We start from the raw sequence: 288358 nt of genomic DNA, 5'->3' as shown, positions 1-288358 counted from the left end.
CTAATGAAAAAATACTACAGTAGTCCAAAGATACCGGAAAGCTCCTTCATTAATGATCATTATATTTCCATTATATTTTGATTTGTGCAAATATGACAAAATACATGGAAAAAGATTGTAACGAATAAAAAGGTAATAAAAGTATCTTGAAGTAGGATTTCTAATCAATTTGTTAAAACCTCATAATACATCTTAACATACTATGTCACAGTACTTATTTTATTACATAGATATTGTACATTATATGGATATAATCTCAATCATTTTTGCATCCCTCTCTACAACCATTGTATTAACTAAGCTAGAAGTTTGTGTTATTTATTGTTTATTTATTTAATATTGGGTATTTAAAAGTTTAGAATTCAAATTTACTTTTTAAATATTGCCAATGGTTAATATATGAATATATTCAGGGTATTTATGCCATTCCAAAATTCCTGGTGATATGATTTTTTTTTTAGTTCAAGAATACTGTACTGCAACAAAATAAATATTAAAGTTTTATTTAGTATATCAGTTTTAAACATTCAGTAGAAAGAAAAAAAAACTTTTTTATATATATTTTGTAAACAACAGAATTAAGTTACACTTATGAAGTAACCAAGATTTTGTAACAAAAAAAAGTAAAAAATGTATAAAAATAACCTAATGTACCAGAATATCAACCACAATTTTAAAGTTTTACCATAAGCAAACATAAACACTTATAAAGCTTCACAGCAAATAGCTAAACAAAAATTAAATCGACTGCTTCCAACCGTTATCATTAGTAAATGGAATTTATTTTCATCATTAAAAAATTATAACAATATTATCAAGTATAATAAGATATGTCTCACCCCTACTGTAAATTCATTATAATGGTATTGCATTATTATTATATTAATGGCATTAAAAAATCTTATAATATCCTTTATAATATAATGTATCTGGAAGAAAACATTGGCTATTTTAATAATCCTATGTCTTGATTTTATATCTTCAGACATTCCTTGTAATAAAGTGAATCAAACACACCCCTGGCTTTTAAACTGGACCAAACCAGATTTAAAGCAGGAACCCCCATGCCCTGTTTCGGCCACACCAACAGAATGGCAATCACAGAGTGTCATAAATACCTCCAGGTCTGCAAACCATGAAAATAGTATGTGGTATGAGGGACAGTAAGGTCAGCAGCAGCCACCTTACAGAGAGTTTTCCACGGCTGATGAAGCCTGGGCCCCTCCCTAAACTCGACAGGGTTGCGTAATGCGCCAGCTCATAAGAACTATATCAACACAGGACCAGAACAGTGAAGCTTTGTGATCACAGGTGCAGTATGAGAACCTCATAAACACTCCATTAAATGAAGTGCGATAATGTTTGCTTAATAGCGGCTGTGCTCTGAGACTCGACTTTAATCTGTGCTTTGTGCATCTAAAAACTCTTTGGACGTGAAACAGCAACCTTGAATCTGTCTTGTAGATTCCTTGATGTCCTGTTTTTGCTGCCAATAATAAAGCAACTTACTACTGTATCTCAAAAAATTAGAATACCATTGAAAAGTTACTTTTTTCAGTCATTCAAAGTTTGAAATGTGAAACTTATATATTATATTGATGTGTTACACTAAGAGTGATCTATTTTAAGTGTTTATTCCTTGTAATATTGATAATTATGGTTTACAGCCAATAAAAACGCAGAGAATCAGTGTCTCAGAAAATTTGAATATTATATAAGAACAATAGGTACTTTTGGCAGTGTGGGTAGTGAATGAAAGAAAATAAAAATCCACATCAGTAAATTTTGCATTTTATTTGTAAATCAAGGGACCAGATTCTGGAGGAAGAGTGGAGAGACGCACAGTCTAAGCTGCTTGAGGTCTAGTGTGAAAATCTTACAGCACTTCATGCTTCTCTCTGCTGACAACTTTTATGAAGATGTGGATTTCATTTTCCAGCAGGACTTGGCACACTGCCCACACTGCCACAAGTACCAATTGGTCTTATATAATATTCAAATTTTCTGAGACACTGATTTTTTTGGGGTTTTCACTGGCTGTAAGACATAATCATCAACAACAAAATTAATAAACAATTAAAATAGATCAATCTGTGTGTAACACATCTATATGATATATGATTTTCACATTTTGAACTTTGAATTACTGAAACGAAGTAACTTTCTAATGATATTCTAATTTTTTTGAGATGCATTAGTACACCTAATGTGTTTACATACAGTTAAAATCAAATGATAATCAGATTTCTGTAGTTATTAATATCTGACTATTTAAATAGTCATGTTCACAGCAAACTTCGATTTCTTAGATCAGAGTAAGGACTGAAAATTTGATTAAGAAATCTAGAGCTGGATTTTAGTTCGGTAATCTTCTTTAACAGTGCTTGTTATTATAAATTATCAGTTAGCCTGCATTGCATTTGGTGATGTGAGGCATGGATGAAGCTGCTCAGCCATAGAAACACCTTCCATGAATGAATGAATGAATTAATCAATCAATTAATTATCTATCCACACATGCAATATATATATATATATATATATATATATATATATATATATATATATATATATATATATATATATATATATATTTTTTTTCAGGACTGTTACTCCCAGTATAGACAACTGATTAAGAGCTTTTTTAAGAATATTTGTGTCAGTCATTATATGAGCAGAAATATATCTGTTAAAGCCAGATCGTTAATGATCTGTTAATCGTTAATTGTAATAATTAAAAAAAGAAATAATAAATAATGTTTTTGGTAATGATTACTAAAATATATTTGTCCGTTTAACGATTCTGTTTTCTGTGTAAACAGATCTTTTTTTTCTTATCACAGTTAAGTGCTGCTGTTTAATCTAGCATCCAAAAACAATGATTGTGGTTGATGAGTGGGTTGGTTGCCTTCCAAGTAAAGATGTCGCATATGGAGCCCCAGCTGTTCAGAAACTGTTCAGAAATGTCCTAATTTAGGCATCAGATCATTCTTTACCACAGTTTTATGTCACAGTGGTTCACAGAACACGACGTCTTGGGACCTCCCATACGCTCTGCATTGTAGCTCTGTTCCACAGTTCTCTAAATCCAGCGCTGCAGAACAGGTTTCAAGCTCGGCTTAGTGATCTCCCTTTTCAAACAAACCTGACAGAGCTCAAGTTTCAACACACTGTGTCTGATACTTCGAAGACCAGATTGAAAGATTCCTGTTCTATTCCATACTTAATGTTGTCACAATGTTCTCTACTTTCTTACAACATTGTAATAGGGTTGTGCTTATTTTTCCATTCTATAACACTGTCTCAACCCCACCTTTAATTACTATTCTCTTATGGTCATAAGACCTTCTGTGCATGTTAATCTTGTGACAGTGTTGTGCACACCAAAGCAATAGCTTGTCACAATGCTGTCACAATCATAGACTGTGTTTAGCTGGACAGAGCGTTGTCTCTCAAAAGTGAAGCCACCACAGGTCTGCGCCCCCTGCTGTTCGGTTGCAGAAAGCTGTGTAACCCCACCCATCCCCATAGGTTTCAATGGCAAAACAGACTTTCATCTTTCAATCACGTTTTTTTCCAATATACTGTAATTTTACCTCCATTATTTAAAGCAGCACTAGGTAGGATTTCCTTGATTAGCGGTGCTCTTGTGTCTGTGCCGGAGCTCCTCTGAGCTCAAACCAGACTCTGTAAGTTTTCTGAGGCGGCCGCGACCAACACTCACGAGAACTGCAACCTGCTTTCCGACCTTTAGTTCTAACAGTTCTACAAGGTCTACTGGTTCATTCTTTACAAACTAACATACAGACACTCTGGCAAAAGCTGGAAAGAGACCGAATATGTCTGTTAAAGCCAGAAAACGAGAAAGAGAAACTAATCAGCCTGAAACATTTATTACACTCTACAACTGCAGGGGAAGCCCACGAGCACAAAATCTTAATCCTACCTAATGGAGCTTTAAATGCAACAGCTAGTGTAACCTCTACTTATACTGTCACATTATTATATCTCCACAGAATTCGCTTTTTTTTTAATGTTATTCAGCTCTATTCAAAAAGGTGTGGTTATTGTAAAAGGGCTGGGTTACACCTATCCGGGGTGAGACCAATGAGATTCTGGCTTTATTTTCATTGAATGAATGGGAACGGCGACACGGCGTCCATCTTTCTTTACAGCCTTTGGTCACAATCTAACAGTGTTTTTTGGGAATGTGGACTGCCTGGGAGGTCCTGAGGTTTGGTTGAGAAAGAATTGTGAACCACTGGCAATAAATCCTTAAAGAAAACACACTTTTTTAAGTCCTTATTTGCATTTGTAATAAAGGCAATCTCCTTCATAATTATTGTTAACATTACATTGTCTGTTTCTGTATTACTCAAATAAATAGTATGCAATGCTTACATATTTTTACAGTAATTAAACATATGGTGACCATACGTCCTCTTTCTCCCAGACATGTCCTCTTTTTGGAATGTGAAAAATCTGTCCAGCTGGGATTTCTTAATTGGGGAAAATCTTCAGGATTTTATATTTATTTTAAGTTATACACTCACCTCACTCTCAGTGTGCAGATTTTACAGCTTTAAACATCACACTACTTTAGAAGTCCCACGCTCTCACTGCCACTATTGTTCATGTATTGTAGTTGTAGGTGTACCTGCAACTACATTAACGGCCAGCTGACCACATCCTGTAAATAAACACCTATCCGTTTGATGTTACAAGATGTTTTGTTTATGTATTTATATTTTATACATTGGTATTTGAATAAAAAAATTCTTATAAAAAGTGATAAAAGTAAAACTTATTTTATTTTAATTGTTTCTAATTTAGTTTAGCTTTCTCGCTTTTTAACATACAGTATTTGAGCTGAAATGAAATAGACTATTTGGTCAAATAAATGATTTATTACTTTTGATAAATGAGTGTATGTTTTAATGTTCATCAACATAATTGCATGATTTTATGATTTTAAATATATTTATTAATATATAACTCCTTCCTACCCACACGCACGCTCCAACTGCTGTGGTCCTTTAGCTTAGGCCTACTGGAAGCTCCCCTGCCACAAGATCCTAACCACAACAGACGCCTGTTCCTCTTTTTTGAAAACCAAAATATAGTCACTCTATTGTGCATATATATATTTCAAAATGTGAAACTCATATATAATATAGATGTATTACACACAGAGTGATACATTTTAAGTGTTTATTTATTGTATTGTTGATGATTATGGTTTACAGCCAATGAAAACCCAAAAATCAGTGTCTCAGAAAATTAAAATATTATCTAAGACCAATTGGTACTTTTAGCAGTGTGGGCAGTGTGCTAAGTCCTGCTGGAAAATGAAATCTGCATCTCTATAAAGGTTCTCAGCAGAGGGAGGCATGAAGTGCTGTAAGATTTTCTGGGAAAACAAAACTGCACTTGATACATTATAACACAGTGGATCAACACCAGCAGATGACATGTATCTCCAAACCATCACTGATCATCAGTAAATTTTGCCTATCATTACAGCTATCATCCTATATCAATTTATCTAATCAATGCTGATAAACTGCTGAACTGCACTGAACTGAACACACTTAGGCAAGTAATCAGAGAAGACGAAAAACAAATCTGTTCTTCAGTGAGCTACACATAGTGTCTCCCATTCTCCTTTATTATATCTATTATCTGTACTTGCTGTAAAATTGGGAAGGAGAGTAACGTAATTTCAATTCTCTGTATGTCCTGTACATATGCAGTATTGACAATAAAACTACTTGACTTGACTGACTTGACTTTTTTTAAACCAGCCTAAAAATACTTTCTTCTGAATAAAATGAGTAGTTTTAAATAGCACATTTTTGGGAAACGTAGAACTATGTTTAGTTAAAAAAAAAAAAACAGGATGGTCTAAAACTGTGCAAAACTAATGTAACAGTAACTTATATCCAGGGTTTCCGCAGATCCTTAAAAAGTCTTAAAACATCTTAATAATGTCAATGACATTAATTTCAGTTTTGGTTGGATTTTTCAAAGTTCATATTCAATAAGTTAGCTGACTTATTTAACAGCATTTTTATGTGTACAATTATTAAAAACTAAATGCATAAACTCAATTTTACACTGGACCATATTTCCATTTTTGTTTGTGCAAAACTGTTAATCAATGTATGTTTAAAATATTGATTTAATTAGGAATCACAAGTTGAATTAAATTATCTTGAAACTGCTTTTTTAAGTTGCTTCTTGCCAGTATTGTGCTTAATGATGTCCATATACAGCTCTGGAAATTTAGAGCATTTATTTGAAGAAAATGAGAAATGTTTGAAACAACAAAAAAAAATGCAGAGCTTTAAATAATGTAAATAAAAAAAGTTTATATTCATAAAGTTTTAAGAGTTCAGAAATTAATATTTGGTTGAATAACCCTGGTGTTTTTTAATTACAGTTTTCATGCCTCTTGGCATGATCTCCTCCACCAGTCTTACACACTGCTTTTGGATAACCGTATGCCACTCCTGGTGCAAAAACTCAAGCAGTTCAGTTTGGTTTGATGGCTTGTGATCATCCATCTTCCTCTTGATTATATTCTAGAGGTTTTCAATAAGGTAAAATCAAAGAAACTATCATTATTTTTTTCCCGAGCTGTATATGTTTCCACAATAATATTATTAACCTTTTCCAAAATAATAAGAGGTGTTTCGTAGCTCATGTGAAATACGCAGTTTCATAACTCTCACGTGCAAGAAACACCTTTAATTCAACCACATCTACAGGCCTGCTGAAGGTGTGGCTCAGAATATCGATTTCTTCACTTGTTTACGCTGTGTGTACAGCCTCACCTGTGGTTTGGCCAGGCTGCGGGGTGTGTGAAGAGCCATACCTTTAGGCAAACTACTTTACATGCTTGGGGATAAACAGGTGAATGGGCACACAGTGTGCTTATGTTTAATGTATTTATACTGTATGCTAACTTCTGCCCTCAGTCTTTCCATAGCGGCTGCTTCCCTGTACTGATAATCTCCTGTTGTTTACTCAATATGTGCAGATAGCTCCTCCATTGCTTCTTCTTTTTTTCATTTTTTCGTACCATCCTCCTCCAGGACAACCCAAATTCCTCTTCAGAATTCACACGGCCGGCCTGCTGCGGTTAAACTTTGGTGTTCGGTGAGTAACATTGTGACAACCAACAGGCTCATAAAATACGGGGCATCCCAGTTTAAGCACATAGTAAACTGGGAACAAAAGCATTCGCTGTGGACCTAGACTTTCCAAGAATCAACACCTGTTTCAGCTGACCCTGCCTGTGTGTGTATGTGTGTGTGTGTGTGTTTATACACTTGGGGGGGAGGGGGTTGGGCTAAGTTTGGCACATTCTCATCATACTCAAATTGAGCATTCAGAAAATGTCAAATGCTTAGACTAGAGCACAGGTTTGTATGAGGCCCATTCCAGAACTGCAAGTACATTTTGAGTATGGAAAGATTTAACTTCATTACCATTCAACTCGATTACTGTAAAACTGTTTGAACCATTTAAAACAAAAACAGAATTGACATTTTCCATCATTTTGTGCCTTAAATACACATTCTAACATCTACAAATTAGTTCTTCAGATTTAAATCATTATCATTTATTCAAACGGCAAATAAGTTTGAATTGAGATCACTGTAAAAGAGACTTGATAATAAAACACAGTGGATCAACACCAGCAGATGACATGTCTCTCCAAACCGTCGCTAATCATCAGTAAATTTTGCCTGTCATTACAGCTATCATCCTTTACCAATTTATCTAATCAACTGCTGAACTGCACTGAACTGAACACATTGAGTGAAGTGCAGAGAGAAGACTAAAAACAAATCTGTTCTTCAGTGAGCTTTTAACTTTTTTAAACCAACCTAAAAATATACTTTCTTCTAAATACCATGAGTAGTTTTAAATAGCACATTTTTGGAAAACCTAGAACTATGCACTATGTTTAGTAAAAATACAGGAAGGTATAAATCTGTGCAAAACTTACTGTTAAACTGTTCTAACATCTAAAAATTTGTTCTACAGATTTAAAACATTATCATTTATTGAAACGGTACATAAGTTTGAATTGATATCACTGTAAAAGATTTAACCAATAAAAAAAGTTACTGCTGGTGTATCCTTAACTTTTTACATACAATAACAAGATTAGATGTTTTTTTACATATTGCAGATCACATTTTAGCACTGCAGATTTTATGTGAGCTGCTACAATCATGTGAATAGACAGATTATATATGTTGTAATTACTGAAATCACATTGTATAGAAACTATATAGTCTATGCAACTGATATAACTATAAGTAAGTAAGTACTGAAAACAAAATACATTTAAGGTAAAATTTTAAATTATGTAAAAATCAATAGGTGGATACACTAAATGGTGTCCAGGATATTTTCTAGATTTATTATCTAGTATCATTCCTAATGCAAAAACTATTGGAATTTATTAGGGGACGGTTTAACATACCAAACGGTCTCCCACAGGGTTCTATGAAACTGGCTTGTTAATTAAAACAGTAAGGTAGTTAATGTGCGAGTCTTTGGGGTTAAATGTCATGTAACACACATCAAGCATGATTTATTAGTAATTAATATAATTAGTATTATTTTAAAATAAATGATCTAAAATCAAAAAGTTTATTGGGAAGATACTTCAATTCTATAAGCTGTAATAAACTCAAAAGAGGAGCATATGAAATTAATTACAGCCTTTTACTTTTCTCTATAAAAAAAAAAAAAAAAAAAGAATCTCTTTAAACAGCTTTCAGAACATGGCATTGAAACAGGAATGGCCTGTTCTGAGTTTTAATCATGTTTACCTCAGTGTTTTGCATCCTAGTTCTCATGACCATTCCCCAAGGGCAACTTTCACCTATCAAATTTAAGCAGCAAGCTTTTATTATATGCATTTTATGCTTGTTAGTTACCCTTCATGATAAATAAGCCAAAACATCACCAACCAACTTTATCAAGGGAAACTGAGAACTGACAGCTGGCTCATAAAATATTACAGAAGATGCAACTGGCCTGAAGGAAGATTTACTTTATATCAGCACGGGTTACTACACTACACTATACTACTGAATCTGCATTATGATGGAGTTGAATTAAGCAAACTGTAGCATGTTATTAGGGAGAGTACTGCTCACAATCCATTTCATGATCATACCACAGCAGCATTACTTTTTGGAGCTAGGCTCCATTTTAGGAAAAGCAGAGCAGAAAAGCTGCTATAGGTAGTGTTGACTGCCCTCTAGTGGACACCAGCATCAAATTCACTTTATGTAAAAGACTTCAAGTGGAATTACATAAAAAGCCCCAAATTAAATGAGCTAAGCAACCATTTTGTCCCAAAAGAATAAGAAACCACCTCCAGCTTGAGGGAACTGATAAACACAGTCTAAATGCTGGCCTACTGAAAACTGGATCACACTGGAATAAAGACTTGTGGCCCCCTAAGGAGCATTTCTGGGAACAGCACAGAGTATTAATTGTAAGCTTTTGCAATAAGTCAGCAGATGTTTCTAAATATTACTAAGGACCATCATGAAGAAGCTGGCGACTTAACCACAGTCACATACGATGAGATCCTTCCCTCAACTCAAGGGTTATAAACTCAACTTTTTTTATTATTATTATTTATTGATTTCCAACATCTACTTTACTGATTTCCACGCAAATTGAACGTGACAACATAATTCTTGGGAGGACAGCCTAAAACTTACACAACTTAAACCCAAAATAAACACCACAACCAAAAGAGAGCAGGCTATTACAGCACATGAAAAGAAATGAACAAACCCAAGTGGGACTGTGAAAAACATTTTTTTATTTATTTCATCAACTCAAAACCTCTTCATACCATTTTAGCACACAATCCCTTCCAACTTGGGTTTTAAGTTCCTTTTTCACACAAAGTGGTCGCATGTCCTTGTATTTAGATGTTGATAGTTGTTGGTAAGTGCCGTTGATGCTCACTTGAAGATCTTGCCCTGGTTAAAAGGTTTGCCTACGTGCTTGAATTCACCCTCCCATGCAAAGTACTCCTTCACCATAGTCTTGCATTCCTCGCTTTCCACATCCAGTTTGCGCCAGTTATAGGACTCGTAGTCGATCTGCCAGTCCTCAGAGAGCTGAAATGGGGATGGGGGATGCAAAAGAATTCAAAGTTAGCCATATTTCTCACAGAAACAGTCTAAAAAGACCACCACTTAAAATGTACACAAGTGGATCCATCAAAACATGCAAAAACAGCTAGGAATTCGAGGGTGACAGGTCAGAAATAAAGAAATCTAGAAACTCAAAGCTGAAGTGACTTACAGGGAAAGCTAGCTCCTGGCCTCTGAAGACCCAGATGCCAGAGATGGAACTTGCGTTGTTTGTGCCAAAGAGGATTACGCTAGCGAAAGCATTCTTGCGCAGTTTGTCGAGTCGCTGGAACATTCCTGAAACAGAAAAGTATCATGTGTGAGGGCACAATCATGAGTCTTCACCCATCAATAAAATAATCAATTCCCCCCCTCATTCTCATTCCATTTTATGATATGCAACACTTAAATACAATTTTACAATGTTTTAATTTTGGTTATCAGCTCATTTTCAGGAGGTGACGGCAGGGCATAAATCGAGTAGCCACTCCCATATCTGTCACGTATGTTGAAATATACTTTGTAGATACCTTGTAGTAGGATTACATTACTCCAGCACTAAGTAAGTAAAACTTATCCTGTCCAAATAGGACTGGACAGAGTTAAATTCAAGCTTCAACTTTTGGACTCAAAACAAGAATGAAATTATAGTCAGGATGACCTGCTCTTACCTGTGATAAGATTACAGCTCATGAAGGTCATGGCCAGTTCATCAGGGAAGCGGTACTCGCCATACCAAATAGAGTAGCCTTCGCGGTCCAGGTTTTCCCAGAAGTAAGGGAGCGCCACAGACAGTGTGTCCTCGTTAGAGTACTTTCTCTTGAACTCGTCCAAAATAAAGGAACTAGCGGTACACAAAAAAAAAAAACCAACAAAAAAAAAAAAAAAACCAACAACTGCATTATACATACATGTTAAAAAAAAAACTAAAAAGCACAAAGCTTAATTAGGGAAAACTTGACTTAAACCCAATCCCATTTATCATTTGTTCCCCCTAGCCCTTGCTTTCAAGGGACACCCATTCCGTTGAAATTGAGTTATAGGGGCCTTTACTTAAATTTAGGGTGAATTTATGTGATTTTCTCTTATTGTCCACCCCTAATTCCTCAATGACTGGGATTTGGACATCTTGTTTTTCCTTTTCCTGTTTCACCTTCAATTTAGCAGCATCCATAACTGTTGCTGCACCATTTAAGGTGGAACAGAAAATGTATTTAGCAACATTGCAATCTTGCCATAATTCTGATAAGCCACTATTTAGAATGTGCCTCCAGAAACCTCAGTCTGGAGGACCATGCAGCTCTAACACTTCACACTCCACCCCTCTATTTCACCAAGAATTGAGTCACCCTACCACTAGGTGTGAACAAACAACAGAGGGGTAGGGTTAGATGGAAGGGGCAAATGAAACTGGGCCTTACTCTTAAGTATAAAGAATACTCATTACAAACCTCTTTGGAAGGTGAGCAAACGGGTCCTTGGTTTTGGGCTCAGAAGCCAGAGCAGCCTCACACTCATCCATCTCCTCGGCAGCAGGAGCGGGTTTCTTCTCCTCCTTTTTCTTCTCTTTTTTCTCCTGCTGTTGCTGTGGCTTACCAGCATCCTTGCCACCTTTCTCCTTCTTGGCAGGTGCCTCCTTCTTGGGCTGGCTCTCAGCAAACTTCTTGGCTGCAAAAAGAGCAGTGAGACCTCATGTCAAAACAAGACCACTAACTGATACAAATTATCTTCTGGGAAACACCATTCCTGTATGTCTACACAAGCTGAACAAAGACAAATCCAATCAAAAAGCCCTTAAAAAAGGCCAGAAGAATGAGTCTTAATGTTCAAGAATGAAAAAGACTTTAGTTTATTAACCACCATGCTAAATGAAGGTTTGTGCATCTAATGTAAACCAAGAAAATGTTAGCATCTTTATTTCTACATACTAAAATCAAAAGGGTAACAAACAAATGCCTGCTAAAGCGGAAAGCAGTCATGTGGCTTACAAAAGGTCAACCGTGACAAACAGACCAATTTAAACGGCACCCAGACACCAATAAACCAAGAAATCTTATAAACTATTGTAACTGAGCGCATTAAATCTGGATTTCAATCACAACAGTTTACATAGATATGTATGCAAGTAAAGCATACAGCAGCTAGATGAATTCCATGGCTGCTTTACTTTTGAGGACAGTCTACACAGGCAGCATTGAGTCTTACTGCAAAAGTTTGGGGGTCCCTGGTCATCTGAAATTTAGACAACCATACATTAGAAGACTTTGAAGACCATTTTTTATTATTATGTAAAAACTGAAAATTATGGAGTGTAACCATTTGTAAGTAGTTTCTAGATTATTTCCAGTATGCTCTTGGTGGACATTTACAGGACGGTAAGTAAAGTAAAATAGGGCTGCAACGATTAGTCAATATAATCAACAATGTCCATTATTTAAATTTGTTGACTACTAATTTTATTGTCAACTAATCGTTCATTTGTAACAGTTACGCATCTCATTTATCTGAGACCTTCACATAAGATTGTAAATTCTGTCAGATAAGGCAGGGTTCATATACGACTAATTCGTCAGATTGTTTTAGCCCTCAAACACAATTTGACTTCTAATAGTGAATAGTGAACTGTGGTTCAAACACTGAAAGACCAATCAGCAACAGAGGGTCACAAAGATCATACATGACTAAGCTGGCTCTAAATGAACAGATGTTTGCCTTAAATTAGAATCTTAAACAGTGGGCATCAGAGGGTGGGGAAAAAAAAAGGCTTAAAATAGTGTGCAGTGAACGGTCAAAAGAAGCAAATATGTTATGAAACAACTAATTAAATGCAAAAAAAAATGTTTCGTTTAATTGAACTAGCCACAGTCCAGTTAGTCGTGATAACGTTGTGGGGGGAAAAAAAGTAAGAAGCAATATTATACCATCAAGGTCAATGTATGCCACAGATTAAATGATGACTACCTAATTTCAAAAAGGAATGAACCTTTAAATTATTAGATTGAGAGATGGGTGGTTAGGTATTTTTAGCAACTGATACTGCCTTTAAAACAATTGCAGTTTATTTTAGACCAAGTGACTGACCAAATATCACCTTTATGTAAACAAAACACAGTAAACAACGAAGATGGTCGCCTAAAAAGATTGGACATTAATGTAATTGTCAGACATCAGCACAGGCCTGCATGAGCAAGAACGGCTGATGTAAGGACACTCCCCTCTTACCATCAAACTGAGCCATCTTCTCACACAGCTTGACCTCCCCAAGAATAGCCTTGAACTGAGGTTGGTTGATGCAGGTCACAAACCAGCGATTGACGTTGGGGTAGGGCTGGCGGAAAGCAGGCTCCAGAACCTAAAAGAAACAAGCAAGGTCATTATCATAACTGTGGCACTACAGAACAGGAACTCTATTCAGCTTTATTACTATATGTATTTATATCACAGCATGGAAAAACATGGAACGTGATATGCATCAGCAAGGCTGTGGAGGAGCAAGCCATCCAGACATAGCTTTCAAACACACAATCTTAATTACATTAACACATTTAACACTCAGGTCTTGAGCCTATATTAACTATACAAAATCACATTCATACTTGTCTTCTTTTTGGTGAAATCAAGGGATTTTAAAGTTGGATACAAATTATGCATACATACTCCTTTTACAGATGTAGCAATGACTGCACTCATACTTATTAGAATGTAAGCTTTAATGAAAATATAGCTTATCTAAACCAAGAGCCTGAACTTCATAAAACTGTACTTAGTCCATAAAGAAGCAATTTCTATCTAAACATACGCATTTTAGTTCATTTAAAGCACACATTTAACAAATTGTTCTGGTTGATTGAAAGTCTAAGATTCTGTAGTTTGTTTCTTTTATTTAAAAATATATCTTACTCAAATAACTGTTGCACAATTATTCTTACAAGCCTGTACTTTGGTTGGGAATAAAAAAATAAATAAATAAATCTTCAAACCTACCCCCAACCAGCCTATACATGTTCTACTCACAAAAACATTTTTATAGCCAACACAGCCAGACTCTACTTGCTTTACAGAACCATGACAAAGCACATTTAAAATTGCTTTCCTACAAAGGGTTCTTTTAAGCGATGCTAAAGAAGATCCACTTATCTATAAAGAACAATGTTTGTAAAAATGAAGTGTAAAGAAGCTCTGAAAAGGTGTAACACCTTTCACTTGATGTAGTTTCTACTCACATTGCCATGTTATAAAATACTTCATACTGAAATCAAACCATATTATGAATTTGCTCAAAATAACCTTTTGTTGCTTCTACAGATCAAAATAAATTTAGACCAATATTTAAAAACAATATTGATTTTGTATGATTGCAAAACACCACACCAGGGGTGGGCGATATGGACCTAAAATAATCACAATATTTCATGGTATCCGAAACGCCACGATACAAATCATGCACTCCTAATATCTCCATATATCCAGGATTAAAGTAAAATAAGTGATACTGGACAGATATAATCCGTCTCTAGTAGATATAGTAGATGGGAATAAATGAGAACAGTGTGAATTTTTCTTTTGCTAAAAACAAAAAAGTAGTACCCTGATGTGTTAATTAGGGGTTGGTGATATGGTACGATATTTCAGGGCATAATATTCACAATATTCAAAAATGTTGGTGCTATTGTGTATGATACGATATGGCACACCTCTACACCATGCTATGTCCCACAGCATGTAAATCACAAATAAAAAGCCATCTGTGTGTTTTACGTAAACATGTCGAAATAACAAAATAATGCAATTTCTGATTCACATTTTTCCAAACCAACAAAGTGCCCAAATCTGATCTTTTAGGTCTATGGGACATTTAGTCTGACACATTCAGTGTAAATATCCAGATCAGAAGACATTCAACTTTTACCGTACGGTGTTCTAGTACGTAGGAAATAAGAAAAAAAAAAAAAAAAAAAAAAAGAAGTGAGCGAGGTTTTGGTGTTTGGATATATAGTTTGGAGTGATTCCTCTGTTCAACCTAACTTAAACTAAAAATGTATATATATGGCAATCAGTTTTTAAAAGTAATGTCTAAATACAGCCACAGGACAGATAAATATATAATTAAGATGCCCAAGATGCAAATAAAAATGGCCAATAGTTGGTACAGTTCAATGACCTCTTTTACACACAAAAGCTTGGCATATTCCCTTTTTTTCTGAATTAGAAGGTTCTGCATCCTGTTACTTTCAATGATTAATAGACAGATAGAAAATGTTCCAAAATTATCTACATGCGTTTTCACTGAAAGTTATGAAGCCTTTTCCTTCTCCTGTAAAGATTTTGGAAAAGACATTTGTGCATCAAAAGGTTCACAGATGGTTCTGAAAGGGAGCTCTACTTTTAATTTAGATTAAGTAATCATTAAACTCACCTGCTTGTAGAGCCACAGCAGAGAGCAGGCCACAGCGATATCAGCCAGGCTGACTCTCTCGCCAACCAAGAAAGTACGAGTATTTAAGTGCTGATTCAGGACAGTGAGCACACGCTTCACCTCCTCCTTGGCCTGCTCTGTGGCCTGGAGAGACAAAAGAAAAAATGTAATATAAAACAAACTCAAAAGAAAAGATAGTACCGCAACATGGGACTGTCAAACCTACTGACCTGTTTGTTGAACTGCATGATGCCCAAGGTTGGGAAGACCCAAGCGCTAGCTGGAGGGATGATTTCAGAATCAGCAAAGCTGACCCACTGCAGAACCTGGGCACTGGCTTGAGGAGTGCTGCCACGGAGGGCATCATTGCTCACTGCAAGTAAACACAAAAATAAAAAAAGCATATTCAGTCACAGCAAGTTTGCAGTACCAAAGTATTTTCACACCTGAAAATCCAGACCAGAGTCTTTACAAAGCTTTGCGAATTTCTGTTTCCCTGCCAAAATTCTGTTTGCAGGCATGTGTCATGCAGAAGAATGAGCAGAACAGAATATCCTCAGATAACATATTTATATTTATTTGTGTACAAATAAGAGTTAAATCTACAGTTGCAGCAGATATAACAATCCCCAGTTTATACGTTTACATCCATACGGCAGTGTATCGTGCCTGCAAGTAAAAAAAAAAAAAAAAAGTCTGATTTCAGTTTTTTTTTTTTTTTTTTAACTCGGATTTGTTTTAAGGCTAAGGACAACTTGCATCAACATCCTGCAATTGTGCCAAAAATGTGTACCGCCTAAAAAAAAAATTCACACTGCAGATAAACTGGACCATGGCTCAGTAGATCCAGACAGAATTTTGCAGCCCCTATTGCATCTGCTTTTTTGGTTTGAACCAAACTAAAGAGCCCATTCCAAACAAGGCAAGTGTAAAAGCACCACTGCACTAGTGAAATACTCATAACTGTCCACAAAAGAGATGCTTACAGTAGTGAGCAATGGCGTTGCTCTCGAACAGACAGAAGCCATCATCACCCTGGTAAGCTGGAACCTAAAAAGGAGACAAGAACGAACATCAGTGAAGAAAATGAGAACTCATTTGCACAGAGGATGAGCCAATGAAATGTAAAGAGTATTTACCAACCTTGCCCAAGGGAAAATTGTTGAGGAAGGCAGGGGAGCGGTTCGTCTGCCCAAAGGTGAAGGCAGGGGGGGAACTCGCCACCTTCAGACGAGCCCCGCTGTACTGGGCTGCAATTTGAGCCTTGTAGGCCCTCCAGTTCTCTGCGTATGTGTAGAGAGTCTATGGAGAGATAAAAAAATAAATAAAAAAAAAAGGATTTTAGTTTAGTAAAATTAGTGTCTGTTTCTTAAAAAAAAAAACACTTGATATAAATCCTGCTTGCAATCCTCATCTGCGATGCAATAATAATGCTAATCTATCTAAAAGAGCGGTTACAGAAAAATAACTATTCTACTCCATCAAGGCCTCAATCGTGCAAATCATGATGCAGCATTTTCCAGTAAGGTCAATACAATATACAGCTCTGGTAAAAAATAAGATACCACTTCAGTTTTTGGATCAGTGTTTGCTATTTATAGGAATATGTTTGAGTACATTGTTGCTTTATTCTATAAACTACGAACAACATTTCTTCCAAATTCAAAAAAATATATACTGTCATTTAGAGCACTTATTTGCAGAAAAAGAGAAATGTCTGAAATATCAAAAAAGATGCAGAGCTTTCAGACCTCAAATAATGCATAGAAAACAAGCTCATACACATACAGTTGTAAGAGTGAAATACAGTTGTAAGAGTGAAATAACACTGTTTTTTAATTCACATTTTTAATCTTGGCATGGTCTCCTCCACTAGTCTTGCACACTGCTTTTGGTTAAAAATTCAGTTTTGCTTGGTTTGATGGCTTGTGATCATCCATCTTCCTCTTGATTATATTCCAGAGCTTTTCAATTTGTTAAAATCAACGAAACGCATCATGTTTAAGTGGTCCCTTATTTATTACCAGAGCTGTATTAGAACTGTTAGTTGCTGAGAATTATCAGTTTCAGACATTTAGCTTATGCCAACAATGGCAAAGACTAGTCAATTTGTGCCACAAAAAGAACCACATAAATGAGAAATTAGTTTAATAATGAATAATGTAATACAATGAAACAGCACAGCTACACAGCATCCTGATAGCACATACATAACATGTTTATTCAGAATTGATTCAACCATGGTTTAAAACAATAATTTATAATTTGATCAACTATTTAAGGTGTGAAAATGCTAAATAAAGGGGACCTATAGCTTAGCTAGCTTAGTATATATGGGGGAGATGAGCTAGTGGATGATGACTGGGTGAACCCCCTGTTTTAACCAGCCTAACTTACCGGTACCTACATAACGCTAGTCAGCCTCCGAACAGCTGCCTCTACTGAAACACAGACACTTCACCTACAAATTATCAGCATAAACAGTTTTTATTAGACCTAAACGGCTCTGAAACGGTGTTATGCCGCTAAACGCAGCCGGCACGCGGCTCCGCTGCACCGGAACATAAAACGTGGCACAGCTGAGCGGCTCATTGCTGCTCCCACTTTCTCCCAGCTGCTCATTCAAAATACAGGCTGAAGCTGCGGGAGAAATAACGCTTTATAACGTAAATAAACAGCCTTGAGGCTCCAATACAGCCCAGAGAAGCTGACCGGTTACGAATCAACAGGCTAGCGCCGAGGATGGCTAAGATTCAAGCAGGATTGCAGGCAGAGACGCGGCGTGACGCTAAAAACAGCTTTCCTTCCATCTTACTCACCCCTGCCGCCATCTTTAGGACGAGAGAAAGAAGGAGCGGAGGCGCGCGCTGCTGTCGTATACCGGGGGCACGTCGCAGAAATACTGCGACACGCAGCTCGAGCGGAGGGGTGTGTTCAGGTACAGCCACTGCACCAGCCTTTAGCTAGCCTGTATTTATTCTTTATTTACTAATAAGAGAAATAATAGATGCATATATTAGATATATAACTCAAAATGTTTATTTAGCCTGTGTTCAGTCTTTATTTATTAATAAAAGAGAAACAGTAGGTGCATATACAGCTCCGGAAAAAAAATAAGAGACAACTTCAGTTTCTGAATCCGTTTCTCTGATTTTGCTATTTATAGGTTTATGTTTAAGTTAAATCAACATTTTTTGTTTTATTCTAAAAATTAAAGACAACATTTTCCCCAAATTCCAAATAAAATATTGTCATTTAGAGCCTATATTTGCAGAAAATGAGAAATGGCTTCAATAAAAAAGATGCAGAGCTTTCAGACCTTAAATAATGCAAAGAAAACAAGTTCATATTCATAAAGTTCATATTTATAGAGTTCAGAAATCTATATTTGTTGTAAATTTAATTACAGTTTTCAGGCATATTGGCATGTTCTCCTCCTCCAGTCTTACACACTGCTTTTGGATAACCTTATGCCACTCCTGGTGCAAAAATTCAAGCAGTTCAGTTTGGTTTGATGGCTTGTGGTGATTCATCTTCCTCTTAATTATATTCCACATGTTTTCAATTTGGTAAAATCAAAGAAAATCATAATTTCAAGTGGTCCCTTATTTTTTTCCCAGAGCTGTATTAGATATAAATGCAAAAAGATTATTTAGCCTTGGTTAAGTTTATTTATTAATAAAGAGGAAACAATCGGTGCATATATTAGATATATAAATACACGTTTATTTAGCTTGTGCTCAGTCTTACTAATAAAAAAGAAACAACAGGTACATATATAAGATATATTACTAACTATAAACTTTAGTGGACGTCAATGTAAAATCATTTATTTCAGGTCATTTTGGAGAATCTATTTAATAGTTAGACACACACTGTAAGGGACAATGTGTGTCAATTATGTTAGTAAACTAAAATTGCCAAAAAAGGAGTTGACGTTATGGTATCATCAATATAATGAAAGAACGGCATTAACAAAAAGCAATTATACTTCATTAATAAGGATGTGCAATAATCATATGATACGCGTTTACTTTTTCTGACATCATAGTATTGACTGTATGAAACAGTCATATTTTTTTTTTTTTACAAACAGTATTGTGTGTTGAATTACATGCTGAGAATTCCCACTTACAGCCAGTGAGTTAGCATGAGCACAGACTTTCAATGTCCCAAAAAGAACCAAATAAATAAGAATTAAGTTTAATAATGATGAAACTACATGTTTTACAATATTATACAGTATATGATTCAATCCCAATATATTTATGCACTGCTCCACATGACCCCCACCTCCTTCTGCCTTATCATAAAAAATGCCAATAGCTGATGGCTGCAAATCCCTTAAAACCACATAAATCAACTCAATACATAATTGTTCTCTTTCCCACATTTGCTTTAGCCTGGTTGTTACAGCTTTGCTACTGCCATGTGTGTACACAATGTTTCTGTTGATGCAGATTCATGATTGGCCACATTGGCACTTAAGTATGAAAGAGGAAGAGGACACACACACACACACACAGTGAAATACACAAAAAAATACCAAACACATTACTTTTTCTTGAGATTTTCTTTTTATAAAAAAAAAATATATACAGTTTTCCCTGGTAATTCTGAGTAAAGCTGGCTGGATCAAACTGGTTTAATGTCTTTGGCTGGGACACAAAGTTCTTAATCTGGTTTGATCAGATTTTTTTTTTGTGTGACATTATATAGACACTACCAATGATTAAAAAACGCACATAAATTGAACATTCATTTCTGTGTAACATTGGAGATACCAATTGTGTAAAATATGGCCAAAGCAAATACACAGGGAAGGAATACTCTTATAACTCTCATGAGCAAATTAATAAACAAAAAAGTACAATTTAGCATAGACTACTGTGGGGAAAAAATAAATCACAGGAACATTTGTATTCTAGATTCTACACTGTATATTGAACTATGTACAAAAAAATGTCCGAGAATGTAAAAGTCCTCTGGATTATTTCAGAGATCATTCAGCTCACAAGACCTGTAAAGAAAACAACAAAACGTTTCAGAAACAAAAACAAAACAATTTGTTATTTTTTAGTAGATGATGTTCTGTCTTCAAATAATGCAACGTAATAGTATCACTACAGTTTCTTCTATTTTTATTGTATTATAATTTAAACAGAAAGAACTTATAGTTGTTCTGTATAAGCCCCTCTGGTGTAGTTACAGAACACTTACCCAGGTAATCATCCATGAGGGAGCCAATGGCAAACTAGGAAAAAATGGTAATACAGTAAAAATATGATAATTGGACACATCATAAGAAAGCAGAGTTTTTGCTGTGTTTTAATACAACTATGGTGTGCCATGAAATGCATATGTTACACAACAATCCACACGTAACCATACACTTACAATATCGTTCTTGTCCACTCGAGTACCCACAATCTTCAATCGGATTTCATCATCTTGTTGGATAACAATATCCTAAGGAGGCAAAGACATAAATAATTCAACTGTTGTAACAAAATCATTGATTACAGTGTATTAAAACAAACAAAAAATCACCTATCACCTTACCTCATCCACTGTCTTGTAGCAGGGGGGATTAGAGTTTGGGTCAAATTCCATTTCTGAGGGTATAGACTAAACAACAAAGGATCAAAAGTGTGTTAGCTTTTTATGTAAGCTGTACTCAGCAATGAAATCCACACCGCTTTCAAAATTAGATGCAGATATACTTTACTAAAAAAAGTATCTATATAACTATCTAAATAAACAACATCTAGTCTTTATACTGAGTATAATGTCTGTGTGACAAATTATATTGATGGTAATATGGATCAACTTACATGGCGTGAAATAAAACAAGACATTGGCCCGATTTCTGTAAACAATCCAACCTGTAAAGAGAAGGCAAATAATTCTAAACAATTAAAACACTTACGAAACTATACAATATAGCACAAAATGAAAAGAAAACAAACTCACACAAGTGTAAACACTTAGTGAGAAAAAAAATCATGACTGGGAGACATGCTGAATCCGTACCTTGTTAACCTGAGTGACAACAGCATCCACCACTTCCCCTTTGAAGGGCCGGAATACGATGGCCTTGTATTTGACAGGGTACAGCACAAACCCTCGTCCTGGCTGTATAACACCTGCCCCTATGTTATCAATTGTGGTCACTGCGATGACAAACCCATACCTTAGAGAAACAAGAAACAAACCGAAGAATGTCAGCTTAATAGCGTAGACATTTTAAATATTATATTAAATGTGGTGCAAAGCTCTGCAGTGGGACTTACTTTCCTGTACATGTGCCTTCCACCTCTGTGAAGAGCTTCTGTTTGACTGTGTTCAAGAGGTTTGGACCGAAGTATCGAGGATGAAGAAGGATTTCATGTTCCAGAGAAATCTACAATAAAATAAAATATATAATATATACAGATATGGTCAGAAATGAAGAAACCACTTCAAAATTATCAGTCATGATTCTCTGATTTTACTATTTAGGCTATAGGTATGTTTGAGTAAAATTAACAGTTGCTTTAAACTACTTACAAAATTTTTCCCAATTTTCAAATGAAAATATTGTCAAGATGTGTGAAAGCTGTGATGAAAATCAAGATTATTCGGCCAAATATTGATTTCTGAAATCGTCCCAAGTTAAAACATTAGTATTGTTGTTTCAAAATGAACATGTACTTGTTTACTTTGCATTATTTGAGTTCTAAAAGCACTTTTGTATCTTGACCATTTCTCATTTTCTGCAAATAAATGCTCTAAATGACGATTTTATTTGGAATTCGGAAGTAGTGTTGTCACTAGTTTACAGAATAAAAAAAAAACACATGTTAACTGTACGTAAGCATATACCTATAAATAGTTAAAAGAGAGAAACTGATCATTATGTAGCTACCTGTAGGGTGGGTATTATTTTGCACATAAAACAATATTCTAGCTAGCTACCAAAGCTGAATACCATCTTACACACTCAGGTAATTCTCAGCCATTAAAAAGACTAGGTAATTTGCCCTTTACTATTAAAGTGGCCTTTACTACTCTGTGGCTAACTTGTTGAATTCTTAAAACTACCAGATCATAAGTGACTTGCTAAGCTATTTAGCAAGGTATGTAAATGATAATTTACATAGGTAACGCTAGCTAGTAAGGTGGAAATGGCCACACAAATGTACAGTAAATTAAGTATTCTTATACACAGTCTTCCCCTTAACTGGATGTCAAAAAAAAAAACACAACAGAACACTTTAACTTACTTAGCTAGCTACTACCTGGCTACCCTACTGCCTAGCTTTAGCTAGCCAACTACATTCATGCAGCACACACTCATAAACACTGTCCAACAGCTATTAATCTAATTCATGGTCTAGCGGTTTATTTGAATTCTATATCAAAGTCCTAATAAACCCATCAGTAACTTACATGGTAAAACATCTCTGATCTGGATGTATTTAGTCTTGTATTATTAATAAACCGCGCTGAATGACTGGAACACGTCCTGCGCTTAAAGCGTTAGCGCCGCCGAACAAAGCTAACATCTGCCTCACATCCGGGTACCCCGATTTCAAAATAAGAGTCTGTGCTCAGAGTAAACAGCTATTTATAAACTCTAAACAGTATTTATATTATAGGTTATGTGAAAAAAAGGTAAATGGACACTAAATCATGGATGATATAATACACAAATTGTATACTTCATTTGTTCATTTATCTATAAAATAGCCTGCCCACATCCTACATAGGTTACTTTCCCCATTATACCTGAAAATGATTGCGCACCGCTAGAGGGAGACTCTTTAAAATACTGTTTAACTAATTGCTCTAGATATTTATTTAATTTACGAAAAAAGAAGCATTATAAAGTGTTTTTAATGCGCAAAGCCCATGCTCTTTTTACCACTGTATATTGTATACTCCAATCAATGAATGTTTCTCGTAATCAATGTTTTCGCTGTTATCCATTAAATCCATCTCGTTGATTTTTTTTTATTAAATATGCAACACATCCAGTTGTCTAAATTTGACTTTAAAAAAATGCTATTATTTATTTTTACATAAAATGTCCACAAGAGGTCAGCACATTTTAAAGAATTGATTAGGTCAAAACATCAAGAAAAACCTTCGACATTACTACCATAAAATATCCACCAGAGGTCAGTATAATTCAATACATTGATTCATTAAATAGAGCAAAAAAGGGAAAAGTCATAGTTTACGTTTGAGATCTAACGTTTGGGTTTTACATTATTCTTTTTTAAAGTTTATTTGTGTTTATGTTTTTTATTATTATTTATTTATTACAACTTAAGTACAGCGTCGACTTTTAATTTCATTTGCTATTCGTTTAAATTACAATGTAAAATACTATTACCCATCAAGCTGCCGGCGTCAGAGGGAGCACAATTGGCCCTGCTCCCTCTGGGTGGGTAGATGGCGCTCTCTCCCCACATCACTCCTAGGGTAATGTGTGCTGCACAGGGCGTCTGTGAGCTGATGTACCGGAGCCGAGCAGCTGTGCTTTCCTCCAAGCGCGCTGGCTGCTCGGCAATACTGCATCAGCAGCAGCTCGAAAAGAAGCGGTGGCTGGCTTCACATGTATCGGAGGAAGCATGTGTTAGTCTTCACCCTCCTGGAGTGTTGTGGCATTACTAGTGATAGGGGGAGTCCTAATGAGTGGGTTGGGTAATTGGCAGTGTAAATTGGGGAGAAAAATGGGAAAAATTAGAATTAAAATTAAAAAAACAAAAATACTATTACAATCTTTTTATTACTATTATCACTATTTTTTGTATTATTTTATGCGTACATTTTTTATTCTGCTAATATTTGAGCCCTTATTGCAGTGTTAGACCAGTAGGGGGCGGTGGAGATCGACACGAGTTTCATTTAAAGGGCCAGTACATGATAAACATGTAAGCATTGAGGTTTTATAAATGTATTTTTTCTTTATTTAGACCATATACATCATTTTATTGATTTTCCACACATAGGAATAAAACATTTCATTATTCAATTATGATCTAACCATCTAATTGTTTTTTTTTATATGATCTTTCCTTTATAGTTCACTATTTTATTTAGATGTATAATAAGATACTATGGTTGAGGTAGGTTTAATATATAAAATACTATAAACATGTTGAGTTATGGAAACACTGTAACACAGTAATTTGATGAAGAAGATCATCCCTTTATACTATATGTAAAATTATAAAGTGGAATTAAACAATTGAATACATACAGCAGTAACTATTGTAAAAATATGAAATGTGCAAACACATGCATATCAGTTGTAGTACTGTATAGGCCAGTCACAATCACTGTTTTATTAAGAATATTTGAATGTAACCCCAATATTTTTGCTGACCTCAGTAATGCCCATTATGTGTAAGATAATATTTTTTTTATTTTTCATTCAATATAAAATCAATAATTTTAATAATATTTTTTAACTATCAAAAAAAATGTTGGTCCATAATAGAGTGTAGCTGCATTCTTATGCTATGTTTATTTATTTATTTATAATTAACCAATATCAGTGGCATAACATGATTAAAATGACAATAATATTGTTTATCACAATTCTTCCTGGAAAAATATATCATTCAGCCTAGTTCTACCTAGTTCTACAACTTAGTTCAACCTAGTTCTACAACTTTACTGAGGTTTCCATATTTATCTGGCTTGTTATTGATACACATATGAACACTTTTTTCGGCTATTCATGATTTTCCAGGCCTTTCTTTAGTCCACAAGTTCATATGTATTTCAGAGCAGCAGACTCTTCTGAAAGAGTGTTTAAGCAGAGCTTCTCAGCAGCCTTGCTCTGCCCTTTACCCCAGACACTGCTCTATCTATACTGGGAGGTGCAGAAAGGCAATGACAAAGAGAAATTGCATGTGGCAGAGCACGAAAGAGGCCAAGAAAGAAGGAAAAGAAGGAGGAAGCATGTTTAATTTCTGCAGCCCCTCTGAAACGGCTCATCTCGATTCTGTAGCAGTTTCTGTAGCTTTAAAGGCCGATTTTTAAAAGCTCTTCTTTGACGAGGGTATAAAGGCAGAAGCAGCGGTGTGCCATAGATCAGACTGCCTGGCCATTGTTGCTCGGGCAGGTCAGATACCCCCAAACTGAGGCCATGCATGCTGATTAGCCTGGGCAGATGTCCACACATATCCAAGCACGGCGCATGGTGTTTGCATCAAAAAGAGTTGTCCAAACTGACGAAGGTCCTTGGGGACATCCTCGTTCTCTCCGCAGCCGCATTCTCCTGGAGCTGCTGGCACTCATATCATTAACCTTGATATCAGAACAGGCTGAGCGAGAGAATGCATGCAGATGTCTCCACAGCCACAAGTTCATGGCCCTTGTGTACTGCAGACACCACCCTGCATTTAACATAATACAAAACTCAGATAAAAACCTTTTAATTCAAAGCTTTTAATGATGCAGTTATTGTTGCTTTCCTGCAAAATACAAATTCTATATCTACTTTTTGACATAATGTGAATCTGGAAGTTGTTCTTTACATTGTATTAAAATGTCCTGATGAATGGAATAATATAAATGTTTTACAATGACCCAGAATGAATGAATCTTTCACATTACAATTCTATTGAAAGTTAAAAAGGTTTTCTCCTTCTTTAGAAAAGATGCATTTTGGAGATTCAATGTTTTTCAATAACAGTGAAAATGTCTGATTGTTGTGCTCTAATTTTAATCCAGTCCAATTAAACTTTAATGATTCCCAACAAAAAAATAAGGCAGTACTAAAATAACAAAAATTATGACATTTAATGTTAACCACAACTGTTGTTTGTGAAATTCATTGTTAATAAAATCCATTGTTCATGAAATTCAACACAATATAAAAGAAAGGTGGCATTTCAAATTCTGTAAACAAAATAAACAACTACCTAAATGGAATTCTTTGACTTAAATGATCTTTTTTAATTCAATTCCTCTCTTAAACTCAGCTATACACTTACAATACAGTTGACTAAATGGGCTATTATTAACATAGCCATCTAAACAGCATCATGTTCAAACTTGGAATTATATATTCTACTTCTTTCTGAAGCCTGTAATACTGGCATGTAGGCTTTACACGTGTAGACTTGGGGTCTAGGGTTTTTTATACTTCTGTGATAGTTGAAGAAAATGGACCATATAAGATTATATATTTTTCCTACTGTAATGGAACTAAGGATTTTGGTCAGTATTAGACTGATGCTAATACTGATTATTGGGGCAACACCCCCCTAGGTCCAGCCTAAAAAACAGTAACAAGGGTATTTTATTGTGCACTTTCAGGTGTTTTTGCATCTGAAAGTCTGAACTGGAGTTACACTGTATATATTCGGTTCGGTTCATTTTTAGTTTCACACTGTGAAAGTGTTTGCACCCAGTGGAATTTCAGCACATCGCCAAGTCTTTTTCTGCTTCTATTGTTTAGTGGGTGACGATAAACTAGCAAGTGGACTATGGTTCATGTTGTCTGAATCATGATTACCTCATTTGATCTGAACAACTCTTATTACTACAGTACGGATCATGGTGAGTCACAGCTTTTACACCGGCTAGATTGTTTTGAGCCAAACGGAAATGTTTGAAACTTTGTAACAAACAAGGTCAGTGTTACAGCACCCTCAAAGTTCTTCGAATTGTTAGTTGAGTGATACCATTAACAATATTTGTTTGGTTTAAGACAGAACCTTGTTTGCAAAGATTTATATTTTATTAATATACATATTCTTCACATTCACTTATCTCTCTGAGTTCCTAATTAGCTACAGATACTTTCCACCACCAACACAAAATTTCCATCCCAGTCAAATATAACACTGCTTTGAGATATCATAAACATTCAATTGAACATCAGGATGTGGATAAAATAAAAAGGACCATGGAAAGCCTTTACAGCACTCCAATCCATTCCACCATTGCTACACCATTCTACTGCGGTGGAAGTGAGCGTATCCTCTTCACTCCTGTTTTCACACCAGTTCTAAAAGACATTGTATATGCTGGGTGACTATTACCATTCCAGTGCAGCGGCAGTATGCCCACTGACTCGGGGGGGAGACACTACAGCTATTGTTGTGGCATAATTGCACTTGTATAGTTTGCCAGTGCTCTTTCATTACATGGTGGTCTAAGTTCTCTACTAGCGACACCTAATGCAGAAGTGCTGCCATTGTTTCCAAGCCCCTCATTGTCCAGCCGCATTCTTTCAAGTGGTTCTTGTTTCGCTGAAGGATTGGTTCGCTCTATGTTTGGTGGATGTTGTTATTCTTTAAAGAATAATGCATGTTGTGATCTGTTGAGGAGGCTGCTGAGGGCAAACTTGCAGACACAAACAATGTCTAGAATAGTGATAAAAGAACTTGCATAATGACAACCATCAGCAGCGGCAGCAGCAAAAATTTATTTGGCTATTCTGCTTCACTGGATGCTATTATTTGACCATACTGGGTTTGTTTCAGTCTTTCTCCTAAATATTTGACCAAAGAAAGCAAACTATTTTATTTTAAGTCTTTATCACAGTTTAACTATAACAGAGCCTATGGAAGCCTATGGAATATACAGTCATGTACAAAAATTACACATAAAAACCACTTATTTTGGCAAAGAGTGTGTTTTTGCTTGCAAACTCAACTCCAGTAAGCAACCATAAATACTGAGTATCTTTTTATTTTGAACAAAGTATTTAAGATCTTGTGAGCTCAGATAAAAACAAAATTCTAGATTTTTTTCTGCTGTATCCAGCCACTGCTAATATGTGGGCAATTTCATCACCAACTCAACTAATTTAGCCTCATTAAGCTCTAATTTACGAAAACAGGTGTTATAAGACAGAAAACTATTAGGCTCCCATGAGGAGCATTTTCTCATAAAAGCACTACTTTCTGTATTAATGTAATTTGTAATCATGCTAATATTAGTATTTTACTAACAAATACATATTTACTGCCTAAATAAGGTTTTCTTTATTGTCTAAAACCTTCGCACAGCATTATATGGAAATAGTTATTTGGGATCTTTCGCTCTTTATAATAAATACCCCAAGAATTAGTTACCAGAAATATCTGCCTCATTGTCTTTAGTTTTAGTAACTTCTCCAAAAACTAAAAATGAAATCCAGTTCTGTTTAGTTTGTTTTGCTCGAACACCAATAGAAAGAGAAATCCTGCTCCAGTGCCTCAATTCACTACTTTCCTTCCCCTTCACCCCCCCTCGTCTCCACCCGCAGCTTTCAGATGCAAAATAAGCAGACATATGGAGAGGAGGTCTTTCTCCGGCCCTCCTAAAGATTCAGATTGTATGACAAATCACGTCCACCACCATCCTCCCAGCCCCACACAGAATCTCCAGACAACAGCTTCATTAGAGTGAAAGAGGGAGTTTTTGCAGCTTTGCCGAGTCAAGCTCAGACCTCTTCCCCTTCTCAATTACTCCATTGTTGGCTGCAGCTTCAAGTTATCGCACTCCAAACCATATGGCTTGTTTGAGCACCTACAAGTGATGCCACCACCCAACCCTGCGACTGGGGAAGACCTTAAAGTGGGCACCAAATTTTACCAAAAAAAGATGTGTGAGAAACTATTTGTGTTTAAACTTGTGTATAAACAAAATCAGAAATGTTTAATCCCATCAAGAACAAGATGGGACTTTTCATTTCTGATGATGGGGCATTGAGTATACAGTATATTACAATTATGGAATTAAAAGAGTCACATTTTAATTAAATTATACAAAAATAAGATTGTGGAATCTTGCCCAAGAAATCTGTATTGGTGTAGTGTGTGATGCAGTTACCGACCCAGTGAATCTGCACTGTTATCCACTACACTACACCACCCACTTAATACATTACAGAGAAAACGTAACTAACAATAGTAAAGTTATTTTTTAGACATTGCATACAGTTATTGAGATACATACATATAAATAAGCTAATTAACAAACAAACAATACATTGTGTTATCCATTTCCAAATCTATTCTCAAGACAGAACAGCATTTACAGTTGCCACTATTATTATGCATAATTTGAAAGCATACATTTTCTGTGCCTTGTTCAATAATTTTTTTCTGTGATGGAAAATCGGGAACCATGACAATTAAACAATTAAACATCTAACAGTATATTTTATGTGCAGAATATGTTCACTAAATAACTAACTTATAAACCAAACTGTTTTATTGTTGTAAGGATAGATGGTCTCTTGTTATATTTTTAAATCTTTTTTGTTTTTTGACAAAGAGTCAAACAAATCATTCATCTTTTCCAGCTTTAGTTTGGGTGTGACATCGTCTGACAGAAAACATTACCACTTACTTTTGTCTATAAATGTTATTCGACTTATAACAGTAGTTTGAATGCTATGCAGTGTTTTTTAAATGTGTTATGTAGAACGATGTACAGAAGGTTTTATACCAAAAAAGAATCATTCAGGCAGACAAAACACTGTTAAACCTTTTTAACTTTAAGCACCCAAAGAGTTCTATAAGAGCTCTAAAAATTACAATTTATAAAACCTATTTTATATAATTGATTAAATCTTACAACAGCACTCAATTGTTTGTAGTCTTTGTCTCAATAATGCACAAAAAACATGATTTGTTGCTTGTTCTGGCTTCTGCACTTGCACATATCTCCACTTAGACTACAGCTAGCATGTTGATCCTCCTCTGCTCATGGTGTAACTAGCAAACTGACTGCCTGTTTTGTTGAAATGCGGGACTTTAACCGTAACCATTAGCAACAGCTGCTAAAAGTTTAAGCCAAATGTTCTGGTTAAGCCAAATGTTTAGTTGTGTTCGGGCAAATCAGCTTCTTCCATACTACATTGTGTAAAAGACTTTGGTCTGGATTTGAGCGGTCTTACTGTCTCACAAGTCTAAACAAAACATTAGCTTCAATTAAAATTAAATAGATAATTCCTGGTTCTGCTCTCAATAGAAATTAGTCCAAGCAACATAAAGAGTGCTGCTTTTACAACCCAAAATCCAAAATAGTTGGCACGCTGTGTAAAATTTATATAGATCTAAATAATTGACTATTTAAAATGTAAATGTTGATAAATCTGTTACAGAACAGCTTTAATTTGCATTTGCGGATTGTGCAGTAAAGTATGTCCACATAAATTAAGAAAGTGTTTATAAGCTCATATAGTGATTTACAGTACAGAACCATGGTTTTAATGCTGTCCATATGCAATGGTTTTCTTTGACTCTTTTTTCTAGCCATTTGTTGCCCCTTCTCAATTTTTGAGATACATTGTTGCCTTCAAGTTCTAAATGAGTTAATGTTTTAACCTCCTAGCTTATTGTGATTAGTAGGATCTAACAAGTAAAAAAATAAACTTTGTCTTTGTACAGGAAGTCGTTTTTGCAAAAAACAATGTCCTCATATGGGGACAGAACATTTAAAAATGATCCTTGTTGTTTGGGATCAGAAGTTCCAATTTAGTTCAAAAACAAAATATTAGCTTTCTATAAAAAGTAAATAAACTTGTTTCAAACTAAAATTTAAGGAGAATTTTTACCTTTTTTACCCATGTTTTGTCTGGATTGGATGTAGAAACTTTTCACTTGTATTCTCGCCAACTTGTTTTCAATCAATTAAGTGAAATGTTGTCATGTGATCACTAGATGGTAAGGGCAATGTCTCCATATGACGTAGGGTTTTTCAATGTCTCACTTTTATGTGGTCTCTTTAATATCTTACTTTCGGTATTTGATTTGAACTAGATGTTCTATTGTGAATAAAACGTGGTGTCCTACTTTTTTTTTTTAATTGAGGTTGCACTTACTGACAGCTGTTTTTTTAATCAAGAGCATGTATTTCTCGAAGTTACATAATCTTAACTAAAAAATAGCACCAGTTTCAGCTCTTACTTTTACAGTAAATCAAGAAACCAAATAATAAATATGCTTAATTTCTTGATTTTTTTGTTTTACCTTGAACGCAAACAGCAGTGAGGAGTAATGAGATGAGCATGTAAACAGCGCAGCCTCCAGAGCAAAGAGGAGAATAAAAGAGGGTGAAAACAGGAAGTAAAGAACGTGCCGCTGGACACAAAGCTACACTCCACAAAGCTTCTGACAGACAACTGTAATGCATGTGCTCGTCCTGCAAGGTCAGGTGTGTGTAGCGTTAATCACAGGAGCCGCTGGGCATTTGTCCCATTTTAACGGCAGTATGGCGTAGGCAAAGCTTCTTCACATTTTGCCAAGTAGTTGCCCGGGTTACTGTGAATGATAAAGTCTTTAGGGACACAGGTCTCATTGTGAGCACTAATGTAGGGTAAACTAGAGGTAAATTATGCACTTGCACAAATACACAGAGACAAGTGAATGCCTCGCTGCATGGGCTTCGTATTTAAGCTCCTGGCATCTGATTGATAGTGCAAGGTTCACGAACTGGTACATTTTGTTTGCGGTTCACAATGCAGGCCTGGAATTTGCATTTAGATAGCCTGTAATGAGATTTCAAAACATTGTAATAATAGCACCTGTTCTGTAATCCTGTACATGCAATGTTTTAATGATAAAAAAGTATTTAGATGCATTTAGAATGTTTAGATAAGCAATAAAACAACTTTCTTCATTGTGATAATAATTTATGTCTCCCGGATAATCAGAGAAGAGCTCTTCAGCACAAGACCAACATTTGTTATGACTGCAAAGTTGTATAGACTTACTGCGTACTGAAAAAAGTAAAGTAAATTAAGTTAACTTGATTTAAATGTGTAGACTATGCATTAAACATGTTACATTAACACAGCCATATGCAGTAGGTCAGTCTGTGTGATGTACAATGTACAATGTTTTATTGTAAAGATAATATACACTTCACAACACATTGAGTGTTGTTTATAGAACCCCATAAAACACTGTGACAGTATTAAGTTTTTGTAACATTTATTTTGCTTTTGTATTTAATTAAAGACAGTAAGAACCCAAACTATTTCACACTTTAATAACATTGTAATATTGTAATATTGAAGACTATATTAAAGGTATACAGGAACACATGTGGAATTATTTAATGTAAAAGACAGTGTTAAACAAATGTGTTTTATACTTTAGATTATTCTAAATAGCACATTTGAAGACAGATCTGAACACTCTTGTTTTTTTATGCTCAGTGTCTTCATGAGGGAGAGTCACCTGGAATAGTTTTCTCAGCATCTTGAAGGAGTTCTATTCTATAATTCTATTTTCTATTTTCTATTCTATAATTCAATTTCTGCAAATTGTGTCCAAACGTTTTATTGGTACTGTATATACTTCGGGAGGTGAGCGCATTAGTTAATTAGTTATAATTTATGAGCAAAAGTATTGGGACATCTGCTCATTCATTGTTTCTTCCAAAATCAAGAATTTAAAAACATCCTGCTTTCATTGTAGTAACTTTCTGTTTATTGGGATGTTTTCTTCAAGATTATATTGCATGTATAGACAAGAGCAACATCATCACAAAAGTATTAGTGAGGTCAGAATGTTGGATGAACACTTTCACACTTTATCTCTAACTCCCCAATTCATCACAAAAGTATTGGATAGAGCACCATCATTACAGAGAACAGAGCGTTCTAATCTATTGGCAGTACTTCTGTACAAGGATAGGGCATGCAGTATATTTATGTGTGTGTGCATTTACACATCTGTGACAGCAATGTGTGCAGCCAGTGACTGTATATGTACAGTCATTGTGTGCAATATAAAGTTGAATACATTCATGAGAAATATATCCACAAACATATTTCTGTTTGTTGTTTTAGTGTCTGATTGTATTTAATTTTAATGTGATGAACTTTTTTTACTGAAATTTAAAGTCTGCGATAAAAATAAAACTGGGCAGATGTTTATAACATTTTTGTTATGTGTAGTGATAGAAAACATATATGAAAATTTGTTCAGCTAAATTAGAGTTAAATGCTTGTTACCACAAATAATTAATTACATTTGTTTTGTGAATAGCTACCTAAACATAAAAACAGGGTACTAAACACAAATTAACACAAGTAAATAAGTACTAACAAACACAATCAAGTAAACAAATGCATAAATAAATGAATGAATACATGCTGAACAAACATATATTTAAAGAGTGATGTAACATAATGAGTAAAGAACAAACTGGCAGAGTTGTTGCGTTTTATTCCTGTAGTTGCCAAATACGTTTTTTTTTTTTAGTTTTCTCATTCTCATTTTAATACATCTGCAAACATGTGTGTGTGTGTGTGTGTGTGTGTGTGTGTGTGCGCGCGCGTGTGGGTGTGTGTGTGTGTGCGTGCGTGTGTGTGTCGGGGCTGGGGTGTTGCTTTTCTGATGTGGGGAGTGCCATCTCTCTACAATTGAGGCACTGGAGTAAGGAATTAATTATCATTGAAAAGTAATGGCCCCCATTCTGGCCCTGGCCGCGTCCTGCAGGAGGAGAAAAGGCCTGCTGGCCCCGGAGCTGCAGGGGGAAGGGATTATTCCGGGGATTACCATCTCAAAACTTCTATCAGACTTTCTGACTCAAAGATCTTTTGCGCGCGGTAATCGCGTTAATACCCGCGGATTAATGCTGCGCCAGAGAGGCAAAATTGCATTTTAATTCGGGGGTTGTGAGCGCGCGCGTTGATATGAAATAAATTGAGCTGCATTCTCCTGCAGAATAAAGAAACGCGCACACGCACTCACGCCCCGAAGACGCGCTTCTGCAGCGGGAGCGTTGGAGGGGGCGTGTAAAACCCACAATCCCTCCCCCCTCACACACACACACACACACACACATTGTGCATGCGCACTGCAAAGTTAGAGAGGTGATTCCTAATTCACCCCCGTGCTCTCACTGTGTGTGTGCGCGCGCGTGTGTGTGTGTTTGAGAGATCAGCCTCGTGTGTGAGCAGTGTGCATCCTCGCGAGGCTGGGTGTGAAGTTTGCTCTTGGAGAAGCAGCTCTGCTCTGAGCCTCTTTCACTAATGCGCTTGTTTCATTTTCTCACGTGCTCCTGCTATTGAAATGCAATCAGATCCCGTGCACTTGGGCCTAATCCTGTCAAAATCTCCTTGGCAACCCTTCTCAACTGTGGGGCAAGAAAGCCCACCCCTTCCACCCCCAGCCCACCGCCCCCTTCTTCCAGCAGAACTCTCTTTCCATCCATCATTTCCATGGAAATCAGTCATATTGTAAAACCGTTACTTTTTATCACTTTATAAGAGCACTAAGGGCGCGCGCGCATCTCCCTAATGCTTAGACCAAACGTGGAATGGGCGACCAAGCTGTTTCTGTGCTTTGAAGTTATTGCTGACAGGTTGGTGCTGTGATAATAAAATCCATCTCTGCCCCACTAAAACTACTCAAACCCCTCGCCATAAAACAAAACGCATGCAAAACTGCGCTCTGCTGCGCGCACTGTAGCCCGGAGCGCATAGCCAGGATGCAAGAGAAAGCCGTTCACTCTTTAGAAAACATGCTTTCATGCGCTTTTCTAGGGTGAGATGAAAGTAAAATTTATATAAGAAAATCATTGTCAATAACTCCTTCAGGCTCGTATAGCTGTGCCACATCTTCAAGTTTTAGCTGTGGATGTGGTTCACTTCAGGCCACAAACGTGCGCTTTTGTTCACGCTGCGACTATTTGAATGAGAATAATGCTATTGGAGTGTTGCAGGCCGAGAAAGAAGGAGAGAGAGAGAGTGAGTGAGAGAGAAAAAAATGAGTGACAAAAGGCGCAGAGGCGCAGAATTTGGACAGGGGACAAGGCCGATGGAGAGCTGAAAAGGAGAGAGGGGAGAAGAGCACAATGGAACAATTCACCTTCTAATCGCTTTGATATATTATACATGCCTGAAGACTCTAAACATTGTGTAATTATTTATAAATGACTGTCTCTCTCTCCTCATAATGGCGCAAGGAGAAAGGCCCTGCAGGTCTCTCCTCAAACTGGCCCTCACCACTGCCCCCTTCCACCGCTCTCCAAAGGGCTGCGAGATGCTGGCAATGGAATAAATGGAATAATTAATGGTCAATTGTACGGCTGTCTCATAAAGATGTCTTTAAATAAACCTGAAGAGACGCAGCGGCGGTGATTTAACGGTGCGCTTCATCTGCCCCGGTCTGAGATGAGGAATGAGTTCAGAGCAACAGTTGTGCACGAGCTCATTATGGAGTGTTTGCCTGCTCGTGTATTCTGTCACTGCTCATAAAGAAACTAGTGAACAGATGAACATTAATGCAATGCAAAAGCAAAACCGCAAGTTCATTCATAGAAAAGGGATTTCTGTTCAGAAATAAAGCTATATAGTGTTATTTCTGTTCACATACATTGGTGGTCTACAATTTAATTCAACTAAAAATTCATTGATCTTTATTAAACAGTCTAACATGATTAAGGCCAGCAGCAAACATGACATATCAGAAAGTATTTTTTTGTTTATTTGTTTACTGTGTACTGTATACACTGCCAGTCAAAAGTTTGGAAACACATTCTCATTAATACTTCTTCTTTTGTTGTATTATTTATTACATTGTAGATTCATATAAAAGACTTTAAAAAACTATGAAGGAACACATATGTAATTTGATAGTAGACAACAAAATGTGTTTGGAATTCACAAACACCTGACATGGAAACTCAGGTGGTCTAGGACAGTTGGAGCGAAGAGGGGAGGAAAAGCAGTTAACAAGAGCTCAGCACAGCTAGAACTCCTTTAAGACAGTTGGAGATCCAATCCAGATTCTACCTCATGAAGCGAACTGAAAGAATCTGCCAGGAGTGGTCAAAGTTGGCATCAAATTAAAAGGTGCTACTTTTACTCTAACGTATAAAATATATGTTTGCTTGTTTAAGAACGTTTGTGTTTACTCCATAATTGCATATGTGTTTCTTTATAGTGTTGATGTCTTTAAAATTAATCTACAATGTATTGAATAATACAAATCAAGAAAAAAAAACATTAAATGAGAAGTGGTGCGTCAAAAACCTTTGACTATACTGTATGTAGACTAATTTACGCATACATATTTATGACTTGTTGATCGGTTAGCAATATATACATATAATAAACAATAAACAAATAATGAAAAACAAACAGATATTTTTTAAAGAAAAAAAGATCTGCTGTTTGTTTGTTTGTTTTTTATTATTTGTTCAATGTTTAGTATAGGAACGCACTGCTAGCCTACTGTTTGTTTTTTTCCTTATCTGCTAATTGTTAAGCACATGAATTTAAAAATTGTTGACTTGAACTTTTTAAGGAAGCAAATCTATGTAACACATTAAATGCTCTGAAGACTTTATGATTGACACATTGATTTTCGCAAGTTTTTGTATGAACATCGCAGCAAATAAACTGTAAATAAAATATACAGACGTAAGAAGTGTCTGCTTTAAGTGTGTGTGCCAGGGGTGTCCAAATATATATGTATTTTCAATTTGTGAATCTGGCAGTTTTTATATTGTCTAAAATGTATTATAAATGGGCGAAGAGAAATACTGCAAAACTATTTGGAATTAAATATTTTCATGGAATACACGGAAATTAACATTGACTTTTTTGTCTTCTGTATAGTTATATTATTTTTCCAATATATTATTTTTGTTTACATTGACTTTTACTTTGAATGTTAATGTTTTATTGCTGGACCTGTTATCCTTGTATGGTTATACATGTTAATATATAGTTAATTGTTCACATTTCTGTAACGGAAATAAGTTTTTTTTGTGAGACAGCGCTTGATTGCGTAAGTAGCTCTTTATTTCTTTATGCAAAAATATACTAATTATTAATGATCAGTGACAGCAGTAGTTGTACTGAGACTTTAGGTTTGGTGCAGACTAAAGAGAACTATAGAATGAAGGGAGAGATTGAGGCAGAGTGTGCCTGTCCTGGGGCGCTGTGCTTCTCTTTTCTTGTTCTTGTTCTTTCTCTTTTTTTTCTTTTTCTTCTTCAACTCAAAGCTCTCCGGTATCTGCGCGTGGCTCCGGGAATGCCCGAGCGCTCCGATTGGCTGGCTGTGATTAGAGGCACGCTCCGGAGTGAGAGCAAACAACGGGCATAAATTATGCTAATGAGATAGTCGCGCGGCACGGGGCAGACCTGCTGCGGCCCATTCATTCATCCTGCAAGAAAATGCCACAAGAGTGGGGGGCAGGGGGGTGCGCGTGCATTGTCTTATCGGGGTATATAAGGTAAGTGAGGCCAGTCGTGTGCCAAGCTCACCGGCTCACGCGAGCTGATTGAGGAACAAGAACGAGACGGGCGCGTGCCAGCAAGTTTGAAACGCAAAGACAACTCTTATCTGCGGGACTTAGACTCCTAGAGAGACTCTCCCTCCTCTCATCTTCTTCTCCGCGTGTCTACAACTCTCAACAGGTACGCACGCGCTTATGCTTATGCACCCTACTGCTGCTGCACGAGCCATTTCATCCACTGTTGTTCTTTAGACCTATCTCTGACAGTTTGCTTCAGTTGCTTACCGTTTGCCTTTCCTACCTGTGCCCGCAGGTATTGCAACCATGTGCACCGCAATGGATAGCGTGTTCTCTGACGTTGACTCCTCGAGCTGTGACTACTCATTCACCGGCACGGATGACGAGGACTCCCGCGACGCCTCCCCAGCACACGAGCATGCGCTCCTGCACCAGAAACCACAAGACCAAGAGCAGCAGGAGCCCCTGCAGAAGAAGAGGCGCCGCGGTCCTCGCGCACGCACTGATCCCACCGTGCATGTGGCCAAAAAGAGCCGGCGCCTGAAGGCGAACGACCGCGAGCGCAACCGCATGCACAACCTGAACGGCGCGCTGGACGCGCTGCGGAGCGTGCTGCCCGCGCTCCCCGACGACACCAAGCTGACCAAGATCGAGACGCTGCGGTTCGCTCACAACTACATCTGGGCGCTCTCCGAAACCATCCGAATCCACGACAGGGCACGCACCGCCCCGCCGCCCAGCCCGGGAAGCGACGCGTGTTCCTGGGCGTCCAGCGCTTGCTCATCCGCTTCGTCGCCGTCCTACTCCACGTCGGAACCCGGCAGCCCTGCCACCCCCGAGGACTACGGCTTCGTGCAGGCGGACGTGGTTTACAGCTACCGCCCCACCTTCCTCCCCTACGACTCCTACTAGCGCGAGCAGCAGCTAAAACCCAGCGTAGAGATTCACTGTTTGCCTTACGACTCCCACCAGAGACTCCTTCCGTATTTTTCTACGTTTTCGTCGACATTGCTGTTCCCACACGAGGTTTTGCACTTTTTTGTTTTAGTTTACTCCTCCTTTATTTTTTAGCGCGACACACTTTTACAGACCCCACTCCAGCCTGCTCTGTTTGGAGGGGAGAAAATTGACACTCACGAGGAACAAGACAAGACCCTCTTCAAGCCTCCTGCACGAGGTGAAAAGTCAATTTTACAATTAGCCGCGCGCCAGAGCAGAAAAGCGAGCGTGAAAACGCCGTTTCATCGCAGTGACAATAGAGGAGCTAGAAAGAGGGGCTTCAAGACGAGCAGGACCCCCGAAATATGGCCCACCAAGAGCCCAGTGCATCTGAGGGAACTGTTACTACTCTTACTGCATTGCATTGCTTCTTTATTTCCTTTTATTTATTCAACCAGTGGATTTTTTCATATGATATTGTATTTTTATTGTATATAAAGAGATTTATTCTATTATGTATTTACCTCAAAGTATAATTCTGTTCAAAACCCTTTTGTACGAATAAATATAATGTTTTTTTTAAAATGAAAAACGCACGTGTCTGTGTGGTGATGAAAATGATGATGATGATGATGATGATTATAATGATGGCAGGTGACCTCTCTAGTCTAGTTCATTCATATCAATCCACCAAACACACTGACCTCACCTCATCTCAACATCCATAGCTGGGAGGGGAGGGGGCAGATTATAATGGACCACAGATAATTATTCAAACAAATCAAAAATGGTCTGACGCTGTTCTGACTGAGCAGAAGCGTCCCTCCATCCATCACACAACAACCTCAAATCCTGTTCAACAAATAGCTGAAGAACATTTCAAAAAGAGGAAGCAGATGAACTAATGAAGAAAGTGTTACTCAGTTCAAAGAAAAATAAATAAGGGCACAAATTGATAGCATTCATTATTAATTTACGAATGAATTGGAAACGAAACATATGTAAAAAAGGAAATAAAAAAGTGTAAATGGAACTGTTACCTTACTGTTCTTAAATTTGGCAAACTAAGGATTGCAATAAACCATATACACTTGCACATTATACATTTTTTATAGAGAACACACTACTCTAAATATTACATTTAAGTGTTAATTATTGTTTATTTGCATAATTTAAACATTAAATAGGGTTTGTGCACAGTAAATGCACATTAAATGTTCAGAAGTTGTATACAAAATATGCAGAACTTGTACTTAAGTTCTAGATAGATAGATAGATAGATAGATAGATAGATAGATAGATAGATAGATAGATAGATAGATAGATAGATAAATAGATAGATATGTATAATAAACATAATTTCTGATATATCAACATCTCAATGCCCTAAAGTTCTGAGATATAATTTTTGCGTCATTCTGCATGGACAACGTTTATTTCTATTCACATTATAAATAAAATGATGCGTAGGTCTGTATAAAAAGATTTTTAATGTATTTAGAGATATATAGAGATTTGTAGACAAATATTATTATTAACATAAATATGTAACAGTTGTATTTGTTTGTGCCTTTATTTCTTAAGCCTATGTTTATTTTAAGTAAAGAACTCAGCAAAAATAAATTAATATATATTTTTTATTTATAAGACAGCTGTAAGAAATGTGTGTAATACTTTATAAACAAAGTCTTCAGTCTGACCCACAGTTTGTGTGTGTGTGTGTGTGTGTGTGTCTGTTTCTCCTGTAAGCTCGGTGTGAGGAGGTGTGTGTTGTTGAGTGAGGGTCTCCGGGTTAAATCCTCTGTGAGCTCCAGCCAGGGCTCTTGTAAGCGCACGTGTCTGGGACAGGCCAGTCCAGCAGCACGCGCTCAGAGCCTCGGGCAGCGGCCCAGAGCAGCGCGAGAAGAGGGGCAGGGGAGAGGGGGCACTGCTGAACCTGCAGCCAACCGAACCCACTCTGACACAGTCGGCAGAGCTGCACGCGGAACACAATGGCAGCGCTGCAGTCGTGCCACCTGTTGTTATGGGGTTTTATTCCGTGTTTAAATAATGATTTTCTCTGCACGGCAGAAGCGAGCGCTGATAGAAGCGCGCGCTTAATGAATAGCACTGTGCGCCTTTGTTCTGCAGCGCAGCGCCGTGAGCGGTTGGCACTAGCTGAGTTTACTGCACCTGCAATCACATTACTGCCAGTTCAGTAGCCTCTGCTCATTAGAGGAACACCACACTATGCTCTGATGGTCAACACTGACCCTCGTAAACCTTCAGCCAACGTTTTAAAACTCGTTAAAATAACTGACTTGGATTGAAACATCATGAAGCCAATGAAATAACACTCTAAAAAGTCCAACGTTTTAATAGTCCAAAGTCCAAAGTTTTAATAACCATCTTTTAAATCAATTTAATTAAGCAAAAAGTCCCATCAACAACAAATCTTGTTGAGTCAACATGGGTAATTTTGGGGAAATGCAGTACCAGTATTTTTTATCACCAGTACACAAGAACCAAATTAGATTAAAAAAATAAGTTTCTTTGATGTTTATTGTTCTTCGTGTTTGTATGAGGGATGTGTGAGTGTGTGAAGACCTATTTTGAAGGTTTTTATAGTGCATACAATATAATGCATCAGAATTGTCTACACCTATAACTTACACCAATGATTTCCAATCCAAGTGATCACACAAATCACTCAACAATGAAACCATTTGAGTTTTCTACTATAAAACAGTTTATAGTTTATAGAACAACTTACAGAATCAACCTGGCAGAAAACACTGCTTGGTCTTCTTTTTAATGGGGATAAAATATTTTCAATTCTTGTTGTTGGAATAATCCTCTGTACGCCTCTTTGGAAAAGGCTTCTAGTTGTAAAATATTCTTGGATCGTCTTGCATGTACTGTTTACACAATTTATATGCTGTTTGGTTTAGTGGACTATAAAAGCTTCAGTTTGTGTCTATTCAGGCAGTCCAATATTGTCTATTAATATTTTGTTGTAGAAGTCTTCCCTGTTCAATTTCATCCTTTAACCACACAGCTTGAGATTTGCATCCCGGATGTTTTTTTTTTTTTTTTTTTTTTTTTTTTGTGGAACATATTCTTTCCTCCATTGCCAAATGCCATTGCCACTGGAAGCAATACAACCCCAAAGCATGATAGATCCACTCCCATGCTTCACAGTTGGCAGGGTATTTATTTTTATTTTTTTTTATTCTGATGAGGTCTTTTTTTTATTTACCTCATCAGTGCTTGCTTCAAAACATACCTGTCTCGTCTGCATATTCTGTAGCATAACACTGATTTAGTGATGAACTCACACTTAAAGTATTTTTAAGACTTTTTCATGAAGACTATTGCAATGCTGCACAGTGGAATAGTGCAACCCCTTTCTTGACATACCTAAACTTTCAAGCTGTTTCTTGGTCATAATTGTGGGTGTTTGATTTGATATCAACATTTCTCGACAAATATATCTCGACAGTAACTTTTTTGTTCTTCTGGATTTCATCTTTTCAACATTTCTTAATAGTGTTAAACCCTGTAGAAACTGCAAACAGAAAACACTTGGGAAACTTTTCTTTTTTTTCTTCTTCTGCATTGTAGACATTGAATAATTTTCTTTGTAAATTCCTAGATAGTTCCTAAGAGGATCCAGGGGTTTGTGAGTGTTAGTTTAATGTTTGGAGATTCAGATCATTTACAAAGCATGTAAATAAAAAATGATGATATATGATTAAATCTGCACACAAGTGATTGTTTAAGCAAATTGCAGAGCTTGTATGAGAGCTTGTATTTAAATTCCATCCTCATTTCTGCAAGCCAAACACAATAGCTTCTTTTAAATTAAGAATAATAATTGAAAATGAATAAAATAAATGTTCTGAGACTGATTTTTGAGTCATAAGCCAGATGTTCAAGGGTTTCACTTGAACACTCAGTTTATAATATCAGTCACAGAGTAATGTAATGCCAACAATTGTGGCTCATAACCACATCCCTGCCCCCCTGTCCCCTCAGGGCTGAAAGCCAGTATCAGTGCAGCGGGACTCACAGAGGTCAGAGGTCACTCAGGGGCAGGAGACCCCTCACCTCCCAGGGAGATGGCCTTCCATGTCAACGGGCATAAAAACATCAAAACACCCTTCATGTTTGTACAGCCATGAGCACACAGCTACACCTCCCACTCCCTCGTAGACAAGGCTCTGGGTGGGCATTAGGCCAAAGGATCCGCATAGACTTGACCTCCTTCTGTTGAAAGTATCACCAGTGTTCAGTAAATAACCTCATTGATTGAAAGACTGTAGATGTTTGAAGCTGGTCTTTGAGTCATCTGAACAAGGGTGGCCTAACTGCAGAGACAAGAAGCCTTAGTCATTCAATGTTTTGGAATTTTGGGGGGAAAAAAGACCATTCATTAGTAAATGTACATTGGATGAAAATCCAAAGATTTACTTACAGTAGGTTAAATATGTCAACTGTTTGTTGATGCATAGAATATGTAACATCAACACAGTTTTTACCTAGACATAGCATATGTGTTTCTTGGCCCAATTTTTATAATAAGTGTCTCTAATAACTGTGTAGTCACATGTGAATAATCCATGTTATAACTATGGAACTACTAATAAAGTACACACGGACACAGATTAATTACAGTTGTACAGGTAATCTTACTGCGGATGTGTCATCATCCATTTTAAACTTTAAGATTTGACTTTAACAGGGTGAGAGTACTTCTTTCATAAGTGTCATAGTGCGTGTGTGTGTGTGTGTGTGTGTGTGTGTGTGTGTGTGTGTGTGTGTGTGTGTGTGTGAATTCCCACATGTAATAACGTGTTTATATGTAATTATTTGTGTAAAACCCTTGTCTGGTTTATAATTAGGGCTGTCATTGTTCTTGATTACTAAAAATATTTTTTCATATTTTATCATGGGAAGATGGACAGAATATTCTGATATGTCCAACTGACTCTGATGTGTAATTCCATACTTTGCATGACTGTATTTAATCTGTAACAGTGTGTATTTCTCCAATAGTTACACTGTTAAAATTTATTGATGAATGGACCCATAGAAATTCTCCCAAATTACCTGCAATAAGCTCTTTTTACATTGAATTCAGCTGAAAGTTAGGAAATTATCTCTTCATTTATCTCTTCATTGAACAGCAAAACTGTTGACTACATTGAGGTTTAAATAAATGAAAGGAACGGAGATCTCCAGTAATGTGAATGTTTATACATTGTTTGAATAATTTGGAAAGTTAAACTAAATTTGATAAAACATATTTTTTATTACATTTTCACATAATAAAATTACATACTTTTTAGTATGCAAAATATGGATGTCCCAGTCAAGCTTTTTTGCCCCACCCAATTTAATCTAAATCTGCTGATCCACTCTTTGTTTTTATATAAATGATGTGCTGCTGATTAATGTTGAAGTAAAACTTAAATTTTGGTAACAGTTCATATAATGAGAAAATCTGGGCTGATTTATTAAATTTAGTTTTTTTTTTATTATTACATTAGGTTTGTTCATTACCATTCTGTTCTCCCATCACTAAAACACAACAGCAGTTTTGTATACTTTTAGATATGATGTTATGTTTCTTGTTCTGCTGTAATATAGTTTAGCAAACCCTTTTATTTACCTTTTAAGAACTGAGTTACATATGCAAGTAATGGATCTGGACAGAAACTCCGTTTATTGACACCTGTGCACATTAATGTCTATTTTTCTCTTCCGATGTGAACAGATCAAGATGTCCAGGAGGCCAAGACAGCAGTGTGCCCTTCATCTATTCACTGTGGTGCTTGAGAAGGAGAGAATGGCACTCTGGGAGAGCAAGGAGTCTCAGCTTGTGGGAGAAGAAGGAGAATGGACAGAAGATGAATGAGCCTTCTGAGTCAAGACACCCAGAGAGTCACAAGGAAGCTCCAAGAGCTCAATACAGAGACCAATTAAACAATAACTGCAAGTTAATGACCAACAGAAGGTGGGATGCTGGGGGAGTAAGGGATGAGGAAGATGAGTCAGTGAGTGGATCTGAGAGTCTGACAGAAGAGCACATTGCCATTGCAAGAGTCCTTTGTCATTCAGGAATAAAGTAAGTAAAATGCATACTTACATGAAAGACAATACATATATATTATTAAAAATAAATTTAGCTTTTGGTTAATTCTATGGATCTCCAGAAGTCACATGGTCAGTGACCATGTAAAGTAAAGAGGTAAAGGAACGTGTTTTTTTTGTTTGTTTTTTTTTAGGGAAAAAGGTTGGTGGGCACCAGACACTATTAATTAAAAAAAATCTTGTTCAGAGGGCCACACTATAAGCCTGGTGGATTACTTAAATAATTTTTGGCTTAAAGGTTTTAAGTAATGTCTGAGTTAAGTAAATTAAAAACTGTACTTTAATGCACAATTATACATTATACAAATAGCCTGGGGAAATGACTACACACTGACAGTGAGTGTCTGAAACTGAGGGACACACCTATTATGCAAATAGATGGTGACAGGAGCCAATGGAAAAAAAATGCCAATGACAAAAAACTAATCCAAATTATTATATGTTGATTCAACTCAAAGATACCATTTGGATGTATCCAAATGTAAACCATTTGAGCTCTTTGAGCTTCCAGTACAGCTCGGCTCGAACCTCCATCCCTCAAGACCCACAGAAAACAAACATCCAGACTCTTCTCTGTGCTAGCACCAAGGTGGTGATATGAACTTCCACTGGTTGTCAGAACAGCAGATTCACTCGCAATCTTCAAACGTTGACTGAAGACTCATCTTTTCAAAGAGTTTCTAAACATGATCAAGCTCTGTGTATCACTTGATCCTAGTCTACAAACAATGGATATGTGAAGTAACATCGAAGCACTGTTGTATGTCGCTCTGGATAAGGGCGTCTGCTAAATACCTTAAATGTAAATGTAAATGTATGTGTAGCCACAAATATTTATCTTTCTCAAAGTAGTTGAAAAATGTTTGAAAATAACCAATTTTAAATAAAACAGAGTTCATCTAAGTGTATAGTATCTGGTGCTTACAATGTAATATCAGGGAAGTATAATTTTTTTACCTGACCCTTTCTCCAAAAACCATGACCTTTCAGGGGCACCATATTCTTTTAAAAGGATTAAATCTTTTAAAAAAATATTTAATACACTGTCACAGTTTGCTGCATGAGCCTAACTCATGCAGACAGATGTTTCTGAGTTCTGGAGGGCAACAGTAACATCAGTCTGCCATCGATGCTCCTTTTGGGTGGTGGGCGTCTTTGCTGAGCCCTGGAGTTGTGAGCCTAATTCTCTGGCCTTATCCCAAACAGGGATTAGCAGATGAGTGCTGACAACTGCCTGGATCTGCCCTCTGCCCAAAATCCCACCTTCAGATCAGTGCAATCCTTCCCCGTAGCACTCAAACAGAAGGCTTCACACCTTGACTCCTGAGGAGACCTGAAAGAGGTGCTGACAGCAGTGCAGGGTGATTAAGGTAACTAATGACCTGTTGGGGAAATAGAGGCTTATTCCCAATGCATTTGGGGATAGAGGTAACACACACTAATCAGCACAGCCCCAGCAATTAAGCACTCTGAGCTTAAAATGACTTGTTTTCCACAATTATTGCACAAATTAAACTAAAAGTTTGCCAATGACTATAATTTCTATTGCTATATATTATTGACAGATTGAATGCGACAACAAGACAATGCTATGTCTCTTGTCAAGTGAATGACTAGATAGATAGATAGATAGATAGATAGATAGATAGATAGATAGATAGATAGATAGATAGATAGATAGATAGATAGATAGATAGATAGATAGATAGATAGATAGAATTTATTCATAACAATAAAAGGTCCACCTTAAATAAACATGCAACTTAATTAAGCTTAACTAGTTATTGATACTGTTGTCCACTGGTGATTAATTAATAAAAGTCCACCTTAAATAAAATGTAACCTAGCTAGATAGCGTTAGGTTAATACAGGCTGACTAAGTAGATAGATAGATAGATAGATAGATAGATAGATAGATAGATAGATAGATAGATAGATAGATAGATAGATAGATAGATAGATAGATAGATAGATAGATAGATAGATAGATGAATACAGAGTTCTCAAAAGTCTCCACTTTGCTCAGTTTTCAGTTACCAAAGATGTTGTTATTTAGTGTACATAGAAAGCCAAAACACAGACATAATTTTTTATATATTTAACCCAGACACTGTGTATCACTCATTGGTAAACCAACAACCAAAATGTACTGCTTATCAGTACGCTGAGTTATGGTGGCAGTAAATATTTCCAGCAATGTTCCGTAACACTTGAGCTACAAACTGTAACGTTACAGGGGGTTTTAATCTGTGCTTTGAGGAGACACAATGGAACAGTACTGATCTCATTGTAAATTCCTTAACATTGTTCTCAATTTGTAAACCCACTTTAAATTCTTTGTCTGATGGAACTAAAGCCCTCCTCATCTCGAGCCCCTCCTGCACAACCCTCCTACAGTCAGCTTTACGATACAGCAAGCTTTTTGTGTGCTCTCTTGTCCATGCAGTGGAACCACAGTGTGCCAGGAATGTCAGTAGAAAAGACCCTCTTCGACCTCTTCAGTGTGTTTCAAGGGCTTCCTCCTCCAAAACTTGCCTTGTGCCATGAGCCACTACCAATCGGCTTTCTTCAGTACAGCCCAGTCAAGTGCTCTTTGTCTTCCCTTGCTGTGTGTATGAAGGTGGAAATGAGTCAATTAGTGTTTTACACCTTGCTCCGAGCTGTAGGTGTTTTCTCATGGATATACTACAACTGTGAGTTTGGCCTAAAGCACACCACCTTCTCTCCAGGTCAGTGTGAGTGTTTGGCATGCTAATATAAGTATACCCTCACTGTAATTTGCAAATGAATAAGAAAACCAATATTGCAGGAACACAGTACTTTTATCACTGGAAAGACTGAGGACATTTTCTTTATCATTTGTGGATTTAAATAGAGTGATTCCAAAATTCACTCAAGTCACTGCAATTACCAACAACTGTGTTTTAACAAAGTTTTTTTTAATACAATTAAAGCAATTGTACTTTTCCAATCATTGTACTAATGCTAAGTCTCAGACTTACAATATACCCCAGTTATCGTGCCTTAAGGCATATTACACAGTAACTACAATTGAGTTCTGTAGCATTATATAATAGAAGAAACACTTTTGTTCCCCTCAAAACCTTTTTAGTGTGTTACCAGAATTTATATAAGCTTCTATATAAAACCAGCTACAAGACATTTTCCTTGTATTGGAAGTATTGAAACACTTTACCCAAATGTATTGAAATGGCTGTTTGAGTTGTTTTGTCTCTATATACAACCTAAAATCAAAGAAAAATGTGACAGTTTGGAAAATGCAAATAAAAATATGAATTTGTATGAACTTAATATATTTCATGTTCTGTTTGGTGAACTTCTTTTAATTTTTTTTATAAATCTGTTCCTGCATTTCAGGTCTAGCAACAAATGTACCAGTGTTCCAGGTGTTATATTGATTCATTCATCCTGAATAAATGAAATAAATGAAATGAAACATGAAATATCAGTCAAAAAAAATAAACATTTAAAAAACATTGCATTTTTTTAATCTTATTTACTGTCCCAACTTTTAAGATGACTTTTACTGGGGCTACATTAAATCATTAAATCATGCATCCAAGTCTAAAACAATTTAGAAACATATACTTTGTACATAACCTTCATCATTAGGATTTGCCTAATAAAATAAAATAAAATAAAAATAATATACTTGTTTACCAAAATGGCAAATTATTGGTGTTTCTTTTGTTTTATTGAAAAATATGAAGTTGCTTACTTGGTTTATTCATTTGTATTGTATCATTACTGGACAGGAACACCCTATTGAGGCTTACATGTCCTAAGAGTCAGGCTTTCCTTTAAAGTTTAAAAGGAAAAAGTCCCTCCTGTAGCACTTGACTGAACACAGTGATTCGATTATGTGTCTCTGGTGCTTTGGTGCCGTTGTAATGCATTGCTCCGCCGGCCGCATCACTGACTCGGTCATTCGAGAAGCTCCTACACCTGTACTGAAAGAGAGACAGTGAGTGCAGATGTTCCTGTGTGGCAGATTAGGCATATGTCGCCTATAACCTGAGGAAGAGGCCGACCCTCCGGTCGGAGGTTTAAAGAGTCCACTTTAGAGCGAGAGGCAGACAAAGACACAGAGGGCACTTGCCCGAGGGCTGCCTGTTCCAAGTGGCTGCCCGCAGTATGTAAAGATACCTTGTCTTCATTTGTAATGGAAAGCCACCGACACACACCTACAGCCAGCCTCCGCCTCCTAATACACACACACACACCCACACATTCCAATTGTTTGGCATTTTCTTTGTATAACTGCCCACTCTCCATGTATTTCCTATTTATGTCTACAAGCCACTTTAGAGTAGGTGGACACCAGGAGAAAGATCCTGTTTAGTTGTTTTTTCAAGAGTAAGATGTTCCTGCAACAAACTGATCAGTAAAGCCACTTCAACTTCTTAAAAACTGGTCCAAAATATTTTTTTTATTCTTATAATTATGTATATGTATGTATATATATATATATATATATATATATATATATATATATATATATATATATATATATATATACATTTAGTTTCTTTACTTTTCCCTGAGACAAAATTGATAGCATTGTATATTGTCCTCACAAGAATGCTATATACTATGTTTTTTTATTAAAATACCTATACATTTTTATACACAGAAATCACTGTACAGGCCGCTTTGGATAATTTCAGAGAACATAAGTTAGTATAAACTCTTAGCAATGTCATACACTGATTAAAAAAATACAACTTACAAAAGTTAAATGAGTATTTTGTGAAGTTTATTGAGCAAAAAGTCTTGACAAAAGTTAAGTCGACAACAATTCCCTTTTTTTGAAACATTTGGCACCAAGCTTTTGAAAGATTAATAAAAAAAATACAGTTTAGATTCCAAAAATAGTTGTGATTCATGTTTGTGTTATAAATGTGTGAATGTGAAGATCCCTTTATAAAGTGAAAAGCTAACTTATAACGTGCTGTAAAAGTTATTTTCCAGTTTAAAGGTTTTTTTCCACACTTTTTCACAACAATTTTCATTTCTTTAACCGAAATTTAAATTCTTTATGTAACTAAAAGTGGGATCGCTCAAATGATTTAAAACATCTTTTCTTTTAAAAGTTTAACTTTAAAAAATAGTAAAACAGCAGCAGCATTTGTTGACTGGAGAATTTCCAATTTATTAGAGATAGCAAAAATAACCGACGCGTTTTGGCACTCAGGCCTTCACTAGTGTTAGAAGACAAAATCAGAGTGTAACTTCTGAAATGTCACCATGCTGCCTATGTAATTCACTAGTTATGTCATGAAATTCTATGAAATCTAAAAAAAATATAGCACATATTTGTTTCAGTTATAGAGTATACAGCATCACTGTTAAGATCGTAGTCATGCTGTGAACATTAGAACAAAAATCACATAGCCCCTTATTGTTATCCTCTTTTTTATTACAAGGCCTCAACATATAAAGAAAATTACAATAAATAACCACTTTGTACTATTCAGGTTGTGTGGGCGTGGGAGACAAAAATGTGTTCTTAAAATAATTTTCTTAATATTCTTATTTGACATGGCTTCAAAACATTTCAGGATCAATAACTAAATAAAAGCTTATAGTATTGGGAATTAAATGATGAAATTAAAAACAAGGACCATCCGTACACATAGACCATCCATTGCGCTTTGTTCCAAAGAATCATTTGGCCATCATACAAACCAAACGATAGCAGTCACTCCATAATGAGTCAAAGGATTGATGACTAACAAATAGTAAGCCTAAGGTTTAATAGGTTAAATAACTGGAGCAGCACATGTGGACGCTTGGCTCAGCTATCGATTGCTTTAATTGCTCGGGTTAATCTTATTGCAATTTGCCCTTTCCCCTGCATTCTGTTTCGTGTAACATCCTTGAAACGGATGCTTCTTGAAAGTGGCTTTAAAGTGGCTGGCAGCGGGTTACAAGTGCCGTGGAGCATGTTAAGTGGCGTCTCATTAGGCCCTGAGTGGCTGCAAGAGCAGGGTGGCTGACAGAGGTGGAGCAGCCTCTACCTGGAGCGCTACGCACTGTCGCCTCCACCCCGCACCGCCCCCTAAAAGGCCTCTTACCTTTCTCCAGGGCTAAGAGGAACAAGCAGATGCCCCAGCGATCGCAGTGGCAGGAAAGTGTCAATCAAGAGGGAAGCCATGCAGTTGCCCATAAGCACGCTGTGTGGACTTTGATTTCCCCGGTAAATAGATGGCTTTTTTTCACTCCCCACTCCCCACTCTGGAGGCAGCTCCTCAGAGACCACTGATAAAAATCAGGGAAATTCAATCCAAGCCAGGGGCTTCGGATAAACAGATGTGATTTTTCTCCTCTCTATGCCATCCAAGATAACCTTTTCCCCCTCTCTTCCCATATCCCACTGACTCTGCACCTGTAGCGACACCGCTGGCAGCAAGACTGATGGCGGTGCTTCCCTCTGCACTGCTCTCTGGTGACCTATAATTACAGCCAGATAAATATCCACATGATTGATTCCAAGCTGAAAAAAAAAGTTTTTTCGATTAGGCTGCTTATCTACTCTTGTAAAGAGTCTAGGAGGAAAAAAACACTGAGTACCACTCTTAGCATTCTCATCATGAAGTATTTAAATAATTTAAATAATTGATGAAATCATTATCAGTGACTTAAGAAGGCTAAAGCCTGAACCATGCTGAGATACTAGGAGACAGTGATGACGTTCATTTGCATATGAATAATCTTATCAGTGTCAAAATCAAAACAATGAGCCACAGATCCTTTCTACAACTGAGCCAGAGAGCTATTTGTATCACATCATTAAAAGTTGGAAAATGCTTTTTGCAGTAATTGCAATTTACTAATGTTTACTAATGTTAATATGCAATTAGTTAATGAATGATACATAAGGAGAATTTCCTTGATTTAAAAGTGTGCTTCCCTTTCACATGAACAAAGTATGTTATCATTACAGTTGCACTCAGACTTACTATCATTTTCTAAATATTTTTTTCACTTTTTTCACCAAATATATAATGATATTTCTATGTCATGTGGTCTAAGTATAAATGGTAGCATCATGTTATTTATCATATTTCTTTATACACTTACATGTAAATGCCATCAGTACATTTTACACACAGTATTGTCATGCATTTTAATACAAATTAATTACAACTGATTCAGACACTTTAAAGTATTATATTCGGCCAAAATATCCAGCAGCTTTTTCTCTATTACAAGCACCGGTGTTAAAATATAGAAAGGAACTCCACTCCACCTTACACCAAAATGAACATCTGAACTTTTTAATAGAAGTGGCACAACTCCTTCATGACACTGAGAAAACTATTCCAGGTGACTTTACCTCATGGAGACACTAAGAAAATACCAAAAGTGTGTAAATCTGTCATGAAAGCTAAATGTGGCTACATTTCGAATAAAACATATAAAATATTTTGTTCGTTTACAAAATAATTCCACATGTGCTCTTGTATAGCTTTAATGTATTTATATTATATATTAAATGTACAATGTAAAGAATTCCTAAAAAAGTGTTTTAGCAAGTTTAACATTGATTTTGTATTTTGTTCACAATCCGATCAAATAAGGACTTGTATAATAGACAAATGCAACTTAAATAACAACAATATTTCTTTCTAATATACCAACAGATGTCCTTTTTTGTGATTTCCTCATTGACCCCTTAAAGATGACCACTTTTAAGGACAGAAGTTTCAATCATGTGTTTTTAGGCATTGAAAGCACCTGTAGATGTAAACAGAACCATAATGAGCAGCAATTAAGCAGATTTAAATGGACTAAGATACTCAGCTCCTTCTAGACAGGTAATGGTGTCTTTGCAACATGGTGAAATCCAGGTGATGTTTAAAGAAGTCTAGAGAGGAAGTAATTGCTCTTCATAAGTAAGGATATGGATATAAAAAGATAGCAAAGACATTAAACATTTGAAGAGACACAAATAGAATAATGGAAGCATTATTCTTAAGTTTAAAGCTAAATGCACGTTGGAAACACTTCCTGAGTGTGGCAGAAAGAGAATGCTGTCAGCGACTGCTGTCTAGTACCTAAATCGAGAGGTGGAGGAAGATTCCCAGCCAACAACTAAGAAACTGCGACAGAACTTGTCAGAGCGAGGTACTTTTGAGCTTTATGAATTGATAAGATTACTTCTATTCAGCTACTTTTTTATTATGTAATTATTTATTCATGTTTCATGTATCAAATATATTATGTACTTTTTCCACTGTTGCCATCAACATTTGTTTGTTTTGTTTTTTTGGGGGTATGATTTGATTTTGTTCTGTTCTGAATTACTTTTTACCTTTTTCTTACGATTTTGACTTAAAAGCGCAAAGACTAAACAATTCACAAAGGACATGAACAGCACTAAATCCACAGCAATACAAACTCAGAGAAACTCAAAGTTTCTTATTTGATACTTTTTATCCCACCCAAGATTATGTTTTTTTTTTTTTAAGTTAATTAAATATCTTTCATTAGAGTACAGTTTACAGTACTCTACCTCTCATCTATTACAACCTGTTCCTGCCTCCTATCCATCCTCAGAGGAGTCATCTCTCTTTTACTGTCTGGGTCATCGCTGGGGCCAGGCCATGGCTTTTTTATGAGAACTTAATCAGGGCAGTAGAGGTCAAGCCCTCCTCCTTGTCTTCAACAATTACCATGAAATTCTAAATGTCCACATAGCCGAGGGTTCCCTGAATTTCGGGGTGTCATCCAGAGGGCGACGGCTCCGGCTGTGCGCCTCTCTCTCTCTCTCTCTTTCTGTTCTCCTGTCCCTCTCTGTCTCTCTTGCCCCCTCATGCCTCCACCCACCACGCTTAGTCTGGAGTGGAGGGTGCATTCAGTCAGGCTGAGGCTGAACCCCTGACCCCTGCAGACTACAGCGCTCAGGAGCAATTTCCAGGGCAGTAAAAAACACCATGGCAACAGAGATGCTGCCCGTGGCTCTGAATAATCGGCCCTGCGAGGATTGAAGTTACCCGAGCCCCAAAAGTTTTCCTAAAAGAGTTTCGATAAACCACAGAATGCAATCTGTCAAATATTTCATTCATAGTTTGATTCACATACTGAGTCAAAATGATTGTGTAAAGGTTTCTATCTGTGTATTAACAGATATAATTAGCTCATTATAAAACAGATGATGAGACATTAGGTACACAGAAATAATCTATTATCAATATTTTTTTTTACTTCTTCATTTATTATTATTATATATTTATTATTATTATTATTTTTTTTTTTTATTATTATTATTATTATTATTATTATTATTATTATTATTATTATTATTATTATTATTATTATTATTATTATATTATTTTTATCCTAAGCCCAACTATAGCAGCGATCAGCACAATAATGAATTCTGTTCAATGCCTCCCATTCATTTCTCTTTAAGTTTTTGAAAGGTTTTTTTTTTTTGCTGTTGTTTAAATTCACCATGAAGAAAAGTATAAATCAGACATTTAAGTTGGCCTGCTGCACAGCCAAACAATGCCGTGTGGAGAGGAGAAGAAGAGGGTAACGCCATAATGTAAAATAGTTAAAAGCTTATTAGAGCCATTGAAAGGCAGCGTGATTTCCACTTTGTTTCGGAACACCCTGAGCTCAGCCTTTCAAGTGATTGTGAAGGGGGCAATTCAAATCTCTTTGGGTCCATATGAATGAGGGCCTCTTAAAGCTCTTTTATAAGCCAGCAAATTCCCCACAGGCGTATGCCCTTTAGCTCCATTACTGATTTACCAAAAGCATTCATCTCTAGCCTTCTGCTTCTCCTCTCCCCATTGTTCTGCCCGGTTAGCCCAGCACCTGACAACTCTAGCACCAGGCTTTGGGAGCCTCTCAAAAAAGTGCAGGCCCAAAAAACAACACAGAATTTTTGTTATTTCTATTTTTACTTATATATACAATCTTGCATTATTGTGCTTTTTAAGGTGAAACGTGCTTCAGGCTAAAGTAATGTGATTGATTCTCTTCACCCACAGGGTGTAACGCTGCGTAATGTTAACATAAATAGTGGAATGAGGCGGACCTTTCTCCAGACAAAAAGGGGAGGCCTGATCCTTTTCTTTCTTTTCGGCCACAGAAAGAAGTGAAAAAATTCCAAGTGGGCCCATCGCCTCTATACTTAGATTAATTAGGCCCCCTTTAAGAGCCATTCAGGCCAGTCCTAAAATGGGGGTCCAAGTTACATTATGTAAAGTTTTGGGAGTGATTTGCATTTGTTTGTGTGGCAGAGGGCAGTGTTGAGAAGCACTCAGACAGAGAGAAATAAAAACAAAGAGAGGGAAAAATTTTCTTTTAATGGCTTTTACAATGTTCGCCTCTGTTTTTCTTACTCATTGAAGTTAACAGCTCTCCAAAAAATTCTGAATGCTCTGAAAGAAATGAAAAGCATCACAATGCACTGAAAATACAGCCATGCCTTGGTGTCAGACACAGGTTTCAGACAGATAGAAGAATACGTTCAGCGTGCATCCAACAAATTAGCACACTTTCAGAGTAGATGTACAACGATCATGTAAACAAAATAATGGTAAATGGAAAAAAACAGCAAACCAGGCATTACCTGGACAACTGATAGGGCACTTTTATAAAACAACAAAGAATGTATTACAGAAATAATAACATCTTCACTGAGACTTATTTAACGCAAATAAATAAATGTAAAAATTACACACTACATCTTTTAGTAGTAAACGCACTGTTTTCAAAGTAAGCATACAACTCAATATGCTTATTTTTATGTAACAAAATAAATATTGTCATTTCAATGTAGATTGACACAATATTATGAATACAGAATAAGTTCAACTGCAAATATTATGCAAGGAAAATAAAAAGAACATAAAACTGCTCTAATAAAATGTAAATGCTAAAATATTGATCAACATATTAAGCATTACATCCAAAAATAAGTCTTAAAAAGTCTTTACATTGAATTCTCAGACAGTTTTTTTCCCAATTTGTTCTCAAATAAACTTGACAATAATAAACTTGATAAAAAATAAACTTTTTCAAACTTTATCATACCTTTTAATTTCATAACAACATACTGAAAATATGTTTCTTTAAACAATGGTCTGATCAATGCTGTTAATGTTTTGAAACTCTCCAAAGAACATGTTTAGCCAAATACTGCAATGCATTTCAAAAGGTTACAAGGTTTGTACTTGCAATGTTGTAAATTCAAGCTGGATTTTAATAGAAATATCAACTTAAATAAGTTTCTGCTCTTAAGCAGCAAGATGTGCAGAACACTCAACACTTATTGTCTGCTACCAAGAAGTTTTTTAAAAGGTATTTTAAATTATATATATTTGCTGATGGTCATTCATGTGTGCTTATTCTGAGAGAAACAGCACAGTGGAGCAGTCCAGCAGATTTGGCCCAGTGGCAGGTCCCCTTTCGGGTGCGTGCTGGTACACGCCTGGCACGTGAAGCGACATGGGCTGAACCGTGCAGGCTGAAGAAGGGCCTCTTGCACAGGAGAAAGACAACAGAGGGTCAGTGTGCAGCCCCAGTGTTGGGGGCTGATGGAGGGAGGCTGGCCTGCCCCTAACAAAGCGCCATGGCGGAGTGTTAGTAAGGGGATTGGGCTGCCAAGGCTGCTTAATACCAAGGAACGATTAAGGACACAAAGGATCGGGATGAAGCGGTGTGAATGGAAGCCGTGTGCCCCAGATCACATAAGGGTCTTAGAGCTGAGGGTCCGGATTAAGCCCGCAAGTGAAAGTGTCTGGGACGGCGTAAGAGAAGGCAGCCTCTTTTAATTGCATTTTGTATTCAGCCACGGCTGTGCCCAGGGATGAACCGCACACTGGCCAGCATGTGAAAGCAAAGGTTAAATCAAAGCCAAGAGACGGGACGCAACTTTTCTCTCGTCACCTCACTCATGAAAGAGCTGGGCAGCGTTTGGATTTAAATTCAGAGTTCAGATTAAGAACTTTCCTTCTGTCGCACACTCGCAACTTTGTGTCTTAGTGGGGTCTGAGATTGAGTGGTAATTTGCATGGGTGCATAATGGGAAGTGTGTAACACCTGCCTCTGCCACCGTCCTCTCCTAACACCCTGGTCCTGATTCGTTTTAAATAGAGCAGGATTAACATAAGCCTGACTAGAGAATATCATTCTGAATGTATTGCAGGCATTTTACATCTACACTTGGAATTACATCTATTCAGTTTGTGCTTTGATCTCCACATAGATCCAAGCATTATTCACTGTTAAAACTGTAGCTGTTCTTCTGCTGGATATATTTTGCCAGAGAAAAAACCAAACTGATTGCAGTTAGAGGAGGAGGAGGAGCTTAGTTTGCATTATGGAGAAATGAAACCTGTAGCACTAGAAGGGAAATTGAAAAGCTTCAAATGCACAGCAACATTCCTACACTAAAAATGTTCCTGATTTCTTTTGTTCGTTTGTTTGTTCTCTTTTGTTTGGTTAGTTTTTTTTTGCTGGTTTGTTTTTGGCCATAAAAGAACATATTTGTTCTCCAAAAGATGTTTTCAGCAGATGGTTCTTTAGAAAAGACAGAGTAAATAACCTGGCCTGCATTTTGCATTTTCTCTGTCAGTGTTCTGTGGTGAAACCAGCTTCAGAAAAATGTAAACAAGAAACGAAACCTTTAGCAACAGCAGAAAAAATGTTTTTGGATCATTTATATATAAGTTGTCTAGTCTAGAAGTCTAAAAGTATTTATATTTTTTTGTTTTGTTTTGGGGCTTTTTGTTTGATTTTTAGACTATAAAATAGCCACCTTTGTCTTCATGATACATTTTCAGCTGTTTCATGTTTTTAGGACATCAAAAAGAAACAAAACACTTTTGGCACCCTGGTTAAAGATGCATCACGTTAAATATTAAACATTATTGTATTATTTTTAATTAGTTGAAATTTCTAGGAAATTCCAGGTGCACACTCTAAATGAAGAATTTATTGATTCTGAGTAAGTTAGGAACTTAGCTAAGCACACACACTCATATAATATTACGTGTGTTAAATACATTTTATGTCCAAATGTTTGCAGACACTGTCTAATCAATGCATTCAGGTACTTTAAGCTGTTTACAGATACGTAAACACATACAGCTTGTCTAGTCACTGTAGAGAAGTATTGCCAGGCAAGCATGTATCTAAAGGAACCATGCTTAATGCCATGCTTGAGCTATGTACTGTATAAAGTACTGTTAATTACTGTACTGTCACCATTCCCACTTTATAATACGTGTCTCTAATAACTGTGTGGTAACACATTAACAATTTATGTAATAACTATGTAACTACTGGTGAATTACACATTGATGCAGATTTATTACAGTTGTACAGGTTATGTAATTGGCCACGTTTTTCAACATCAATTTTGACTTGTGTGTAAAAAAGTGAGTGCTTCTCCGACAGCTCTTGTGTAATTAGGGATGTGATTTTTTTTTAATGCTATACATCATTTTGATTTTATCATAGGAATATTAACAAAATATTCTGCTATATCTAACTGACTTTTATACACATGCGTAATTACATAACCTGTACAACTGTAATACATCTGTAACAATGTGTCATTCACCATTAGTTACACTGTTATTATATGGTTTGTTAATGTGTAACTACACAGTTATTAGAGACACTTATTATAAAGTAGGACAGTGTTACCAATTAACTGTTATTATCTTGATCGTAGCTAGGAATATTTATTGACTGACCGACTGACTGAATGGAGCTTAAGGGCACAAGTGTTTTCACACTGGGATCACTTGAGACACATTTACGGCACTGTGTTATTTCAATCAACTACTAGCCCTAACTGCCTAGGCTTCTGCACTCTCTGTCACTTTAAGAGAGTGAATATTAATACATTCAGGTGTAACACGTGTAATTCTTTTTTAAGCAAAAAGAGTTTTATACTTCAGATTCTTCTTAGTAATCACATTTAGCTTTGAGGACAGATCTGTAAACTCTTGGTATTTTGATCTCAGTGTCTTCATGAGGGAGAGTCACTTGGAATAGTTTTCTCAGTGTCTTCAAGGAGTTTCTGGAGGTGCTGAACAATAGTTGCTGCTTTTCCTTCACGCTGTGAAGCTCCAGCTCATCCAAAAATCACCATCTCAGTTGATCAGAACCAATTTTTTTATTTACCACATAATTTCATATGTGTCTCTTAATTGTCTTTTTAAAAATGTCTTTATATTAATCTACAACGTAGAAGAAATAAGGAAAAACATTGAATGAAAAACATTGAATGAGAAACCTGACTGGTATTGTATATAGGCACTGTAGGTTTTAGATAAAGACTATACCTGTTTTGTATGTCCAGTCCCATAGAACCAATGTGGGACAGTGGAGCTGTGCATAGAGCCATGAGAAAATAATAAAAAGTATACTTGAAAAAATTCGCTTTTCAGGTATACAGTGATAAAATTCTTGCATACGTACTGCAATTGAAAAAACAGTGAGTTTTTAAGCTTTCTTGGTAACATGACATCGCGTTCAGTAGCTCCTCCATTCCACGCTGTTGTGTTTACGTGGATCTCTGTAGAAACATGCACCTAAAGTGTAATTACAGAATGTGGCCGTGGACAAATAGCTATTTTATCCAAAGTTAATTTAGACGGAACTAAAATTACCGGAGGACCATGGTGTTTAGTGAAAAACAGTAGGCAATTAAGCCTGTAATTTTCTCAGAGGACACCTAAGAAAAACACATACATGGTCGTTCCGGATGGGAATAAAATCACAGAGGACCCACCCCCCCATAAAAGCATCCCCTGTGAAACTGATCCTGTCTGGATAAAGGCTTTATCATTTTGAGTATTTTATGTTGATTTCAATTTAATGCCCTTAATGAATGGTTCAATATTGGAGTAATGCAAATAAAAGAAAACAAAGCAATTCATTTTTCTCCAAATATGCACTGGGCATGAAAGTGCAGGTGCAGCTCTCCTCTCTACTTTGTTGTTGTTTGGAACGAATGCAATGGAAGGCCAGATTTGGAGCTAAAGGAAAAGCAGGACAAAGACAAAGAGAGAATAGGCACTGTGTATTACAGCCTCCCAAAACAAGGAGGTCGTCTGTGGGCATTAAATCTCTCCACATCTCTGCTTCTCTCGTGTGTCCAATGACGAATCCTCTGGTTCACCTTTGTGCTGGGTCTTCACCCTTACCGCTCCTTGGGGAATGGTGGTCATGTGCGTTTGAACCCTGCTTCCCCTGCACTACAATACAGCACGCCCGAGACCCCTCTCCATTTCCTTGAAGGGCTAAGCGCGTCCACTCTGAGGTCAGAAGGGGCAAGCCAAAGTGGATAACAAAGCTTTGAAAAGCTTCGCCACTTCAGGATTGCCTGACAGAACCGTGCCCCTCACCCCCCCAACCACCCATCCCCAAAGAAAAAAGTGTGCTGTCAAATTTGCCCACCCTCAAATCAAGCCCTGAAGCTCTCTCTTTCTCTCTGTCTTTCTTTCTCTTTCTGTTGTAGCTGTTCACAACACAAAGGAGCCCCTCTCTGCAGTGTATGCACTCATTTGTCAGTGTACAGTACATATTGTAACAGAGATGGCAGCGAAGACGGGCCAACAAGTGTCCCCTCCTGACGCAGCAAGGAGCAATCAGTGACGAGGCTGGCTTTTAGGAGTGCAAATCCCTGAGCTTACAGCAATTCCATTAGATTATTGATTTAGTGAATCATTCAATTTTATCAAGACTGGAAATGACTTCAATTAAAAATGCTTATAAATACAGTGAATGTTACTGTAAATGTTAAGAGCCATACCTATAAATACAATACACCAACATTTTAAATGTTTTATTTTTTTTATATATATATATAAAGACTTGAACAAAGTTTAAAGTCAACTTTACAGGATATAAAAACTTAACTTTTTGTAAAATCAATGTAAAAAACATTTTATTCCAAGTCATTTTGGAGCATTTCTATTTGTTTATAAAATGGTCTAAATGGTCTATTAATATTAAATTCAACATTATTCAACTTCCAGATTTCCAGACGACTGTTCACTTTTCACTTTCTAATTTTTTTCAAAAAGTAAAAAAGTTAAACAGAAAGCTTTGAAGTTTTTATCAGTTTCTAAAAAATGTGTTCTTGCCTTTACCAGTTTTTTACATAAATACTTGCACACAAAATACAAAACAGAACATACTAGATATGGACCGATCATACTGTAAAAACATTCTTGTTAATTTCTTAAAAAGTTCAACATAACTGAAACCCCGAGAGAAAGTAACCCTGGTATGCAAGAATCCTCACTGATGGTGAATTAGGGGTGGGGGGACACTCCCCTTATGCAAATAAATGATGTTTTGTGTAACATAATAAGAATTGTTAGATTTTTTTTAAGTGAGTCACAGTTCTTCAAGTTATATGGAGTAAACTCTACCCAAACAAAGCAAGTGCACATTATTGCTTCAAATGTACTGAGTAGGCTTTATGTGTAACCATTTACAGTCTATTATTTGGAAAAACTTAGATAGCTTCTGCATGTGTTAGATTTTATGTGTTTTTGCCTGGTGTTTAGTCACTATAAAACAGTAAATTTCTTGGGAAACATGTTTAATCCCAAGATGCATTGTGTTTTACAGTTTTACTGCATGCTTTTACTGTTAAAACACAGGAATTGGTTACAGTGCAGTTTTTTAGATCAATCAGCCCAATTGCAGACACTGATTAGGGCAGGGTCAGATGCCACATTAACCTTTTGAGGTAAAGCTGGTAATTTTGCCCATATAAGCTACACTGAAGTGTTTTATTCACCCAAATTAATGGTTTTCAAAAGAGATATATGTGTAGATTTTTTCCAGCTAAAATAGGCTTTATTAATAAATAAGATTTTGTTTACTTAAGCACGAACACTGTAATACTGCTTGTCCAGGGTCAAAAACGTATTATTTTGAGCATAACTGGTTAAATGTTGGTTCAACTGTTTGCTGCTTTGTGTGATTGTAGTTTAGCTGTGTTAGTTAATTCTGATACTCACTGTTTGGCCTGAAAGATGAACTGTTGAAAGCAATATAATCCAGTTAGTAGAGCAATAATAATTTATCTTTCATCCAAGAGGCACATTTATCTAGCACATTCTATACATCTGAACGGCAGAAACTGCAGAAAAAATGAACTCTATATGGCAGAGTGGAGCCTGGAGCCCTATGCTCCAGCAATGAGTGGCTGTAGCTATGCTCCAGCTCTGTAGTTCCATCTAGCAGTTGAACAAGAAACTGCAGCTTCCTGTGACCGAGCAGCCCAACAGTGCGACACAGCACTGCTGTAATCCCTAACTCCCCAGTATAATCTGATCGACTCTCAGGATCGAGATTGTGGTTCTGTTAGCTATTATTGAATGACGGATCTTTATGAAGTGCTGGCTGAGAGATAAGAGATCACAGGTGTTCAGCTTTGGTTCAGTGGCCTTGCCCTTTACACACTGTAGAAATGGGTAAACTGGAACATATCTATCTAATATAAATAATCAGTATCAACTTAATCAAACATTTTCTCATTTTCACATTTGATGGAGATTCTCTGCCATTTTTTATTCCCCAAAGAATCCACCTTTTGTGAAAACTGCTTTTGCACTAAATTATAATTTCAATCACCTGTTGATATCACATCAGTGTAGTGTCTGAGCCTTAGTGCTAGTCTTATCTTGCACCTGTCCCAATTAGATGTTTACGCAAAAAAAAGCTTTGTGTCTTTATATGCAAAAATTAAGTTAAATGAATCTATTCTTTAATATTATCACATCCTTGCCCTGTTCCCTGTCGTCTCCCTTCTGCGCTCGTGTTTCTCTGTTTTTGTTTACATTTTTCATCCACGCCTGTGTCATGCCCCACGTGGTCCTGTGTTCCTCCTGTGTCTCCGCCTTTAGTGTTTTCTCCTGTGTTTCATTTGTTGCTCCGCCCCCTTTTTACCTTTGTTGAGGTGTTTCCTTTCTTTGTCCATGTGTATTTATAGTCTGTGTGTTTCCGTTCTCCTGGTCAGTTCTTGTACATTTATCGTCTGTTTAGGTTGCGTGTTCTTTGTTTTCTGTTTCATGAGTTCTGAAAGAGATGCAAGGTTATTGCTACATTGATTAATCTTGATGCATAACTTTGCTGTTTCATTAGACGAAAGTATAAACAGTTTTTTTATCTATATTGGACCATTTCTATTCCATTCATAATGAGATTTTGAGACATTGTAAAGAATTACATCCAGAATTAAACAGAGTACTGTTGAATATAATTGAGCACTGTTGAATTATCCATGATCATTGTTGTATAATAACTATTCATGGGTAAGACTGGTGGTATTTTTGAAGAGTATTTGTGGTCTGTGAGCAGAGCAGCCACACAGCAGAATGACTCCCCTCACTGCATTTCCCCAGCAGTTCAAACCATGATTTTAATGACACTCCCCTTGTCTGTAAATGTCACCTGTAGCGGTGACTTCAGAAAGCCTCTGTGTGTGTGGAAGGCTCTCTGTGTGTATCCAGGGAAGCTGGGGGGCCGAAGTGTGCCGCTCGGCTGCAAAAGGGCTCCGCTGAATGGGCATGCAGGAGATCAATGCAAGCCCCTGAAAATCCCATTAGCTCCCAAAGGCACTTGTTGCCTTGGCTCAGACCTTTGCCGACCATCCTGCCCAGGGCTACATCTCTCTCTTTGTGCACCTTGTCTTTTTTCTTCAATTTCATCACATTAGTTCCAGAGGAAAGCTGGAAATCTGAAATAATTGCGAGCCCTGTGATGCCGGCGGGGCAGGGAGCGGGGCAGGGGGGAGCGGGGCAAAAGGCCATGCGAAGAAGGGGGCAAATGGTGTACGCTCAAATCGGAAAGGCATCTCTGTTCTCTGCAGTTGTGAAAAAGAAAATGAATTTGGACTGGGCACAACTGCACTGAGGGGTCCTCTTTGTGTGGTGAGAAGAACTTGACATATCAGACTTTTGAGTGAAGGATTGTCTCAGACTGAACTCACAACCCAGACAGCTCCCTTTAGTAGGGGCAACACTTTTAACTAGGGGTTATAAGGGGTAGTAGGCCTTCCAGGAGAAACTCCAAAAACACTCACAAAACACATTATGAATAATTGTTTTAAAATAAAAAAAAATACTTAATTTTAATATAACTACTTTATAATTTAATATTTTTAGGGACATTGTGTCATAGCAGCATGTTTGTATTAGGTTCTCATTTTATGGTACCACTTTAAAATAAGGCACCTTTATACATTTTTATAAATAGTTTTATAGGGTTTATTAATGTTATTAATTAGGTTATAAATCAATAATAAGCAGTAAATAAAAACACATAAACAGGAAGGGCAACAGTGGCCTGTCATTTACCAAATAGTGATTTCACATTCATTTATTCTGTTAAACCTCAGATCTTTCTAGATGCTTATCTTACTTTGTCTTTTCCATCAGTCATCATTACCATTTCTGTTAATAACTTCTGTTAGTAACATATTAAATGACTAAACTGACTATATATTATTTTACTAGATATTTTGAAAAAGTAATTGTCACTGTTGTTCTTTCTATTTATGTGTTGTAAGTGCTTATTAATGGTTTAAAAAAGTATTTACAACTACATATATAACCATTTATACACTCCTGTATAAACAATTTATAAACCCTTTATAAAGGAGCATTATTAAAAATGGTATTGATATTATATGTCTAAACTGCTAATTCACTAACAAGAGTTACATATCAAGCTAACACACAAGCAATGGTACAATAACTTTAATACAATTCTCAAATAATAAGAATATAAATCAGTATATGCAAATGTAAATTTGTTGTGATGTTCTATTCCTGGTTAATAAACTGGATGAGGGAATTTTTAGGTCAGTGTGAAATCTGACTGGAGAAAAAAATATTTCTGTTCTTTTTTTACCCTCACAATAACTGAGAGCTCTCTAAACTGAACCAAACAAAAAATCTTTTAAACTCTTGAGCACTATATTCAGTATATCTTACGATTAACAGACTGAAGCAGGTGATCTTATAGTCTCTTATCTTAAAGTATTTTGCCACAACCATCCTTCAAGTGCAGAGACGATGAGGTGTTTAATACATTTACTTTGGCTTTTATTTAATCAAAGACAGGAAATATCTAAAATATTTTATGTTTTGTTAATATACACCAATTCCCTTATTTAAAGCCTGCAACACATTACACAAAAGTTGCCCTATTAGCCCTATTATTTTATTTAATATTAGTAGTAATCAAGTTAAATTACAGGCTTACAGGTGGATTTTTTTCCTTAATGTGGCTCAGATCATTTTATGGCTGTGTAAACGTGCCAAATCAGATATTTTTCTAATCAGATATGAGCCACTTCCATATGTGGTCCTAAGTCGGATACATATCCAATCTATGGACATTTAACTTGAATGTGAGCGGTCAAATCGTAATTCATGCGTCTTTTTGACTTTACGCATGTGCTACGTGCTTCTCTCTCGTACCCACACATCTCTTGGTGCAGCTGTGCAGTTATAGCTGTAAAAAAACAGCAAAAGCAAACTGCCTGGCCTTTATTCCCCTCCTTGACCTGAGAATGTTCTTTACATCAGCTGTTTTCTCTCCACTCCAGCAAAAGATGCTGCACATATGAGCTGCTAACGCATCCATTTCCCTTTATAAAGCTACGAGTCGTCTCTCAAATATGATGTTTTTTGTTGTTGGTGAATAAGGTGACGTTTATACACGTATCAGTGTGCACATGTGAGCCGTTTCAGGAACAGATTTGTTCATATTACACACAGATACAGCTCACTTACATTTGTGAATGTAAACGTTTATAATGTAGTTAATGTTTTATAACCCCATTTTTGTATTTGTTGCAGGTCTGAAATGTAGGAAATCATTAACAAATTTGACCAATTTGACAAAGTTGACCAGACTTTTTGTCTGCAATCGAATAAAAGTCAAAGTAAATGTAAGAATTATTTTGATTTGGGGTTGCTGTAAACACAGACTTTTTACTTTACTTTTTTGTATATCCAATACATGTTAAACTTTAATTAAACTTTAATTAAAGTTTAATTAAACTTTAGTTAAACTTTAATTCATTGTATGAGCCCTTTATTATAAATGCCTTTCAAGTTATCAGTTATAAATAATCATACTTTTTCTCCTCACATCAAACGTAGTCAATAAATAAAAAAGGTTAGTTTCTTTAGTTTTAACCTGCAGCTACAATCAGAAAAATCAGATAAACCCATAACAATCCCACAATCTTCTGAGCACACACAGCTCCTGGTGATCCAGCAGCACTTGCTGATGTTGTATCAGCCCCTGCATGATAAAGAGGGTCTTAAATGCTGCTGTCGGGGGCATAATGCAGAGAGTGGCGTGTACCTGGGGAGTGACGCGTGTGAAGCGCCTCAGCTGCCCCTTCGACATCTCCAGGGTGGTGAAGCAGTGGGAGCGGGTGATCAATAACTCTGCTGATCAATCCTGCCCTCTGTCTTTCTTATTCATGGCTGAGGAGCCCACTTCACTCTCCACGTAGCGCTTCTGTTGCAGATTGGGCTTCCTGTGCTCATTATTGTTGGTCCAGTGGAGATCGTTGATCACTCTCCTGGAGGTTTGGAGTGGGACGAGCGTCCATCATTAGGCCTGAGGAGGTGTCAGTGAGTGCTTTTAGATGGGCTCTTTCCATGCCTCTGTCAGGAGAATCATTAACACACTGACGGATGCCCCCCAACCTAAGTAGACCCGCCACCTCTCTTTCACAGGCTAATGTGGCCTGAGCCACCACTGAAGATCTCAGCAACACCTACACTAGATCTTCAGATACTGCTGAATGTAATGCAGAGGCTTTCTTTGAAAGACTCACAATCGTGAGCATGATGCCACATAGTGTTAAGGCTGTGTATCTGTGATAACTTACATATGACATTTATCACGATATAGGTGTTACAAATTTATATATAGAGATGTGTTGTGATATAGTAAGCAATTTTTAGAAAAAAATGTCAGTACACTTCATCATGTTTATAAAATCTTAGGAAATGTTTACTTTATTTGCAATCAGAACAACATCATCTAAGGACTCTCTAGTGGGTGGGAGATTTAAACACAACCCTTAATAAACCACTTTCCGACACAAATGTTTATAATGCGTTTTTAAAAATCAGTACAGTATTGCAAATGCATATGATATCTATACTATATGACATGATGCGATATGATACCATACAACATGATGTGATATTAAACAATATATTATCAATATTATTATCAATATTTTCTTACACCCCTACATAGAGTCTGGTGTAACTGTCAAATATGCCACCAGCTTTACAGCTATACACCTCTGAAAAAAAAAAAACACTTCAGTTTCTGAATCAGTTTCTCTGATTTTGCTATTTATAGATATATGTCATAGGTATATGAGTAAAATTAACATTGTTGTTTTATTCTATAAATTACAGACAACTACAAAAACTACAATTTCTCCCCAATTACAAATGAAAATATTGTCATTTAGAGGTTTTTATTTGCAGAAAATGCGAAATGGCTAAAATAACAAAAAAGATGCAGAGCTTTCAGACCTCAAATAATAAAAAAAAAAAAGTTAATATTCATAAATCTTTAAGAGTTCAGAAATCAATATTTGGTGGAATAACCCTGGTTTTTAATTACAGTTGTCATACATCTTGGCATGTTCTCTTCCACCAGTCTTACACACTGCTTTTGGATAACTTTATGCCTTTACTCCTGGTGCAAAAATTCAAGCTGTTCAGCTTGGTTTGATGGCTTGTGATCATCCATCTTTCTCTTGATTATATTCCAGAGGTTTTCAATTTGGTAAAATCAAAGAAACTCATCATTTTTAAGTGGTCTCTTATTTTTTTCCAGAGCTGTATTAATGCATGCAAACAGACATTTTATAATATTTTACATTTACATGAAGCTATGTCTGTGGTAGACATAGCTAATTAAATTACTTTATAAGATAATACACATTTGACCTGAAAAAGTAGTTTTAGTTTTAGTTTTAGCGAGTAATTATACAAATTCCAATATCCCTTGTTTCTACTATTTTCCCCATATTAGAAAAACAGTGAGATCAGCTTTAGTTTATTCTACAAAAAATGTATGTCATTTCAATATAAACTCCTTTGTTATGCGCATTACTAATATTAATGCTATTTGGATTATATGTATATGTTTTACATGTAAAACATTATACATATATAGAGATTTTTAATTGTTATTTTATTGTTTATGCTGTGGTCCAGAGGAGGATGGGTTCCTCTTACTGAGTTTCTCCCAAGGCTTCTTTCTTTGCTCCCAAGTTTTTTCCTTGGCACTGTTGCCACTACTTACTTGTAAGAGGCTCGGACCCGTATCTCTGTAAAGCTGCTTTGTAACATTTGTTGTAAACAGTAATATATAAATAAATTAGAATAAATATCTTTCAACCTTTGCAGAATCACGCTACAGTATTTATTTATGCAGATTAATGTCATACTGTACATGTAGGATTTACAGTATATTTTATACCTTTTACATGTACTGAGCTGCACTGACAGTAGATAACAGCTTCACTCTTATTTAATTAATTGTTGTTGCGTTAAATAAGTAAATTGATTAGAAAATTAAGTGATTGTTTGCCATTTTTATGGTCTCTTCTGTAATGATTTAGTCCTTTAGATGGAAGGATTATTTAGTCCAAGTAATGACATCCACGACATTCCATCACCTATAAATCATTAAATTATCCGTCCCCTTACTTAAGATATCAAATGCATCCCCTCACTTGAAGAACACGCCATAAACATTTATTCAGGAGGTCACAGCAGAGTGCAGAGGACAAAGCCAGAGTCAGACTAATGAGCCCTTTTCTCTCAGTGAAACAATCGTCAGCTTCTTCCACAGGCCAGTTTTACTGCATGAACTTCTGAACCCATTATTTTGACCACTGTGTAAATACAAACTAGGCGCAATTCCGATTCCATGGAGACAGTTAGCTTGGTTATATAAAGTCCAAACAAAAGACATTTCCCCTTTTAGCCTGAAATTGAGTGATGTCTAGCATATGCTGAAGCTCCAGTGACCTTAATTGACATGCAGCTGAAAAACTGCGGTGGGGTACATTATGCTAATTTTACTCTAACCTGCATTGTCTACTTTAATTAAACTTTAACACTTTAAAACTTCACTTTAGATGCCTTTATATAATTTGAACATATATATTTATTGTAATTTATTTTGGTGTAAAAAAATATTTCTAGTCATTTTAAATTTTCCAGTTTCTATTGGTTCACTTATCTTTAAATAAAATGTATACAAACAATGCTAAATAATTTTTTTGTGAAATATGAAAAGTGAATTAAAAGAGCAAAACTGGATATACAAAAGTTTTCAATGTACAATAAAGCACTTTTTTCACATTTATTGATTTTATAATACAATTATTGATTTAACAATCCAACTGTTGATTTAACAACAAAATGGTTAATTTAACAGAACAGTTATTGATTTAACACAATTATTGATTAAACAGAATAATTACTGATTTTACAGCACACTTTTGAACTTGAATTATAAATCCATTTTATTGTAGTCGGTTCTTACAGCTGCTTGCCACACATCCTGGTTTTAGAAAAGATATTTTGTGAGGTTCTAGCTAAAAGGACAATTGTTATCTGGAATTGGATCTTGTGTGACTGATCTAAAAATAATATCATATAATGGTGGATGCTTTGGTATAATGTCTAGTTAGGTACTGTCAACAGTAACAAGTATACAAGTATAAGAGTATACAAGTAAGTGCATTATGTAAACAGATTATAATATAATTATAATAATTATAAAAACTAAAAAATAGCACTTTACAGAATATTTAAACACTAAATGAATTAACACACTTTCATAGTCTAAGACTTGTATCCATTGTTGTATCCAATGCAATGGTGCATGGTGATGACAGGCTTATATGTGTGATATGTGGTGATTAATTTCTGTTTCAGCAACTGAATTTGCTAATTAGAACAGGTGTCCAGATTCTTTGTAACATGCGGTGCATTTTATTTGAAATATTACCCATAAAAATGTATTGTGTCTATATTGAAACTAAACCTTTAGCTTTTTTATACTTTTAGATCAACAACACCTCATTCTTCAGAAAACTTAAAAGTAAGTAATAAACATACATAATTATTACATCTGTTGTTAGTACAGAGTAGCAAAAAATACAATTATGCATACATTATATGCACACAGCAATGGTTTAAAAAGAAATGAGGGATGACAAATGGAAGGAGAAAATGAGAAAAGCTGATTTCTCCTGTGAAACTCTATCTGTGTGCATTGGTCCAGAATGCTCAGCCTTGTTAGGAGAAGGCCGCAGAGGTGCCACCTTCCAACCACTCCATTGTCTGTTTGGCGAAGGAAAGTATTATGTGTTGGTGTTTAAAAAAGCCGGTGCACCAGCCCCCCCTTTTTTTACTAGAATACATCAATGGCTGCCATACAACTGGATCTTGCTTTTTTCTTCCTGCACAGGGGAGCGGTGGGCTTCACCCATCAGGTTGCTCTAGTCACCTGGAGTCTATGCCACCCAGCAGGACACGCTTTCATCTTTTGTTGTGGAGCAGGGAATGGGCGGCGTTTTTGCCATGCAGCTGGTTTAGGCGGTCCGTTCCCAAACCTTGCCTCCACCCCATGCAGCCTCACCAACCCCCAAATTCAACCAGCGCACACTAACTCGCCACACGGCCCTTCTGAAGTTAGCACGCTTCAGGTCAGTGAATTCTAAACACACAGACAATGTATCTCCTCAGCACGTGTGCACACATATGAAGCCATGTAGTCGACATGCTAAAATGCTACAATGCTACTCTTGAAAACAGGATCTCAATAAGAAGTCTTTGAAGCCATTGAAGAAACTACGTCTTTCAATAAGTGCTATAAAGGGAACTTTTTTTTTTGGATGAAGAAGAAGAACATGAGGTGAAGTTATACCTAAACTAAGGCCAAGAAAAATTAACCATAAGAATACAACATTTTTATCTCTCAAGCTCCTTTACTCCATACGTATACTTAAATACAAATTAAAGAATAACTCAAATTGTGTTGTTTTCTATGTAATTACTAAACAGTAAAACTTGGGATGTTATAAATAGATTATTGTAATAATATATGCTAACATAATAAAATACAGCCATTCATCCACATATAGTATAGAGTAGTCTAGTAAAATGCTTCTTCCTGTAGTAACTGTGTATCCTAAATATACTAAAATGCTACCCTGTTATCTTACTTTTTGTCTACAAATACCTAGTAATAAACTGTGGTAATGTAAATAAAGTGGTTAATTAAATTTGGTTTAATAAATTTGAAGATGTTACAGTTTTAATAATTTAGGCAATTATTTATTTAGCTGTTTTTAATGAAAATATCAAGTTATTTAAACCACATTATTTAACCCTGTCTCTTTAGGAATGTAATCTTTGGCATTACTGACATCATAATCTTCATACTTCATAATGTTACTCAATTAATAAAGTAATTTCTTAATATTTCTCATATTAAAATATTTTTATTGATCTAACTGTATCTGTGAAACAACAATTTAACATGTTTTAACCAAAGGTCAATTTTTGCTAATATTGGTGTACCTTGCTATGACAGGGTGGAAATATGCATGCATGACCGGGAATTAAAAGTGAAAATGAAAAGTGAATAAAATGGGGAAATGTATGTGCAGTCGGAAGTCTAATAAATATGATGCACAGTTAAAATATAAATAGTTGTAATATGTCTTTAATATGTATTTTCATGATGACTCTGAAAAGTTATGATATTCCAAAATGCACAGGATTCTGAAAATGACTTTGCTGACTTCAGTATCTGTGTGTAATTAATATGGTAAAATGCTAAAAACAGCCATATATATTTACAAATGACTACAAGTAATCAACTAGTGACGGCGAAGTCAATTTGTTAAATACTAACAATCATACATATATTTACACATAAGTAGTAGTGTGCAAGTAATTTGCTACTGTCTCCTGTAAAAACATATAGTATACATGTAGTAAACATGTAGTAAACATTTATCGACACAAAAGTTGTATAGAAGTAACATGCTAGTGACTGCAGTAAATAATAGCAGTAGTTATTTAGCTAAAACGCTAGCATGTAAACAGAAGGTGAAGTATAAGGATGCGACTGGAATCCTCAGAACAAAACTGCAGTCAGTTCTCCTCACACGCCGCTCTTTCTAGGGGCAAGCAGCATCGGGTGCAGCGTGGTGGACTCTTTTTATTGGATAAGTGGAGTGCCTTTGTGCTTTTGAACTGGAGATAGCCTGTCGGGCTCTTAATCACTGCCTCTCCGAGGTAACCAGTGTTCTGAGGCTGGGGATAAAGAAGCCGCGGCCTATTCAAGAAGCTGTTGATCTAGACCTCATTGTGCTCACCACTATGGCTTGGGCAAGCAAGGTAAACAAATGGCAAACAAAAGGCGGTGCTTCACAGCAAAGCAGGCTCCGTGGGGGGTTCACATCCTGAGACCAGGCCGGGCTCCAAGACCCCCACGCCAATTGTGCCAGTGTCTCACCTATGCAGAGTGTGTATGTCACCTGCCAGACTGCCACAAACTCCAGCAGAGGGCTTGGCACAATTAGCACCCTGGTCACATGATTCCCAGTGGACTCCAACTGATAAACAGCTCCTCTAAACAGTAGAATGGTCTGTTTTGATGGCTTTGCATCAGCTGTTGGTTTATTTAACACACACATCTCAAAGCTGTGATTACAGCATTATTACATCATGAAAATAAGACCATGACCATATAAAGAAATTGCATTTTACATATATACACAGTAATACTAGTCAAATGTCTGGAGGCTTTTAACATTATACATCCTACATTATAAATGAATACTAAAATCATCAAGACTATAAATAAGTAATAAGGAACATTTAATTAATTATACCGACCCTGCAATGTGATTGGCTGAGAAGCGTTTTTATGAGTGACATTATCAGCCGGTAATGCACTGTAACCAAAGCTCTCCATGCATTATTTCACCAAATACAGGTAACCCAGCAACAATGCAGACTTACGAACCAAATACAAACCAAAAGCACTCTCATTAAACACCACTGGGAGCCGCTGTGCAGAAATGCCATGTCTCCAATAGGTGGTGCAGGCAAAGACGTGGTCCCACAAATAAGCCCAGTGTTTCGAAAATAGGCATTATTACACACGTTATCAGCCACCAATTAGGTTAAGAGTTGTTATTATTAAAATAAAAGCTTAAGTGTATATATTTTCCAGTTAATATAGGATATTTTAAGATACATGTAAGGTGGCCGAAATTAGGAGGTTTAGGAGGGCGCTGAAGTAAATGAAACTTTAAATAAAAAAAATAAAAAAACTTTTCTTACAAATTCAAACTAGCCCTGGACTTTAATCTACACAGATTTCTCTCTTAAAACACGTTTTTGGGTGAGTAAAGCTCTTACGTTTATTTACTGTAAGCTTAGATTTTCACGATTTTTACTAAAATTGGCCTGTGGCCCCCTGTCTACAACCGCAGCACAGCAGTACCAATATTACACGTTATAGCTCTTCCTCTTGTGTATTATTGCTTAAATATAATAATAATAATATAACATAATATAGTTTAAGGATTCATGTAGTAAACTTATAAGTGTTAAACAAACCTAAATGATCATTAAAGCATGTTAATGCAGTTTCTGAGGCTGGTAACTCTGACAAACTTATCCTGTACAACAGTAGAAACTCTTGATCTTCATTTTCTGGGGTGATCCTGATGAGAGCCAGTTTCATAATAATATTGATGCTTTTTGTGGCTGCACTTGTGAATATCTACAAAGTTCTTTAAATTTTGACTGACCCTCATTTCTTAAGTTATATATTGCATATTTGAATGCCAAAATGTACCAGTTGTCAGTCTGTATATAGTTATACATCACTAAACTAATACACACTTACCTCAAACTGTACATACACTGACATGCCAAAAGTCACGGGAGAATAGTATTTAAATTTAGCATGAAGTGTTACCTTAGGGGACGGCTTGTGAAAGCCCACACCTGTATAGGTTGTGAGGTACAATCTGGTGAATGAGGCTAAACACTGGTCAGTGTACTCATGGTAAGATGTCATGAATTAGACAGAATTAGACGGGACGGTACAAATCTGACAGACATGTTGCTAAAAACACTAATGGTCTGAATTAATTTGCTTGCTAATATCTACCCTTCTTCTAAAGTTATTTCGTCCAGTAGGCAAACAGTATGCCAGTCTATGTAACAGTGTTATACAAGCTGTGCACTGATTACTTTTGTATGCTTACTTTTGTAAGAAACTGTCCAGGCTCTAAATGAGAGAGAATGTGGAGATTTCCAATTCCGGCAATAATGATGCATTTCTTACATTTAGCTATAGAAATTTCAGAAAGGTCATTAAGCAAGGAGGTAGTTATGGGTGCAGGTATCTCCAACAATATAAGATTTGACAGCCTAGAAAGAATTTTTATTCCAGAAAATGGTTTCCAGAAGGCATTCCTAATACATGTGAAGAAATATTCAAAAAACGAGACTTAGTTAAACACAGCCTGCACATAACAATAGTTTCTCTGAACTAGGTTCTGTGCTCAGGGGTCAGGATTTCGAGATGCCTTTTGAATATTAGACATATTAGCTCAATTATAATATACATACATAATTTTGCTTAGAATTTGTAAAAATATTGTAAGTACCGGATGTGGCAATGATAAACCATTTACATTATTTTTATCATGAAACAAGTGATTTAGGCTTCAGTTTAAATTGCATATAAGGATGATGAAGCTAACTTGCTAGTTATATTAACCTTCCATTAACCTGCGATTTCTTTAACTAAGTGACGATTTATCTAACAATGGGCCAGCAGTCCACGATCCCCAAGGAAATTTCTCGAATGTCATAAGTTTAGCCAAAAAGAGAACTTAAAAAGACAGGCAAGGGGAAAAGAGGCGAAACATCGGTATTATGGTGCGGATGCCATCTTTTATACCCATGAAAGCCCTCCCCAGATGGCAGCGAAGAATTTTGCAAAAAAGGCATTCACCTTTTTACAAAGCAATCTAATTGAGAACAAACTGTCATTGAATTAGAAGGGAGCATGACGATGGGCCGCGGTGGGCTGCCCTCCAGTTCCTGTGGGTGCTGCAGGGGGGCCGGGTAACGAGGCGGGCCGTCGCGCTCTGGGCCCCTGACTCTCTGTGCCTCTGCGCTCTTCAGGGCCGCTGACTGACAAGAGAGGCTGCCACAGATAACACGCGAAACAGCTCTCCACAATACCCTTTCACTGCCTTTAGCACACACGGTTCACACTCAATGGACTGTTAAGCCTAAAGCAGACAGGGAGGCAAATTCGCAGTTTAATGTCTAAGTCTGGGGACTGTTTTTGTAGCATGTGATTTTGCATAGCTATGTGAAATCTGTTTTATTACATCAGTGAATTCAGACTGAGAAGAGGACGTGAACTAGACAGTGGGAGCTGTGCAACAGAGGGCGATGCTACAGGTGCTAAAGTGTTGATTTTGGGTTAATATCAATATAACGTGCCTTTTAAATTTTAACAAACACTAGGTTAATACTGAAATAAAACATCATTATCACTTCAAATAACATTCACTTCTTGTACATTTTACACAGTTTTCATTGATGGGGGAGAGCTATTTTAATAAAAATATGATATTAAACTTTTTAACATTCTCACCAAGAATAAAGCAAGGGGAAAATTTTCTTTTTATATTTTTATTTGTATTGGACAATAATATGAACAGTTTTTTTAAGACCCCATTTTTTTTTTAATATACACATATTAAATATAAATTTAAGATGACACTTGGTTAATCAGGTTAATCAGATCATAAACCATCAACATTTTTTAAATTATAATAGTGAAATATTATAATGTTTAGCTTTAAAAAAAAATCCACCAAAATGAAATGAGGAGTGACTGACCGTCACAGTGACCTCTATTGAATGTTTTAGTCTAACATACATCTGCCGATTGGTAGAGATGGTGAAATTAGGTGTTACGTGTTACGTTCCACTCTTTGTTTAATAATGTAGAGTGACTCAAAATGTGCTCTACCAAAACAGAGTTAAAGAGTTAAACGTGTGCCAAAATTCCTTGTGCACCCTATCATCTCGAGATAACTGCACCTTTAAAAAAATTTACCTTGAAAACAGTAATATCACAACTTTTATTCTGTTTTCTTTTTAAGGGACTAAAGACACTTGTTGTGTGTTCAGCAATTAATAATAATAATTTGAGTCAGTATTTCGCATATTGTTTGCAAAAAAGTTTTAATGTAGTAAGGTAGGTAGAAACAATTTTATCCCAGAATATGCATACCAGAGAGCATTCCCAATACATATGAAGAAATATACAACAGACAAGGCTCTGTTGAATACAGCATGCACAAAGGGTTATTATAGACAAAATACAAAATACAATAGAGTAGTGCAGATTCTGTGTATATAATTCAAATGAAGTACATTGTGGTCAGGATTTCGAGATGCTTAATAATAAACATATTAGCTTAATCATTAGTCATACTTTTGCTCAGAATTTCTGTAAATATTGTAAATCAAGTGGATAGATAATGGATGTGGCAATGATAAACCACATTCATTCTTTAATAAACTTTCATTCTATTTTCTTTTTAAGGGGTTAAAGACACTTGCTGTGTGTTCAGCAATTAATAAAAATAATTTAAGTTAGTATTTCTCATATTGTTTCCACGCTAGCTAGGTGTAAGACTTAAGTTGTCCATCCTCTAAGTAAAATACCTCAATAATTAAATAGTTAATAATTAAATCATTTAGGAAAAAAAATCCAAAACCATCATTCAACACATCATTGTCCATACTGTCAAGCAGCTTGCTATGACAGGGAGGATGCATAAATGATATGAAATAAAATGTGAAAACAAAGAGTGAATAAGCTGGGAAAATAGAAGATGTGTGTATTCTAAAGTTTTTTCAAGGTTTGAGAGTCAAAAGGCACAGTATTCTGGGTTATAATGTTATAAGGTTATTTTAAGGTTATTTTAATAAAATGTTCCATCTTTATATAGAAGGTTTAGATTTATATGACGGGCAAACTTTTGTGTAAGTTTTTTTCTTAAACATTTAACTTTACAGGGTACATAGAAAACACTGAAGCACTAAGAGAAAGAGAGAAAGTTGTGGATAAGTACACACATGAATTGGCATGAATGCTCATTGAGTCCCCCACAATGCAGGCTGGAGCCCGTGTCACGGGCCTTACTCATCTCACTGCCTTATTTTGGCCAGGAGACAAAAGCTGAAACATAGAAAGAAGTAAGATGCAGAGAACAAAAGTTGCCCCTAAAATTATGAAAATGAGCCAAAAATGGGTGTTCCTTCTCTTCCAATGCACCATCAATCATTCACCAGTCTCCAGTCACCAACCCAAAGCAATCTAAAGGTATTTAAACGCTTGAGCCATCACTCAGAATGCCCACCCTGTTCATCTGTCACTTTAAGAGTAATTGCTGCATCAGTCATTTTTTAGACTGTGTCACTGAGTGTGTTTTATTTATTTATATATATATATATAAATATATATATATATATATATATATATATATATATATATATATATATATATATATATATATATATATATATATATATATATATGCACAAGATAATCAGAATCAGCTGCTCTGATTTTGCTATTTATAGGTATGTATAGGTACATTGTTGTTTTATTCTATCAGCTATGGACAACATTTCTCCCAAATTTCAAATGAAAATGCCATTTAGAGCATTAATTTACAGAAAATGAGAAATGGCTGAAATAATAAAAAAGATTCAGAACTTTTAGACTTCAAACAATACAAAGAAAACACGTTTATATTCATAAAGTTTTAAGAGTTCAGAAATTAATATATTTGGTTGAATAACCCTGGTTTTTAATCACAGTTTTTATGCATCTTGGCATGATCTCCTCCACCAGTCTTACACAGTGCTTTTGAATAACGTTATGTCACTCCTGGTGCAAAAAGTCAAGCAGTTCAGCTTGGTTTGATGGCTTGTGATTATCCAATTTACACTTAATTATATTTCAGAGGTTTTCAATTTGGTAAAAATCAAAGAAACTCATAATTTTTAAGTGGTCTCTTATTTATTTCCTGAGCTGTATATATGTGTGTGTTTTGTGTGAGTGTGTGCGTGTAGGTTCCCTGTGTTCGAGGAAAGAGATTGAGATTATTATTTATTGTGATGACCAATTTTTTTACATGTTCTTCAAATACTTTATATTCATGTTACATTTGATTAAAAGGAATAGAACTCTAAGAGCTGCATGCAATGCATTTGGATAGTTTAATATGTTCTTTTACAAAGTGTGAACAGACAGGCCCTGCAGGAGGGGAGGCCGCCTTTGGCCGAGTGTCACCCGGCCCATTGACGAGATTCATGTTTGTGTATTTTATTTTGTTTTGTATAAACAACGGCACTACGCGCTACCTTTATCGGTCGTGCTGCGTCCTGATTATTCCTCCCTAAAGTCCTCCCATCTGTCCCTCGATTCTGTGGCCTGAGCCTCTTTCAGAGTCCTGACAGGGAGTAGCGGCGAAAAGAGTAAACTGGTAGGGGGCCTTCATTTCGCAGCAATCCTCGATTGTGCCCTTCCAAACCAAAGCACTCTTCTATAGCTTTTTGATAGGCTTTCAATCCCAGCCCCACTGACAAGGTTTTCTTTAGGAGGAGTAGGAGTTGTGGCTTTTTTGGTGTTGGGGCGGGGGGCTTACCACAGAGATTTAAGGGAGTGCTGAGGTAATTTTTTTTTTTTTTTTTTGGGTGGAGGGGGTGGTGGTGGAAAGTAAAAACTGCAGCAGATGGGGCTGATTGTGCTCTCTACGCAAATTAAGGAGCGAGACATCTGCAGCCGCAACATACTGGTGGTCTGAGGCAATTAAGGCAGGGGAATGGGTAAGCTGGAGGGGAGGGGGTAAAAGGGGAGAGAAGCGCAGGACAGAGGAAAAGACAGTCCTGCCTGTCGGTGCATAGAGATGGAGTCAGGCTCACATTACAATGAGGCAGGCTACAATAGAGCGAGCCAGCCAGGAGGAGATGGGGGGCGCGGTGGCTGGGGGGGGTGTGTGAGGGGGTTCTGAAGATTAATGTACGAAGAAGCCAGCAACAACACGCACCGTGCAGCCAAAATATGAGGAGGGGTCTTAGGAGCCCTGCATCAGGTCTGAAGTCTGAGTTATAAAGTGTGTCCTTTTCTCCCCGTCTTCCCCATCTGAACCCTGGGGTCATTTACGGAGGTGACAGCTTAGGCGCTCACTGTTGTGGATTTAATGTGGAGTGTTTCTCCTTCTTATTCTTTTTCTTTTTTTTGGTTTTGTCCTCGCCTCGGCCCGTCCCCCCTCAGCTCCGGTGAGGTGACGTGACAAAGCGGGGTCATCGCCGGGATTAGACCCCTTTAACATAGCTTTTATTTATGGACTGGGTGCTGTGGGGGATATTTGGGACAGGAGAAGAATGCCTCCATGGTATTTACAGGCCCCGCTCTCCTGGGATATGTGTGCAACAATGCAGGGCTGATGCAGATTTGCATAACTCAATCCCATCTAAACAGGCCCAAGTTGTTTTAAATAATTGGGGCAACTAACAGGATGCAATTGTTGTCTAAGTGGGCAAGTGTTTGGACAACTAACTACAGACAAATCATATTCTCATTAACACGTGCATAGGACAAAGTAATGACAACACGCCTGTGCTTTGAATGTAACTTTTTACACATTTATTCCAAAGAGGTTTAGACTAGCTCTATTGGGCCTGTTGTATTTTTTTATGTTCAAACAAACAGAGTAAAACAGAGTTTTTTTATAGAAAATGACAAAATATGATGCAAGGTTTTGTTATGAAATTTGAGTTTTAGAGTTTAAAAACTCCAGACATGCAATGCTAAATATTACATAGTAACAGCATACAACAAGATACTAAAGCATCACTTTTTTTGTTAAATCATATAGACGGACAAAATTTCGCCTTTGTGCTCCCAGTTTTACATTCATCTTAAAACCAATCAAGCACCCAGTCTTGGGTCAGATTAAGAGGGTTTGGTTTGTGGCCATCCAATTCGGCTCCTAATTGCCAAGCCAAAGGACAGCTATAATGGAGGTTATCTGAGAGGCTCCCTTGTCTTTGAAGAAATGCTACTCAGACAAAAGTCCCAATTACTCCCAATTGTCATGGGGCTTGGAAAGAGGCAGTGCCTCCTCGAGATTGAAACGAGATCCTGTTTGGTGCTAATCCTGCGGTTTCATCACCTTTTCTTGTAGCTCCCATCTCCCCATTGGACAAGGCACCCCAAGTGTGAGGCTTGCTGCCGAAATACAGTCGAATGGGTGTGGAGTCCTCTTCCAATTCCCACTGAAGGAGTCCGCTTTCAAAGAGACACCAGCGGATCCTTTTGAAGGGCGCACAGGCAGTTCAGAGAGTGCCGAGCTTACTCATCCATGGACTCAATGAAGCCTTTCAGAGCAGGCCTGCTCATACACCGACAGACTTAACAAGTGTTTGCTCACAAGAGGGTGCCTAGTATGAGAATGCCAGGCCTTGTGTGTCATCTCTTGACAACTGTCCATCATCTCAACATGGGTCTTTGTGAAGTAATTCTGAAGAGACTCAAAGACAGAACTAGAAACACTTGGAAAAAATGAGACTCAAAATACAAATGCTTTTGACTTTTCTGTCTTCTTTAACCTCTGTTGTGGACATATGGGCTCTTCACACTCTTACAAAGAAAGGATCCTAAATGGTTCTTGGCTTGGATGTAAAAGTCATTTTGTAATTTGACACATCTGAATGACAAAAATCATGATATAGCAAATGTATTCTTCTGTGGTCTCGCTTAAAATAATGTATTTAATTCACTTTCATTTTTGCTTCATGACAAAATATTATTAGCGCTTAATGTTTGCCTTTTTTGTAGTTTTGTTACAGGCTATGATTCTATGATTCAGGATTCCAATCAAATGTACATAACAAAATTTTGAATTTATTTTGTCAGATTAGATTGTCAAAAGCAATCTTTTAAAGCTTTCATTTCCAGCCATTGGCCACCCATGCTAACTGATCAGAAAATCACCATTGATTTATACAAGCTGGACACTTATACAGCATATATAGTCTTTAGGGTAGTATAGAGAGTATATGAGCAATAGAGTAGTATATGTTAATATATGGAGTATAGAGAGAAAAGTGTAGTGTATAGTTATAAAATGATTGTAAAGGGTAGTATATGTGTGGTGTTGGGAATATAGGACAGTGTTAGATGTATTGGGTCAAGAAAACAAATGAAATTGTATGTTGTATTTCCAGACGCTCTGGAGGTGCTCACAGCTTGATATGTCATCACAATTTGACTTTAGACTTTTATTTTGCCCTTTTCCATTCAGTATTATGTGCATTTTCATTTTTGCAAATATTTTACACCACAGAAACTTGAAGTAGAAATTAAGTAATCAGTGTATAGCTTGTATAACAGTATAGATTTACTATATGCTGAAAATAATTCACTATACAACCGCTAATGTCTAAATAGCTGGCAGCATATGAGTACACATCATACTGAATATGTCCAATTTGTGCCCAAATGTGTCATTGTCCCTTCTTGGTGTCATGTGACTTGTTAGAATTATAGGGTCACAGGTGTGATGGGGAGCAGGACTGTTAAATCTGGTGTTTTTAGTACAGTTCTTTCATACTGGCCACTAGATATTCAACCTGGCACCTCATGGCAAAGAGTGCTGCCAGCATTGCTGCAGAGGTTAGTGTTTAGACCATATGCAGCATACTGTAACAACTTGGTCTAAATGGCAGTCATCTCTTCTAAAGCTGACACACAAAAGCCAGCAATCTGTAGGTTGATGACAAGCAGTCCAGGATGGTTGGATTACTGGAACCATATTCTGTGGTTGGATGAGACCAGGATAAACTTGTTTGGCTCAGATGGTTTCCAGCTTCTGTTATGTCAACTGTCCCTTGCTTACAGTCAAACATGGTGGTGGTAGCATCATGGTCTGAGAAGTAAGCTATGCACTACTCTACTCTAAATTATATCCAACTTTTATATCTATAATGCTGTCCCAAGAAACTTTTGGAAAATATTGCACATTTTATAGTCAATAACACAGCAGCTAGATGATTTCCAACCTGTACAGTGGTGTTTGATGGGGTCTGCAGCTAGCTAGAGAACCTTAGCTAATGCTAGCTTAGCCAGCAGCTAAGGATTAAAACACCTGTAGCACCAGTCACACTGCTGTAGACCCATAAATTAATGTTAATAAAAATGGTTAACAAATACATTTAAAACTGTTAGGACAAAGTATAGCAAAGGAAAGGTTTAAGGTAAACATTTTTCACACAGATTTTACATTTTTACATTGATTTTAGACCTTTTCTGGTGTTTTGGAACACATATGTAGCATAATAACATGCAGTGATTGAACAGCATTGCTGTTAGAATCATTAACAAAAATTGCACATTATTATTTGACATTTTGCTGTTGATTACCTTCTTTGTGATGTTGGAATAGCATTGGGTTAAGTCACAACTCGGCCACTTCATGGTTCATGACAAAAGTTGATGTGTTCAATTTTAACTTCCAGTGTTCATGTGAGAATTTAAAAACAATGTTATCATTATCTTATATTATTTACTCATGCCAGTGGTACTTTAGTTAGCTAATATTTCATCAGTACTGCAGAGAGTGGAGCTATTAGCTTTACTGCTACCAGCTCCCAGTTACCCAGTTACCATATAGCAGTTCCATGATAGATTGCACTGATCTGCATATTTGGTAAAATTGCAAGTGAACTGAAATAAGTGATACAAAAGTGAAGTTAATGTACCACTAAATCAATGAGTAGCTTCATCATTAAGCCAGCCTGCCTTATCATTTATTTGGCTTTTAGCATGGTTAGCTAGCTGTACTGAGAATACCATGCTGATGCCTTTAACCACACCTCAAAAGATTGTAATTACAACTTTATAGCATATAAGTACAACATGTTCAAGTGGTTTACAGTGAAAAAGCTTTTCTGTTTTTTTATTTTTTTGCTTTTATTGATGTTCATCATGCATTTTCTTTCCTTTCTTTCTCAATTACTCTAGTACTACTACTCTAGTTGAGTGTAACAGTGTCCAACAGTGGAGAATATCACTGTCCACCTGAATTTAAAGAAACATTTGAAGGTAAGGAAATCACCACTGAATTCATGTAGGCAAGTGAGAAGGGCTGTTTGATTGGCTGACTGATTCATGATCAATTGACTGCTGGATACACTGTTGTCATTCATTCTTGCCTTTTTTAGTTTCTGTGTAATAATTTTTTACTAATATTATTAATCAAAGCTCAAACTCTGTTTCTCACATACATGGTTATACACAGTAAACCTGCAGTGAAATGCTTTGACTAAATAAAAAAATATGTGCACAATAGAAATAAATGAAATATAGGGATATCAATCTGTCCAGTTAGGAACCATAATCCATTATGAATGAGGCTCACCTCCTTTTATGAAAAAGAAAAACTGACTGACTCTGTTCTCTAGTTTTGCATTTTGCCAATGTCTTTGTCATTACTGGATGCAGCCCTTTCAGGTTGCACGGGTAGATCAGCTCTTCCAAAAAGTCACATCCATACCTGCTGTCACAAGATCGTTTGCTGTCTCTCCCAGCACAGACAGTGTCCAGCCCTCCATACATTGATGATTTTAGTTTCCACTGACTGTTATGTTGTTATTTTGTTCTGAACTACTTTATATCAGTATATATTTTCCACTTAAGATCCAATGAGTGATTTAAGAATTCCCTTAATTTTTTAGTAGTGTCTTTGGAAAATAATCAATTAACATTTTACAATCTTTATGCATTTGGTATAATTTAGTAGACAATTCAATATACTTACATTTACTGTTGTTATGCTAGCACAGGTTTGTACATACAGCAAAACACTGTTATGCTAAATCTATAGGTAAGATAGGTAAGAGGTAAATAAATTGATTAATTCAATCATTTATTAAACAATGAAGTAAATCTCACAACTCTGTTCAAAGGACCACACTGTACAGGTAGAAAAGTACAGTTATTCAAGCGCAGCGCATTACCAACCACAGTGCAATCAGTACTTAACAGTAAAAGGCTTGTCTTAAAATTGATTCACCATTTAAAATGAATCTTACTCTTCATTTTCAAAGGTTCTGTAGTAAAGGAAATGACCCTGTCTAAAACCATGACAAATTAAACAGCAATTTGAATGCATAAATGTTTATTTGTCTGGCTCAATTGTCTCTTGACATAGAAGGAACAATTATTGTAATTCTTTAAACAAAACCTTTAATATGTTTTTTGCACCAACAAGATTTCCAATTATTACAAATCAGGGGGAAATATATTTATTCACTACTATATAGAACCCCTTTGGCTTTAAATACCTGCTTGAGTTCTAGTGCAAAACTAAGCAGGCCAGCTCTAGACACCAGACACAGCCTGAGCGTTCAAGTACGTATTACAAATGAAGCAACATGTTGACATGCCACACAAAAGAGGCTGTGAGTTTAAAAGTTCAGCACAGGCCAGAGTAGTTTCAGATTTGCAGAGACAAGCGGTCACTATAGTTTTCTTGGACCCTGTGTTCGTCAGAAGCCGAGCGACGTGCACGCTGCCTGATGATTTAGAGCTTTTTCGCCCTTGTTCTCAGTAAGCGAGTACCACCCTGAGGATATTTTTCCTGCTGCCTTTGGAGGAGCTGATGGTTCTTATAATTGTTCACTGGCGTGAATCAGCCATCACAAAACACTGGAGCACATTGAGAGCCCTGGCAGAGGGCAGCAAGGAGGTGATGAAGTGGCAGTGAGAATGAACTTAATCCCCTAAGCTCTTGTTGGGGCTTGTCTTTGCTCTCCCTCCTTCCCCCAGAAAGACCCCAACCTCACAAAGCGACTCGAACAAGAGCCCCCAGTCTGAATCTGCTGCAACCTCGCAGGACAAAAAAAAAACTCCCCATGCGCATTCGAGCCACCTGGATAGGGAGTTTGAGATGGCTGTTTCATTCATATTGCAATTGTGTCAGGAATGGACTGCATAGGGGATGAAATATGACATCTACGGTAAAAATAATGACACTATTGAAAAATGATTATGAAATCAATGAGATGTGGCTGAGCTTATATATAGTGTTTAACCTATACATCCACCCATGTATGAATAAATAACTGCAGTGCCACATAAAACACAATATACAAAAAGCAATATTAATTAATGTAAGTATAACCTCAAATCAGAAAATGACAAATTGAGACAAATTACGGAAAATGCGGAACAAAGGATATCTGGCATTTTGACCGATCAACTAAATTTAATTTAGTAATATAGAGTGTATTGCTTCTCAGATTTATTACATTTACCACTTTTAACAATACCATTCCTCCTCCTCATCAAGCAATAAAGAATTTTAGGTGTTGCTTTGTTCCAATTGTCCTGCAAACATGTATTAAGATAGTACAAAAGTACAGGTTTGCTGTTGCCACATTTTTCATTTTTAAATTCTCCACACATTCTCTATTGGGTACAGATCATTACCCATACCCTCTACTTTTTCCAGCCAAGCCATGAATGTGTGCAACATGTGGTTTTGCCTTCTCTTGTTGAAATATGCATGGATATCCCTGGAAAAGGCAGCATATGTTGCTCGGTGATCTCAATGTGCTTTTGTGCATTAATGCTGCATCACAGAAGGGCACTTGTTGCTGGTAACAGTCTGGATGGTCCTATTTCTCTTTGCAGAGCACACAGCATCATACTATCCTAGAGGCATCTGAGCCCAGAGAATTCAAAGACACTTCTGGACATTGTTAACATAAGGATTCTGTTTTGTAAAATAAAATTTTAGGTAGTGTTTGTGAATGTGTGAATGTATTCTAGTGCTTGACAAAGGTTTGCCAAACTGATTCCTTGCCCATGTGGTTCTATCAGCTATTGTTGAATGATCATCATCTGATTCTTTGAATGGTTTAATGCTGTTATATTGTGTAGATGGATAAATATGCAGGTTCATTTCAATCTTTCTTTGAGGAACATTATTTTTAAACAGGAGATCCAGGAGGTTCAACCTTTTTCCTCAATGGCAACCTTTTGTGGATACTGCTTTTGTAACAAATTATGATTTGCAATTCCCTGTTGGCATAATCTGTTTGAAATCGCATCAGTATTTAGATTTTTACTTAATTATAAGCCCTAAATTACCTCTGTCCCAACTTTTTTGGATTGCAATTCAGCCCCGAAACGCAGAAATGGATGTATATTGATAAACTAACTGAAGTTTACCAGACAAAACATGAAATATAGTGGGTTCATACTGTCTGCAATCGAATTAAAGACAAATAAAAAATAATAAACGTTTTTTATTTGTTTGTTTCTTTGTTGCATTTTCCATATTAGTGTCAGCTTTTTCTGATTTGAGGTTGTAGCTTTAAATGTACGTTTGATTGTTGAAGACCAAATGCATCTATTTACTGCTAAAGTTATAGCAAAGTTATATTATTCAATGACTTGGATCAATAAGAACATATTAAAAGTAATTAATCATTCTAAATGTAATACAAGATTTAATAGTTAAAAATACTTCACATTAAATTGGGGAAAAGCCTTACATTATACAGGAAGTCACTGAAGCATGACCACAATAACTCAACATGAAATCAAATATCAAATAAACCTGGATTTCAGTGTTTATCCTGATTTAGTCAGTCTCTAAAGATTTGCGCTAAACTGATACCAAACACATTAGTGAGCTCTTTTACCCAAAGGGAGCACTTCACTCTGGACAGGAGTTGCTCCGGTGTGAAGCTACTTTGAAGGTGTCCGGTTAAAAGCTAGGATAATGAGATTACGCTTGAAGTTAAACCTCCCCAGAAGACACCTTTGACTGACGGATCCTCTGTTTTTTTTGTCAAAATCCTGGTCTTATCTTAAGTAATAACCTCCTTTTCTCAAGATACTGAAAGTTATCTCTAGGAATGCTCAGTTCCATCATATCCTCTGTTTCTATAGTTATAGTTAACCTATTATTAGGTTTAGCTAATATAACGGTTTCTTAAAAATAAAAAATGCAAACATATTTATCTATCAATTTTTTCTACTAACTCATTATTGATCACTGTGATGCTGTAGGTAAACATAAGATGAGAAAAAAAATCAATCTGGCTTAGTCTAAGATCAATGTCTTTAAACCAGAAGTAACTTAAAGGATGATGATAATCATCAGTATGTGCAGTGTGCTGATCTGTTTGTAAATTACAGAAGCACATTTTTTGGCAAATCTTAACAAAATCTGACACTATAGTTAACAATAAAAACATTAAACACATAGTAGAGTTGGCTACAGCTGCCATGTGTGGGTTATAATTTGAGTTTATAACAAGTAATTTAACAAGAAATTAAGCAGTTATGATAAAATAAGTAAAATAAAGGTACTTAAATATGAAATTACTTAAATATATATGTTCTTAATACTGTATATTTTAAATATATATTTTAAAGTAAGAATGCAATGTAAAGAAAGAAATGTTTTCTGCCTTATTTTTATTGCTTACTGTATTCATACTGAAGCTTTAAGGCCTATATTGTTATAGCAAGTAATATAAGCTCATAATTCCAAGTAGCATCATGCAAATAGCATATGCCGCATGTTAACAGATTTGTTTTTATGGTTTCTGAGAATCTATCTTATGTAATCTCATTTAATGTTTTTTTGTTTGTTTTTAATGTTTTCTACATTGTAGATTAATCAGGGTTCATACACGTTTTAACCAATACATTTCCAGGATTTTTTGATCACTTTTCCATGCCTTCAAGGCAAGTTTTCATGACCATAGGATTTTTAAAACATCAATTCAGACATGGACAACAAACCCAAAACTCAACTAAAACTATCATTAAAATAGATTATAGTAGGTATAAAATGAATCAGAATTTTTTTTTTTACACACAATCAAATAAAATGTTGAATTAACTCTGAGCTGATGTATTTGTTAGCTTAAAATAGATTTTCTTCATTGATCAACTGAAACACAGGTTTGTAGACCAAATTTCCATGACTTTTCCAAAACTTTCTGGGTGTTTTTTATTTTTCCAAAAACTTATCCAGGCCTGGAAATTGCTATTTTCAAATTCCATGATTTTTCCAGGTTTTTCATGACCGTACGGACCCTGTTAATATTGAAGACATCAACACTATGAAGGAACGCATATGCAATTATAAAGTAAACAAACAAATAAATAATTAAACAGGCCAAAATGTGTTATTCTTTGGTTATCCTTTCAGTCGGCTTCATAAGATAGAACCTTAGAAGGTCTTCATGGAGTTCTAGATGTACTGATCTCTTATTAACTGTTTTTCCTTCACTCTAAATAATACACATACAGAACAAATATTAATGATATATTAATATTAATATTAATGTGTGTTCAAAGTTTTAAATGGTACTGTTTTAAATAGTACTGTATATCTATGTATATGGACAAAAGTACATAAAAATAAGTAAAAAATCAAACTTCTGCATTTCCTTACGGCATTACATTTAGTAATGTACAGACTTTATCAGAAAAAGTCTTTATTTTTGCCTTTAGTTGGACATTTAGGCTAAAAAGTCATAATGATTCCAGTGTGTTAAGTAAACTAGTATCTTTAAAATGACAACAGGAAAAAGAAAATAATATTCTTACCAGTCTTCATGGAAGTAAAGTTAAAGCCCAAAGTCTAAGTCACTGTATTGGTCTAATTTTGGTAACACTTTAACACTTTACAATAAGGGTACATTAATTAACAGTACTTACTACAGAAAGTCTCAACTAATTATTAATAGACACTAGTTAAGACACTATTAACCATGAAATGTTATTTAACTAATGTCTCCATATATTACAGTATTTACAACATACTGAAGCAATACAAGTTAGTGATGTTTAATAATGGCTTAACTAGTGTCAATTAATATTTGTTGAGACATTACAATGATATATAACAATGTTAATTACTGTTGTGAGTACTGTTGTTTGTGACCCTTATTGTAAAGTGTTACCATTTTTTTTATGTAAATGACAGTTGCCAGAAATGATTTTGTCAAAAAGTTAAAAACAGCTAATGTTATACAAGGTTTTTGCACAGCAGCATCAAATTATTGTTACTATGAAGCTTTTAGAATGTGTTTGCAGCTGTACCTTTTTAAGACTTTTAAGACTCTTTTTAAAGCAGCTTAAATTTTGTTCAACTGTTTTGTTCAACATTTTTATTGTCATAATTGTTTGCAGATATTTTAAAATGTGTATTTTTTCCTTCCTTTTACTTTTTACATTATAGTGTGCCAAAGAGCATTAGCAACCATATACGTTCTTTTGGGATTACTAAACAACTAATCAATGTGGTTAGCATTTTAAGAGCTACATATATACAGTAAAAGATGCACATTCTCTGTATAATAAAGCATCATCTATAGCACTGACTCTTTGTTTCCTGGTAAACACATGGAGTCCATTTCAAAAGTAGACATATATATTTCAATATACTTTTCCAGTTTCAGTAACACATTTGGCAAAACCAAAATATTCTGCAGTTATAACTAGAAGATCCTTAACCTTTACAGTGTACAATGACATTTCAATCCTACCACAAGCTTTAGAACACTGAACAAATACTGCCATATACAACATTATTACAACATTAGCCTAACCAACAAGCATACTGATATGCTATCAGAGCAAAAAGTGAATATAACAGTAAAACAAAAGCATTTGCATTCCAGGCAAGAGAACAAAAAGGGGGTGGCACGAACAATAACTCAACATATATATAAAAAAAAAACATCAGCAGAAAATAGGTCAAATTCATTAATATTATACAGTAGCAGAGCATACATAAGGTACTATACAAGATCTGTAGATGTCTGTAGAGAAGAGTTAAGTGGAACAAACAAGATTGTCGAGCATTTATGTGCTGAATCTACACTGCCCTCTACTGATCAAAGTCGAGCTGAAAAAAGCTCCAGTCTGCTTGCATACGACAATGTGTCTGAATGAATGACTGTATATAAACATATATACAGAGTCATTGGTCTGAATCCTGAAGAATGTTGGCGAATATATAAATAAATTAATAAATACAACAAATTGTACAGGCAAAAATAAGGCGAAAGTTCTAGAACTGACCATGTTCCTGGTAAAGATGTATGTAATACAGATTGTTTTATTTTATTTGCTGTACAAGAACAATACTGTGTTAATGCCCAGTTTTTGCATGCAGACTGGGCTTATTGTGGTTTATGGCACCGTTTATATTAAAAAATAAACAATAAATGAATTTGGAGAAGTAATACTTAAAAACCAATATAAAAACCAAGGATGTGAAACAGTAATTCAAGCTGGAAATATATTTTCAAAGATGAGAAGTGTGAGATGGCACTTATTTTTGTTTAGTTTGGCCCAAAAACATGTACTAAAACAGATCACTAAAAGACACACAACTGGATCTGGATCTGTTTTGTTAACTAGGGCAATATATATATATATATACACAGTACAGTAGTATAGTTCAATTACATACAAACAAAGACTTTCATACAAATACATACAATACATCTATTAAAAATTGTTAGTGCTTTGGTACAAGTTTACACGTTTCATTGAAGTAAGTTATATAAATTTTATAACACTGAAAATTCAATGTACTTTAGAAACAACAAGTTCAACAAGTGTGCTCAACTCATCATGAGCAGGAAAACATAAAAAAAAACTGCTCGACTACGACAGACAATACATTCACTCAGACCAGTCAGATTTCAGACATTTCAGTCACTTCACTTCAGGCTCTCAGGACTATGCTGTTCCTCAGCCAGTGGCTTTTTGAAGACTGTGGATAGCTCCTGCAGCAGCAGCTCTCGTGAGGGGCTCTGCAGTCTGCCCTGGCTGCGCCTGCTGTGGTGCTCCTCCTGCACCAGAGTGTCCAGAGAGCCCCCGGGGTTTCGCAGACCCTCGGCACAGAGAGAGCGCACTGGGTTTGGGCCGATCACGCGGTCCAGGGAGCCGGTCGTCCTCTGGCCGAGGCTGGTGGGCCGGGGCGGGACCTCCAGGGTCTCGGCGTGCGCACTGGTCCGGAAGCTGGTCTCTAAAGACTTCAGAACCTGCAGACTGAAATCACCCACCTCCTCGTAGAGCGGCTCAGGGCTCTCATCCCGCTCCTCCACAGAGTCTTGCTGCACCTTCATGGGCTAAAGAACATCATTATATACACATCATTATATTTCACAATATTTTTTGGGAGTACATATGTAAGAATAGAAGTAATGTGTTTATCATCCCAGATATTATTGCAATAAACGATATTATTGTCATTTTAAAACCATTTACATTCCACTGACAGAATGATAACAGTATAGCATAACAAAGCAATTATACTCTTTTAAACACAACATTTTAAATAATCATAGTTTGGAAAAATATATATATTTTTTCTTCACATACTGCAGTCCACACTGTTTGTATGGAGTTACAGTTATAGAAGCATTGGTTATTTAGCATGACTGAAAAATAATAAAATAACGTTCACTGTTAGATATGTGAACAAACATTCAAATAAACACAATAGACGATATCATGATTATCAAATATCTTTGAGGTCATGTCCACTTATTGTACGATAAATCGATAATGTAATTATTGTGACAGGCCTAGGTACCACACACACACACACACACACACACTCACACTTAGGGGCAACTTAGCATAGCCAATTTACCTACCATCTGTGTTTTAAGCAAACAGGAAACCCATGCCGACATGGTGATAATGCACCAAACTTCTTATAGACATTGACCAGAGCTGGTATTGAACCCAAAACCCCAACAGCTGTGCGACACACACCACTACCAGCAAGTGTCATTGTGCCACCCCTCATGAATTCTAATAACAGCCAAAAATGTGCACTCCTAGCTGATATTTTACACACCATGCACACAAGCAGGCAAGAGTGCAACAACTAACCAGTCACTTCCTATAAGAAGATACCATTTGTAGCCACAATTTGGCAACAAACAGCAAGCAACATGGTGACATGGTGACAGAGCAACAAGCAACAAACCAAAAAGAAATCTGACAAAGCACAGACAAAGGGGAACAAAACGATGTTCATATTTTCAACAGTGTGGCTCTAAACATGAAAGAGAGGCTCATACACAACGCTTTCTTCTCGTCCTATTTTATATGATGCATATTTGCATGAATACAGGGTTAATCTGAAGAATAAAAAGAAGGGTTGAAGAAAGGAATTAATAGTTTGATAAGGAGTGTGCTAAATTAGCCAGAGTGCTAACCACCTCAAGTGCATCAAACACAACCACAACAGACAAACTGACAAACAACTTGTCTGTCAGATTGACGCAAAGTTAGGAATGGCAGCTACTACTAATATCCAGTTTATAAAATGCATCCTTTCCCTTATTTAAGTCTATTGTTATCCAATGTAAATTTAAAGTATTCTACTTTGCTAATAGCCAGTTACTTATTTTACACTTTATTATTGCAGTTTAAGGTACATTTAAGTTTTAGACCCTACCCACTTTAAAAATATTTTTGGTAAATTTCAATAACAATTGTATATCTACGAGATCTACAGTCTACAGTTACCACATTCAAGAGGTTTCTTTCTCCCAGTTTAATCCATTGTTTTAGTATCACAGTAACAACTAGGAGATGATTGCAGAATACACTGGGAACAAAAGAAAAAAGCCAGCAAGCAATTTGCTTGCAAATGCTTTAGGCTCAGGCCCCACCAGAGGCTACACGATTTTCCCGGCCAAAACACAAGCGCTGAGCTGAGGCCCCAGCCTGCCCTCAAGGCTATAGTCACAGAACAATACAGTGGAACAATTCTTCCACCCTGCACATCCTGTTGTCTTCACTTTAGACATTCAGCTCAACATCCTGATGGGGTCCTATCAGGAAATCTCAGCTCCCAACAGGAACGGGAGGGCCGAGGAAATCTGATGGAATTCCTCAATTAGAGAAACTGTACTGCAAAGGTCCTGCTAACGCATCACCAACAACTTATTAACTCTTAATCTTCTTAAACTAACACTATGAAATACTACATTTAATAACATTCAGATTTGAAATATATATAGCAACACAGTTTCAAATGTTCTTTAATAGTAATATACATTAATGTACTGTTTTGAAAACATACGGTTTACTGGTTTAGAACCTGTATATCATGTAGCAGCTCTTAAAAATCTTCTTTACCCTTACACATCTCACTCAAAAAAACATTTCTTTAAATAACCAAGACTGGCACTGATATTGAAATCCTGAGTATTGCCAGAGGTGGATGAACACCTAAAAATAGTCCACCATATTTGAACACTGCATAACCCTACAGGAAGTAAATTACTGTTATATCAATATTAGACAAAATAGCAAGCTTAGACAAAATATCTATTTAAAGTTCTGTGGAAATTGTGTGTCTTATATTCAAGATTTTATATATCTGTTATATCTTTTTTCTTACATAAATAATATGTAATAGGTCAAAAAAAGGAATATCCAGTACTATTATTTAATTTAAATAGTCATCAATGTTTACACAGAACAAACAAGGTTATAACCTCCATTTAGTTTAGAAGTGTGCATGTATTTGTGCATGTATATATATGTAACATCAGTACTTGGAAGGCTTAAAGCTGTGTTATTCCCGTATATTGAAATATATATATGACAGAAAGAGAGAGAGGGAGAGAGAACAAAGGGCATTCATTATACTCATTTTCTAATTCTTTGCTTAATACTTTTATTTAACTTGTTTTTTTTTTTACATTTTTATATCCATTGTACAGTTTTCATGGCTAATTTGAAAAGTGTCTATATATACAATTAATTATTCTGATTCTCATTATTATTACTGTCATTTACATTGCTTAAAGACATGTCTTCATTTCTTAAGACATGCCTCAATATGTCTTGCAACATCTCAATACATGGTTGTGGCTGGGAATGTACTGATGCTAATAGATACTGATATGATGTCTGTGCAATTACTTGGGGGAAACAAAAGCAGTTATATTACAGCATTGCACCAAAGAACACTGCTAGCATCTTTATTTTTAACAATGTAATATACACCAATTATCAAACAAGCATCCAACCAGCTGATCAGAATAAAAGGCATACTTACAAAGTACATTGAAAGTGTCCTCCTATCATGAAGCTTCCTCTGTAAACACAACGCAAATAAAACTCATGAGACCTCAAATTTCCACAATCTTAATGAGTCAATGAGCACTGCACACATTGAGGCACTAGAGGGCGCCAAAACAGTATAAAATCAGTTTGCATTACCAGGGTCTGGTTAGCTGATAGCATGGTGGAGTTGGTGTTGCTCTCCTCTCCTCTGATGGGCACTAAAGGCATGGTGCCAAACTTCTGCTTGGAGATATCAGAGGAGGAGTGGCGTCTCATCACAGGTGGCCGCAAGTCATCGTTCTGAGAAACCAATCAAACAATCAGAGCGCAGTCACGACAGAGTTTCCAGTGATCACCTGATATCCAAAATGATATCCAAACAAAGAGTGATGTCACATGCCTGGGCTTTCAGCAGACTGGTCATCCAATCCCAAAGCTCCGTTTCACTGGAGCAACTGAGGTACCTGCCAAGATGAGCAAAGTGATCTCAACCCATTACGCAAACATAACAACTTAATCCGTAATGTAGCCGTTATAAAAGAATGATCATTTGACCAGTTCAGCTCTGTCAGAAGGAAACACTTACATCTGATGTTTGTCTATCATCACAGTGAAACCCCATCTGCAGGAAGGTGAATGATTAATTCAGAGGAAAGTCAAGGACCGGCTAATTATGTATAAACAACTGGAAAATTCGTTTTATAGTGAAGCAGAAAAAAGAAAATACTGTCTTACTTGGTGGGCGGTTTTAACTTCCTTCTTATACCAACGTAAATCTTCACAGTTTTTAGAGGCCACTCCTTTTCTGGTTTGTTGCTCTGAAATTATATAAAAAAAAATAAAAAAAACAGTACATTAATACATTCATTCACATTGATACAATACTGTCAAAAAGTTTCAATACACCTATTCATTTTAGAACTAAAAGAAAGTTTTACTATTGTTTGGCCAGTAAAAACTAATATTAGACTACCGTATTTTATGGTCTATTAGGCACACCGTATTATAAAACACACTACCAATGAATGTCTATTTTCTGGTTTATTGTCATACATAAGGCGCACCGGATTCTAAGGTGCATTTTAAGTGACAACAGTAAGGAACAAGGATGTGGGGGTGCCTTATTAAATAAAACTGTAAATCTTAAAAAAAAACTGTTTATTTGGGTGAGTAAAGCGCTTCCATTTATTTACATTAAGCTTAGATTTCCATTATTTTAGCGTGGTTAGCAGAAGTACTAGCACTGTTAGCAGTGCTTAGCGCTATTAAATGCCCCACGTAGCTTGTTTTAACACAGTAACATGCAGACTACAGTCCAATGTACTCGCCTCTGAACAAGGAAAGAGCTAGCGCTGCGGTTAATACTGCTCCAGCTTTATAACGCTGTACTTCAGCGGAGAGGCTTTACTGCTACTTACAACCTGACTAATAGAATTCATCAGTGTTGTGCCAGTTCACAGATTTTCTGAACTAATTCAAGTTCAGTTCATACATGCTCAAAGTGAACAGTTCACGTTCAAAAATCACAATTTTAATTCTGAACTAGTTCAAAGTTCAGTTCATTTTACTTTTTTTCGTGAGATATTCAAATAAATACTTTTTTTCAGACTACAAGCTAGAAATCACTATACGTTCTTTGAAACTGCTCATTGTAGACATTTGCTCATGACACTGCAATTGTGGGTTTCTTACCAGGTGATGAAAATGTTCATAAGGAGAATCTGTGTCTGTCTCCGTACCATCACTTCCACTAGCCATTTTTTTTTTAATTGCAGCGCTTTCTCTCACTCCCATCATTGCTCTCTCTCTGTATCTCTCTCTCTGTATCTCTCTCTCTGTATCTCTCTCTCTGTATCTCTCTCTGTATCTCTCTCTGTGTATCTCTCTCTGTGTATCTCTCTCTGTGTATCTCTCTCTCTGTATCTCTCTCTCTGTATCTCTCTCTCTGTATCTCTCTCTCTGTATCTCTCTCTCTGTATCTCTCTCTCTGTATCTCTCTCTCTCTCTCTCTCTGTATCTCTCTCTCTCTAATAACTAGACAACGTTCATTTACAGGGATGTCTGCCGTTCATGACACATAATGTGAACTAATTCACGTTCAAGTTCTTTATTAAAAAATGTGTTGGCATTCAGTTCAACGTTCACGAAAAAATGAGCATGTTCAATGAACGCGTTCTTTTGAAGTCGTTTACGCACAACACTGGAATTTATACATAAGGCGCAACTGATTATGAGGCGCACTGACGATTTTAGGAAAATTTCAATATTTTAGAGGCGCCTTATAGTGCGGAAAATACAGTACATGCTAATAACATTTATATAAAAAGTATTGGTTTTGCATTACTGTGGCCTTTAATACATCAATTGTTTATAGTTATCATGCAACACTTGGTTTTAAATAACATGAGCTGGAGAATAAATTGAATAACTCCAGATGTCTCTTGGCTGCTCCAACCAACTAGTTGTTTAATTCCATTACCAGCTCACTCGATTTAACATTACTAAACACTAATTCCATTAAAAAGCTTTATTCTCCAAACTAGCACTCAAGATCTTAAGAGTGGTGTAGTTTGTATTTATTTTTACCTACATCTGTTTCAATATGATCTGTAGTTTTTACTCTGACAATACTCTACTTGCTATGAGAAATAGCTTTAATCTAAGTGGCTGAAATGACTGTACAGTGCTATACAGTTCAGGTTTATTAACCTATATTTTTTTTCTACAGAGATCATATTTGTTGTAATGTGGGCAAGATGTTAATACCACCAGACTTACTTTTTTATCCTTCATTAGGAGTAACTTGTGGTCTCTGATTTGGAAGCCACGCTCCTGGAATTTGGTTCCTTGCAGAAGTTTGGGCGTCTCCTCTCGGCACTTTAGAACACCGAACTTCATAATTTCACTTTTGTAGGCTGTGAGGTACAGAGGAAAAAAGCTTATTAGCTTATTGTGCATTAAACATGGAGTTTTAATATGCAGTGTTTTAATCTTTTACACAAAGATTTAAATTAGATTAATTTAAAATGCAGGTAAGAAATTAAGGCACATGGTGTAGCAATATATGACAATGATCTGGAAAACAGTGTACACTTCTGGTATAAAACATGCTATGGCCTATTGTTAGAAAAGCTCTCAAAGATTGTTTACAATTCAGTATGTGAAAACAGCATCAATATATCAAATTCCATTAATTTATTTAAATCTGTTGTAAATAAATCAAGTACTATAATAACAATGTGCAGCCATGGAACTACAAATAACACACTAGGAATAGCTGAAAAAAATCATTTGATACACTGGAAACTAAATCAAATGTACCTGTAAAGATATCTATTACATCCGCCCTGGGAACCTTCTTGACCAACAGGTATGCTGAGCTGGGATCAGCCATCTTACACCATTGGAGGGCTTGTTCCAGAACCTTCTCTTTTGGATGGAGAGGCCGCTCTAAAACACATTGCATATTTGTTCACAGTGGTTAGAACTAAGTATATGCTAAATATAATAAGTAAACTATGATTTTTCATGCTAATACATCAGTGCTACAGTAAGACATAATTTACCAAGTTCTCCATCCTCAATCACTTCAAAGGTCATCCACACATTCTCGCCAGCTGGGACGTTTCTCAGATACAGCACCTGGTTAGTTAGCTCCTCGGCACACATAGTGGGAGAAACCTGCAGATAAACAAATCACATTTTTTTAAATATATCATACATTTTCTAACAGACAGCAGAACAGTGGTATATTACTTTTTTTTTACACCTACTTTAAGAGTGATGCAGCAGTCGGCTGTTTTCTCCTCTAAATAGACTTCAATAATGAGGTCTCCTGCCTGGGAGAGCTGGACGAAAAGAGACAATATTGTAAGTTCAGACAACATGCTCATGTTTTATTAGTTAATTCATTGTTTTATTTGGATCTCCATTAGTTGCTTCCACAATAGCTGTTATTTGGGGCTTACATGGGTGGATTGTGGGCCGGGTGAGTTACAGGTGGGTATAGAGTGGGTTTGTACATTATACACATATTTACTGGGACCCATTTGGGGTTTTCAAATGAGCCCCATCTAAATATAGGCTTGGGACCCATGTTTAACCACTCCTTGGTCCTATCACTGAACCTTTCTGGATCCCAACTGGGCTACAATTACAGGCCCCACATGTTCTCTAGGAAGGCAAGGCCCACTACGCATGTTAGGTCAGATACAGTAGCATCTAATGAATCAGTGGATGTAATTTTTATGTACCTGTGTGTCCTTCCAGGTTGTGATGAGACTAATCTCCAGTTCGATCTGGGTTTTGTGCTCTTCATCAATCTTCAAAACAAAAGTAAATTCTGAGACGTTTTACCAATTATATTAACCGTATGAAAACATTTTTAAATATTATTGACATTCTAAATGACATACAACACAATGATGTTACAAACAGCATTGACAATAATGTAGTGGTTGGTTTGTCCACTCACATCAAACACATAGAGGTAGTTGTCAATGAGGTCCTCTACAATTTTCACTTCATGCTCCCCTTTTCCATCTGTCTGAAAGAGACTAGGGGCAAACAGCAGGGACAGGTTCTTTGTGCACATCTGATTAAGGTCAGCACACTTCTGTACTCTGATATAGAGAAAGAGAGAGAGAGAGAGAGAAATAGATAAGGAGAGTTAACCAATCATTACAAAAATTGCACAGACATTCAGAATTGTATATTTCAAAACAGCCAACCTGTACAAGTGACTGATGAGAGCTGCTAAAGTGGTCCGGTTGACCCGCGGCAATCCACGGATGAGCTCCTTATATCTATCCAGTCTCTGCATCTTATTAGATGTCTCTGCAGAGAACAAAAATAAATCAATACAAACTCTCAGCATGCACTGAAATCTAATATTCCTTTATCTCTCAGGCATGAGACAAAGAGACATCATCAACGTCTAAGTATGATAAACTGCACTGACTGGCTGCATCCTTCCAGTAGGGGTGCAGGTCAGCCATGAAGATGGGGTCATCGATCTCACGGAAGAATCTCTTCAGCACATCAGTCACATCCTCAATGAAGTTATCCCCGATACGCAGCTTCACATTGCGAGCGTCCTTCCTGAACTCATCCATCAAAAGCTTGATTCTGGATTTGGCTCCATTTTTTCTGTAGATGCCCTCGTGGCCCAGGCCTGAGAATACAAGGCAATCAGTTTGAGAACAAGAAACAATTCACTTTTGTAGGGCCTGTCTAATAACTACAATATGGATTAGTTTAAAAAATGCAAGATATTGTCTTTAAAAAGAAAAAGAAATTAGAAATGTTCTAATAATGCCTAGTAGTACCAGTATGCCAATGTGTTTTTCTTATTTAAGGCTAAAAGCTATATTTAGCGGGTTAGAAGGTTTTACCCTGATCTACTGACCCAATCATATAGAATTTTTACTTTATTATATTTTGCAATTTTTTAATCATCATTAGTTCACATCAATATCTCTGGTTAATTTGGAGGTCCTTTCTTTTTGACTGCCTTCATATTTTTTTTTCTCAGAATAACTTAAATTGGCTGCCGGAGCCCTGAGAGAGCACAATTGGCCTTGCTCTCTCTGGATGGGTAGATGGCGCTCTTTCCCCACATCACTCCTAGGGTGATGTCGATCACCACAAGGCGTCTGTGAGCTGATGTATCAGAACCGAGTCGCTGCGCTTTCCTCCGAGCGTTAGCTCTGTGATGCTACTCATCAATGCAGCATTAGCAGCAGTTCAAAAAGAGGCGGTGTCAGACTTTACATGTATTGGAGGAGGCATGTGCTAGTATTCACCCTCTTGATGTTGGGGCATCACTACTGATAGGGGGAGTCCTAATGAGTGGGTTGCGTAATCGATTGTGTCAATTGTAGTTAAAAATAGGAAAAAAAAAAAAAAAAAAAAACTTAAATTATCTGCATCCCAAAAATTCTTCACTGCTGTCCACAGACCTCCTACAGTAATTGTAATATTTTTTCTTCATACATTCTCAAACAAAGTGCCATAAATTATTAACAGGATTTTAATCTGATTATGAGTTTTAAACATCAGTGCATGTCATTCTCACCATACTGGGTGATGAAGGCAATGCAGCTGTCCACTATGATGGGGATGTCATTCCTGCTGAGCTGCTGATCCTTCAGTGTGTTGGCCTTCCCTCCTGCAGCCTTCTGGATGTCTGCATACCAAAGGGAAAAATCCATTCGTCCCATTCCCTGCAGGTGCAGAGTCCTACACAACAGACGTAGACACACAGACACACACAATTTCATCAGCCAGTTGTTTTTGGTACATCAGTGTATTAGTCCAGGAATGAGTTGGCCTAAATCAAGGCTGGTCATTAACTGAAGCTCTCAAACTGGTCACAGGTCACTGACTTTAATTAACTTTAATCTTAATTAATTAACATTATCTAGAAAGAAACTGCATAACTGCTACCTTATACACCAAAACACAGAAACACTGACTAAATATGATTGGCATAAGATGTATAAAATGTAGTTATTTAAACAGGGGTCTAAAACTTTTTACAGCATTGTTTATGTATATTCTTGATTATATTATTTTCCTGAAGGTGTATTCTTACCTTCCTTTCTCAACCAAAACTAAAATATCCTTCTTTTCGTGGTTTTCTGTCTCAGATGCTATACCTACAACATACCAAACAGAGAAAACAGACACAAGACAGATGATGTACACTGAACAAACATGTCAAGTTAGATGACAATGGTGTACTGGAAATGTTCTGTTAAACAAATTACAAAAAAATACCCTCTCAGCTAAACTGCAGCAAGGTTTTGAGACTCACTCAGTTCCTGGAGGCGTTTCAGATTGATGATGTCTTCAGCAGCTCCATCGTTTCCGGGGCAGATGAAGAGGTTGGACTTCTGCAGGACAAAAAACCCTTCTTTCCACTGCTGCGGGTCCAGCATAGCCTTATAGCGTAGCACACCCACCCGTTCAAACTCCCGGGCCAGTAAGCAGTGGCAGCTCAGAGGAGTGGTGGCCTAAAAATCACAGTTACCAGCTTTACACACACTCCTAAACAAATACACATCATATTTTTTATGGTATAAAATATTTATACCCTTCCCAACCTTTAATAAAGTTAAACTACAGAGTTATGTTTGTACTGTAGCTATAAAGCTAACATGGATAATATGCAAAGTAGCTAAAAGAACAGTAGAAGTAGATTTCATAATTGATTCATCGTAATTGCTTTGTTGTGTTTATACTACCTTTCCAATAGCTTTTGCCCAGCTTTGCAGTGCATCAGGGGTCTCCAGGCCAAACTGAACAAGCTTTTCAGATGTTAGGTAAAGTTCAAAAGTGTATCGAAACCTGAAATCATTGAAAAATAATAAAAAAAAAACATAATTTGGCATAAAATGGAACAATCGTAACAGTATGAAAAATAAAATGATGTATGAAAGCAGCATACCTGTCAATAAAGCCGTTGTTGTTTAATGAGTCTGGCCTGTTAACTCCCAAACAGATTATGTCTTTAACATCTATCTTCATGTTGGGCTCATTGCACCGGTCAGACTCATAAAACTGAAGGGACTTCTCCACAGAGCACCAGAACTTCTGAAAATCTGCAGAGAAAAATAAGCAGAGCATATATAACGTCACTGATATGAAGCACCAAAGTGTATTTGAATAACAACATTGCCCTCTTGTGGACAATGCTCAGGAGATTGGTATAACATAATGCTCAGGAGATTGGGCTGGCTTCAAAATAAGGCGTGAACATGAATCCTAATTCTTTGTACTAGTTTTTAGTACTTTAATCTTATGAAATTAGATTATGTATAAAGTATCTATAAGTATGTTTTTAAATATGTTTCTAAAAGACAAATAAATAGTAATGTAGATGCTTTTGTTTGTTATGAAATGTAGGCTTACATTTTTACTTACATTTTGCATTCTAATAAATATCAGGTGGGTCCTTTTTTACTTTTGACTGTTACTGTGCACATCAGTGAAGTGAGTCTTAAAAGACTCTTTATTCTGCTGCCTTCTGAAGAACATTCTGCTCCTAAACTCCTGCCAAGGGCTGTGTTAGCCACATTGTCGCCTACCTTCTCTGGTCCGACGGGATAAAGTGCCTTTGTTCATAGAGCTTGACTTGTAAAGGTAGCCAGAATACAGGACCGGCTGCATGATCTCGTCATACACACTGGAATCTACAACAAAAACAAAAAGTTATAAAAATGAATGACCAACAATTAATGCTAGGGCCAGACTGATACACAAACAGTGTTACTGATACTAATCCCACATGCATGAAGCTACAACTCATGTGTTAACATATGTTGTATTATTATTAATTATTTTAAAAAACATTTAATATTGAACATATCAAACCCCTGTGGTTTCAGGTATTAACTGTAAAATATCAACACAACCATGAGTTATGCAAAATATGAAAATATATGTTAACAAATGAACATCTCAAAAATATGATTGTAACTAACAGGTGTGTAATGGTACCTCTATACTATGGTAACTGTATGGAACTGTAGTTTGTTTGTCTCTTTACTGCTTTGTGTAAACCCAAAATGTTAATTGTTATCTCTTGTTATTCTCTTGTTAACTATTTATCTCTCACTGTTTTCATGTTTGTATTTATTTACAAGCATTTCTTCGATATTTTTAGCATCTGCTTTCAACTTTTGAAACCATGACTTAGTCACAAGGCTATAAAAGTGATATACAGAGATATAATTAACACAAAAAAATACTTAATTAAATTGCTACAGGCTGTAATTACTACCTCTAGAGGGCGCTATATGGCATTAGCTGGAACAAGCTGTAAATTTTAACACTGTTCAAATTAGATGAAAAGAAACCTGGGTTAGTCTTATGTTTTTTGTTTGCTCCATATTCCTTCTGAACCACATGGTCAAAACCACAAGGTAGGAACCATAAGGTTGGAAACACCACACTGTGACTTTTGTGTTCCGTAACACATTAGACATTAGCAACTGATGTAATAAAAAATGTGCATGTATACCATAAAATGGCCATTGCAATACTTATAGGACGCTTAATTAAATCAGATGTGCATTAACAATACATATATAATATCTCACACTGTATATCTACTTCTGCACACGCATGCCTTTTATGCGACATGTGCTCCTGTCACATTTGGCGAAATGATCCAGAACGGCCACAGCTGTGATGTGGTGCGAGAAAGCAGCTGTGGTGTCAATGACCAGACTGAAAGGAGAGGAAGTGGTTGTGTGCCTGGTGCACTGCACGTGTGTAAGTTAAGAAGCGAGTAAGCAAATGAACTCCTGAGTCCTGAAGCACCTGAGGCCTGGGTGTAGGGGTAATGTAGGGACAGGTGCTTCTCGTGTCCATTAGAGTCGGCGAGTCGAGCTGCTTCTGCCTCAGCGAAAATCTGAGTGACCGTCTTCAGGAGGTTCTGTTCGGTCACCGCTGTGCACAGCGCCTGCAGGATTACACACACTCACAGTCAAATGCATCACTAAAAGCACATTCAGCCAAAGGACATTCAAACACAGTCCTCAAAAACCTCCTTTATTCACTGCAGTCCTTCCATTATCTGTCTTACTGCACAATTTAAAGTGCATCCGTCTTCTAACTTTAAATAGGCACGGGTCTGGCTGCTAGGCTATGGTAAAAGCCCTGTCAAGGACATGAACTATATGGACAAAAGTACTGGGACACCTGCTTATTTATGCAGGGTTCATACACTATTTAACCAAAACATTTCCATGACTTTAGCATGTCTTTTCCATGTCTTTAAAACATCAGTGCAGACATGGACAGTAAAACAAAAAATCAACTAAAACTACATTTTTTTTAAGGAATGTTGACCCAATCTTCAATAATAAAATGTGTCAGATCCTGAGAGCTCCATTGTGAACTGACTTTGAGCTGATGTATTTGTTAGATAAAATTAGCTTTTCTCAGTCGATAAACATTAACGCACATTTGTAGATTCCAAATTTCCATGACTTTACCAAATCTTTTCGGGTATTTTTATTTTTCCAAAACGTATCCAGGCCTGTTAATTGCAATTTTCAAAATCCATGACTTTTCCAGGTCTTTTATGACCGTACAAAACCTATTTATGGTTCCTTCTGAAATCAGGGTGAATAAAAAAAGAGATGATCTGGCTTTTGTTGGAATAAGTGTCTATATTGAGTCGCAAGGCTAGATTTGACTAGATTTCTGAGCATTGCTGTAAGGATAAGAATGTTTGATGACCACCCTCCTTACATCTGGCACTATCCACTAACAAGCTGTAGGTTTGTGTGCATTTTCACACCTGTGTCAGCAATGGGTGCAACTTTGCAAAATAGTTGAATGCATCATTAGAAGCGGCGTCCACAAACATTTCAACACATAGTGTCTTTTAAATAAGGATGTCCTCATCGCCTCAGAGTGGGTGAAGGTTCTCTTTTGTGGTGAAGAGATGACACAGGAACACACACTGTGAAGCAACACAATGGCTAAGTGGGAAGATAAGAGTTGCTGCACTCTATGATTTAGATCACCTTAAGTAACTCCTCCTGTGTGCTAAAGCTGGGGTGAGGGTGGCGGTAGCGTCCTTCTCTGTATTTCTGGACAATGAATTCTCTACGCTGCTCTGGGGAAGCATCACAGTCCAGTTCCTCAGCCACCGGAAGCCGAGCAGCCCAGAATTCATTGGCTCTGTCGTTGCCCAGCATTATGAAGAGCTGAGATGCAAAAACACACACATACACAGAGGTAGAAATGAGTGAATCAGCAACTGTAAATCTTAAACCCTATCCAGACGGGATTAGTTTCTCAGGGGGATGTCTGTGACAAATATTTTACACTTCTACTCCGTGATAAAACTTTCGCATCCGGACTGCAATAGAAAAAACAGAAGGAGCAATGAGTTTTTTGGTCACATGACATCTCGTTCAGTGGCTCCTCCATTTCCACTCTCTGTTGTGTTTACGTGGATCTCCGTGGAAACGTGTGCCCAAAGTGTAATTACGGTGTGTGGCAAATAGCTATTTTATTAAATGCGAGGTGACGAAACTCAGAGAGGAATAAAACTTCTGGAGGACCACGGAATTTAGCGAAAAACAGTAGGTAATTCAGCCTGTAATTTTCTCAGAGGACATGGTCATTCCTGACAGGAATAAAATCACAGAGGACCCCCTATAAAAGAGAAAATGACCCCCAGGACCCCCTGAAAAACTAATCCCGTCCGGATAGGGTTTTAGTCGTAGTTAGTGTGAGTATACTGAAGGAAGGATAAAAGTGAACTTGACAGTACAATTTGTAAAAATCAAATTGACTAATTAATTAGTTAATTATGCAATTATAGGTAAAATACAATACAGAATTTAAGCACGTATGTTCAGACTGCAGGCAATTTGGATTTGATTTTTAAGTCAGATCTGCTGAGATGACTGTCCACGCTATTATTTAAAGGGGATTTTTGTGGCATCACATCTTTTTGGACATCTGTCACGTAAAAGACATTTTCAAATTGATTAAAACATCCAGAGCATCCAGATTGAGATGCATCTGTACGATTCCAATTGTGGTTTACATTTGATTAGCAAAAAATGAAATTCATTTGGTTTCTGTCTGTCCAGACCACAAAAAAATGAATTTGGATACAACCTAAATGTCCCAAAAATGTGATTTGGACTGGCAGTCTGAACATGGCTTTAGAGAGTAAATTAATAAATACTGCCTTATAATTTATTTTGTAAGACGTCGTTCTTGTTTTTTTTCTTTTTATTCAACAACAAGAGAAGTCTGAAAGTCGTGTTAAATTCCAAAACAAGGAGAATGCATAGAGCTTCAAAGGGAAAGGCCTGTGTCATGACCCGCCTCTTCTGCCCACAACCCCCACCTGAACGATCTCGTTGCTCCAAACGCTGGTGTCCAGTTTCAGACTCTGCACTTTGGAAACCATTGTGCCCAGGCTTCTGTGCTGGCCTGCAGGCAGACAGAACAAAAGAGCCATCACACCACTCGCCACGCTCCATTCACTCTGTTTGGTCTGAAATGGCTTCCCAAGATGCTGCCTCCAAGCTACTTCTTATCTTTAGTGTGTGCCACAGAGAAGTCGCTAGGGTAAGGGTTCAAGAACTACCGCCATCTTTCCAAGCCATTGCGCTGGATGAGCTCCCTTGTGGAGCACAATCCAGCAGCACTGGGTGGCTGGAGTGGGCTGAGGAGTTTAATTGCCATAATATTTAAATAATATTTAATATAGCAGTGTACACATGGTTCTTGATGCACCTTGTCTGGTACTTATTGCTCATCTTTTTTACTAGCACACCTGATTAATGTAATGAGTTATTTCTGACTTTCAGTGTGTGTTTTAAAGCAGGGAAAAGCAAAATATGTCTGAATAAGACACTGACAGATTACCCATCAGCCTAACAAAACTACAAAGGACTAGACTGTAGTCTAGACCCCTACACCATACCTGCACAGTTCTTGCAGATGACCACACAGAGATTAATAGAGGCCCAGTCAGGATTGATGGCTTTGCAGTCAGCACAGATCTTGTTGGAGCGGTTTGACCAGATTTTCTCAGCCACTTCGTAATCAGAGAGCGTCTCTGCAATGGACTCCTGCAGAGCCTCCATCCATTCACGCTTATCCCGGTCCGACTCAGCCGTGAAGCTGCAGAAAGAGGAGTCAAATACTTAGAGACTGCAAAATGAGTTGGTTAGGCTTTTTAATGCAGGCACTTAGCACAAATATTATTTTTCACTAATATTTTTATTAGTAAAATAATACAAATATTTAATGGATGTTTATTACAGTATCCATATAATCCAAGTTTAATCTAAATACCTCATCTTTTTTTAATTGATTATATACAGTTACAATACTGTACAGCTTACTGTAAAGATTACTAAAGTTTGGTTTGCTAATTCATGCTCTGAAGTTCTCCATTTACACACATATTTAACCACACTAATCCACTAACCTCTGCATTTTAATACAGTGGCATGCATTTAGGCAGCCCTGGTCTAAACTGTTGCTGTGAACAGTAAGGTGAAGATGAAAGTTTCTCCAAAAGGCATGAAGTTAAAGATAACTCTTTAACCTTGTGTTACCTTTGTATTTTAAGCATTTTCAGGGTATTAGGCAGCTACATAGAAGAACCCATGGCTCCTGTTTTTTGGAACAAGATCAGACAAACCTGTATATTTTATAAAGTTTACATATTTAGCTTTTCTCAGTGATGATTGTGAAAAGCCAGGACATAATCCAAACAGGCTAATTAAGGGCTGTGACGTCAGTCAAAATTATATTATTGGAGTATTCAAATCTCACAAGGATCTCAAACTTTTTCAGGTAGCCCTTTAGTTTTTTTCACAATAAAAATGTACAAAAGCAAAATAATACACTGATGTTGCTTTAAATGTTGAAAAGAAGTCAGTTTCCTAATTAAGAAATGCCTTTATCTTCAACTGGGTACCCCAGTTGCATACCACTGTATGTGCATCAAAAACCTTTTAAATTATAATCAAATAAGTTGTCATAATATACAATTTGCTAGCTCAAAAGTTCAAAAGAGTAAGATGAGAAGGGAGATGTTAGGATCTGACAGATCATGGTTGCTTAAACTAAACCAGGGTTGATTAATACATGGATTAAGCCTAGGCATGGACTGGAGATTCTCAATTGAAAGGAAAATGTTGTCCATGAATATGCTTAATCCTTGTCTGGAAAACCAACCCCTATGTTTCCATGTAAGCAGAATACAGCAACAGGATAATGATTTCAGTGATTAGGTGCATTAATACATTATTCAAATGTCTTGAGGCTCTTATAGTGTGCCAGTAGTTTAATAGACCTGAATACAATAGAGGCATTATGATTTTCTACTTTTTCACATTTCACACTGGGTGTAAAAAACTGTAATGTACAGTCTCATAGTTTTCCAAATCATTCTAAATGCAGACTTATTAAGGGGTTTATAAACAAATTAATTTCAGGCATTACTGAACAATAAAAAGCATCTACCTGAAGGTCTTGTAAGGGGTAATGAGGTCAAAGCTTTTGCTCTTGCCATCTCGGATTGTAGCACCTCTGGCCTCAATCACGCTGATTCCAATTCCGGTGTTAAAGCACTGAAAACACATAAATAGACAAATGAAAAAACACTTTAGCATTTACAATGCAAGTACTTTTATCTTAGATCTATGGTAAGTACTTTATCCACATATTACTGAGAAATTTGGTGACTTTAGCCTACCAAGATCTTGGCGCATCTTGGTCATTTTGCAATGGCCTTCAAACACTTAATTAAAGAGTGTGCAGAACAACAGAACAGAATAGTGAGCTCAGGCAGTGAGCTCAGGCACTTCCTGGACTCACAGACTTGAGTCTCCCTGCTGTACTGGACGTGTGTACTGGATGTAAACACCAAATCACCTGCTCATTCTTGTACAGCCAGATTTGTTCTGTTATAATGGCGGCGTAGATCTTTGACTTGGTCCCTTTGAGCTCTAGGAAGCCGCTTTTCTGGCAGTGGCTGCCCGGGCCGAAGCGAGGCCTGCCGAACACCATCTGCTCCTTCACGCGCTCCTGCAGCACACTGCACCATTTGTTCCTCTGCACTGCAGTGGGAAATGCCAGAGCCAAAGTCAAAGGTTTAGTCATCTAACCAGAATAAATAGATTATTCAAATAGAGGCTTTGTGGTTTAAGGTGTTTCAATGATGCTATTCTTATCTGTGTCCAACTAAAGCATGGAGGAGGAATTAACTGTTTTGAATGAACCACATGAGTGTGAATATATGTTACTGGAGGTCAGAGTCCAGCATGTTAGTGATTTCCCTGCTCAAACACACTTAATAAGCCTGGTAACCGGAACTGGAGCAGAGTAACCCTGGTGTACTGGATGTACTAGAATTACACTGCCCATTACAGAATATGTAGTTTTTTACAGTTTAGTATTAAGTAGGATGTGTAGGAGTACCTTCATTGTCAGCGCGAAAGACAAACGTCCTATGGCTGGTCACAACTTCAAACTTGTTGTCTTTAGCAACACGAGCCATCTGTATTGCCGCTAGAGGGATCACACCTTTTGGGTATGTGTCCTGAAAAAAAGGTCAGAAAAAAGGAAGGCCATTGTGTTAGGGAGGAATGCTGCTTTAAGACTTGTGGAAACAAAATGCTGTGATAATCACTTCCTGTTTTTTTTTTTTTTTGCTTTTTTTGGAGGAGGAAGTGACAGAAAACAACACAAAGACACCGAGGGACAATGTGCCTCATTCACCAACCCCTCTTATAAAAAATCCCTTTTTCTTAGTTTCCATATTTAGGATTTTTTAATTCATAAAGACAATGGGATCCATCATGATAAGAGCAGAGCTAACAACTCGAAGATGTTATGAATCTGACATAGACTAACTTTTGTTAGGACTTAACTCAAGAACAACCGTATGACAATTTATAGGACAATACTGCTAAATGAGGCCCACTGCCTTGTCTAATTTATATCTGAAACTAAGCTACTAAAGATTCCCTAAAAAAAGCCTTATAGATGGTTAGCATGTTTACATGTACTCAAAAATCTGTTAATTAATGGATTACTGCAGATATCTGCACTGCAAAAAAACGAAATCTTAGCAAGTAAAATTTTCTAAACTTAAGGCAATAACTCTTATTTTCTTCTCTGATAAGACTTGTTGTCATACTAAGCATTGTGTGTAAGTGTTAGATTATTTTGCTTATTTTAGGGATAATTATCTTAATCATTCTTACTTAGAATTTGTACCTTATTTTAAGTAATTTGAACTCAAAATAAGCACAATCAAGAACAAACAAGTTATTCTGATTCCTGTGTCCAAAAATAGTGACTTTTTCACTCATTTTGAGACTTTGCCATTGCTTTTTGTAAGAAAACTTACTAAGAAAATTTTACTTACCCCATTGGCAGATTTTTTTGCTTAATATACTGTACATATATTTGTCTTAGTTTGCATATATTTTGTCTATTTTTTGCCAATGGATTTTTTGCAGTGTGGTTCTTCAAGTAGTCATGTTAACACAATACCTTGATTTCTTAAATTAGTGTAGTCTGAATTAAGAAATCTGATAGAGAGCTGAATTTTAGCTCAGTGCACATATACTCTTAACCAGAGTATTCTCGGATTTCTCATACTGCAAATGCATGAAAACACTGGAAAAAGCAAACAGTGTTTAGTACAGCATCTGCGACATGGCTGCAAAACACCTTGGAGTATTTAGATTTACGTGGAGCCATTTTTCTGTGAATTTATTAGCTGGTTGCAAAGCAAAAATTAACATGTTGATCGGATTACTTACAAGCTCCAAGGTTTTGCATGAATCAGATTATGAAATGCAGCTAATGTTAGCCTCATTTACAGTATCTTGATATAGACTTATTTTTTATCTCACCATACCTTTTCGCTTCCATAGTACATCAGGTTTTTTCCATCAAATTTAACATAGCGCTTCTGGAACACATAATTCCTAAAATAAAAAAAGCAAAGATATTAGCTGTGGCAATGTAAATATAGCACATGATGTATGTAAATCCATCAACCCACATGTGGTAATTTGCACTTTTGTAACAAAAACACAAAAAAAATGATTCATCAAACTCAAACTGCAGGAAAGAGAGATAAAAAGGAAAGAGATCATGAACCCATGGAGAAAAAAAAACTTTTGAAAAGATAAAAGGAAAAGGTATAAAGACACACCGGCAGGAAAGGACGGACAGGAGGCAGAAACAGGCCTTGAGAAGGAAGGAAATGCAGAGACAGGAGAAGAGCAGTTGCCCCGACAGGCCGTACCCTTGGGGGGAAAGCTTGTCCAGCCAGCCACTGATTATGGGTGCTGTGCGCTCGGACAGTGAGGTGTAGCTGGCGTAGGGGGAGATGGTCTGATCTTCGTCCAGTTCGCTGGGGAACAGGGCGTGAGGAGGCAAAGCGAAGGAGCGTGAAGCAGGTGAGGGATCTCCCACTGTGCAGTAGCCTGGAGAGTCACCAGGGGAAGACTGGGTGTGGCGCTTGGAACTGGAAGGAAAGCAATAACAAGCAGAAATTTAGTATCGTAAATGAAAAAGAGATGGATGGTCTGCATATATAGAACTTAAAATGTGTTTGTTTGCTAAAAATCATTTAATTACCCATGGTCTTCTCTAGTCTTATCTTCTTTAGTTCCAACTTTTTCCCCACTTCTGGGTCTTTCAACCTTGACAAAACATACAAGAAGTAAATCATCATCTTAACCATCAATAAACCACAGCACTGTCTAGTAAAAACTATCTGCTTCTCGCCTACACCAACCTCAGAATGCTGATATTGGCGCTTGCTTTGCAAAACAGTTTCACAGTATGGGCTGATGAGATCATCTTCTTCATCTGCAGGAGCTATTAGACAATAGTGCTAGTTTAATGAAAATTACCTTCAATTATAAAGAGAACAAATAGAACAGAATGCATTTAAAGTACATTGATTAGTGTGGAGAACCCAATGAACATACCAAACGTTCGTTTAGATGGTTCTGGCGAGGTGTGGTTTAAAGTGCTGTAGAAATATAAATCTGAGAATTAGTAAGTAGTTGAAACCCAAATCAGAAGATGACTGATCAACTCACTGATTATATATTTATTCTAAAAAAATGTTGGTAAACCTACCTATTGCTTTCAGTAGATGTGTTGAGCTCTTGGCGTGGTGGAGGAGTAGGTACAGTGCGGCTCCAAAGCGTGGGGGAAGAGCCCGGTAAAGTGCCACAGTAGATTTCATTGGAGATCATTTCCAGGCCTGAGCATGGAGGGCTGGGAGGGGAGCCAGGTGTGCTGGTAAATGGAGAACACTGATAACTGGAAAGGGAATCGGGAGAGGAGGAAAGTGGTGGGGTGGTTAGCTGATCCTGGTCAGACATCCTTTTGAATATAGATGGGGGAACCCCTCGGTTGTACCTTGGGGGCACTGGAGGTAGTGGCCCACTAGTCTCTGGTGATGACAAAATACTACTCAAGTGGTCTTTACACAAGTTCAAGTTCTCCCTTAGACCTACAGATTTAGGGTTGGGTTCCTCAACAGAAGAACCCTCCAGAACTAAAGAACGGGGAGAATCCTGAGAGGAGCTTCTGCGGAACTGTGGTGCTTGTCGTGAGGGTGGAGACGGCTGCTGCACCCTTTGTTTGTTGAAGACAGTTCTGGGTTTTGGGATCGGCTTCACAACGGCAGTGCTGCGTTCTGAGTGTGAACGCTTAACAAGGGCAGACAGATTTGGAACAGAGCTGTTTCGCGATGCTTCAAAGGACGAGTCCGCATTGCCTCGAGGTGCAAGAGGCCCTAGCTCGTCAGCAGTCGCCTCGTGAATGGCTGACTCTGAGTTACAGCGGTCCAACAGGGAGTCGTTCCTTTGATACTGGCAGATCAGCTGAATGTACTCGACCAGTTTGAGGATTCGCTTCCTGTGGCCGGTGGCCGTCACTCCGAGTCTGTTCAGAACTGTATTGTCAACATGACAAAAGTCCCGGGCCAGCAGAAAGCCTGCCTGTCTGAAGTCGTCCAAATACTTCTCAAGGTGAATGGAAGCCAACAGGTCCTCTGCATCAGAGCCTGGATCAATAGTTGCCATGGTGTACATGGGCTATGGGATTAGCCTGCATGCAAAGCAGCAGTAACACTGGCCAAGGGAGGAGGAGGAGGTGGAGGATGCCAGTCCCTCATCTAAGGAAGAAAACAAAGACAATGTCTCAGAGCTTTTAGTATGCCTTGATTTATTCTAGTAGCAGCATAATGCACATGATCTTCCTAGTGATGCACAGAATATTAGGAAACTGAAAATATCTGATCAACAATGGCGTAAAAGCACTCTCAGTGACTAACCAAGATACTGAAAAAAATATATTTATTTTATACAGAACAATGACTTGTTTATTTTAATTCCTATTTCAGTATTTCCTCTAATGGAGGAAAAGCAGTTCAGGGATCAGGGAGTGAGGGAGACAGGCAGCAGAGAGCTGGCAGAAAAAGCTGACAAACAGCAGGAATAAATACAATTTTATGCTCTATTAGCATAAATAAAACAAAAAAAATATAAGCATTTAGCAAATCTTATCAAGCTCTGATCATTTACTTCTCTTTTCACAAACATACTCTTTGTAACAGGGCTAAGAAAGTAACTTTACAGTTGAGCTAGCTTAGCCTTAGCTAGCATCTGTTTGTTTACCAAAAGAATGGATGCATTTCTCTGTGAAAGTTTCCCTCATATGTTACGTATACAGTTAAAACGGAAAAACATAGCTAAATTAATGATTAAAGTAGCACTTCTGAGGTAAACATATTGTGTTTTTTGGTGAGTCTGCTGGGATAATAAAAATATTAGGTGTTTAATAAGTGTTCAACAATAGTTTTGTTCAGTATTTGACCTTTGTCCAAATGCTTCATTTTGATTTGTTCCAGTTTCGGCTCAATATTTTCATTATGATGCATCTGTACAGTATAATAAGAGTACTTATGTGCCTTAATTTATTTGTAGAAAAATATCATATGCGGTTAAGCTCAACTAATAAGCGGACAATTGCAAATGCAATTGCAAGCAAATGGACTAGCAAATGGAAGACAGACGTGTCTGCGAGTTAATGGCCTTTCATGACAGAGTATTTTTTCCAGCAGACTGAGATGTGCATCACTGTGGCATTTCCAGATGAGGCCCTGACCCTTCTCCCAACCCCTTAAAACCACTGCTTTAGAACAAAGACTGATGTCATTAATCTAACAAAGGCCCATCTTTGTTTCATTTAAATGGCCATTCTGAGGAGAACATGTGGGAACATAACACAAATACAAACCTAGCTAAGTTCTGAATCACAGACCTCCACATGTGCATATGAAATGACATCACAAGGCTCCACTGCTTATCTATTTTTTAGGAAAGTCCCTTTATAAAAAGCGGCTTGTTGGAAAATCATTCAAGAAAAATCATGAGGCACAGGGGCATTGGAGAAACATTAACTAAACAGGGGGCTATCCAGGAAGACGCTTTGCGTAGGCGGGAAAATTCTACTTGGCGGGGAGGGCACGGCTCTGAGAGCCCCCTGTGCAGACACTTCCTGCAACACGTTCGGAATGTGCTTGGCCATAGGAGAGACACTTTCCTGACTTCTGGTGTCCCAAAGGTTGATGGTGCTTGAGAACACAGTCCTAAGGAGAATCTCAAGGCTGTATGAGTGGCCCACTGCCAACATCGACTAGGGGCTGGAACAGTGAGCGGTTATATTCCAGCCCAGCCAAGAGGTGGAGTCTCCAACACTGTTCAAACTCTCTAATCAAAGGGTGGAGGCCTTGAATCCCCACCCCCCCCTTCAGATGTGTCACACTACAGACAAAGGATTTACAGGTCTCGGTGCGCATCCCAAATAAGCAGTTCAGTAACTTCAATCAGCCACCACATGCCAGAACAACATTAAGCTCCAGAGTGTGATCAAAACAGCAAAAACTCTCCTATGGCACCATATCTGAAGTATGACATCATGTGTTATTCTGTTCAGTGCATTTGTCTCAGGACAAAAGGTAAGGGCAATAGATCTCATTTTATAGCATATTTTGTTACGCTAGTCACATCAGTAGCTAACAGTTAACGTCAGTGCCATTGGCCAGTGCTGAGTGAGAAAGCAGACGTTAGGAGGCTGTTGAAAAGAGCCATGAGTCATATCCTAGATTTCCTTTGTCTGCACTCTGGACGCTAACCTTTGGCTCCTGCGCACTGATACACCGGATTCTGTGCAGAGCAGGGAGGCAGGAAGCTTGTGAGGCAGGCAGATAAAGCATGACCTGAGGAAAGCCACTGGTCGGGTGTTGTCTTTTTCTGTCTTATTGCAATGCACAAATCTGCCTTTAGCAAAACTGTCATCACAATGCTAAATCAGTCATCCATTTTGTGCTCTCTGAATGCTGGGATTAGCGTTCTGCATGCTACTAGCTGTGTTTAAAATCTAGGCTGCCACTGAGTCATAGAAGTCTGTTCCAAAGTTAACTGATGTATCATTCTAGTCTCTCAGATACCCATAGTATAGTACTTTTTACATTTGAGCTATACAGTTGTTTAGATGCTCTAAATGAAAACGAATTCCAGGAGTGGAAATGCCCTATATGTATTGTATACACTTTGGCCCAATCCCATTTCATCGCTCCTATCACTCATCCCCTATGTTTTGCACTTTTATGCCAGGAGGTAGGGTATTGTGATTCTTGTTGGGATAGAAGGGTAGGGTGAATAAGCATTATGTAAGTTTACTGTTGTTCTAATGTTCTTTGGGCATTTCCCTCAAAACATGCCTAAAAGATTGCTAGTAGCATGTCTTTGTAGCATGCTAGCTAGCATTTTTTTGTCATTACTTAATGGTGCAGAAGTTCATTTTATTATCTGAGGCTGCTGCTTGATTTAAGGTGAAACGTGGACATTTAATCAAAAAGCTAGAGAATAGCTACTTTAGGTGCCTATCACTGATGAGTTAGCAGTGGATGCTAAACATATATGTTGTATCACCCTCCTCCCCTATTAAAGAGATATGATGCTCTAGAATGAACTAAAATCCATCAGCCAGGTTACAGAACTTTACCATTCCTCTGCCTTCACAACAGGCTACAGGGTAATGAAGCAATGTTCTTTTTTATTTGTTAATTTTGATAATGTATCAAATTCTTGAAGAGTTGTCCCATTTCTTAAGAGATGGTTTTAACCACTTCCTCTAGTAACCACTTGGTTCCAAGAAAAAGCAATTGGGCCTTTGGGTCAGTTTCCTGGCAAAAAGACGGTTTTTATACTAGACAGCAGCTTAAATGGAGATTGTTTAGAACTACACTTAGAAGAATCCCTGTCTGGGAAATAGACCTTTCAGGTTTAGATTTGTTAGAATTGTTAAAGAGAATCCAGACCTTTTTGGCAACGTCACCACACAGCTTCAGTACACTGTCACATTTGTGTGACCAGTAGGCTAATAGGAAGTCTTCATAGGAAAACCATACCAATGACCTGCCCTACTTTACTTATAGAGTGCTCTTTGGAAAGGAGCTAGTGAGAAATGTGACAACAATGAAGTGAAAGTGGATGTTTCAAAATCAGTAACCAACCACTAAAAGCAGTTTCTGTGGTTAATCCAACTGTAGTCTGGTCTCAGAAAGGGTAGTTCCTGAGAATGTCTGATGACATTTAGCCACCCTGACCATGAAGCAGACTGTCATCGGGTTTTGAGTGTCAGTTCATCAAACCTTAACCACATCATGTGTTTGAACCACTGCCCAGTGCACTGTTAGTGCTAGCAGTCCACATGAACAACAGAGACCTGCTGCCTTATCAGACCCATACGCCCACTGACGCACTGGACACAAACACAAAGAAAAAGTGCCTGAGGTATAGACCTCCATGGTTCATTCAGCAAGGAGAGACAGCCTCAAAACAGTGAATGCTAAAACCACAACTTCTGCCTAGATTAAACATTAGCATAGTACTATATGCTGCTATTGTAAGTACTGTACAAAAATATTGCAAGCGGAAGTTGCGGTGGATGTATAGTAAACTATACTACAGAGCTAAATATTCAGGTAATCCTATGCTAATCAGAGCAGTCACAATCAACTATTTATTTATATGTAATGTTATTACTGATATTGGTTTAAAAATGCAGTGAAATAAAATCCCAGATCAATAAAAAGATGTGTTTAACAACTTTCACCAAAAAGGGGTGCGTTGCAATTATATTCAAATTCAAATTCCAGTCCCACAAGTGGGTAAATCCTTCCTTTATCGTGCAAATATGTGTATGCTGAGTACTAGAACAACCAACTCACACAACATCACAAAACTTTTCATACTACAATATTCAGAGCTGCCAATAGTTCCAGACAATAAACCTGCTAGATATTTGTCGGACAATCATAGATTACTCAGCAAGCTTTCAAAGCACGTCTTTCTACAGTTTACAGAAACCAAGCCAGTGCTGAGCAACAGCCAGCCAGAGGCTTTTGTCTGCAACCTCCAAAAACAGTCGGTCTAGCACTCAAACTCAAAAATAAGGGCTAAAACCAAATACAGTGTGAACTTGGCAAAACATTAGCCCATTTCTCAAAATGGGACACAATCCCACAGTAAAGTATGGCAGGGTAGTATCATGTTCATAAGCTGAAAATACAGGGTAAAATAGACAGAGAAAAAAAAAACTTCTTTGGTCTGCTGTGGAAAAACTTCTTAGAAAAGGACAATGATCGAAAAAGCAACAAAGGAGTAATTGAAAACTGTGACAGTGTATTAAAAAAAGCACACCATTACATGCATTAATTGGGTAAAAGAGAAGTTTACTTTTTATCCAATCAGAACATTGGGATCTAAAGATGCTGCCACTGCCATTAATGTTTACATGTCAACTATATATTAAATTTATATTGTGTTTCTGAGGATCAATACAGTATTGAAAAACATGTCATGATAGATAACATTGCCAAGTTTATCAATGCACATCCCTTTTAATAAATAAACATATAAGGTACATATTCTGGCACTGTATTTTTGCTATTTCAAAAACGGTTCATTCTGAGACTCTACCACATTGTTTTTAACTGAATTCTAAATGTTTGGTATTGCCACCCTTCTGACCTATACCAATGAAAATTTGATGCACCACTTAAATACATTTTTAGACATATAAATAAGAAGCCGTACTTGCCTTTAAATACTGGTAGTTTGTCAGGGGCATCTACTTTATAATCAGTGATGGCAACAGATGAGTACAGATAGCACTTTAAATGGGGCAGTGTTTGTCTGGTGACCACATTCTCTCCACAGCCGAAGGGGGAGGGGCGTCTGTAGATAAGAACTTGGAGAAAAGAGAGACGGCTTTCCCAAGCAGACTATGGTAGTAAAGACGGTGTCTGAGATCAGGCTTAGGAGGGATCAACGCGTCTTTCGTTCTCACACTACATCATCTTTTTTTCATCCTCACACCAAGACTTCCCTGAAAATGTGTTTGCAACTTGAGATTACGTAAAAAGTTTAGTGAGATTTCATCACAACTTAACTTGAAGTTGATTTATTAGAAAACTAGTTGGATTCCCATGATGAAGCATCTTCCTCTTGGCCCACCCATATTTATCTTGATGGCCAATCTGGATTTTCTCAGCATTAGAGAAAACACAGGATACAGCTGTCTCTCAAACACAAGCCCGCTCCCTCCTCTCTCTGCTGCAGAGGAAGAGAGATAATGCCCCTGATCTGCAGATAAACTGGACATCGGCACAGACTCCTAGCGCTATACGGAGGGCAGAACACACTAAAAGCGTTACTGCACTAAGTAATAGGAAATTACTTTTACTAGAGGCTAACCTCGAGCAAATGGCATCAAAGAGAACCTTATGCAGTAAACAAAACATGGAATACAGAATAAACAAAGGGATGTTTCTTTGTCTGTGGCCTTGAAAATCAATCTCTCAGACAGCAAAATGCTAAACGCTAAAGTTCAGTTGTATCTCTGCAAATCTATCACCCGTTTGTATAAGTTTTGTATAATTTTATGAAACATAAATATATGTATAAAACATAACATGGTAACATTTTTAAGCAAATAAAGTGAGTATCTGCAGAAAAACAGGTTGTCATGGTTTATAAGAAGAAAGTCTGATCCAATCCAGTGTCTCAGTATCAGGGCTGATCTTAGCATGAATCAGGTCTCGGCTATTTTAATCCCAATACACGGAGTCTGTTTTAAACAGATTGTTCAACACAGTAGCCAGTGTCCTCAAAGTGCCATTAACAGACATTACTGTCCATTCAGCAGCTCTGAGGAGAGTTCTCAAAAGGTAAGTAAAAATAAGTGTGCAAAACTCTTTTACAATGGAGTAAAGAATTTACCAATATCTGAAACTATATAAAACGATCAAAAAACATTTATTTTTCTGTTTAAAACCAGAAATTAACAATGCATTCAAATCTGAGTGGAGGCTAACGCTAACGCTAATACACACAAGCTATAGAATCCCAAATAGCATGTTTACTTTACATAGCATGTTTACGTCACTTTAAAACAGCAATTTTACATCAGTAGTTGTAAAACAAACAACACATATCCGTGTTTACCACTACACACACACACACACACACACATGCAGGGATACACACGTGCACAAAGAGACTTGACTTGACAGTGTTTTAAAGGAACTGGGAGCTGGATGGTCTAGTAATTAAGTCAGTCAGACTGGATTATAATATATTAAACACACAATAAACCAGTCATTTAAACAAAACCACTACTAACTCATTACAAACTACACTACAGAATGTCTTATTATATTCAATATTACTAAAAACAAAAGGATTTAACTTCAGTATTAATCAGAAGCACATTTTATCTGAACTGTGTAACTGCACTGTTTCCACAAAGACAAAGAATGGATGGGATCAGTATTGGATTATCTCAACATTAAAAGATCAGATTGAGAGGCAGAACAACCTGATTAGGACAGCCCTACTGTGTACTGCAGTTAACTACTGAGTTCATTAAAGTCCAGTCTAAAAGTAGAGCCTGCAAGAAGGAACTGATCTAATAAAACGTGTAACATTAAAATGTCACTAAACTCACTAAGACTTAAACCACTGTGCAGCTCAGCAGGAGGTTTTTATTGAATGTTCACAAAGCATTCATAAAAACAAAAATATCTTTAGCTGATTCCTTATTTTGACCCAACTAAGAAAGCTTTCATAGTTAAAAACTTTGAAAAGGATAGTTAAAAAAAAAGGATTAGGCTAAAGGCTATTTGTCGTGTGACCTGTCAACTTGCATGGAGATGCCAAATGTCATGAAACATGGGACTGGTATGGTGTCTAATGACTTTGCCATGTCCCACTGAAGCTAAATAACACTGCACTGATCTGTGGGATATGTTTATGAGGTCTCCTGCATTAAACGTGGATGTGATTTCTGTTACTAGTCTGTTGCCACAGACAATTACAGCCAGGCGGTCGTAACCATTACCACCAACTCTAAGTCAACATTCTTCTTCTCTGCCTTTCTGATATTGTTCTTAGCCTGCCACTTCTGGGCTTAACAAGAACTGTCCCTGTGGTCTTCCATTTCCTTACTATGTTCCTCACAGCGGAAACTGGCAGGTTAAATCTCTGACAACTTTTTGTATCCTTCCCCTGAACAACTATGTTGAACAATCTTTGTTTTTAGATTATTTGAGAGTTGTTTTGATGAGCCCATGATGCCACTCTTCAGAGGAGATTCAAATAGGAGAACAACTTGCAATTGGCCACCTTAAATACCTTTTCTCATGATTGGATACACCTGGCTATGAAGTTTAAAGCTCAATGAGGTTACCAAACCAATTTTGTGCTTCAGTAAGTCAGTAAAAAGTAGTTAGGAGTATTCAAATCAATAAAATGATATGGGTGCCTATACTTTTGCACCGGTCAAATTTTGGTTTAATGCATATTGCACATTTTCTGTTAGTACAATAAACCTAATTTCAATCCTGAAATATTACTGTGTCCATCAGTTATTAGATATATCAAACTGAAATGGCTGTTGCAAACACTCAAATATTTAGAACTAAAAATTATTAAGATTAATAGGGGTGCCCAAACTTTTTCATATAACTGTATATTTAAAAAATATTTTTTTCACCTTTCTGGATTCAGCATCAGTGAGCTGTTTTTAGATCTCCCTTCCAAACAAGTACCTAAGTGCTGCAAATTAAAGTAGTCCCAAACATAATAAAAGCCTTTCATTGAGTCTGGGACATCCCTGCTGGAGCAAAAATGAAAGGCCTGAGTCTATATACGGATTCTCACCCTCTGCCTTTCTCATCCAAACACTTTTGCTTATGACAGGAATGTCAGCAAACACTTTTGGCTTTTAATTAAATAGCTAAATAAAAATTGAGAAGAGTTGGAGTTATTACTTTGAAATATGCATGCAGGGAAACTCTGCAGTCACTTGGCTTTTTTGCAGTTGACCTTCTTTAGATAAAATACAGTACTAGACTGACATTTCTAATGTTTCTTTGTGAACAAAACTTTCAAGTTCTTGGTTTGGGCATCAAATTTACCATCATAATCCACAGGACTTCTCTGAGGATTTGACAGGTATTATAATAATTTGCATGCAAGAGTTAGGACAGTTTTCTTGACTTGTATGACTTGTATTGTTGAAATGTGAGTTTTGAATTGTGAATTCAACACAGTGGAAAAATAAACAAAACATATTTTGTATTTGCCATTGCCCATTCCTAAAATAAAATGAAGTAAATAACCAGTAACTGTGTAACAAAATCTAAAGAGATGTGCTTAAATTGCCCTTACAGACTTAATCTGTCTAATTATTTATTTATTTATTTGCTAAATTATTTATTTATTTGTTTATTTATTTACTCACTTATTTATTTACTTTTACATTCTGGAGAAGCATCAAAATAACCCTATACTGCAGTCGATTAACCTGATTAATTAATCCAAAATCTAATCTGTTTAAAGAAGGTACTGTACATAACATTCTGAAATCTTGGATGTTTAAAATCTTTTTCAGTGACACAGATCTTAAATATATAAGCTTCACTGCAGCTTGTGGCTTCAAACACTAGAGATGAGCAACAAGATAACGTTTTCCGTTATAATGGCAAAGTATGTCACAATGTGCTTTTTAGAGCATGTCATTTTCAGTGCTTAAAAACACTGACCAACACAGATATTGTTACTTTTGTTGTTAAGAGACTGAATAGTCTGGGTTAATTGGATTGAATGCAGTGCAGCATGTAAAATATGCTGTTTTAATAGCCTTCATAGATTTGTTGTTCTAAATATGGATTTTTTTTGTGCTTTTTTGATACACTTCTAAAAAACTAAATGCTATGCCATTAGGTATATGTATCACAGTGAGATTTAAATCTTTTTTATTATTATTATTATTATTAAGACGTTCCAACAGATGCACAAAGAACTTGAAATCCTCTTTCCCACGACTGTGCATCTATAACACAGGAGAGCAGCATATCACCTCAGGGCCCTGCTTTTTATGGGAAAAAAACAAGAAATGTCTACACTAACCAAGCGCCATGATTGTGTCTTTTCCTGTGCTGCTGTCTGCTGAGGGGGAACTTAATGGCTCAAACCAGGAAGTTAAAGCAGGAGAAGCAATTGGGTGCTAGGCTAAAAGCTAACCTATCATGTAAGACCTGAAAATAAATTACAAAAATAATCCCAATGTTTAGTGCTAAATTTAGTGCTAAAAACAAAGCTATGCTACACTAAATATCAATGTTATGCTTCTTCAGAAAGATGTTGTCCCAGATTACAAATTTCATAAACGTTTATGTACTGGTAATGGAGATATGTGTGTGGAAAATACTGTGATCGATCTAAAGCGCACTGGTCAAGTGCAGATTGCACAGCCGTTTTGGTGTGTCTTTTGTATGATGAAGATGCAAAAAATATGCATTGCTCTGCTCGAAACGTGAAGAAGTCATGCACTAATTCTCTTAATAATCATGGTCATGTGTGTTTTCGGCGTTATGTGAAATAAACCAATTAGTTACTTGTCATTTCCTTTAAGAAGCATCTGATTTTGACGCATTTGTATCTTAACAGCGCAGCACTTTTGTGTGCGTCTCAACAGAGGACACTGACCTGCCTGTTCACACAGTGAAGGTACACCAGCAGTTCAATTAAGGGAAAAACAATGTTATTTTATTCTTTATTCTGTTTATTGTTGAGTTAAAAAACAGATTTGTGCTCTGCAGTGTGCGTCCATATGTGTGTTTAACGAGCGGGGTGCACCTATAGGAATGGACTCTGACGACTGACTTTGACTGTTGTGTAGGTTAATTTTAGTGAGTGCCAAAATAGCAACATGCCAATCAGTGTAGATTTATCCCTTAACTCTATAATATTTGGACGGTACGGGCACAAGGCATGAAAATAGACTGTTGACGTGGTGTAAGATATCACTATCGCCTCATGATTTCCATTTAGGAGTAGACATATGCTAATTTCCTACTGCTACTTGACCTAAAACTGTGGTATAGCTAGTAGCAATCTGAGCAGTTCCTTCAGTCACCATCTGCTTTACCCTAAGTGTGTAAAGAGAAACGTTACCGCCAGTCTTTCCTTCCTGCTGCAGACAGACTGTACAACCAACTATACACTGTATATACACGTACAGGATACAGAATTTAATAATTAAACATACCATAACTATGTGCAGTATCTTCAAGATTTACAAGCGCAATATAGCATTTGCATGTGCAATTGATTTGAATATTGAGATTTGTGATACTTCATTGTTTATATCGCTATACTTTTTACTTTATACCTGTTTCTACATTTGTCTGCCCTGCTATGCCATTACTGCTGTAACACTGTGGATTTACCCACAGTGGAACTAACAAAGGGTTATCTTATCCTAACTTCCCTCTATATGTTTGTTTTTGTCTGTTTAACCCTATTAAAACTCAGGAATGCAGTAATGTATCTTCTCTTCTGACCACTAGTCTAAGCAATGCCACCCACACTGTACTGCTCTGAACACCTTGCAAAAACATGTGTCACCAGACAAGTTGTAGCCTGCCATGCGCAGATACTGCAGTGACAGAGACAGCTGGAATAATCATGACATACTTTCTTGATATTCTACATCAGCAATGCCTTCAAGACACATGACTGAGCTCTGAACGCTGTATAACCTGTAGATGCCACTGCCTTGTCAGTGCTGAGGTAACCAAAGTAGAAAAACATCCATATCCATTAACATCTTCCACTTATACATCCTATTCCAACATCCCAGGGCTTCCAGTGTGAACAATTAGTGGAAGCTGTAGAGTCAAAAGCAATTTGTGAAAGGGAGAAATCAAGGAGGCGTTTGGGATGCAGGGTGCTGGGGGGTGTGTATAAATAACAGTGGAGCACTATTGTGCGACACAATATGTCATTGTTTGGCGCTGGTTGAGCAGTGCTGCTGAGATGACAGAACACACTTGTGTGGTGATATGCTGGCCCCTCTCTCAGCCATATATTTGTCACTCTGTTCCTCAGATTGCACTGAAACTGCTCTGTTCCACCTCAACTCACACTTTCACTCCTCAGGAAGACAGTGTGCTGCCAGCATAATGTATGAAGTAAGGTAAAAGATGAGTAACGCAGCACTCAGCCCATTATTTGATACTCTCACTGTATTTTGATCCATAAATTAATGAGCTGGAAGGCAAGAGAAATGTGGCACATGACATATAACCAAAAATATGATCAAAATTGGATTTCTTCAGTTAGCCAATTTCTCAAGTGGTCATATAAACAACATACTTTAATTTCATTTAATAGAAACATACAGGGACTGATTTATGATGGAGGTTCCCAGCACAACACTGTCTTCCCACCATTATTCTCTAGTTATTTTACATGCAACCTTTAAAATAAACTTTTTACAGATTTGATTTTGCTTATAGAATTAAGCAATCAAGATGTAATTGCAATGTATAATTTCAACTTTAATTCAACAGGTTTACCAAAATATTACATTAACATTTAAAAAAATAATCAATTTCTGTGATCCAGGGTTGTTTTCTCTGTATGTTTTTGGGCCACCTATATTATCTATGCTATCCAATCAGCTTTGAAGCATTTGGCAGAAATATAGCTCTACACAAGAGAACAGTCAATCATCAGTAAACACAAATGACCCAGATCCACTTTCAGCCATACATTCCTATGCCTTAACACTACCACTACCATGTTTTACTGATAGTGTGGAATGCTTTGGATTGTATGGTCTTTTTATACTTCCTTTTTGTTCTTGAGTGTGACCATTGCTGTGCATTTTGAGGTAAAAAGTGACCACTGCTGTGCATTTTGTGGTAAACACTCTGTATTGGGATATATGAAGCTGTATCTTAACTGTACACTTTGACAAATCATATGCTTCTCCCTCAAGAGTGTTTCTGACCTCAGTGGGTTTTTCTTGAAAGAAAAACTTCCACAAACATCCACTAGTTGTTTTCATCTTTCAATTTTATTCAAAGATTAATTTTAAATTTGGTTATCTAAAATTTGGTTTCTGATCTCACTTTGATGTGTGTTTTTGAACTATTAACATTTATCCTAATTATGGTCTTTGATCAATAAATAAAATCAATACATAAAATAAATAAATAAAATATCAGTGTCAAAAAGCAGTTGAGAAAACTGGTTGAGTAAATACAATTCATCACTGCATTTTTACTGTTGATTTCACTTTTAATTCACCAGTAACTGGACCTTAAGCATGTAGCAGCTGCACAGCATGAGATGGATGTTCTGTATTTAGCAAGAAATCTGATTACAGAATGAGTGTTAACCCACAGTTTACTCTTATCAGATCAGCAAAGCCTTTGTAAACTTGCTACATTCATTACAACCAAATCTCTTTTGCAATATCTGATTATTTTTACACATTTTATTTTTAGGTTTACTTTGGTGAACGTCCACAATTACATTTCAGCAGAGTAGGAGCATCCCATACAATTATCTAAGCTAATTTAGGCGTATGTAAACAGAGTTGTGTTGTGACAGGAAACGGTGCAGTAAACAGCCCGTGTGAAACATTTTGGGTGTTCTAAAAATAGTGTTTCGAAACTGTGAGGACCGTTTTTCCAAAGTGGGAGTGTCTTCCCACTGGACTTCAGAGCATGATGATAACAGCAATGGCATAAAGACTTCGCAACAATGTGTTTACACCAATCATAATCCATCATTATAGTTATATTATCTAAATTCATAAACAATGAAACTGAAACACATAACCAGTTTTAAAAACAGGTTTCAAAACCAGAGTTTAATGAACCTAATAAAACTACAGCTTCACACATGATATGTCAGACCCTATGGTTTTATGGATGAAACAAGTTTCATGTTGCAAAGCTTTCTTAAAGGTGTGTAAAAAAATGATCATAATGGTAAATTGTGTGGCAGTTCTGTAACAAAAGTTGCAGCAATGAATGAGGATCATATTAAAGCATCAAAAAAATAAACAAGACCCATCTACTCTGTAATTTCAACTGTAATATTACAGTGTTTGTGCGAGTGTCCCTCGGTACACAAACCCACACCCAAAGAAGAAAACAAATCCTGTTGTGACATGTCCAAAACAAGGCATTTGAGGGCATGCTGAGATGACAGGGGACGATTAGATTCTTCTAATCAAAGTCCTGCTTGTCCATGTCTGAGAGTAACATGTCAATACATTTCTTCTAGTCCCTTATCATTCAGGAAATACAGCAGTAACCATTGTGAGAGTCATATCTCAGGGAGATCTGAAAACATTCCTCAGCTCCCATTCAGGGCTGTGGGAGAAATCCTGTTGAAATATATTAACCAGTTGCATATCAGTATCGCAGGTGATGCTGAGAAACTCTAGAAAAGCAGACCAAAGACTAATGACCAAAGGTGACCAAAGACTAATGTATTAAAATATCTGTATTTTACTAATTTTACAGCAATTTTTAGCCATCCACAAATAAATATTGCATCTTTCTGTAATGTTAATTTAAGTAAATGTAATCCCAGTAAATGACATACACTATGCCCGTCACAAAAATTACAAAAATTTGTTTTATCGTACAAACTACAGCCATAACCTCAAAATTGCTATGCTATTTTGACTATGCTCTAACAGCTGTTTTTTCTGCATAGTCTAAATATCCTTAATAAATTGAAATAATCATTGCTTTTAAAAATAAAGGTGCAAATGCATTATAAAATTTGCATTCGTAAAATCTGTCATCTTAAGATGACAATAATATTGTGTCATACACATATTTAAATTAGTAATATATTAAACATATTATTATATATATTATACATATTCATCATATATGTATTATCCAGTATTACTATACTATACTTCCCAAATCATTCACCGAACCTCTTAACATGTGTTAAAAGTAGGGGTGTGCCGTATCGCATCGTACATAAATATTGTTAACGATATTAACGATATTATATCCAGAAATATCGTGCCATATCATCCAGCCTTATTTATCACATCAGGGTACTACTTTTTTGCTGTTTTTTTTTTTGCAAAAGAAAAAAAACAATGTTCTCATTTCCTACTATCTATCTACTAGAGACAGATTATATCTGTCCAGTATCATTCATTTTACATCAGTCTTTGATATATGGAGATATTTGGGAGTGCATTATTAGTATCATGACAATCTGGATAATTGACTTCTGTATTTTTTAATGTTGCTTTAGTATTATTCCCAACAAAAGTGGTATAGCTGCATAACGTTGTATAACGTTTTATTTTTTTATTAACAAAAGTTTTATTAAAGTAAAATAAACCAAATGTGATGTTCTGTGTAGGGGTGGGCAATATTATATCGTATACAATATATCGTGACACAGAAATATCATGATATTAAAAATCCATATTGTGATAATACGGATGGTTTGTCTTAAAGGTAGTCCATTATTTACTGTGAAGGTTTAGGTGTATTTATTGTATAATTGTTTTAGTTGAGAGTTTTTGTTTGCAGTTTATATGCATGAAAATATTCTGCAATATTTTTTGCTTCATTATATTATTTTATGCTATATTATTTATTTTGACACATTTTGATTATACTGTTATACTATTATACTATATTCCCGAAATTAATTTAAAAAAATTCTGTTTTACTATTTTGCCAAGTATATCGTTATAGCAAAAATACCCTGAAATATCGTGATATTATTTTAGAGCCATATCGCCCACCCCTACTTCTGTGACATTTTGTGAAAATTCAAATACAAAAACGAACTAGAAATGATGTAGCTAATAATCCAAAAAGTGGTTTGTGGTCTGCCTGAGGACAACAAAAGGCCATAGACTAGAGGTTAAATTAGTTATGAATATTACTTTATAAACAACAACATGGGAAATAGCTTATTTAATAGCTTTTACAAAATATAAAGTTTTCTTATTAACGTTATATATAAACTATATATTCTTATTATATATACAATCTAAAGTTTCACTTCAGTTAATTAAATATGTGTAATTGTTATAATAATCAGAAGTTCTGAGACTGTAGGTTGAATAGCTGTGTGATGGTAAGAGTGAAGTTAAAGCAGCAGTATAGTTAACTTACCTTAACGCTTGATTAGACATCAGCCCACCTCTTTAATCACAGACTCCTACAGACAGCGCTGACCAGCTATTGTCACACTACAGTGTGAGCATACACACCTTCAACACTACTGAGAACTTGAGCTCGACAATAAACTAGTTTAAAAGATTCCCGTTATCTAAGTTTAACTGTTATCATTAAGAATGCAGACAGGTACCCAGCTATTTAACTCGTTAGATAGAGTTAGAGTCGCGCCGTTAACCCCAGCAACTTTTTTGCCTTACCTTATTCTGTTGACCGGTTACATTTTCAGCGCTGGAGCGGTGTGAAGATCGTCTAAATCCGTAATGTAAAACCAGTGTGATAAAGACTGATAAACGGCCGTGTTTGCGCAGAGAAACTGAGCTTTAGATGAGAGACTGAGTGAGACAGAGAGCTGTGGGAGCGGAGAGCTGCTCAACTCTGAAAACTCACTGAGAGCTCTTAAAGGGGAGGGCGTGTAGGAGTGACAGTCTGCCGACCGTTACCCTGCACTCTTTAACTAGCTAGCGTTAGCTACCCTAACAACTGCTAATCAACAACAAAACAACTGCTAACATCTTATCATATTAACCTAGCTACCTCCTCTAATTTATATAAATATACATTCATTATAATTTAAATAACTTAATTTAGTTCCTCTTCTGAGTATATTTAGGATTAGGCTAGTACTAAACCCCTAAAAGAAACATTTTACATATTTCTGGGCTCAGGTATTAACATTAGCTAAATTGCTATTCCTCTATGGCATGAATTATTTTATATTTTTGGTGAAGAAAAATACACATTTCAGCATGAACTATGTATAAGTTGTCAGTTCAAGCTTCCAAGGTGGACTTAAAGGCAGCATTTGTAAGTGTCTTAGCCACTGATCCCATCCAATGTCCATCCCTCAGTCCTATTTCCCCACCCTGGGTTGCCAGGTATAGATTACATATAAGCAAACACATAGTGCCATGAAATTAAGCAAGGTTAGAGCCAAGAAAGATTACAGGATGGATGCCAAGCTGACTGTTTTTTTTTCCTGAAAAGGTAAGCACTGAGCTTCAGCTATTTCAACTCCAGAGTGTGTACTTTTTTTTCAGAACAACAGACTTTGCTTCCACTTATAAAGCCAGAGGTGCATCAAGCTAGTTAGGTAACAGTTGACAGAGTTATACAAACTCCAAATGAGCTGGTTTATAATGTGAACAGAATAAAAACATTGCAAAAAAAATACTTTAGCTAATCAAATGACAGAGTATGACTTATCGTCACTCAACATTGCAAAAGTTCTTGAACTTGTCTCGCAATAATTTGTGTAGGTTCTATATTCTTAACTTGGCAACCTGTGTAAGCTTTGCTTACGTGTCTGGGGAGGAGGGGGCAACAGACAATTCTCAACAGTGTACTGAAACTGGACTGTGTTAGTCATTTTACAAGCTAACTCTCATTCAGTAGTTGTTCCTTTAATTCTCGACACTAGCAAACTTGTTAAAGTATTTGCTATGATTAGCATACAGGATGCTCTGAAAAATAAGACTTTGAGCCAGGACCTCATATAAAAATATTTCACCGTCCCACATTGTATAAAATTGCAAACTGTTTTGCATCAAATAAAATATTTAAGACACTGACATTCTAGACAGTACCAATTGGATTTTATTTAAGATCAGACTTCTTGTGAAGGAAAATTATGAATGCAGAAGCAGTAGGAGTGTGCTGTGAGAAATCAAGAAGAGGGGCTAACTTGTGCAGTTTCCTTCCCCACAGAACAATCTGACTGATGTAGGCAGGAACTGCTTCAAATGGGAAGCAGGAAGTGTCTGAGACAATAGAGATTTTGAGGAGTGGCCGCCAGCTGGAGGTTTTTGGATGAAAAAGACTGTAGGCAGGCACAAGCCTTCCTTTATGCCCAATGGAGGAGAAAGGAAAAGCAAATTCCCTCAACACTCATTTCAAAGAAGTTGTTAAAATAGTAAGATCTGAATTAGCTATATATAATCAAGACAGGAACCTTTGTCCATGCAAATCAAATGCTTGTTCATTTTTTCCACCAAGAGGCCTACATGTGTCAGGCCAGATTCACAAAAGTGCCTTCAGAAAGAAAACCTTAAATGTGATTATGTTCCATAATTTATTCCTTAAGATAGACAAAAAGAGCTTCCAAAATGGTCTTACAGTTAAAAGATGGAAATAAAGTCCAGAAAGGCCTCTCAGACACAGCAGATCTCAACTTTCCTGATTGTGTAAAACAATAATTCTTTAAACATCTTATATTACCAATTGTTAAGATAAGTGTTTAATTAACACATGTATTCAAGACAAGTAAAAATAGCTGCATTTAAAGAGATGCATTTCAAAGCCTAGGTTGCAGCCAGAGTCTTTTCTAGATGATTCAAACTTTTGGACCAACTGCAGGAAATTAAGACAACCTATTATCAAGCATTCAACAAGAGAAGGAGAAAAGGACCGAAATCCAATAACCCCTTTTTATGTAGGTGGATCTCACAGCAGAATGGGTACAACAGATTACACTGGTAATTTCTGTATCTACTGTAACAGTAGATAAATCCTTATTTATACACAAAAATAAAGGTAATCCCACTGGAATCTGTAACACTGCTACACTGCAACACTGCTTCACCTACGTGACACACATTTATGCAAAAGGAGTTTACAGGATTTGGTACAACACCTGGGAAAGTGACTTGACAAACATTCTGCAAACCAATCAATGTAATGTATATAATACATTATATAATAATGCAGCCCATGTAGATTACTTTGCCATGTATATTAGGCTACTAAGAAGGAGTCTCGGTAAGACAGTCCTATCAAGGACCTGTCTTACTCTGGCTGTAGCTTATGCTTTGAAACACAGCAAGGTTTTCGTTTTCCTCTTGAAAGCTTTTTGTGAATCCAGTTCCGGGCCAAATCAGTACATTAGCTTTAACAAAGCTGAAGGTGCTACATGCAAAGAACAGTCCCGTGCAAAAGAAATGCATTAAAGTGATGCATTTTTTGTATAGAAATGCCCCATGCCCCATCCTTGTGTTACAGTGTCATTCAATCAAAACATCCATGCACAAAATCATTCGCAAAACTTACAAGATAAAACTTTATTCTTAAATGTGACGATGGGAAAATTACAGCACAAAGTGATCCAGGCTCAGAAAGCCAAAAGCACACATACTGTAAATTAGAGAACAGTGAAAAGCACTGTTTTTTTTTAGTTTTTTTGTACAACTCCTGAGGTCTTGTTGGTAAGCAATGAGTCAGATGTAACGATTGAGCTAATGAGGTGGAAATCCCTGCAGGCAGCCACAGAGTTCTGTATAACTCTCAGTTCCCACTGTTGGACTACTGTAGAAATGAAACTGCTGGTCATCCTGGCAGGTTGTACACAGGAAAAATGACACCTGATTAAGACAGCGATCAAGTTGCATGATGACAGAATAAAGAATGGAGATCACTGGATGCACAAGCCAAGAAACAAAGTGGAAAAGTTGCAGTGACTGACATGACAGATCAGTTCAGCAAAAAAGAAATACACTATTTTCTCCTTACATTGAATGTAGTTGATCAGCCAAGATATGTCTGGTTTCTTCTTCTGTTGCACGTAAACTACAAAGCTAATGTAGCTTACAAGGAACGGATATGGATAAATCATACTCATATGTTTTTGGCTAATCGACTACATTCAAGGTAATAAGGAAATTTTGTAATTTTTTGCCAGCCTGAGCTAAATGAGAGGATTTACATATAGGTAACCCAAAGACTTAATATACTAAAAGCATGGGTGTCCAACCACATACATAAAGGGTAGGATGGGGTGGTGCAAAGTTCCATTCCATACCAGCTTAAGCTGATCTGACTAATTATTTGAGATGGGCAATTTGTCAATATTTTATTGTATGTTGATGCATTTTCACTACTGCATTACTACATACTGCATTAAATCACTATACTTTGCATTAGAGAGTATTTAAATAGCATTTTTTCAGTCCTAATGAATTTTGTCTGCATGCCAAAATATTGTGATAAATTGTGTATCATGAAACTCTCATATTTTACCATTTTACCCAGCTCTGTCATTATGATTACGAACATTACAGGTGTTGACTTTTATACTGTTTATATCTATATCAGAAATGTATTGCATTGATCAAAATGAAGTATATTGTGAGTATGTTGTGATATAAATTTACCCATATCGTCCAGCTCTAGCTGGAATTGAAAAATCTGCCCCCACACAGGATAAGAATGAACACCTGTGAGCTGAAGTGTTCATGTCTAAATGAATAATATTGTTAATGTTGATCTCACAAATCAAACTCAGTTGTGACATGTGCAATATGATGTCAAAAGTCCAGCATTCTGCGAAATCAGGCTATAGCGTGCAATTGCTCACAATCATTAACGTCAAAAATATACAGCAACTCTGAAACGTTACATTGATATGGTCATCAGTAATGCAAATGCAAAGAATGCCTAAAGTGCAACTGAAAATGAGTGACAGTAAAATTCTGCAGAAGTACCTGTGTATAATCGGTCCGCAATCACATTCAAACATACACACTCAGACTCGCTCAGGTAAATGTACAGAGTCTGCGGGTTTAGGTCTCCTCGTCGTCACTGTTGTGTTGGTTCTTCTCTTCGCTCAGGCCACTCTCATCAATGTTCTCCAGCGAGTCGGCTCTCTGCACAGTGAGATCGGCCACATTGATGCAGGGGAGCGTGTTTTGCTCCGGGTACATCCACGGCTTCAGGTTAGGCTCGTGTTTCCGCTTCCACTCTGGATACTTTAGACAAGCTTTGTAGATCTTCCTCATGGCCTGAGGAGCACAGAGGATCCACACTGGGGTTATTATCACTTCAATCAGAATATCACAACCTCATTTATAAAAAAGGTTGGTATTTGGGGCTAAATCAACAAGTCTGACTTATAAAATATATATATTAGAATTTATATTATACAAGTAAACATTAGCAAACCATGTAAGGCAAAACAATCCAACAATATTTAAATTAGCCTTTTATGGGATACAAAAAAATTATTAAGCCATTTTCTCAACCGGTCATTGTTTATAAAAAAAAATATGGCTTAGAAAATATGGGCTTTTCAGGGAATGCTTTTTACCAGACTCTGGAGCATTACTGAGAGGACATAATTGCATTCAGCAATAAGAGCGTTAATATTAAAAGATTACCAATAAACCTTATTTTCCAGCTCTCCAACTAATTCTAAAATTTTATGGAACAGCATCATTCCAGAGAACACATTTTTATATCAAATCAAATAATCATATTTAAATGATTAGTTGCGAAAGCCTCACTTTTATTATTGGTGTCACTCAGTCTAGTAATAATTCATAGTATTTCCAGGATAATAAAGCAGTATAATACCAAAATACAGTTTAAGGGGTTAAAATCGGGGTGCCCAACCCTGGTCCTACCAAGCACAGTTAAGTATTTTCTCAATTTTCAGCTAAATAACTTGATTAAAGTATGTTTTTGTTACGTACAGCCACACAGATGTCATAAAGCCGCACAGATGTGCAGGAAATTAAATAAAAATACGGGCGTTTGGCAAAAAAGAACGTATCTTAGTTTGACCACCAGATGACAGTAGAGTATTTATTCTTGAAAAACTGCTTTACAGAGAAGACTTTAAAGACAGATTTTACAGTCTTTTAATACTGTTATAAATCCATTTGGTTTAAAAATAATAAAATCCTAATACATTATTTTATACATAGGTTTGTAAAAGAAAAGAAAAAAAAAAAGATAATTACCTTTGGTGCCACAAACTGTGAGACCCTATTCACGACCCATTTGGGTAAAGAACCTGTAAATAAAAACAAAAATGAACATTTCTCACAAACACAAAAATACACTCAGATCTTTTAGCTGATATAACATTACCTAGAATGTGCCTATGCACTATGCACTTAATCCAGAGGTTAGGGCTGGGTGATATGGTCCTATAATAATATCATAGTATTTCAATGATAATATTCATGGCAACATGACGAAACACTGAAAAGTATTTATAAATAAAAGAAATAATTTATAATCATTTTAATATCTACGGTAACAAAATTAATGTTAGAGGATTATTTTTGAATGACCGCTTCAAACATTTACTTAAAACAAAAAGTTATGTAGACTTTTTTGTAGTCTATTTTATAAACAGTAACTTACCAATAATTATAATGTAACAAATTAAATTATGTCAATACTAAAGTGCAGAATATTAAGCGTTGCTACAAAGATTAAAAATTATACAAAAATTCCCCATAAAGCTTTACAGTAAATACCAAATTAAAAACAATTAAATTTTTTAAGACTGAATACCACTATTGTTATGATTTGGACTGTTTATCCTTCCAAAAAATATTTTCAAAAAACAATATTGGGAACAATATTGTGTTTGCTACAATATGGCACACCCTACAAGAGATCTTGGTCATTTTAGAAGTAGAGGTGGGTGATATGGCTGTAAAATAATATCATAATGTTTAATGGTATTTGGGGATATGACAAAACAGTTTTTTTTTAAAGGACTTCAAGAATATACTACTGCAACAAAATAAAGTATTAATTAGGGAAAATAACAGTTTCATACATTCCGTAGAAACAAATAAATCTCTAAATGTTTCTCTACTTCATAAACAGTAATTTACCAAGACTCAATTAATAATAGTGTACCAAATAAAAAAAATAATATAACAAAAAAAAATCTACCACAAGATTAAAGAGCAGCATATTTAGTACATGCAAATAAATAGCAAACAAACAATTAAAAGTAACTGCAGTAAATAGCAAAACAAATACAAACATATTGTTGTTATCATGTTACGGAGTTATTTTAGTGCGTCAGAAAGTTTTGCAATTTTATTGTGTACAATACGATATGGCACACCCCGACAGAGAAGTATGAACCAAAAAGGTTCAGAGGGTGCAAATGGTAAAGTCTGGTTTCAACCAACACCACTGACACAACAGCTCCTCTGAGTATTATATAAGCTGGAGTTTTGTCTAACTCCAGTGATTCTGGCGAAGGCCAGAGCCTACTGTGTGAGTGCATTTAAGCTGAACTCTGGTGACCGACTACAAACAGCTGTTGAGCCACAGCAGCGGAAGGCATTAATTATCAAAGTGATAGCTCGGAGCAGCAGAGGAAAGATGACATCAACAGACTCATATGTGTCTTAAACTGGAGCTTATCACTAGAAATAAGTCTATTCAGTCTGTGAATTGAGCAGGAGGGCTAAACTGAAAAATAGTATGAAAAAATCTGTTGCAGAACTTTTTAGAAAACTAAAAACAAGCTATACAAGTAACAAACAAAAAAGTATATGCATACTATATACAGTATCTATACATACTATATATCTACAGGACATGTGTTATTAAAGAAAGAACTGTACTGACGCACAGCACTTTGAGAGCTAGGGTATGCAGTGTATTTGTACAGTGTACAAAGCAATATTTCAACATGGATGGAGTGTTAAACACTTAAAGTCTGGTGTAAACAATTAAAATATACGCTCCCTCAACTTAAACGAACATATATGCACTTTTCCACACAACTGAGGTGTGGCCTAACACCATCCAAACACTGCTTCAAACTCTAATGTTATAATCCCTCAAACTACAGTCGTACAAATCCGTATCTGCATTTTAAATCAAAGTAAAGGTGCTACAAACGCTTATTTAAGCTTCTATAATTTAATTAAGATCCGGTAAATTTGGTAAAAATCTTTTAGCAAATGTACTATTTTGAACCTTTAAAGAGTTCTTCACACACACACACACACACATCTCTATGACAAAAAATTTATCTTTATGGAACTAAAATGGGTTCTTCTATGGCAATTAAGATATCTTAATTTTAGTATTTAAACATTACAAATACTTACTTTTTAAACACATTACAATAAAGCATTTTCTAAATAGCAATAAATTTAGGCTATTAACCAAAAAATATATATAATAATTTTTAATAAGAAATCAATATGTACAGGAAACAGCAAATAAAAAAGCTCACCTCTCGGATCTACTTGTGTTAAGTAGTAAAGAGTGCAGCAGTTTGGTCCATTGGACTGGATTAAGTACCCAGTGAGTAAAGACACAGCTCTGACATAGTCTTTCTTTGGTGGGTATTGCTGAAATGAATTCAAAAGAAATTGTTTGCCACTAAATAAACATCCATGCTAAAAAAAACAAAGTCTGGAAGAGAATAAAAATGAATGAAACACAGCTGTGAAAACTATTGATTATTGCTAGTCGACATCAACACAAAACATTTTAATAAGAATTCATTACATAATTCATGAGTGTTACATAATTTTCACCAAAAACAAAACCCACAGATGTATAAACAACAGAAAACGAAAAGCCCTTCCCAGGACACATGGGACATGTAATTATTAATTACGACACAGGGCTCAGATCGCCTGACCATTTACTCGATAGCTCAGTCAGACTTTTCCCACTGACCCAAGCTTCTTCAGTTTCAGCCTGCTTTAGGCCTAGACAGCTGTCCTACATGCCAACTTACACAATACACAGTGCTGTATTTCAGGCCCAGCCAGAGCTTCCCATAGAACTAGAACATCTGGGCCGCTCCCAGCCAGGATTAAACTCAGACCTACCGGGTGTTTGACCGAGTAGTTGATTATCAAGTAGTCGTTGCCAAGGGGAAGCCAGGAGCGCATGGTGACGAAGTCTCTGTTTTTCAGTGGACTCGGACATTTCCCTTTAAATACAAAAAACATTATTTAGAGTAAAAAAATAACTAATAAATAGTGTAGATTATTAGCTCATCACAAAATGAAACTGTATATTGATATATATATTGATAGATGTTTTTTTCACAATACACAATATAAACCTCAATACACATGATTGTAAATTGCATCACTAACGGTGCATTAAAAAGAATAACAAATTTACAGTTAAGTCAGAGTTTTTTTTAAGCACTAATATACTATCTACGCTATACGTAAAAACGTATATCTTACGGGTTATACTTTAGGGGTTATAATTTTTTTACCAGGTTTTTACAGAAGTCAGTGATTCAATATGTCATGATATGTCATAAAAAATAAAAATTGGGGGAATTGAGTTTGTCTCAAGTTGTATCAAGTTAAAGCATGACCTGTCGGTTTTATTTGCCTTAAATGACACTGTACATTCCGGATTGTCACTATTGCACATGTACACATTGCAAAGATAATGCTGAAATTATATATGGTGAAGCCCTAGTAACTACTATGAGTTATTTGGTAATAATTACTAGAAAACTAATAATTAACATTATAGAGGGTTGTTGGTGCACGCGTGTGGTTCATTTCATGCTGAATTCTGAAACTATTTAGGGCCTCTCACAAAATCCTCACACATTATCGATTCCAGCTGCAACACAGCTCTTTGGCCTTTGGATGGTTTATAGCTTCTGCCATATAGATCAGACTAAGCACAACACAGACAGAGCACTCTGTGTATGAGGAGACTTTGGCAATAAAGCACATATTGATTCTACTCATGGTAAACAAATTGCACAATTATTTGCTACTACTAACTCCACTGTGTCTTCTAAATGCACCGTTTGTATTCCTTTCCCTTCTCTTTAAGCCAAACGAATGCTATCTTAAATTGATTTAGCTGTGTATTTGCAGGCCACTTAGGAGACAAACAAGGGTTGGGAGCAAAGTAAAGAGACTAGGAAAAATACTGTTGTGACTCACAGGAGTAATAGCCAACATCAGCATTGACCGTCAGCCTGCCAATATCAAACGTGTCAATCATATTAGTGTCCCACTTCTTCCGGTAACTTGTGTCATGCAAGACATCATACAGCGTTTCGGCTCGAACGTCCTTGCACACAATTCTCATCTGGAGTGAAAAAAGAGGAAAACATTTCATTGAAGAAAGCTCAAGAGATGAGTTTAAGCATGTTGCTGTACAGCGGTCAAGGACTAACTTGCACTCACTACCTTGCAACAAACTGTACCTACTGACCTGCTTGTTGTACTATACGGTCTAATCATGCCATGGGACACGGCTTTAGGAATGTTAATGTAAAGCTGGGTTGAAAGTTCTCATGTAAATCCTGTGCCAAGTGAAACCTGTGTTTTTTTTCCAGTCTAAACTTACCCAGCCTTATCCCTTAACACTACCTCTGTAGGTCTGTCAGTCATATAATACTTGAGAACATCAAGTGCAACGTGATCAGATATTGTATGGGCCTGGAAGGCAAGCAGCCATGTAACCCGACCGACTCTACCCCTAACATAAGGTAAATAATTCATTTAACACCCCCTCTCCAACCCCAGGGTGAACAGGCCTTCCCCATTTCCATTGGCTTCCAGAGCTAGCTGTATTCGGTCTCTATGAATGGAATGTCGTCAAAGCCTGCAAAATCTCAATTATTCATGGCAAGGAGCGCATCAGCGCCCCAGAAAGTTGCATGAATTATTAATGACCGACTATGGCCTATCATCTGTAATTTTTATTTTTTTAATTTTGCTTTTTTTGGCTGCACTGTTAGTCTAAATAAAAATTCCCTCTCAACTGCAGCCCCAGTGAAAGGCCTCTCATCCATTCTCACAGATCGTTCTCAGAGGGTTGACCTTTGGGCATCAGCAGACAGGTCAGCAGCAGTGTACATCAAAAAAAGAAGGAGTCTGACTCTGGCAAGTCACCAGGAGGGACTCAGGTTTCCTCGTTTGAGCATTTGAGCCTGTCGTTACCACGCTTTTCCACTCTTAATTTTTCAGCGCGTCTCAGAGGTATGGCCTGACTCTGCGAGACGAGCCTTTCATCTCTGATAGTGTGGCACATCAAGCTACAGTGGTCAGGCATGACCTGCTTCCATGTACACACATGTGCTCCCATTAATGGACCTTTATGTTTGCACATTCGTGCTTATTTCTGTAAAGTGTTTCAGAAAGGAAATTGTTCTGAACCACTGCTGAGGGAACATCCACTCTTAACGGCAGGCAGGTTCATAGACATGTTTCAAGAGTGGACATAGAGAAAGACAGATGATATTGTCTCTGACAACCTCATTAACATGCCATCCTTCCGCCGAGACACAGGTACTGTCCTTGTCCTGGAAAACTAAACAGTGCTAACCGGTCTTGCATCAGTTAGGCTGTTCTAATGGCTGCAATCACTCACATATCCAGTTGCTAAAACCATGACTGTTTTCCTATTTGCTGTAGTCAGTGAATCATGTTTGTTGGAGAACTGGTCAAACCATGGTTATTCAATGAAAAGGCTCAATTAACAGTCACTTACTGATGACCCATTCAAACACCCAGAAAAGTGCCATGTTGAGTTTATAATTCATATAAACAAATAACCTACCCCAATACCCATTTTATTACCCACTTTGGTTTGTAAGAAACATAGTTTTCTTACTCCTAAACAATCTTAACTTGAGCCATTATCAACCCTACCATCTTTAGTAACTCTTTGTTTCTCCGGCAAAGCACTTAATTGGCTCCGCTCTTGCCTACAAAACTGTTCCGATCACATTTCCTGTACAGCATCCAGCTCATCTTCTCAATATTTCATAACTAACTTCCCACACTGCACAAAACTGGCCCTACTCTACTGTTTATCCAAAGTCTCTCAGCCCAGACATTAATTGTCGGGTATTTTTATTTCATCACTAAAGAGAGGACACCCAACTCTTTTGACTTCCTGAACAAACATAAATCACCCTCAGCAAACACGCATCAAATGAGTGAAGAAAGCCTCTGAAGAAAAACTGCTGATTAGTAGCTGGCCTGTGATGAAGGTACAGTATTTAGATGTGCTTTGTCCAAAGATTCAAAAGCCTGGATCCTAAAAAGACAGTAGAGTTCTATTAGAATAATTACTGCAGTACAGTTCCTGCCCTGTAATCGCACACATACATACTTGTGTTTAATTTTTGTTATCTTTACTACTTTTTGTCTGTGAACATTGTGTTTTTGCTACTGCATTTGCACTAATATCCCATGAACCATATACTTAATATCTAACCATATCTAACCAAAGATCTAGCCTAACAGTATTTTGTTTAATAATGACAAAGTTGAACAGAATTGTTATTTGTTTTATCTTTAAGTTGATCACATTGGTACTGATCACTGAGAAGGAGTAGGGCATATTCTGTAGTGCTCCAAGAGTGTGTGAGTGCAGATGGCTATAAAGTGCATAGCAAGCTGAACTGGTAATAGTTGCAGTACTGCAGGGGAGGGATATATGAGTTTACTGCACTACAGATATTCATACACATAGCTATGTGATATGATACTCATTATCTGTCACAGTACCTACAGAAAGCGTATGCATATTTACATCTACTTCTTTTATATAGTCAAATGGATATATTATTGCATATTAATATGTTGGAGAATTCTTTGTCTGGATAAAAATGTATATATTTTTTTTACACAGACATATTTTTAAATGCTTTAAATGTATTTAGCTTTTTCTTTTGCATTTCTATATACATTATATATTTTAACTAAACAGTGCTACCCAGTGCATTTTAAAGTCCTGCATCAGTTATTCAGTTCCCATGGCTGCCATCACTCACATATCCAGTTACTAAACCTATGACTGTGTTTTCTTTTTTGCTTTTTTTGACTGTTTTCTTGTTAACCAGCACTGCTGGTCTTCTTGCTGGCCAAGCTGTGTTTAACCAGCAATTACCACACATTTCATCTAGTAGCCTTCTGTTAGTTTAAAAATATAATATTCTATAGGTTTTTTGGATAATCTCACTTTTGTCATGAAACCTTATAAAGCCCACCCAGCTGGCACACAACCATTGACATGTGGTTGAAATGTGAATTGAAGTAATGCCTCTTTAAACAACATTTAATGTTAAATTGTTTTGCAATCGTGGAAATTTTCACGTTGAATCAACACAATGTTCTCAATGGCCTTTTGAATTAGCATTACATTTTACCACCATACAATTAAAAAAAAAGTTGGGTTTGCAGTTATTGCTTTTTAATTGGGCACCAATTCTTTACCATACCTGGAGCTATGTTCATGTTCTAATTGTTTTACTGTTGTGTTTTTGAGATCAAATGATTAATCAGATTGGTAGTGGGGGTGTAACATTTTTTATACACAGCTTTACTACAGTGATGTTAGTTTATTGTTAACACTCTGTTAACCATATGATTTTTTAGTTTTAGCTACTTGTAGTTCCAGCTGGCACACAACCAACCTTCAACGTTAAAATGTGGTTGAAATATTGTTAAAGACATGTCTGTTGTTGTTGTTTTAACGTTGAAACAATGTTGAAACTGTTGAAACAACATTTAATGTTAAAAGGTTAAAAGGAAATTTTAAGGTTGAGTCAGCATAATGTCCTCAACCTTCTGCCTTTTAAATTAGCATTTTACATGTCATCATCATACTATTTAAAAAAAACAGATGGATGGAGGGATGAAAAACTGTTTTTAGGTCCATTTGCAGTAATTGCACCGATTCTTCATGTTATATTTGTTGTACTGTTGTGTTTTTAAAATATTTAATCAGATTGGTAGTGGTGGGTAACATTCTTTATATTACTTCTATTTACTACAGTGATGCAAGTTTATTGTTAACATTCTGTTAACCATAGGATTTGCTACTTTTAGCTACTTGTAGTAATAAAAGCTTTTTTGTTTGTAGTTGTACAGTTCCTACTTCTCAGAGATGTATATTCAGAGACAGAAAAAATAAAAATAAAATTGTTAATTTTTCATCATGGCATACAGTTTTTCCCCCTCTTCCATACAAGCCATAAAATCAACACCAATTCCAATTTCAACGTTGATTCAATGGGGTGGGATGGTTTATTAAAGGTTGAACAAACGTCGTTGAATCAACGTTGTCATATCAAGGTTGATTCACTTTTCAAAATCAACACAAACGTTGAAATGCCAGCTGGGCAGAGATGCTGGCTACAGCTAAGGTGTCCAGTAGCCTCTGCAGTGCAGCTATGCTAGCCCACTCAACCCTCATTCACTTGCCTTCAGCTTCTGCACTGTTTTGGTCTCCTCTTCTCGACACCACACCGTCACTCCTCCTTTGTTGTAGCGCGCTAACCATCCGTCGTGGTTCTCGCACTGGTCCTTGAAAGAGGCGAAGTCGGTGTCGTCCGGAATTTGGACCGGCATGCTGCTGTCAGAGTAACGTTACCGCGAGAAACCCGGTAACAGCAGCAGCAGAAAGCCTCTCCTCTCTCTCCTGAACGCGTCCTCTCTCACGCTGCTTCTACTCACAGCCCGTTTTCACAGCCCGTGCCTGTGTTTGTGTTTCGAAGTGACCGTGTTGTTTCAGGAGCAGGCGGGCTGGTTTTAGCAGGCTGCTCAGAACAGCCTAAAGTTCCCGCTAGCCACTCAGAAGGCAGGTGAAGGCAAACATGGAGCAGGTGTGCTGTAGCATCCGCCGTCAGGGCGCTGTGGGCTCTGCGTTTTAAAGCCACGGCATCACGTTACCCACACGCCGTTTTTCAGGTGGGACAGTCCACATGAGCTCATTTAGTCAGACTGACTGATGATCCCAAGATCAAGTGTCATGTTTGTCCATTCAAAAACGCAGTTTGTTTAGCTTGGGTGGGGTTGAACACCTCAACTCAGCTCTTATTACACCGTGGTGGGCTTCCTGTTTCTGTTCCTGCTCCTGCTCTACCACCTGACTACTTCTGCTAATACTACTACTACTATTATTTCTGTCTGCTTATACAAATTAGGCTATAATGTGACACGTCATTTTCAACTTTGGGAGATGTAAAAACTTAGATGCACTTTCTTTCACATAAAAGGACCAATATTTTTTATAGTGCTTCAGCTAGTAGTTTTTTTTTTTCATTAACCAATATGGAGCAGAAAAATGTTTGTTTTAACCTCTGATCCCACTCATCTCCCATTCATTTCTACAACATGAGTCTTCTTAAACAAAGTAGGCCACAATGTGACATGCCAAATCTTTGGGCACATTTGGTCAAAATTTCTGTTGATTTGTTTAACAAACAGACTATTTCACCTCATATCAAAATGACATATCTTCAATGTTGTCCCATGAAAAGATATAATCAAATATTTACAAAAATATGAGGTACTGTAGTCCTTTTCCACCAATGTGAAGCAAACTCGATTCCGGTTCACACATCTAAGCGCATTTCCATCAAAATAGTTAATATTAGTTCCTAATAATAGTAGGTTCTTTAGCCCAAACCATTGTCATTGTTCAGCTCTCCCTGTTGATGGCACATTCTGTGACATATCCTTGGTTCCACTAAAAACTGCAAACACAGACTGGTTCAATGAAAAGCACCAAGGTTCTTATAAACCTGAACAGAACCAGTCAGAGTCAACCCACCCCTAAGAAAGCAAGGTCAGTTGAGACTCAAACCAGCAATACCTTTAGATAATTGTGACAGCATCCTAGTCTGCTGGACCATTCAAGTATATATAGAATTGACCTCCAAAGATCCTTTTTAGCTGGGAGCCAGATTTTCACCTGGCACTTCATAAAGCAGCTTGCGCTTACATCTAGTACTTGTATTCAAATAAAATCACATCATGTCACATAAAGAAAGATCTTTCACACTGGTAAAATTCAAAATATATACATATTAAAGAACCAATATCTATTATAGTGTTTTAGCTATGGTGCAGACCTCTGTTTGTGTTTTAGCCTCTAATCCCACTCACCTCCCATTCCCCCATTCCTCCAATTTTACAACCTGGGTTGCCAGGTATGTAACACAATAGCAGGGAAACACATTTTCCTGCGGTCTCAGTATCCTTCTGAAAAACTCTATAACCATATATGAAGAAAAGCTATTGTAAAAAATGACAATGTGCTTGATAGATTGATAGATAAAGAAAATGTAGAAACCAGAAAAAATACAAGACAGATACAGAGCTGACTAATTTTCCCCTGAACAGATAAGCACTGCAGTTTAGCACTTTTATTAAAAATCAAATTATGTTTATCACATGAACACAGGTGTAATGGTGAATAAAACCTTAGATGCATTGTCTCTCACAGTAGTAACATATACAGATTCGTGTATGTGTTTATTTAAATAAGCCAGTCACACAGCCAGACTGCCACATGACATTTTAATCAATGAAAGACAGCTGCTTATTCACAAATGAAGCATGTTCCATTTTTTATGTGGAAAACTGTGAATAGGATAAGTACATCCGAATATTAGTTTGAATTAGACATAGGGGAATTACCTTCATAAAATCTGGAAAGTCTCACCATAGTGAATCCAATTGGAATATGATTGCTGTTTCAGGCCAGGTGCCACTGCTTCCATGTTGAAATGATGGATCAGTCTGTTATCTTCTATTCAGTACTTGAATCACACACATGTTGTGAATGCCATTAGAATTAAATTTAAGTGTCACACGCAGCTGAAGAAAGAGGAGAACAGATATCTATCATGATGATGGTCAGAAAGAGTTGTAGTGAACCTGAAAGAAGGTGCTGTAGGACAAAACTGAACAAATACTTTCATTACAGTACATTATTAAAGATATATTGTTTAATAGATTGAGCAGATACTGGCACACACAGTCTGTATAGCTCTGTGAAACTCATATCATCAGGTTAAAAAAATGAATGATATGAATACAGCATTTAAAACGACGAAATGACTACACCAGACACTGTATTTGATTGCGTTCAGGCTAATATTATCAACGTGCTGCCAGTTACTTTAATCATAAAGTCATATGTTACATTAAAGGGACAATCTGGACAACATAAAAAATGCAGCCACTGTTGCATCTGTTGAAAACATGTCTATTTGTCTGTGTGATGCCACAGTAGTTTGACTGCAGAAGCATGTCATCTGTTGTTTGAAGATTTACCAAGTGATTAAACTAATTAAGTATAATCAGGTTGAACTGCTGGTTGTTTAAAATGAAAACTTGCAGCCACACTGGCCCAGATAAGATTAGATCCCCCTGCTTTAAAATGGTTTAAAGCAACACTATGGACAATTGACATTTATTGCTCCACAACTCCCCCTACAGGAAGTGTCTTCTGCCCTGTGATCAACCAGTGATGGACATGTATTTCTGAATGAGCTATAAGATACAGAACTCTCAATGAATGTGAAAGAGGCCTGCAGACAGAAGCGGTAGAAAAAATGATAGGATTTTACACAAATATGATTCTGGTTACGCAGCGTTATGCAATTCTATTAATAAGTAGAAACAACAGCCATCACTGGTTGTTGACAGAAAACTGATAAATAATGCTACTAAATAAGGTTATAACTACAACACTATCTGTCTTTTTGTAATGTGCATTAAGTCAATAATTACATAAAATATGTATTTTTACTCTATAAGAATGAGTTTTGTCCCATTGAAGATTAAGAATGTTGCATTGAAATTTAAGATATTCCTGTGGAGTCTCCTGCATTTAATGTGGATATGATTTCTGGAGTCCCTTGTCTGTTCTACAATTTATTCATTACTACCTACTGCCCTGTCCACTCTGGGTGGTAATGTATTATATGCCGTATTCCAGGTACACATGTGACAGTGGATTGAGGAATGTTAAATGTTCCTACAACTCAAGAAATGTAATGGACCCACTCACTGGCAAGCATGCTCATGGCAAGGCAATGTAAATCACATTATCAGACTTCACTCACACTCAGATGATTTACATTGCCTTTCCATGAGCATGCTTGCCAGTGTTCAGCCTCATGAACAAGATAATACCTGCTGCTCCCTGCTATGCCATTACTTTTGTTTTTTTCTGTGTATTGTACACACAGCTTTTTACAGTCATTTATTTTAGTTGTAATGAATTATAGTGAAATATTTTTCACTGGGAACCAAATTTCTTTTGGAAGCCAACACTTTCAGTCTTAATCCCAGAGCACTGACCAGATCATAGCCTTCCATCAGTCTTAGAAGGCATTTCTGGCTTTTCCTTGGCCTCTCCAGCTACTGGAATGTCTTGGAGTGACCTCAGTATCCTCCACCGTGTGACGGGAACATGAGAGCTCACAGGTTTTCTTCTTATTCTGCAATGCTGCACACAAGGAGTCTCTGCATGAAGAAGCATTCCAGCAATACACAAGGTTGTCTTTTGTGTTAAAGAAGTCAGGTTCCACTGCTTTATGTAGAAATGTTTTAAACTGTAAAAAGAGTTTCTTGTGCATCTGCAGAGATACTGAGACACTGTCTAGCCTGTGCTTTGTGACTGCTTTGTGGCATGCCAAAATAATAGGCCTCAAGACATTACATATTGCTTGTTAAGCTAGCTCACCTTCTGGTATCTGCACTAGTGAGCTGAATCTCTATCAGCCATATAGCCCATTTAGCGGTACACCATTTTTCTTGGCCATTTCATTAAGACATGCTGTAGTCATCAGCTCATTATGATTCACACAGCAGCAATTTGAAAATCACTGCCAACAAGTAAAACCTACTGTCCACACTTCATCATCTTCCATCTCTAGAGTCCTGTTTTTTTTGTCTGTGAAGAGTGAATAGCTCCTCTTAGCAACATCATGTCTTAGTAATAACCGTGGGTTGCAGAAGTGCGGGGATTTGTCTTTTGCTCACCCAAAAATATGTCACTGGTTGTATTACAGCTTATAATGGATTGGATTAAAAGTCATACTTCTCAACTGCCAAATGCAAGGAGTCAGATAAACACAGACAATAAGTGGGGTGATGCATTCCAAGAAAAATGCTCAGGAAAAATAACAAGAAGGCCTTTAGGAGGACGTCAGAGCATTGCCCATAGTCTAGTTCGAAATCGAATGTCAACTGCTCCGCCTTCTGTGGAAGATTCATGGTTTGGACAGGAAGGATGCTCTCAGAATGTTTATTTAAGGGATTCACTTAGACTTATGGAATGACCACATGTATTTACTCTCATACACACAAAGCCACCTGTCTGAAAGCTAGCTACCAACCACGCCTGGTCAGTGAACATGGTTTAACCTCAGAGCTCAGTTATTGCTTCTGTTGTGTGTGTAATATCATGAACTTATTTGGTCTGGTGTGAACACTGCACCTTGGTAACGCAAATTGTCCTCTGGCTCTGGCCGGTTAATGTAAACATGGATGCAGGAAGTAATGCCAGACAGTAGGGAGACCCCTGCTGCCCTTCAGGAGATTGGAAAAACACACTTGATTGTTTCCCCTTAAGGTAGCCCGTTCCTCAGGCCCCAAGCCTTGATATGGAAAAGCAGTCACGTGACTCTAAATGCTCAATCAACAAAGCTTTTGGGCTATTTTTAAGCCTTAAGACTGATGGCATGAGGTCAGTGACAGCTGGTGCTGGAAAGTTGTTATGAATCAAGAAGGACATAAAGATATGAAGACAGAGCATAGATGGTAAAAAGAGAAAGAAAGAGGGAAGAGAAAAGAGATTCTCCCAGAAACTGATGCATCAGAAAAAATGTCCAGCACCAATTAATAGGATTATGAAATCCAATATCTTGTCGAGGAATGCAGCTCCTAAGTTTCATTTATAATATTTTTTGTTTATAAGGACTCCAAGGAATTGACAGCTATAGAAGTATCAAAATTCAAAGGAAAATGGTCATACCATTGCTCTCCTCCGAGGATTCTGTGCAAAGGAATGTGCACTTCCTTTGCTGTAGCTGAGTTAAACATTAAACATAGGGCCCCATGGCAATGCCTGTTGGACCTGGCCATAAAAAACCTAATAGGAGAAACAGACCTCAGCAGGGTAACATGTCATATTTCATCTCTGGCTTGAAATAACAAATAAGAAATACTTCAACTAAATAGATCAGGCTGCCAGTCTTCGTTACTTTTTTGTCTCATTTACTAGATATACAAAAAGGGAACATTTGTCAGTTTTATGTTTGTGTCTTTGTCATTTTTGGTACAACAAAAGAGTACAGCAGTTGGAAAATAATGCATTATTTTCAGTATTGTTTTTCAACGGTATTGTTATATTAAAGCTAATGAAGAGAAATTTGATTCAGTACCAACATTGTTGTAACTTCTTCTTGGCATAATAAGTCAAATGTGCATGATGTTAAAGTGTAATTAAATGGCTTTGATAATTGATAATGTGAGAAAACTAAGCCCAGTTTCCCACAAGCAGTAAGATGGACATAGCTGGACGTCTGCAGGGTTGGGAGAATTCAATTTAAGACTTTTTAACACCTCTTCTGCAATTACAACATAGTAAAAAAAAACACTGAAAAACAAATATTTCAAACAAACATTAATTCATGGTTTACACACATACTATAAATTAAAACAGGTTCTAGTGCAAAACTGGGGTTATCTAACTCCCACGTCTACCATACCATCTATGCTGGTTCAAGTAAACAATGCACCTTAAGTAATGTTGAACTATAAGTAATTGCGTAATTTAGTCTGTTGTTATATCGGTAGGCTAACTAATATTGTATATGACTTTCTAAGCATCTGCAGTTAACCTTATCTATCTAGATAACCTACCAGGATTTGTTTGTGTGTTGAGGTGCTTTGGGGAAACCCAGCCCTGCTCAGCTGACCATTAGAGCTCCTACACAACATTTTAAATGCTTTTTTCCCGATATAATCTGTAATATCAATATATACTCTAGACAAGGAATTAATGTGTTCAGACCACTGTATCTTGGAATCTTCCCAGCTTCTTTCTGTTTCTCCACTTCCATAATGAGGGATTACAACATAATCTCATAATGTTCTAGGTTTTATTAATCAGCAGAATGATAAGGCACGGGAGATTGAGGGGAAACCCTTCACAGGTATCCACTGGGCCTTTCTATGGGGGAGGAAGAACCATACAAGAAAATACCACACAACTAATGGACCATTATGCAGGTATAGAGGGGGAACAAGAGAGGCCTTATTGCTGCTACTGTTGTAGATTTATAGGTTAACCCTCAAACCTGACCGCCGTGTTGGCCCTGCGGAAATTCAACTGAGGGAACAAAAACTTCCCAGAAGCGAAATGCTGTACAGTTTCAGTCGTTCATGTTCAATTTGAAAACCTTTTTTTCTTCTGGTTGCTTTGGCAGTGCCTCCTCTGCAGGCAAATACTTTGCGGTGGACTGAATCAACATTAATTTAATTATTAGCTCTAGTTTCTCAGCGAGATCCTTTAGTGCATGTATTGGTTTACAGTAGTGGATTCGCGGGTTGTATTGAGACGGCACAACCCTCCCATGGATTATGAAGGCTTTTAACGGTGCCCTGTGTGGCATTTTAAACGCTGCCATGTCTGAAAGAAACATCAAGGAATGATTCTTGCTTCATTTCCTCTAATGTGATCCAACTGGGTTTGAAACTGGAGCTGCAGTTTAGGGATTCGTTGACTGGAAACGTAATCTGGGTTGCTGGGTGCTGGGTATGTGGCAGTGTGATTGAGTGATGAGAAATATATTTGATTTGGATGAATGATGACTGACATATTTAGGTAACTCTTTTTAAAAGAAAAGAATATATATATATTTGTAGAATTTAATTTGTATTTAATATGCATTTATCCAAGTTAACTTTTGTAACATACTGCATTCAATGTAAGTCCATCTACATCAATAAAATTGGGCCTCATGATAAATGCGGATGATGGTAAGCAGAAAACTGTATCCTTGCATCCCTGGTCACATATCATATTTAAAACAATTTACATAAAATCCATGAGAACCATGTCTACATAAATCTAAACTTTGTCCACATTATAATATTTCACAAAATTGCTGTTTAATAGTCTTGTCTTGAAACTCAGTGATACTGAGAAAATGTCTTTTTTATTCTGTAGTTTGTCCCAATGGTGATTTTGGCTGAGCATCCAATTTAATTGGAATTTAAAAGCTGTGCTTCCACTTTCAACCCACAAAGACTTCTTTATCCTGCAGCTCTGGAGAACCCGGAGGTGGAGGTTACAGAAGTTATGGATCTGCTCAAGTAATCTTAGATCTCGCCTGGTGACATAAAAAAGAATAATAAAACACATTCTGCACTTTGCAAGCGATACTGAATGTTTCTCAAATAGCCATTTCTAAAATGTATGCTCATTTCTGCACAAAACCTGATACTAGATAAGTATTTTATTATAACAGAAGCTGCTGGTGTGGACTGCATTTGTTTTTCAAAGAAGGAGGCCTAAAAGGAATTGTGGTGTTTTATGAATATTACACTGCTCCTGAAGGACATCATTGGTGAGATTAATCAGGGAACATTGTTCAGTTGTTTTCTTCCATCTCAACCAATAAAACCAGCTTGAAGTACAACCCCAAATGAGAAAAGACAGTAACAGTATTGAATATGTAAAAAAGAGATTGGCTTTGACATTTATTTAATTGCAGACAGCATGTTTTAACTGGTAAACTTAATTTAATGTGTTAATATACTTCCACTCCTGCATTTCAATTGTGCATTGCAGAAAATTTGGTATGAGCGCAATTCATGTTATTCCTCACAGAAAAACTGTAAATAATATACGATTAAAAGATTTGATTAATCTCTGTGAGGAATCTCTGTGCATAAAGGGCAAGGGCACAAGCCTAAACTGAATACTTATGATCTTGGATCCCTCAGATGGCATTGCTTCAAGGACCAGCATTTAGCAATAGATGATAGAACCACACAGGCATGGAATTACATAAAACTGATGTCTGTAAGTTTTGGAATTTAGGGCCCTCTCTGGTGAGAATGGGTAATTGCACTAAGCATGCGGATGAATCATTTTAAACTGGGTGGGTGTGATGAGGTCTCCTTTCAGAGTGGATGAATACGATTCCAGGTTATGTTCAGTCAGAGAGAGAGAGAGAGAGAGAGCATGCTCAGTCAGAAACTTCACTCCTTGGTTCCTTTGCTTTTAGTGTTATCAGCAAAAAAGAACCAGAGAATTGACCCTGTGCTGTTGCACATCTTTAGACAAGTTTGCAGCAAATATAATGCCTAAACCCCTATAGTGGCAAATGCTTTATTGCCCCCACTTTTTGGAATGGGTTGTACTCAGATGATCTTAATGCATGTATAAATGATGTATATTAATCAATGCCAAAAAAAAAAAAGAAAAATTAAATAGACAAAAGATGAAATATCCTGGGTTCATATGGTCTTTAATTCAATAAAACCAAAGTAAATCTTCCATACTAATCCGTGTATCATTCGTTCATTTGATATTCAATTGAGAATCAAAATCGGAAAATTAAAAAACCAATTCGTTTTTTCGTTTTTGAATATAATACCAAAAAACGAATAACGGCTTGTATTTTGTATTTTTATTTGGTTATCCAAACAAAAATTGGAAATTTAAAAAACGGACCAGGAGCCGAATTTGATTTTGATTTTGAACTTGACCCATTTGTGTGCCCCGGAAGTTACTGATTTGTTTATTCTTGGTGGGTTTCTGTTGCGCGGGAGTTCACTGCAGTGTTATCTACACAGTCTGTATTGCTGTAGGCAGCATGGCCGGACTGGAACCACATTCTGGCCTAATTAAAGATCTTTTTGAAGGTGGTAAGACGCATGAAGAGATTTCGTGCACGTTGCAGCAAATGGGGATCCAGCGATGTTCTGCAATGAGTGTTAGAAGGTTCTGTGTTCAACACGACCTTAAGCGAAAAAGACATGTATTTTCTGTTGTCATATCGTCTTCTTTCACTGCAACGCGTTTAGTTCCTCTGAACAAGATAAAACTCTCCATCCTCAACTCCATCCAAAGCCTACAGCAATACAGACTGTGTAGATAACACTGCAGTGAACTCCCGCGCAACAGAAACCCACCAAGAATAAACAAATCAGTAACTTCCGGGGCACACAAATGGGTCAAGTTCAAAATCAAAATCAAATTCGGCTCCTGGTCCGTTTTTTAAATTTCCAATTTTTGTTTGGATAACCAAATAAAAATACAAAATACAAGCCGTTATTCGTTTTTTGGTATTATATTCAAAAACGAAAAAACGAAAAAACGAATTGGTTTTTTAATTTTCCGATTTTGATTCTCAATTGAATATCAAATGAACGAATGATACACGGATTCATACTGTCTTAACTTATTTTCTAAAATTGGTTTGTTATTGCTACTGTTATTCCACATATATATAGTTAGAAACTCCTTATGTATTATAAAATAACTTGTTTCCTCAGCAAGAGACATCCATGACAACTATTATGTATAGTTGTATTGCTTCTTCACAGTGTCCTTACCACATGACAGCATTTACCAGAGCTGATGGGCAACTTTCTGTGCTGAGAATTTACAGCTGAGAAAGATTTGTGTGCATCCCCTCTTGACTTTAATGCGTAATCCAACATCTGTTTCCTTCAGTGCAAAATTCAGAGGAACTGTGACTAGTATTCTGGATAGAGCTATACAGTATGATGAGGTTTTAAAAATGTATCTGACAGCTTGCAGTGGTATTACCTGGTGGTGGACAAAGTTCCATGTAGTTGAGTTAAAGTGGTGAAAGTTGTATTTTCAAATGTGCTTAAAGGAGAACTCTAAGGAGTATTAACCTTTGTTGAATAGCCCACCTCCGCTCTCCCGCAACTTTCCAAGATCCAGTAATTTTGTGCTTTTTGCCCAGCACTCCTTACAATGACTGCTTTGGGGCATCCACTTGCTCCTGCAGATACATCACTTTTTACATCATTTTACAGGCTCAACGTAGCCCCACACCTCATTGGTAGAATCCAGAGAGCCCTGACATTAAACAAAAAAAAACTTTAAAAGTGCACAAAAAGCTTATAAAAAACACTGTTTACAACCCGTAACGTAACCTAATCTCTCTAGGTTGAGCTACGGGTTGTACCCTTTATCATGTTTTACTACACCAAGTCAAAAGTTCTCCTTTAAGTATCAGAATAGACAGTACCATGGTTTAATAAGGCTCTAATATCTTATTATCATTTTAATGACAAGACTTTATTAACTTATTTTAGGTGGAAAGACTGTAGGGTCACTCTTGGTTCACAAGTCTATTAACAGAATAACGGAAGTGCCTATAAATATTTTTTTGCAAACAAGCAAATTTTGTTTAGGATTTATTTGTGCGTTAGTTGAAATGTTAAGTTTAATATACTTGCAAATAAAATATAAAAATACATAAAATATGAAAAAACACTAAAGTGCATGTATATAGTATACGCCATAGATTTCCTCATTTAAATATGATGTGCATATGCACTCCAAAATGATTACCCTTTTGCACTGGTGCTGAACCTGTTGTGTCAGATCAAAAACAACAGATCAAAACAAGTTCAAAACAAAGTGCAGGCTGTACCCTAATTGCTGTGTTTGCTTTTTTTTTCTTTTTAACATAATTTCATTTTTAGGCACACATAAGCCAAAAGTACAGACAGACTTTACATAATGAAGTAAAATAGAAAGTCTCCCAAAATAAAAATACCTTTGCAGTATTCCCACAAAAAATGTGCAAAAAAAACTAGCATCAGTTTACAGTAGGGGTGGGCAATATTATATTGTATACAATATATCGTGACACAGAAATATCATAATATTAAAAATCCATATCATGATAATAGGCTGTTCTGTCTTAAAAGTAGTCTATTATTTACTGTGAAGCTTTAGGTGTATTTATTGTATAATTGTTTTAGTTTGCAGTTTATATGCATGCACTAAATATTCTGCAATATTATTTGCTGCATTATATTATTGTATGCTATATTATTTATTTTGCCACATTATGCTTATTCTGTTATACTATTATACTATATTTCTGAAATGAATGAATTATTTTAATTTTCCTATATCGCCAAGTATGTCGTTATCTCAAAAATACCCTGAAATATTGTGATATTATTTTAGAGCCATATCGCCCACCCCTAGTTTACAGTACAGTAAAAAGGGACATTTAATTTGTTTCCCTATTGTTATTAGTTCTGTTCTGTGACTACAACACAATCATCCCCGGACAGCTACACACCAAATTGACCCAACTCAGTGTGCCAGACTCCACCTGCCAGTGGATCACAAACTTTCACACTGGCAGAGAGCACAGGTGAGGTTGGGAAAGATCACCTCAGAAGCAAGGACCATCATCAAAGGAGCTCCACCGGGTTGTTTTCTCTCCCCACTGCTCTGCTCAATGTGCACAAATGAGCGGAGTGTACCTCCATCGACCACGCAGTCAAATCCTGAAGTTTGCAGACAATTTGACAGTTATTGGTCTCATCCAGGAAAGTGACAAGTCTGCATACAGATGGGTTGTTGAGCAGTACCTGGACAAAAACCTGGAGCATAACACAGCAAAAACAGTGAAGAAAAGAGTGGACAATATGCTATACATATAATACTGATTCTAATGCTATACATAAATGTTAGATTAGTATATACTTGTACTACCTCATAGTTGTTGGAAATTCAATATTACGTTGAGATGAATGAGCTGAATGACTGAGCACATCCTATTTGTGTATTTTCCATTGCTGTGTTTTGACCCTGTCACCCATGCCATTTAAGCCCATTCACTGTTATTTTCTTATTAAAGGGATCAGGATCTGCAGTGAGACGTTACATTCTAGTCTTTTCAGGCCACTAATATGAATATTAGCTGACCTTCAATTTGTATCACTATTAGAAACTCAATAACTCAATAACTTGTCTGGATGATGGTTAGCATGTGCAAGAATAGAGGAATGGAAAGGAGCAGGAGGTATGGAGAAAGGAATGAGCAGTAATTGGGGAAATAGGACAGCTGATCCCTTTCAGAATTTGGGTGTGCACACAGTGATGTCACTTCAAAGTCTACTTCTTTGTTCTTCACAAAATCTTTACACTAAAACAGTTTCTAGGTAAGTGAGGAGAGAATGAGGATCGGTAAGAAAATGCAGTAACTTTTAGGCTTTCTGGACCCTCCCTATATCTCAGATCTCAGGGTAACACTGATGGTCCTGTTTAACACTTCTTCATAAAATTTAGTTTCTAGTAATAAGACTAGTTTTAACACCATCTTACTTGCTGTCATCCATCATAGGCTAAACCACCTTTCACAACCCTGTAATCCCAGCATTCATTTTACCACAGATTGATGGGTGGAGGTAGACTAATTTCCTTGGGCTCCACAATGACAGATATATTATGAATATTATCCAAAACTGATCTTGAATGTTCACAAGCATGAGAGATGGTGATGTGATTCAGCCATCAAAGATGGGCAACAGCTGTCCCTCTGTGAAACCATGTGCTAAACATCATGACCGCATACAACCACATGTTTAAATCTGGATTCTTCAGCTAAGTGAGGTATAGCTAAATAAATCCACATCCACCATATACTTCAGTGTACAACTGTATGCCAACTGAGCAACTCAAGTAGCTCGTACTAAAAAAATGCTATGTCTGTAATTTATTAAAATAGTGACTGATTAATCATAGTCAATGGCAAATGCTCAATTTATCATAGAACTGATCTGACTGGCACACCTGTTTAGGATGAGATTCGGCTAGATTCTGAATTGTGTTGTTCAACAGCATCTATGCTCACAGTTTAATATCGTTCAGCTTTGGGCTGGTGTTAAAATGATAAAAAAGTAATTAAACTTATTTACAAAAGTGTTTCTAACCTGTAAAGATTTATGGAAGATGTATGGTTTTGTGGAACCCTTTGAACACAACAGCTATAGGGGCACACTTGGAATCCTTGGGAAATTGATGCTAAATCCACTTCTATAATATGTATAAATGTATAATATGGGGTGGGACAAAATATCAATATCTCTATGTGATGGCACTAATCAAATTAATAGGTTAAACCTGTGGTAAAGAATATTGGCTGTCAAATTATTTGAAACTGACACCAAAGTTCCATAATTCCTGGTATTTACTTATTTGGGAGTATTTTATCATCTTTTATAACACAGATGCTGTAAAGTAACATAAGCATTGCCTCATATTGAGTATCACAGAATCACAGTATTGAGATATTGTTATTGTGGGCAGCGCACTGTGACAATATTGTATTGTATTGTATTGTATAAGTATAATATTTATATACTACTGTATAATACTTACTAAGTGTGCCAATTTATGAAATGATCATGCAATATTACTGTGACATATTACACTGACAAGCCAAATTCTGCCACAGTCCCATGGATGCTCAAGAATGCTACATTTACCTGAGGGATATGCATGTTGGAACTCCTGCTAAATTCCCGCAAAATTTCAGAAACAGAATGTGGCAACTATCTGGCACCATCTATCAGACTTAGCTAAAACTCCAATATTTCACTTGCCTCACAAGATAACATCTCACAAGATAGGTGTTGGTATTCCTAGGCCATCTCCCTGAAGTAACAATTTATGATTGATGAACCAAACTGAAGCAAAGCTGTTTAATTCAGTATCCTGAACAACCCAATAGTGGTGTTAGTGTTTTGAGAAGTGCAGTTATACTTCATCTGAGGATTAAAATGTGCTGTAAAAGATGTACATTCATGCAGTTATATGCAACGCCTAATGGACTTGTGGTAGAGCTGAATGGACCCAGTGAAATATCAACTTTTGTAACATAAGGAACACCTATTTTGTCAAAATATTTATGTTAATATTTAAGCGTCATCTTAGTATTTTATTACTTACTCACACAATTACTGCAGCACTAACAACATTATCTATTTGAATGTGGTTTCACTGTTATAGTAAAATAGTATAGTATATTACAAGATCTGTAGTAACAAGAACAAGGTTTGCATGCTATGTTTTACATTATTCAGAAAATGTTCTACTAACCAAAAATTGTTAGCTAGGGAGGTCAGCCAGCGTAGTTACATTGCTAACACTGAAAATTCTGCTGGGTGAGGATAATGTGATAGCTACATAATACCACAGTAGCGAAGCAGAGCAAGGCCAGTGGCCAGTAAGCTTGCAATGCTGAAGGCATGGTAGCAATGCTAACAGCATGATCGCAATTCTAATCCTATCACACAACCTGTGCAAGGTGCATCACAATTCTCTTTGCTACCTTACACCCCATCAACAGTCTTTTTCACGCCTTGCACTCGCACCGTGTTGGAGATTAGGAATAAATCTACACTGATGGGCGTAGTGGTCTGGAAGTGAGATTTGTTCAAGTAAATTTCTGGCGTAAATTTGGCGGCGAAAAAACACAGGTGCGACACTGACTGAAATAAACCTAGACAACAGTCAATTGTCAGAGTCCATTCCTATAGGTGCATCATGCACACATTAAACACACACACGGTCGCGCTGCAGAGCCTGACTTTTAATTCAATAAACAAGTTAAAAAATAAAATAACATTGCTGCTCCCTTAAATAAGCTGCATCATGTGCATCATGCACACATTAAACACACACACGGTCGCGCTGCAGAGCCTGACTTTTAATTCAATAAACAAATTAAAAAATAAAATAACATTGCTGCTCCCTTAAATGAGCTACTGGAGTACCTTTACAGCGTGAACGCGCAGGTTAGTATCCTCTGCTGAGGCACACAAAACGTCGTAGTATTAAGATATGAACATGCCAATGTCAGAGCGCACCTGCCTCTTAAAGGCAATGACTCAACTGGCACACTGATTGGTTTATTTCACGTTACGCCCAAAACAGACCCATGATTATTAAAAGAATTAGTACACACCTTTTGCATGTTTCAAGCTGTGCAAGGCATATTTTTTGTGCCCTCACCATACCAACGAGATACCGACATGCCCTTAAATTAATAGTGTTCTATAGATTGCTAAAATATGGGTCCAAGAGTTAACTTACCTCTGTTTGGGCACCAGCCTCTTTAGCTGTTTTAAAAAGCTGTTTTCTCACAAGTGAGCCTCAGTAGAGATGTACTTTATCTTCTCTGAAAATAAAAACACACTAAAAACGACCAAGAATGAATAGAAATCATTTTTTAAGGGAGAGTTCATGCACACTTTTATTCCCATAAAGTCTCAAATGACCGTTGGTTGTAAGCCCCGCCCACAGTGCAGGGGGTTTGGCTCTATTTATGGCGGCTGCAGCAGCGCGAGCTCTGTGAGCTGTGGAGAAGAGCTGAGGGAGAGATGGAGAGGCTAACTTTACTGGCGCTGACGGTCACTTTAATCTCCGCAGTGTTTGCGGCGAAGTCCCCTTATCAGGCGGTTCTTCAGCACAGCAGGATAAGAGGGAGACTGCAAGGGTAAGACTGTTTAGAGATGGAAAAATGCAGATATTTACTGTACTTTTGGGTCTTTGTTGCAGTGATGAGTAGCTAACAGTAAATAACAGCCTGAGCTACAGCTGCTTTAGAAACTTTTCATTAAAAACTGTTCAGTTGACTCGGTTTAATAGAGTTAATGTTTGTCTTGAAAGTTTTATTCTTGCCAGACGTGACCCAGATGTTCGTACACGTGATTAAAAGCTTTATGTGTCTGGTCCTGCTGGGACTTTGCTGAAATGTTTCACTTTTCCTTTTCTGCTGCTGTGATTCTGGTGTCAATGCTTTCACAGCACACCCAGTTTACAGTAAATGCCAACGAATAGCCCACCTCCTCATTTTAACGTTTTTGCTCTTTCAGACCCAATGTGTGTGCTATGCAGAAGATCCAGGGGACTGATAAGAAGTACTTCACCAACTGCAAGCAGTGGTACCACCGCAAAATATGCGGCAAACCAACGTGAGTCAACACATATAGCCTACTACTTTTGTGGAGAGTCCAATAATGATCCTAATTATCAAATAAAACCTTTAAAGAAAAGGTGGAATGGGTTTTGCATTGTAAACATATCGAGAACTGTTAAAAGTTGTACAGTATAATGTGATCCATATGTTCTCTAAATCTGCATGAAGACAATATTCCTTTGATTGTTTCTGATAATTTTTGACAATTTTATTATCATTTATTTGTGAAGTTAATTAACTATTCGGCATTCATTCCACTGCTATGAGAAACATGATCAAATTATTAGAAAATGTAGCAATAGATTGTGAAGACAAGTATGGAAATGCCATGTAAGTCAAATGCTGGTTGCACAATTGTATAGAACAGTACAGTTTTACAGTTTGTTGGGCATGAGTGGGTTAAGCAATCACAGCTAAACATCTAGTCTGGCTTTTCGTTCTCCTGTTGGCTTCATGCTCCATCAGAATCTACCCATACAGTATAGCATTACTTCACAAAAAGAAATCTACTGGTCTGTTGACATCTGCCTCAGTTAAGAGGGATGATGGAGTGGACTGCCATAACAGAGTTTTAATAGTTCTGTAAAATGTACATTACTTCACAACTTTGCAAAACTGGCAGAGAGAATAAAACTGCCCTGTCTGTCTATGAGGCAAATTCTTGGAAAATTCTTTTCCATTCCACAGTCCTACTGCCACTTACTGTACTGTACTGGAATATTGTATCGTTGAATATTAATTTAAAAGGGAATTTTATTTTGAATGTTAAAAAAAAATCTGCTTAGATTTTGGGAAAATTTTATTTGAAGTGCATTGGTGAATGACGAAATATGAAGTATACAAGAAACACATTACATTTTTTAATGTAAAAATATTTTTTCACATAGATAGTAGATATTTAGCTATTTATTGGAACATCTCAGTTGAGTTGATAAAAGGTAAACAGGGCATTTAGAGTATTTTGATGTAAAAGCTGCTTTCAGGAAAAAAGAGATATCTACTTCAATTTCTTGACACGGGTGGTGATAGGACCCAAAGGAACCAAGGGCCACAACTGTTTTTACTGCAAATGTAGCAATTATATCTACTATTAAAAATAACCAGTTAACCTACATTCGGTCTTCTAAGTTGTTATATGTGTTGCTGATTAATGTTAAACAGAGATAAAATCTCTGAAGTGATCAAATCTCTCAAACCTATGGACATCCGAGAGTGTTTTAATAAGCTCAAAATCTTCCCATATCTTTCTTTGATGTAGCTTTTTTATGTAGATACTTTATACTCTTTTGTGTCTGGTTCTCATCAGCACCAGTGTGAACAGATCTGACATATTATGAACATTCTTTAGTATGGCTCATTTCACATCAAACTCTGTTACTCTGAATGACTGACTTTCCGTATGTCATAAGTATGTATTTATGCAAAATCTGTGGGATATCCCTGGCTTTGAGGTACATTCTGGCTTTAATGGATTTTAAGTGTCATTTTAAGTTTTGTAAGTACTACAAACTCCTTTACCAGAATCTGCCCCAAATATTTGAGTGATTAAGTAAGACTAAAGACTTGCTCATCTTTAAAAAAAAAAATTAAAGGGGTCTGTACCAGCTGGTCTGTTTTCTGTTAGAAGACATTTTACCTCATTGTAATCAGCGGCTTAGTAAACTACAGAGGAGGAAAGGTCACAAAAAGAATTATCATTACCCCATGGGAGACACATTCCTTGGCCATGCAGGGTCTCCATACACAACACAGCTTAGTTTTTTTTTATCCTGGAATTATAATAAACAGTGCAAATATCTTCTTTTAAAGCTATTATTTGAGATAAATTAAATACTATTCAGATGGAAAAAATCAAAAGTTTTATTTTATTAAATCCACAGCTCACAAAATGTTATGAGTACTTGCACTGTCACTGTGCACACTTTATACATTTTGTACACTTTAGCACTTTTGTTCATATGTTTTGTTATCACAAACTCGAACACATCTTGAAAAATAAAACTCTCTCTTCATATTAAAATGTGGCACATCTTGTTGAAATTCCCTGCAGCGGTCTGAAGCAGGTATCCACATGCTATGTGGGGAAGCAGTTGATTTCCCGCATCAGTTAGTTACTGCCCAAAGAACTATAGTGATAATAGTTAGCAGATGAGCAGATTGGTCCCTGTTGCCTCAGGCGGAGAACATTTCTATCGCCGCTTAAGTCCAAGCATTTTGTGTTCCTAGATGGTTGAAATCTCTTTAGGGATTCGTAACTAAATGTAAATAGGTTTTTGTAACGCATACCATTTCAGCGATTGCATTTGAAAGACAGCATGATGCTGAGAAGACAGTCCTTGTATCTTATTAAATAATTAATGACTTAATTATTTGTTCATGTTAAGCTAAGCATCACTTTAAACACTCCACTGCAGTGGTTTTGGAAGTCTGTGCAGTACATAAAATCTCCAAATATAGCTAAAACCCTTTTTTTATATAATTTTGACGTTATTTAAATGGTCTCTAGCTGCTTTGCAAAATATAAGCATGCTCAAAATATAAATCAACTTAGGAAAAAAATTGTAATGAATTGTAATAGATTCTTTGTGAAGAAATTAAACAATGCATCTTTCCTCATTTACTAAAGTACCAGGAGAATGTAGGTGTATTTTGTTGTCTTTTATACTGTTCAGATGTCTACTGAAGTAAACTCTTAAGAAAGGGTCCTTCAAAGGTTTTTCAGTAAAGGCTATTATTCTATATACACTGAGATGCCAAATGTCATGGGACAGGAAATTCTTTGGCCATCTCACATGGAATAAAAAAAAAAGTAACTGACCTGGGATAGGTAACTGTGGGATGTGTGTGTGAAGCTTCCTGAAATAAAAATGGATTTGATGGATGAATCTCTTATCTGTTCGCAGTTTTAGGCAGACACTGCCAGTCATAGTTACTACTACCACCGCACCGTCTACTAAGGGAAATAATGTCTTCTATAATGTATTCTTAGTACACACATAACACTGTAGATCGAATATTGTTAAATCCCTGCAAAACTTTAACAAAATGTATCATCTTCTATCTGGAATTCACTATTAGTCTCACTCAAGCTAGTGTAGATACTTCACGTCTCCTTGCCATGAGCACGTTGGCCAGCTTTCCACCTCACTCACAACACAACAGATTACACCTCACAACCTACACCAGAGTGGGTGGGTGCTCTTGACATAAAATCAGTTTACATACTGCTGTCCTTTTACTTTTGGTATATCAGTATAGACAAGTCTGACTCTATTTCAAATAAATAGAAAATAGATGTTTAATATATAATCTTTTAAGAATTGTTCGTTATAGTTCCAAAAAATGTTCAAAGAACCTTTTTAGTTCTGTGTAAAGCAAGTTTTGCCTAAAGAATATAGCCACTGGTCACTTTTATCATTCAAATGATTTGTATTACTCAAAAATGAAAGCCGATTAACTTTGTGACAGGAGCTTGAGCTTGAGTTACTGACAGACTTCTGCGAATAATGGCTTCCATGTGTTGCCTTATGGTGACTTTCAGTCTTAGTGGGGTTAAATTGTTGACAAATCTGATTGCTCTTCTGTGTCTGAGCTCCGCCGCAGGCAAACAGACAGGCTTAGAGAGCCCCACTCCAGCTTCCACAGAAGCTCTTGATGATTGACGTCCATTTTAATGCTCCCACAGGGAAGGAAAGGTGTTATTGGTTACCGGCCCGAACATTCCATAGACATGTATATCAAGACGAAAGGGGAACCACATGTGCGGAGTGTTACCTGCACAGCCCAGCTTTTTTTAATGCACCTCATCATTTTAAGAGTCTAAGCCTGCTGCTTGTAACTAGAGTTAAGTGACCGTTAGATGACTGAGTAGGACTTGTTTTATTCATCTTCTCCCCCCTAAACAGTGTTTCTTTCACAAGCAAATCTCATGAAACAAGAGAGGAAGTGAGACTTGCTGTGGGCGCTTGGATGTTTGTAGGAAACGACTGCTTGAGCAAGTTCTGTCCAGGGTCTAATATCCCCCAAACACACACAAATCATTCACAAGTAACTGAGGAGTTTTCCACCTCTAGTCTCACGGCTGTGTGAAGTCTGTGGAGTCTGGCTGTGAAAGGACACAACCTTGCTTGTGAAAAGAGGTTGAGTGCAGCTTGATTTACAGAAACCCCTTTTGGGGTTAAGTTTGGGGGGTTGTGGGTATTTTGTAAGAACAATCGCGGTCTTTGTACAGTTGGATGTTTCCAGGTCACTTGAGGAGAGACCATAAGGTTTCCCTATGAAGGAACCTCCTAATACCGTCTCCTGAACCACACTGTGGTTTTAGACTTTGTACCCAAGAAAACTATTGCTATAGTTCTGTACTGAAGAATTGTTTGGGACTGTAGATGGAAATATTTAAAGATCTTGAATATTTTCTCTGTTAAACCTTTGACAGCACATTTTGAGTCACTATATCTGATTGAACGAGCTGTTTAAGTTAAACTCAACATGATTGTGCCATCTCTACTAGTCAGCAGAAATACAGTACAATAGACCACAAATATCCACTGGAGATCACTCGTTATGTGGATTGTTTTTGGTGGATTTTTCAATAGTAAGCATTATTTTCAGCATGTTATACGAAGCAAAAGTCAAGGGCTGAAATAAAACCACAGAGTTCATCCAAACACATTTCCAGGGTTTATGTAGCCCCACACTCTTTGGAGTTAAATCAACACTTTTAAAATATTTAAACATTTAACATCATGGCCGCATTCCTGGCAACAAGTTGTATTCATTTAATTCCCTAATGAATTAAAAGAAGAATATTATGAACAACTGCTTAGTCAAGGAAAGTTAGATTGTGTTTTTGGTTCTTAAAAATGGATGAAACAGCCCTGCTTCACCTCTGCCAGACTGTTTTACCAACATTTTAACAAAATCCAGCACACTGGATTTTATTAATTACTTCACTGGAGTTTTCATTACATTGCCAGCTCCTTACAGTACGGAAAATGGTAACTTGCTCTTTTAGCCTAGAACACGGTGGCCAGGTATCAACTATTATATAAGAATACCCAGTGGAAGGTTGTGATAAAAAAAAAAAACTAAAGTTTTTTTATATTGCCCCAAACACAAACAAAATGTATTGGAGACAGCAACATATTCCATTGATTTTTGTTGGTAAAATATTAAAGAGTTAGCAGTAAAGATGCCATTATTATTTATAAGTACTCTTTCAAACTAGACTCTTTAAGTGAGCACAGAAATGTACTTAGTAATGTTTGAGGAACTTTTAACTCATTGCAAAATGTTGCTATGACAATTAGACTTCGCTGTTGATGCCTATTCCCTTATAGGAACTGATACTTTTGGCATGAAATAGATACAGTGTGCTGACTCAGACAGAGAGACCATACACTGAATATAATAAAGATTTCAACATCATTTCCCACAAATTGTCTGTTAGATAGCTTGCCACCCCACTTGGATATTCAATGTACACAAGGCTTGAATCATGCAGCCTTGCTGTTTATTTTGTCAGAAATCCATGGCTACCATCTTTGTTTATGCTGGCGGAGAACAAATAAGAGTTGAGTTACCATCTGTTTTGATAATCAGTTCAGTCTGCTTTTCAGTTCTCAATGTTTTACAAGTGTACCCCATTCCTGAATATAAGGATTGTCCTCTTTGTTTGGACTTTCTATACTGGGGATTACTTGCGTCAATATTGATGTTCTAATGTGAAACGGTTACATAATTGAGGAATCAGAATCCAAATAACAATTGCAATACAGAAAAAAAAACTAAAAAATACTTTGTTTCAATAGAAAAATGATAATTAGTTTTTTTATATATTCCACGTAAAAGCGTTTATTTTAGTTCATCCATCTATCCTATCCTTGCTGTAGCAATATATAATCTCAATTATTTAATTTTATTTTATCTTATCTTACCTTTTTTAGTTTTGCTAATGTATTTGCCAGATGCAGTACCCATTAACGAATAGCATCAAATTATAAAAAAGATAAACATTTTCAGTTCAATTAATACGGCACATTTAAAAGCATAAAAACGGTGTAGTGTATACAATATCTGAATTAATTAATCTGTTATCTATTGTAAAAAGAGCTAATTGGACCAAATGTCATGAAATATTATTTTCCCTGGCTTGTGATTTCATTGATCATAATCACATTTATAAACTTGCTGTATTGCAAGATGATAATGCTATTCTTCCTAGAAAATAGCAAACCCTACAAAATGTTCCATAATATCCAGTAGCCCTATGCTTGCACCTTAGCTTGGCAACTCCTAAGAATGTCTCTTTTGTTTGTACTGGCAGGAGTTATTATTTCAGTTGGGTCCCTAAGCCCCTGCTCTGTAGTTTCCTCTGGCCAGTGATGGTTCTCTGCACTTTTTTCAAAAAGGAAATGAGATTTTATGACCTTCCAAGGCGAACTGAAGCCCAGAGCAGATTTATTATGGAAATGTATGTATCTAGAAGGAAACACAACAGAGTGGTACACTTTGCCTTGGGGTGTGATGTGGTGTTTGCAGTGAAAAGTGATGCAGATGGTGTTGCATTACGGCTACAAAGGCCAGCGTTATTTATTATCACTTGTGTATTTAACAGAAAAGTGTAATACAATACTTTAACAATTTTGAATACTTTGACATTGTGAGGTAATGACTTGAAAACTTACAAAAATTGTTTATTGATTGTAATTAGCAGGCTGTATGAAAAATTATTTATTTTATTTTATAAAAGCTAGTTTAATAACTGAGCATAGTCGGTGCACTCACAGTGAACACTGATTCAGTCGTTTACTCAGGTGATTTGAGGCTGAGGGAAAAAAAAAACATTTAAAATGATTTTCTTAGATTTTACTAAATGGAAAACCTCTGGAATACAATCAAGAGGAAGATGGATGATCACAAGCCATCAAACCAAGCTGAACTGCTTGAATATTTGCATCAGGAGTGGCATAAAATTATCGAAAAGCAGTGTGTAAGACTGGTGGAGGAGAACATGCCAAGATGCATGATGCAAGATGCAAATATTGATTAATGAACTTTATGAATATGAACTTGTTTTCTTTGCATTATTTGAGGTCTGAAAGCTCTGCATCTTTTTTGTTATGTCAGCCATTTCTAATTTTCTGCAAATAAATGCTCTAAATTAATATTTTTATTTGGAATTTGGGAGAAATATCTGTGGTTTGTAGAATAAAACACAATGTTCATTTTACTCAAACATATACCTATAAATTGCAAAACCAGAGAAACACTTAAGTGGTCTCTTAATTGTTTTTCAGAGCTGTTTATATTAGGAATGTATTGTGGAAAAAACTACTTTTTTTATCAGTTTTCACAGTTGTTGCTTTTCTTTGCAGGACAATCGCCTATGAGTGCTGTCCAGGTTATGAGAAGGTGGTTGGAGAGAAAGGTTGTCCTGCAGGTATGAAGAACACATTTAGTCATTTTGCAGTGTTAGCTTATTGTCAAAAAATATTTTTTCCCATTGTATCCTTATGGAAATTGTTGGTTTGCTTCAGCTCTTCCCTTGCTGAATATCTACAACACTCTGGGTGTGGTTGGGGCCACTACCACTAAGATGTACTCTGAGAGGGCAAAGCTGCAAGAAGAGATTGAGGGACCTGGAAGTTTTACATTCTTTGCCCCCAGCAATGAAGCCTGGGCTGCCCTTCCCACTGTGAGTACTGCACACACATTTTTTATATATTGTTCCTCAAGTAGTTTATTAATAATTAAAATTTTAATATAACTTCACAGAACTAGTTTAAAAGTAAAATGGTCTACTGTTATTGATTTAGGAAATTCTGGACGCCCTGGTGAGCAATGTCAACATCGAGCTCCTCAATGCATTACATTACCACATGGTGAACAAACGCTTGACTTCAGATGACCTCAAGCACGGTTCCTCGTTCCCCTCCATGTACCAGGACTTCGATGTTCATATCCATCATTATTCCAATGGAGTAAGTGATTTCTGTTTCAGGACATCAATGTGCTGCTCTGACTTATAAGAGAAAGCACCAGCGGGCATGTTTATAGTAGAGTCTCTAGAGCTATGCTGTTTATTTTATCTTTGTTTAAGCTTGAGATACTTAACATTGTACTATGGAGTCTGTCTGTATCCAACAAATAAACCTTAAACTATTTTTAAATCTCTTCTTCTTTGGAAGTGTCTGAGTGTTAGCTCACAGTAAATTCGCAGTAAAATCTCTGATATTTATTTAATACTGTTGAACTTAATATGTATTTTTTTTGCAGATTGTGACAGTCAACTGTGCTAGACTGGTGAAGACAGACCAGCATGCCACTAATGGAATCGTACATGTTGTTGACAGAGTCATCACAGCTATCACTAACAACGTTAATGCTTTCCTTGAGACTGAAGATGAATTGCAGTCACTGCAGGTATTGGAGAAGAACTTTCATTTCAAGAAGTTTAATTTCACAAATACTAACTAAGTTAGCAAGAGCTGTGCGTGTCATGATAACTATTTTTGTTTGGAAGGTATATTGTCCAATATATTAATGTCATAAAGGATATGATTGTCATTTTATGCCACTGATATACCAATACTAGCATAAAAATGCAATTATACCATTTTAAAGAGCAGGTACATTTTAATAATAAGGAATATTTAGACATTAGACATTGGAATATAAACATGTTTAAACATCCTACAAACTAACTACATTAGTTAATGGGCTGGCCACATTAGAAAAAAACATATATATGTTAGGGTCATGACATCCATATATTTATATTGTACAATAAATTGTTAACATAATTATCATGAAAGGTGTAACTTTTTTTTTTTACTTTTTTTTTTTTTTTTTTTTTTTTTTAGACTGCTATTGCAGCTGCTGGTCTTACTTCCATGTTGGAGAATGAGGGTTCCTACACAATCTTTGCTCCAACCAATGAAGCCTTTAAGAAGATTCCCCAAGAAATGCTGGACAGAATCTTGGGAGACCCTGTAGCTCTTAAAGGTACCTTTACATTGTTTTTTACAAATGATCTCAAATGCACTGTACATAATACAATACAATAAATCCAAAATTCTGTATTAGTAAATCTAATTAAATTATATGAATTATTCACACACTTTAAAATCCTGATAAAACACTCTGGCCATGGTTACATTACACTTGTATTCCACAGATCTGCTGAATTACCACATTGTAAAGAACTTGCACTGCGCTGAGTCAATTGTGGCGGGGGTACCTCTGGAAACACTCCAGGGCACAGTGCTGGAGGTGGGCTGTGATGGAAATGATATGACCCTCAATGGCAAAGCCATCGTCACAGAGAAGGACAAGCTTGGCACTAATGGAGTTGTCCATTATATTAGTGAACTTCTCGTCCCTGATTCAGGTATTACTACTTTTATTCAGGTACTATACTTCCATTCTGTCCACACAGTATGTTCTTTTTACATGCTATATTGTTCTAACATTATTGTTACTTATTTTTAAGCTAAGACTCTGAAGGAACTTGCTGAGGGAACTCCACAGGTTTCCACATCCATAAAGCTTTTCATGGATGCTGGTCTAGGTGCTCATCTTACTGGATCTGAGACAGTGACACTGATAGCACCTCAAAACGATGCTTTCAAAGGTTTGATACAATTACAATTCTGTAGTAATTCTCAGCTGCACTATACACTAATACTACATTGAATGTGCTATATGTTGCTTATATTAGTGTCTTTATGAAACCTCTACCAACACAGGCAGTGCGACTTTGACTCCTAGCTTGAGGAAAGCTCTGAGGAACCACATTTTGAAGAACAAGTTCTCCTCCAAGAGTCTTTACCATGGACAGGAGCTGGAAACACTTGGAGGAAATAAACTCAGAGTGTTTGTTTACAGAAACGTAAGTTTTTACCTAAATCTTCTTAGTACAGACACAGAGAGACACTTAATGGATCCTACAAGATAGATACATTAAATCAGTACATAACTTCAAATCTCTGTTGAACTTAAAACCTACAGTACATATATATTATAAATATATTGTTTCATTCTTAAAATCACAATAGCTGCAAAGGCAAATTGAATCATACAAATAATGCTGCAGTTGGCTTTAAACTAAATCATTTTTTATTATATTCAGATTTTTGTTCCACAGAGTACACTGTTAATACCATGACATGCTGGATCACTTCTAGAGAAATGTTCCAAAAAAAAATCCTGTATTTTTTAGTATCGCAAAAATATATCACAGGATGACAAAATATCACTGTTTACATTTTTCAGTATCACACAGTCCTACAAATACTTTCGTGCCAACAGTTACAAGCAATTAAAAGAGCAGAGCTCAAATATTGAATACTCTTGTTCTCTTCTCAGTCCACATTCAGTATTAGCATTTTCAATTCTGCAATGAAAAAAAAAACATTATGAGACATTATTAAATCCAACAGACATTTATGAGGCATTAGTAAACTCTAAAAGAAAAAAGGCTGTGGGATTGTGGCAAGACGTATTGCTTTTAGAGGCATGTTTTTTGTAATCGTTTATTATTTTTATGACAGGTCTACAGTACATAGGGGAATTTTCCTATGTGACTCTATAACCGAGGATGAGACGTGAAGCAGCAAACCCCAGACTACCCAATAATTATCATACTGGTTTCATGTGTCTTTAATTTCCACTCATGTTCATGATAGTGCTGATATATCTAATGCTTTTGAACTCTCACATTTCTACTGTGTAATGAAATTCACAGACCACCGGAAACCTCTCCTCTGGATCACCCTAACGTTTTCCACAGCCCACTTGCACGCCATCCGTCTTCCAAGGAAACACAGTCCTGAATCAGCACCCCTGATGGCAATAGCAAACCACCCTAAACTCACTGCTGCTATTTGCTTTGCAGAACCTTTGCATCGAGAACGCCTGCATTGCTGCTCATGACAAAGATGGACGTTATGGCACCATGTTCACTGTGGATAAAATCCTGGCTCCTCCCATGGGCACTGTCATGGATGTTCTGAAGGCTGATAGTCGTTTCAGGTAAATCTGCTGAAAAAAGCTGATAATACAACTAATATACATCCTGACATTCAACATAATATCAAATAAGAGGTACCATGTCCATTTTAACAGAAAGATAACAAAGTAATAATCTCAGACACAAACTTTTTAGCACCTCACAGGTGTTGCCGGACGATTTTAAGCTGCTAGTTAGCATTCAGCAATTCTCTTTGAAGCCTAAAACTCCATAATTACCCATGGGAGAAAAAAATCCCTGACAAGGGTGTAATGGTTTTACCAGCTTAGTAGGGCTGAAAGAGTATACGCAGCTGCTCTCCTTCCCACCCGCGTTCAAAGACTTCAGTGTCAGTCCTCTCAACACTGTTTCATAATGGTTACTAACAAGCTCCAACACGAAGCTGAGAGTTCCGACCAGTGTCACGAAGCGGGTGGAGGCTGGCCTGTCAATCTAGCTAATTCTTCAGGATATATCTTTCTTAATGTGTATTAACCGATTTTACCCTTCACAGCATCCTAGTTGACAACGTTCAGAAAGCAGGCTTGACTGAGCTGTTGAACAAAGAGGGACCCTACACCATCTTCGCCCCCACCAACGACGCATTCCGTGCCATGCCCCCAGCTGACCTCAACAAACTTACAAGTACTACCCATTTCTTTAGAAATACTTTATAAATGTTACAGTCTATAAATACACATGACTTAAATATAGAACTGGGCGATATGGAACAAATATCGCCCAGTTCTATATTTAAACAAGTACTATCAATAACAATTACTATCAATATAATTAAATGTGCAGTTGGGTCAGTGTTCCTTTAAGTACTGATAATATCCTCAAAATGCTTACAAAAAGTATATTGTCAATCTTTCAATCTTGTCAAATATTTAGCACAATACAAAAAAATACTGTCATATTATCCGGCTTGCAAATAAATATATATGTATATATGTTCTGTATATTATGTTCTGTATGTTATGTGTTTCAGGTTTCTAATACTTGTGTTTACCCAATGCAGGAGACCCCAGAGAACTGACTAAGGTTCTGAAGTACCACATCGGTGAACAGTTTCTCGTTAGTGGTGGAGTGACATCTCATACCAGAGTGAAGCCCCTCTTAGGAGAAAAACTGGAGTTGGGCGTGGTGAGAACCCGAAGCTACTCATGAATCATCTCATCATATTGCTCTTTAAAATGCCACCTCATTTCCTTTGGGTCTGGATAAATGCTGAACAGGCACATTATCAGCAGCAGGAAGGGGAAAGAAAAACTAAGTTATTTACTTCACATTGATTATTTGTATTTGTATTGATTTCTGTATTTTTGATTAATTTTCATTTGTGCCAATTGTCAATAGTGCAAGCTCAGCTAGTGAGCTAACTATGAAGGTAGTTGGTTTGGCTTTAAAGGTCTTAGGTGGAATCAGTTGTTTGCTGCTTTGTTTGGTGCTATAGTAATTTGTGGAATGTAAAATGTATATACTAATATTAATGTGATTATTTATTTAAGAAAGGATTGAAAGTACTGTAAAGATGATAGACTCCTTAATAAGTTGTGACTGTTATCCTAATGCTTTAAAATCATCAGAACATGTCTTGTGGTCCAGTACTGCATATTCACTATACTTTATTTTCAACCAACATTTTTACATTACAATTTTAATAATTTTATGACAGTAGATTTCTGGTTCTGCCTTGCTTATTTTAGTTTCAGGCAACTTTCTAAAACCTACATGTTCTCTTTCTAGCGGAACTCCACTATGTACGTGAACAGGGTGCCCGTTGTTGATGGTGACATGATGGCTACTAATGGAGTGGTCCATGCTGTTGGCTCAATCATAAAGCCACTGCGTAAGATCACACTGCTCTATTCTAAAAACAAATATGCAATATCTACTGCAGCAGCGTTTTACATATGTTATGCTTCTTATTTTTAGCTCCTAAAACTGTGAGTGACCAGGCAGACAGCTCTTCAACAAGACGTACCTCTGCAGTGAAGGTGAGCTTTATGCTTTAAACAAATCTCTATATCAGAAAGTACTATAGTAGTATTAATTTGTACTTTAAACAAGTATTTGGAATATGTAGTGTTTATGTATTTATATCTTTATTTTTTATTGATGTATTTTTAATGTATGTAATGGATTTGTGCTTGATTTAAATTTTATAAACTCTGCAACTGATGTTTTGTTTTTCTTTATAGGCCGGCCCACAGCTTATGAAAAATGGTAAATACTCTTTAACTGAATACTTTACAGTATATATCTGAGTACTGTTACTTTACTGCCATTTTATTACTGTTGTGAATATTTTACATACTATTTCTTTCTAGAAATAAAGGGCGTTTTATAAATGACTAAATATCTTACCATTTTTTAGAGGATCTCTTCCAGAAGGTCTTGAACAGCCGGTCCAGCAGAACAATGACCCGAGTCCAGTAAATTCAGTGGTGAAAAAGTGAAGTTAATTCCATTCTCCACTGCTTTAGGAAGACTGAAGTGCACAATAAGTCATCTTCCTGTTAACAGTGGGGAGGTAATTAGCTGAGTTAAAAAATAAAAAAACAAGTCCAACAAACCAAGTAAAGATGGAAACGTCAAAGATCTTAATATTTCAGTACTTTTTTTGAATGCCAAAGATTTTCACTGGGGTACAGTATTTTAAAGGTTTGCAAATTAAAGATAGTAAATTAGCCATGTATCATAATGTGTTTTGAATATTTGTTCATTTAATTTCTCAGTTTAAATCTGATTTGTATTCTAGGTCAGAGTTTGCGGAATGTTACCTGTTTTAGTTTGTTTTCCACTTTTTTGTTTGGTTTGTTGTTTGATATAAATGTAGCATGTTTGCATGGTTTAAGCTGGAACAAAAATGCTATTTGGGCACATACCAGTGCAGGTCAGGTTTACGTCTTAGAAGTTCCCTTTTTCAACTGTGTAGAAGCTGATCTTATGCAAAACAAACACGATTTGTGTGTAACTTACTGTACTGATGTTCATTACATGTACTTGAGTTTATCAGAAGTCTTGGTACCACCAATGAGGATCTTACTGATCCAACCAGCAGACAATGAAGATGAAGTAATTTGAAACTAAATAAAACAAAATACAGAATTAATGTTTTTATTGGCATTATGTTTATAATTATAAAACAATTTCAATATATGGTGAGAAACATACATTATGCTTGCTTCATTTGAGCAGGTTTGTTTACTAAGTGGATTAATGTAAGATTTCTTGGTGGACAGAAGACATGCGTTGAACTTGAGCTGATGCTGGGCATTGTACTGATAAAAAATATTTTTTGTGGAACCAAAGAACAATATTTACATATTTCACAATAAAATTGACCCTTTTTAACCACAGAGTTACTAATTGTTTCCCTTTCACCTGTAACCTCACAGCACCAAAGCATTTCTTGAATTGAGTGCATTGATTTAGCAGTACATTAACCCATTAGACCCTGTAAGCCAACAGTTTACTTTTTCACTCTCATATATCACAATATCACTTTCTTGACCCTAAAATAAAACCATATGTGATGCCTCAATCAATGTGGATATCAAAAACCAAATGAACACCAAATTGGCTACTATACTTTATGCATTAGGAATAATAGCTGAATAATAACCATTGTATTCGAGGGGTTAATATCCAACTTGCCTGGAATGTATTGTTTATAGTTGGCATTCTTTAGGGGACCCAACTGTGGTCTCCTAACAAGTGAACAAGAAGGACTGCAGTATTTTTATGGGCCTAGAGTTCTCACACTAATAAGCATTTTGTAACATTAAAGGACAAACTACATGAACCTGCAGGATGTTTTGTACTATAATTAAATGTTTTATCACCACAATTCTGAGTCTGGGTCTTATGGAAGCCCAGGGGGTTTTGTGTCTAATGGAGACAGAGAGGAAAACATATGTGCACGGTAGCTCAGTCTCAGCTGGCAGCCCAGCCACAGGTCTGACTGAAACATTCCAGCAGGATTTTACTCTCAAGGCCAGACACTGGCAGGCTGTTTAAGCTGTAGGAGAGCAGAGGGCTAACACAGCCAGCTGTGAGGCTGCAGAGAGCCTGCCAGACACACTTACTGAAAACCTAAACAGTGTAGGATACATTGAACAGCAACCAAAGGTCAGTGTGCGGAGAGGAGTGTGAGGGCAGCCTTTTAATGTGGCCTCCGTGTTTTCACAGGGTGCTTTTTTTTCTGGGTCATTTCTAGAGTGTTATTTAAATCCACCAGACTCTAGTTAAACATCATTAAATGAATGTGTTGTGACCACATTTCTTGTTAAATTTCAGTCTTAATAAGGACTAATCTCAGAAAAATAAGAGTCTGATATTTAGTGGGGGCATGTTTTTTAGAGAAAAAATAGCTAAAGTCTGCTGGAAAACTTGCTAAATGTCACTAGGTAACGTAATGCATTAACCTGCATTTGTGTAAAGTACTTTTACACTTTTACTTGAGTTGAAAGATTGTGTTTAAGAACTCCAGCAGCACCGCTATGTCATATCCACTCATACACACACAGCACAACACACACAAGGAACACACCACTGCCACCAGTGTCGCAACAGCGCTGAGAATGACCCACTTCCCAAATAATAGCTGCCCTGACCATTAAAGGACCATTGTAGAAACAGAAGGGCTGTAGTCATATAATGGCGTGGAAGAAATACATAACAGATGCATAACAGTGGTCATAATGTTATGCTTAATCAGTGTACATGTTGATTAATGTACACATGAATTGTAATAATCCATGAAATGGACCTTTGCATAGATATTACAATATATTCACACAGTATTACCTTATATGTGTTAAATTATTAATCAAATACAAAAAGTGCAAACAAATATGTTCAGTTCAGGAGTTTTTTTTTTTTTTTACATTTTTCCCTTTAGATTCTTCTAAAATATGCTGTAATCCAAGTCAGGCCTCGCAAAATAGAGATCTAGCTCACTCACAGTGCAGGTCATGTATATCTGTAGGAGTGTCTATCTTACTATCTTCTCTTGAACCTTGTTGACATAGGGATGACTTATGGAATTCGGCTCAGCATGTGAAGCTCTCTGTAATGCGAAACATATGCAGTTATTAACACTCGCTACAATGTGCCTTTGGACTCGCCTCATGCCAAACTCCACACTGCTTTTCAAGAAGAACAGAGGAACAAAAAGCCAGAGGAAACATTAGTTAAACTGTCTTATCCAGTTGAATGAACGTTACAGTAGAAATGTTAGAAATCCAACTTAAATAATACACAGTACAAGCCAAGTCATAAATCAGGCCTGAAATTGATACCAACCAATGTCTCATTAGTAATAGAATTTCATAATACAGTTTCATACAAGTCATAGGTTTCCCATTAACTCTCCTTTTCACATACAACCAAGCTGTTCTTTCTAGCCAGGCATGTCCTCACTGAAGAATGAAACAGTTTACAATAACACAAGCAGGCTGTGTTTAGCTTTCCTGCAAAGAAACTTGCGTAAAAAAAAGGTGATAAACTGATGAGAACTGTGGAGCACCAAAGAGCAGGCCTCTCGGCTGCGATTACGGCTCAGGCGCACCCCTTTTACAGACAGAGGCAGATGTTTTGGTTAAGGCCTGCAAAGTTTTCCAGGATTCGTGACCTGCAGTACAGCTGCTGCCCTCTGCCCTCGGCCTTTCACTGTGTGGGCTTCACCCACAATAGCTCCCTTATACTACAGGCCGGACACCCAGTGAGAGCAGACTGACACACCAGAGAACCAGGGCCTGCAAACCTCACAGGTGGAGACTATCATCACGCTCTACATACTTGAATGCAAAAAAAAGAAACTCCAAGCCACAATAACAACAGTTACTAAGTGACGTCTTTTCACAGGCCTGTTATGTTAACTGGGGTTTTTGTTTAGTTTTTTGACAACCCAGAATTTCAAAACTTATTGTGATTAACAATAGTTTTGTGACATTTATATAACGATAATATAACAGTATAGTAATGCATTTTGCTGTAATCAGGAGATCGCCGGTTCGAATCCTGTTCATGAAGCTTGCCATCGGCTCTCTCTGGGTGGGTAGATGGCGCTCTTTCCCCAAATCACTTCAAAGGGTAATGTCGCTCAGCACATGTCATTTACATGTATCTGAGGAGGCATGTGCTAGTCTTCACCCTCCTGTTGTTGGGGCATCAATAGTGATAGAGGGAGTATTAATGGGTGGTTTAGGAAATTGAAGAATTCCAAGGGCCCTTATATTGTCATTTAAAACGAGGCACTGAGAACAGTGAAAGTGCATAGGTACCGTAGATTATTACATAACACTATTTATAACATATAACACAGTACCTTGAGGTAGTTCTCCGGGCACCACCAACAAAAAATTAAGTCATAATAAGTCGACTGGCAAGAATGAACAAATAGGTAAATTTGGTAAATAAACTCAACAGTGTCAGCAAAAATGATTAAGATCTTGTCCATATATATTGTACAATAATTTGATAAAATGATTTTCCTGACAGGCCTACCTATCCTTTAGCTGTGAGATCATTACAAACACAATGGTGGTTCTTTTTCAAATGGTTCTTCGAGTGATGCCATAAAGAACCATTTTTTTGACAAAGAAACAAGACAAAGAAAACCAACTTTACCATTTGTGTAGAACCATTTGTTGATGGCCTCTGCCTGTAACGAAAACTTTAATGAGTAAGAGACGCCGAATGTTCCTTGGTACAGACTGCTTAGGTTGTTAATTTTATCAGTGTTTGAGTTCCTTCCATGTTGAGTTCCTTCCATGTTGCAGACTAAATGGGATCACATGATAACACAAACAGTAGTATGTTTTAAAATGATTCAAATAATTAATTAAATAATTAATTACTGAATAGTTGGCTTTGATTCATTTAAATTGACCAACCCTATATGTGAACCACGTGCTCTACCACTGAGCTACATTTCCACTACGTAATACAAAGTGTGAACAGGCTGTAAATTGGTAAACAAACTTTATATTAAATATAGATATTTTAGACTATTCAAATAGTTATTCACACTCAAACATCCTAATTGCAAATGTGGTTTCTTATTAAACTGAAAATGATTCTTCTATGGCTTCCTCAAATTCCTATTTGAGGCATCTTTATGTTTAGGAATGCAAGCCAAGCCAAGGCCCTGGTCCCTCTTCAGCAAAGACTTTTATAGAGGAAGACCGACCTCTGCTGGACACATGTGGAACATTACAAGGCATGCATGGGTGAAGTTGTGATAAAGTTATTTAACAGGTCAAAAACAGTTCCAACAGGGCTGAATAATTACACGGATTTAAATCAGTATACTTTATTACACTGTGTATTAATCTAGCTACATGGGCCAATGTGTGATTAATTGCTTGTGTTTTGCAGATATTCTAATGAAGTAAATGTAGCTGATGTAGGCCTGCACAAAGCATGTTCACAATTCACTGTTATACAGTGTTTACCAACATTACTTTTGCGTTTTTGTTTTATTTATATATGTTTTTGTTAGAATTTTAGAATGTTATAAAGAGTTTTAGATATTAAGTAGTGAGGAAATTTAATGACTAGACTCCTATCACTATACCATGCTGGAATTCACTGAGCTCCTGAAAGCGACCCATTCTTTCACTAATGTTTGTAGAAGCAGTCTGCATGGCTAGGTACTTGGCTTAATACATTTGTGACCATGGAAGTGATTAAAACCTGAGTTAAATAATTTGGATGGGTGAGCTAGCTAGATAGTAGGGCTGCAACGATTAAATAAATTTGTTGACTACAAATTTCATTGTCGTTAATTGTTAATTTGTAACAGTACCACATTGCACAATTTGTTGGGACAGAAACACAATGGGAGATGGGTAAATGGCTCACTTACACAGGTTACACTCTACTTAGTTTGTGTCTCCAAAAGTGCCCAAACACAACAGATTACATATTTACTCACTAAATATTAGTACTTTCCACGTTTAAACATCGTCTAGTCATTTGAATGCCTTTAAATCTCACGTTCAGCTGTTTCTATCGTTTTTAGAGATGGAAGACATGGCAGAATAATCACTTAGTAATCGACTAATCGAAAAAATATTAATCAGATTAGTCGACTACTAAAATAATCATTAGCAGACAAACCAAGTCTCCCTGAAGCTGCGGGAGTCTCCCGCATTTAGGTAGTGTCTCCCTGATGTACGCGAGTCACATATAATCTCTGGGAATTCAGAACGAGAGACTTTTTTTCTCTAATCGCGTGTGGCAAGGAGAGAGAGAAAACAGAGAGGGTTCTGATTGGCCTGTTCTCTGTGAGACAGCCAATCAGTTTTTAGTGTGGGCAGGCAGTGTTTTTCCCCCCTCCCGAAAGGGAATTGTTCAGTGAGTGAGAGAAAGCAGATCATGGCGGAGGCAATATTAATAATTATTGTAATATGATATGAAATGTTTTTGATGTTGTGCATTAGATTGATTGATTGATTGATTGATTGACTTGCTAGCCAACCAGCCTGGTCTTGCTTGCTGGTCATGTTGATCAACTATATTGGCCACAATAGCTTGGACTACTGGTTATCTAGTTAGCTTGGTCAGGTTGATGATACTTGCAGACCAGCTAAACCGTTAAACTCAAACGAAAGCATGCACAGTGCAATGCAACTGGGACCAGTTGCTGTTTTTAACAAGGACATATATTAAGCAAATTCTAAAGTGAAGCATGCCCAAATATGACTGATAATGATTCGTTGCAAAATAAAATCTGCATCTTTCTAAACGCACAGATTTGGTGAGAAATATTACACACCAACGTACTGAAACTGACTTCAACAGACAGATCCATAAAACGCGTCAAATCATCTTCAAAAAAAGGTTAAATAAATCAATTAAAGTGAATAATGAGCCTCGCGCCCCCTCATTGGTCGCTTCGCTTGTGGAGTTTTCAAAGCCAGACAGAGTGGAGCCAAACTACGTGACGTCACGCAGCTGCAGAACAGCCAAACCAGTCCATTGGAAAGAGGTGCAGGCAAAACGTGTCCTTCCGCCAAAGCCTGCTTTTCACACACGAGTGTTGTAACTCGGTCCTGTGGAAGAAAGCCGGCAGTCAATCAAACACACTTATTCTCACTTAGATAGACATGAATACAACTGATGCAAGGAGACTTACTGTACTCAGAACTAAAAAAAATGCCATTACAGAGAACACCACATGTAGCTAATTCATGACTTGATTTATATAATGAAGAATACACTGAAGCTTCAAAAGCTTACTTTGTTCACATTTTACAATCACAGCAAGCAGCATTACCCAATTTATTGAATAGCAGGGTTTTGTAAAAGTTAAACATATAATTGATTATAATAACCCCACCCCCTTCACTGAATGCAATAAAGTAACTATGCAACTAATCCAAATACGTTTGCCTACTAAGAAAAATAGACACTTCATTAAAGAATCTCGTATTTTTTACAAATAAAATAGTACCAGCTAATTCAAGGATGCAGGAACCAGGCCCTGAAGGACCTGAGTCCAGCTGTTTTGTAGTTGTCACTATCTAAACTTAGGTAGCAATAGCTTTTTTAAACAATTATCTATATTATTTAGCTAGCTTCCTAGCCGTGTCTGCACCTTGCTCTACCTAATCAGCTGCTCCCAATCAGGGCCCATGTGCAGTATACAACCCAGATGGGCCCATATTTAAACCCAACTGGTCCCATTGCTGACCCTAATAGAGCCCATCACTGTCCCATATATATCTGGGACTAACATGGAACCCATGAACAAAAACTGTTAGGGTCCCAGTTCAGCTACTCACACAGAGCCAACTTGAACGAGCATGGCATGGCCAACTTGAGCATGGCATCTGGGTATCTACACTATCCTTGCTAGCAAAACTTGAACTCTTTATCTTTAGGTAGAAAAAACATACATCAGGATAATGTACAGGAACACAACTGTCCTGGATGTCTGGAGGTTAGCTGTCCCTTGCTCTTGTCACACCCACATAATCTGACAAGTCCATCCATTAGATGGAGTTGCCAGAGAAGAAAGCTGATAAATACTTAAAAATATTGACACTAACAACTGAAGATCTGAACTTATGTGGAAAAACTTATGTGTTGGCTAGGATATTGTTTCACATAAACACTGCATGGCCAAAAAAAAAGTCGCTACCAAAAAAAGGTCATACACTCTAATATTTCGTTGAACTGCCTTTAGCTTTGATTTTAGCATGTATTTACTGTGGTATTGTTTCATTAAGCTTATGTAATGTCACAAGATTTATTTTTTTTAATCCAGTGTTGCATCTTAATTTTTCACCAAGATCTTGCATTGATGATGGTAGAGTCTGACCACTGCACAGCAGTCTTCTCCAGCACATCCCAAAGATTCTCAATGGGGTTAAGGTCTGGACTCTGTCGTGGCCAATCCATGTGTGAAAATGATGATCTCATGCTCCCTGAATCATTCTTTCACAATTCCAGCCTCATGAATCCTGACATCGTCATCTTGAAATATGCCTGTGCTTTTATAAAAGAAAAAAAAATCCATTGATGGAATAACCTGGTCTATAGTCAATATATTCAGGTAGTCAGCTGACCTCATTCTTTGAGCACATACTGTTTCTGAACCTAGACCTGACCATCTGCAGCAACAAGAGATCATTTAATTAAATTAGTTAAATCCAGGTGGGGTCTTTTTTTGTACAGGCATTTTTTTACTACTTGAGCTAAATGTGAGAAAACACTTTGTAAGACACAAATCCTTCCTATTAAATATTGTTAATATTTATACCCACAAATTTAAACAACTACATTGAATCAGGTTGATGTCAGAGTAACGATTACTAAATTGGGTCTTCCAGACCAAGAATTCCTCATCTCTTTCACATGCTCCTTGTGTACTTTGTCAGGTGTGTTAAGAGAGTGGAGAAATGACAAAATATCATGTTGAGCAATATCTCCAATATATTATACTGCCACCAGCATATGTACACACCACATAACCATTGGATGCTTTCTAGTTTAGATCTTAAAATAGATCTTTGGTAATATTACTAGTACAGCTGAAATGAAATTTCTACTTTTAAATTTCTACAATTTATACTAGCAAAATGAAATAGAGATTTCTGGTAATATTACTAGTAAAAAATAATTTTACTGTTAATATTTTACTAGTAATTATCTGAATTAGATTTTTAAATTTAGTTTGTTTTACGTTTTGCTCTTTTTAAAAAGTTATTATCGCTGTGGTTTTGATATAGAACGAATTTCAACAAGAGAACCAGCAGCAGAGAGAGAGTGACTGTCAAATAGGCGGATGGATACCGGCTGAGGTTGTTCGCCTCCAGTCTCTTTGACGCCAGAGCAGGAGAGAGACGAGGAGCGGGGGAAAGACGGATAGAAAAAAAGGAAAAAAAAAAATCCTCCTTCATGTTAACAGTGTTTGTAAAGAAGAGGAAAGGTCGAGGGACGCCGCGACATTTATCAGAGGTATGCCATCTTTTGATAGTCCATCAGCAGACAAACAAGTTTCGATGTTTTTTAAAGCGCTTTATTTGAGTGGGGATAGTTAGCTCGGGTGTTTTCCACGGGGGGTGGGGTGTCGAGAATTGATTGAAAAAGTTTTCCCTCGCTAGCTGCTAGTTTTTCGGAGCTAAGGTTGATGTAAGTCGGTGGGGAGAGCTGAAACTAAGAGTATGGGATTAAGAAATTAGTTTTCTTGCTCTTTAAACGGCTCTTTTGTTTTGTTATCAACTCGCTTGGGTGACTGTTTGGATGTGAATGTGGCCCGCGAAGTTAGTAACTAGCTAAATTACATAGCTAACGTTAGTAACTGAGGCTAGGTTAGCTTAGCTAGCTAGTTAGCTCTGTGGCTAATGTAGCTTAGCGACCCAGCTCGCTATGTGTAACTCTCTTTTAGCTAAACAACCAACTGCGTTATTTAGTTAGTTCGTAAACCTTCTTACCCAAACTACACCGTGTTGTCCGAGCTAGCTTTGTTAACTTAACTTAACGTTACATGTAACGTTACATGTTCGCACACTGGCCTCAGTAACAGTAAGAATAAGCTGGCCCAGAAAGCGAACTTAAAGTTAAAAGTTTCAGTGTATAAAATTTGAACTTTTGTTGCGTAGTTATTAAACAGTTAGCCAGCCAGCTAGCTAACTTAAACGTTTCTGGGAAGCTCAGGCCGGGATGTGAGGCGGCAGCTCCAGTACAGGCTGAGGAGCTTCAGATCTACAGATGCATGTCGTGGCGTGTATTGCAAGCCTCTTTAGCCTGAAATGACACGAGCTGTGCTAGTTTACTAACTCAGTACTAAGTCCTAACTTAGTTCAGTAATATCTACAAATATTTAATAACATTATCGTACAAAATACCCTGAAATATCGTTTCAGAATATTTTAAAAATAATATTGAAATTATATATTATTAAATCTTTAAAAACAATAGAAACAGCTGAACATGATGTTTAAAGAGGCATTTAAATGTCTATATGTTGTCTAAACATGAAAAGTACTGAGTGAGTAGTTTAGTTAGTAAATATGTTTCTCTAACATCTCTAGTGTTTGGGCACTTTTGAAGACAGATTAAGTTAAGTATAAACTGTGTGAATGAGCCATTTACCCATCTCCCATTGCACTTCTGTCCCCAGCATTTTGTATAATTCGCTACTGTTAAAAAACTGTGAAATTAGTAGTCGATCAAATTAAATATTCAACGTTGTTGATAATATCAACTAATCAGTGCAGACCTATCTGATTTCCCATTAAATATCTCAGAGATGGTGCCTGTCCATTATAATTTATTTTACTTAAACCATGGCTATATAGAGTGCATTATTAGTAGCATGACATGTAATTGACATCTGTTACAATCTGGTAAAAATCTTAGTTAGGGATGTGCCATATCATATCGTATGCAGTAATATCTCTAAATAAACTTCTAATATTTATTTTGTTGCAGTCGTGTATTGGAATAATTTATTTCTTTATTTTTTATTCATTTTTATCCAATTTTCACCCCAATTTAAAAGGCTAAATACCCAACCCACTCATTAGAATTCCCATCCTATTACTAGTGATGCCCCAACACAAGGAGGGTAAATACTAGTACATGCTCCATCGATACATGTGAGTTAAGCCACTTTTTGAACTGCTGCTGATGCAGCAATGCCGAGAAGCATTACAGCATGCTTGGAAGAAAGTGCAGCGACTCTGTTCCAATACATCAGCTCACAGAAGCCTTATGCTGATCAACATCACGTGATGTGGGAAGAGAGTGCCATCTACCCACCCAGAGAGAGCAAGGCCAATTGTACTCTCTCAGGGCTCCGGTAGCCGATGGCGAGCTACGCGATCAGGATTCGAAATGGCAATCTCCTGATCATTATTTCTTTTAATTCTGTGTTTTCTCACATTGCTAAGAATGTTGTAATTCACACAGAAGTATTGTGAAATTATTTTATGGTCATATCGCCCATTCCTAACAACAACTTTACTAGTTCAGTAGTCCCTTTTTAAAGCATATTTAGCTATGCCAAGTCTATGAGGGACTTGGTATAGACAGACTGGTAAGCATCCTATGTAGATTCCTATTTATGATTGACCGTCATGAGGATTACAAAAAAGGCCATTTTCATATCAGCTGTGGAAACTTATTAGCTATACTGAAATGGGTATGATCTGATTAGAGAGGCAGTGATACTTTGCATGATCAGATCAGTTTTGCATGTATATGCTTTTATTTATATTAATGCTTGTATATAATTGTATAATATAGTTGCTGTCAGTCCAGAACTTGGCAGCTTTGCCATATGCCATTTTTTTTTGTCTTTGACAATATCTGAATCTGGCAGTTGTTATTATTAACATTGTGAGTTTCTTTACAAATGAAGCAATGGAAATGCTCCAAAATGACTTATAACCAGATCTGTTTACAATGATTTAAAAGTCATTGGGAAAAGTTATATTGAAATGTAAGTGTTTTTGTGTGACAGTTTTTGCAAACATTTTTCTTTAAGATTTGAGACAAATATTATTTACATTTTCATCAATTGTCCCTTCCAACTATACGTAGAGTTCTCATGTTTTTTCTGATGATTGGAGTTTGATTTTATATGGCCATAAATACATGCAGTACCTGGATCTATGGAATACATAATATAGTATTTTTGTTATTAGTTTTATTGACCATGAGAATTCATTGCTATACTTGGCAGTGACCTTTCTCCTTTACCTTGAGATGAATACCAATCATTTAAGAATAGTTTACATTGGTAGCATAAGAGCTTGTTCTTTAATACTGATAAAATATGTATAAAAATACTTTTAATGTCAATAGCTTGCTTTCCTGACCTTACCACTGCACAGATAGCTTATCTCCTTGTCTACAGAAAGAGTCCCAGCTAACAGTTCATCAGTTTAAATAGTGTCTAAGCTTACTGCATGCTCTCTTATAAGTGTTGTACTTATAGACCAAGATCTCTAGCATACACAAACTGTTTAGCATTAAAATGCTCAGAATGGAAACTGACGAGACAAATGAGAGAGCAATCCAAATTCTTCCCAGCGATCACAGACTGGTTATGGCACACCCAGCCAGTGTATGGGTCTGTTGGTGTTGGTTTGGGAAGGTTGGTGTGCCCTCAGTGCATCCCATAGCATAGTTGTCATATTAAGTTTTCAAGATGTATATTGCTTTTATACACAAGCCATACAAAAGAACATACAAAACACAAATATACAGAAGAGTGTTTTTCTTTTTAAATATTATAATCCAGTGTGGTTATTGACACAAGATAATCTCAATATTTAACTGGTTCAACCCAATAGCTATTAAGAAATACTTTTTAAGTTAGATTTATCAGTTGAACATGGTAGATATTTTCAGTGTAACAAGCATATTTTCAGATTTAATGTGGTTTTGGCAAAAAATTAGAATTTAAATTTCAAAGTAAATGTGGCACATTCTTTTTTTGACAAAACAACGGAAGTAGTTACAACTGAGCTATAAAACTCTTGCTTATATGGTAAAAACATTCTATACTGACCTTTGATGCCTTTTGAGTATCAAAATTATATCCAGATTAAGGCAAAGCCTTAAAGTGTAACCTGCCCCAAGACAGATTTAAGTGTAATACAAATGCAATCCCTCAAAACACAAGGAGGTGGACCGAGGCGCTTTTGAATCATGTTCTTAGAGTATAAATGCATCCATGTGTGAGGTGTGTTCCGTATGTGAAACAACAGCAATAATTGCAGCACAACAAGCTAATTTGCATATTCTATCTGACGCAGTGATTGTATTTCATTTTTTTAATGATTCTACAGATACTATTCCATACATAGTACGGTGGTTTGCACTCTGATTGTAGTACTGTATTCAAATTCTCACATTAGCTTCAGTAACATGTGTAATCACTGTTCTGTACTCTTTTAAGGTCATAGTTTTAATGGCTGGATAGGTAACAGTAATGCAAGTTAATGTGCTGTTATTGCCTTTGTTAACTGAATTTACTTTTGTGAGCTGTTTGTCTTGTATGAATATTTACCCTTTTTTCATTCCTGTAGTGTTGTTGTAGACTGCACTTAAGGTATAGTCCAAAATAGACTCTTTGTGGAAAGTCCTGTTGAGCATTCAGTCCCAAAAGATTGGGAGGATGGTAATCATTGCTCTGTTGCAAAAAGGACTGCCCCGTTTTTGTGGATGATGTAAGTCTCCAGGGACTGGGGGATGTATGGTGTCAAGACCAATAAAACAAAGCTCATTTAAGCCCACTACACCTCAGCTGTACATGGGTGTGACATGGGGAGAACACTAGACCTTGCTCAGTGACTGGTCCCATTGAACAGATGTTTGCTTGTATTAGACTTGGTTATGTATTTTGTTCAGGTCATTCATAGCCTATGCTGAGTCAGTTAATCGTTTTTTTTTTTATATAGAAAAGTAGAGCTGCAGAGTTTACAACTGCAAGCTTAATTTCCACTACATCATAAAGGTTACTCTAAGACCTATCCCAGTGGATGAGATTTAGCGCAGTGGGAGGCTGCCACTGAAGACTGGAAAAATCAATAGAGGTAAATGCCTTCGATTGGTTTTCGTTTAGAAGGCGGTACAACAGAGCTGACTGAATGTAAGGCAAAGACATCTTTTGTAGGTTGCATTGAGTGCGTCTGTTGTAGACTGGGCAACTGTTTGTGTGCGCTGCTTTTGTGTTTGTATGTTTAACAGTCATGTCCTCTGCTTGCTGTAGTAAAGGTTATTGTATTCCTGTCATCAGTCACACACCATTAAAGCTTCAATGGGGTTGGATGATGATGCTGATTCGGTGAAGTGTTCATTGCAGCTGAAAGGAAGGTTTTTAAATATTAAATTAATTGAAGTCACAAGCTAACATTTGTCTGTAACGTAAGCAGACAAGTTTCTTTAGCACCTGTTCTGCCTACGGATATAATTCACTTGAAGATGTATGGCAGTGTTTGGCTAAGTTTAAAGGCAATTTTTAACTGGTGGAGAACGTACAAGTTATATTTGTCAGTAAATAATAATAAAATGTGTTTTTACAATTCCTAACCACACAGATTGCTTTTGTTACTACTTCAGTGGTCTGTTTGCCAGTGCCCATGCAGGGACTGCACAGAAGAGGGGCAGTACTGGGTTCTGAGGGGGCTGAGGCAGAAGGGAGCGAAGATGACCTACTTTGGTCAGTTAGTGCATAGAAAGGAGCTTCCCAGTCCTTGGCTGAACTACAGTTATATTGCTACCTTTTGTTCATTCATTCCAGGGTTCTCCAAATGGTTATATTTTGCATGTTAAGATTCATAGAGGCTGTTTTATTTTCTACTATTGTTCTACTTTTATTTGTATGTCTTCATGGACATGGGAGTCCCCTGTTTAGTAACAGCTTCTCCTGATGGGCTGGGGCTGATGTTTGGCAGCTGAAGAAGAGGTCAAGGGGAAGGGATGTGGCTACAGGAAGTGGCTCACAGTGGCCTGATATCCTTTCTGTCCTGCTTTGCTCGCAATATTTCCAGCAGCTGGGCTTTGCTCTGCTGTTCTGTGTCTGTCCTGCTGACTCGCCCTGAGAGCTCCCTGGGTGGGGCATGGAGTGCCTGTTGCTTACAGATGCAACACAATGGTGCTCTGTTATAGTGCACCACAACACATGGTAAATGGGTACTTCCCAGGCCATGCTTATCAGAATGAGTTCTATTTTTCCCCCCTCTTTTTTGTAAGATTGAATAGTATGTAGTGATCTTGCGCACAGCTTTAATTAATTTGTCCTGCAGATCTTTGTTGAATGAGTCTCAGGTTATTGCAAGAACTGGCAAAGAATTTAGGGCTTGTATATTTGATAGATATGCTGACTTTGACCTTGTACTGTTTTGTGTATGTAATCTGATTTCTGTATTGCAGCTTGGAAATGTATTGACAATGGCTTTGACATATATAAACAGACCAAAAAAATGAAAATAAAAATAATAGCATGACATTTGTTGGATCAGATGTAACCTTGGTTTGAGAAGTATGTGTGCAGACTCTACATGAAATACATGCAGTGTTTGGATAAAGATGGCTGCGTATTTAAGACATCTCAAATGTTTATTTCCTCTTAAGTAGATTAAGCAAAAATATGCTGTGCATTTTATCTTAAGCTGTATTTCAAGATCTGCTTTGAAAAAGTTTGTTTTGTGAATGTTGTGAGATTTGAATTTGTGGTTGTGACACATCTTTTCACTGTTTTGCAGGTGCTGTTCCATAAATTTGCCCTTTCCCCTGCATATCCTGTGTTTAGCATGGATTAGGCCAGCTGTTCTTTACGCAATCTGCAGCTAACCATCAGTTTAAGAGCAGTTCCAAGCATCAGTTCATTCCCTACATTGCCCCTTGCACCAGTTCCTGAGTGGTTGTGACCCGGTTACACCCCCATCCCCCCCTCCCCTTCCCACCCCCTCCACTGCAGGCCTTCCTGAGCACCAGCAGCTGCGTCCTGCCTCAGTTTCCTGTCCTTGGCCGTGCAAGGCTAAAGCCCCTCCACTCCCTACGTACACCCCCTAACATACAAACATAGCCATCCTCCTGGCCCAGTGCAGCAAGACTAGCAGTTCAACTCCCTTTTCCTGGTGCGCCGTGGCACGATGACCTCTATGTCCAGCCTGTTTTCATTCACCAGCCCAGCGGTGAAGCGCCTGCTGGGCTGGAAACAAGGTGACGAAGAAGAGAAATGGGCAGAGAAGGCTGTGGATGCGCTGGTTAAGAAGCTGAAGAAAAAGAAAGGTGCTATGGAGGACTTGGAGAAGGCCCTGAGCAGCCCAGGGCAGCCTAGCAAGTGTGTGACCATCCCACGTTCACTGGACGGTCGCCTGCAGGTGTCCCACAGGAAGGGCCTCCCCCACGTCATCTATTGCCGTGTGTGGCGCTGGCCTGACTTGCAGTCCCACCACGAGCTCAAGCCCCTGGAGGTGTGTGAATATCCATTTGGCTCCAAACAGAAAGAAGTGTGCATCAACCCTTACCACTACAAAAGGGTGGAAAGTCCCGGTAAGCGCCAATAAATTAAGGGCTTTATTATGTAGTGTCACTCTGAGTAAAACTTGAATCAATCAGATTTCTGATCAAGGATAAAAACAGATTTTGCATAATGAAATTCTAGTGATAGTGAAATGCAGGGGTATCACATTCTTCCTGTTTCTGAAAGACATCCCAGTGACTGTAACCTGTACTGCCCTCTGCTCAGAAAAAGCTGTGTATCAGGCTCTATGTATTGAACTTTTCAAGGACAGATATCACATGTCATGGAGAGAGAGAAAACACATTTCTGTTGAGGCAGAAACTGAGCTGTTTTGCTTTCACTTTTACCTTGAAGCTAGAACTGACTTGCTGTAATGGTTTTGCATTTGGAAATAATAATAATTAACAAATAGGTTTAATTGAAGTGTCGTCACTGTGTAATTTTAATCATGCATAGTATTTCACTGTATAGTGATATGTATGTTAATGGGAGTTTTCTACAGTTACAAAGATTTGGAGAAATATTTAATGGGTAAAGACAGCAATAATTGTATTAACTTGATCCAATAAGTAAATTGTCTGCTAACTAAATGATGTTCAGTCTAGACTTGGCAGGGTCAGTATGGTGAAATATGGTTGTGGTGCATTGTTACAACAGGGGTGAAAATCACATGGCATCTCACTATTTGTCCCTCCCCTAGTCTGAGTATATGCTTTTGTGAAATTCATTTATTTTTTACATTGTCTAATATTGTAGTTATAAGGAGACCGCAATTTGTCTTGACTGTAGCACAGTATGGCAAATGTTGGAAAAAATAATAACTGTAGTCAGTTATTAGTTTATTTATGTGCCACTATTGTCTCTTTTTCTCTATTTAAATGTTCACATATCCTAGATATCTCAGTATTATATATTTTGCCCTTTTTTCTTGCATCAACCCAATTAAAAATATTTTTTATACAAACTGTTTTTGGAAATCAAGAATTAACCAATTATTGTGTGTGTGTGTGTGTGTTTTTTTTTTTCCTACCCCCAATCAGTGCTTCCTCCAGTGCTGGTGCCTAGACACAGTGAATTTAACCCCCAGCACAGCCTTCTAGTGCAGTTCCGCAACCTTAGCCACAATGAACCGCACATGCCTCTGAATGCCACCTTCCCAGAGTCTTTCCAGCAGCACAGTGGAGGTGGCTCCTTTCCAATCTCACCGAATTCACCTTATCCACCCTCTCCTGCCAGCAGTGGCACATACCCCAACTCTCCTGCCAGCTCGGGCCCATCCAGCCCCTTCCAGCTTCCAGGTATTTACATTTGCATTTCTCTCAGCTATTAGTATGTTTACAGACTATAGACTGTGTATTAAAGGATTTGTCATGAAAATTCCATTGGTATGTTGTGGTATTGCATAGATATTTGTAAAGCCAAGTTTTAATTCTGCATGTAATTTAGTTTAATTTAATTTAGTTCTTCACTAGAAAATTAGCCCTGGCAAGGTATCAGTTCACTAAGCTAAATGATTGATGCCAGTGGTACAAAAAGCTGATGAATTATGATAGTCAGCTGCACAATGCTGGGACCCTGTGTATCATAAACAATTGAAATGCCAGCTAAGCAGCACAGCAAAGCCCAATGAGATGAATGTGGTGCTGGTGGGTGCCCATCGCTGGGCACAAGCCTGTCCGCTCTCTTTCTAGATCTGTGGGATTTGCTGATGCCTGAATCCACAGGCTGGGTGCTGTCAGGCGTTAAACGCTAATGTTTTATAACAGTCCAAGAGAGAGACTAAAGCAGTTTTTTTTACATCTGAATTGCTCAGTTCATCAGTATATGAGTTTTAACTTTGTGGCCTCATGTAGGACCTGTGATACTAGGTGTGTGCTGACAGATTGTGTAGAGCTTGTGGCTTAGTGTGTTTGATTGGATTCATTTATTTTCATTTATTTTTAAATAAAGAGTATCTGTCCATCTGTACAGCTGTTTGTATTTGGTGTGATGTCTAATAGTTTTAATCTAGGGTTTATAATCATCTAGTGTTCTTAGCTTTATCATGATGAAAGTCTTAGGACATCACTCCTGAATATCTGTATTGTAGCAGTGAAGCGTCTTTCTTATTTTGCTGTTGATGGAATTAGATCTCCTTGTGGAAAGTGCTGTGGGTGATGGGTTTGTTTGGAACGGACGTTTGATGTCAGGGACTTGTGAAATCAGACACTAAAAGCTTTCCATAAGATGCGGGGGGGCTTCCGGTAAAGATCCAGTGAAACATTGACTCCAGGGTATTGATGTGGATGAACAATTTGTTGGCAGCATTGACTCCACTAACTGCCTTCTTGTGGTATCTCTTTTCCAGCTGACACCCCTCCCCCTGCCTATATGCCTCCAGAGGAGCAGATGGGGCAGGATGGCACTCAGTCCATGGACACTGGCAGCAGCGTGGTACCTCAGAATATGCCCAGAGGCGGTAAGGGTGCCACAGCCTCCACTCTTGGTTGTACATTAGTTTATTAGCCTATTTCTAACATAACAGCGTGATGGTTTATTAAAATGAATAAGCACTATGTAATTGGTAAAAAAAAAAAGAAAAGGTCATTGCAGTGTTTTTATGTTATTCACTTGATTTTAAATGTCTTAAAATTTAAGTCAATATTTGACCCTGCTCTGCCATAGTAGCCAATTTTCTTTCAACAAGCAAAAACTTAGTCTCACATGTACGGTTGTGTGGTTTATTAACTGCAAAACAATATTAAAAACATTTAGAATCCCTCCAATCTGCGGATTGCCACTTTTGGCAAAGAATCTATTAAAGTTGTAAGCCCAGATTTATAATTCCAGACTAAATGTGAGCTCTGTATGTTTGCACCTTTACTAATTTGTGTTCATTAGTCCTTTGCAGTGCAGTTGCATTTGTACTTCTTGCAGTGTACCTTTTTTTCACCCCTTTTATTTTTATCTTCCCATCAGATGTACAGCCAGTTGAGTATGAAGAGCCCAGCCACTGGTGCTCCATTGTGTACTATGAGCTGAATAACAGAGTGGGTGAGGCTTACCACGCCTCCTCTACCAGCGTTCTTGTGGATGGCTTCACTGACCCATCCAACAACAAGAACCGTTTCTGCCTGGGCCTGCTCTCCAACGTCAACCGCAACTCTACCATTGAAAACACTCGCCGCCATATTGGCAAGGGTATGCATACAGTTTATAGTGTTTCCCAGGAATGGCAGTGTATGCTTTATAAATGGAGTTTTTTTTATTACTCAGATTTACATATGAAAAATGTATATAGAAAGAGCATAACTTCCGTCTGTTGCATGACATTTTGGCATCCAGTCAATATTGCTGTAACTGTGAATGAGTATAAGATCTACTAAAACTGCTCTCCAAAAGGCATACTAGAACTGCTCACGTTTGGGAGCCCAGATATATTTGTAATTTAATTTTAACTTTTTTAAACAGCTAGATCTTGATCGTAAATGTTATCTCAAACATATATAGAAGTAATTTCATAATTCTAGAAGCCTTTTTCAAGAATGAATGGACATTTTTAAAATATTAAAGAAATGTATCATGTAAAATAATAGCTTTTAGACCATATTTGATCCTTCCACACAAACAGGGCATTTGATTAGGTGACCAGTATCTGATTTTGTTTTGGATTTGCATTGAAGTTTTATCTCATGTTTTGTATGTCTTATCTTAGGTGTCCACCTGTACTATGTTGGAGGAGAGGTGTACGCGGAGTGTTTGAGCGATACCAGCATTTTTGTTCAGAGCAGGAACTGCAACTACCATCATGGTTTCCACCCCACCACTGTCTGCAAGATCCCCAGTGGCTGCAGCCTCAAGATCTTCAACAACCAGGAGTTTGCCCAACTTCTCGCCCAATCTGTTAACCATGGCTTTGAGGCTGTCTATGAGCTAACAAAGATGTGCACCATTCGTATGAGCTTTGTAAAGGTATGCACACATTCTCTTATTTTCTATCTTATATTTCTATCATTGTGTATGATTTGGTTGAATTGACTTAATTTGAATATTTTCTTGTCCTCAGGGTTGGGGGGCTGAATACCACCGACAAGATGTGACCAGCACCCCCTGCTGGATAGAAGTCCATCTGCATGGTCCTCTTCAGTGGCTGGATAAAGTACTGACTCAAATGGGCTCTCCTGTGAACCCCATCTCTTCAGTTTCCTAATGTTGGGCCCTCCATGGGCTGGGAGGATATTTTTATGTGGATTTTTGTTCATTGCTTTTTTTTCTCCGGTTTGAAAGAAAAGGAGGTCTTAAGGGCTGAACTGTTTACACTACTTGCTAAAGGGGCATAGAACCCTGAAGCAGTCTGAAACGATGAGAGAAAAAAACTGAGGCTACAAGCACATTTAGAAGAGGAAATTTCTAGGCAGTGGCATACAATGGACTAACTACTGCTTTAGCAATTGCCTTCATGTTTGTTTTAAACTTATGCTTGTATGAGTGATTTTATTTTCTCTATCTGTAGGTAATCTTGTAGTTGAATGAAATAATTTCATGTATCTTTACTTCATCTTACACAAGTCAGAATGGCAATCTTCTGATTCTATAAGAATCTTTTTACTTGCTGTGTTGTCTAATCCCATTTATTATCAAGTAAGACATAGTCTATTTTATGTTTACTATTAGACTCTGCTCACTACAGTTGTTTCCTTTTTATAGCTTTTATTGCCTTTAGGCAAAAACACAAAGTTACTGCTTTTAAATAAAGTCTCTATCTGATGAAATTCAGGTTGTTACGTTTGCTGATGAGTTTGTTGTTTAAAGTAATAGTCAGTTGACAGATAAGCATCAACTTAAAAATTTATACTCTAACCTTAATGGGTAACTAGAGTATAAATGGTACTATTTTTTTGTCCTACTGAATATTGCGTTTACTGACATTTTAGTCACTTCTGTGTGCTTGTTTTTTAAAATATAAGCTTGGAGATTCACACCAAAGAGGACACAGTTGTCTGTCATTTGGTGCCCTCCACTGGACAAAAGCAGCAGTGGAGCATTGGCCTACCATTACATTACAGGCCTCAAGTATCAATTCAAGATCAAATGTGGATGTTTTGACTTGTATTTGTATGTAATGTGAACACATCTTTGGAACCTCTCCTTCGTTGTTGTTGTGCTGCATACAGACACATGCATACAGACAAACGTTGACAAATAATTTGTGTTGCATGTCCACTTTATTTATATATATATATATATATATATATATATATATATATATATATATATATATATATATATATATATATATATATATATATATATATATATATATATATATATCGTGCATTTAATGTAATAGGTACCCCTTCTACAACACACCTCCGCTGACCTGCACATTGATAATTACAATAACAACATGTACTTGTACATGTGTCTTAGTTATATGAGTGTAATACACCTTAACAGCCCACAAATACAGCTTCAAACAACAACAAAAGGACCATTTAGCCAAAATATTAAGTACACACAAAACTCACCAGTCAGGCGGCCTAATATTGTGAATTAGTTTCACGTTGAAGGGCTTACGTAGATATGACACAATATCTGTCTCATTTGCAGTTGCAATTTTATGATAATTACCTAACTATTGAACTGCATACACAGCGTGCTCAGAATGTTACCACTAAACAAGGCATAGCCCTTTCATCAAAGGGCTGAGAAGGGGTTAGGTAGCCATGGCCGCGCCCCTGTAATATAAATCATGAATCTGTTGGGTTAGACTGTCATAAGACTTTGCTGATAGCCTTATTACTTCAAAACATCAGTAGCACGCAGGGGCACGCAGACACAGGGGCAGAAGTCATTTTAAAAAGCAGTTTTGATTGGTTAGTACCGCTGTCAGTCAGACATGTGTCCTATAGCAACTGAAAAATTCAGAGTATTTAAATAGAGTTTTATTTTCCTTTAATCAGAAATAAAATAAATTGTGATTGTAACTTGTGTAAACAATTGCACATTGCAAATTGCACATTAAAGAAAAAAAATTAGAACCCAAGGACAGCTCAACAGAAGTTGGGACAGGGCCATGTCTTTGCATGGTTTTTAATTTATTGGAGCAACAAATGTTTTCTGTTTGTGAAAGCTTTGAACAGCTTTGTTCAGCATCCTAAAACATCTGTGCAGCCATGCTGTGATTGAGGCTGTATGTAGTTTAGCATTGTCTTGCTGAAAGAACTTTCCTGAAATAGACGTCTGGGCAGGATCAGGTGTTGCTCCAAAACTTTAATATACTGTTCAGCATTGACCGTTCCTTTTTCAGATGTAAACTGCCCACACTGTGGGCACTAAAGCAATCTCCTTAGCATCAAAGATGCAGACTATGGAATTACACGCTGATAACAAGCTGGATGGTCATCCTTCTCTTCAGTCTGGTACAATGGTTTCCTAAAAAGATTTTCTGGTTTTAATTCATATAACCACAGGACAGTTTTTTCCATTTTGCCTCTATCTATATTGAGGAAGTTGGGGTCCATAGAAGATGGTGTTTCTTAATTGTGTTAACACACATGAGCTTTAACTTGTATTTATGACTTGTGTTAAAAAATACTTACTGAAAGTGTTCCTGAGCTAATGCAGTGATTTCCAATACACAATCATGTCTGTTTTTATAGCATTGCCACTGCTGCCTTAGTTCTCAAGGAGAACCAGCTTCCAGTATTGACCATCAGCCTTGTCCCTTGATTTCTCCTGATCCTCTGAATATGTTCTTGACATTATGCCGCAAAAGTGAGAAAACAAAACAAAATTGAAGTAAAAAGATATGACGTATAATGTGGGATCCATATCTAGCCTACTGTGAATAACACATGACACGTGTTCCTGTGAAATGTCTTGTTGGTGGTACTTAAAATATGGGTAGTGAATTGAGAAAGGATGGTATATAGAAGAACCCTTTCATGAAACTTTGACTCAAATCTCAAATGGTAAAGCCCTGTTTGGTCCCGAGCATAACCACTTTAAAAGTTTCTTCAAGAAATTATGCTGGAAGGAATTTTTGAATCAAAAAAGACTAGATCCACAACATTGTAGATTAATATATACATTAAAACACATGGAATTATGTAGTAAACAAAAAATGTTCATCCTCCACAATCCTGACCTAAACTCATCTAAAATGGGTTATTTGGGATGAGCTTGTGCTTAACAGCGTAAAGGAAAAGCAGCAAATATTGTTCAGCACCTCCAGGAACTCCCTAAAGACGCTGAGAAAACTATTCCAGGTGATTATAAATCATGAAGACACTGAGATTAAAAGAGTGTGCAGATCTGTCCTCAAAGCTAAATATGGTACATAGAAGAAGTATAAAACATATTCTTGTTTATTACTTTTTTTGTTTACTAAATAATCCAGTATGTGTTCCTGTATACATTTAATATTACATTTTAAATGTTAAATATTACTTTTTTAAATAATATAGTTTTCAATATTTACATTTTTTTACATCACAAAAAAATTAAGAAAACACACTGAATGAGAGAGAACAAGTTTGTCAGAGACAACTTAAAAAATATGTGTTTCTTTGATTTTACCAAATTAAAAACCTCTGGAATATAATCAAGAGGGAGACAGATGGATTACAATCATCAAACCAAGCTGAACTGCTTGATTTTTTTCATAAAGCAGTGTGCAAGACAGGAGGAGAACATGCCGAGATGCATGAAAACTGATTAAACACCAGGGTTATTCCATCAAATATTGATTTCTGAACTCTTAAAACTAATTTGAGGTCTAAGGCTCTGTATAGTTTTTGTTATTTCAGCCATTTCTCATTTTCTACGAATAAATGCTCTAAATGATATTTTAATTAAATTTTTATTTGGAATTTGGGGGAAATGTTGTCGGTAGTTTATAGAATAAAACAACAATGTTAATTTTACTCAAACATACACCTATAAATAGCAAAATCAGAGAAAATGATTCAAAAACAGAGCTAACACTATCTGGGTGTAGAGTCTGTCTAAGAAGCCTTTTATTTTGAAGGGGAGATAAACACGTCGCTTTGGCTGTGTGGATGTTGATTGGTCAGGCGGCCTCTGTCGTCCTCAGGCGTGGCAGCGGCGGATATGAGGTGGCCTTTTGTAGAGCAAGCGAAAAATAAACACGTAGCTAATCAGGAGAGCCGCGGACAGCCTCGCAGATTTACAGGTTCGGGCGCTGAGAGATTATTAAGGTGGATGGAAGAACAGACGGAGGCGTAGTTTTGTTTGGTTACGGGTGCAGCTGGTCACTGTCCGCCCTTGAGTGTGGGGTTTCGGTTACAGGGCGCTTTACGGCTGTGGAGGTGCGGCGGCGGCTCCGGGGTAAGTTGACCTGAGTCCGCACTGCAGGAGCTAAAGCTGCTGCTGCGGCTGGACTGTCGCAACAGAGCTTTAGTTTAGCAGCACACTTACCGGGCGGAGGAATACATTATTTTAGAGTTTAAAAATTATTATAAACAGTCTGTAGGTTGTCAGTAGTGTCAGTAGTTTAGCTAGTATGCGGCAGGTGTTAGCTAGCTAGCTAGCTTCTTATTCGAATTACCAGTTCCACCTTAAATGGTGCATCAATACGCTAAATTAGCTTAGCTAGCTACCGCCTATGTAGGTACAGCATCGCTAGATGGTATGTACTGCTTAAGGTGGACTTGATAATTGCGAAGAAGCTCCAGTGAAGAACCTTTGTCAAACTGTGAAACGTTTAGCCATATCTTGCTGTAAACTCAACTTGTTAGCAAGCTAGATTAATACAAGCTTTGTTTATAGCAAGTTAGGTTAACATTACAAGGATATAGCAGCAATCCCGTGACAGTTTCTGTCATTATAGAGTATAATGTTAGCTACATGTAATTTGCTTATGTGATAAGCTCCTGACAGCTGTTGCATACAAGACATAAAGTTTTAAACGAGCAGGAAACTTTGTAAGCTAATTACTTTTGATGACAAGCTGCAGACTGACCCATTAAGCAAAGTGGGTGTGTTGATTTACTCTGGCAGGCCTGATAACAGCTGTTAAGTAACGTTAAGTTAAATAAGTGTTATATATAAGATTAGGAGACCACTTCAGTTTCTCTTATTTTGCTATTTATAGGTATATGTTTTAGTAAAACGAACATTGTTGTTTTATTTCATAAACTACGGACATTTCTCCCAAATTCCAAATAAAAATATTGTCATTTAAAGCATTTATTTGCACAAAATGAAAAAATACTAGTTAATTCAAGTTTTATCTAATAATAGTAATATTATTTATATATAAAACTAGAATTGTTACTAGTAAGAATTACATCGTAGATATCTGGAACTGCACCTATAATTTCTACTATCAAGTAACCGTAGATATCTATTGATGTGAGACTGTATTTCCCTGTAAATAAAATGTACAATCTGACTGTCTCTGTCTCTAGTAAAGCCTGTAACAGCTTGTATCACTGGTATTATTTTCAGCTAAAATGGCTTGGCATACAGATATCTACATTGTAATTCTGGCTCTAATATCTATGTGTGTGTTCTCATTATAAGTATAGTTTCTGTTACTAATGCTCTGTAACTGTTCATTTTCTTGTGTGTCTTCATTCTTGCAGAGCAAAAATGGTGCGAGCAGCCCTAGTAACGGCTGCTAGCCTGGCACTGACTGGTGCGGTGGTGGCCCACGCTTATTTCCTAAAGCACCAGTTCTACCCTACAGTGGTATACCTCACCAAAAGCAGCCCTAGCATGGCAGTAAGTCAAGTGTGTTGTATAATATTATCCCAGTGGTCTTCAGTAGCACATTGACCAGTTTGTTGTCTTTCCTATCTATAGATATAGAAAGAAAAAAATATATATGGACAAATATGTGGACTGTGGGTTTTGTGATGACTGGTTTGGAAACATCTGGTTTAGCTTAAATGATTAGAAAATACTTTTAGAGTTGCAATGTAGGGATCTTAGTGTACTTGTTGTTTTGTCAGTCAGTGGCTGACAGCATCAAAATGGAAAGCACCTTTGTATTGTTGCTTCTATTTTTAGTTTTACTTTTATTTTAAAATGAAAGTAATAGTCTAAATAACTTGTCAGATGTATTAAACAAGGTACGCTTTTGTTTTGAGAATGTATGTATTTCGAATACGTATTAATGAGCATTAATTGAAACCAGCACCGATGAGTTTTTATAATGCAATTTTACTGTCTCAACATTGAATAATGATTTTCCTTGTTACAAATTGTTATTTCAGGGTACTTCATAACCAAAACTGCATCATGATTATATGCTATATGCTCATTTGCTTATTGTTTTGCTGGAATCAAGGTATTAAAAATGAGTTTATCTAGCTTTTGTTGGAGTACCTGTCACTACTTTCCAGGGAAGACTTTGTGCTAGATAGAAAAGCATTGCTGTGAGGACTTGATTGCATTCAGTGACAAAAGTGAGGTTACTAGGGTCGAGATGTTCGGTGATCACCAACCCAACATATCCCAATTTCCCAATCTATTTCCAAAAGTATTGAATGGGTGACTTTCTACTCCCCCAGCCCACTCCTGGCATTAGGAATAGTGCCAGTAATTTTAGTTAATCTGTGAGTCCTATTCTTTGGGAACAAATCTCTACATGGACTAGTTGTTTGTGCAAATTTGCACATCTCAGTCAGCAGCAATGAGTGCAACATAAAATATTTGAATGCATTACTTTTTTTGGATGCTCTTGTTCTACTTTTGTTGTCATAGTGAATAAAGTGTATGAACTACACTGGAGCCTAAACACTGCCTATATTTGCCCAGTTTTAACATTGCCCTGGTTGTGTTGGTAATAAAAAAACTTTTTTTCTGTTTGTCTTTGTCAGGTTTTGTATATTCAGGCATTTGTGCTAGTTTTTCTACTGGGGAAGTTCATGCGGAAGGTATTTTTTGGCCAGCTGAGAGCTGCAGAGATGGAGGTGTGTATGCTGCTGTGTGAAGGGGGTTCTGTGTACAGGTGTGCTCTCAGGCTTAGTGTTTCTAACTGTTCTTGTGTTACCTATTCTTACATCCATCAGCACCTGATTGAGCGCTCCTGGTATGCAGTTACTGAGACCTGCTTAGCCTTTACAGTGTTCAGGGATGACTTTTCCCCTCGTTTTGTGGCCCTCTTCACTTTGCTGCTTTTCCTTAAGTGCTTCCATTGGCTGGCTGAAGACAGGGTGGACTTCGTGAGTACATGGTGTACTTTTTTTACATGTGGTTTTTCATTGGTTTAAGCTTGACATGACCTTTATCTTTCTTTTTTTTTTTAGATGGAAAGAAGTCCAAATATCTCATGGGTCTTCCATTTTAGAGTTGTCTGTGAGTATACATTGTGTTTCCTGCACTTATTATATACTGATATATACTTTCTGGTGGAGTTGTGGTGGACAGTTGGATTTATAGGTCCATCACACACACAAAATCACTGGCAAATTCAAGGGGGGCAGGGGGGTCGTCCGCCCACCTTTGGTGCCTTTATGTTTGAAAAAGCATCAGCATGTGCTCTTTATAGTGGCAAAAAGGAGACAAAGTATCCTATTCAGGGAAAAAAGTAATAAAGTTGCATGTAAATTATAATTTCTAGATTAATAAATGTTGATATTGTCTCCTATCTATAAATTCCATGCCCCTCAAACAGCATGAGTCTAAAACTTCATAGTGGATTGCAATGAGAGTCACTTAAGGAATGAAACAAAATGAAGCCTAACGGTTTCCCAAGAGCATCAGCTTTGCATTTCTATTTTTGACATATTCAAATTCTGAGGCTACACCTGCTCTTAGAATCATAGGCGATGTGTTGTGACCTTATATGGAAAGTGTGTCTTGATATTGCATCATATTTTGCAGTTTTCTTTGTGCTGACATACTGCTTTTTGCTTACTCCACAGCCCTAATGGTTTTACTGGGAGTACTGGATTTCTTATTTGTCAATCACGCCTGCCATAGTATTATCACAAGAGGAGCCTCCGTACAGCTGGTCTTTGGATTTGAGGTGATCATTGTTTGGTTGTGTTTGCCAAAGGCTGTGTCTTGACTTGAAGCTTTTATAGTCCTATTACCCTGCAGTTCAAGATGGAAAGTACTCTTTCAGACATGCCTTTTGAGTATTTTATCTTAGAAAAAACAAACAATAATTAATAAAATCTAGAGAATTTAAGATATTTTGCAGTGTTGCCAGATCCGCAGTTTCTTTAAGCATTATTTCACACTTACATTTTCTGATATTGTTTCTTACTGCTTTTCTCTGACACTTATTTTCTTTCAGTATGCAATTCTTATGACCATGGTTCTTACCACGTTCATCAAGTACACCTTGCATACTATTGATCTGCAGAGTGAGAACCCATGGGAAAATAAAGCTGTCTATATGCTCTACACAGAGCTTTTCACAGGTAGGACAGTTTTCTTGTTGTAATGTAATTTTATGAAAAACAAAGCTGCTTTTTTAATATACATAACGTATTTCTATGTTCTAGGTTTCATCAAAGTGCTGTTGTACATGGCGTTTATGACAATAATGATCAAAGTGCATACCTTCCCCCTATTTGCTATTCGACCTATGTATCTTGCAATGAGGTGAGGACATCATGCTTAAAGATTTTGGCAGAATATCAAACTATCATTTTTCATTTACCCTAGGTTCAGCTGATCAGATAACATGTTTGGTATCTTTTTAAAATCTTTTTGAAGTTTAAAACACAAGATGCTAGACTAACATTGCTAACAAACACTGGAACTGTCACAGTAATTGCATTATTATGTTTTTGTACAATTGTCTTTTTGTTCAATAAATGGACAAAATCTCATTAATGTTTGCTGTCAAAATCTTTTTTTTTTTTTTTTTTTGAAAATATTTTTTATTTTTATTATTTAGGATAAAGAAAAAATTTTTTTTAGCATATCTGGTTTTATACTAACTTTGTACACATTTGATATTAACCATAGGTTGGATGATTGACTTTACCATTTGTCAGTTCCTCCAGTTATATAGATGTGCTTCTTTATATCTCTCAAATTATCTGTGTTGTTTTTCCTTTAACAGGCAATTTAAAAAGGCTGTGACGGATGCAATAATGTCTCGTCGAGCCATTCGCAACATGAACACACTGTGAGTCAGTTTTAATTCTATAATGTTTGGTTGTTTCTAAATTGCATGGATTCTGTGACTTATACCTGTGTTCTGTTTGCAGCTATCCAGATGCCACTCCTGAAGATTTGCAAGCATCAGACAATGTGTGCATCATTTGTCGAGAGGAGATGGTAACCGGAGCGAAGAAGCTGCCCTGCAACCACATCTTTCACTCAAGGTTACTGCCCAGTTTATGACCTATTTAACAGCAGTTTGCATTCACACATGACAAGTTTGTTTGAAAAATCATTGGCCTTCAGATATCATCAGTGTTATATACACAAAATGTTTGTGGAAACCTTTTTTAATGAATGTGTTCAACTACATAAGCTTGTCTAGTCCTTGTAGAGAAATATTGCCAATAGAATGAGACTGTCTGGAGCAGAGAACCAGGGACCTTTTGCCAACATGCTTAATACCAGGGGTATAAAGCCTCCCAGCATTGAGCTGTGGAAGAGTGAATCTCTGTTCTTAAGAATGTTTGTGCTCTATCTTAAGCAAACGCTAGATACCAAATTTTAGCTGATTGACAAAATTTAGGTTCATTGATTAATAATGCAATTTTGTCCTTAATACACCTACCAAGTTTGGTCTGAACCCTTTTTCAAATTGGTCCAAACCAAAATAATGTGTTAAAGGTCTGGTGTTGTGCAGAAATCCCTTATTTATGAACAGAAATAAAAGAAATTAGAGGGTTTTCCGTTACAGTCATTCTACTATGTGACAAGCATCTACTATAATGGAGTCCAGTTCTGGCAGGGAGGCCGTATCCAGCACAACACTTGAAAAGGCAACCTGATCAATTTGAAATATGCCGTCATCTGATGATGGTGATGATGACAGGAGGTGCGCCCACTAAACTGCAGTGTGAAACCAAAGATAACTAACCCAAAAATAACAGAACTATAAACCTTGGTTTCAGGTGTGTAAAAGCCATACACTGTGTTAGTTTGATAGCAGTGTGTAATCTACTGTATTCCATAAGAACTCTATAAATTCTCACTTGTTTGTCTGTGTGGCAGTTGCCTTCGGTCATGGTTCCAGAGGCAGCAGACATGTCCAACCTGTCGTATGGATGTTTTGCGAGCATCACAGCCCAATCCAACGCCTACTCCAGCACCTCCAGCTGCCCCTGCAGCACCTGCAGCACCAGCTAATGCCCCTGCTCCCCCAGCTGCTAATGGTAAACATTGACCATCCACAGCACACACTGTTTATGAGGGTGCTGTAAAAGACAATTCAGCTTTTGGTCTTTTATATATAGACAGTGTTTTAGCACAACTGGTCTTCTAACTACTGTGTTTCCTTTAGTTGCACCAGGCATGATGCCCCATTTTCCTCCAGGCCTTTTCCCTTTTTGGGGACCCTTCCCTGGTGCTGCACCCCCTGCTGGTCCACCTGGAGCTCAAGCTGCTGCCAGCACTTCACAGACCAGTGCAGATGCAACCCAGACTTCAGGGGCAGGTAAGCATTATCTCTTTATAATCAGGTTTTTAACCCAGCACCATTCTCATGTCTGATTTGTTGAGGAAACCAGCACGCTTAGTAACACACAGCTTTATGATACATGCTGTTTTGTTTTATTTTCAAACTTTTTACATGTAGTTTTAAAACAATGCATGTCCGCAGATGAATAATTGCTACAATGTGTTCTGTTTATCCTTGTGTTAGTCATGTGTTAGTCAGTTAAGCTTATTTCAGAATTATCCAGCTAATTCCATTAGATGTGAGTGGTATGGCTTAGATCAGTGGAGTGTACAGATTGCTGCAAGTTGCATGACAAAATATAATTTAGTTTTGTTGTGTAGGTTTGAGACTGACCAGTCTTGTGTTAAACATCTTGTACATATCATTCTGGAGACTAAATATGATTACTAAACAGCATTTTTATGAAATCTGATGGTATCTTGTAAATGTACTGTAACTTTGAGTGTGTAAATTATAAATCTTCCCCAGCATTTCTTTGGTAAACACATCTGAATGTCTAATTGTAATAATGTATGCTGTATTTTCATACACTGTAAAAATGTCTTGTATGTGTGATATTGTGTATTTACCATATCGCTATCCCTACTAACAGTATATTATTAATAGGCTTATGATTTTTTTTTTTGTGTATAGTTCACATTATACACAAATACTGCAAGATTTTTTTTCTCTTTCATTCTGTAGATTCAGGGTCCAGTAGCTCCAGTCAGCCTAGTGCAGAAAGTGCTGCCACTGCTCCAGGAACAGCAATGCCCGGATTCCCCTTCTCCATGCCCCCACCTTTTCCCACTGCTCCATGGCTGCCCATGCCTCCACCTCCACCCTTTAGTGAGTATAACAATCAGCTTGAGTGGAGCATCTCAAATACCTTACTAGTTCATACCTGAAGTGCAGGCAGTTGTAACAGCTCACTTATACCCTATGATTAAGTGTTAATGTGGCATGCAAATGTTAGGGCACCCCTGGTCAAAGTTACTCTTACTGTGAGTAGTTGCATACTGATAACTGATCTCGAAAAGGCATGGAGTTAAACAGAAAACAGTATTTGGTTTGTTTGTTTTTTAATTTTAGATTGAAAAAGGAAATAAGCACCATGCAAGTATTTTAACGCTCTTAAGAAATTTAAGCTGAATTTATTTTTAAGGTATCCGGCCTTAATTAGCGCTAAAGTGTGTTCACAGTCACATGAACTTCTCTCACTCTTCAGCAGCCATGTCTCTCACTCTATACTTAAGTTCAGTGAGCAAAAATTTAAATATTTGATACCACAAAGCAGAACAATGCTAAGCAAAGCATTTTCAGGAAGCCTTTTTCTCAGTTCATAATGCAACAGCTATGCAGCTAACAGGCATGCTGAATGTTTCAGAGAGAATTATATGTGTAGGATTGCCACAGTGGATTCTATAGCAGAATGATCCAGGACACAACAAAATCCCCAATGGATGACCTCAACCTGTGCAAACTTGAAGTTTGGGCATTTTTATCACAGTCTCATGACAAAAACATCAACAGAAATCTATAGATAAATCTTTAAGTAGCAGAGCATGAAGGAAAGCTCAAGAATCTGAGCTGAAAATCCCCCAAACTATGAAAGTGAAAGACCTTTGGCTGGCAACAAAAAGCATTTGTTAGCTGTACATAGTTGCTAAGATGGATGGCCAAACATTTGCTTTGCCCCCTTTCCTTTTTTTTGAGAAATTCAGGTCCTCCTCTGATTGCCTAGATATTTTCATTAGTAGAAATTTTGACCAGGGCACCCGAACTTTTGAATTCCACTATATTATAATATGTCTGAAGTCATTCATGTACATTTTAGTGTGAAAACTGATCTTTGATTTAATCTTAGTTGTGCCCATCTTTGTTTGTTAGTGTCATCCATGCCTCCTCCGCCAGCATCACTTTCCACAATGTCTGAAGAAGAGCTGAGAGAACTGGAGCAGGAGGGCCGGCGGGGTCTGGAAGCCAGGCTACAGTGCCTTCACAACATTCACACACTGTTGGACGCTGCCATGCTCAACATCCACCACTACCTCACCACTGTTGCCACGCTCAGGTATGCCATCTGATAACTGGGGTTTTCCCACATGCTGCTGGTAGCTGCCCTTTGTCAGTGTTGTGAAATTTAAAAAAATGTCCACTGCTTTAATGCTACACACACTTCCTCATCATGTACTTCCTCATGTTCCTTCCTTTGCTATGCTGCTCACTAGTCCTCCTCGGTCAGAAAGCAGCCCTGTTGAGGCCAGCGGCCCAAGCGGAGCGGAGTCCTCTGCTCCAGCAGGCAGCAACGAGGCCTCTGGCCAGGAGAGCGGACCACAAACTAGTAAGTGATTGTCTCATATCAACTCTGGTTTCAATAGCACTAATCTTTAGTAATGATAAATATTTCGTTAGTGGTTAGTTTCAGTGCTTTTTTTGTTTTCTTATTTCCTCTCTCTTCCTGTAGTTGGTGCCATCAACGGAGCAACAGGCTTTTCCCCAACCAGTTCATCCACGGAAGCAGAGAAGACGGAGGAGGATGGAGGAGAGGATGATGGGGAACCAAATGCTGCAGAGCTAAGACGCCGCCGCCTACGCAAGCTAGAGACCACGCCACCTCCTAATGACTGAATATTTATCCAATAAAGCAGGCGTGGCACTTCAGAAAAGACTTTCTAGAGTAAAACTCCTTCTCACACACCTTGGATCTTTGGGTGCTTGAGATCAGAATGTCTCCCTAGCGGCTCTTATAATGTTCAGATCTTATTTAAGTGCAGCATGTCAAGCCGGTTTCAGAGATGACTTGTATAAGGTGTCTGGGAGATTCTGAGATAGAAAACCAGTTCCTAAGTACACAAGTGCAGAATCAGTAATATAAGACATGCCAGAGGTCAGTTTATTTTTTAAACTACATAGTCCATCTGTTTTTTCCTTGCTTCATCCTCTGAATATGGTATTTGTTTTCTTGAAATCTGTCACACAGAATGAGTACAGAAATATGAAGATGATTTGTGGATTTGCCATATGTCCTTAAAGGTGGATATTTTTTCCATTCTTTGTGCTTTCAATAACTTTTTTTTGTTAGATCTGAATTTTGCTATGAGAGGGAGATCTTATGTAAAACGTGGAGTAAATTAACGTACATGTACATACTGTATAAAGTGTTTTAATAGGAGAATATGTACATACTGCAGAATAAACTGGTCAATTCAAATTACTCATTGTTTTTCAGTTAATATCATTACACTGTAGGAAAATATGTAATTCTATAGGAAAAATCTCAAGTTATGTAAAATTCAGTATGCACATTTAATGCTATAAAATCATTTTTAAATACAGTAGAATATGATCAAAATCTGTCATTGTTCCCTTTATGAAATATTATAAAATAATTTAGATTAATTAATCAATCAATCATTCATTCACATTTGTCAGTTGTTTGAAAGCAAAGAGTAGATATATTAAAACGATAAATACAAAGGTGAGTTCATTCCACTAAAGCTTCATTACATTAACCTACAGAAACAGGTTATTGGTCCTCATTTATGTAAACAGGGGAGAGCCTGCACATCCCTTTAAATTGCTGGTACAGATATTAAGATATTAAGTTAGAAGAATGTCTATTAGTTCTGTCAACAGTTATAAAATTGAAAAATGCAAGGTGCAAGCAGGTGTACAGCGCGTCAGTGCAAATGATACCAATTGGTGTCCACAGGATGAGGTACTGATACAGTACTGCCTGAGAATCAGATCAGAGACAAATCCCTTATGCCTTGTCCCTGTGGAGAGCTTAATTCTGTGGAGTTGAGTAAAGGGAGTGATGCTGGTTGCTCTGATCTGTCCTGTTGAAGAGGAGTGGAGTTGTCTCACTGGAACCAAACCAGCTGTTGGGGACAGAGAGCAATGGTTCAAGTCAACATTGCTTTGACTATTGTATGTTTATAATTTCTGGGCTGCAAAACTGGAATTACAGAAATATTTACCACAAAACGTAAGTTCTAAAGAATCATGGATTCACAAGTTTTATTTCCATGACTGTCAATTATAACAATTTTGCTAACCTTAATACTGCCCATTATGATTTTCACAGAAAGAAGGGCACATTAACATGAATGAGCAACTTAAAAAAAAAAAAAAAAGAAATATAATCCAATTTCAACTGCTAAATATAAAATTGATCTCAAAGTTCATGGCTCTTTATGTAAGTCCATTACTGTGCTATTATACTATTATTATTATTTGTCTTAAAACGACAATAATAAAGTTTATTAAAATGATTTTTGGGACAGTATATCAGTCAAACAAAAGACTTATTGCAACAGGCCTATTAAATATATGCAAATTGGAAACATAATTACTCAATACTAATAATAATCTTAAATGATCTGCTTTCATCTCTTGTGTTACTCACAGATCCTGATACTGCAACCCAACACAAGTACACACTCTCCTCCCAGTTTTCAACACAAAATCAAGAAAGGAATTCATGCGACTTTATGTAAGGGAGAAGGGGAAGAAAGCAGGGACTAGATGAATGATAGCAATGAGTTGAGGACTTAAGTGGCGGAAAAATTAATCTGAGTTAACCTAAGCATTTTAAAGAGTTAGAGTTAGTTAATTTGTCAAACTGATGCCTCACATCTTAGGAAAACTGTTCAATTTCTCAAAATAATACTGTTATTATATCATTTTTATACCTGTTGTTGGGCCGCAAGCCATGTGTCCAAGTAGAACCAGTATCACTATCCATCCCACGTGGGTCGTCAAAGAAATATGAGCGTGGTCCTCTTGTGTTGATTGCTGGACTGCAATTCTAAAATAACCAAGAAAACATTAAAAAGGGTCATTTCTAAAAAAAAATATTAGTATCAAATAAACACTAGTAATCAATGTTTAAAAAAAAAAAAAAAAAGAGATGAAAAAGCTCACCGTTTCTTGTGGTGGCCGAGGTACTCGGAAAATTAGAATAAGCAGGCTGGTAGGTAGAAGCTCCCATATGAAAAGAATAAGCCCAAACACTATGTACCCTGTATCTCCAAGCTCACTGCGAAGGTCAGCCTTAGGAGAAACAGAATTTAACAGGAACTTAATAAACTGACAGAGCAGTTAATAAATTAGTTTGTTTTCATAGTCTCTTTAATAGATCTGTCAATCTTTGTACCTGATCAGAGATGTTGTACCAGTCAAAGCCAAAGGATGCTACCTTATATTTCTGTGACAGAATAAGCACAGTAAGATTGTAACATGCTCTGCTTGAAAATAGCAGGATTACACCACCTCCAAGCACTGCTGTCCGGCAAAGAGATGTTCCCTGTAATTAAATAAGATTTTCATAGATATGATAAGATCGAATGCAAGTTAATAACATCAGTAAATATTTGCAGAATATTTTTCAAAGCAGGATTTGTCCATTTCTAGATAACTTTCCATGTCAACAATATGAAAAAGTAAGCATGTGTTTATTAAGATAAACTGCTGTAATAGCAGTCTAGATAAAGTGTTTTCTAGCCATGTTAGCCTACCCGCTCACAGTAATCTGAACAAGCAAATTTCAGATATCAAACATGCTGATTGACCTAATCTGGAGCAAATGACCAATCATGTTTTAGCAAACTACTCTAATAAGTTGTTTGGCTAACTGTAAAATCCTGCTGTCTGAACGCGGTCTCCACATTAGTTTAGCAATTCCTGCCAGAGACTTGTAATGTAATGTAATATGATATTATAGAGTATAATGATAATGATGAAGATTTGGAGTGTGGGATACCTTGCTGTGCAAATAAGGGCTGGTGGATGGAGAGAAACGGGTCAAGAGAAGCAGTGAACTGGCCAGACACACAGCCTCTATGATGAAAAGCAGATCGTTCACCAAGACTCGGACCAGTACCAGCCTCCATGTTTTGGCCCCAATTCCACCGGAGCCCCCACGATCTCCTAAGCTGGCGCAAACCATGTTGACGCATAAAAAGACAATGCTCATAGATGCATACATACATCGAGCTGCCCATCTGAAACAAAAAGAAGACAAATATTTTAACAGCTTTAACAGCTAAATAGCAGTTTCATTAAAATTATTGAACACAATAATACAATAGGCCACTCACAGTCCTTTACTGGGTTCAATATTGAATAACCCTCTAACTTTGAACAAAACCTGTGGAAAGGAGAAAAAATTAAATGCGAGTAGTTAAAAAAGGACTGACAGCTGAAAACCAGTGATGTACATCAGTAAAGGTAACCTTTGCACACTTTACCTGGGTGAAGTACAGGTTGATGAGACTCAGAGTGAAGAACTGCAGGCACACAGGACAGCAGTAGAGGAGCCAGTAGATTGGGGTGGGCAGGTGGTTGGCTGCCAGAGCATTACCAAAATAAAAGGAAAAAAGCGTAGTGCGGAGTGCCGCCCAGAACAAACAGAGGAAAAGAAAAGCACTCTGGTAGCTCCATCTTTTGTGGCGGTAGAGTAACAACAGCCAAAGCTGAGCGTATACTATTAAGAACAAACCTCCATACAGACATGTGTAAACTATGGTGACACCGAGTTGTACAGATGGAGCCATAGCTGGGCTTATTGGAAAAGGTTGTGGTGGTGGCGGCAAGGAAGAGTTAGGATTAGTAGGTATTACCTCCATGGTGGTTGGTGGTGTGTCAGAGAAGAAATAAAATAGCTAGAATGATTTAAAATTAGGTAAGTAAAAAAAATACAAACTGGAGTTAAAAAAAGAGAAAAAATACAAAAAGAATGGAAACCTACACTCAATATTTGGTTTAGCTGATAGTTAGTCCCTTTGTTTATCCCCTTAAAATGTCAAAGCCCTCAAGATTTAGTGGTGTAATGTCAGGCAGACAACTGACAAAAATCCTGGCCTGTTAAGGGGTTAAATATCTGATCTAGCTCTGCCTGTGGTAAAAAAAAAAAAAACAGGGAGTCCGAGATAAATCTTCAAGACGTGCAGCTATGCAGGTTTCGTCCCTTAGATAATCAATAAATACTGTTGATCCGGGCTAATCAGGAGAGGAATTATATATTGTAAAACACATAGTAAACTTAAAACCCTGAAATTCTTGCTGTTTTTCTGACAGTGAATAAGTCATCTCCTAGCTATAATCTAGCTAATGAGTATAAAAACAGCTCCAGGCACACATCATGTGTTTACCTACATTAAAACTGTCAACACAAGAAGAGTAAAAAAAAAGAAAGCTGTCAGTATCAAAAACGAAGCCCAGCTGTCTGTGAAAGTATTCCAACCTGTAACGAAAATGAAAACAAAAGATGCCTTATACTGACTTCCGTTCGTAATCAACAGGATTACCCTACAGTAGCTAGATTAAAATAATCTTAACCTACCAAGCAACTGATTACAGTCATAAAATCATCATAAAATCACAAAGTAGCAGCACTTCACTTATTCTGACAGTTAGCTAAATCAACACAGTAAGATTTAGACTAGTCATCTCGTTGTCGTTCTTTTTTGAGGGTTAACTTAACCCACCTCGGCTAAAACAACAACAACAACAGGAGGAAAAACATCAAGCTATAATAGATAGCCGTAGCTCCGTTAGCTCGCTAGCTAACATGCTAACACTACACTACTGAGCCTGCGAACCTAGGTAAAATAGGTTAGCTAAACAAAGTATTTTACTCGCTCAAAACGACATTTTCAGGACACAACACAGGCTGCAACATTACTTAGGCTCTTAAACAATACATTTACGAAGTAAGAGAGACACTGTACCTTATCTTATCCTGGTAATAATTTAAATATCAGTCAGCTGCCACTGTGTACACTTCAGTTCCTCCTCCAGTCTGCGGCTCAACTGAGAGCGAAGCGGAATATTAATGCTTTTGTACGCTATTATGATTTAGCGCCATCTAGCGGTACACAGCGGTTTACTCCTGATTTTATACAACAGAAATGATATACTGTAAAATACCAATATTTCTTGTTTCTGTAATTAAAATATTTTTATCTTAGTTGGCAATACTTTACCGCCACTACATTTAAAATGTAAGTAAAATGTCCTACTTTTTGTTGTTAGTTGTTACTTTTGGTTCTGAAAACACTAAGCACGAAATAAGCACGAAGCAAGCTCACCAATAATTGAAATGCACACTTTTCTTAAAATTGGGTACACTTTTGAAATTCTCCTACATGGAATATATGAAATATACTAAAGACAAACTATTTAGTAAAAAGTGTTTAAATCAAGCTTTTATTAAGCGTAAACTTGCAACTACTTGCCATAAAGGTGACACTAGAGACTTAAACAACACAACATTAGAGCCATAACAAATCATTGTACTTTTACTCAAAAGTACTTTTGTAAAATAAAAGTATTTTGTACTTTTATTCAAATGAAGTGAGGACGATTATAACTAAAATACTATCTTACTCTGGATATTTTTTACATAATGTGTGTATCAGATTTTCATTTTTATATGCCAAAGATAAAAAAGCCTTTTTAAATAACAGAAATATGTCCACTAACTATAATTTAAAGACAGGATCATACCGTTATAATATAATGACATACATATAACAATTCTCTCTAGTAATTATTATAATAATAACAATTATAAGAAAAAGACCAAAACAATAATTGCAACAACAAAATAACGTTTATCATAGGTTTTTTTTTTGTTTAGAATAGATTTGTAGACTTTTTAATACAAAATGCTTAAATTTAATTGTTACCATATGTGATGGAGAAATAGATATTTTAAGTCATACAGTGGAACTACATTTTTACATTCAAAATCATGGTTCATTGTTAATGCTCGTATATATTTTGTCACGCCTAGAAAATATATCTGTATGTGTATGTCTTGTCTTGCAAATTGGAGTTCAGTTTTTTGTAAAGTATATTGTAAAATAACCCCATTTACAAAATATTTTAAGGACAATTATGTATGTGTACATAAATTATGTATATTGCTGATAATAATAATTAGTATAGCCAATAATGTATTATTATTATTGTTGTTATTAACAATTATAATATAAAAATATATAACGTTATAATAATAAAAAATATATCATAAAAACTGTCTGTTAGCAATAAACAGGCCAGGCCACTTTTCTCACTTTCTAAGCACTCCTGTTATTGCACTCTTTTCAGGGTTGACAGTGATTTGTTTGTTGCCTGCCTCGTCATGTTCCCTGTTTGGCTGCAGATGCAGCTTCACCGCCAATTGTGTGTGAGCACCGGAAACCGCGGCTAGTTCAATTTGAACCAAAAAGATCTGTTGACATTTGTCTAGCCACCGATGTTGTGTTTCATCAGACGCGATTAAACCAGCATATACATTCTCGCAAACATAAAACTGTTACTCGCGTATATGTCGTAACTAGTTTACTTTTTTTTATTGTAGATAAACATAGTAAAACTCGTTTATTTGTATTAGTAGATTTGAGTTGTACGTTAGCTAGCTAACTATAGTAATGGGACGAAGGCGATCGGTTCGCCTGGAGACGCCGGTGAGACGGTCAGCGCGGCTTAGAAACTTCTACTGTTATGAAGAGGTGGGTATTTAACTGGAGCAGCTGAGCTGCTGCTGGTGAAGTAGGCGAGGTTTTTTTCTTCCTGACTGTGTTCAGGGGTGCAGCCACGTCGCAAAACCAGACAGAGAGAAACTCGCTCTTGAAGCGAGTCTCCCTCTTCCTCCCTTTCTCTCTCTCTCTCTCCCTTAATGTATTAGCTTGTTCAGCTAAGCTAAGCTAACTACCTTAGCTGCAGACACGGCAGTCGTGCATCATATTACGTAGCTAGGGAAGGTAGCTAGACAGATCTCTCTGCATCCTAAAAACAGGGAAGTAACTAACCCATAGCTTTTTTAGTATTTAGTATATTTAGTCATATAAAAAACACTGCTTGTTATCCAGCCAGCTAACGTACCGCCTTACGCAAACGAGGAGCGCTCAAAATGGTAAGTTGGTGTTATATTTCCCTGTATTTCAGGTCATATAACGTTAGTTAGGATAGCTATCTAACCTTGGTGGTGTTTAGACTGGTTAGTCAGCTATTTTAGCACGTTCACTTCCTAGATAATCTAAGCGAGGTAGTTAAGGCGCTTAGGTTAAGTAAGTTAACGTTAGTTGGTTGGCTAGCTTGCCCTGTGTTAGTTTGAAAACGGTTGCTAACCATTCAGCTAGTTATATCTAGCAACTACAGCCTTTATTTGATGGTCTGTTGCTGCTTGTTATGTTTTGTTTTTTTTGAACGTTGTATGTTGTTAAATATTTGAGTCATTCCCTCCCTAAGCATTAAAACAAGGCGGTGTGGTCCGACCTTACTGCATATTTTGCCTGTTAGTCACTGTTCTGTACTCTACTGCATTGCGCACTAAGGCAGTAAGATACTCTCTTATTTAAGGCTAGTGGTTTAACATCATTCTCTGCCACCCTTACAGCTTGCTGACACAAGCTGACTGGAAAAGCATCATGTGTGTTTTTCTTACGTATACGTATTGCTACTTTAACGGATTAATTAAAGTATACTTGAATTAAACCAAAAAAGAGGGATTACATCGAGTCAAACTGCAGTCCGGATGTTTTACATTGTCTGAAAATAGATCACATTTCCTTCACAGTTTTGTGTATTCTTTTTTCTGCAGTTTTAAAGTTGATGTCACTTAAAACCAATTGATGCCACTTTCCTGTTTTTGCTGGTAGCTATAAAATAAAATCTAAATAAATATTGGTCCTCCTTCCAACACTCTTCCAGGATAAGCTCCAAATAGAAAGTGGTGAAGTTGTACGGTATGTCCAAATTTAAGAGGTAATTGTGGAAATTATTACTTGACATGACCAGAAAATATGAGTATGGACAGCAGCTTCTTCGCCGCAGTTTCTTTTTGTTTTGTTTGCTTCCAGAGAGCTTTGTTTAGCAGGGGCTATCAAGAAACAAATAACTGACTTCCTGACTTGATCTTGCAACCTTACTTCTAGGTTGGGAGCTACAGATCTTACACCATTCCACATCTGTAATGTTCACTTCAAGTTCCTTTTCCCATCGATTTTAAATATAACTGGTTGAAGTGTTGATAGAGATGAATATAGACCCATATATTTTAGAGATCAACAAAAATCTAACTAAAATGAGATACATTCAAATCTTTATTTCTAACTAACTGTTATAAAATAATCTATTTCATCATAACATAATAAAGTAATGCCTTTAGAAGCCTCTTACCTAAATCTCCCGTCATGATTTGAAATAGTGTTATCATATCACGGACATGAAAGCATTTTAATGCCATGTGTTTTTATAAATATTTCCATTGTCATTTTTCAGGAAACAGAAGACCTGAGTGTTGAGACAGCTGACCAGAGCATTAGGGAGGATGAAGATAAAGCAGCAACCGAGAAAAGGATGGAGGGGGAAGAATCACGTAAAGCTGTCAAACCGTCCTCTCGCATCCCCACTTTCCAGAGCTCGCTGGCTCGCAAGCGTACCACTACCCCGTCTGCAGAGTCATCATCGCTGCCAGTGAAGACTGATGGACCCATTCGAGAGAGCTTAATAAAAGAGAAAGGAATCGCCTCTGGAGAGCCATTGAAAACAAAATTACCAGTGTTTGGGGACAGAGAAACAACCTTGTCCCCCCGTATACACTCAAGCAGCACTGAAAATCTATCTCCTTCCTGCTCTTCAGGAGACCTCATATCTGAGACTCCAGAGGATGCACCATTTTCACCCAAACAAAATGACTCATTTGAACAAAAAACATGTGATGGAAGCTCTGAGGGGCTTGAAGGGTCACTTCAGAGACCCAGTCTGAGAGCAGAAACAGAACCACATGTGACAAGTTCAATTTCAGAACCGTCCAATGCAACGCTTTCTGCTAGTATAGAATCTATCACAAAAGGTGATGAAGACTTGAATGTCTCTGCTCCTCAGGATGAAATAAAAAGCTCAGATCTCAGCTTCTGCACTTCTAAAGAGCATCTACCTATGCTAAGTGTGAGAATGGAACCTTCAGAGCAACAAAAACCTTGTGAAGACATGGATAGTGCTGTAGAAGACTCGGAAAAGGCAAGTTTAAAAGAATTAACATGGCCTCTTGATGAAGTTAAACAAGAAGTCTTTGAGGATACTGAAAAGCAGTGCCCTTTGTTAAAGAAGAATGAAAAACACTCGTCTGAAGTGTTGTCTAAAACACCTCTGAAACAGGAATCTCTTCATGTCTCTCATAAGACAAAGACTGTAGAATCTAAACAACTAGAACACCATAAACATACTCCTAAAACTTCAGAGGTAAGTTGTTCTTTATTATCAATTACAGTGAACAGTATATAACTGCTATTATTGTAGTCATACACAAAACAGCAACAAGGCAAAGCTAAAATAGATATTTTTGTAAACATTGCTTGAATGTGCTGCTGCTGTGCTGTGTGATCTGTTTTTTCCACAAAATAAAGACTCTCTTGTGTGTTTAATTTTGCTTTTGGCAGGCTAGAGGAAAGAGCTTTGCTCTCTTCTGTTTCTTTCCAACTTTTCTGCTTCTTCTGGGAGGATTTGGTCAACACATTTGGCTCTATGGTGTCCCTAAATCTGTGTCTCACCTAATGGTGCAGCTTGAACTTCACTGGCTTGAAGGTTTATGGCTGCCTCAAGCAGAATGCAGCACAGACTGTAGGTAAGAAAACGGTTTCTTGTCACCAACATTTGAGATTTTTTTTTTTTTGGCACAACTTTTTCCCATGGTACATTAAGTGCTGTTTTAAACTTGTCCATCAGGCTCACCCTTGTTGAGAGTCTCCCTGAAGGAATGCACTTCCCCAGTGACTCTCCACACCTGCAGAGCATTTCACATACCTGGAACAACCTACTCAAACAAGCAAACAGCTCTGTCGACATTGCTGCTTTCTACTTCACTCTCAGAGACCTAGACACTGGCATTACTGACCCCAGTTCCATGAAGGTAAAATCATTAAGTATTTTGTCCCATCCTGTGTAACATTTTTTTTGCATTCTTAATGACTGCTAGTACCTGTGGCAAATATAATAAAATATTTGCATCTGCTACACAAGTTACCCTCTGTAAAAAAGAAATGGCTTGTTTGTTGGGAAGTGTTTTTCAGAGGAGCTGAAGAGTATAGACTTGTGCAAATTATGAGGTAGAAACATCTCAAACTCAATAATTACGTTTGCTAAATCAGTGAAATAACACATTCAGTGCAATTGTTTTAAGTTTATTATTAAAGCACACTATTATTAAAATGTAATCATATCACCCAGCTCAATGTGCCAATGTTTTTGTCTATTATGGCAATTTCTTTTAATAGTAACATAACAAAGATGTTTAGATTTGAGAGATATTTGAACAAAATATTTTCTTAACCCTGGACTGTGATAAAATGTCTTGATTGATTGATATTACTGATTCATATTACTGTATATATAACCCCATTTTTTTGTAAAATCTTCATATAGAGACCTTTGTGTATTTGATGACATTTAAATGCTGCTGTATTCCAGGGCAAAGAACTGTTCAACCGACTGAAACAGCTTCAGTCACGAGGAGTGAACTTGCAGATAGCAGTTAATGCCCCACAGACTTCAAGAGCAGACACAGATGAGCTAGCAGGAACAGGTAGATTTGAATGAGTGTTGTCATGCCTGTAGAATTGCTTGTTCAGCAGCAGACATGTTTACCATCGTCTTATCTGCTTTCTCTGTTTAGGTGCAGAGATCAGAGAAGTTGACCTTCAGAGTGTCACTGGGGGTATTGTCCACAGCAAGCTTTGGGTTGTAGACAAGAAGCATATGTATGTAGGAAGTGCAAACATGGACTGGCGCTCTTTAACCCAGGTATATCTGCAAGCACCAGTGCCTGATGTTTGTTTTATGTGAATTTAATTTAATAAAAGATAAAATGCAAAGAACTACTCTACACTAGACTCTATAATAGAGCTGCATTATGCCATTGCCTTTTTTCTGTGGCAGGTTAAGGAGGTTGGTGTTTCTGTGGAGGACTGCAGTTGTTTGGCACATGATGCCTTAAGGATATTTGGAGTCTACTGGGAAATCGGTGCTCAGAAAAATGGATCCCTCCCACCCTACTGGCCTGGCAGATTATCTGCTCTCTCTAGTTCTAAGTACCCATTCGCTGTTAAATTCAACGGTGTCCCTGCACGTGTCTATTTGTCTGTGAGTTCCATTGTCTTGCTCTCACCAGTGCATTAAATGAATGCCAGTTACTGCATGCAGTGTACCATTCATGTCTTTAAGCTTGTTTACACCTTGTTTAACATTTGTGTTAAGTCCAGATTGTATATTGATATGCTCTGGACAGGCTATGACTTTTTATTGAACATGTGACTGCAATGAAATCTGATTTTCTGGTTTTAGTTTTCCTATATAACCAATTTGCATTTACCTTCTTCAAACATGTTTTCCCCACTAGTGTTGTCTCCAGAAGTATATTATACTCTGGTCAGATTCATTTCAATATATATAAACAGGTTTTTATGTCTGTTGGTAGAAGTATGTGTACTAGCTGCACAATACACTGACATGCCAACTATCATTAGACAAGAACTAATATTGTGGCCTACGGCTTTTGCCATTTCCTATTGTAACTAAAGAATGCTGCACTGACCTCATTACCACCCTCTTCCCTGTCTACTGTGGGTGGTAATGGCTTTTGTGATGAATTACCACTACAGACTTGAGTCTGAACCCCACTATCATGCACTAATACTGCAATCCCGAGACTTTGAGCATGTCTGTGTATAGACAAATACAGTATTTGCCAAAACATCCATAGACTATATGTTTAGCTCGAACATTTTATAATTGATCACAATATTCAAGACATGCAATACAATTTTAAGTATATGCTAAATGCCTTGTTAGTGTAATACAAGTTTCTCTTATTCTATATCAAAGGACATTATTGAGATAACAATTAAACAACAAAAATGTTAAATTGCAGAGCCTTGAGTTGCACGATTGTAAATCTTGAGTCTTTCATAATATGTTTCGTATTAACATTATCACACATCTGAAACATTTCTGATTGCCCATCCTGTAGTCTACTCTACACTGAGTGCTTCCATGTTTTTCACAATATGTGGTGTTTTATAAAGCTTCCTGGTTGGTTGTTTGTTCCAAAAAGGCATCCAGTTGCTTCAAAGAATGACCTTTGAAGCAAGTTTAGTGCATGAACATGTGACTCTTTTGTAATATTTTCATCTGGTGGCAGAGCCTTTATTGTCTTATTGATTTAACTTCCAACTATTTGTTTTTCCTTTTCTTTTTTTTTTCTTTTTTTATATAGAGCGCTCCACCTCAGCTGGCCACATATGGACGGTCAGATGATCTCTCAACAATACTGTCTGTAATCGCTGATGCAAATGAGTTCATCTATGTGTCTGTCATGGACTATATTCCTATGTCGCAGTTCACAAATCCACCAAGGTAGCATTCATATTTAAGTGTTTTTTGTTTGTTTGTTTGTTTTTCCCAACATTTGAAACAAAAAAATATTTCAACATTTGTTTCTTTTAAGCTCAATACATAAACACTGAGATTTCTTATGTCTGCTTAAAAGTGTATGCTTGTGTGCACAGAAAAAATCTGTTTCCTCTGCTCACTGTATTGTTTATAGGTTCTGGCCTGCCATTGATTCAGCCCTTAGGGAGGCTGCTTGTGCCCGAGGAGTGGAGGTAAAGCTGCTGGTCAGCTGCTGGAGCCATTCTCCTGGAGCCATGTTTGTCTTCCTGCAATCTTTGGCAGTACTTGGCAAGACTCCCCTAAGCTGCAACATTCATGTTGTGCGTTAAAGTTTTTTTTATAAAAATAATTAAAAAAAAATAATAACTTCTTTTGCTGTTGTTCTTGAGGTCCACTTTTAACAGTTTTTTGGAATTATGTACCAAAACCTATGTACTTGCAATGACGTCCCCACCAAGTAATTCTCACAACAATGTATTCTTTTAATGATTTATCTATTTCACAGAATGTTTTTGAGGTACCTTCGACACCAGAGCAACTCCTCATCCCTTTTGCACGTGTCAACCATGCCAAATACATGGTTACTGATCGAGTTGTTTACATTGGTATGTTGACCTGCCGTTTTACAATGGCTTTACTGGAAATAAGGGTTCTGTTGGCACCACAACTGACAAAACCTGGATCTTGTTTATGACTTTATTCCAAAGTGCAGTTCTGCTCTAATTTGTTTAACCAAAATTTAAGCTAAAATGTACCTTTTTGTTTGTAGGGACATCCAATTGGTCTGAAAATTATTTTACCCATACCGCTGGAGTTGGGCTTGTGGTAAACCAGACGGGCTCTGTGGTGGAAAAGGGACAGCAAACTGTACAGAATCAACTGCAGGAGATTTTCCAGAGGGACTGGAACTCAGACTATTCTGACCCTCTTACTGAAAATCATGTGGAATACTGTAGGCGCAAGAATAAACTCTGATTTATTGTAAAATGTTTACAGTATGAGCATGGTCTAATAGCCTAAGACATACATGCATCAATTGCATAACTGTACAAACTTGCTATAACCTGGAATGTATCCAAAAATGCCTTTGTTCTGGGCGACATTTAGTCTTACCAGTAACTCTTCTGTATTGTATATATTTTATTCTGCTGTACATTTTTATTTTTTAAATTTGTTTTTACATGTGTATTTATTTTGATTTGTTTTCTGAATTGTCTTAAATCCTGCATTTCTTGGATTTCCTGAAGAAACTTTAGTAAACTGTTAGTAATTCAGCCAAAAAATGGGCAGAAACTTTAGCATGTGTGCTTATCAGAATGTTTTGAGTGGCTTCAATTGTTAGGGTGAAACAGACTTAATAAAACTTGGCAAATCTGCATTTCAGTGTAAAATAAAGGTTTCAAGTCTGTTTAAAATTCTGCTGTTGTCTGATTTTTTCCCCTTGGTTTCTTTTTGAGTACTAGACTGTGTATGTTTTTCAAAGCTACTTATTAATTAATTTCTTGTTTCTCAATGTTAAGTTAGTGAACATGTACGGTCTGCTTTGTGTTTTCTCAAATCTTTGCAAATCAAATGTGTATATCTACACCTATTTAATTTCAGCTTTGTTCTGTCAAAAAAATGCACTGTAGGCTCCTGTGGTGCAGCCTAAGCTTTTGTCCTTAATGGTATTTTTTTTAACTTTATTAATACTATAAATTTGTTATACTTTAATAGTTTTATTTAAGTAAAAAGCTGCAGTTGATAAACTTATACAGAAGTATTTTAAACCCTAGCATATATATTCTACTATATAATGATTATGAATATTTTCACAACTTTGCTACCCATTAAACCCAGAGTGGGCTTTTAGTGGTAGTCATAGACAGAGTATAATAAAGCTTGCTTTTCTGTAATTTAATGCACAAGAAGAAGACTGAATATTACATTAAAGCTCCAATTCAAGGCTAATCAGCAGTATATGAAACAAAAAGACCTTGTTGCCACGTCTCCAAGGTGACATCATGTTAAAAAAAAAAAAGAATGTGTGGGAACGAGATAATTAAATCGTAGTCATTAAGTGGTGGCCACAAGGTCCTTTTTCACAGCTTACAAAGCAAGCAGCTCTTTGCCCAGTAATTCAGAGTTAAGGAACAAATGTTTACAATTTGTTTATGGAACACCACCAGAAAAGTACATTTGAGATAGGTAGGTGTATTTTTAGAAAACACTAGTTACACTAGTTAAAAGTAAAAATAGATTTTTATTTTCTGGACCTGGACTACCCACCTCTGTGTAACTATAGATGTACATATGATCTCCGGTGGATTTTGCGTTTTACAGAGACTCAAAGAATAGGTCAGTGGCTTAACTGCACTCAGCAGGGCATTACACATGTAAAGTAATGTATGACATTGCAAAGACTGTTATTAGTGTAAAAATGTCTATTATTTTAAAACGTTTTTAAATGCTGTGAGTCTCCCTGGTGTCGCAGTAATGTTAGCTAATCAATGTTTGCATGTATGAATATTCATGTGCAAGAGACAAAATCCTATGCCCCCCACCACTCCTCCACCGCACTACAGCAGCCTTATACTGAATCACCGGAGCATGGCATTCATTTATACTAGAGACCACAACTAGACACCTTTAATATGATGTCACCTTAGGATTTAATGGTGCCGACGTCCTCAGATTGTTTGTTGTTGGGTTGTTCCCTAGTCAGTTCACTACTAATGAATGAGCGAATGACTGTACGGTTGCGGACTCAGCTCTGGGCTGTGGTGTGTGTGTGTGCAGAAGGCAGCGATGCGGACCGACTTGTGTAGAGGGGTGTGTTTCTGTCCGGGAACAGGAAGTTGCGGGTGAAGGAAGAAGCTGCTGAAAATGGCTCCAGACATAAAGCGCTCCTCAGCGTTTCTCAGATTTTCTTCAGGAGGAGTCTGCAGAATGTGTCACAGAGTATTCCTGCTCTTATGGTTACTCCATTTCTCCTCAGTGTACTCAGATATAACAGACGGCAACGCTGAGCACTTAAAGCGGGAGCACTCACTCATTAAACCCTATCAAGGCAAGTAGCTGATCAACTAACCTAGTAAACTTCTGAACCTGGATCCTGCAGCAGCTGCTAGTTTCTTTCCTAACTCCTGCTGAATTTAGCTTAGCACTGTTCAGACCCGAGGCAAGTTTAGCTTAAACCTACTTTAGTGTAAAATGAGAAACTATCTTGTTGTTGGTTAGATCTTGTTACTGTAATTTAACTGTTAGCTGGTTAGCTAACGCTAGAAGGGTCTCTAGATTGACATGTTCGTTTACGGGTAAACGGAAGTCTGTTAGTTAGTCTAGTATTAATAATTCTTCTGTCTCTCTACAGGGTTTAAATAATAATATGAGATTATTAACTTATATGTTGTGTAAACTTGTTTAAAAGTGTTGGCATATGCTGATACAGTGCTTTTCACTGACTTAGCTAGCTATTTATTTTTTATCAATTATAATGTTTATTGTTTGCATGTTCTAAATTTCTTATTTAAATTCAGGAGTTGGAACAAGCCCTTCAAGTCAGTGGGATTTTAAGGGGAGTACTTTAGTGACGAGCCAGTACATACGCCTGACTCCTGATGAACGCAGCAAGCAAGGTTCCATCTGGAATACAGTGGTTAGTAATATTGATATTCAGTGTTGATTGAATGTGACTTTTTATTCATACTAATGCAACATGTTTCATTTTTGCCAGTTGTTGATAGCCACGTCATATAACTTACTGTACATCACAGCGTATTATTCTTATTCATTTGCAGCCGTGTTACTTAAAAGACTGGGAGATGCATGTGCAGTTTAAAGTCCATGGATCAGGAAAGAAGAATCTGCATGGGGATGGCATTGCGATTTGGTACACAAAACAACAATTGCATCCTGGTAAGCTATTGAACATGTCTGCAGTAAGACTTTAGTAAAGTACAGTACTTTGGCCTGGTGATGCTGGAAGACCTTATATCACTTGTGTAATATAAACTCAAGTTTTTACAGTTGTGATGAGAATGCATTCTGTTTGTTATATATCTGAAAAGTAATGTAAATTAGTTAGAAAGCAGTAGACAAAAACAAAACAAAATCTGATTATAATCTTTGTTGCTCCATTTGACCATTTCTTGTCCTGCCTTCATTTAGGGCCAGTCTTTGGAAACCAAGACCATTTTATAGGCCTGGCTATTTTTGTGGATACTTTCCGCAATGACCTTCACGGCATGGATGTAAGTGTGTTTTACTTACCGGTGGTTCTTTCTCAGCAGGCCCTGGCAGCAATGACAACTTCCATGGCTTGGCCATATTTATAGACACATATCCAAACGATGAGGCCTCCGATGTGAGTTTAAGGAACTACAGTATCTGTATTGCTTATACTTTTACATTTTTCAAGACGGCATGTTCATTGTAAGTGAAAGCATACATCCATTTCATTAAAAAAAAAAAAAAAACGATCAAAAGATGGTGTTGAAATTACATCTTGTCATTTTCTCCACCTCATGCTGTCTCACAGAATGAATAATTATTAAATGGATAGTTTGGGACTGTAGTGTGATTAGGCTTTCTTATTAACAAGAAAATGTAATATTTACTTTCATTGAGAATTGTTACACTTATGTGCTAGAGGTCATGGGATAGCAGTATGTTATTTAATCACAAGTGTCAACTCAGGGGTGGCTTAATAATGCCTACACCTGTAGAAGTTGTGAGGTGTTATTTTGTGAGTGAAAGTGGTTAAATGCTGGCCAAATGCATAGGACATTATATTTCCATAGTTGTATGGGTATTTAAAATTCCTTGACCCACAATACATTTGAATTGGAAATATAGCAGATGACTTTTGGCTCGTCAGTATATTTAAGTGCAGTTGGTTTTCTGAAACTGCATCTCTCTTAATAACAGTGCTAATATGATCTGTATAAGTTATATAATTGCAATTAATCCTGAACTATCCCTTTAATCTAGTTTTTTTATTGTGCTTTTGAATACTCTCAAGCACCTGCATTGCTTTGTGTACACTTGTGAGCGCTTTTTGTGTATGCTATTTGAAAATAACGTGTCAACATATTTGTGCAAATCTTACGAATGGTGAGGTCCTGTTTTTTAAAATGGTCTTTGTGTTATTTTTATCATTCGTATTATTTTTACAAATTTTACGCCCACTCCACAATGTCATGTTTTCTGCTTAGTTGCTGTTTTTTAGTACTGAGATTTTGTTTTGTTTATTTATGGTGAATGAGCTCTGATTTGTGCTGCTGGTTGTTTGCTTTGAATTAATTCAGATAGTGAATATGCATGCCATCTCATGACATTTAAGATTCCCGTAAACTGGCACAGCTCTCCTGCTGTCTTAACTACGTTTGTGTCTTTTCTAGCGATCCTTTCCCTACATTTCGGCAATGGTAAGTAATGGCTCTTTGGCGTATGATCATGGAAAGGATGGCCGCTCTACAGAACTGGGAGGATGCTCTGCTGAAATCAGAAACCGAGACCATGACACATATCTTGCCATTCGGTACTCCAAAGGCAGACTCACAGTAAGAACCTTATTTTGCCGTTTTTGATATTGTGACTTTATTGTGAAGACAGGCACATCAATGAATCATATTAGTATTGAAAGAGGCAAAACAAAACGTAAACATGTCTTCACTGTCATGCAAAAACCTTGTTTGAATTATTTTTTTTCACTTTTCAAGTTGAACATATTTGTTCATAGTTTTTGCATCACAGCAATAATTTCTTAATGTATAGAAATATGATGTAAAAAGTTGTAACAAAACTTAAACATACTGAAATACTTATCTCTCTATTTATTTCTTAATTATGGCAAAATTAATATCTCATTCACCAGTAATGTCTGCTGATATTAAGGTTCACAAGATTCTTTTGATATCTACAAAGTCTTTGTTGACAAGTAATAAACATGTCAGGCAGTAAAACTATACAATACACAGTTGCACTATATGTCCAAATGTTTGTGGACAAACATTCAAAGTAATGCATTCAGCTACTTTAAGTTGCACCCACTGCTGACGCAGATGTGTTAAATTAAATGTGTACGTTGTCCAGTGCCAGTATATAAGTACTACAATATAATTAAATTGTCTGGAGGACATAAATATGAATCTTTTGGTACCATGTCTAATGCAAGGCATCGACTAGAGAGGTATAAAGACCTCTAGCATTGAGCTGTTAAGAGATGGTGCCCCATCCAATACTTTTGACATAAGTTAGGGCTGAGAGTTTCTGAGGGTGTCAATCAAATCCTGGCAGTAGTGTTCCAAAATGTAGTAGTGAGTCCTCCCTGGACAGTACCACCAGTACACCAGTACACCAACGTAACACAAAGTATTGTTGAAGTTATATTCTTTTTTTTTTTTCATACTCTTGATCTCAGAAGAAATAATAGAGGCTATTTGTAATAGTATAGAGAATACAGAAAGTACCTGACTTTGTACACAATCCTTAATACAAAGCTGGATTTTTAATGTACGTTAAGGGAAATTTCATGATTAGAGCAGTCAATTAGTGTGCAGGGCAAAACATGGACCATAGTTTCTCCCTTCTGTAGTTTGCATAAGCACAGGCTTTACTAAATACCCCTCTAATTTTGTTGTTCCCCAAATACAGATTGTTGAAGTTAGTGATTATCTCCCTGCTGTAGTTATTGAACATCTTGTTTTGTCTACTTTTTATCTTTGTAGATTATGGTTGATGTTGATGATCGCAACGAGTGGAAAGAATGTATTGATATTGGAGGAGTTCGCCTCCCTACAGGCTACCATTTTGGAGCCTCTGCTGCCACAGGAGATCTCTCTGGTAGGCTTGGTTGACATTAAAGGATGGTAATTATTCTTCATGGTCCTGGTGACTAAAGGTTGTTTTTGTTGTTTTCACTCTGTGCAGACAACCATGACATAATCTCTATGAAAATGTACCAACTGATGGTAGAACACACTCCTGAGGAGGACAGCCAGGACTGGACTAAGATTGAGCCCAGTGTCAGCCTGCTCAAGTCTCCAAAAGGTAGCTAGATTGGGTGTTGTGAAATTACATATTATTTATGTTCTATTAGGTCATGTAGTACAGATCATTTAAATAAGCACTGTTCTGCTTGGTGGTAAAGCTGTATTCTTCTTTTTGTTGTTGCTTTTGATCTTCAATTCAGACAACATTGATGATCCAACTGGTAATTTCCGAAGCTCTCCCCTTACTGGCTGGAAGGTCTTCCTACTCCTGCTGTGTGCCCTCTTGGGGATCGTCGTTTGTGCTGTTGTAGGAGCTGTGGTCTTTCAGAAACGACAAGAGAGAAACAAGAGATTTTACTAGACAATTTTCAAAAGGACAAACAATTGAAAAACTTGTATGGCAGAAAAATGAGAATTTTCTTTTAGCAGAGATAAAGATGTGTGTTCTTGATATGAACAGTCTAAACTGAGGGGAAGAGGTTTTGTATGTTGAGAAAATGGGAGGTGATGGGTGACTGCAATGAATCTTAGGTGGATTGATTTATTTTATTTTTTCTTTTCTCTCTTTGTGTTTTCAGTTTACAGCTATTTGGCAGTTCACACCAGTTTGTATAGTACAGCACATGAGATCACATTTAAACAGTATGTATCGATTTCTGTTGAAGTAGGCCCAAATGTATGACAAGTGATCTGTCCAGGTATCTCTGTTTATCCATGCATACTCTGAGCTGTGTGAAATAGCATGACATGATTTTGGTTTTATTTTAAGTGTTGTTTGATTTAAAGCAAAAAAAGCATTTTGCCTAATTTAGTCTGCACTTATTTTTCTTCCTGGATACGTTTGATCATCTCTTTAATGTCTGTTAGTTTGAAGGGCTTTATAAAAAAAAAGGAAAAGGTGTTAACCGAGCCTGAAAATGTAGAAACAGATTGTAGTCGGGAGCTGCTGCTTTTTTTTTTCTCAAACTCATTTGCTTGACACATGCAGCATGTTTTTTTTGTTGGTCAGGATAATCAGTTGATCAAATGTTCAGTTGTTAAATGCAGGTTGTTTTGTTATTGTGGGTATTATGGGTAATTTTTCCCCAAAGATTCTCCTGTACTTCTTTTTCCTGTTCAATGCAGAGGTCAAGTATTATTTATAAAGTTACGCTCTGTATGTTTTTGAACATTTACTAGTTTACATCAAACTACGGAAAGACCCAGTCACAGATTGGACAATGAAATACAGTAATGCTAGGTTTGCATTATGTTGGACCAAATTACTTTTAATCCACTTCACAGTTGAAAATTAGGTGTCAGCTTGGGGTGGCCTTTACCTATAAAGTTTGTGAAAAGATTATTTTGTGAATGTGTGAAACAGTACAGTTACTACTATCCTTTGCATCAAGGACTGAATAAATGCTCTGATAAACATTGAGGTATGTTTCCTATCAAGTCTCCTGTGCAACAGAATGGACGAAGTTTGTACAGGTCAACTGCAGTGAATGGGTTGTAAATAAAGCTGTTCCTCCAGTGATGGTTGTGGACTTGTTTGCCCTTATTTTCCAATAGATTTACAGTCATTTCATTTTTGTTCTCAGTTGCCAAATATTAACTGCCCCATTTTACCTTTGGGGTGGTTAGGGGGACAAACAGGAATTTAGCCTATTAGAGAATCCTCACATGTTCAATTTGAACTTTACCAATATGCAAGTGTAAAATGTGGAAATTCAATTTCATAAGTCAAAATAATTATCTTACAATATGGAATCTTCATCATAACATTAAGACCACAAGGCTAAAATGCTGTTGGTCCTCCATTTGCCGCCAGAACAGCTTCAACCCGCTGAGGCATGGACTCTACAAGACCCCTGAAGGTGTTCTGTGGTATCTGGCACCAAGACTTCATCAGCAGATCCTTCAACTCCTGTAGGTTGCCAGGTGGAGCCGCTGCAGATTGGACTTGTTGTTCCAACACATCCCACATGGTCTTCATTGGATTAAGATCTGGAGAATCTGTAGGCCAGGGCAACAGGCTGAACTCTTCGCTGTGCTCCTCAAACCACTCCTGTACACAGTCTGCAGTGTGGCAGGGAGCATTGTCCTGCTGAAAGAAGCCGCTGCCATCGGGGAAGACCATCCCCATGAAGGCAGGCATCTGTTCAGCAACAATGTCTAGGTAGGAGTCGGAGGTCAAACTGGCGTCCATAGCAATGACAGGGCCCAGGGTGTCCCAGCAGAACGCTGCCCAGAGAGTCACACTGCTCTCTCCACCAGCTGCTCCTCCTGGAGGCTTCAGTTCCAGGGGTAAACGGCGCACACGGACCTGTCCGTCCTCCTGCAGTAAAGTAAAGCGAGACTCCCCCGACCAAGCGACCTTTTTCCACTGATCCACAGTCCAGTTCTGGTGCTCCCGGGCCCACAGGAGGCGCCTGTGGCGGTGGGCAGGGGTGGATGGCACAGGCGCTCCGACCTGTTTGCGGACCCTCATACCCATCCGCAGCATGGTACGGTGCACTGTCTGCTGAGACACTTTCTTACCGGTAGCATCGTTAAATATTTCAGTAACCTGCGCTACAGTGGGTCTTTTATTCTTTCCTATCATACTAGCGAGTCTCTCCTGTGCTTGTGCATCGATCAGCCTCGGGCGTCCAACACCCAGCCGCCGGTTCGTAATGTGTCCCTCCTCGGTCCACTTTCGGTAAACGTTCACCACAGCTGGACGGGAGCAGCCCACAAGCTGAGCCGACTCGGAGATGCTCCTTCCCAGTCTTCTGGCCATCACAATCTGGCCCTTATCAAAGTCGCTGAGGTCCTCCCGCTTTCCCATTATATTCCTGCGTTAATTCGTAGAACCGATGTATGGTCAAAACAATACCTTTAATCAGCTCAAATATCTTTAAGCAGTGGGGGTGTTCCACAAAGCGAGCTAACTGTTAACTATATAGCTTATAAGCTAAGCTAAATAGTTAGCTAGCTAATACGCCTGTTTTTTGAGACTAAGACCAGTTCATTTGGTTTAATTGTAGTTTAACTAAAACGCTAAACGCGGCATAAGCGTTTGGTCAGCCCTGCTCCGTGCTAGAGACTGAAGTTTACGCTTGGCTTAGTAGAGCTTTTATTCTATTAAATCTATTGGACGAGCAGTCCGTATGATGTCTCCTAAACTCGCCGGGGGGGAAACAATATTCAGAATCAACGTTCCGCCGCGCTGCTGTTAACCCCTACACTGCTGTAAACAGCGCATATCCAGTTTATATTTTATTAACTATAATACAGCTTATATTATTAAATAGCCGAAGGTAAATACATATGAGTGTACTTTAGGATGACTTGATTGAAAAAAGTTTATAAAACGTTAAAACTTAAACGTTTTGTCCCCTCATCATGTAACGTTATTGCTAAGTTCAGAAAAGAGCCAATTTTAAGATTTTATTCATTATATTTTGACATTAGCAGATTTTTTTATATATATTTTCTATTACAAATACAATTATGCTTTTCAGTAATGTTCATTATCAAACATGAAAGCTTTTTATGTAGTGCTTGAATAGAAATAATTGAGATTTAGTTTTTATTAACTTATTAGAGCCCAGACCCATTTTTGAATATTGACACCAGGTAAATCAGGTAAATTCGGTAAGCAGCTAATTAATGTTTGTTTCTTATTGTAAACACATAACTACATATTTTAAAAAGGAATTAAACCTTAAACTTATTGTTTTCATTAATAGTTGAAATGTGTTCTTTAGATGATGGTAATGAAACAGACCAGACCTGCTTAAAATTTTATAAACCTTTCTTAACCTTCAAAAGACGCTTTAATTGCCATCATCAATAATACCGCCCCACTGTTGATGTCCAACCATCTGCATCTCACTGCTATGAGAGGCACTCTGCTTAGTCCAATCAGCTCTCCCTTCTGCCCTGCCCCTAATACATCACCATACATCACCATGTGCCCATCCCAAACTCCTCCTCCCATTTTTCAAATTTGAGTTAAGGTTGGAATCAGCTAAAATCAGGGGGTTTACTTACCCTTTAAAATCATGATATAACAAATGACAAAACAAATATTTTGTAACTATTATTAACATTCAGTTCTGGAAATCAGGTTAGAACTAGTTTTATAAAACGTAAAACATAAATTAAGCATTTGAATGGTTAAATTGTTAGAACAGAGCTGTAGAAGCAAACACACTTTTAAAAGGAACTAGTATTATCTCCAGCACAAGCACTTCTAGTCTGTAAATAAGGTGAGATGAACAAAGATTCACACTGTCCTGAGATGCTCTCAGGATGTTCAGTATATGTCACTTAGGGACTACATGAGTTAAAGTGACAGATGAAGTGCTGTAAGGAAATTTACACATGATTTTAAAGAGTTTGTGACATGTCACCATGGGGATAGAGTGCAATGTATGACATATAAATGTATCAATTAATAAAATTGTATCAGAAGAATATAAAAAAATACAGTACCAATCAAAAGGTTGGGCACAGCTTTTCATTCAATGATTTCTTTACTTATTTACAATGTAGAAAATAAATTAGATTAATATTAAAGTCATGAAAACAGTTAGGGGATGCATATGGAGCTGTGTAGTAAACACAAAAGTGTTTGGCCTCCACAATCCCCTGATCTAAACCCAAATGAGATGGGTGATTTGGGATGAACTGGAGCTTTACTGCGTGAGGGTAAAGCATCAACTATTGTTCAGCACTTCCAAAGACTCCTTCAAAACGCTGAGAAATCTATTCCAGGTTACTCTACCTCTTGAAGCCACTGAGAAAAACAAGAGACCTAAAACATCATCAGAATTTCACACAAGTCATAAAAGTAGATAAAGATAACCCAATGAGACAAAACATTATACCTGACTTATTTCATCTTCAAACTACTTGCTAATCCTAAACGTTCGAATACTTTTGCCACTTACTGGCTCATTTTCTTTAATGTATAAACTACCAGGTACAATATTTTTGTTTCATTTACTTTATCCTAGGCATCTTCTGTTGCCCTAACCACAGATGGCTGGACCTCCAGAGCAACAGAACCCTATATTATTGACTGCTACTGTGTAGTGGGTGGGGTTTGGTGCTACAGACATGCCTTCTCCACACCAGTCACACTAGCACATCTCTAGCACAGGTACTGGAAGGTGAAGTTACAAAATTTAAACTATAAAAAAAAAGAAAATTATCCATTTCAATACAAACTTATGTTATAATGAACGGAAAGCTTCAGAGATAGATAAAAAAAAAAGCTTAAATAAATAATTAGAATAACATTGTTTTTTTTTTTTTTTTTTCTTGTCCAAAAAAACGTCCGGCCCAAAATCTGTGACATTATCCAATCAGTGACATTTGTGATGAATTTTTTACTGTTATTCAGTTATTGACTAGCTGTTTATTGCCATATGGAGAACAGGCCATACGAGAACTGAACACTGCTTAAAACTAACTCTGAATATTTGTGCATATTCTAGCACAGGATGGTGAGGTGCTGAGTAGCAATCAGAATGTTCAAGCACACATACACAGCAATTAAATTAAAGCTAAATTAGGGTTCAGAAATACAATTCAATTTATTTCTTCAAAGTTACATTCAAACCAAAAAGAACTAGTACAACAGTATACCGGTTCAATTTAAACTGTATCATAGCTGTCTTAGTGTATAGGATGTCCAAACGCAAAATGCAGAAATTCATTGTTACAAGCAAGTCTAATTTTTTATGTAGAATCTCCATTCACAATACTATATTGTCTACTGTAGTGACTAGGCTCAATAACAGTCCAATCAGCCATAACATTAAGACCACCAGGCTAAAATGCTGTAGATCCTCCGTTTGCAAACAGAACAGCTTCAATCCGCTGAGGCATGGACTCCACAAGAGCCCTAAAGGTGTTCTGTGGTATCTGGCACCAAGACTTCAGCAGCAGATCCTTCAACTCTTGTAGGTTGCTAGGTGGAGCTGCTGCAGATTGGACTTCTTGTTCCAGCACATCCCACAAGTTTTTCATTGGATTAAGATCTGGGGAATCTGTAGGCCAAGGCAACAGGCTGAACTCTTCGCTGTGCTCCTCAAACCACTCCTGTACACAGTCTGCAGTGTGACAGGGAGCATTGTCCTGCTGAAAGAAGCCGCTGCCATCGGGGAAGACCATCCCCATGAAGGGAGGCACCTGTTCAGCAACAATGTCCAGGTAGGAGTCGGAGGTCAGACTGGCGTCCACAGCAATGACCGGGCCCAGGGTGTCCCAGCAGAACGCTGCCCAGAGAGTCACACTGCTCTCTTCACCAGCTGCTCCGTTCCCTGCAGAGCCTCCTGGAGCCTTCAGTTCCAGGGGTAAACGGCGCACACGGACCTCTCCGTCCTCCTGCAGTAAAGTAAAGCGAGACTCCTCCGACCAAGCGACCTTTTTCCACTGATCCACAGTCCAGTTCTGGTGCTCCCGGGCCCACAGGAGGCGCCTGTGGCGGTGGGCAGGGGTGGATGGCACAGGCGCTCCGACCTGTTTGCGGGCCCGGAGACCCATCCGCATCATAGTGCGGTGCATAGTGTGTTGAGACACTTTCTTCCCGGTAGCATCGTTAAATATTTCTGTGACTTGTGCCAGAGTGGGTCTTTTATTTTTTCCTATCATACTAGCGAGTCTCTCCTGTGCTTGTGCATCGATCAGCCTCGGGCGTCCAACACCCAGCCGCCGGTTCGTGATGTGTCCCTCCTCGGTCCACCGTCTGTACACATTCACCACTGCTGTCCGGGAGCAGCCCACAAGCTGAGCCGTTTCAGAGATGCTCCGGCCCTGCCGCCTGGCCATCACAATCTGGCCCTTATCAAAGTCGCTGAGGTCCTCCCGCCTGCCCATTTCTCCTGCATCAAACACACTGACTAGGAAAACCGATTTTGGTCAGAATAACGCCTTCGCTCATTTGGAAAGCAGATCTTCTAGTTAGCTACGTTAGCCTAGCGTAAAACATACAAACGCCCAACAAAGCCCCCCACTTTACCATCTGGTGGAAATTAGCGCCTCCCACTGGACTGGAGACCGGTGTTATGTTGATTTGTTTCTTTTTTTTGTTTGTTATAATCAAAGGTGTCAAAAGTATTCACATTCATTAATCAGGTGGATGTATAGGTCTGTAGTGTAATAATTAAAGTATCAGCTAAAGCTTTTCACTTAAGTAAATGGGTAAAAGTAACTGTAGTGGTTTCAAAACTACTTAAAGTATAAACTAAATACAGTATATGCCCATTGAAAATGAATGCATTTTAGTGCAATGCAAATATATGAGACTTTCAGCTATGTCCTTGCTGGAGTGTGGCGTGACATTAAAGTGCGATGGATCGCGTGTTGGAATGGTATATGTTAATACATCTAATTCAACTACAATTAGATTCACTTTCCTTCGGATGGAGATAATTTTTAATGTAAGAAAGTATAGATAATTGTGTGAAAATGTAAGGAGTAGAAGTAAAAAAGTTAAAATAGCGAAAAAATAGCCACTCCAGGTACGTATAGATAGTATAGATTTCTATTTAAGTAAGGTAGATGTAACTTTATGTACATTGTTACTTGACACCTCTAAAAATGAACAGGTCTGATCTATATCTATAATTTAAGTAAGATAATAATTATATGGGTAGATACTATGCAGATTTTTATATATACTTTTCTGAATTTCTACTTTAACTCAAGTAGCTAGATGGTTTGTGTACTTCACAATCCTGGATCTATCCATTCATCCATCCATCCAACCACTCACTCACTCACTCACTCACTCTAATCTATCTGATCTCTCTGTCTATCTACTTTATTGTCCAATAGTGTGTAAAACTACAAAGACCAGAAGGACAGTCAGACCGAGAGCACTTCAGCGTGTCGTTTCTGATTGGTTGAAAGTGCGCGAGAGGTTACGTGGCACTGGTGTCGGTGCGCAGGCGCAGTGCTCCCCGGCAGTGGTAAGATGGTGGTGTTCAGGATGCAGTTTACTCTATGCACGGTTTTGGTCCTGAACTTTTGCTACAGCCTCGTTTCGGCGCTGTACTTCCACATCGGCGAGACGGAGAAGAAATGCTTCATAGAGGAAATCCCGGATGAAACTATGATAATTGGTAAGAATGCTGAGCGAAAGTTTGCCCTGAAGTTTGGGCTCTGATTAGCACACCCGGACCTGCTAGCCTAGCCTTGCTAGGTTAAGTAGTTAGCCAATCGCTAGCTTAGCTTAGCTACGTTAGTCAGCGTAGGGCACTGGACTACTAGCTTTGGAAACTCGCTTGTTGAGGATGTGAGAGCTCATACTCTGAGACACGGAGCTTGATATTCATTTTCTGTTCAGTGCTTTTGCTTTTAAACCCTTTGAGGGCAGAGACCAAAATAGTGGCAAGTGTAAGTAAACTCAGCAACTTAGTTAGCTAACCTAGTTAGCTTTCTGAACCAGCTGTCAGCTCCTCATTGGACAGAAGACTGCAGTAACAACTGTCTTTCTTTTAGCTGCAGTAGTATATGAATTTCACTACAGACTTAAGGAATTCAGTCATGGCCAAATAGTTAGCTAGTTAACACGAACTAAATACTTTAAGGGTGGTTAAGGGTTAACCGATTACCTAGCTCAGGTGTAATAACAATAGGGGCACGCCTAGATTGTGAAAATGGCATTGTTGGTCTGTTGATGCATTAATATCAGAACACTGTGTCTGTCAAGTCATCCCAGTCCCCTGTTTTAATGATCCCATTGACTCCTGTGAGTTAGTTACCGCCCTAAACAAACACCCCACCCGCCAGGTTATTATAGCCAGGTGTGCTGCTTAAAACTAATTTGTGCAGGGTAGTAGCGGTTAGGTCTTCTGAACTTTTGTTATGTTTGTTTATTTTTTACGTCTATTGTCAAACATGCAGAATTTGAGTTAATTCATGTTACTGATCTGGAATTATTAGGTGGAGTAGAATGTGAGCAGGCAGCCTCTCCAAGTGTCCTGTAGGAGATTTCAAAGCCCTCAGATTTTCAGAATGTATTAGAACCACACTTGAAGTTATTGAACAGCAGGACAATGGAATACAGTCTCTTCTTGCACACACACACACTAAGGAATAGGGCAGTGAAATATAACACCTGGAATGGTGTGCAGCTTTCTTAGCCTTGAAAAAAAGGAATTTTGGGTAAGGTGCCTTGCTTGACAGGAAGTCAGACATAACCGTTAAGTAGAGGGGAAAACACTGTTCTAAGATTGTGATGAATTGCATCACAGTTCTGTTGTGGTAATTATATTGTGGAATGGTGGTGGTGAGTACTTCTAGAACAGTGGCTAACTACTACTATGTTTCGTTACAATAAAAGAAAGATTATTGTTGTGCAGTTTATTTTGTGCTGTGTGTACTGAAAATAACTCCCTTCAGTAAAGCCTAGCAGTGGGTCTGTGATGCTTTATGGTTGTTTGCTTTATGTGCAACTAGAATCCTTTAGCATATGGACAAAGAATTCAATCAAGTTACAGGAAATTTTAGGAGAAATAACATGCCTTCTTTGAGGAAGTTGTTAGGCAACATTAAACCTTCCAACAGGATAATAATCCCTAGCATACCTCAAAGTCCAGCAAGGCTTGCTTTTAAAAAAATCTTGGAAAGTACTCAATTGACCAGCACAGTCGCCTGACTTGAACCTCATGGAAAGTCTCTGTCTTGATATGCATCACAGTTAGAATAGGTCATAGCAGCAGAAGGATGCTCTAAGTACTAAAGATGATTAACATTAAGGAAAGGAATCATTCTAAAACAGTTAGTTTATTAAAAGTGGAATTATATTGTGTTTTCTCTTTTGTATTGTTTATTGCAATAGCTGAATCTTTGTAAATTTTGATAATAAACCTAATTTGCAGTGGGAATTAAATAATGCTAAGTGCAGTGTAATTTACTGTATAAGCTACTGTTCCAAAAGCAGTAGTCGTACATATTTGGATTTATACTGCTTGTCTTTCTTTTTACATTCATTCATGTTTCATGAATGTGTACATTTTTTTTTTTTTAACCAGGGAACTATCGAACACAGCTCTATGACAAACAGAAAGAAGAGTATTTGCCTGCCACACAGGGGCTTGGAATGTTTGTGGAAGTTAAAGATCCAGATGAGAAGGTAGATCAAGTTAAACGTGCAACTAGTCAATAATGCTTGAGTGCTTTTGTCCAGTAGCCTTACCTTTTTTATGTGTTTTAGGTGATCCTCTCCCGTCAGTATGGGTCAGAAGGAAGATTCACCTTCACCTCCCACACACCTGGAGAGCACCAGATCTGCTTGCATTCTAATTCTTCCAAATTTTCCCTGTTTGCCGGTGGGATGCTTGTGAGTTAAACCACATATATTTATTATAGGTAGTCAAATAAGACGGACCAGCTCTGTGTGTTAACACGGATCTAATGTATGTAATGTACTGTATTTCTGTCCCTTTAATTTTTTTTAATGTTTCACTGTGTATTCTCTGTAGCGAGTTCACCTGGACATCCAAGTGGGTGAGCACACAAACAACTATGAAGTCATTGCTGCCAAAGACAAGCTGACAGAGCTACAGCTTAGAGTGCGCCAGCTGGTGGAGCAAGTCGATCAGATCCAGAAGGAGCAAAACTATCAGAGAGTGAGGGTCTTTTTTATTTAAATATTTGTTGGCATACACCTGCTAATTTATTAATTGAGCTGCATTAAAAGTGTGTATGCACGCATTGTATGGTAATTTCTCTAACAGTAATGAAATACGTAATCATTTAAAAGTACCAAACCCTTTTATACATGATATGATCAAATGTTTGTGGTCACATCTTCTAATGAATGCACAGATGTGCACATGAGCACATGGCTTGTCTTGTCCATGTAGACAAGTATAGCCAATAGAATAGGACATATTTTGATAAGAAGGCTATAAATCCCTCCAGCATCGAAACTGTTTCTCTAAAATGATTTGGTTCAGTTCCGTATGTTTTGTACATACAGTGTATTTACGCTCACCAAGAACTTTAGCTAACACTGTGTCCAGCAGGAATTGAGATTTACTAGACCTGCTTTTGTTTTAACAGTCTAAACTGTCAGGTTTGGATGAGCCTGTGTTCATGGCAGCTGCTGGCAGTAAAACTAAATGTGGTCTTGTGCTGTCATCACGGTTGCACACGGTTGAGGGATGATCAGAGTACCGTAGCCTTTCTGTCTGCTCAGACCTGTCTAGCCATTCTTTTTTTACTTCTCCATTTACATATTTTATTTTTCTATTCAATTTTTTTTTCTATTTTTACTATTTCTTTTATTTTTTTATTACTTTTGAATCATTTTTAGTAAACTTTAGAGCCTGTTTTGCTGGTGATGAGCAGCAAATACCATAAACAAAATGAGTGAGATAACATTTTTCCTCATTCTATTGGATGATGTGAATGTTACCTGAAGCTGCCGACTTCTATTTTTATACTTTTATGCATTATACTGCTGCCTCATTGTTTGTTGACTAAATTGCAGTAGTTATATGATTTGGTACGTGTACAGTAATACATTTCCTGTATGAGTGTACGCAACTGTGTTGACAGATCTTTTCTTCTTTTTTTCCCCAGTATCGTGAGGAGCGCTTCAGACAGACCAGCGAGAGCACCAATCAAAGGGTGCTGTGGTGGTCCATTGTCCAGACACTGATTCTGGTGGCAATCGGCTTCTGGCAGATGAGACATCTCAAGAGCTTCTTTGAGGCCAAGAAGTTAGTGTAGATTGTGTGTTAAAGTGTGTTGTCGTTTTTCAGTTTATGCAGTACACAGGAGTTTGAGAATGATGATCTCCAAAAATTTGAAGTCTAGACTGCTGAGATGAGTCTCCCACTTCCAGCCCCTATCTAATTTTTTTTCTCTCAATTTTGCCTTGAGGTTCATTTCACAATACATAGTTCTTTGCCACATCCGTCCGTGCTGTGTGCAACAGTTTAATCTTAACAGAACAGGTATTATTCACTATGGTATCAGTAATATATTAATGAGATTTGAGTTTCTGCGCCCCTTTCTAGAGAATAATCTAAAGTTGCTCATATTACGGTCAAAACCGCTTTCAGCAATTTTTATCATACCACAGTGAAAACAGACAAACAGATATACAATTTATTTTGCTTGTTTTCTGGAGATTGAGTTTTTTGACCCATTTAATGTTTTTTTTGTAGAATAACAAATTTGCATTTTTGGATGAAATAATTTTATGTTCAGTTGTTTGTATGTAAAATGTTCCTACGCTGCACACATTCATTCTAGACACAATATATCAAGTCACTGATTAAGTTTGTTTGTGTAAAACATTGTGTTATTTTAGTAATTAGTGAAATATTTAAAGTTCGGTTTCTTCAGAGAGAATGTATGTCCACATGTTTATTTAAAGTTCATTTGGTTTCATTTGTTGAATTAGCATGAACCAGCCTAAAAGCCCAGCCACATCTGCATCACTGTGTCGTTTACAGCTCTGGTGCCCTTTAGACAGGACTATAGAGCGTTAATACATATTTAAAATGACTTTTTAAGTTTCAGTGCAATGTGTACCCAATATGTCTGTGACATTTTTGATTGATATGGACTAGGCGTTACATTTTGAATCAGATTTCAATATCACATTTAAATGCATTGGATGTTTCCTATTAACAGCTTGTTTTCTGGGTGAAATCTTGGTACATTTTAGAGAATGGGGCAGGTTTTAAATAATCCACACTCCACAGAAGCTTTAAATAATGCCTGAAACCTCAAGGTCATGCCCACCCATGTGCACAGATACTCAGGTAATTCTTGAGCCTTTTGGGTCATGAAAAGCTGGCCTGTTAACACTGAAAATACATCCCCTTGTCCACAAAGGCCTAAATGTTGCTACTTGGGCTGAGTTCTTTGGTGGTGGCCAATTTTAATACTTGAAAGAATATAGTGGGTCTTGGTCTCAAAATAGTATTTTTTTCCCCTTTCATATCTACTCCCCCTGCATTTTTAAGCTTTAGAATGAGTGGATTTATTTTTTAGGGGTCCCTGGATGACATTTGGGTACACAGATATTTCTGGCTGAGGGTTAAAGCTTTTTAAATAAAGCCACGGGGGAGGGAAGACTGTCATGATGCATTCATGGTTGCACTCACAAATAAAGAACTTGCCTCCCTCCAATTGACTGATTTTGTTTTGTGTTCATTAAGCTATTGTGTACCTGTCTGAAGCGCTGTGTCATTACCTGATCAAGATGACCCTCTCACTTGTCTGTAAAAGCAGTTAGCATGCCTTTGCTCTAGGTTTAATACAGCTGTAGCCAGAAAAGTGACACCTGGAATGATTTGGATGGATAAATGAAAACTTTTGGCAATAAAGTGTATGTATTAGTAGAGGCAAGGGTATTTAGTAAATAAATCAATCTAGTGCCAAAAAAACGGTTTAGATATGGAAATCAAGAAAACATTTTAGTGGTTGTAATGTGCAATTTAGAAACTAGTTTTTATTAGAGGTTTAAAATTGTTCTCTGATAAAACATTTTGTAAAGTATGTGTATACAGCATCAGGTATAGAAACATTTGGGGTTCTTGGAATAAGCCAATTTTCAAAATGTAACACTTGTTTACATTTACAGTCTGGATTAAATTACAGCTGGATTAAAACATCTGAAATTATGTCTAATATAAATATATATTTTTTTGAGAAATATGCAAACTGAGAAATAAATTATTTCACCCAAAACAAAAGAAATCTACCACAAAATAATAAATAAGTTTTTCCTTTCCAGTGATTTGTTTTTTTGTAAATGCTAAAATAATCGAACACCTTGTTTTTTTGCTCCCATAGCCAACTCAGCTGTTCTGGAAACAGCTCATGGAGTGGTTAAACAAAACTATAGACTTTACTAAGATAGATAATAGTAATATCTATGTTTTTGGTGTAATATGTGAGAATCCGAAGGTGGCCTCTTCATCAATGTTTTGCTTATTTTGGCCAAGTTTTTTTATGGATTCAAGTCAATTTATGCATCATTACACACTACTATAGCAAAATGCAGCTTTATATGAAGTTCCTAAAATGAATACATATAAAATGGCTAAACAGCTATATAAGTTACTAAAAAAAGGCCCCACTAATGAAGTGCCCTAATAATATTTTTTTCTATTTTAAGTTTATGTTTTGTTACTTAATTTTGTAAATGTGTCATATCATAGTACATTGCTGTTAACTTAAACCTTTATACCCTGCATCTTTTACAATGGACAGCATGTATTTTCTTTATTTCATTTTTTTGTTGCACATTACATTATTTGAGAGCTGTTGTTTATCAGAATAGGCTGTGAACCAGCCAGCTTGTTTGGCCCCGCCCACTTCACTGGAAAAACAGTAGTAATACAGCCATTAAAGAAAAGTTACAGATAATTTTTACTAATTTAATGGGATTTAAAACACTTTTTAATCATGTTTACAGATAAGTCACAAAGTAAAAAGGTCAATATCAAATATAAATCATTATACACAGGCTTTCACTACCATGGAAATATATATATATATATATATATATATATATATATATATATATATATATATATATATATATATATATTTTTTTTTTTTTTGTTAATTGGATTTATATGCTGTATAATTTTACAGTAGAATATTTTCTGTGAATTTCTATTAAAACCCATTCATGCCACCTAAAATAAAATAAAATAAAATATTATTATTATTTAGTAAACTGTTATAATCTCATTATTTTGAGATTGATTTTTTTTATCTCACAAGCTTCTGTCTCTGTACAGTCTTTTCGAATAAAAATAATGAGATAGTATCTCAAAATAACGACTTTCTATCTCAAAATAATAACTTACTATCTCAAAATAATGACTTAATATCTCAAAATAATTGGATATCAGTTTACCTAATAACAAGAAAAATATGTTATATATATATGTGTGTGTGTGTGTGTGTGTGTGTGTGTATACGTTTTTTATGTTAGAAAACAGCATTTTTACATTTTTTTCCATCGCTGGAGATAATTCGGGTCTCAAAGGGTTAACAATGTTTTACAGAAGTTTTTCTATTTAAAAAAAAAATACGAGAAAATACGAGCTAGGAACTTTGTTGCTGTTCGTGTTTCCACGGGGAAGCTTTACTAGACGGACTGAATGAAAACAGCCAGCGTGTGTTTTTTTATGCAGCACTGTTTAAAGTTTGGGGAGTGTTTTACTATAAAATAAATAGCAGAAATAAACACTGACAGTCCCTTTTACCCCCTGGCCTGGTTAGCCCGCGGTGTGTGCAGCACTGGTTTCATAAACAGGGGGAAAGGCAGAGCTGCAGCAGGGGAGCCGCGGTATTGTTAAGGTTAGCTTAGCTCGCTGGGTTACGTGTCCTGATGCCATCGGCTGAGCGGCGGAGCTACAGCAGAGAGCCGCGCTGTGATCTGTGAGCGCGGTCATGTAAGAATTCAGCTATCAGAACTCGGCACTGAGGTGGAGATTAGGGCAGGAATGGAGCGGGTAAGCTGGAGAAGATAATCAGCTGTAATATCAGCCAGCGTTACCGGTAACGGTGGGATGAGGCTCTGTGAGCTGTAGCTATCTAACGCTACATCAGATAGGATTTTATTTAGGAAGGTTAAGTGTTTCAGAAGCACCTAATTTCCCATCATAAATACCAAGATGATGTACTCTTCACGCAGGAAACCTGTGCTCTATTTTAAAGAAGACAGAAGGTAAGTGGTGTTAACTGTCTTTTTCTTGAACAACCTTTTGTTTCTGCCGTCTTAACCCTTTAAAGCCAAGTGTATTAACTGTTTTTAATAAATATTAGAGTTTTTGTGACCTGTGTGATGAATAAATAATAATAAACAGTCATATACCTACATATAAAAACAAAAGCATATGCATGTTTTCTATTCTTTGGTGGATTAAACATTCACTGCATGCATCATACATATTTCTATTTTAATTTAGAGTATACACCTAGGAAGAGTATGAAGGAGGTTAAAAACACTTGTTCTGTTTTTTTCTGTTCATTAAAAAACTCCTGTGAGCAATAAATTATGGGTGTATCAAATATGTTTGCAAATATTTATTCATTTTGAAAAAAGGACAGGTAATACTATAAATACACTGCCTGGCCAACAAAAATGGTCACACACAATGATATTTAGTTGGACCACCATTAGCTATGGTTATGCCACACATTCTCACTCTGGCATGATTTCCTCAAGCTTCTGTAATGTCACAGCATTAATTATTTTCCAAAGCTACATTATTTTGCCCCAAGATATTGTATTGATGATGGGAGATTTGTACTACTGAGCAAAGTCTCCTCCAGCACATCCAGAGATTCTCAGTGGGGTTTACGTCTGGATTCTGTTGTGGCAAATCGTTGTGTGAAAATTGTGTGTTATGCTCCCTGAAACCTGAACTCTTTTACTATTTGAGCCTAATGGATCCTGGAATTATCATCTTGAAATATGTTCTAGTTCTAGTGTTGTTATTCTATCATTTGATTTCACCAAATATTTAAGGCCACATCCACAGGAAACCAGATATTTTTAAAGCTTTTTAGTGTTTTCATCCAGGTGGTGACCTTTTTTGGCCCGGCATTTGCTTAATGGTCCAGGTTTTTAAGAATTCTCTGAGCTGTAATGATATTCTGACAAAATTGTAAGGCATTGCCATCTCACCCACAGTTGGTTCAGAAGTAGGTATTGTTTGTTTTATGCTTTTGGGTGACCACTAAGAAGCGAAAACCCAAAGACACATCATCATGCAGATGTGCTGTGAGTAACGTTGTCAGTGTGTGTTTGCTTGAGTTTTTTTTATACCGAAATATTTTTTTGCATGAGACTAATTGCCTGTTATTTAAAAACATGAACCCCATGTTACTTAATTTCTACTTTACTCATTGTCGCTTTCAGGAAAAGTCTTCATTTGAATTGGTTGGAATTCGTTGGAATTGGAAATTCTAATAAAATATTGAGAACAACTGCCAGGTTCATGTAATAGTGAAAAGTGGCAAAAATAGAAAAGTAAGATTTTTGCTTGATAGCAGTATTGTACTAATGAATGTAAAGTGTAGTACAGTATTTTCTCCATACTGTGTGGTATGTTATACACTAGTGCATATTGATGTGCAAATTGACATGGCCATCCAGTCTCTCAAAGGACTCGGTGCACTTGTTTTGAGTTCAACCAGCCTTAAAACCCTCTAAACGGTGAAGCACAACTAATGGGGTTTGTTGTCCAGTTTTAAAATCTGGTGATGTTATGTCCATGCTGACGGCAATACATTAATATTATATACGTATATGTACCTTAATTAGCAAAAAACATCTGGATGCACAAATACATTGTCAACTATCAGTTTGAATTCTATTGTTATGCATCCTTCTCTAACCAGAGTTTGAGTTGCTTGTAAAATATTCGTAACATTTATAATGTTGTTTGCCAAATGCCGTCTGTGTTTTTACTTGAACTGTAAAAATCTTCATCTTGAACTCCATTTTGTGACTCTTTTATTAAGGTTTTTCTCAAGGAAATGCACAGTCCTTAAGCTTTTTGGCCTCTGCATGCTGCTCGTCCTGGGGTCCGTTTTGTGGCTGCAGCTGAGCTGTTCTGGAGACTTAAACCAAACAGTACGTGATGGACTTCCTCCTCACCAGCCCTGTCCTGCAGAGAGACAGACCCCCACTGTCGATGACCCCTCTTGGGGACCACACAAAATGGCTGTTATAATTCCTTTCAGGGAGCGGTTTGAAGAACTTCTTGTTTTTGTGCCATACATGCACACGTTCCTCACCAAAAAGAAGATTCGCCACAAGTTTCTCATCATTAATCAGGTGGATCACTTTCGGTAAGTGTCTTTAAAAATAAGTATTTATTTATATAGATGAAGTAGATTTGCTTCTTTGGTCAAAGCTTGATACTATTTTAAGGATGCATATTAAATGCAAAGCATTTTATTAGGTATATTTTCTGTATAGAAAAAAATGTTTCAATAAACACATTTCAAAATTTCAATATACATTACTTACAGCATCTGACACTGACTGATATTTAATACAGTTGAATGAACAAATGTCTGTTGTGGGCATTTTTAATAATAATTATTGGGGTTTTATATTGGATATATTGACTTTGGGATTTTAATTAAGAAAATAAAAACATCAGTTTTGGTCATATTATCCAGTCCTACTTATAATATTGTTCTAACTGAATTAAGTTTCTTTACTAATAGTAACTTAAGAATCTTTTTTTCTGTCTTCCAGGTTTAACAGAGCCTCTCTTATTAATGTTGGCTACAAGGAGAGTGGTAATGACACGGACTACATAGCAATGCATGATGTGGACTTGCTGCCACTAAATGAAGCTTTGGACTATGGATTTCCAGAGGAGGGTCCCTTCCATGTAGCCTCACCGGAACTCCATCCCCTGTATCATTACAAAACATACGTGGGAGGAATTTTATTACTTACAAAGAAACATTATCATATGGTAAGAAAATGTCTGTATCTGGAGAGTTGTTTGTTACAGAAATGCATGTCTCTCATTTTTCACTTTTCCTTTTTTGTTTTTTATTATAGTGTAATGGAATGTCTAATCGATTCTGGGGATGGGGAAGAGAAGATGATGAGTTTTTCAGAAGACTAAGAACAGCTGAACTGCAGGTACGTAAGGGCTGAAATATGCAGCTGTTCACTTGAACAGCAGACGTTTTCATAGTGCTTATGATTGTGTCCTGATCTTCCATGCAGCTTTTTAGGCCAAAGGGAATAAACACAGGGTACAAAACATTCAGGCACATTCATGACCCTGCCTGGAGGAAGAGAGACCAGAAGAGGATAGCTGCACAGAAGCAGGTAGATGATTTTCTTTTGTTGCCTCAAACCCTTAAATGGTTTTGTTTTTTAGTATATAAATGTTTTTATCGATGACGCAACTATACATGGTTTTGGCATGTGATGAGATTTTGTGTGCAGAGATAGAGGTTCTGTGTAGTTGTCACAATGTAAAGTGTAGTGTACCAACATGCTTTTACTGCATACCAGCAGTGGATAAGCATTTTTTTTACCTCTTGAAATCCAGGTGGATTATTCTTAGACAAATAAGCAAAAATATTGTGACCTTAATCCATATATTTTACAAGTCTACTATTTGATTTCTAAGCACATTACCTTTTATAAGTTGGTAAACTCCCAAGTCCCAAGTCAACCTGATGGCTTATAAAAAGATTTTTTTATAGGAGTATTAATTTTTAAAAGGAGTACTGGATAATGTACTTTTGTAATCTACAACATTTTTGGTCATTGCCCAATTATAATAAAATAAAGGGAGTATTGCATATTATAAGAGAGAAAATAAAGGGAACATATATATATATATAGATAGATATAGAAATATACATATTTTATTAAAACCAATAAAGTGTCTTCTGCAGATACAACAGGTGTTTTTAAAGTAATGTAATATTCTATGCAGAAATCTATATTATATATAAAATTATAATGTAATATTCTGTTGGCTACCTGGACATTGTGAAATTGTGAGCAATAAGGTGGCTTATAAGGCTGCTATGAGCGCTCTAGAGTCGTACCTAAAGTATGCTTATAGAATGTAATACATAATAATTATAGAATGTTTAGAATAGTAATGATTTGGACAAAATTAATGAATTCTTTGCCATAAAACTGAGTCCCAACCCCTTTAAACTTTTGACAGAATAGTTCTGTTTTTCATTGAGCTGTGTGTGAAAAGTCATTTAGATTGAAGCTGTAACACCAACTAAAGATGTTATTTCTCTGTGAATTTCACAGGAACAGTTCAAGATTGATCCAGAGGGTGGTCTGACCAATCTGCGCTATAAGGTGGAGTCCCGGCAGGAGTTGACTATCAGTGGTGCCCCTTGTACTGTCATCAGCACCTCCCTGGAATGTGACCTCAACCAAACTCCTTGGTGCCAGTTCAGCTAACATGCTTGAGCCTTTTACAGAGTGCCATGATTATGCCAAGACTCTTGCTGTATTGGGATGCTGTTGAAGCCAGTTTTGCTTGAATAGTCCTTTGGCTACCTAACCAGAAAGGAGTCCTGGAGTACTGTTAAATGAGAGAGAGCATGATGCAGAATGACTTGCTCTGCGCTTTTATTTCTACTGGACAGTATTACTTTGTTAAATTTCAGTGACGCTGCCTCTGTTTTCCCGAGTCAGAACTGAACTGTCTGACCTATTTCAGGTACTGAACTGAGATTGTATCAGTGATGTTACGAATATGAATTTTCAGAATGGTGTATCTGTAGCAAAGGCCTTTGTTTTAGACTTTTTTTTTGTGGTGCAGTAATGAACATTTCATTTCCTCTTGACAGATTTATGTTTCCTTATAAATTTAAAGTGAATGTGTCAATGAGGACATTACTCTCAGATATGTAAGATGTTTTAAGGTACTTTGAGTACGTTTGCACACTGTTCATATTTATATAAAATGCTTAAGACCTGTCGGCTTAAAGTTTATTACTTCTTTAATTACGTGTGTATAATAAGGATTGGTCTTACTATCATTTTAAGTCACTCCTATCAATACAGGTGTTACTACAGAACTGCTGTGTATAGTACTGCCAAAATCATCATGCTAACACTGACCTTACCAAAAAAGCCACAGTCTTTGTGGCCTTTTTGTGACTTTTAGAGGGTTTTTAAATTTTCTGTTCTATTGTGTTTGTGAATTATTTAAGGGCTTTACACCAAAGCTAAATAAAGCTTTGTCCAGTATTATTAATGGATAGGATTGTTTTATTAGCCAACATTCTATAAGATATACCTATACAACTTGTATATTGTGGATGAGTTATACAGGGCAGATTACATGAACACTGGGTGATGTCTAGGCTGAAACAGAAATTTCACATAAAGAAACTGAACATATGGCCATATACATGAACTTGCCAAAAGTCATTGAATAGACGTGTGTGCATTGGTCACAAAGTACAGACAGCTTGGGAATGCCCTCAAGTAAGTTTGTGAAGGGTTTACTTGTGAGTGAGGTTGAATTTTGGCAAAAATGCTCATGACAAAACAACTTGGATTATTAGAGTTCGAGCAAGGCATGATAGTGGTTGCCAGGAGAATGGAAATTTGGTTTAAAATTCCTCTTCCCACAATTTCATGTGTGTACTGGGATTACAGCAAGACTCTAAAGTTCATGCTAAAAAGAACTGAATGTAAATCATTAAAGTCACTCAGATTTTACACACTTGGCATTTTGATAACAGCACATCAATTAAAAGAAATTTCATAATATAATAGCATAAAATGTATAAATATATTAAGCACTGCGTCTGAAAAAGTTAAAAGGCTTTGTCACCTAGCGATGACCTTTAAATGGTTTTGTCAGCAACTGCATTGGAAGTCTCTGTGGACTCAAGAATACTGAAGGCTTACAAAGGTTTAGGTTCTCAAGTTATTAGGGGGTTAATTTCTGCAATGTTTTTTGTGAAATTCTTTATTAAACACAACTGGTTCAACTTACCAGTTAGTTTCTAGGTCTGTTGGCGGATAAATTACCAGACTCTTCTTGCTGAAGATATTTTCTAATAAATCTGAAAAATAAATGTTTAATTCTGGATTTTGGATAAATGTTGTTTCCTGTAATTTGATTCTGAATAAAAAGCTGTTTAGTATTCAGGCAGCTTGATGAACAGAGGGAGCACTTTTCCCTAAGTACACACATCTCTATTAAAATACCACTTCACTCAAAAACTGTAGTCTTGAGACAACTTCAAGCTTTATTTAAGGAATCTTTTTTTAAGTCAGTTCTCCATCACTCTCGCAGCGTGAAAGCAGTGAGGAAGAAAATGAAGCAAAAAGAAACTCTTTCAATCACTGTAAGTAATGTATTTTCTGTTCTGTTTTACCCATACAGGTTAAATTTGGTCAAACTCCAGAGATGTTTTCAATCCAACACCGCCGTCAGAACTCGTCAATGGAATAATAGCAAGGTGCTAACAGGTTAACCTAGGCTTGGCCGTGTTAGGTTAGCCAACGCTACCTTAGTAGTTAGATGACTTTAATGAGTTACGCTAGTAAAGATGGCTTATTTAAAGTAACGTAGCTCTACTTTTTTAGTTGCTAGCTAGCTTTAGGTTAGCTTAACGTAATATTTATTTACCTCAGATGCCCAATATTGCAAGCTAATTAGTTAGCTAGCTTGGTAACCCAACTAAGGGCAATATTTATTTTATATATGGATGATGAGCCAGAACAGCTTGCTAACTAGGTAATAGTTAACTATAAATTGGTTGCTGTTTAAGTGGATCCTGAGTGGCATTGAAACATGAATAAATACATTAACATGTCAAGTTAAATTTGCTTGTAATTAATTTTTAAAATAACCACATGTTTAAAAGTTAAGAAAAAAAGTTACTTCACTGCTTCACGAGTTGGCTTAAGTAGATTTGAATAAAAAGTGTTTTTGTGTGGATTACAATATATCTAAAGCTAATACAGTAACGTTACACCTTATAACTTTTGCCATGGCATTATGAGTTATTAAAGACTTAATTATTATATTGTTAAGTGATGAATGCTTCTGGCAGTGCAGATTGTTTAGATTTTTTTAATCGGTTTTAAATATTGTATATGTATATTTATTTCTTTTTTGGTATATTGTATTATATATTGTACATCGGTGATTTTATATTTCACGGCCGCCAGACGGCGCTTGAATTTTTCCAGCGACAGATACAACTATTACCACGCACTGAAAGTGCTTTACTACCAAATCAGTAACGTTACCAAAAAAGTGTCGTTTTTTTTTTTTTTAGGCCTGTGTCTTTTTTATCCACTGTATTATGTGATTTACCTTCACCTATTAATTATGAATATTACATGTATGAATATTACATTTATTTACAATAATTGTTATAATTCAGAAAAATGACTAAATATTGGAATATTCCAGGGGAGATTAGTATAATATATTACACTGATAAATATATATATATATATATATATATATATATATATATATATATATATATATATATATATATATATATACACAGATAATATGAATTAACATTGACAGGATATGGCCCATGAAAGCTAACAAAAGTTTACAATTATTACAGTTTACTCAAATTTAACGAATTGACTTTTATTAAAATGTTTTAAAGTCGTGTTGCGTGTTAATGTTGTATGTGTGCAATTAAATAATTAATTAGGAGGCCTGAGTGAATAGTCTAATAGTCTTATTTACATTCAGTGATTTTGGTCGAACTGCTTAATTCCCACCAAACGATACAATGAATACAACTATTAATTGTCTTAAGTTATTTTGCTACACCATAATTAAGGTACGCTTTTCCCCCTAATTTAACTATTTTAATTAAAATTGTTAAACGATAGTACAATTGCATAAAGTGCAAAATGGACATGTTTTCTGTTGTAAGTACACACTTCTGAATGTGTTTACCGTGCATGATCTGTGCTTTTCATCTAAACTGTTGCTTCGTAATTGACTAAATTAAATCACTGACACTCCCAATTTAAACTTCGATGCCGGTCTGTGGAAATATATATTTTTTGTCCTAGAAACATGTTCAGAAACAGAAAAACATGATTCAGAGTAAGAAATAAACTGCCTGTTGTTTATAATAGTCATAAATGGTGGTGGAATCAGTGGAAAGTCCCTACATTAAACTAACTGCAGGTATCCCCGAAATTCTATCTTGTTATGAGATTTAATTCTGGGTTGTTGTGATTCCTGTTCTATTGCTAGTAGGTCGCTGAGGGGCGCTATTTGTAAAGAAAGGAACAGATTTGATGTAAGAATCAGAACCTGCATTTTTGCTTCACAAATCAGTTCAGAGTTCAGATCAGATTACGGCTCTTTATAAAAACAGCTTTTAAATTATTAGCGACCCAATTATATTATAATATGTATTTATTTATTGTTATTATTATTATTATTATTATTATTATTATTATTATTATTATTAGTAGTAGTAGTAGTAGTAGTAGTAGTAGTAGTAGTAGTAGAATTTTTGTGTTTTAATTAGAAATTAGAAAAACATTGATTTGGCATGATAATTACAAGAAAATAAACAGAAAATTTGCAAACACATAATTAGGCTACTTTATTTTTTTTCTGTATTAGACCTTGAGCACCACACATCGTTTATGTCATGAACACTGTGGTCTATTTAAATATATATATTTAACATTATAGCTCCTTTGGCTCTTACATGTTATAATCTAAACCCGTTTATTTCCTAAACGAATTGCGATTTTTTATTAATTAATATTTGCGCACGAGAGATTGTAATCAGATTGTAATCCGTTACGATATTTAGTTGTTTAATATCGGTAACAGACACATAAATAATATAATAATAATGATAAACACAGCAGGTGACAATAACATCTTGTATTGCCCTTATAAACACCCAAATGAGAATTCATTCGTTCATAAGAAACACTGTTTTAATGGTTTTAATTGTTTCATTTCGTTATCCGAATCCCAGCCCATCTATGATTGAATCACAATTCACTCCTTTATGTATCCCGATTTTTAAACGCGTCTTTAAAAAGACGTTTTAATGGATAAATGTCAGTTCATTCTCTCTCCTAAGTCGACTATAGCGGTGAAATAATCAACTCTGCCTTCAGATTCACCAAAGAAGGCTTAACTTCAGTTAGTTCCAAGCGGGGGAACAATAATCACATTTTAACTCGACTTCACACCCAGAGAGCTCACAAAAACTCCAACTGCTCTGGCCTTTCAGCCCAGCCCAATCTGGAATCAACTGCCAGAGGCGAAATTAATAGATGTTAATGACCGTTTGAATCCGAGGCAAAGGGCCCAAAATTGGCCACAGAAAGCTATTAATTATATGCGAGGAGAGTGAGCGGGCAGGGACAAGAGGGCTGGAGCCAGTGCTGCTGTCGGGGCTCTGAGGGGTCTGCGGCCCGGGGAGGGGGGCTTTAGGGGGCTACTATAGGCCTGACAAGGGGGGGGGGGGGCGCTTTTGTGTGCTTCCTAAGCCACGATTGTTCGCTCTGAATGGAGTGACATCTGTCCGGGGTTTCCGAGACTCTGATCTTCCTATTAGCCCCGATCTCCCTCAGAGACTCGGACCTCTGCAGGTGAGAAACGAGAGCAGTAGAGGCGCTCAGACTCCATCACTCACACACACACACACGCACACACCTTCCCAAGCCCTAAACCGACCCTGCATCCTGACTGCACTCTGACAGAGAGACAGGGGACCAGGATCAGCCATGTTCACTAAACACAATTAAAGATCAGATTCGTTCAGAGAAAATCAATTTACCCCTCTCCTCACACCCCCACCCAAATGTAGCTACCTGACCAGCCATAAATTGGTTTCAAATACTTAATAAAGTGTCTTATATTACTGCAGTTACAGTAATCTAATGTAGTAATTACGTAATCGTGTAAATAATATTAAAAATAAATAAACCCCCTCTTTAAGTAGCCTAAGTGAAAAAGTGTGCACATTTAATTTTCGGTTAATCGAAAACAACAAAAAAGCCGATTTTAAAGAAACGCCGCGTATTTAAAAATTGTACTAATAATAACACGAATAGCGATTTTATTGATTCATTGTATTATTCACATCCTTATATGTAAGCATATTTTTCTTCTTCTTCTTCTTCATCTTCTTCTTCTTATTATTATCATTATTATTATTTTTGTTGTTGTTGTTTTTATTATTATTATTATTATTATTATTATTATTAGTAGTAGTAGTAGTATTTCTATTATTATTAATATTATTATTATTATTATTATTATTATTATTATTATTATTATTATTATCATTATTATTATTTTTGTTGTTGTTGTTTTTATTATTATTATTATTATTATTATTATTAGTAGTAGTAGTAGTAGTAGTATTTCTATTATTATTAATATTATTATTATTATTATTATTATTATTATTATTATTATTATTATTATTATTATTATTATTAGTAGTAGTAGTAGTATATTGTTGATTGATAAGTGTTATCACTTTTTAACTCTAGACTATGTTTACCTCGGAATGTAAGCCGGCAATGTTTGCAGATCTTTCTCTATGTCAAACAGATTTTTCCGTTTGTAAAATATTGCAAATAGTATTTAAACTTTTTTTTTTTAAAAGCATCTAAGGAAAATATAAAGAACATAGATTTTAAAATGACAGAATTTGACTCTTATTTTGCCTTTTAATAATTGTAAATATAATTCGACCTTTACCCATTTTTTATGAATTAGGGCTGGTGAATTTTTTTATTAAATCTCCATCCAAAAATCTGTCAGTATGCTTATTCAAGTCAGGCTAGTGTAGCCCTTATTTCTCCATAAAACTCTTTGGCTATATTTATCCTGTGTTTATTTTATGTCAGCTATATAAACCCCGAACGCTTGATCCGAACAAAATGGCTGTAAGACGGTGATGCTTCGTAGTCGCATCTACTACGCATGCGCATAACACCACACCTCAGTCAGCGCAGGTACACATACAGAGCGAGAGAGAGGGAGAGAGAGAGAGAGAGAGAAGGAAGGAGAGAGAGCAAGAGGGAGGCTTGCTTGCACTTGAAGAACTTATTATTGATTATCGATAGAGGGAGGTGGAGTGCAGGTTTGAGCTGAACTGAAGAAGCTGGTTTGTGATGGCGCGACCTTAAGCCTAGTTTGGATCTGATTTAATTGCACTTGGTCTGTAGCAGCGCGGGCGCGTGCGTGTCCTAGACCCAGTCTGCCCTCAGAGAAGACCCGCTGCACCTGCCTTCCCTTCTTATGACCAGTCGAGACGCACCAAAACGTATCAACACATCCAGAACCTGCATGCGCGCGGGGAGCAGAGGGGACCGCGGTGCGTTATGGATTGCCACCAGCACAGTTCATCCACTTTAAAGAAGAGCTGCGTGGATTTCTGAGTGGGATTTTCAGGCACATGTGGGCTAGACTCTCACGTGGGAACTCACTTTAAACCAAAAACAGACACTCTCCTCTACCTGCGTGTACCTCTGACTGGGCTCACCACCATGTTCCAGCACAAGAAGTGCTTCACCATCGAGTCGCTCGTGGGGAAAGACTCGAGTCCCCCGACTGTTGGAGACGAGCCCATCCGGCCCACGGCGCTGCGCTACTCAGAGCCGGTGGCTTCGCCGTTCGGCTGCGCGCAAGGCTCCGGACGCGCACTTTACGGAGGAGCCGAACTGGTGTTCGCCGAGCCCAGCGCGCACCCGGCCAACCCCGCGCTGGCACTGCGCCACCTTCACATGCCCTCCCAGCCCTTCTTCAGCCCCCAGCAGAGGGACAGCTTCAGCTTTTACCCCTGGGTGCTGCGCAACCGCTACCTGGGACACAGATTTCAAGGTGAGTGGAGAGAACTGTGAACGATTTTTCCATCCTTTATACAGGAGGGACCTCAGCACTGTAAAACACGGTTTGCTCGAGCTTATAAGACAAAATCTTATTTAAAATATAAATTAACTAAGTAACAAACCGTAAATCTGTTAGAAGTCGTTCACATGTTAAATTATAGCTCACTTATTAAAATAAATAAAATTAAAAGCATTATTTTCATGAATACACTTCTAATTAAGGAAAGTACATTTTTACAATGACATTTTACAAATAAATGTAGAAATATAATTAAATGTAAAACAGACATAATGTATGCCTATACAGATTTTTGCAAATTAATAAACCCAGTGACGGAATTCACATTTCTATATCACTCCAGTGAGTGCAGCAGTTTCTGAGAATTTACCCTGTGTTTTATTATTCTATTTTAAAAATAAAACTTTCCAAAATTATTTCTACAATAATATCTATTCATATTTCGTTATTTTACATAAACAAAGAAATTGAACTCATTACAAATAGTGTGTCACAAATTATTTATACATTTATTCTCTTTATGTTTTTAAACGCGTCTAAAATGTGCACGTATTATTTAGATCTATTTACCTACAGTAAAACTCGTGTGAGAGTTAGAGCGCCTTTAAGCACGTGGCTGTCTTCACACTGAATTCGATGTGTGTGTGTGAAGGACTGCAGTGTGCTAAATATCTGCAGGAACATTGACTGTGTTAAATAGTCTCTGTGCTAAATAAGAATTTATCCACCTGAGCAGAATTCAGCAGCGTAAACTGTCGCCTTCACACGGGTGTAGAAAAGAATTAGAGAATATAAGAAGATCTCTTTATTTTGGTATATTTGTAAATATGAAGTTGTTTGTATGCTATAACACTAATATGCTAGTATTAAAAAAAAACGTTTAAAATATCCATGACCTCAAATAAATGTATATGTGTATTTTTTTTATTGGCTGAAAGTGAAATACGTGAATTGATGAAGATAAAAGCTATTCAAATAATATAATAGGTAATAATTAGTTGATTAGTTGTTTTTAAGATTAAAGTAAATGTATGTAGCTATTTTTGTATCTCTTTTTGGTAACTCTTGTTTATTTTTTTTGTTATTTAGTTTGATTTTTAATGTTACAAACGGCGTTGATAAACTGGATGACGGTGTCGCAAATTTAACACGTTTTAGAATGAATCTCCTTAGCCGATCACTAAATAATCTGCACTATGAAAAAAAGGTAAACAGCCAAAATAGCATGAAAATTTCTATCTGACCTCATATTTTGTACATTAAAATAAAACGTACTGTGTTATAATTGTGTTGATTTTCACATTTATTTCAGATATAATTCACAGATTTTCAGAGAGTCTGAACCTAACTATTAATTTAATTAACGAGTGTAACCACCACAAAGACAAAGATGAATTGTAAAGGAATGCTAATAACCAATGTATTTGAAACATAATTATTTTAAATATATTAAAATGTGTTATTTTTTATTTTAAATCAATATTTTAGTATTTAAGTAAACAAGTTAAAAAATGAATTAGTCATTTTTTTCAGGAAACACTCCATTACAAAATTTTATTAGTCCATAAATGAAAACAGGTAATTTTATATCTCATTTTTTAAAATAAATTTCCTCTTTCTTTGCAGTAGTTTCAAAATTTTAACCAATTGTGGGTGGTCCAGTTTACCAGGCAATTTGTTAAAGCAACAGGCTCACTACCCCTGACCTGGCTGTCCATGTTGACTTAGTGGAAGGTGAAGTCTGGAAGCTCAGCCACATCAGGTGTGCTGGCTGACGCACTGGGCTTAGCCACTGGCCTCAGGGGCATGGAACTCAGGTAATTGGTGGAAGTCAGAGGTTGTTGTCAGTGTTACTCAGATCCGGGGGGCTCAGATAGAGTCCTTTTGTTTACGGACAGAGCTGATCCACTCACTGATGGTGTCCAATAACCCAGAAAACCACTGTTTAGACAAGACTAAATACAGCCGAGGGGATTGAGTGGGAAAGGAATACCTATCAGGGTGTCACTTTTTTGTTACTGCTAATATGTATACAGGTTTTTAACTCAGTTTACTTCCTGAACGAGCAAAAGGATGTGTCCATGTACTTTTAGATCTGTCATGCAGGACAACGTAAACAGGATCCCAGACGGGCCTAATGTTGTACAAGTGCAGGGTTTTGTGTTATGGGTGCGTTTAGCAGATTGTTGCACTGTTATCAGTAGCAGAGGGGTCAGACAGTGCTCTGTAATCGCAGCTCTGTTATTGTGACAGTTCTCTTTTCTAAGAATTCTTGTGGTATCAGATTGCAGAGAGCATCAGTGTTTGTTCAGTTTGAATATTTGAGAAAGACTCAGTCAAGAGCAGTATATTGTAAGCTCTGTTGCCCATAATGGCATTTTATTTCAAGCAAAATGTTTTATGTTAAATTAATAAATTAATATCTGGTATCAGAATATATATTTTTAGAATTTAGAGACCGGCTTCTTGGACAGGGATTAATTAAACCTTGTACTGAACTACATTTTCCTTAGAGTGGAAAACCTCGATTCAGAATTCTGTGCAGTCCAAAACTTTCCTTAAGTCATGACCATGTAACCTACCCCACAACCATTGTCATTACTAATTTAAAATCAATTTTAATAAAGCCAAATTACATACAAAGCATGTACAATTAAGAACTGTATCAGTGCCTCAGATTTGAATGCTCAAATTAGCAAAACAGTTTCAGCTAGAGCTTTACATAATTTTATATTTGAATGTAATCACTATTACAGCTATATTAAAATTTTGCTTTGCAAAAAAAAGTAAGGAACCGTATTCAGATCTGAGTGATGTCCGAATTGGCAACACTCGTTCTGTGGTTGGGGACCAAATGATCCAGTGTCTCTTTATTTCCCACTGTATGCCACCCTTCTCCTTGCCTTTAATGAGAGCAGTACTGACAAGACCAAGCTTGTTTGTGCCAAGGGAATGCTAGTAAAGCTGATCTGGATGCCATCTGGTTCCCTTTTCCTCATGGCGGGGGCATCCTCGCCACGGATAGGCCAGTGAGTGTTTGAGCCCAAACCCCCGGAGGGGCTGCCGGCTCTTCAGGAGGCCCGATTCTCCAATGCTGCTCGCTAGTATGTTTCACCAGCTCTCTCAAGGGAGACCTCGAGGTGATGCCACACATGATGATGATGCCAGTCAGAGTACTAGGCAGGACAAGCATAGCCAATTTGTAACTGAGAGCTGCATTCTGGGATAGTTTGCAGCTTTAGTAGCGGGTTAGTAGCTTGGAGTTTTCAGCATGGGCTGTGTTTGATTCTGCCTCATACCTTGACATTTGTACACCTCTCTTTGGTGTTCAGTGCACCTTGAGGAAGGTCTAAGGGCAACTTTTCAACACCTTCAGACCTCATCGGCCTGTTTACATTCTTCCTCTCTGCCAGGCCTTGGCTACTTGTAGTTTAGCTCGGAGCTGCCTCTATTGTTTTGGCCTCTGATGTTCAAAGGATTTTTAGCACGCCAGCTGAAAACGGCTGTCAATGACAGTCCTGTGACAGAAAATATGCACCCCTCAGTGAAGGAGGGAGAAGTGCATACCTTATTAGGAGCTTCGACTGCAAGACCAATGTTTTTGAAGGTATTCTAAAACCTATCCTTTGCATTTACAAGGGCACTCAGTGTTCCATCTAGTACAAGTGAGTAGGGCCTTAACCTAACTGTTAAACTTTACCTCTCTTATCGCACTGGTCTTGTGCGATGTCCGAGAGTGCATTACGAGGGTGGATTGAACTAAAGGAAATGAACAAGGTGCCGGTTCTAAACTCTTTGAAATGAAGTTGTTTCTCTGCAGTGGCTTTAATGCGTGTCTGAAAAGGCTCCATTCAAATCCATTGTCTCCAGAAACAGGGTCGGCTTCTGTGACTTTAAAGAAATCCCCATCTGAGCAGCCTCATGGTAATCCTCTTTTCATCCACTGGTGATGCCATTAGGGATCTTTTGTGTAGAGAATTGGTACATCTTTGGACTTCCTTTGATGACTAAAGGTCAAGAGACTTCTTTAAACCGAGCTGCTGTACTCTGGCCATACACAGTGAAATGACCTAGGAAGAATTCATCACATTCTCCTGGCTAGATTGAGCTCTGTATGACTTCATTTAACACTGAAAGCAAACGAATGAACGTGTTTGAAGTCCTGACGATTTTTTTTCTAATTAAAAAAATCTATTATTGATAGAATAAGTGAATGTAAACAGTTGAAGGTATCCCCAGCGTTTACTACGCGCTAAATTGTGATTTGTTTTTGTGTGCTTCATTTTAATGCATGTAGTTCTCCTGTAAAATGTGTGTTAAGAAGATGTACATGCTAATGATGTACATCCGTTGCTGCACACCTGTGCTCTGATACAAGTCGGTTCGTTTTTCATTAACAATAGATCTCAGTTTCCCACCTCAGTGGCCTGCACAGTCCAGGCCTTAACCGCTCCAGTGGGACAAACTTTGCTTGTGCGTGACTGTGGTTGCATTCTTGATGAATATTCTTTTCAAAGCATCTCTCAATTCCAGATCCATTTGTTTATGAAAAATGCTTCTGTGTGTCTTCTGTGTGTTTTTCTCTAAACGGCACATATACTCGGCCTGCCAGATGCTGGCTGCGGTGGAGCGAAGGTCACGCAGCCCATGGAAGTGATAATGGCTGCATTTTACTACTGCCTTTCGTTGAATGAAATCAGACAAAATGCCGGGGTTTGGCATTTGTTTAACTGCCTATCAATATATGTTCATCACAATTGTTTTTGCATCTTCTTGCCCTAAGATATTTACTTAGGATTCCGCATCGAGACATTAGTGTTCAAAGGCCTTGCATTTGTATGAAAATCAGGATGATGATGTATGATGGATAGTAAAACCAAACAACTTTTTTTTTAATCTGTCTGATATTACTTTACATTTTAATAGCTTCTGATTTAAGCCGGCAGATTGTAAAATAATAAATACTTTTATGTTGCTTTTAAAAAGAATATTACAGATGATAGGACATAGTAGCATACATTTATAATGCTAAAAAATAATAAAATTAGAAGAATTAATTTGATAATGTTAACTAATACATATTATTTTTGTATGATTAGTGATTTTTATTATTTAGTTATTAATCTTAAAATGCTAAATGTATTAGGTTCTATAAATTGTTATATAAAAAATAAAATTACTAAAGATATTATGTAAAGGATGTGTATGGCTTTTGACTTTTTAAAACATTTAATTTAACATTTTTAACATCTTTAAATAGTAACAAACAATTAAACCAGATTTATTCTAATCAAATAAATACTTTAAATGAAATTGCTTGTTACCACATGAAGCACTTTCTTTTTTTTTTAGTTTCCTGTTTTGTAGTATATTAACACTGGTCCATTAAAGTCTCTGAAGCATTTTTTTTCAAAGCCCAAAAATATACAATATAAGCATGCAACCTTTACACCTCCACTTATCCCATCTCCTTCTCTCTGTTCTCCTGCAGGTGAAGACAACAGCCCCGAAAACCTACTTCTGCATGGGCCGTTCTCCCGCAAGCCCAAGCGCATCCGCACAGCCTTCTCTCCGTCCCAGCTGCTGCGGCTGGAGCGCGCCTTTGAGAAGAACCACTATGTGGTGGGTGCTGAGCGCAAGCAGCTGGCCAACGGTCTCTGCCTCACTGAAACACAGGTGAGAGAAAAGGGGCAACGCGGCCGCATGCTTACACACACACACACAGCTACATTCCAGTGTGCTGAGCCAGCGGGATATGAACACACACCTTCTCATCCACACGCTGGATCTGGGTCTATGCGGTTTCATCACAGGACGGAAGTTAGCTGTCCTTCACCACGTTGGGATGGGCCAAAAAAATGCCACGACATGTATTCAACATGCATTTATAGTCTGATTTCACAATCACTGTAAGACACACATGCTTGTTGACGCATGTGCTACGCTGGGTTGGTAGCTGGTGAGCGCTTTCCGTTGAGTCATACTAGTTTTCCAGGTGCTTCTGTAATGTAATGCAATTTACATGGACAATTGTAGTAATTTTTTTTCTGTAGCAGTTCATGCAATCTCATGATTTGTTTGGGGTTCTCTTTGGGAAAGATGTTTAACTTCCTACATCTTAATTCTTTCAATTAAACACCACTCCAAACATATAAACATTGAAAACAAAGTTCTAAACTTTTGGTTGCATAATTTTTTTTTTTATATAGAAATATGTGAATGTGAAGAACCTTTAAATTGATAAATAACATTTTACATCAGAGAAAAAGTACTGCCTTGTTTAAAGACCCCATAAACCCTGAAGCACCTGTATTTTTAAGAGTGTAAAACTGAGAAATGAAACCTGGGCCCAAATGTCATTTCTGACCATGTAGGGGGATAGCATAATTATTTTATTTTTTTAGCAATGACTTTAATGGTATTAAACAGTATCCTTCTCTCTCCTCTTTTTTTAAAGGTGAAAGTATGGTTCCAGAACCGGAGAACCAAGCACAAACGACAAAAACTAGAAGAGGAGTCGCCTGAATCCCAGCAGAAAAGAAAAGGAAGCCAGCACGTGAACCGCTGGAGAGCAGCCACTCAGCAGGGCAGCCCGGAGGACATAGACGTCATCTCCGAGGACTGATGTCGCACATTGCCGACAGTTTGAGCAATACCTGTACGCGGCTGTCGGCTCACCTACGCACGGTTGGGAACTCTGCCAGAGCCAAAAAAAATTAAATAAAAAATAAGACAAAACAAATGAACTGACATTCAAGTTATGCATCTTGTTCAAGACCTACCCATGAAATGGACTGGGCTGTTCTGTTAAAACTGTTAAAGAGCAGAATCCGGCCGTGCACGGCAAAGACGACTCACAATGAACTGCTCCAAAAGACTACATACAAAGACGTCTGTATGCAATACACATAGACCTCCACAATGTGGAACTCCATCGCAGAATGCAGAGGAATATCTGCATTTTCAGTTTCTACCTGAACGTCTCCCCTTAAAATACACTGCATTGAAAACACTTCGGTGGGTGGATTGATTGTTTTGTACTGTTCAGTTGTCACACTGTTCAGCTGTGCAGCTGAATTTACTACAGTTGAAGTTGAAATTTCAGCCGTTGATGTACCTTGAGCAATTTGGTGGATTTCTTTGTTCAGCAATGATTCATTATTTTTACCCACAGCATTTTAATGATCAGAATGATCATACAAAAGTTCTGTCGCAGATATATCTATTTTTTTGGTCACTACACTACACTGTTAGGGCCACAGAACATTTAAAATGTTTTCATTTATTCCAAACATTCAGACCTTTCTATGCATAAGAGTGCCAAGTTACATTAAGTTCTATGTTTAGTTTTTTAACAGTCTGTTGTTAAATGTCTTTTTGTGTGAAGCTGATTCTGGGATATTTATTTGCTTTTCATTGAAATTCATTCATGAAAGAAATGCAAGAATAAATAAGTGAATGAAAGGCTGAAAACTCCCCAAAGCAAATTCAGGAAAGTCCAGTGTACTTCACACTCCAAATGAGCAAAAGGGGCATTTGTATTGTAACTTTTATGGTCCAGAAACAGTTTGTAGCACTTCATAACAGGTTTTTTGGTTTGAATGAAGAGGAGAGAATGAAACGATTGCACTGTAGCCACACCATTCATTTTTATCTGTTGTCTTGAAATTCTTGTTTTGTATTTGTTTCCTGTTTTAAGCAGATTATTAGAGAATAAAAGTCACTGAGAAGAGAAACGTTTTTTTTTTCTTCTACATGTTCATGAAAGTAAAACAATGAAGTAAAAATTACTTTTTTTCACTTTTGTATATCAAACTCATTGAGACCAGTGGATTTTTTAAAACCTAAAATTTATCTCTATGATTACTTGCTATTTATGACAAATGGGTTCAGACACAATCATATATATATAAAAAAGATGTTTTTCTGTTGAATACAAAATATATATTTTCTAACATTTTATTCAGCAATAGCTCAACATTCACACACACACACACACACTAAACAACACTACACAAAACTCAAAACTCAAATAATATCAGCATTCATGAAATATTATCAGATGAAGGTTCCTCTTACGTTTTAAAGGCTTGTCCTTATGCAAACAAAAATTAAAGTAAATTACCAAGTTCATATATTATTTTGTGGATTTTTTTGGCCATATTGATAACGCAATGTGTAGTCATTAGAGGTGTCCTCATTAAAGCTCTCCTCCGAGTGATTATTATCATCTGCTCTTGTGATTCTCACCTTTAGTCCACCTAAGCGTGTTTGTAAATGTCGAAGCAGATGAGCCTCAGCTCTGAGGAATTAAAGCTTCAGGATTTAAAATTAACCAGCTGAAGGACTAATCCGCATCACCTTTATGCATTGTGATTTACACCTGATAATTCTTCAGACCCGGAGCAGGTTTTCATCACCTTTTCACAATAGACAGCCTCATTATCATCAGCTATGCATATAAACTGTGAAGGAAAATTGAAGAACAAATTATTCATATTCTCTATAATTGGAGACAATATAGCACTTCCGCTGAAATCTGTTGCATGAGCACTGAACACGGCCAAGAGCTTGAATTGAAAATCAGTTAATATAGATATGCAACAGATAACAGCTAAAACATTTAGCTGAAGAATTTTTTATATAACTTTTTGAACTATTCTTAAATGAAGGTCTTTCGCAGTGTTGATAAAACATATGACTGTTCTTCTAGATCCAAGCAGATCAACTGCCTACTGCTGGCCTCTATGTGCCATTCTCGTGCAGTAAGTTATCACACAGTAAGTATTTTGCTGTAAGTTGATAAATCAGTGTTCAGTCGAGGGGGGCGACTCTTTCCCACTCCTACCTGCCTTCTGTAGTTGCCATGGAAATGTGGAGGTGTAAACAAAGGAGCAGATGGTAGGAAATGCTGGAGGTGTGTAGAGCAGTCTGTCTCGGTTCTTCTGCTCCGATCACTGAAGTAGTTCCGCTAAATCTCACTAATTTGATTCGCTGCTGCTGCTGGATTGATTCATCCTCTCACTTTCACTGGCAAACAATAACTGATATTGTCAGCTTTTCACTTTTTTGTGATTTTTTTTTTTTTCATTTTAAGACATAAGTTAATTTTTTTAAAGTTCAATACAAAGTATAATGCTTCTCACGTCATACTGAACATCAGATCAAGATTTCCACGCAATCTTATAAACATAAAAAACTGATAATTACAGCACACATATTCAGTGTTATTAGCACTGTCCTTTTGTTACACTGTACGACATCATTGTTTTATATCAAGTCTATTTTAATAATGCTTTTAATTTAAAGTAATTTTCCAATTTTCTTTCATTCTTATTTGAAATAAGACAAATGCCATATATGTAAAAAACCCTTCTTTACTTTAAATGGAAGTCAATGTAGAAAAACTTAATTCTTTATTAAGTAATTTTCTTGTTGAAAAGAACAACTGCCAGATTCGTAGAGATGAGTTTTTGTGGGATATTTTTAAATTTACAAAATTATGTTTATTTTTATGTTTATTTAATTACAGAGTAATTAATTTTCTTCAGCACAATCAATTCAATATTAATATAATTCATACCTTTTTCTTAATTATAATGAATTCTATTTATTATATATTAAATTACATAACAAAAGTTTCATACATAACAATTATTATTAAATATATTTAATGCCGACTATGTATTTCAGTATGTTATGCATTAGTTAGTGGCTAATACATCTTATCTAATATCTGACATCTTCTATTTCAAGATTAATTCTGGTAAATGGAACAAATCTATGCACTGGACAAATCTGGAACCAAAACCTTTTTTTTATATGTACAGTACCAGTCAAAGTTTGGACACACCTTGTGTGAGCTGAGTAGTGGCTGAAGCAACTTCTTTACTCCTGTCTGCGTCTTCCGAAAGAACTTCCACAGGACTCCGTGTAAAATTAACAAAAACAACTGCTGTTTATTCCAGGCTATGTACACACAAACAATGCAAAACTTAGTCTTAATGTTTTGGCTCCTATACACCTCTTCTCTTTACTTTCTTTTTATTATATATATATATATATATATATATATATATACACACACAAACACACACACACAAACACATGCACAATGTACTGCAAATCCATGGTTCTAGGTTCACGTTGTATAAAAAGGTAAAAAATGAATGTTTTGTTTTCTTCTACAGAGTTTTAATGAGACAGAGTAATTGATATAATTATCTGAATAACTTTTCCAATCACGGGCCAACAAGCCGCTACCAGCAAATCCTTTATGAACTCTAATAACCTGTACCCACAAAAGTCAATAGACCAATGGTATTTAGAATGTATCAGTGAGTTAATGCCATAACATGTTGGCTGATATGATGATGATGAGAGTAATATTTTGTAGAGTACATTGTTAAACAAATGCATATATATATGCATATATATATATACGTATATATATATACGTATATATATATATATATACGTATATATATATACGTATATATATATATATATATATATATATATATATATATATATACGTATATATATATATATATATATTTTTTTTTTATGATTTAGCTGACATACATATGCAAACACGATAAACATACATTTTCGGTCTGACTGTGAGTGGCCATCATAAGAGCTGAGCATGCTGTTTGCTGTTCCTGCTGACTGATGAATGCAGGAGCTGAAGCTAAAGCTGTTCTCTCTGGGCTGTGGGTGGGTGCACTGGAATTGGGGGTGTCAGGGCTTGAGGAAGGGAAAGTCCAGGTTGGTAATATTTCACCTGCTTGTGTAACACGCATTGACAGGGCATGCTTCGCTTTACAGTACAACGCTTTTTAGAACTGATTAACGAGCTGCAAGCTTTAATCTCAGCTTATAAAAGTTAATAGCTTTTCTGAAATGGATGTTATTTGCAACAACTGGGCTGTAATCGATGTTGAGGTATAATGAAAAATGCATAATGCAGCTCATTCCGGCATGTATCAAGACGTTTTGATGCACAGGGACCTCACAAAACGTGCCATTCATCCTGCACATACTGTCTGTCTGCCTGTCTCTCTTTCCCCCTCCACCCAATCTGTCTCTCTGTCTGTCTCTTTCTGATAAATTGTCTGTGTGTGGATTTGCAGCATGAAATTGCTGCACGTCTGATGATACCATGACAAGAGGCAGTGTGATTTACAACACAAATGATATGATAATTACAGCCTGGCAAGTTTCAGGAGCTAGTTAGCCAGTTTTATGGACTGGAAGAGCTTGTTTCCTCTGCTGCCACCTGTTTGGTCTGTACGGATTGGCTGTGGGCTACTTGAGAAAAGGAAAGCAGCCGCCCAATTATAGGGTGCTGCCAGTCAAGTCTAGATGTGTAATTGATTGGTTTTTGTGAATCAGCATAGAGGTTCTAATTAATGCACTATGAGAGTTACCAATTAACAGACATGTCTGTGAGATCCAGCGAAACAAAACAAAACAGCAACCAAAAAAAAAAACCCAGTCTTCTGTTCTTCAGGCCGCACCAACTTCTTCAGAGTAGCTTCATTATTTAACGGATTGTGCCACATTCTCATTACTCATCAGACACTGGCAAAACCTCTTTCGTACCCAAAATAATCAACACACGCTTTCGTGTTTAGCTTACAAATATTCAAATTTGGTGATCTTGCATTTCGATAGTCAAAGTGGTGTGTTTGTAAAACACACAGACACTGTGATCATAAACGCTGCAGTGAGAAAACCAATTAGTGGTGTGTGTGTGTGGTGGCTGAAAACACAGTGTGATGGGAGCTTTGAAAGTGACCGGTCATTTGCAACTGCGTCACGACACTTACTTGAAAAAACACCTCCCTCATCGCCTCCTCATGGCTTTACGGTGCTCTCATGCATAATAGCACCTGCATGCATTTGCTGCCCAAGACAAACCCCAGAACTTTGCTAATCAAATCATGGCAATAAATAAATATTGCTGTTGTGCTGGCAAACAATGATCCACATCTCATTAGATTTAACTTAAATGAAACTTGAACTTTGAAAAGGCTGTTTAAATACAAAATTAAGACCACCTTTAAAATAACAAAATGGCACACAAAAAGCACACTACACAGTTACAGTACACTACACTTTGCTACACATACTGGAACTGACAACCTGGCAAACATAACGTTTAAAGAATTTTTCACAAACAAAAATGGAACTGTATGCTGAAAATGATCAAACAGGTGTACCAGGAAATGTGATAAAAAAAAAATCGCCATTCCGGATCTCGTTTCCTGGAATAAATGGACAATTCAAAAAGTATGCCCCAGACCAAAGATAAAAAAGGCCATTATCAGTCCAAAAGCCAGGGTCTGACATGGTATGGGGGTGTGTCATTAATGCAGAAGAGCACAATGAGATCATAAAATATATGTTGCTTTTTCCAGGGAAGTCCATTTTTCAACAAGAAAAAGGACACAGGGTCAGTACTGAACTCTGAAAAGGCTGTTTGAAGGGTAAAATAATATAACCATACAACTATAATGACACCCTTTTCCACCGGAAGTACAGAAGGGTTCTCAGAAATGGGAACTCAATTAGATAGAAATACATATTATCACATTTTCTTGATCTAGACGAGACACAATCATAGTTTATAACAAGAAGGGGCACGCTAGTTAGCACTTATCACTTTCTTTACCACAACAAGAGCAGCCAATATGACATTTAGTCTTTGTTTTTGCTGCTCTAGAGGGCACTTTACTGATGCTTTTTCACTCATGGGGCACCAGAGGGGGCAGCTGACCTCCCTGACCCCCTGCACCCCTGCACCTATTAAGTCCACCAGTGCTCAAAGACAAAATTAAGACCACCTCCAAAAAACAAAATGGCACACAAAAAGCACACTACACCAATCTTAAGTTTACAGACTTTGCTACATATACTGGAACTGACAAGTCTGGCAAACATGCAATTTGAAACTATTTTGCACAAACAAAAACGGAACTGTTCGTATGCTGAAAATAGGATCCAGTGCAAAATTGAGGTTATTAAACAGGTGTACATTTTCCCATGCCAACTGTACCGTCTCTGCTTGCTAAAATAATTAACGACTATACATAAAAATAGCCTCAGATACCCTCAGAGTCATAAATAACTCCTCCGTTTTTTTTCAGCTAGATCGGCCATTAAATCAGTAAGCTATCTCATTAACAAAATTTGGAAATAGTGATAAAAAAATTACTAAAATTGTCTTATACTGTTGTATTGTAAAATTGTATTGTCTGTGGCATTTTTAAGAACTGAATCAACTGGATTTAAAGTAGATTTAAAACCAGCAATTAAGGCCTCTTTAATAGATAAACAAGCAGGCAATGTAATCATGATTTGGCCAAGCATTCACAAAAAGCTCTGAAAAGCAGAGACAGATAGCATAACAAGTCAGTGCAGTGTCACTCAGGAGATTTTACAGCACTTCATGCTTCCCTCTGCTGACAACTATTATAGAGGTGCGGATTTCCTTTTCCAGCAGGATTTGGCACACTGCCCACACTGCCAAAAGTACCAATTGGTCTTAAAATATTCTAATTTTCTTAGACACTGATTTTTGGGTTTTCATATGGCTGTAAGCCATAATCATCAACAATAAAATAAATAAATGCTTAAATAGATCATTTTAATTTTTTCAATGATATTTTTTAAGCATATATATATATATATATATATATATATATATATATATATATATATATATATATATATATATATATTTCAAATATATTTCTTTGGGCTCAGGAACATCTGAGATATGATCAGACGTTATTCTGTTTTTTTTTTCTTGGAATAAATGGACAATGCAATAAGTGTGCCCTGTCGTGGTATGGGGGTGTGTCAGTTAATTTCTGTAATAGAATCATTAATGCAGAAAGCACATTGAGATCATAAAATATATGCTGCCTTTCCCGGGGAAGTCCATTTTTCAACAAGACAATAAAAAAACACACGCTGCACACACTACAAAAGCATGGGTGTAGAAGAATAGGGTGTAGAGGTAGATAAGCCTTAAGAATTTGAGACTGTGTAAGACTTTTTAATTATCTGCAGACACCCTGTAAATGTCAGGTGTTGTAGGTGTGATATGTAGGACTCTATGGTGGGGTGTTCAGTGTTTACAGCTCCTTGTTTTCCACACCCAGTTTCACCTGAATAAAGAACATTTCTGAAGAGCTGTTGTGCATTAAGTGTTTGTGTAATACACCGGTAATTGTATGTTAGTTGTCTACATGTATTCCTGCCTTGAGCTTAATAGACCAGGCCCATCACAAACCTTTCCATCTGAAAGCAGATAAGATGTTAAAATAATGAATGAATGAATAAATCAAGGAATGAATGAATGAGTGAAGAATAAATAAGTGAATGAATATGGTTTGAATAAATAGTGAGAGGCTTCTTTCATTTTGAACATTCTTATGATTACTGAAATGAGCAATGGTGATGTGTGTCTTGCTGCCAAAACTAAACGAGAAAGTGAGAAAGATGCATGCATTGGTAACACTTTATAAAAAGGCTGTTTACGTATGGACTACATGACACATGATTATGTGCTGAATAACATAATTTAAAATGTAAACTGTCAGTATGTAGAATGCATTATGAAGACAATGACATTATTAAATTATCTTAAAGGGGATATATTTTATCTTTTTTTAAACACGTTAGAATGGTAGATGGGCTATACAGAACATGTTCATTAAAGCTCACCTTCCGCCAAAATCCGATTTTTCTTGTTTTTTGTGGAATACAGTAGGTCTCTCCGAGTTGAATGTGTACACCTGCACATTAAACTGTTTTGCAGCCCCCATTGTCTGCAGGAGCTAAGCAAAGAAATCCCCCCTCCCCCCCTCCGAAAAACGGGTGAATTTTGAATTATCTTTCTGCCTACGTAGGCAGAAACTCACAGACCAGCCCACCTTGGCTCGAGAAACTCCCAGAGGCGGAGCTGAAGCGACAAAGTCTGCTTCGTTCTGACAGAGGTTGTCAGTCAAAATTATTGAAATGGTGCTTCTTCATCCGATCAAGTAGTAGGGGCGCTGGTGATGGTCAACGGGTGAGGGGTGGTGCCAGGCTAGTTCTATGCATGTTTCCTTATTGTAAGGTCACAGTAAGTGAGGCATCCAAACAGCTCATAGAGGCATTTGATTCTTGAGACCAAATTCTTTTAACTGATTCACAGAAAATGTATGTTGAGACCCAAGTGGAAATACAAAAACATGCAAAGAAAATTAAACTTAAAGACATTTTATTTATTAAACTGTTTTGAAGCATTATAAGTCAGTAATGCAACTTTTAATGCTGACTCAATGCTAACTTGAGCGTTTGTGCAACAAAAAATGCATCAATATACTCTTTAAGTTTTTTAAATGGTTAGGAATTTGTGGAGATAGAAGCACACTGTTGACTGTTGCATTCTATATGTAGTAAATTCTACCAGCATGTCTTTGTTCAACCCCAAATCAGAAAAGGTTGGTACAGTGTGGAAAGTGCAAAAACAACACTTTTTTCACATTCAAGGATGTAAGGAGAATTTGTTTTCATTTTACATCACATGTGGTACATGAGGTAGAACGAAATTGTATTTACCATGGTCCAGTTACACCCAAAGAGCAATTATTTGATAAGAAAAATATAAAGACAAAATAAAATAGAATAGACTTAAAAGTAAAGTACTTAAGTGCAGACAATGCAAACCCAAAACTATTTAATGTTTTGTCTTCATTTGATTGGTTAATATACATCCCTTTCTGCATTTTAGGCCTGCAATATATTGCAAATAAAGTTGAGACATGGACAATTTAATGCTGGTAAAGAGGCAAAAAACTTCAATAAACAGATTTCAATAAAGTGATTTTAAAACAGGTAGTTGTACACAGTAGTCCACATTGTCATTGTCAACAAATGAAAGAGAAATTTAAGGAATCAGGAGGAAGTTTAGCGTATAAAGGGTTCAAACTTAAGACTAATGTTCAAACCTTTCAGTTTCCAAAAAAATCTTTAGTTAACCTTTGTCAAGCTCTACATCAATAAATTCCACTTTAAACATTACTATGCCAAGTAGAGAAGCCTTGTGTTAACCATGTCCAGAAGTAGCATCGATCTTTACTGTGATCAGACAAATCAAGTGTAAGCATGCTTCTCTGATGGCACTTGTAATGCAGAAAAGTACATTGAGATCTTGGAGTAACGTTTGCTGAGTGCAAGATTAAATCATTTAAATCAATTTAAATATTTTTCTACAAAACAATACGAAATTACATGCTGCACACATTACAAAGGCATGGCTCAAGTCCCTATATATTTAACAAATAAAGTTGTACCCATAAATTTGAATCAAGCAAATCTAATGCATTATTTTTTAAGCCTGACAGTTGATCAAGCCATAATCGTGCCTTTGTGTTTATACCACAAACACTTCTGCATGTCTTTTAATCAGACCTGTGACTAATTAAGTCAATTCCTCTATTGTCAAAGCCACACCGTGCATGTTCGTAGAGTGTAAAAATACCACAGCTATTACAGTATCATATCGCGGTGATGATGAATAAACACTGATGAGAAGCTTTTCTTTTCCCTGCCAACGCCTCTCCTCCAGGCTCGCCTGCAAAACTGACGCGTCTTGCCATTGGCACTTGCCAGACAAATCAACACTCGACAGCAGCTTTTCTCGGATGCGATCACACATCCGCTGTTTGTGTTCCAGTGCATTACTATTTAAAGGGGCCTGGTCTGGGCTAAAGGCCTGAGCTAATAGGCTATTGGGCACAAATGGATGGATGTGTAATTTACTGCCAGTTGGGTGGTGGGGTGTATACACAGGTATTCTGCCTATGCTCACTAATGAGTGCTAAAAAGCAACATCATCAAAATGTTAAAAATTTACAATTTTTTTTTTTGTCAGCTTTTTTTCTGAGGTTCCTAAACAAATCTACAAGTTGTGATTTTTGAGGCTTATTTTTTCAGAGTGACAATTAAGTGCAACTTGCGAATTTTAATGAGCTATGATTCATTTGAGCTAAACTAGTTTTTATATAAATAAATAATCTGTAATTTATAAAGAGATCCACATTTTTAGCAAATAAAATATTGAAAATTGAATCAATTGATTAACCCCAGAATCAAAAATTATATCAAACCTATCAAAAAGTATTTGTTTTATTACAGAACTCACTACCCCCTGTGTCCTAATCAAAATACAGTAAAGAGAAAACATTTCATGCTCATCCAGTAAGATTAAAAACTGGCATTATGTTATAAGAGCCATATCATGCATAATCTAATAATACTTTCCCTTTGTATGCTTTTTGTGCTCTACAATTACAGATTGAATGCCGTATTATAATATAGATAATGCAAGAAAGCCAGCTGATAGATAAAAAAATTACATGAATGTAAAACATGAAGTTTAATAATTAAATCTTTGTATAAACACACACACACACAGTACCAGTCAAAGGTTTGGACACACCTTTTCTCATTCAGTGTGATTTCTTACTTTTTATTTTTTTTACCTTGAAAATGTAATATCAAAGACATTAAAGCTATACAGCAACACAACAGCAGAATTATCCTTTAAACAAAGTGTTAAACTAACCAGAAAAGTTTTATACATTTATCTTTGAGGACAGATCTGCATACTCTTGATATTTTAATTTCAGTGTCTTCATGAGGTAGAGTCACCTGGAATAGTTTTTTAACGTCTTGAAGGAGTTCCTGGAGGTGCTGAACATGCTGCTTTTTGATCATGCTGTAAAGCTCCAGCTCATCCCAAATCTCCATCAGGTTTAGGTCAGGGGATTGTGGAGTACAATGCCAGATCACCTTTAGTCTTTATAACAGGGATTTTTACTTTCACAGTCCACTATTATGAAAATAAGGTCCTTCAACAAGTGGCCCAATCTTTTCTAAACACACACTCTCGTGCACTATTCCAACAAGACAATGCTCATCCGCATACTGCTGCACACTCAAAAGCTTCCTTGAAGACAGATGCTATGCCATGGCCAGATGCATCACCAGACCTATCCCGGACTGAGAATGTAGACCAGTGGGGTACAATCTGATGCAAAGGGCTGATGTGGCTGCAAGTTTGAATTTTAAACATCCAGCATTATCCAGCATCATATTTCACCTTTTAATCACAATTATTCAGTTTTTAAAGAACTAATAACATGTGCTCCTGCTAGGCTGAAATGAAAACATGCAGCCACACTGGAGCCTTCCAGAAAACACAAACTAATCTCTACATCTTCTTGTGATTATTGCTGTATCTCTCATAAAGCTCAATTTATCTACCTATCCTGACATCGCTACACTACTGAACAATGCTAATGCTACAAACACACAGTGTAGCGAGTGGACTGAAGTGTTAAAAACGCTGCTGAGATTAACCTTAGTGTGTGGTGCAGTCTGTAAAGTATGAGCTCGGTATGGACTGCACAACAGACATTCTGGACTTTTAGTGCTATGCTATTACATCCTGCCTCAGCAGAAAAAAAGGACTAATTTGCCTGAGGAAGAATGACTGGGAGACAGTTTCAGTGCGAACAGGGCGGTTCACCATTAATCTGTGTCAAAGACACACCACACAGGATGCGTACGTGCCTCCTGGCTTTAGGCAAACGCTTTAGCATGACGAACATGGTCAGGTAGTTTTCTGAATGGGGTGAAGGACTAGTGAATGTGTGGTCCATATCAAACAGAGACGCCCTGGTATTTGATATGAAAAGCATTTTGAAGATAAGAAGCATTTTTTTTTCTCAAGTGAGTATACAGAGTGTTAAAACTCGTGTGAGACATGTTTCGGTGGATAACACTTGCTTCACAGCGTTCCTTAATTGCCGCTCTAAAGCAGCACATGTGAACGTTATAATACGAGGCCTCGGGATAAGGGCACATTCCACTTGCAGCAGAACAGATTCTGGGATTTTCCCTCTTTTCTATCCATAGCTTGATTGTTGCTGTAAAATTCCACATCGTGTTCTTTAATAAGCCGCTGTTAGTGTCTGCTGAAAATAAGGCTTAAACACGGTAATTCCAGAGGTACATTGAGGCCTATGAAGGCTAAACACACACAAGGAAAGAAAACGAGCCAGTGAAAGTGAGTGTAGTAAATGTATTAGCCTAGCCAAAGCTAAAAACAGATGACTTCCTACTTGGTGCCATTTTAGTGCTATGGTTATTAATCCCAGGAGGAGCAAAATGTGCGCAATATTTTAATAGCACCATGATTAGGAGATGATTAACAAACTTAAATAACAGGCTCAAATTGGGGGCATCCATGAGCTGGTATCAAGTGGCATGGAAGAGAAATTTACATTACAGCATAATTTCAGGCCTCATCTGTACAGAAGTGTCATCGTTTATTCCAATGTCGTTAATTAATTTTCCCCTAAACAAGACTGGTTTATTCAAATCAGCCGCTTTCTTCATTAGCACACCTGTGCTCTGCTGTCTCATTAAAATTGTAATCCTGTAAATTTTTACATCCGCAGACAGTGGCTCTGTAACCAAATATTGAGCAAGGTAGCACTGTGTTAATTAATGTTATAACGACTCGGTGAGTCAAGGAGGGCTGATTTGCATAACCTGTGCAAAAAACACAAAACGCCAATGAGTATTCATTGTCTTATGCTCCAAGAAGGTCTCTCAGTGGTGGTGGCTGTTGTGTTGTTTTCTCCCCTCCAGGCCTCTAACACCATTACCCGCACCCCACAGAGAAGCTTAGAGAAGAAAATATCGAGGAAACAATAGCTAATTAAAATGCAATATAGATGGTACAGTTAAATCCCGAACTGTTTTGTGGAAGAATAAAGTTGATACGATAAAGTGCCCTGAACTTTCTACGTTTTTTCAATTGTTCGGGAGTTTGCATGCTACTGAACAAGATGTGCTCACCACAAACTATAGGCTTTAGTTAATGAAAGCTCTTTTATATAATGTGATTCACGCTGCCATCAAGCAGGTTACCGGTAAACTAGACCCAGCGAAAGGCGTGTTGAAGCATATGCATTTTGACTGCACCGCAAAATACACCTTTTTTTAAATTTACAGTAACTGCAGCCAGTCAGAGCAGCCAGTTTATTAGAGTGGGAATTATGACAAAGATCAATAGATATGCTGCCATGAGGCATTTCTGTATTTATGGAGAGATTTATGGAGATACAGACAGTCCAGTAGAATAACTCAATTCAGAGAAATGTAAATCTGTTCATGGTCACAGTGAAGTCAGACTTCATTAATTTACACTAAAGATTTCTACAGTCATTTTCTCACTGTCTTATTACACTCTTAAAAATAAAGGTTACACAAAAGGATCCTTGTAGCCTGGTCTCAAAATGGATGAATACATTTCCAACTACAAGACCATTTCAGGATTTGTCAAAACATATACAAAATATAGCTTGATCATTGTAGATATGTAGCAATTGCTGATGCAATGCAAACAAGCAAAAAATTACAATTTGAAAAGAGATTGTTACAAAGCAACTTGATTAGTTTTATTACCTAAACCAAAACCTCAAACTTAACCTACACATCAATCTAAACCTAAACCTAAGCAGAGTAGGTTTATTTGTATAGCCCCTTTCATATTTAGTGGCAAATTCAAAGTGTTTTACAAAGATATAAAAACACAGTAAAAGCAAAAAAGCATTTAAAAATGAAATAAAAATAAAATATAATAAAATGAATCACCAAAAAGCAAAGGCAGCATATATATAAAAGAATGGTTGACAGTCGTTACTGACAGGCCAAGCCCAACACTGGATGACTACCAGAACTGGAAGGGTTCCAGAAGGATACTGATTTATAAAAGAATACAGTAGGTCACATAATACAGACTATGTGTGCTTCAGTAACTTGCCCGTAATGCACAGGACTTTGAGAGATACAGGCAAATAAGCAAGTTAAATAATATAACATTTCTTACAGGGATCTCAGATTGCTATTCTAAACTTGACCTTTATCTTAAACTTTATCTTAAAAATAAACCTTTATCTAAACCTAAACTTTACCTATTATACCAACACCTATTTCCAATTCTAACAAAAGGGATTATTTTAATGCTGCTGCATTGCGGTACCTTTATTTTTAAAAGTGTAATTTTTATATATAATATGTTAATGTGCAGAAGGTAAGCATTTTATTGCATTCATAAATCCTTATTCTGATGATGCAGTCATCCTGTCTATTTTTTATTTAACAATATATTGTACCAAAAATAATTGCAAAAAAATATTATTATCGTCATTTTAATGCAATTTTATGTCACTGATATAATAACAATGTGTTAAATATATTTAACACATTTTAAAGAGCAATGAACTTTTAATTATTAAGAATATTTAGGCATTGAATAAATAAACAAAACAACAAACTGAAAGCACAAATGTTCTAAAACATACGTCTTCATAACCTCTCATTTACATTAATGTGCTCTATCTGCTAAGAAAAACACAATGGCTGCTAATGATGTAATGATGCAAAAATGATCATGTGCATAGGTTGTGTCCATATGTTGTTTGCTAACTAAGCTGATAACTTAATTATCATAAGTGGTCTAAGCAGAATTAATTCTAGTCAATATATAATATTATCTTTGTTATTATTGAGCGACTCAGATATCTTGTCCCCTCACCCATAAACCTAGTAACAATCAGTTTGTGGTAAGCACTGTCTAAATTAGCCATTTGGACATGGGCTATTTAGGGGCCATTTGTTTAAAATTGACTGTGGGCAAGGGCCAGGCTTCTTCCTTCCCCTAAATTGTCCCTTGTGCAAAGTCCCCTGGGCCTCATCTGCACTCATGCATGTTAAGTAGGAGGTGGAGCCCACATCCTGCAAATTAGCAGGCCAATTTCCATCCAAAAGTTTATACAGCAGCAGGCTGAGCGGAACACCGAGGCCTAAAGAGGATGGCCACGCGGCCGCGGCCGAGCCGAGAGATGCTCTCCCGATTCAAAACAGCTGACTGAGTTATTACAGCCAGGGATTACCCAAATCTTTTTACCATGCTCTGTTAAGTTTTGGCTCATGAGATTTCGACAAGGGACAGACTCTGAGTAGTCTTGTTTATTTAACGCTTGCATTGTGCGTGGGTTCAGGCGGCGTTTTCACCCTCCTACGAGATCGCTTTCACATCTTTACAAACTCAAACAGGAGACAGTAGCATGTCACTACATAAAGTAATTAAATCTGCAGAATCATTCTGGCGCAGTTGGCTTGGGAAGGAGGAAAGTGTACAGTAGAGTTCAAAGCATTTATGGGGTTAAAAAAAGAAATGACTCATTACGTGTTTTCGCTAATGAGAAAAAAATAACTTCTCGAGGCTCTTTGCCCAATAGGCTGCTTCGCAAAGAACCTTGGCACAAAACTGGCAGTGTGTGATAGAGTTAACTAAATGCATTTAAAGTTGTAATCATAAGCATATGCACCACAGTCTGTTGTGTTATTTTGAAGCGAGCTAATCACCAAGAAAAGCAAACTTAGTTGTCCTGCCTGTTAAAATTCTGGAAAGACTTCACAGTTAATAATTCATAAGCACTCGCTAATCTCACTGTAGGAGTCTAATTAACGCATCATTAAAAGCATAATTCTGATAATTATAATTTCTCACTTTTTAAATGGGAGCGCCACAGAGCTGTGCAGAGAGAGGAAGGGTGTTTGTGCAGCCAATTTACTGAGTGAACCAGATTCCACGAACAGGAGTCAGGGGCTGCAGGTGAGAGCAGTGTTAAAAGCGGCAAAGCTTGGAGTGTACCCCCCCTCCCCCTCTTATTCCCCCACCACCACAAACCTCCAAAATCTGTGTATCTCATTTAGTGATAATGGGTTCGATTCAAACGCTGATTTGCAGGATGATATAGGTTAATTCATGTTTTCTGATCTGAAAATGTAATATTAATTTTAATCAAAAGCAAATGTCTGTTGTACCTCTAATAGAATTAATGTAAATGATGATTGGTGAAGCTGTATAGTTATAATCATGTCCTGTTAACTAATAACTGAACTGAACTGTTATTAGATTTGTGTCCAATTTTAAGCAAAGCTTAATACTCAACCGTTTACAGGTCATCAAGTAACAGTACTTATGACTGTAAAAGACATAGTTAAATGGTGAAATTATGTCTCAAATAATCATTAATTGACACTGTTTAAGACATTAAATTACATTAATACATTTGAATGTATTAATGTTGTAAATAGTAATGAATTGAGACAATAGTTAAAATAATTGTTTGAGACATTCTGCCTACTTATGATAGAAAAAAAAACACTTCATGCATTTGGATGAGCATTAAAATGTGTTTTTAATGCTTCAATCAAATATACTTTCATTACAATAAACAGCATTGTTTTATAATGCCCAATTTCATACTAAATACTAATACTATAGGGTAAAATGGTAAAATACTATAGGGAAAATATACTATATACAAACCTTAATAGTGTGGTTTTGGTAAGTTAGTACATATATAAATATCCAAATCTGTTTTGTATGTGATGAAGCTTTTCTATTCTAACATACACCATTGTAAATTATTTAGCCTCATTGTTGCTGCATTTGCATCTTTTTTGCGTGCTATTTTTTTCTTCTAAATCTGTTCCAGCAATGAGAAGCTCCTTATTTTTTATGTATCTTGGATATTTAAATATACTCAGCTTTTGACATGTTTATCTATTCTTTGTACTTCATATTTAAACATGTTAAAGTTAGTGTAAGTAATTAGTACACAATTGGAATAGCTCTTTTGTTTTTTGTCTAGGGGTTCTCTGGAAAATTTAGTCTCGCCCTGATTTTTTAACCTTCCAAAACACTTCCATTAAAATCAAAATTGCTTGGATGTCTGATTTGGCCATGTTGGAAGAGTTTTAAAATGTTCTCCACCAGTAGTAAATATTGTGGACAATGAAACAGTTCATTACTGATTGTTTTGACATATTTTAAGCTTCTTTTTTACAGACATGAGTGATCCACTCTTCCACAATCAACAGCAAACCAAACTGATATTTACAGCTGATTTTGTACACCTTATTGTAATTTTGTTTAGATTTCAGATTTCAGTAGTAATCAATTTTGTTTGCCTTTTCCAAATAAAAATGCATTTATATTCTATTGTATTTCACAAATACATTTAGAAAGACATTTTATCTGTTGTATGTTTAGTTATATTACATCTATTTCTCTATATGAAGAGACACAATTTAAACAAGCTTAAATGTGTTAAAAACAAGGGCAAATTTAAAATTTAGATACTGCCAATGATCAGACATAAAGAAAAGCAATGATCTATTCATCTCCAACTGTCTGTTCTTATTTATATTAGACACGAACGTATTTATGAGATAATAATGGTGCAAATGATGGCCTCTCACTTCTCCATTTACTTATTATGTCATGACAAGGTGAGCTGGCCTAAGCAGTGAGCACAGATGTTCCCAACATGGCAGCCGTCCAAATCAATTATTCCTCTCTCAGCACGAATTCAATTCTCCTGCTCTCATCAGAGGTGTGAATAGGTAAACATCACTCTCCGCCGCTTCTCCCCCACGATGGAGCAGCGCATTAAAGCGAAAACGCAGGCGTGGTAAGTGAGAGGAGAGTTGTCTGATTGCGGGGCTGGTGTCGCTGCCCTCCCAACAGGCAAAGTGGGGTTAAATACAGTGCAAATTTCCCTGGTGGAATCTAAGAGGTTCGCAAATAAATCACAGATGTGTATCCTCGCCCGCTCGCTCTGAAAAGTGAACAGTTATGTTGTCCTCACCGCCTTTTGATGGAGTATTTAGGCATAAATAGAAGAAATCACTGAAGCGTCCAACGCGCTGATGGATGTTTGTTGAATTTGGGCACCTGTGGTGGGATGCCGTACTGACAAGGCCTCACGTGATGCAGACCTGGAAGATTCTTTCAGAATAAAGACCTATTGTTTTTGCTTTCACACCTGCTTGTGTTCTGGAGGTGAGAGCTTCATCACCTCAGGTGTGGAGAGGATGTTGCCTTTCTTTTGTATGTGTATGTGTGTAAGGGGGTGTGTATGCATGTGTGTTTGTGTCACGTTTCTCTCTTGATTCAGGTGTTTTACATTTACAAAGTTTAAGTGAAAATGTGAAAATATAAGAAGAGCGACTGAACTTTGTTACACATTTTCATTGCTACCTCCACCACTCCTCCTCGACATCTCACCCTTTACAGGTACAAACCAGATAGAACATGATATTTTCCTTAAAGTTGCTACACCTTTATAGAACCAGAGCATCATTCTCCATGAAAGCAAGTTCTAAACCGGGCCCCAATACGAATAGATTTGTTGGACCAGTCAGAATGGGCATAAAGGAACCATATGTAACAAACATTTTATTAAAAAAAACATAATTTTGGACGACTTTTATTAGTCTGTTTATTAAACATTTTTAACAGAAGGCCAAGACCCGTAGTATGTGACAGTGAAAATAATGTAATAAATAACAATAAAGTTAAAGAAACAAAATTTCAAATAAATAAATACTATTTATTTGAAAATGTGCAAAAGTATTCACATCCATAACCCAGGTAGAAGTTAAGTATTTAAAAATACTTCTGTAGAAGTTGAACTACCAACTCAAGCACTGGTTTAAATACTATTTAATGTATAAAAATAAAAGTAATGCAAAGGAAAAGGAAAAAAGGCTCTAAGAACAAAAGCTTAGGCTGTGCCACAGGGTCCTATAGGGCATTGCCTCTTCCCTAAAACACATTTTCTAAAAGACATAATGACTACAATGTTGTTTTAAAATGTTTTAGTACAATGTAAATATATTAAAAAAGCTTAGTTGGGACAATTTGAGAGCTTGAGTTCACTTGAGTCTCTGAATGGATCATTATCATACTAGGCTACATACATCTGCTATGTTCTTGCTGAAGAGTGAACTTGACATGTGCAGGTGTGATGGATCGTGTGCAAACCAATACGGTGTCAGAATGGTGTAAAGTTTATACGTCTCATCCAACCACAATGAACTTCAATGAAATCTAGATGGAGAGATTTTTCCAGATAGGGTTTTTGCTTGAAACAAGCTAAAAATAAATAGGAGTAACAAGGCTATTTTTAAAATGTAAAAAGTAGAAAGTACAGATAACCAAAATTTCTACTTAAGCAAGGTAACATTTGTATTTGTTTTTTCAGTTTATTACAGACAGTGGATTCTGCTTATAACAATATTAGGTTATCAGTTAATATTAAGTTTTACTTGTTTGTATTTTATTCTTTTCATTTCAGTTCGTCATAGATAGTAGATACGGTAAATAAACTAGATTATTAGTTTGCTACTTTTTCTACATTCTGCTTCAAGCTGCTTCAGTTGAAACAGGACTGAGTCAAAGTATTAATTAGACTAAGAGTTTTTTAACACCTGCACTTTTTATTCCTCTCAGACTCAGGTTCGTTTTCACCTTTGATGCAATTAATTTGGGCAGGTGTGAAACGGTAATCACACTCGAATACAGACTAAAACAGCCACACCAAGACCCTAAAGAGGAGGTGGTTTCCTCCTGGTCCAGCCCCAAAGACACTCTGGAGCAGTTTGTTTGTAGTGGGAACCTGATCTGACCTTGACCCAACACAAATATTAGGTGTACTCTGCGAGCTTGAGCTAAACATCTCACACTTCCAGGTGTGTTTAGAATTTAACCAGGAATATTGATTCAGATACAGTAATTACACAGTAATAAGAACAAATGCCATCTCTGCTGTTACTTCATAATAAACTCCACAGAAATATACACTAGATCAGACTACAGGGCTTATTCCTGCATTTAAATGTCTTGCTTCCAGCCAAGACAATAAGTGAGTGAATGCTCTTACATGATTTGTTCCCAGCTAACAAATTTGATTAGTACAGTGTTTTCTGAATGTTAAGATAAACAATCTTAGAATGTTCTATTTGTCTATTTTACTGGATGTTCTTAGAACATTTTAATTAAACATTTTTAAATGTTCTGGTAATGTCACTGCACTGTCACTTGTGTCAATATTTTAATGTTCGGTTTCGGGATTGTTACTTTTAATATTCCCATAATGTTAGTATTCGTCTAGCTGGGAATGTTATGCGAAAAACGTTATAATAACATTGTAATCAAACCATTATTACGTCACGTGTTTTCAAAACATTGCTGGAATATTATTTATGTGATGTTACAGGTTAACTTTCACGCTAAACGTATTACAAAATTCACTGCTAGCTTGGTTGTTGCAATAGGCTTGCTTGAATTTTACACTGTGTAAAAACAAATCAGATCAAAAGGGGAATACCTTGCATGTTTACAAAGTTAACTTTGTAACTGATTTAGACCAGGGCAAACAATCTATAGGAGTGAAGATACCCTATGACTAAAAGAAAACCCTTCCAGATAATTATGGTCTGAGACTGGTTACATGTGGATGTGAGACTCAATAGGCTCACTAGCCTCAAGGTTTTTTTTTTTTTTAGCAATTTTAGCCACAGTTTTACCTACAGAAATCTGTTCAGCAGAGGTGGCAGTTCCTTTTTAAACACTGCAAATGTTTACTTCAACAGTAAAAACAGAAATTTAAACTTAACGTGAACTAATTAAAACTATTTTTTCTTTTCTCTTCTGCATGTTTTCCTTATTTCTCTTGTCACCTTGTTGCACTTGCTGTATCCCTTTCCAATCCGTTTCAAATTAAAAGCCCTGTGTACAGTTTTGTACTTGTGATTTCATTATCATGATTTATAAAATTCTAACGAAGTGACAGCTATAATTTTGTGGTGACTAAAGATGTAAACTAACAAATACCTAGTCTGATTAACTCAGTTTGAGGTAATGGGCTGATTTTAGCAAAACAATTGTTTTCTAAAATGATTTCCTTAGCCAGCATGAACTAATAACTCATTTTTTGGACTGAAATGCTATCAACAATTGACCCCACTCTCCCCACAACCACCCACAACAATGTCCACAAAGCTTTGTGAAGCGGTAAGGCTGAGTACCAGGGCTGCTGCTGACGCAGTGTGGGCTGGCTGCGGTCTCGTCCGCGGCCGCCGCTACAGATGGCAGGCACTCGCTCAGCCCTGGATCCGCAGTACAAGATGGCTGGATTGGCTCACATCTCCTCACCACCGTCTGCACACATTAAAGACAGCCAGCCACTCAGCACATCACAATGTGCGCAAAAACAAATGGAACCAGTTTTGAGACACTAGATTAACAATTAAACAGATTTACCAGCACATATCAAGCCTAGTCATCAAGCCTAAATCACACTGTTTACGAGGATTCTCCACTGAAAAGCTTTTCTTTAGTCCAGCACTGAGCCTAATCTGTGTCCGGAGAGCCATACATAGACTTGAATCAGAACTGAATCAGAGTGTGATTGTAACAGCAGAGCTGGATCCTTCTTAATCAGCATATGAAGGTGCTTCTCTTTTCTCAGCCGCGCTTGAACCCTATGGTAACATTGAAGGCCTAGATTCTGTGAGTGACAGGCAGAGCTGATGTCAGTGTGGGAGAGAGACTCTGACCTGAACAGAAGGAGGCTGGGGCTCGCAGCTCTCCCAGCTGAGGTGCCTGCCAGTGCAGATGGACCAGGGCTGGGACTGGGGCTTCGTGTGGGAGAGAGAGAAGCTGGGATCCGCACCGAGCTCGAGGGCCACTTCAATCCTCCCTCGCCTCTTTTGCTTCTTCTGAGGCTTCGACTGGAACATAAACCACCTGCAATATGAAACAAGCAGAAATTACTGGGTTTAACCCCTTAAATACTATGTGCATTCACACACACTTAAAATAAAGTTAACACAAAGGGTCCTTTTGAGAAATACCATAGAAATGCCACTGTAGATTCCTAAAAGAGCCTTTAAAAGGATTGTCATATTAGACTAATGCTGTTGAATGAGATGAAACAATAAATGTAATTTATTTTATATCAATAAAAATTTTCTCTCTTTTCTCACAAAAAAAGTTACCAGACGTTCAGTTGAATAGTTCCCTGCTTTTCACTGGAGTGCTGTTTTCAAGGGTTACATCTTCAGTTTTCTTTTAGTTTAGAGTCTATATCTCTTTGCAGTTATTTTTTGGGTAGTTTTTTTTTACCAAATACTTTACATTAGCTGTTATATAATACATACTAACATTAATAAAAGAATAATAAACCTATGGTACAAATGGCTAACCTTTGTGTTTTGCTGATAGTGGAATTTGGGGTCCTGGAAAACTTAACAAACAGGTACAAAAGAACAATAGACATTTTGAAAATGTGCTTTTTTTATTTTTCTTCTTTTAATCTTATTAAACTAATTAAACAGAAAATACAGTCGAGAGAAAGTGAAAGACACAGAAGAGAACCTAGAATTCTTTTTTGACCTGAGTAGTTTAGATTTTACAGAGTAATAGAAATCCAGTCAGACATTAAAGTACATAGCAACCCATTACGGTTAACTGAATCTTACTACTGTTTGCAGTATTTGTAATAAAATACAGAATCTACTTTGGCTAATCAGTGATCCTCTAAATTTTATTAAATAGAGGTTAAGTCAGGTGTGCCCCTCCCTGGAGCCCATGGAGCCATAGCTTTGTTCTTTTTACTAGCTTACTAGATAAGAAATACATGTTCCGCATTTATTCTAATTGTGTATTTGTACATACAATAACACACATATCACCCAGATTATTTTTAAACGTTTAAACGTTTTAAACTGTTTTGTTAGCTGCCTTCATTTGCACAATACTCAATGAATGGTTGCTGAACCACTCACTGAACGGAGTAAGTTAAAAAGTCCGGCGCTGAGTGGTCCAGCGATCTAAACCGTTTCCACTATGAGCAGGAGGTCGCAGGTTTGAACCCCCACTAATGCAGCTTTGCCATCAAGCTGCCGGCACTTAGAGGGAGCACAATTGGCCCTGTTTCCTCCAGGTGGGTAGATGGCGCTCTCTCCCCACATCACTCCTAGGGTGATGTCTGCAGCACAGGGCGCCTGTGAGCTGATGTATCTAAACTGGGCCACTGCGCTTTCCTCCGAGCATGCTGGCTACTCGGCAATGCTGCATCAGCAGCAGCTTAAAAAGAAGCTGTGGCTGACTTCACATGCATTGGAGGAAGCATGTGTTAGTCTTCGGTTGGGGCATTACTAGTGATAGGGGGAGTCCTAATAAGTGTGTTGGATAATTGGCCGTGTAAATTGGGGAGAAAATGGGAAAAATTTGAAGTAAAATTATATTTTAAAAAAAGTCCACCCATACAGAGGCATGTAATTTAAATCAGGCTGGTACACAACCCAAAAGATCTGCAATGTAAAGATTCTATACCAGCAGAGGGAGCACAGATGCATAGCATGCACAATAGACTCTCTTCCTCTAAATATAGAGTTGCACAAAAACATTCCACAGCCATATTTGTTGTCTTCCTGCTGCTCACTTGCATGTTCAGTCCCACACCCATATGTGTCTTTCTGAATGCTCTGATTATGTTGTCTGGTATGTTGTAAATGTTTCCAAGTAAAGTAATCAAACTCATGTTTTTGTACTGGTGCTGCTGTAAACCTCCTCCAGCTGGACCTCCACACCTCAGGAACTGAGAAACTTGTCAGACAGAGGTCAGAGGTCACTGCATGCGCTTATGCATGACACTCAGAGTCACGACTGCAGTGGTGTCTAGAGGAGCAGGCAGGGGGAGGGTCACTCTAGCATTTCACTGAGGTGAGAGACTTTCAATGGAGGAAGCCTAGCTGCACGGTGACATATGCCTTGCTGACCCCAGGTCAGGTTAGTGCCCCTGAAGACTGTTACAGTCAGGTTAGAAAGTGGACACTTGCACTGTGCTGTCCCAGTCATTCTGGTAGAGACAGAGATTAATAATCAAATTCCTAATGGTGCACGATTCATAGAACCTCCCCTGTACACCAATAACTTTAGTAATCTCATTAACTATTCACTACAAATTGTTAGAAACAGAATATCCAACAAGGACATATAATATAATATAGTTTCAAATTATATGAAACTATATTATATTACACCATTTAAACTATAATATACTTTATATATTATAGTCCTCTAAACTGTTCAATGATGCTTAGTCACTGGCAATTATACGTTACTAAGCTCTGCCAAGGCATGAGTACAATGGTCACTAAGTATTACTGAGCTTTACTAAAGCATGAGTAGACTGATAAATCACTGGGCTGAACAATTATTAATCGCAGTGTTACTGAGAGTGTTTGGCCTCCACAATACCCTAACCAAACCCAACTGAGATTGTGATTTGAGATGAGATGGAGCTTCACAGCGTGAAGGAAAAGCAGCAACTATTGTTCAGCACCACCAGAAACTCCTTCAAGATGCTGAGGAAACTTGTCCTGGTGACTTTTCCTTATGAAGACACTGTGTTTAAAATACCAAGAGTAGGCAGATTTGTCCTTAAAGCTAAATGTGGCTACTTAGAATAATATAAAGTATAAAATATATAAACATATCAAGTAAAATAAGTCTAAAACATATTCTGGGTTGTTTAACACTTTTGTTAAACTGTTTCATAAACAATACTGCAGGTGTTCCTGTATATTTACAATGTAAAGAATATGATAAAAAGAAAGAAATCACATTGAATGAGATGAGTTTTGTCTAAACTTTGACTGGTTCTACTGTACTACTGAACTTTACAAAATCATGAGTAGACTAATAAACCACTATATCAATCTTTTTTTTTTTAACCCTCCCAACTCACTAGAACTCCCTCCTTTATTACTTGCATTGCTTACAACATTAAGAGGGTGAAGACAAGCACCTAAGGGAAAGTGCCAGATCACCAGCTCTGATACATCAAACAACAAATGCCTGTGCTGGCCAGTATCACAATGATAGTGATGAGAAAAGAAGAGAAAAGATCTTTTCTCATGCCCTCTAATAGGTTTATTTTATTGTGCAAAATAATGGTAAAATAAAACCAATCAAATTACAATAAACTTTGGCTTTTTTTTGGCTTTCAACAGTCTAACGACAGCTGATATGTCATAAAGAAAAGAACTGACGGTGCTAAGAATTTCCAGTTAACCATCAATTACAAGCTTAGATTTACCAAAACAATAACTCTGCCGAGTGACGAACAGATTAAACTGGTAAATTCTAATTACTTGAGCTGCTTGTTTGTGTTCTCAAATAAATCTTTCATTTTCATGTTCTGCATTAATGAAAGATTGGAAAAGATTGCCACAAGCAAAATGAGTACTGGTACCACATCAGAAACATATTTGAATACAAAGAGATTTTCTGTATGTGCCTATGGTGTACGGCAGATCTGCTCAGCAAAAATCACTGTGCTCAAAATGTAACTGCTAATGTTTCTGGCATACAGTAAACAAGAGCCTTTTTATTGCCCTCACCCCCTATTTACGTGGAATAGTTGAATCCTGCCCCTCAAACTAGATGTAAAGCATACTTGCTAAGACATCATGCATCATGTCTTAGCTTCTTAGAGACAAAAACTTGTTATTAAAAATGAAAAGAAAGAAAATAAATAAAGAACAGAAAGAAGAAAGAAAGAAGAGGACAACAGTGTGTAAGCCTTTAGCTTAAACATAAGCCCATTTTGAAAGAGGCTAAGGTTACTATTGCTCTCCTGACATTATCTACTTAGCTTGATAGCCTACTGAATGTTTTCACATAAAATTCTGACCCTTTACAAATTGCTCCTTCTTTATCCAACACTGTCACACTCTTACCTGTGAATCAGGTTATCGACAAATAAGTTATTGACATATAAATACAGAGGTAAGCGGCATCGTGTTGAAAGATGTCAGTTGGCATAAAGGCATAGAGACTGTGGGATTCATTTTCTATTATTATAAAAAGTACATGTAATATTCATGGTTGGTGGCTGGGCCCACAATTCTTGCTGATGACTTTTTAGTTATTAGTGGTGATTATTAATTTTAATTATTAAAGACAAACAGCTGTAAATGTATTGCTATGTTGTCGCTGCCCCAGTGAACAAATTTTCATTTTGTCAATTTGTTACTATATAATTTGAACACACAAACTGTCCCTTAGACTGTGTCAAAATAGAATAGTATGATAAAAAGTTTTTTCTAGTTTTCAGTTTATTAAAGTCTTGAAAAAATGTGGAAGTGTTGGGTTAGTTACACATGTATTTAGACCATGTGGTACTGAAAATGTTTATTTTCTTGATTTTGAGTATATCAGTAAAAGAAAAATAGTAAATGTTATTACAACAGAAATTACAATAATAACTCCTTAGCTATTTGGTGACAGCTGATCTCTGAGTCTCTGAATATACATCCCATAGATTGCCTTACAGCAATCAAATATTAGCAATTCAAGAAGACAAAATCAAATTAAATATTGTACACCATAATAAACACCTGAGAAGTGCATCCAGATTCCACCTTTAGAATGAAAATAACATGCCAATGGCAGAAAGTGTTCGGCTTGGAATTGACAGTGCAGCTCAGATGAAGCACAGACATGTATTTGTTTTTGTGTATTTATTGCAGTGCTAATGCTGCAAAAGAATTGCTGCAAATGTGCTTCTCTTTTCTCACTCAGAGCCGTGTTGGCCTGCTGGACGTCTGTATGATTCTTCCATCTTGGAGAAAAGTCCTGACACCACAACAACGTTGTTGTGGTGTATGATGCACAAATTTCAGACAGAAAGAAAAGCAAAATGAGCGTTTAGCTGCGAGTGTGAATTGCCTTTCGCACCAGACAGATTTTCTGATCCCATTATGGCTCCAGCTAGCATTTTTAGTGCAAATTTCTCAGCGCTTGTGTAGATTGCACATGCTCCCGATGCCTAATGAGGGAGCATTAGCCAAGGGAGAAGCAGTAATTAGACCAAGCGTCAGAGAGGAGGACAGATGGCATGCAAAGACAAGTCTTTGCCTTCAGACTTATTGTTCCACTTCTTCAATGGATGTCAAGACATACAGCTTTTATTCCGGCTCCTCATACCTTTGATACACTAATTACAAAACAGTTTACTTTGTGAGGCTAAATGTGTTTGAAATATTGCTGTAATACATAAGATTACATGATATGAAGGACATTACTAACGGGTCAAAACAGTGTACTTTTTATACGAGGCTGAGGGAGTCAGGACAGATTTAAAGACTAAACTATATGAGCATAATTGCATACAGAATACTGTTAAGTGGACTGCCCTAAGTGTTAGATCATGGATTATGCTAAATTTGGGCGTGTAGATATAAATGATGGGAATTCTGTTAATAACAATCATACTAATAATGAAATGTGTTCGTTGTGTCGCTTCCAAACATAGCAGGCAATTCTAATTTACAAGATTGCAGAGAGATGTCCAAAAAGATGTGAAATAATTCATGCCTCTTGTGTTCATGCAAAATGTGATAGTCAAGTTTTGACTGTACATAATTAGCTTGGGACTATGTCATACAGTAATGTGTTTTATTAGTGTATTGTTTATGGTAATTTATTGTTCATGTAGTCAAATATTGCAACGTGTTCTGCATTTGTCAATGGCACATTTGAGTCTCTAATTAGGCTGTACAGAGTTGTGTGGAAAATTGTGGGAAGTTGATGACAGCCCCATCAACATCTCGCCGCGGTTTCGGGCTGAGTTGCAGCGTGTAAATGAGCCTCATACGACAAACACTAAGTGATGTGCCCTGTGTGTGTGTGTGTGTGTGTGCGTGCGCGTGTGCGCATGCGTCTGTTGAAGGTCTATGAACATACACGTATAATTATAGGACGTATGAGAGGCTGTTTGGTGTGAAATACAGAGAAACACTTGCACACTAATGTTCTTGCACTCATCTATGAAACACATTACACATTACACACACATTACTTGGAAAATATGCTTTTATATTATATTGTTATGTTATATTTTGGCATGTTTCACTTTTCTGTGATTCATTTTAAACCGATCTTTAAAAAAAAAATTAATTATGTGTTAATTCTGCTTACCAGAATTACTCAACAAATTTGATATGAAAGTAAATAAGCTTTCATGAATGTATATAAATACAGATAGGAATTCATGATAACCAGAATTTAGTATAGTTTAGGTAATTAGATAATATGTCTTTTCAGAACCTGCTCATTCCTATTTAATCCCAAAATATCTCCATATAGATGACCTAATAGTATTAGTGCTGCAGGTGAGGTGTGGGATCCTGGTATGGTGTGAAATAAGCCCATTCACACATTTTAACTGAATAATGGATGAACTGATTCTGTGAGGTGAGGGTCAGCTTGATCAGTGTTAGACCCTAAACAGGACTTATTTGTTTACAGTAAAAAAAAATGTGCACAGACTAAAGTTGTTAAGCAATACGAAAAAAAATATATATGATTTATTTGCCTATACAATAACATGAAAATACATTAAGTTCTACTTGTGCATATATACAGATCTGGGAAAAAATG

At 36.9% G+C, this 288358-nt stretch overlaps 14 protein-coding genes across 18 annotated transcripts; 9 read left to right on the top strand and 5 right to left on the bottom strand.

Annotated features, from left to right (window-relative positions):
* Nucleotides 1-9842: 9842 nt before the first annotated feature.
* Nucleotides 9843-18514, bottom strand: eef1g (eukaryotic translation elongation factor 1 gamma). Its single transcript, XM_015605100.3, has 10 exons — nt 18417-18514; nt 16741-16899; nt 16584-16647; nt 15828-15970; nt 15598-15741; nt 13404-13533; nt 11633-11849; nt 10853-11025; nt 10354-10478; nt 9843-10166 (listed from the first exon to the last, which is right to left on the bottom strand). Exons 1-10 carry the CDS (start codon nt 18426-18428, stop codon nt 10008-10010), a joined length of 1326 nt encoding a protein of 441 aa, XP_015460586.1. The 5' UTR covers nt 18429-18514; the 3' UTR covers nt 9843-10007.
* Nucleotides 18515-20155: 1641 nt separating this feature from the next.
* On the bottom strand, nt 20156-23177 carry polr2g (RNA polymerase II subunit G). The gene is made up of 8 exons (XM_007246459.4): nt 23029-23177; nt 21891-22000; nt 21631-21790; nt 21432-21482; nt 21160-21225; nt 20995-21066; nt 20818-20851; nt 20156-20617 (listed from the first exon to the last, which is right to left on the bottom strand). The coding sequence occupies exons 1-8, from the start codon at nt 23038-23040 to the stop codon at nt 20604-20606; spliced, it is 519 nt and encodes a 172-aa protein (XP_007246521.1). The 5' UTR covers nt 23041-23177; the 3' UTR covers nt 20156-20603.
* Nucleotides 23178-37719: 14542 nt separating this feature from the next.
* On the top strand, nt 37720-39346 carry neurog1 (neurogenin 1). The gene is made up of 2 exons (XM_007246458.4): nt 37720-37978; nt 38111-39346. The coding sequence occupies exon 2, from the start codon at nt 38122-38124 to the stop codon at nt 38725-38727; it is 606 nt and encodes a 201-aa protein (XP_007246520.2). The 5' UTR covers nt 37720-37978; nt 38111-38121; the 3' UTR covers nt 38728-39346.
* Nucleotides 39347-89548: 50202 nt separating this feature from the next.
* Nucleotides 89549-128895, bottom strand: arap3 (ArfGAP with RhoGAP domain, ankyrin repeat and PH domain 3). Of its 2 annotated transcripts, none has more exons than XM_049484030.1 (34): nt 128638-128895; nt 111907-112951; nt 111753-111796; nt 111557-111639; nt 111397-111461; nt 110969-111283; nt 110669-110738; nt 109219-109339; nt 108673-108857; nt 108262-108368; nt 106709-106908; nt 106127-106212; nt 104784-104966; nt 103570-103711; nt 102333-102437; nt 101693-101846; nt 101490-101592; nt 101060-101258; nt 100838-100901; nt 100319-100482; nt 99203-99415; nt 98973-99078; nt 98717-98864; nt 98496-98564; nt 98016-98090; nt 97809-97923; nt 97564-97692; nt 97021-97157; nt 94978-95060; nt 94829-94864; nt 94643-94706; nt 94399-94542; nt 94235-94273; nt 89549-91277 (listed from the first exon to the last, which is right to left on the bottom strand). In XM_049484030.1, exons 2-34 carry the CDS (start codon nt 112866-112868, stop codon nt 90867-90869), a joined length of 5121 nt encoding a protein of 1706 aa, XP_049339987.1. In that variant the 5' UTR covers nt 112869-112951; nt 128638-128895; the 3' UTR covers nt 89549-90866. The 2 variants fall into 2 exon arrangements, with proteins under 2 accessions (XP_049339987.1, XP_007246518.3); XM_007246456.4 differs by having other exon boundaries at nt 111062-111283; nt 128638-128893.
* Nucleotides 128896-131465: 2570 nt separating this feature from the next.
* Nucleotides 131466-143026, bottom strand: stard15 (StAR-related lipid transfer (START) domain containing 15). The gene is made up of 6 exons (XM_022684049.2): nt 142408-143026; nt 138130-138277; nt 137035-137138; nt 136428-136545; nt 134170-134222; nt 131466-133209 (listed from the first exon to the last, which is right to left on the bottom strand). Exons 1-6 carry the CDS (start codon nt 142552-142554, stop codon nt 132991-132993), a joined length of 789 nt encoding a protein of 262 aa, XP_022539770.1. The 5' UTR covers nt 142555-143026; the 3' UTR covers nt 131466-132990.
* Nucleotides 143027-158357: 15331 nt separating this feature from the next.
* Nucleotides 158358-173370, top strand: tgfbi (transforming growth factor, beta-induced). Its single transcript, XM_007246455.4, has 17 exons — nt 158358-158516; nt 158896-158994; nt 166376-166440; nt 166538-166695; nt 166817-166981; nt 167277-167423; nt 167864-168005; nt 168178-168390; nt 168493-168633; nt 168749-168891; nt 169897-170033; nt 170525-170655; nt 171032-171156; nt 171760-171862; nt 171949-172010; nt 172215-172239; nt 172391-173370. Exons 1-17 carry the CDS (start codon nt 158401-158403, stop codon nt 172450-172452), a joined length of 2034 nt encoding a protein of 677 aa, XP_007246517.2. The 5' UTR covers nt 158358-158400; the 3' UTR covers nt 172453-173370.
* A 7960-nt stretch (nt 173371-181330) lies between these two features.
* On the top strand, nt 181331-193267 carry smad5 (SMAD family member 5). The gene is made up of 7 exons (XM_007246452.4): nt 181331-181488; nt 187749-188541; nt 189553-189810; nt 190860-190970; nt 191471-191692; nt 192207-192463; nt 192558-193267. Exons 2-7 carry the CDS (start codon nt 188139-188141, stop codon nt 192699-192701), a joined length of 1395 nt encoding a protein of 464 aa, XP_007246514.2. The 5' UTR covers nt 181331-181488; nt 187749-188138; the 3' UTR covers nt 192702-193267.
* A 3325-nt stretch (nt 193268-196592) lies between these two features.
* Nucleotides 196593-206313, top strand: syvn1 (synovial apoptosis inhibitor 1, synoviolin). The gene is made up of 16 exons (XM_007243247.4): nt 196593-196843; nt 198103-198241; nt 199342-199434; nt 199534-199686; nt 199771-199819; nt 200389-200492; nt 200766-200892; nt 200977-201076; nt 201543-201608; nt 201691-201807; nt 202652-202812; nt 202941-203093; nt 203802-203945; nt 204987-205170; nt 205328-205440; nt 205564-206313. Exons 2-16 carry the CDS (start codon nt 198110-198112, stop codon nt 205725-205727), a joined length of 1860 nt encoding a protein of 619 aa, XP_007243309.1. The 5' UTR covers nt 196593-196843; nt 198103-198109; the 3' UTR covers nt 205728-206313.
* Nucleotides 206247-210942, bottom strand: gpr137 (G protein-coupled receptor 137). Its single transcript, XM_022684050.2, has 8 exons — nt 210833-210942; nt 209351-210345; nt 209201-209250; nt 208864-209104; nt 208258-208407; nt 208026-208154; nt 207794-207909; nt 206247-206980 (listed from the first exon to the last, which is right to left on the bottom strand). The coding sequence occupies exons 2-8, from the start codon at nt 209726-209728 to the stop codon at nt 206887-206889; spliced, it is 1158 nt and encodes a 385-aa protein (XP_022539771.1). The 5' UTR covers nt 209729-210345; nt 210833-210942; the 3' UTR covers nt 206247-206886.
* Nucleotides 210943-212301: 1359 nt separating this feature from the next.
* On the top strand, nt 212302-219973 carry pld7 (phospholipase D family, member 7). 2 transcript variants are annotated; one of them, XM_007246450.4, is made up of 11 exons: nt 212302-212620; nt 214392-215354; nt 215552-215736; nt 215838-216021; nt 216579-216693; nt 216784-216911; nt 217047-217250; nt 218383-218522; nt 218713-218878; nt 219064-219163; nt 219328-219973. In XM_007246450.4, the coding sequence occupies exons 1-11, from the start codon at nt 212540-212542 to the stop codon at nt 219531-219533; spliced, it is 2472 nt and encodes an 823-aa protein (XP_007246512.3). In that variant the 5' UTR covers nt 212302-212539; the 3' UTR covers nt 219534-219973. The 2 variants fall into 2 exon arrangements, with proteins under 2 accessions (XP_007246512.3, XP_007246513.3); XM_007246451.4 differs by lacking the exon at nt 212302-212620 and adding an exon at nt 212717-213024.
* A 1402-nt stretch (nt 219974-221375) lies between these two features.
* On the top strand, nt 221376-227051 carry lman2 (lectin, mannose-binding 2). Of its 3 annotated transcripts, none has more exons than XM_007246449.4 (8): nt 221376-221607; nt 222077-222195; nt 222338-222455; nt 222830-222903; nt 223940-224101; nt 225269-225383; nt 225471-225590; nt 225733-227051. In XM_007246449.4, exons 1-8 carry the CDS (start codon nt 221424-221426, stop codon nt 225891-225893), a joined length of 1053 nt encoding a protein of 350 aa, XP_007246511.2. In that variant the 5' UTR covers nt 221376-221423; the 3' UTR covers nt 225894-227051. The 3 variants fall into 3 exon arrangements, with proteins under 3 accessions (XP_007246511.2, XP_022539772.2, XP_007246509.2); XM_022684051.2 differs by having other exon boundaries at nt 222827-222903; XM_007246447.4 differs by lacking the exon at nt 222830-222903 and adding an exon at nt 222708-222790 and having other exon boundaries at nt 221377-221607.
* Nucleotides 227052-233453: 6402 nt separating this feature from the next.
* Nucleotides 233454-238666, top strand: tmed9 (transmembrane p24 trafficking protein 9). The gene is made up of 5 exons (XM_007246446.4): nt 233454-233634; nt 235549-235649; nt 235731-235856; nt 235999-236145; nt 237104-238666. The coding sequence occupies exons 1-5, from the start codon at nt 233487-233489 to the stop codon at nt 237251-237253; spliced, it is 672 nt and encodes a 223-aa protein (XP_007246508.1). The 5' UTR covers nt 233454-233486; the 3' UTR covers nt 237254-238666.
* Nucleotides 238667-240630: 1964 nt separating this feature from the next.
* b4galt7 (xylosylprotein beta 1,4-galactosyltransferase, polypeptide 7 (galactosyltransferase I)) lies at nt 240631-246269 on the top strand. Its single transcript, XM_007246445.4, has 6 exons — nt 240631-241223; nt 243026-243355; nt 243771-243996; nt 244086-244169; nt 244257-244361; nt 245316-246269. The coding sequence occupies exons 1-6, from the start codon at nt 241171-241173 to the stop codon at nt 245469-245471; spliced, it is 954 nt and encodes a 317-aa protein (XP_007246507.2). The 5' UTR covers nt 240631-241170; the 3' UTR covers nt 245472-246269.
* Nucleotides 246270-251894: 5625 nt separating this feature from the next.
* Nucleotides 251895-260648, top strand: emx3 (empty spiracles homeobox 3). Its single transcript, XM_007246444.4, has 3 exons — nt 251895-252885; nt 258404-258588; nt 259370-260648. The coding sequence occupies exons 1-3, from the start codon at nt 252552-252554 to the stop codon at nt 259535-259537; spliced, it is 687 nt and encodes a 228-aa protein (XP_007246506.3). The 5' UTR covers nt 251895-252551; the 3' UTR covers nt 259538-260648.
* Nucleotides 260649-288358: the final 27710 nt, after the last annotated feature.

The sequence above is a fragment of the Astyanax mexicanus genome, chromosome 10 (genome assembly GCF_023375975.1).
Source record: "Astyanax mexicanus isolate ESR-SI-001 chromosome 10, AstMex3_surface, whole genome shotgun sequence".
Taxonomy (NCBI): Eukaryota; Metazoa; Chordata; class Actinopteri; order Characiformes; family Acestrorhamphidae; genus Astyanax; species Astyanax mexicanus.
Note: the sequence above shows the minus strand (reverse complement) of the source record. Positions and strands in the feature narration are given on the sequence as shown.

Coding starts and splice junctions, on each gene's coding strand:
- pld7 (XM_007246450.4), top strand. CDS start 212,540: ATGGGACGAAGGCGATCGGTTCGCCTGGAGACGCCGGTGAGACGGTCA. Junction 212,621..214,391: donor ACTTCTACTGTTATGAAGAG/GTGGGTATTTAA, acceptor GTCATTTTTCAG/GAAACAGAAGACCTGAGTGT. Junction 215,355..215,551: donor ATACTCCTAAAACTTCAGAG/GTAAGTTGTTCT, acceptor TGCTTTTGGCAG/GCTAGAGGAAAGAGCTTTGC.
- stard15 (XM_022684049.2), bottom strand. CDS start 142,554: ATGCCGGTCCAAATTCCGGACGACACCGACTTCGCCTCTTTCAAGGAC. Junction 138,278..142,407: donor AAACAGTGCAGAAGCTGAAG/GCAAGTGAATGA, acceptor TTTTCACTCCAG/ATGAGAATTGTGTGCAAGGA. Junction 134,223..136,427: donor AACACAAGTAGATCCGAGAG/GTGAGCTTTTTT, acceptor TTTTATTTACAG/GTTCTTTACCCAAATGGGTC.
- eef1g (XM_015605100.3), bottom strand. Junction 15,742..15,827: donor TCATGCAGTTCAACAAACAG/GTCAGTAGGTTT, acceptor TTGTCTCTCCAG/GCCACAGAGCAGGCCAAGGA. Junction 13,534..15,597: donor TGCTGTGGCTCTACAAGCAG/GTGAGTTTAATG, acceptor TGTTTCTTTTAG/GTTCTGGAGCCTGCTTTCCG.
- tmed9 (XM_007246446.4), top strand. CDS start 233,487: ATGGTGGTGTTCAGGATGCAGTTTACTCTATGCACGGTTTTGGTCCTG. Junction 235,857..235,998: donor TGTTTGCCGGTGGGATGCTT/GTGAGTTAAACC, acceptor TATTCTCTGTAG/CGAGTTCACCTGGACATCCA. Junction 236,146..237,103: donor AGGAGCAAAACTATCAGAGA/GTGAGGGTCTTT, acceptor TTTTTTCCCCAG/TATCGTGAGGAGCGCTTCAG.
- neurog1 (XM_007246458.4), top strand. CDS start 38,122: ATGTGCACCGCAATGGATAGCGTGTTCTCTGACGTTGACTCCTCGAGC.
- gpr137 (XM_022684050.2), bottom strand. CDS start 209,728: ATGGAGGTAATACCTACTAATCCTAACTCTTCCTTGCCGCCACCACCA. Junction 209,251..209,350: donor TCAACCTGTACTTCACCCAG/GTAAAGTGTGCA, acceptor TCCTTTCCACAG/GTTTTGTTCAAAGTTAGAGG. Junction 208,155..208,257: donor GGTACAACATCTCTGATCAG/GTACAAAGATTG, acceptor GTTTCTCCTAAG/GCTGACCTTCGCAGTGAGCT.
- emx3 (XM_007246444.4), top strand. CDS start 252,552: ATGTTCCAGCACAAGAAGTGCTTCACCATCGAGTCGCTCGTGGGGAAA. Junction 252,886..258,403: donor CCTGGGACACAGATTTCAAG/GTGAGTGGAGAG, acceptor GTTCTCCTGCAG/GTGAAGACAACAGCCCCGAA. Junction 258,589..259,369: donor TCTGCCTCACTGAAACACAG/GTGAGAGAAAAG, acceptor CTTTTTTTAAAG/GTGAAAGTATGGTTCCAGAA.
- lman2 (XM_007246447.4), top strand. CDS start 221,424: ATGGCTCCAGACATAAAGCGCTCCTCAGCGTTTCTCAGATTTTCTTCA. Junction 224,102..225,268: donor ACTCCAAAGGCAGACTCACA/GTAAGAACCTTA, acceptor TTATCTTTGTAG/ATTATGGTTGATGTTGATGA. Junction 225,591..225,732: donor CCTGCTCAAGTCTCCAAAAG/GTAGCTAGATTG, acceptor TCTTCAATTCAG/ACAACATTGATGATCCAACT.
- smad5 (XM_007246452.4), top strand. CDS start 188,139: ATGACCTCTATGTCCAGCCTGTTTTCATTCACCAGCCCAGCGGTGAAG. Junction 188,542..189,552: donor CAAAAGGGTGGAAAGTCCCG/GTAAGCGCCAAT, acceptor ACCCCCAATCAG/TGCTTCCTCCAGTGCTGGTG. Junction 191,693..192,206: donor TCGCCGCCATATTGGCAAGG/GTATGCATACAG, acceptor GTCTTATCTTAG/GTGTCCACCTGTACTATGTT.
- b4galt7 (XM_007246445.4), top strand. CDS start 241,171: ATGATGTACTCTTCACGCAGGAAACCTGTGCTCTATTTTAAAGAAGAC. Junction 241,224..243,025: donor TATTTTAAAGAAGACAGAAG/GTAAGTGGTGTT, acceptor TCTTTTATTAAG/GTTTTTCTCAAGGAAATGCA. Junction 244,170..244,256: donor TAAGAACAGCTGAACTGCAG/GTACGTAAGGGC, acceptor TCTTCCATGCAG/CTTTTTAGGCCAAAGGGAAT.
- tgfbi (XM_007246455.4), top strand. CDS start 158,401: ATGGAGAGGCTAACTTTACTGGCGCTGACGGTCACTTTAATCTCCGCA. Junction 171,157..171,759: donor AAAAACTGGAGTTGGGCGTG/GTGAGAACCCGA, acceptor TTCTCTTTCTAG/CGGAACTCCACTATGTACGT. Junction 172,240..172,390: donor CCCACAGCTTATGAAAAATG/GTAAATACTCTT, acceptor ACCATTTTTTAG/AGGATCTCTTCCAGAAGGTC.
- polr2g (XM_007246459.4), bottom strand. Junction 21,791..21,890: donor GAAGGCACATGTACAGGAAA/GTAAGTCCCACT, acceptor TGTTTCTCTAAG/GTATGGGTTTGTCATCGCAG. Junction 20,852..20,994: donor GAGTGGACAAGAACGATATT/GTAAGTGTATGG, acceptor ATTTTTTCCTAG/TTTGCCATTGGCTCCCTCAT.
- arap3 (XM_049484030.1), bottom strand. CDS start 112,868: ATGTACACCATGGCAACTATTGATCCAGGCTCTGATGCAGAGGACCTG. Junction 101,259..101,489: donor GGGCAAAAGCTATTGGAAAG/GTAGTATAAACA, acceptor TGTGATTTTTAG/GCCACCACTCCTCTGAGCTG. Junction 100,483..100,837: donor GTTTTGGTTGAGAAAGGAAG/GTAAGAATACAC, acceptor TCTGTTGTGTAG/GACTCTGCACCTGCAGGGAA.
- syvn1 (XM_007243247.4), top strand. CDS start 198,110: ATGGTGCGAGCAGCCCTAGTAACGGCTGCTAGCCTGGCACTGACTGGT. Junction 199,687..199,770: donor CTGAAGACAGGGTGGACTTC/GTGAGTACATGG, acceptor TTTTTTTTTTAG/ATGGAAAGAAGTCCAAATAT. Junction 201,077..201,542: donor CCTATGTATCTTGCAATGAG/GTGAGGACATCA, acceptor TTCCTTTAACAG/GCAATTTAAAAAGGCTGTGA.